Source organism: Melanotaenia boesemani, chromosome 15, assembly GCF_017639745.1.
Source record: "Melanotaenia boesemani isolate fMelBoe1 chromosome 15, fMelBoe1.pri, whole genome shotgun sequence".
In the NCBI taxonomy this organism is placed as follows: domain Eukaryota; kingdom Metazoa; phylum Chordata; class Actinopteri; order Atheriniformes; family Melanotaeniidae; genus Melanotaenia; species Melanotaenia boesemani.
The window spans coordinates 1252322-1524619 of record NC_055696.1 but is presented as its reverse complement, the minus strand read 5'-3'; the positions used below and the strand labels follow the sequence as shown (position 1 = coordinate 1524619).

The 272298-nt window shown below is 39.6% G+C and overlaps 11 protein-coding genes across 15 annotated transcripts; 4 read left to right on the top strand and 7 right to left on the bottom strand.

Moving 5' to 3' along the window:
* Positions 1 to 85950: 85950 nt before the first annotated feature.
* On the bottom strand, positions 85951 to 95119 carry wnt11 (wingless-type MMTV integration site family, member 11). The gene is made up of 6 exons (XM_042007457.1): positions 94904 to 95119; positions 92872 to 93051; positions 90997 to 91241; positions 89564 to 89841; positions 89172 to 89464; positions 85951 to 86929 (listed from the first exon to the last, which is right to left on the bottom strand). The coding sequence occupies exons 2-6, from the start codon at positions 92952 to 92954 to the stop codon at positions 86755 to 86757; spliced, it is 1074 nt and encodes a 357-aa protein (XP_041863391.1). The 5' UTR covers positions 92955 to 93051; positions 94904 to 95119; the 3' UTR covers positions 85951 to 86754.
* Positions 95120 to 101151: 6032 nt separating this feature from the next.
* On the bottom strand, positions 101152 to 115192 carry si:dkey-250d21.1. 2 transcript variants are annotated; one of them, XM_042007952.1, is made up of 11 exons: positions 114844 to 115192; positions 111676 to 111796; positions 109856 to 109963; positions 109726 to 109762; positions 107826 to 109624; positions 107701 to 107731; positions 105722 to 107490; positions 105577 to 105625; positions 103679 to 105474; positions 103388 to 103424; positions 101152 to 103256 (listed from the first exon to the last, which is right to left on the bottom strand). In XM_042007952.1, the coding sequence occupies exons 1-11, from the start codon at positions 114936 to 114938 to the stop codon at positions 101749 to 101751; spliced, it is 7350 nt and encodes a 2449-aa protein (XP_041863886.1). In that variant the 5' UTR covers positions 114939 to 115192; the 3' UTR covers positions 101152 to 101748. The 2 variants fall into 2 exon arrangements, with proteins under 2 accessions (XP_041863886.1, XP_041863887.1); XM_042007953.1 differs by lacking the exon at positions 114844 to 115192 and adding an exon at positions 113016 to 113067.
* Positions 115193 to 116063: 871 nt separating this feature from the next.
* On the bottom strand, positions 116064 to 120452 carry thap12a (THAP domain containing 12a). The gene is made up of 5 exons (XM_042009304.1): positions 120280 to 120452; positions 119452 to 119569; positions 119117 to 119215; positions 118307 to 118343; positions 116064 to 118194 (listed from the first exon to the last, which is right to left on the bottom strand). Exons 1-5 carry the CDS (start codon positions 120363 to 120365, stop codon positions 116363 to 116365), a joined length of 2172 nt encoding a protein of 723 aa, XP_041865238.1. The 5' UTR covers positions 120366 to 120452; the 3' UTR covers positions 116064 to 116362.
* A 2019-nt stretch (positions 120453 to 122471) lies between these two features.
* Positions 122472 to 125549, top strand: si:ch211-266i6.3 (cytoskeleton-associated protein 2). The gene is made up of 7 exons (XM_042008242.1): positions 122472 to 122717; positions 123078 to 123155; positions 123279 to 124087; positions 124163 to 124502; positions 124580 to 124640; positions 124723 to 124957; positions 125045 to 125549. The coding sequence occupies exons 1-7, from the start codon at positions 122649 to 122651 to the stop codon at positions 125304 to 125306; spliced, it is 1854 nt and encodes a 617-aa protein (XP_041864176.1). The 5' UTR covers positions 122472 to 122648; the 3' UTR covers positions 125307 to 125549.
* A 145-nt stretch (positions 125550 to 125694) lies between these two features.
* On the bottom strand, positions 125695 to 132185 carry stt3a (STT3 oligosaccharyltransferase complex catalytic subunit A). Of its 2 annotated transcripts, none has more exons than XM_042008240.1 (18): positions 132085 to 132185; positions 131242 to 131362; positions 131087 to 131147; positions 130881 to 131002; positions 130657 to 130802; positions 130061 to 130151; positions 129699 to 129805; positions 129456 to 129620; positions 129173 to 129353; positions 128850 to 129005; positions 128675 to 128766; positions 127880 to 128035; positions 127341 to 127529; positions 127134 to 127250; positions 126960 to 127062; positions 126623 to 126811; positions 126296 to 126411; positions 125695 to 126034 (listed from the first exon to the last, which is right to left on the bottom strand). In XM_042008240.1, the coding sequence occupies exons 2-18, from the start codon at positions 131327 to 131329 to the stop codon at positions 125996 to 125998; spliced, it is 2118 nt and encodes a 705-aa protein (XP_041864174.1). In that variant the 5' UTR covers positions 131330 to 131362; positions 132085 to 132185; the 3' UTR covers positions 125695 to 125995. The 2 variants fall into 2 exon arrangements, with proteins under 2 accessions (XP_041864174.1, XP_041864175.1); XM_042008241.1 differs by lacking the exon at positions 132085 to 132185 and adding an exon at positions 131934 to 132011.
* Positions 132186 to 133619: 1434 nt separating this feature from the next.
* On the bottom strand, positions 133620 to 141429 carry ei24 (EI24 autophagy associated transmembrane protein). The gene is made up of 11 exons (XM_042008652.1): positions 141303 to 141429; positions 139785 to 139921; positions 139013 to 139158; positions 137573 to 137633; positions 137254 to 137320; positions 137042 to 137166; positions 136738 to 136857; positions 136434 to 136545; positions 136224 to 136335; positions 135016 to 135090; positions 133620 to 134926 (listed from the first exon to the last, which is right to left on the bottom strand). The coding sequence occupies exons 2-11, from the start codon at positions 139824 to 139826 to the stop codon at positions 134764 to 134766; spliced, it is 1023 nt and encodes a 340-aa protein (XP_041864586.1). The 5' UTR covers positions 139827 to 139921; positions 141303 to 141429; the 3' UTR covers positions 133620 to 134763.
* A 554-nt stretch (positions 141430 to 141983) lies between these two features.
* Positions 141984 to 154262, top strand: LOC121654384 (beta-galactosidase-1-like protein 2). The gene is made up of 19 exons (XM_042008503.1): positions 141984 to 142075; positions 142539 to 142724; positions 142803 to 142871; positions 143236 to 143331; positions 143612 to 143720; positions 143847 to 143939; positions 144058 to 144139; positions 144277 to 144341; positions 144429 to 144513; positions 147830 to 147967; positions 148176 to 148256; positions 148335 to 148447; positions 148544 to 148690; positions 149530 to 149601; positions 149709 to 149787; positions 149872 to 149959; positions 150043 to 150154; positions 151304 to 151420; positions 153372 to 154262. The coding sequence occupies exons 1-19, from the start codon at positions 141984 to 141986 to the stop codon at positions 153456 to 153458; spliced, it is 1911 nt and encodes a 636-aa protein (XP_041864437.1). The 3' UTR covers positions 153459 to 154262.
* Positions 154263 to 154782: 520 nt separating this feature from the next.
* LOC121654386 (galactosylgalactosylxylosylprotein 3-beta-glucuronosyltransferase 1) lies at positions 154783 to 210023 on the bottom strand. Its single transcript, XM_042008504.1, has 7 exons — positions 209805 to 210023; positions 170278 to 170499; positions 159864 to 160006; positions 157300 to 157811; positions 156890 to 157186; positions 156489 to 156594; positions 154783 to 155006 (listed from the first exon to the last, which is right to left on the bottom strand). Exons 3-6 carry the CDS (start codon positions 159973 to 159975, stop codon positions 156508 to 156510), a joined length of 1008 nt encoding a protein of 335 aa, XP_041864438.1. The 5' UTR covers positions 159976 to 160006; positions 170278 to 170499; positions 209805 to 210023; the 3' UTR covers positions 154783 to 155006; positions 156489 to 156507.
* Positions 210024 to 233561: 23538 nt separating this feature from the next.
* On the top strand, positions 233562 to 243560 carry slc37a4b (solute carrier family 37 member 4b). 2 transcript variants are annotated; one of them, XM_042009046.1, is made up of 10 exons: positions 233562 to 233624; positions 234381 to 234768; positions 235619 to 235851; positions 240664 to 240910; positions 241000 to 241152; positions 241229 to 241314; positions 241392 to 241505; positions 241580 to 241645; positions 242464 to 242602; positions 242685 to 243560. In XM_042009046.1, exons 2-10 carry the CDS (start codon positions 234621 to 234623, stop codon positions 242849 to 242851), a joined length of 1353 nt encoding a protein of 450 aa, XP_041864980.1. In that variant the 5' UTR covers positions 233562 to 233624; positions 234381 to 234620; the 3' UTR covers positions 242852 to 243560. The 2 variants fall into 2 exon arrangements, with proteins under 2 accessions (XP_041864980.1, XP_041864979.1); XM_042009045.1 differs by lacking the exon at positions 233562 to 233624 and adding an exon at positions 233716 to 234143.
* Positions 243561 to 248289: 4729 nt separating this feature from the next.
* Positions 248290 to 251527, bottom strand: si:ch73-1a9.3 (non-histone chromosomal protein HMG-like). Of its 2 annotated transcripts, none has more exons than XM_042009053.1 (6): positions 251320 to 251527; positions 249900 to 249923; positions 249702 to 249731; positions 249567 to 249608; positions 249380 to 249490; positions 248290 to 249296 (listed from the first exon to the last, which is right to left on the bottom strand). In XM_042009053.1, exons 1-6 carry the CDS (start codon positions 251335 to 251337, stop codon positions 249249 to 249251), a joined length of 273 nt encoding a protein of 90 aa, XP_041864987.1. In that variant the 5' UTR covers positions 251338 to 251527; the 3' UTR covers positions 248290 to 249248. The 2 variants fall into 2 exon arrangements, with proteins under 2 accessions (XP_041864987.1, XP_041864988.1); XM_042009054.1 differs by having other exon boundaries at positions 249380 to 249487; positions 251320 to 251524.
* Positions 251528 to 262626: 11099 nt separating this feature from the next.
* Positions 262627 to 270592, top strand: igsf5a (immunoglobulin superfamily, member 5a). The gene is made up of 7 exons (XM_042008774.1): positions 262627 to 262957; positions 264398 to 264688; positions 268089 to 268208; positions 268370 to 268394; positions 268474 to 268562; positions 268921 to 268973; positions 270344 to 270592. The coding sequence occupies exons 1-7, from the start codon at positions 262627 to 262629 to the stop codon at positions 270425 to 270427; spliced, it is 993 nt and encodes a 330-aa protein (XP_041864708.1). The 3' UTR covers positions 270428 to 270592.
* Positions 270593 to 272298: the final 1706 nt, after the last annotated feature.

The following is a 272298-nucleotide window of genomic DNA, read 5'->3' as shown; positions in this document are numbered from 1 at the left end:
TTCCAACGTCCCACGGCTCATCAAAACAAACTTTCTTTTTAACCATCTGCTGCAGGACTTTTGATAATTGTTCCCACTAGGAATTTTAGATTCCAGATACACATAAAGCTGCTCCCTGATCCCATAAGCTGCTTGTGTCACTCTGCCAACTGTCTTCTCTCCCAAGCTCAGCCTCTGCAGGTGCCTGAAGGCCTCAACTATCTGTCCTCGGGGAATTCATCCGGCCAGAGATGGGACATCTGTGCCATCGCTGAAGGCAAATCTGCTGTAGCATGTGCCCCTACGTGAGTTTTCCATCTTTGAGGGTTGAAAGTTTATAATGAGAACAAGAGCGGAGGCACGAAGAGTGGGAGTAAGCAGGTCTCATTTCCATTTCTCTCACAACTATCTTCTGATTTTGGAGCTGAGGGCTTAATTCAAAGAGTTCAGATGTGCTGCACTGTAACGTCAGCTGTGCTGTTTATCATCACAGACACCTTGCAAAACATACACAAGCCAAACCAGCGCTGCAGGCAGTGCAAACCCCCTCCTCTGGGTTTAAAACTGCAATGTGTGTGTGTTGCAAGACTGTAATAAATAAATCCTTTCTCTGTGTTCCTATTCCTCATTAACTCAGATTATTTATATAAACATCAAACACTAAAATTATCCAATCCATCAGCTCCTGATGACTGTTCAGTAACATAGAAAAATCCATCTCAGCAGCCATCATAAGGCAGACAAACAGCTCACAGAGCGGAGAATAGCTGCAGTCTATCAACACGTCATTTATACAGCTGCCATATTGTCTGTCACACAGTCAGTCCCAGGTCAAATTCACCGTGCATGTGTCATTCTCAGGGCTTAGTGACACCCTATAGCCTTGTCATTACCTGGTTTCCGTCATACAGTAGATCACCTGGCTCTCACTCATGCTCTGTAATCCTATCACAGCTACATGTCCGCCACAAAGACTGGCTCTTCATTTATCTTGATGTTCGTAGAACAAAGAGTTAAAAAAAACATGTTAAAAATACTCCTTACTAAACAATTTTATGCAGAATTGTATGAATCTGAAGGACAATGCGCTCTATCCCAAATAAATGCCTTTCTTGATACACTAGTTTTTCCCACTGTCCCATTGGAAAGTCAACCTGCACTCGATGCTGGTATATCTTTATTTGAAATTAAAGAAGCCATTAAGTCACTGAGAACAAATAAAACACCTGGTCCTGACGGGTTTTGCGCTGAATTTTATAAAAAGTTTGAAGATAAACTCTCTCCCGTTTTACAAATGCTTTTTAACGAATCTCTGTCCTTAGGCAATCTCCCTTCAACACTACGTCAAGCTGCAATTATTGTTTTGCTGAAAAAAGACAAAGACCCACTCCAGTGCAGTTCATATCGTCTGATTTCATTACTCAATGTGGACTATAAAATTTTAGCGAAAATTTTGGCATCTAGACTGGAGAAAATTTTGCCGCAAATAATTTCTTTGGACCAGACGGGCTTCATTAAAGGGAGGAACTCCAGTTCAAATGTAAGACGGTTGCTTAACATAGTACATACTCCTCAAAGTGACAGCACTGAAGTTGTCTCTGGACGCAGAGAAAGCTTTCGACCGGGTGGAGTGGGGATTTCTGTTTGCTACACTTAAGAAATTTGGCTTTGGAGATGGTTTCATCTCGTGGATAGGACTACTCTACTCTAGCCCGGTCGCATCAGTCATAACTAATGGACAGCAATCTCAATTTTTTTCTCTGGGCAGAGGGACCTGACAGGGTTGTCCCCTATCTCCACTGCTTTTTGCTGTAGCTATAGGGCCTCTAGCTATTGCCTTGAGGCAGTCCAAAAGTTTTCATGGTATAGAAAGAGGAGGTTCGTATCATAAATTATCACTGTATGCTGACGACCTGCTACTTTACGTGTTTGATCCACAATCCTCCATTCCTCATATCATTGACCGCTTGGACCAGTTTGGGAGGCTCTCGGGATATAAAGTTAACATTAATAAAAGTTTGTTGTTCTCTCTAAGACAAGAAAACATTACACCCTCTCTTTATTCGTTTCCATTTAAAATGGCCAAAACCACCTTTAAGTACCTCGGAGTGGAGGTTACACATACTCTATCATCACTGTTTACTAAAAACGTTACTGTTTTACTGGAAAAATGCAAACAAGATTTGGACAGATGGAAAGATCTCCCTCTATCAGGTCCCGGCAGGGTCAATATAATTAAAATGGTTGTGCTGCCAAAATTTACATATCTTTTTCAAAACATACCAATTTTTATAAGAAATTCTTTCTTTAAATCACTTGACATACTTCTAGCCACATTTATCTGAAAGGGGGGTTCACACAAGATCAAGAGAGCTGCTCTTCAGAGATGCAAAAAGAGAGCCGGGCTGGCACTTCCGAATTTCCTTTATTACTACTGGGCCTGCAATATACAAAAAATCCTTCAGTGGGTTTATTCTGACACCACAAACCATCCGGAAGTGTGGGTGTCAGTTGAATACGCTACAAGCCATTTACACCTTGGCTCATTGGTAAGTGCGGGCCCAGCTCTATCGACCACGCAGTCGTTAAACCCAATTGTCTGTCAGACAATTAAAGTCTGGGCACAATTCAGGTCACACTTTAATTTGAGGACACCCTCTGTCTATGCCCCTATCTGGAGAAATCATAACTTTCCTCCAGCCTCCCTGGATGCCACTTTTTCAACGTGGCACATGAAAGGTATTAAACTCATATATAATCTGTTTGCTGAAAGCCAGTTTGTCTCATTTTCCAAATTGAGGGAAACATTTGAATTACCAAAGTCTGACTTTTTCAGATATCTACAAATCAAGAACTTTGTTCAGAAAAGCTTCCCCTCCTTTCCAAATTTGCCCAATGATAATATACTGGACAACATTCTGTCATTGTCACCTTCGAGCAAGAGATTAATCTCCACTCTGTACAACTTAATTAGTGACATCAGCCCCTCCTCACTTGCGGAAATTAAGATCCGATGGGAAACTGACTTAGGTCAGGCAATAACTGAGGAAAACTGGAAGGCTTCTCTTAGACGTATACATTCTTCCTCGATCTGTGCACGTCATGGTCTGATACACCTGAAAGTAGTTTTAAGATCTCACCTTACCAATACAAGACTAGCAGACATGTATCCTAACGTTGACCCCTCTTGCCCCCGCTGTACAGGCCAACCGGCAGATCATATGCACATGTTTTGGTCCTGTCCTGCGCTCTCCACTTTCTGGTCAGAAATCTTTAATGCATACACCAAGATATTTGGGAAAACAATTCGCCCCGATCCTTTGAGTGCTATATTTGGTATTACTCCATCCACCTGTCCTGTGTCGAGCAAAGCTCGAGATGTTATTGCTTTTACGTCTCTTATTGCGAGGAGTTATCTTACTCAAATGGAAGCAACAATCTTCACCCAGCTTCACCAGATGGATAAGAGACATTATGTATTTCTTGAAATTGGAAAAAATAAGGTATTCTCTAAAAGGAACCACTCAACAGTTCTCAGAAACCTGGGGTCCCTTCTTGAACTATTTTGGGGGATTACAAACACCTCTTGATGAGAGGAACATTGAGGAGGATTAATTTTTTTATTTTTTTTTTATTTACTTATTTATTTATTTATTTATTATTATTATTATTATTTCTCTTCTTTAAGTTTTACCTTGTCTGTTTCCTGTTTTCCTTTGTTATTATTGTTGATTTTATTTCATACTGTAAAGTATACCGACGTTATAAATGCATATACTTGGAAATGATGTGAGGGTGGGTGGGTCGGGTGGGGCTACATGTGACCTGCTTATATGTGGTTATGTTTGCTTTGCTGGTCAAATGTGCATGTACATCTACATTGCTGTCATTTATAAAAGCAAACAAATAAATAAAAAAAAAAAAAAAAAAATACTCCTTACAACAGAAAGAAGGTCGCTGGTTCGAGCCTCGGCTGGGGGGTGGGACAGTGGCCTTTCTGTGTGGAGTTTGCATGTTCTCCCTGTGTATGTGTGGGTTCTCTCCAGGTTCTCTGGCTTCCTCCCACCACCCAAAGAAATGCATGTTAGATTAACTGGTCACTCTAAAGTGTAAGTGGTTAGGGTCTGTGTGGCCCTGTGATGGACTGGAGACCTGTCCAGGTGTACCTGCCTCTCACCTGCTGAATGCTGGGTTAGGCTCCAGCTCCCCTGGTTGGATGGATGTTTTTCTGTAAGGACAGGAAGACTGAAAAGATGGTTGAAATTAAAGCATAGTTAAAAAACATGTTTGTTTTCTTCTTCAGGTGATGCTTAGCTGAATGAATGACAGTATTGTGTCTGTAGGACTCTTCTGCACCGCTTCTCTCAAACCTGCATCTTACTGTTAGTGTAGCAATAGCAACATGTAGCTTGGTAACCTTACAAAGTTCAGCTAATTTCAGTCATTTTACACAACTTTGTGGATTCCCTCTTCTCTCCACAGGACAACTGAGCGCAGCATGAATCTAAATCTTCTTCTCACCGACAGTACTGACCTCACCACAAGCATTTTTTTCTTTTTTTCCTTTGCATGGATCATACAGACTGCAATAAATTGCACATGTTGGAAGCTTTCTGACTGCCAATGACAAAAGTTTTAAAAACTCCTACAACTGCTCTGCACTCTGCTGCTGGCTGTGAGAGAAGGCTCTGCTCAAATGTTAAAATATTAAAGGAGGAAGAAACAGCTTCAGCATCACTGCTGCTGCAGAGACTTTCAAATGTCTGCGTTTGTTTTTCTGTGCTTCTTCTTTACTCTTGTCTTTGCTGAACCATGTTTTAGTAATTATTTATCACAGGCTCAAAGCAAGACTGTGAAGATCTCAACACAAACACTGGAAGCAAGTTGTCTGAAAAAAGAAGCTACACAACTCACTTAAATGCATTAAACTGCTTTCACCTGATCTACACACACCCGAAGTAAAAGGTGGCTCTTGAGTCTTGGTCACTGCATCCTTTGCCAAAGTCAAAACAAATTCAAGAGGAACTGAGGAAGAGAGTGACTGACAAGCATCTGTCTGGAAAAGTTGCTAAGCTATTTTTTTTTTTTCAGATTCCACAGATTTGCATAATCTACAGAAAAGATAAGATTTTGGAACAACACTGAACTTTTCCAGAGGTTGGCGACCTTGTAAAATTCCTCCTTTAGCACAGCAATGACTCATACAGGAAGATCCAAAGAAAATATCAAAGGAAGCTCAGGCCTCTTTCACCTCACAGGTCAGCGTTCACAAGTCATCGATCTGAAATACCGTGGGCAAAATGGCTCCAGTTTTTCGGTGAAAAGCCCCTACTCACCAAGAGGAACATGAAGGATTGTCTTACTTAACCTCCTGAGTCCTAACACCACACATTTGGTTGTCTGCACCATAACACTAAATTCTGTGGACCTGGAACCTGTTGAACACTTACGCTGCTATTTGATGGTATCAGAAGAATTTAAATTTATATCTACGTTATATATAATAACATATGTATAATCACAAAACAAGTCATATATTATGTGGGAATGCTTAGCCATCAATGTGCCTTTCTATAATTGAGGTAAACATGAATTCTTCTTGCTAAAAAGAGCAAAAAGGAGAACGTCTGCTCATTAAACCAGTGAGTTGAATCCTAAAGGAAACTTGCTTTTGCAGCAAAACAAAGGTCCCAAACATCTACATCTACCTCCAAATGGCTGAAAAGGATTTTAAAAGATGTTTAGTTTTGATGGAGTCTGTCCTGAATTTGAAAAGAGCAGCTCTCACTCTGATTAGTTTGAATATCTAACACAGTTTAGGAGGAATGGCAGAGACGAGGGGATTGAAAATTCATGAAAACAAATGTGACTGAATTGGATGAACAGTGGTGTGAAAAGTGTTTGCAACCAAAAGGCTGTTTTTAAATGATGAAGGTTTGAAAGGTGATTTGAAAAAGCTTCATAACGCTGGAGGTCAGCTATGAGTCTTGGCCGTTCTTCAAGTCTTCACAAAGTCACAAACCTTGTCTTTCAACGGTGAGGTGAGACCCTAAACTCCGACTTCAGCCGTTTATAGCCGTATTACAGGACTGCATCACAGGCATGGAGGGACACTCACAGCAGCTCCGGTGTCCTCTCAGAGCTTCGACCAGTCCCTGGCGGATCTGCAGGCCTCAGCCCGTCCACTGACCTGGCTCAGCTGTTTTTATCATCTCAGAAACAAGGCTATCTGTCTGGATGAAGTCCCACCAACCTCTCCTGTTTTTATGGCAGTAAAACCTCGCTACCACTCCCCTTGTTTTCCTTTTTTAAAACGCAAGCCTCAATCTTTCCCAGGCATTTAGAAACTCAGGTTTTATAGAGCTGACTTATTCTCTCCACATGCTCCAATTGCAGAACTTAATGAAACACAGAGGTGTCTCGTTGATTTCACTGCAGCGTGTCAGTAACGGATTCTGGAGTGTTACGAAGGCAAAACTCAAAGTTAAAATAATACACAATGACTATCAACGTTTTTATTACTGACTTAGTGAAATTAAAGCCGATTGCTCAAGACTGATGTCATCATGCTTTCTTGTAATTACCTTCAGTATATTTTAATGACGTAATTGACACCTGACATACAAACATAGAGGAGAATACTCCCCAAACACACAATGGTCTTTACAACAGTCTCCCCTAGGGCTAACAATGGGGAATAATAACAGAAGGCATATCACAGCACAGAGGGTAGGATTAGATTTTTGTTGGTGATCTTTTGCCTTTGTATAGTGGCCATTGTGCTGTATGTGATGTAAACATTTGAAGAAGATGTACTTTCATGGTTAACATCATGTTTTCCTCTCTTATTTCTGGAAATGATCCCGTTCTGAGGGTGCCTTTGAGGTACAGTCAGGCCTGGATTCATGGTCCTGATCTTGTGATTGAAACACAGACCTAGGATCGCACCTCTGCCTGAGGTGCAATGACTGATGAGCAGAAAGGGATGATTCAAGAGTACAACAAATACCTCTAGTTTAATCAACTTTAATCAAGAGTACATTTGGGACGTCTCCCAATCCACACACATTTACACTGTTCTAGATCTAAATATTTGTCCCAGGGTGTCCAGATGTTCTCTGAATGGAAATACTCTTCCACCCTATGATCAGTGATGGTCCATTTAAAGTCAAGCTGTTTAGTTTATGTATTAAAGTGAAACTGAAATCCACACCATGTGAATGAGAGAGGTCAGAATGGAAGAACATAAAAATCATGGCAGATGGACAGAGTAGAGGAAATTCACACAGCTATTCTGAAGAATAAAAAGACTCGCATCAAACCCTGAGAGCAAGTTGTCCTACAATTAGAGTCATTTTGGACCATGAATACACTCCAGATTACCCCCTTACGGGAAATACACACAGGAGCAAGAGTGTTGAGATAGTGCAGAGCATGTTTAATGGACACCATCCAAGGTAAATATGTAGAGTTTTGGAAGTGAAAATAGTCTGGAGCATAATAAAGCACTTCTTTAGCTCATTTTGTGGAGTGGCCGTCCTGGAGGTGAAGGGTCGTTGGTTTGAGCCACAACTTTCCACGTTCACATGTCTTTGGGTAAAATACTGAACACTACATTGCTCGCTGGTTAGACCGCTAAAGTTTCCTCTTCTGCGTGAAAGCAGCATGTTAAAACTCAGTGGAATAAAATACATGACAGATCAGAGCTGTGTTTCTTCCTATGGACCGAGATTCTCCCATCCGTCTCGCTCCATCTTGAATGAGCTCAGGCCAGCTCTTACAAAAATGTCCGTAAAAAAACGCCAAATGTCCCGGCAGAAAAATACCAGGGCATTTCATCGTTAACTGATCGAACACTTCTGATTGAATTAACTTTATCCAACATCAGTTATTAACCCTTTAAGCCGAGGGTTTTTGGAGGTGTGGTTTGCCTGAACAGACCTACCCAAATTAAATCAACAATAACTCTGTAATTTTTAGGTCAATAGACATAAGCGTGGTCTCAATGGATAGGTAAGACCCTATGGAATATAAAGTGTCAGAAACATTGTGAATGTTAATATGCCTGTGCAAATTGTCATAAACCATAGGTAAACAGATGTACACAGATGAAAACATCATGACAGAAATCACTCTGTGCATAAAGATACCACTGCATGCATTCAGCAACTCCTTGACTACAACTGTACAAAGTTTCATGAGAATAGAACAAAGTTCATAGCTTTTATGCAGGTTTTAGTGTGGCTAGGACCAGACGGACTTTCTATTTGGCCACTTTGATACCCAAACTGTGCCAAATTATGCTGTGTCTGTATTTCCTCCAGAACTTCCAACACGGTGTATTTGGTTCTTTGTAATTTCTTGGACATGTTAATGGCTTTTATCCTTCGTTCTAAATGGATAAAAAGTTATAATGAAGCAAAGAAATGAACGCTGTTCGATAGTCGCTCTTTCCGGTGCGCCCACGTGCATAACTGCAGCAAAATGGCAACGATGCTCCTTTGTTTACACGCAAGTATTTATACCTGACAGATAAAGTGTCGTTCATGTGTAAGATATCGTTGGAAAGCTCGTAAGATGTAGAATTCGACCAAACTTTATTTACACTGCCAAGACCCACAACAAGACAACAAAATGGCTGTGAATGGGAGCACATGACATGTTAGCGCATGGTGCAGTTTCACCATTATGGATTACTACGCTGTGAGTTTTGGTGGAAGAACAGTGTGGACAGACTGAAAATGACCACAAAAAGGTAAGGAAATAAAACACGTGGCTGTTTGTGAGAAAATCTTTGGGATTTGGTGTATTTGGTGATAAACATGCTGTCTGATAAGGCTGCTGTGATATGCGAAGGTTAGCTTTGTGTTTGTTTTGAGACTGACGTGAGGTGCTTGGTGAATATCTTTTTATGCTTGGTATCATATGAAAGTGCAGCTTTTCTAGTTTCATTTGACACCCAACATATTTTGGTGGAGTGAACGGATCACGCGTTGTGTTGCATTTTGTTTCGGGTGTTACTGGTTACGGTGGTGCTGTTCTTTGTAGCATACGTGTTTTAAAGTTGTTATTAAACAAATTCTTTGTTAACCAAATGCAGTTGAAGAGTTGATTTAGTGGCATTAGGTTTTCTTCTTTAAGACACATTATAAATAAAATATCCTAACATCACTAAAGTAACTTTTTTACACACATGAACTTGTGTTTACACCTGTTGGACCCACCGGTGGGTCCGTCGGGCTTAACAGGTTAAGTTCTTATCCATCATTATTTTTACTCCCAGTGAAACGCATAGACTAGAGATGGTGGTGGGTGTCTGTTCCCTTACTGACACTCACGCTGCCACTTAAACATTTCAACAGAGCTAAACATCCCAACAACATGGTCTAAACATAAACATAACACTAGCAGTAAAGCACAAAACTCAAATTTAGAGGGTTACAAACACAGAAGTTCTATTCCTGCTGAATGTGGATTTCCCATGAGCCTTTGAGGTCTTTGGACATTTGCTACTATGGAACTGCGAATCTGGCGCTAAGTGTCATAAACAAACTAAGTTAATTTTTATTGTTGAACTTTGAGAGTAGAAGACTAGTCTCACATGACTCCAGAACACAGGACTCTGGATTTAAGGTTGGCGAGAAGTTTTTGTTTCCACGATGCAGTGCTAAATTAAAAGAATACAGGTAAAACTGTGAACAGTTAAAATGGTATTCCCTCACATTTTTACTGTATAACTGGCCTTATTTTATGGACTTTTCATAGAGTACAGAGAAAGAAGCATTTCTGTATATTCTCAGAAGTTTTTTTCAGTTACTTGTGGAGTTTTAATTAGCAGCTGTTGTAAGATCAGAGCTCTTTTATTTATTTGAATTAAAGTAAACTTTTATTCTTAAAGTTAAAAACTGTTCCAGATAGCAGACACGTTTGAAGCTAATCTAGGCCACTTTTGGTACATGTGGGCCAAAGGTTAGCTACCTGGGGTACCTTTTCCCAACTTACTTCCTACACCTATGAGAAGGTAAAAACAAGGTTACACCTGCAACCTGCCAAGAAAACCATGAGAACCCTCCATCACTTCTCTTTCCTCGTTTGCACCAACAACATTTCCATTAACCATAAAGTGTCTGGTAGGTCTACGCAGACCAGCCAATCAGAATAATCTCTGCAACTAACAGAATTTACCTGAAGAAAATACTGACAGGTTCTGACAAGATTCTGAAAGCGATAAGGGTTCAATGACATTCCCAGCATTCCCAACAGTAAACCATTAGCTTGGTATATCACCGCCTCAAGGAGTAAAAATGTGCACAAGGTTTTCTCTGATCTTCAGGACCATAGAGCTTCTCGGCCTGCAGGCACGAACAGAGCAGCTAAAATAACAAGACGAGGACCCTGACGAACACAACTGAGCATAGCATAACAAAAGCTAAGAGCTAACTGCAGCTGTTAGCAGCTAGCTGTTGTTCGTGGGACTCACATGGTCAGAATTCTGCATGATGACTACATGCTCTTTTTCTAACGTGGCTCCAGTTTACACAGATCTGTACACATGCATTTGTATTGGTCTTAAACAGGAGGCAGACCTGGACATGGAAAACTCCTGCTCCTCACATGTTCTCTAGTTCTGGTCCACAAACACACATCCTATTGGCTCATACCCCCACATCCTCTTCTACACACACTTCAGCTTTACTTCACAGTCAGTTTCTGCTGTTCAAAGCTGCAATTCAGTTAGGTAATTAATTTGATTATTAACCAAACTTATCATATTTCATAAGATAATTAAAGGCAATCTACACATTCAAATTTCCTATAGGTGTTCAATCATTCGTTCATTTTCTATAGGGCATATTCCAGTTGCAGTGAAGCTGGAGCTAATCCTAGGAATTAGTAGACAGGCAGGATGCACTCTGGACAGGTCGCCTGTCTATTGCAGGTCCAACACAGAGGAACCACTCCCCATCACTCAGGGAAAATTTAGAGAGGCCATCTAAATCCCACATGCATGTCTCTGGACTGTGGGGGATGCCGAAGTACCCAGAGAGAACCCATCATTTAAATTTCTCATTACATTTTCAGAATTATAGTGAACCAAAGTAAACATATCTATATTATTAATTCTCAGTACAGTGATTTTTACTGACAACATGTGTCCCACCTGCAATACAAGTAATCAGCTGTTAACTGAAACAAACACATAAATCTTCATTTGTGAAGGTTTTTAATGTGTTTTATAATTAGCAGCATTTCTTTTTTTAATGGATGAGCTGCTCCTGCTGTGACATGAGATCCTGCTGTTGTGAATCAGAAAACAGGGATTAGAGTTTTGCGTATTCAAACTCACTGTGACAAAAAGGTCAAGGCCAAACTTTGACTGAACATCACAATGACTTTTTTTTCTTCTTCTTTTGGCTTTTTGCCTTTTTTTAATGTTTGAGTTTGACTCTTAATGTTCTGCATAAGGACTTTTCTGGTCTTTATTTAGTGTCACAACTCAGATACAGTAAGAAAGAGGTCTGAGACTGATCTGGTGATATTTGGAAGCCAATTAGTTCAATTGAGTTTTACAAAAGATCAAATACATATTATAGTGTTTTATAGTCTGAAGACGAGGATTGAAATGAAGCTGTTTGTGGAGAAATGCAGCTCTTTACTGGTCAGTAGAGTTGAGTAGCATTCCTAGTGGGACTCAGTCTAGATGGCTCCTACAACACAACACAAGCTGCTTTAAAACATCTCTTTTTATTGCAATACAAACTATTCTAAAAAAAAAAAAACAGAAAGCAAGGATGGGCTGAAAAGAAAAGGCATCGGGGGGGAACAAAGCCTGATGAGCAAAGCTAAATAATAATAATTATTATTCAAGACAATAAACGGGCCCAGAGATGAAGCCTGTTACCATTTAGTATCTGGGATCATTTAAAATATAAAAATAACTTAAACAAGATTACAATAAATTCTTTTGGAAACCTTCAGTAGCAAATCTGTAATCCCTAAATAATTTATAAAAAGTTATGACTGGGAAAATAGCAGGTGAGATGCAATGCATTCATTAACAAATAAATGAATAATTAAAAAACAAACTTAAAGCTGCTTATAACTTCTGAAAACATAAACTTTAGTTTATCTTTATGATGCTGAAATTTACATTCACAGGACACCAGATGGTTTGTAAGTTTAACCTGAAAAAGATGATCTGGTGGATCTCCACTGCTTGTCAAGTTCTGCACAAGCCTTTTAACGACCCGTTCATTTGACTCACGTGGAGCAGAGAAACAGCTAAAAGCTGCAGGTGGGATGTACCATTCCGGTCCCCAAAGGCGGAGATAATGCCATTAAAAGGACTTACGCTCAGTCAGTCAGCTCTGTCTAATGGTTGCAAAACCTTTTATCATTTCATGCCAAAATTAGCATCTTTAAATGGGTTTTTTATACACTGGTACACCTGCTAAAAAATGTTGTAGTGAGTTTATCATCAGTGGCCTGTGGGCTCAAACTTCCTGGTCCAGTACACCTCTACTTCCCACTGGGACGGTGTGAGGGAAGGCATTGAACCGTTTCCTTTAGGCTGTGTTGGACCATAGTTTCTGCATCAGCCACACAGAAGAGCAGAAATTAGAGTTATCTTGAAATGGGTTTTCAAAAGAAAAATATAGATAAATCTTGACATTTTTGTCTACTGGTTGTTGCTGGTAATTGTTATGGTTGGCAGACAGGATCCTTGTTGAAAATGAGCTTACAGGTGTTCCCATTAAAGCTGACGTGGAGCTGATTCTGTTGCAAAGCCATTTAATTTTATTAGTCATTTAAAGTCATTTAATTGCAGGTATGAATGGTGATTTAGAGTAAGGTATTTTTATTAAAATGACTGTTTAAGCAACAGCTAATACCTCACCAAAGTAGCTTGTATAGAACAACATCCATGTCCTGACATCTCTCCTTCACCTTCCCTACAGTACATACCAAAGTTCTGCTGCTGGTCTAGAAAGCTCTAAATGGTTTAGGACCAACATACATCAGAGACCTCTTGACCCAGTATGAACCTACCAGAACCCTCAGGTCATCTGGATCCAGTTTCTTGTCAGTTCCCGAGTCAGAACCAGACATGGAGAAGCTGCATTCAGCTTCTATGCTCCACATGTCTGGAACAAACTCCCAGAAAGCCTCAGATCAGCTGAAACACTCAGTTTATTTAGATCCAGGTTAAAGACCCACCTGTTCTCTGTTTTCTCTTTGTTTTTAATTTAATTTTAAATTATGCTTCTTTTTTCCTGATGCTTAAATATTTCTGTAAAACACTTTGAATCACCCTGTCCTTGAATTATGTTACAAATAAACTTGTGTTTCCTAAAGTTAATATATCAACACCTCGACTATCTTTGGCTGCAAATCCTGAAATAATTTACAAAATACCCTCAAACTCACAACATTAACGTGTCTTCACGTTCAAACTGCAGCAGACTGTTGCTGATCGTTGCTCTTATTAATCATCCCTGATCACACTGTTAAACATACATACACACATTTCTCTTTTTAAATACAATCATACATGCATGCACACACACACACAGCACACATATATACACACATTTCTCTTTTTAAATACAATCATACATGCATGCACACACACACACAGCACACATATATACACACATTTCTCTTTTTAAATACAATCATACATGCATGCACACACACACACAGCACACATATATACACACATTTCTCTTTTTAAATACAATCATACATGCATGCACACACACACACAGCACACATATATACACACATTTCTCTTTTTAAATACAATCATACATGCATGCACACACACACACAGCACACATATATACACACATTTCTCTTTTTAAATACAATCATACATGCATGCACACACACACACAGCACACATATATACACACATTTCTCTTTTTAAATACAATCATACATGCATGCACACACACACACAGCACACAAACATACACACATTTCTCTTTTTAAATACAATCATACATGCATGCACACACACACACAGCACACATATATACACACATTTCTCTTTTTAAATACAATCATACATGCATGCACACACACACACAGCACACATATATACACACATTTCTCTTTTTAAATACAATCATACATGCATGCACACACACACACAGCACACAAACATACACACATTTCTCTTTTTAAATACAATCATACATGCATGCACACACACACACAGCACACAAACATACACACATTTCTCTTTTTAAATACAATCATACATGCATGCACACACACAGCACACAAACATACACACATTTCTTCTCATTTTTTTTCCTGTTAATACCACGGTTAATACCACCTTAATGCAGTTTCTTCTTACTCTTGCCATTTTCATTGATTTTACTTGCTTTGCAGGCTGCAGAGGAAGCAGACATGTAAAGACTTTTCTCTCATGTGTTCGATTGTGTGGATGATCTTCGTCTTTGATTCTCTGTCATTGTTGTTGTACACTGCTTCTACATTTTCTTGATCTGCCAGGGACTACAGATGGAAAGTAGCCACTGGCATATTTACATTTGTGCGTTTATTAATATGCATTGTCCCTTTTAAATGATTAATTCTTTATTTAATAAAATGCTTATTTTTACAAGGACCTGTGTTTTTACTGTGTTTGGTATATTTTTGTGTTCACATGTACGTTTTCTGCATTCAGTTTTTATCTCTGCTCAAGCCTCTTGGTCAGGTCATGTTTGTAAATGAGAATTAGTTCTGATCTGACTAGATGTAATCTATTGCCCTTTCTAGGAACAGCATAAAGCATATATCACCAACACTACAACACAGCTGACCTCTCAAATGAAAAATTCCAAGAGTTACGTAAAATGATCTTTAAATTTATTTAGTAGGGAAAGAGGTTCAGGATCGGGTATAAGGCTTTTAAATTTCTCACAGACAGAGGAGCTTACTCCCCTCTTAACAGGAAAAAATAGGGCTGTCACATGATTAAATTTTTTATCTGATTTATCTCAGGATGGGTGTGGATTAATCACAATTAATCACATTCCAAAATATAAACACCTAGCTAGCTGGCTGCCCACAGTTAAGTGTTACACTTGAAATTGCAGCCTGAGCAAATGCGTGCTTGGCATTGAGTTGGTACTTCAAATTAGAGGACAGTGTTTTTAATTGATAGTTCCATCTATTTATTTATTTACTTTATTTATTTATTTTTTTTGTCAAACTTCCTGTCCAAAGGTCTAAAAGCAACAGGATTTTTGGATTCTTCCATCCCACAAATAAATATGTTTACATTAATAAGTTAATTTTGACATCCCTGGCAAAATATACTCAGGCAGCTCACATAGAAGTCAAAGTCAACATATCACACGTAACTAGTTTTAAGGAACTAGCAGCCCAACCCAGCAACTTGGATGAAAAAATATCCTTGTAGATATCTAGACATGGAGACTGTGAAATGCATTTTTGTCCTTTAAAAGAGACCCAGTGAAATATTTGGAAATTCCCAAATATTGTTTCTCACTTCTGAAAGACATTCATGTTCCCAGAACATTAATTTGACTCTCTTTGTTCTTCACTGATGTTTCTGCTGCAGTTATAATTTTATTCTAAATTGAATTAATCAACCACAGCTCAAAGATACCATCGACATTAAATCTGGCTCAGACATTCATGTCCCCCTCAGGATTAATTGTAAAAGGTTTTTAACCAAATAAAGCTTAAATTTAGTGCTTGTTAACAAATAAAGACTTACTGACAATTTAAACATATTAGGTTCATATATGGTATACACAGTACTTAGTATGAACATACAAGCATTGACACTTTGAGTATGCTAGCTTGACAGTAAAAACTAAAATAGAAACTTCCTTCAAGAGGCTGGGTGTTAATCAGTCCTGTGTGAATCTTTCTTATCTGTCACATTCCTATCACATGTCCATTTGTGGAAGAAAACAATTATTAGTCTTCACTACCAAAAGTAAAGTCAAGCTAAATGCTATCTATGCTAGCAGCTGTTGTGCTACCACTCAGCATATTAAATACATATTTAGGGAGGCTAGTTTCCCTAAAAGTTTGTGCAACATGTCCACTGTAGTGATTCTCATTAACAAAAGCTGTTTCTAAAATTATAACTACTGGTTTATTTTTCAAATGTAAACATATTAGCAGTGATGTAGCCTAATTACAGCCTCATAGAGCAGCAGGAGTGGCTGTAAACCGTAACATCTGAAGCACTCGACTCTTCAGGCCTTTAAGAACTATTCAGATGAAAGCTAACATAAGTCCAATCTGTGACCTCTGACATGGCTTTATGAGTTGTGTTTAAAAGCCAAAGGGGAACAGAGCCACTGCTCCACAGAGCGAAACAGTTAAACTTGCTAATGGGCAACAGCAGTTTGGGTTTTGTAGATCTTTGTTTTGAAGGAGAAGTCTAACTGGTTTACAGTCAAACCCAAAAAAGTGAGGGTCAGTGCCTTCAGGTCAGCCAGTTAGTCCCCTTTAAAGACTTTATCCCCACAGCAACTGTTACACAAGCCAGTGCCCTTCCTTTAGTGTGCAGACGTATTGGTCTACATGGCAGTATAAAATCAAGAGGGGGGGGGGGGGGGGGGGGGTTGTTTAACATAATACAGTTTTTTGGTCTATAACTATCTTTAAATTACACAAATAATACCTGCTGAGCTAAGTAACATAGCTAACATGCTAGCTAGAGCTGAGTGCTGATAAAATGAAATGTCCGGGACAAGAAGAGCAGTCAGTTTGGACTCACGCCAAAACCAAAGCTTCTTAGTTGTGCGAGCTCATCTGAAAATGGGACACACATGGCCACTGTCACTGATAATCGCCAAAGTACCAGCATTTTATAAGGAAATCTTCAAGGTTGTTAAATTGACTCAATGATCTCCTTGCTAATTACCTTGTCATGTGTGTAATTGTCTAATCTTATACATCACAGGTCTTTAGATCCCAGCAGCCATTACACACATCTGATGTTCATTGTCTCCCAGTGAGACCAGTTACACAAAGGAGAAGGAGGAAGTGAACTAGGGGAGGGGGAGAGGAATGAAAAGTGCATGTGTGAAAGACAGCCACTTCAAGCAGAGGTGAGATTTCCAGTGAAGGGCTTGGGGCCAGGCACAAAAAAAAAAATCCACCCTGCAGGTTGGACAACGCTGCCTATGGATTTACTAAAGCTACCTGGCTGCATCACAGGCTAAAAGCTGCTGTCTTTGAAAAAGGAAGAATTTCCTGTTGGCTTCACCACCAGCATGGACTTGCCTGGAAACAGTCTCTGAACAAAGCCTAATAAATCCTTCCACTACTCCTGTACTAAACGTACTCGCAGAGCGTCTCACATCCAAACCTCAACATTAAACCCATGTTCACTAACGGCGTTATCTGACCACCATCACCACCCAAAACCCAGCGCTGGTTTAGAATATGTACATGGTGGTCACATTTTCAGCAAAACCATTCATCAACATGTCAAGTTAAATTTTGAAAAATCGTCTCTGGTGTTCCTCTTGAATGTGCCAAAGTTGAGGAAGTTCAGTATTTGAAGTCATTCTGGGAGAGCTCGCAGTGTTTCGCTCATGTAAGAGTTCAGGGTGCCAGAAGGGAATATTAAAACGTAGCAGTGGTTTAGGGGAAAGGGCTGCACATTTAACACCTTTATCAACACTTGCATGCTTAGCGAGCAAACAGGTTAAAAATGTGTATTATTAGAACAATATGAGCATCAATGAGTGCATAAGAACTAAAATCTGCTTCTCTGTGCAACCAAAGCAGATACTGGAGGAACAAGTTAGAGAAAAATTAAAACAGATAATAAAAAGCTTAAAAGCTAAGCACAAAGTAAGAGAAGTTACTAGAAAAAAAAAACAATTTAAAACAAAAAAAAATAAAATTTAAAACAAAAATATTGGACTTGTCAAATGCAACAGTAAAAAGTTAAGCTTTAGGAAAGAATCAAAAGTTTCAGCTGACCTGCAGTTTGTTCCAAATGGGGGTGAATAATAACAACAAGCAGCTTCTCCGTGTTTAGTCCTGATTCTGGGAACAAAAAGCAATGTTAGGCCTGATGATCTAAGCTGCCTGGAGGGTTCGTAGTGCACCAGAAGGTCTGAGATGTACTTTTTCCCTAATAATTCAGACCAGCAGCAGTAATTTAAAATAAACTCTTTGTTGGACAGGGATTCGGTGTAAAGGCCTCAGAACAGGAGCGATACCAAATTACTACAAATCTACCAGTACCAGGAGCAACTAGGCTAAAATCTACTTATTTTCATTCCAAAATCTGTATTTCTTTATTTCAGGATGTGCATTGATGCATCCAGAGGAATTTTATCTGTTCTCCATGAAAATGAGCAGAATCTGAAGTGCAGTAGAAACCACCAGCTCCATTGTGGCAACGTAAAACAACATGCAGCTCAGCCTCCCTTTGGCCCATTTCCAGACTGGCTTTTCTCTCCCTTCCCATTAGTCTGAGAGATGGATACAAGCTGCTTACTTTCATTCTTTAAAAAATTAGCTTAACTTATAATGAATACATAAAAAATCTTGGAACCAAGTGGAATTCCATAAAAATGTCATTTAACTTGCCAGGACTATTCATTGTTCATGTATAGAGGAGGAAACACATTACACACAGCATTCCAGATCAATTACTTGGGTTTAAGGGGAATTTTTAATATTAAATCACAAGATAGATTTGCAGACAATAAAAGTCAATGTTGTGTTTCATGGCTGCACAACTGACTTGATTTGGGTGTATTATAAAGAAATACATATAACTTTCACCGTCAAGGAGCATCAATTTTTCCAACACTAAAATCTGTCGGCGTAATCTCAGTCTCACAGTTTTATGACTCCATCAGTTCCACTTGATTAAAAGCATCCAGCTGTTCACTCAGGACAAAACAGACGAGATTTCCGTGATTTTCATGAATCTGTTGACAGCACATGTCAAAAACTATTAATGGTCACAGGGCTACGATCCAGAGTCTGCATCTTTCATTTGTTATTTTCTAGATTTTATAGTTTCCTTTTTTCTAAAACACAACCATTCGAAATGAGTCAGATATTTTCTGCTTCCTGTCCAGTCCTGTAGGTACGGACGGTGTTACACACCACTCTAGATGTTAAATTAAATTCAGCTCTTTTCCTTATAAAACATGGGAAGCTGCAGTTTATTGGTTCAGTCATCAAAACAATTTTATTTCATTGTTGGGAAAAACATTGTTGAGATTTTAAGAAATCAGCACAGTTGCGAGACCCTTTTAAAAAAGACCACTTTGTTGTCATTTTAGAAGAAACGCATTTTTATTTTTCTATTTTTAGGTTTAAAAAAAAAAAAAAAAAAAACTTTTGTAAAAAGAGGACAGAGAGACTTTCTTCTATGGCATGTAGGTATGTGCAAAAAATGGGGGGGGAGGGGGAAAGAACAATAGATTTAAAAAATATTACTGGTGCTTTGAGTGTTTATTGCGATGTGGAAATTCAATGCAATTGCATGAAAAAAACCCTGAAAAACCTGTATTTGTTTTTATAGCTATATTTAAAAACAGTAGTTTTTAGTTGGTTATTTAGCATTTTTAGTCATGTCTTAAGAACCACTGTTGAAGGTTCAGAGAGCCAAATGTGGCTCCGGAGCCGCAGGTTGCAGACCCCTGCCCTAGATCAATGGCTTCTATCTTAAGAAGATGTTTAGAAAATAAATAATGTTGTCACAATCACACAACCTGCATCCTGCTGTGGGAACCAGTTTCATTCATATGACAGAGGAACGACCTTTGTTAAATTAACTGTTCATTTATCATTGAGACAATAAAATGGGATAACAAAACACACGTCTTCTTCGTCATAACGCTTGGTGAAACCTGGTGAAGATGCTTCAGAGGAATGTGTCCCAGTTAGGTCAGAGGAGGTCGTGGAAAATTCCTCTTCATTCTCACGTCAGAGCAGCAGAAAACATGATGGCCTCAAATCATTGTCTCCTTACTTTTCTGTGCATAAGCTATCAAGCAAGCCTCGTTTCTTTATATACGAGCAGGAAGACAGAAAAAGGTGCACTGATTGAAACGTGCAGATAGAAATGAAAATACAATTTATTAGGCAAAAACAATCTGTACAATAATCCACACTTTCTGGATGTTTTATCACCCGACAAAAATATAAATATAAATAAATTATTATTTTTTTATTATTATTATTTAATATTTTTCATTCACACTCACACACACACACACACACACATACACACACACACACACACACACACACATACATACATATAAATAGTGTGTTTATGTTTGGGGAAAAATGAATAAAACAAACATAAATTCAATCTTTTTACTGCAAAAGAAAGTCATTAGAATTGTTATTAGAATAAACCCATCCTTCATTTTATTGTGTGTACTCAAGTATAGTGAATTAGTAGATTATATATTAATACATGTTATGTACAAACAACAATCTCCTAACATCCAGAAGCTGCTCAGAATGAGAGAAAACAAAATGAGATCAGTTCAAAACGCAAACAAATAAAGAAGTAAGAACAACATTTCTGTTACAGCTGGAAAACTAATTTTCTGAAAACATAAAATGTGTGATTCTTTGAACGTGTTTAAAAAGACGGATGGTATTTATAAGATTCTTTTTTACAGTGGTCCATGAGAGACCTCGAGATGTCGGTTTCAATACTTTATTCATTTTCCTTGTAAAATATTTAATGTGTTTATTTTCTCCCGTTTGTAAAAATATTTCATTTAACTTTTTATCTTGTTTAGTATTTTGTCTGTTATGTTTTACACCAGCCACAAATGGAGGAAGCATTCATTCAGTCATTCATATTATCATTATTATTATTATTTTTTATTTTTTATTATTTTTATTATTATTAATCTCTTTTTGTCATTCCCATTTCACTGTATTTTTTTCACATTCTTTAATCCTTTCACATAATTAGCATACCAACTCTTGGTTTTAACTTTTTGTTTTTATTATTTTGCGTATTAGTGGAACTTCTCACCTCTTGTTTTGTGTTAAGTGTAGATTTTTATCTTATAAATGTAATTGTGATGTATTAAATTATACACATAACAGACTAATTTAAGCAGTCCAATGCAGGCTTGGAAAATTATGTTTTAATAAAGAAATAAAAAAGGCAGAAAGGATAGTTGAGATATTCTTAGACATTATCAAGGCTGCAGTAATGCAGGTGATTTGTCTTTACCATTTGGCTCTGTGCTTGTTTCTGTTGTCTCACCTCAACGATAAAACAACCCTCAATGCAACTTACAAATCTCTTAGATTTACAAGCATTTTACAGAAAGTAACACGTTCAAGCTTTTCCAACAGCCAAGAGGAGATGATGTCATTATGGTAAATATATTTATGAAGTCAGCAGCCAGTAGCTTAGTCTGGCACATGAATCCATGTAAAACCACAACGTGTGGTAATAAACAAACGAACGAACGAACGAACGAACGAACGAACGGAGAAAGAAAGAAAGAAAGAAAGAATCTGACAAGAGCAAACTGAAAACCAAAGGCATATATACACGGAGGGAGTAACAAGGAACAGGTGAAGTGAATGAATAATTAGACCAGGTGAACTAATGAGTCAGGAACAGAAAACACAGAGCACATGAGGGAAAACTACAAGCTGAACTAAACATGACAAAACCAAAAATCCAAACATGATCTAAACAGAAACTAAACACGACAGACACCAGAATTTAAACCAAGATCATGAAACATGACATCATCATCTGTTCTAAGCTGACAAACAGGAAATGAGGTCATATGGCTGAACTTCTTTGATCGTTAAAACCAAACTTTCTACATGGTCTGTAGATTAAATTTAGAAAAGGATAAAATTTTTTCCCCAGTTACTTTTTATGGTTTTGCCTAAAATAAAGGTAATACTGTAGATGGATTTAAAAAAATATATTTTTTATGTTTTACCTTGTCCTGTCCAACATGGTGGCGGCAGAATGATGGTCTGGCTGCTGTGGTGTGCCAAAAAATTAGCTTTGCCAAGATGAGCTTTCTGGGTATAAGGCTCCTCTTGATAATCAATTTTTTAAATTTCTTTATTTATATTAATATATTGTTTTATCTTATTTATTTAGTATTGTGTAATTTATGTAATCGTGCTGGACCTGATCGGAGGGAACAGAAAAAAAAGGAGAGTAATGAAGAGAAGTAAAAAGGGAAGTAGAAAAAAGGAGGAGGAGACAAAGATCCAGCAGATAGAAGCAACGAGCTTCAATCCAACCTAACACCAGACAAGCAGCTGCTACACCTGCACAGAAACACAGCAGAGAATTTCCCACAGCTTTTACAGGTAAACTAAGCAGACAATCATCAGGAGTTCCTAAAAAATAACCAAGACAACAACAACATGTATCACACCAACAACCAAAGAACCAGAAACACACACATAATAAAAAGAGAAACCTAAACAAAAGTAGCCTGTGTATAAAAAAAATAAAAAGAAAAGAAAATCTTGAAAAAAAAGAGAGAAAAAAAATGAAGTTTAGGTTTATATTTCACAGGGATGGAGGTAATGCATCATCTATTGTTTTATATACTGCCATCAAAGATGGTAAAAGATAATCTTCTCCAGGAAAAAATAGTTAAAAATGAATAATAAATATTATCCTAACTGGGCATATTCTGCAATAAGCAAACTGTTCCTATCAAGCTTTTAACATGATCAGGTCACGTTGCCATGGTGATTGTACCATGCTGAACCGCTTCCTCAGAGCTGTTTTCATTAACATCATTGACCCTAAACGATCTAAAGTAACAACATAATCAGGCTAAATGTTTGTTATCTGAGCCGTGGGCAGAGATAAGTACATGAAGATGTTGGGTCACAGCAGGAACAACATAATTCAACTGAACAGCAACTAATAAAACAACATGAATAAGAATTGGAATGAACTGGATTTTATTGGATTATAATTGGATTGAATTAACTGGACCATATCTGATGGTACTTGAATGAAACTCATTTAATTCCACTTCAGTGCCCTGAGATGACTTATGTTTTAATTTGGCATTACTTAAATAAACTAAATTTAATTTAAAAAGACAGGAAGCACTAAACACTATAAATAAATTAGGGTATGAACATTTGATAGAGCTTAAATTTTGCTTTCATGTTTATCTGTCAGATAGAGGTTGGCTGTCCTCGTGAGGAATGGGGATGGGTTGTCTATGAAGAGCAGCAGCTTGTTGACCTTCGCTCCTCACTGATGAAACGTCTCCAGCTTCTTGCTGGTGCTGATTGCGGCCTTCTGAACGGGTTTATTAATCCTGGCATCCCTGGCGCTGCTGAAGCTCTCCCAGCAGACCACAGCACGGTAGATGGCACTCGCCACCACAAACTGGTGTGAGACTTCCAGCATTTGCTGCGCACATGTGAGCTTCCTCAGCGAGCCGTGTGCTTAGCAACACACCCGAGTACTAAACACTTTCCACAACTCTGGCCTTCTCACCCATTTTCCCATCATCTCTATCTGATGATTTTACATGATTAAAAGAATAGAAAACCTATTTTAAAAATGTTCTTATATAAAATTAAGATGGATTCTCCCAAAGCACCGAGCATGGCTTAAGTCATTCCAGCTTGTGATGAATACAGCGAAGGGCCTGAGCACTGGGAGCCAAATGGAAACGTCTGCTCCGTAAAACCTGTATTTTTTTATTACAAATGGGTCAGTTTTCTTATTGATCTGAACATTTTTCAGACTTGTGCAGGAGTCAGAATCCACACTCTCCTCTACAGTGTGATATCTAGAGGATTTTTTTCCTCCCTCTAGGGATTTCATGTCGTTCTACAAGGCCTCACCGTCTAGTTTTTCAAGAGCAGAAAGCAACTGAACTGGTCTCTGTTTCGAAGAGTCTTCCAGGACTTCGGCTCTGCAGCCTCACTGACAAACAGCAGAAACCACTGAGCCCTTCACCGACCAACTTCCCCTGGAGGGGAACCTAAACAAATGTTGTTATTTGGGGCCGATTAATTTTATGATATAAATACAGGAAAAAAAGACAGATTTGCGTCAGGGGGCAGGACTGGACTTCATCATCTTTTTTATGAGCAGTAGATTATGTAAAAGCATCTTTTTAAAAGTTTTTTCTCAACTTTTGGAAGGAACAATAAGTTGGAATTCTAGAAATACCGAGGTCAAGCAACAACCAAAAACTCAGTGTGCTGAGTTTTATTCAAATGAAGCTCTACTTTTAAGGAAATTCCTTGGTGTAGGGCTTGTGAATTTATGTGAACATGGAATAATCAGGAAATGATCAGGAAATTCCAGACTTAGTTTTCTATTATTTCCCAACACTCAGAGCTAAATTCTGCATCAATAATGTAAAAAAGAAACAAAACTTCACTCATAAGAAGAGTTAAAAAAAAAAGGCTGCTGCATTTTAAACAGACTTGATTCATCCAAACAGAGAATGCAAATATTCCCCAAATTTCTGTTGCCAGGAGTTTCTCATGAGTTACTAATGCTGAATGAATGTTATTCAATACAAACACGACAACAGGGGCCACTTCATGGTTCAGGCCCCTCTTACTTAGCAGATCTTTTGTGCCATTACACTCCACATAGATCCTTGAGGTCCAAAGACTCTTGGTGGTCTCCAGGTAAATTGAGCCAACCTTTGCATTTGCTGCCCCCAAATTCTGGAACGACCTCCGCCCCTCGTATCAGGGCTGCTCCTGACCTTCACATTTTTAAGTTTGCTAAAGACACACTCTTCATACTTTGTGTTTTATGTTTGTGTTTCTATGTCTTATCATGTGTTGTGTGTGCCTTTGTGTGTTTTTTGTGTGCAGCTTGCTGACCAGCAGTTTCTGTTTTTAAATGTGCTTTATAAATAAAGTCGCCCTGCCTGTAGGAACACCGAGGCTGCAGTGACGTTTAGTCCAGAGGGAACTTCTGTCAGACTTTCCTCACATGAACCCACAGACAGTCAAATGCTAAAAAACCCCAAGTGCCTCCAAGTTATTATCAAACCAAACCAGGATCATCTGTTTTTCTCTCTATATTGTGCAACAGATTGTTTTTTATTTTTTTATTAACCCTGAAAACCGCAGCTGTCAGTACATCTATTGTTCGGTTGCACATATCTGTGTTGTGTTTGTAAAATCGGACCTGGAACATTCCACAGCTTCCTTTGACACATCAGTGATCCATTATAATAATATGACCCTTGAAATGGATACCAAGCCTCCTGTTTCGTAAAATGTTGGCATTACATTATTAACATTAATCTCATTACCGGTAACACTGGAATCAGAAACCGAATCAAAGTCTTAGTCCCCATGACTAAGCTTGAAAAAGCAGACTGAAGAGTTCTTTCAAGGTGTTATTATGTCATTTTAGTTTTGTGATAGATGTCTGATTTTAATCTGTGTTTTCAGGGATAAAATACAGCAGAAAAGTCATTTTCCGGTTCCACATTTTTCCTTCAGAGTTTATTGTTACTGACTGAGCTGTGAAGGACTGGCAGCATAAATAAATGAGATTATTTAATCTGGCTAAGATTACATTAGTAGGAATATCAGCACGGCCCATAGATGTTTTGAGAAAAATGGATTTGGGATTTTTAGAAGAAATTCCCTCACATGACACATGATTTAAAAGCTTCATGTTAAAATCTGTGTCCTGCTGCACCTGTGCAGGAGTTTTGTTTGTGGATTCTTGCTTGGCCCTTTTTAGCTGTGGTGACCTCACATAAGTCACTTTTTTTACTTGTGCACACACCTGCCTTCTGATCATGGGAGCTCACATCAGCTCGAACAGAACTGACCTAAACAAACATGATACAAGTCAACATGCTTTTTAACCTCAAACTCAACAATTCGCCCACTTGTGAATGAAGCTTGTTACCAATGGATTCCTCTAGGCGGACCTTACACAACGCATTTACATGTGTGAGGCTTTTAAATTTTATATAATTTCTGTCCTAAATAAATAAAAGGTCAATATTGTTGATACTTTTTTAAAAAAGTACTTTATTTTCAAATTTCTTTCTTTTTTTTTTTTATTTAACTTGTCCTGTCCAGCATCATAGCAGCTAAATGATAATCTGTTTGCTGTATTGTGCTGAACAAATGTGCTCTGCCAAGGGGAGGCCTATGGGTAAGGCTCCTCTTGATAATCTGATTCATTTATTAATTTATTTACTTTGAATCACCGAATCTATGTAATCTTGCTGGACCTGACCGGAGGGGACAGAAAAAGATGGAAAATAGCAAAAAGAGCAAAAGGGAAAGAAGAAAGGACCGGCCACCCAGGGCAGCCCAAGCGAAGGGCCCAGGGCCCCAGGTGCCCAGAGGCGGCCACCCCACCCCCCAAAGGCAGAGGGCCCGCAACATGCCTAGGAGGACCAGGCCCCCCCCAGACAGCCACCCGGCGTAGGCCAGCACACACCCCGATGTTCCAGCCGCACACCCCGGGAACCAGGGTGCTATCGGCCCCCTCCCCCCACTCCTTATTTTCAAATTTTTAATAAATAACAAAACACGCATACAAAGAAGAAGAAGAAAAAAAAAGCAACAAAACATTTGAGTCTCTTTCCCTTAACCAGAGGCTGAATAAAAAAAACAACAAAAAAATCATTACTGATGACAAAGGCTAATTCAAGCTTTCCTTTCATACGTCACCGCGGCGATAAGGTGAGTCAAACAGGGCTGACAAACCTCTACAAAAATTATAGTCATTTCTAAGTGTATTTGTAATCTTTCCAAGAGGAATACAGAGGAATTTAACTTCTGGGAGTCAGACTTGCATGTGATGGCTGTACTTCCTGGCAGCACACAAAGCTAATGCTAGTCATTTCTTCTGAGCTTTAGCGAGTTGTGCATTGATTGTTGACTTGAGGATCTAATGGAAGATAAAGTCCTAGCTGGACCATAATGTCAGATAACTCCTGCCAGGTACAGAGTTTTAAACATAACCAGTATTTCTGATCTTTTTTTTCTCTTTTTTTATTAAAAGCTGCTTTTGAGTTTTGTGATTTCATCTGCTAATTAGTTAGCATGTCCATGTTTAACCAAAGCTTTGAGGAAAATAAAAAAAATGGTTTAATACAAATGCAAGAAAAATGTGAAAGAATGACATGTTAAGAAATGTTAAGACTGTCCAGCTTTTGTTTTTTGCCTGTTTCCAGGTTTTCAGTTTGGATTTTTGGATTTTAATAGTGGAATTTAGTATTTCTTTATCTTGTAAATAAATTCTTCTTTGTCACCTAGTCTTGTCTCTATTTTTGTATTCTACCTTCAGTACCACACCATAAATATAATTTCATATTGCATTTTCCACACATGTAGACATTCATTTAAGGATATGCACAACCATCTCTCCACATGCCAGATACAGAGGAAGTCATCATAATCACGCTAATGTGTAATTAAAAACATGTAGCCCATAATTTTGCTCTTTCTGAAGTTAAATCAGAAATGCACATTATTTTAACGACTTCCAGCTTAGTTTACATAGATAATTTAATCACACAAAACTTCTTCTACTCATAATTCCCCATAAATTTAAATTAGAAGCCTGAGCTGCTCTGCAGATTTCAGGATCAGGGAAGATTTCCTTAGAGGGCGTAGCATGGCTAGATGTGTAGCTGCTAATGTGTAAAAGTGTCATTTTAAGAATGAGGCCGCTTTTCTAACTCAGCCAAACAATTAATGGAATATTTTCTTCCTTAATTTGTAAAAGAAATCTTCATCCACGCAGGCTGAGTTTTCCAAAATCTACATCCAGAAGAGAATCCAGAAAATTTAACAAATGGCGGAGTAATCATGCCAAGCCCATACATGAAGAACACATCAAGAATACATACAAATACACACATTTAGCTCAATGCTAGCAAGATGAAGAGGAACCAGAATGTGGGCAACGTGGCTGATGTGGTTTTCAACTCGTGTGTAGATTTTAACACCTTCAGCATTATTATTGTTTTCACTTTATCCCTTTTTAAAAACAGTTTTAGTTCATCATAATAATTTTATATAGATGGATATTTGTTTTTCACACAATTTGTTATTTGTTTAATTATGTTTCTAATTGTCTTTATTCCAGGGGAGTCTCAGGTCAGGAAGAAGAGATGAAAACTAGCTCTTAGGCTAAATCTAGCACATTAACAGACGTGTTTTTTTTTTTTTTTTTTTTTTAGATGTGCTTTCCCTTAAAAATAATCAAGTAAATAGAATAAATACAGACACACAGCTTTTAAAATCGGCTGAAAAGCATTTGCAAAAAAAAAAAAAAAAAAAAGAAAAGAACAAAAGAAAAAACCTGCACGTGGAAGAAAGCTGCAAACAGAATTTTTTTTCTGCAAACTGGTCTCAAGATCTTTAAGAAAAAGTAAGGATGATGAAACTATATTCAGAGATGCTTTACACAATAAAACACAACCTACACAGTAAAACATCTTCTGACTGATACTGCAAAAATTACAGGGGAATTATCAGGCTGCACCCAAGGTCGACCTATCAGTGGCCTGTCAGAAGCAGCAGAGATACGCTTTGCGGGGCACATATCTTTTATATGTAAAAACAATTGTGATGCATTCTATCTGGAATTTCCTTGGCAATATTAGGCTTTGCCAAAGAAAGCAGCCTGCATGAAGCTGTGCACGGAACAGCAGACTGAGGACAAAAAGCACACAGAGAGACCAGTATGTTAGCGACTGGTACCAGACGGCATGCAACGTCAAACAGAAAGCAGAGAAAACACGCATCCCGTGGCTAACCCAAAGTATACTTTTCAGTTAAAAATGTCAGATTCAGAAATAGTGCACAGCATGCCTTACAGCTGTTACAAAGCTCTTATTGAGCTGTGATAAACCAGAGCTCATATTACAGTTATGGAACTTTGTGGCAAAGAAACAACATTTTTCAAAGCTCAAAATTCCCTCAATTCCTTCACATACCTCATAAATACTGTGAGCATTTCATGTCAGTGACAAAACGGTCTGCACCAGTGATAAGTTGGATAAATGTCACTTTAATTTAGATCAGCAGTGCACCAGGTTTCAGCTGCATGAACTAAGCACAGACACAGTGTATGACCTCTTGATAGAGATTGATGCATTTAATCAAACGTTCCCCCGGCCTTTGCCATTCCAAAGATTTTGTCCTGGTTATCATAACAATAATGTCTAATGACGGTGAAATGGCAAGCAGCAAAGCAAGGGGTGAAATCATTTCAATCTATCAAGAGTACATTAAAGTAAGTGTACACTGATTAACTGACTAGTCACACATAAGTCACACATGCTCTGTAAAATAACACTGAGCCATATTAAAGTATGATTGCAGTCTAATGAGGAGAGCAATTCAAGTGGTTGGAGTACAGATTGCTTGTCCATTAGTCTCCATGCAGCATGGAGCATGCATCATGGCTGTATGACAAATGTACTGTAGGCGCTGGCTGCAGAAACATCAGCAAATGGGCTTTTTTTATCCTACATATAAGATTAAAGTAACACTTTGCTCATTTCCAGCTTTATTTATACATGTCAGAGTTGGTGTTCAGATGTATCAGGTTTTGATGGAATTCCCAGTATTGCTGTTGCCAGGTATCGGTTGTTCACTTCCACGTCCACTGACAGCTTCTGATGGCAGAGTCGTTAAAGCAAATGTGGTTAACCTTAATGCACTTACATGAGCCACGAGGAAATTGAAAAGAGAAGCTCAGATTGCAGCCGTGACACTGCAAGAGTCAACTGCAAGGAGACTGAAGGTCAGGCAACCTGGAGAGAGTTGTTAGGAATTCATTGATTGTGTTCATTTTTCTGATAATGCCATGAAGGAAACAAATGAAGGTGCTGGTGGGATTATTTAGTGGAAACAACATGGCCTCAAATGATGAGTGAGCTGCCACTATAACAGGAATTGTTTCTGTCAAACCTGTACATATCATCCAGCATTCATCAGTGCTTCACAAATGTGACTGCAGCAGTTCACAGCGGCTTTATCTCCGTTTCATGGTCACAGTGATGCTCTGTGTTCACTGACTGAAGTTTTTACAAGTGTTCATGAGCTCATTTAATAATTTCCACTACAGTCTCATGTCCCTTTTTACTGTAGTTCTGTCTGAGGGTCCAGGGTTCATATTCACTCATTATTGGTTTTAAGCTTTGTCCCATGTGTACAGAGATTTTTTGGGGGGTCCTGTGAACTCTTAATAATATTATGTCCCATGAAATCCCCAAATTCTTTGCAAATTTATTTGAAGAGTTAGAACATCTTAACCATGACACTGTACCCATTTTATATTTTTCAGTGTCTAGAAAATCACAGTTTTCTACACTGTGGACCAAAGTATTTTTCAAGTAGGTTTTCCGTTAAACATTTGGGTTTGGGTTTGACTGGAGGATTTAGCTTGTTTCTCACTGACAACAGGTTTGATGATAAGTTTCCCAGGTCAGTTAAAGGGAAACTACTGAAGGAGGTTGTTGGACATTATTAAGCATGTCATGGTTTCCATGCAGTATGAAGAAAAAAGAAGAATCTTTCTGCAGATGAAAAATGTGAAATATTGCAATTCTTTGCAAAAGGAGTGAAAATATTGGATTGTATCGACATTATACTGTTAAAATAATTTCTGTGAGCCAGAGAGGGAACAGGTTAGTTCAGATAAAGACATATCAAAGGAAGTCTCCATCGGGCAGAGAGCAGCTGTTTAAAATGTCCTCTGAAAATACATGCAGTTTCTAACTGACCATTTCCTGCCACAGTATAAAAGGAAGAACTGCCTTCTGCAGCAAAGACAACACTCCATCCATATGCTTCAAAAATACCGTAATCTTTGTCTGCTATGGGAATCAAGCAGGAACCCTCAATCCTGGTCCTTGAGGGCTCATGTCCTGCAGGTTTTAGACGTTTTCCTGCTCCTGAAGATGATTTATGAAGGTGTGGGTCAGCAACTTTGAGAGACAATTCTGGTCTCCTTAATGAGAACCAGGCAGAAACCATCGAAGGATTTGGAAGTTCAGTAGATGAGAAACATTGAGATGATATCAAAGAAGGGCTCCCATGCTGATTTGGTACAGGATCTGTAAAAATGTTGTTAATTAGTTTTTAGAAAAGCGATGTGACAGCTGTACACTTTCTAATGCTGTTTTTATCATTGGAAGTTTAGTTTAAATAAAATCCAGATTATTATACGACCTGAAATTACTTTTGACAAACAAAAAAACGTGTCCTCTGTCTGCTGCATTGAGTATCTTGGGGAAATGAAGAAAACCAGCACATGCATGATCATTTTCAACACAGTTTATGTCCATGCCAAATGTGAAGTATATTTTGATTGCATCACATTACATTACAGGCATTTAGCAGACGTGTTTATACAAAGCGACTTACAGTGGTGAGGCAGTAACGCTAAGGGCCCGACAGGAAGGTGTTAGTATTCGTCCCCTGGGGGAATCGAATTTTGGTCTTTCGCATGGGAGACGGATTCTCTGCCAACCGAACTATCCAACCACACAGGTTGATGTATCTGCATCTACTGTAGCATCACCAAGCACAAAATAAATGCTGTTTACCATTTAGTATTTTCCTTCCTCAATCACATCTGCTGCTGTTTGTCATCATTATCAGGACTTTGTCAGGACGTCATGTCAAAAGCAGACAAGATGAAAACTACCACCTCTGGTTTTACAGTGAGTCATTCATCAGCTGAGGTAAGTTATTTGTTTTTCATGGACTGATTGGTGAATTGACAGGGGTGGGGAACTGCAGAGAAGAGGCAGTAGGAGGTAATCGAGGGAGATCAAGCGTCCTCGCAGCACTGGTGCAGATTAAATGGATGAGATAGAGGCTGGGGAGCAGGCGCACTATAAAAGAGGAGGGACAGAGGTGGGGCCCACATTAAAAGCCCCGAGGTTGGGGCATTGATCTAGAGATGTCTCCTTCAAACTCCTCATATTCCCCATCTAACTAACGTTGACTGTGCCAGATTTATATCTCTGTCTTCTTATGTTATGCTGGCCTTACTGATGTCAACTTTGACCCTTATTTCCCACCACTTTTATTAAAAGCATATGTGGATACACGATCAGAAATGTTAGTTATTCCTCACAGGAAACAATGCATCTGTTTCATGTACATTCTTTACTGGTTTAAGGTTAACTGGATTAACTTGAAGAAATGACTTTGTTCAAAATGATCTTCAAATGGGCTGAGCTTGACTGGGAATGTGGTAAAGGCTCAAATTACACCAGATGTTTCCTGATGGAGAAGATGGATAAAACATTAGATGTAGTGAAAGTTGTCAGTGTTCAGTAATAGTACGCAATTTAAAAAGTATTTTTAGCAAAAGATGTCTTGGATTATAAACTGTCTGCAATCGACTTACTGTACACACAAAAATGTAAAACTAAAACAAAGAGGAGTGCCTCATGCTTTTGTTGCAGGTAAGTATTACATTACAGGTGAACAAATACACAGTCAGCCTGGGTGCTCTGCAGAAGGGGACAAAGAGGAAAACCTTGGTGAGAATCACTGTAGTCAAGCTAGATTAATTTACTCATGAACGGACCTGAGTAAAGGCTGTTTTATACCTTTGTGCTGAGTTGCTCTTGCCCCCCACAGACAGGCATTTTTTCCAACGTTTAACAGAAGCAGTTCTCTAAGAAGCTTCGAATGCATAACTGTCTGAGATGAGGCTACATGTTTGTTGAAAACTGACTGGCTGAAAGTTGGTTTGAGCCCAGGGGGGCCGGCAACAGCCAAATTCATGAGCACCAAAAATGATTAACTGCACGGGTGAAAAGCACAAACCGCAGCTGTGCTGAACAATCTGAGTTATTTATTTAACACTTAGCTTCACTCCACCATGAAGCAAATCTTCATCTGCTTAGACGTTTGCAAAAATACAACACAGAGGTTCTTTATGAAAAGTCATCTTCAGTACTAAGTATGAACAAATTTTATTCTGCTGCATGGGAATACTGCAATATTTGGACTGGATTTAGCCATTTCTCCATTTTCACCCAATGTGGCATAAGCATCATCTCATCAGTCCCTGACGACAAACACGTCCCTTCAGACCCTGTACTTCAGACTTTAGCACTCCAACATGTAACTTTGTGCAGGTGTAAAGTGCGTGTAAAGACACCTGGACCCTACACTGACTCACCTGTTGTTGTCCGGAGGCAACGGATGCTTACTTGCAATGAGAGCCACAATAGGCGACATGTCACCATAATCCCAGTTACAAGAGAGCTAAGAATAGATGCCAAGTGGATACTGGAGATGGGGGATGAACAATGTCAAAGAAGGGTGGAAATGCATCTACTGATGTATTTTAGGCCTTGACATGGCTTTGATATCCTGATTGCTAACCTTTACATCTGATCTTAATAGCTCTTACACAATTGAAGCCTCCAAATGCTCTTGTGATTTAATACCAGGGACCTGTGGCTGCATAATGTCTGATTCTTAGGCTTAAAGTAACAATTTTTCAGTTGTTGGCTCTCATATGTTGCCTGTCTATGTGTGAGGATGGATGTTTGCGAGACTGCTCGCCAGCTGTTGGTACATGAAGTAAAGGCTCCAGTTTGTTAAGCAACACAAAGTATATGTACAACAACTGATAGTGTATGCCACAGCCAGCAGGCTTGGCTGATTATAGGGTCAAAATTTTTCTCTGACCCCTTTGGACCCTTAACAAATGAGTCCCTAGGTATTGGGGGCAGCAGTCATATCCGATGTGCTGCTCTGTCCATGTGAGACACATGTGCTACAACTTAAGTCTGAGGAATAAATCATCTTGTATGAGGGGAATAAGGAGGATTTCACGTTAACCCCTGAATGCCTTGTACTCACATGGGATCTCCCCCCTGGCTACAGGGATAAATAACATCCAGGGAGACTCTTACACAGCTGAGGATTTACTCTTCTTGAATTCCGCTCTCTGAATGGTAACGAGATCAGCCGTTCTGCAGGGTATGAGTCAGGTATGAATGTCGACTGACATCAGTGCAGTGGGGTGGCAATGCTATCTGCAAGGGCCAGTGTTGTAACACCATGCTACCTGCCACACCCACAGTACCAAAAATCCCTCAAGGTGGGACTCCCTTTTGCACCTAATGGAAATAAATCAAGTCTCAGGATGGCAGCTAAGAGGCGTGTAATACTGGCCCAACAAAGAAAAAAGCTAAAGCAAAAGACAAATGAAGAAGGAAAGGGGGCAAGCATGTGTGGACGGGTCAAAATTCAACCAGGTGTACTGTGGGAAAACTATAAAGCTCCCTTTCCTGGTTGCCCAGGACATATTTAAGCATAAGACGTATGTGACCCTACACCTTCAATACTTTTCCATGCATAAGCTGCTGCACAAAGGCAAGCAGCATGTGAAGTAGCTCTGAATGCCTCTCTGTGGTGCTTTTCCATCTGCTGCTGTAACTGTAACTGTGCCCCATCAACCACAGTGCTCAGCAGTCTGTCACCGCTGGGGCAGCTAGTGTTTAAGAGCTGTCAAAATGTACACATGGAGCTCAGAGTGTAACTGTAACTCCATCCTCTCAGTGAGTGCCATCACTTTGTCAGACAGGTACAAAGACACTTAGATTCAACTGTCTGATGTGCGAAGGAACTGAGGTTAAGAGGAAGGAAAAAGATTGAGGAAATGAGAAAAAGAGACAGGAGGAAGAATGGAAGAGAAGGTGGGGGGAAGACAAAGAGAACAAACACAGAATGGAAGAGGTAGATGAAGGGCAGAGATGAAAGAAGGGAAAAAACTCAAGTTAGCATGGCAGAAAGAATGCATGAGAGGGCAGAAAATGGGCAAGAGAAACAAACTGATCCCCTCATGCTCAATTAAAAACCTGCACACTCTCCCCACACTTTGTTAGTTTGGCTTAGGCTACTCCTCGCTGCAGAGTATCCCTCGTCTTCCCTCCCTCTTGTCTGAATGCAACAATTTGAACTCTGCTGCTCAGACTAACAGCTTCTGGCATCTCCAGACAGGAATTCATTCTTGCCTCTGTGAGCACAGCAGGCTGGGATTTTGACACAGAGAGTGCAACAGAGAAGCATGTTATTATTATTTTTGTAGACGCAGTGTTCTGGGCCTCCACCTTCCACGTCCCTCTGTGCTGCCGGTTGGAGTTCTACACACACTATCTTTTTAATGCTTTGGCCTCATGCACCGCAGTGTCAAATCACTTCGACATTAGAAAACACACATTATCAGATCAGGCATTAATATTAGCATGAAGAGGATGGGCTATCTGAGCTCTTTAGCTCGTCCAGGTGGCTACAATGCTGCAAGGTCCAGAAATCTTTGAACATTCTTACAGTTTTAGTTTTACAATAAGCTCTTTGATAGTAAGTTGAGAACTAAGCCTTCAGGTGAGAGCTAATCCTTAATATTTTACTATTAGTAAAGCAGGTTAAAGATGTGGAGTACATTCCAAGTTTTACATTTGTATTTTGAATCAGTTGCTGTGAACCTCCAGCATGTGGTCAAAGGAGCTGAAAGCAAGTAAAACAATATGTCTTTAGAGTGCAAAAACAAAAGAAATCAAGTGGTCAAATTAGGAGTTTTAGACACTTTGAGAGAAAAAGAGAGAGCCTAAGTGAGACCAGTAACATGAAAAGGCCTGGACATCCACAGGAAACAACGCTGATGGATGAGTGGAAGATAATTTCCACAGCAAAGAACAAGTCCTTCACAAGATCTAAGCGACGAACTCTCTGCAGGAGGTAGGCATATCATAAGTCTGAGTTAAGAGAAAATGCAGAGGGTTCACCAAAAGGTGCAAAACATTTATAAGCCTCTGGAGAAAGGCCAGATTAGATTTAGCTGAAAAATATCTATAAAGTCTTTGAAATAGCATTTTTCTGATGGCAGGTAAATGGAAGAGCAACCTGTGTCAGAATGAAATGGAAGAAAAGGGTACGGCGAAGATCTTTCATCTTCGCTGTACGACATTAGCAATTTCGGTATGAGCAAGGCTTGAAACGACTCATGATCTGAAGCATAATACAGAATCTATGAAGCAAGTAGAGGCTGTTTGATGCTGTGAGAGCTCATTACTTCAGATGGCACTGGGCAACTTTTGCTTATGCGACAGAAAAGAATATAGAATAGTAGCCTCGAGGACCACTTCCCACAGATTTTAGATGTTTCCCTACTGCAACGCACATGACTCAGATGAACGGGCCATTGGACAGAAGTTGACAACAATGCATTAAATCCATTTAATTTGAATCAAGTGTGTTGAAGCAGATTTTAGGTTCAAGCATCTAAAATCTGTAGGATAGTGACCACCAAAGTTGAGTGGATCAGAGTTGGCCAAAGTGTGTCTAACATGTTCTTGATGGCTGGAAAATGCCTTACGTTTGTGTTGTTTTTTAAATTGTGAAACTAATCAACCTTACTGTGGAGTTCCTTATGAAGACATAAAAAGGGATCCTACAAGAAGATGTTGAGGAAAGTGGCTTGTGAACCTCTCATAGGGATTAAAAAGAACTGAGTCAAAGTTTGTAAATCCCTTTTCTTCAGTTGGTTAGAGTCCTTCTCTGTTAGATAGCCATGGAGGAGCTCAAGATGCCAGGTAACTGAACTGATGGGCATTTTTCCAAATCTTTGTTGGGTAATGTGTGAAGATATACGCCATAGCTCCACTTTTTAAGGTATCCGGTGGGTGAACTTGCATTAAAACTGTAAAAATACTTTAACATCTTTCATCTTTGTTGTGCAATATCAGCAATTTTGGTTTGTTTGCCAGAAGCACATGGGCTTGCGAAGGTCACAAGAGTCATATGGATGCATATTCATGATATAAATATGACTTGATTAAATGTTTAACTCCTACAATAAGACAAAATGAGTCAGTTTACAAATATTTCTGGATATCCAGTATATCTCAACCAGTCTGTTTCAGCACCATCTGACTTTGACCCATACGACCTGCACACACACTGCAGACATGCATGAGGTGTGTGTGGCTTGGCTTGCTTTCACACCCCACCCAGCCGTCACTCGTTGCTAAGCCAGGAAAGTGGCCATGAACTAATTCACCCTCATGTACACACACACACACACACACACACACACACACACACACACACACACACACACACACACACACACACACACACACACACACACACACACACACACTCATCCCAGGTGGGTGACAGCTGCTGAATGAACCGCTCCACATTTGCTCTAAAAATACAGGCCTTGACAAGGAGAGAAAAACATCCAAAAAAAAAAGCTAATTAATGAACCCTCTTGGTCTTGATTTCGCTCTGCCAGCCTCAGCTGGAGCTCTCACATCCTGTGAGATTTCACTCAGAGCATATCTGAGCATTTTTTTACCCCTTTTTGAAAACTAGTTTTCAACATTATGAGCTGAGCTGCTCCTGCTGTGAACAATGAGATGCAGACTTCGAGGCCTGTGGTACTCCCTCCTTCAAGGCCTTGCAACTCCATCCATGTGGCTGGTATCTGAAGGCTGGGAGAGCACTGATGTTATGAGGAATGGGAGACTGTATGAGCAAAAGATGGGGAAGGCTGAATTAATGGTTTTTCAGCTATACGTTGAGAGCAGCAGGGTTTTCCAGCCTGGGAACACATGTTGGTCTTAGCTGTAATACAGTGTCAGGAGACTTGAGAAGGACCCTTGAGTGTGAAGGGGCTAGAAAGACGAGAACAGGCCAGCACCGCAGGTCAGCCAGTGAAAAGCATGTGTGGCCGTGTGTGTGTGGCAGAGAGAAACTTCTCATATTTTGATTAGCACAGCATCGACCACCGTAACAGTTACAGGTGGGAAAATGTTGCACCTTTTTTTACTTTCCATGCTGTTGTAAACACCAATAAAGCTGGCTTGAGTTTTTATGTGCCACATACACACAAGCAGGCAGAAAGGCATGTGAATGTATACACATATACTCACACACACAAAGGCAATAGAAAAACTCCTTAATCAGAATCGCAGCTTCATGCCAGAGGGTATTTACTCAGTTATGGAGAGAGCTGGAACACACACATAAACACACACCCACACAGACTGACATTAAAGCCTGTAGCTCAGAGATAATAAGAGGTCATTCCAGTGACAGCTGACACAGGGCACAGCATGGGGCTGCAACATCTTCCTCTCAAAGAAGTCTGGGAAAAGGCTGGAAAATAAGTAACCACCTCACGCCATAACTAATGGTTTTCTAAACAGGATCCTCAGTGTAACAAGTGTGGTATGCTGTAAAACCTCCTGTCAATACGCAACTTCATTTGCTCTCTGGCATGAAAGAGAATGACAGGGTGTGATGAAACTGCCTCGATGGCTATCAGCTTGTTTGTTATAGCATCCTGTCTGAGTGTATTTGAAAAGCACCAAGACTTTGGTCTGTGGGACGTTCCAAGTTCAAACGTCTGGTTACAATCCTCAAAGTGTAAAAACTTTAAACACATCTGGTGCGACCCAACTTCTGAAAGTTCTGCTTGTAACTTAGAAAACGTGGTAAATCACAAATATGTAAAAACCAGTAAGATGTAGACACAAGACTATGTAAACAAAAAATATAATGTAATGAAAGAGAAAAACATTCAAAGAAGCAAATACAAAAACAGAAAGTTTTACATTACACTGATGAATGCAAATGCAAAAGTTCTGCACAATCTGAGTTGTATTTCAATACACGTTCATAATGCACTAAAAACAAGATATATATTCATCTAAACTCAACCCAACTTAAAGATATTCAGCACCACTATGCAGCTCAGAAAACCACATTAATAAACGCTCATATTTCCTAAAAATGGAAATTATGTGATGTAATTAGAAGCAAGATTTCCTAGCAACCCATTTTAGGAAGTGTTGCTTTGCTTCACTGACAAAACTTTCCTTCCAAGTGTCAAAACCTATAAAGCATGAATTCCTTTTCGACATTGTCATCCGCTGGCAATTCATTTTATAGTTTTCTTCCTGTTTCAGACTTAAACAGCCAACTCTCGTCCACTTCTTTACACTTCAGTGTGCATGCTTGTATTTAGCTCTTTAGGCTTGTTCAGTCTGCTTTACGCAACAATGGGTTCAAATACTTTAAAGTCTGTGTAAGAAAACGGCACATTCATGTGCCAAAGAGCACAGCAAGTCTGGAAAATGACTGATCGTAGGTTGCAAAGAAGCTATAAAAATATGCGACACACAGTTGCTGTAAGTCTCTTGGGGCAGCGTGCACTGACACAAAACTGGCTTCTAAAGCTAATATGACAAATTTTGTTTGCAAATATATTAAACCTGACATTGCCCCTCATTTCTGCCAAAAATCAAAACCAATTCAAATTTTCTATCTTTGGTTCTGTGTTAGCCTCTGTTGGTCCAATGGGAGACATTTAGCTGTCCTGCAGTTAAATGCTCCTTTTTGCTCATAGGCTGATATTTAACCATCTACTGTTACATTGTTAGGAAATATCTGATGCTAACTCTTGTTTTATGTCTTGCTCTACCACTTTCTCTCTTTCTTTTCCTTGCTTCCTCTTATCCTGTATCTAGAATTTCTGTGTGTTGCTATCCAGTTGCTGGCGGTGCCGTAAAGCTAAACGCGGCTGTCATAGGATGCTCCAGGGTGTGAGGTGTAATTTCTCAGCCTCAGCATGCTGCAGGGCCACCACAAATGTGCATAATGAATGTCAATGGGCCATCAAAACAAGCCAGAAGGACAAAGGTACGAGGAGAGAAAGTTATGTAGACAATCTTTCCAGAACAATGTCATAAAAGGTTGATTTTAAGATTGTACGTCAATTTAATTTAATTTAATTTAATTTAATTTAATCATTTTCTATACCGCTTAGTCCAATTCAGGGTCATGGGGAAGCTGGAGCCTATTCCAGCGATTAGCAGGCAAGACCCCTGGAGAGGTCGCCAGTCCACCACAGGGTTATTTCAATTCAATTCAATTCAATTCAATTCAATTCAATTCAATTCAATTCAATTCAATTCAATTCAATTCAGTTCAATTCAATTCAATGGATTGCATTAAATTTTCTCTTTGATTTAATCTCTTGAGCATGCACCGGGCGGCGGGCAAAAGTGGGAAGGAAAACTTCATAACAGGAGGGTAAAACCTCTGAGGCTGCCCAGAGAGTTGGAAGGGTTTGCAAGGAAACCCTTCCTGGCAGCACTGCTTAGGTTTGCAAAGTCTGAACAAATAAAAATACATTATACGAGTAACAACTGCTTTTCTGTTAAAATGAGTGATGTGGAATGATGTTGTTACTGGTTGTTTGTATCTTTTTTACATTTTAACTTGTCTCAGAAGGATAAAACACAGGTGAATCACGGTGCATTCTTTGCTGTCATTGCATACTGGAACACTTACTGGAGAGGAGCCATTTATTCCACCTGCTTTCCCTGCTGTGACAAGTCAAACATTTTCTGCTGTGAAGCAGTCTGTTTCACCAGACCGAATCACATAATATGGTCCTGGGAGTGTTTTAATGCAATCAAGCTTCTTCCATGCATTGACTGCATCCAATTCAAAGTCCTGGCTGCCTCATGTCATTTCAGCATTTTCCACAAAGAAAAATAAAATGTGTTTCTGGTCAACGTTTGCCTGGTTCCAGACCTCTGAGTCAACACCCCCGAACTCAAATTTAGTCAAACAATTCAAGAAATAGCAGCTGAGCCTGAATATTAAGCAGGGTTAGTGTCAGATTCACACCTTAATTTAAAAGGGCTAGGAGCACTGAATGCTTTGGAAACCTTTTAAATGTTTCAGGAGCATATGTGGCTCTTTCCATTTAGAAACACAGCCAACTCAGACTGTAGGTGGAAAAATGATATCTAGTAGTTCCATATATGCTTTTTGAGCTCAAGTTAGTTTAAGGGTTTTAGGATATTAATATCAAAATAGGAGATTTGAAAAATATGTGGTTATTAAAAACTCATGTTAAAGTTGACCAGCAAGCTCTCGGTTATCCTTGGATCTGTGACCGGGTCGGCATGATTGGATCATGTGACGTCTCCACAGCGCCCTAACAACAAAACGAGGTCACCTGGAGCTGCTGTTATTTCACGCGAAAGTTCGGATCTGAAATTCTCTCTGTGTGAGCAGCAGGGGCGTGTAATGCTGCAAGATTTGGGATCGATCCAATACCAAGTGAATAAAAGGCTTTTATTGTTTATACCATTACAGATATGTTTTAAAAGGGTCAAAATGAACACGTTAACAAAAGAGATTAATCTGTGGAACAGACATAAACAACATAGTTATTGTTCACTCCATGACAATCCAAATTGTTCCATTGTCACAGCAGTGAACCAAACCACTAAAATACACTTTATCCTCCTTATTTATGAAGATTCTGATTCTTTAAAACATTTAGAGGATGACCCATATGTCAAACAATTAACCACTCAGTCGTCGCATCTGACATTCTGGTCCACACTCCTTACCAGTTTGTGGTGTGTGTTTGGCCGGTGCTTGGTGGCCTGCTCTTTTACCTGCATAGCTGAGTCACGTGTTGGTACGTCACAACATTAAAACACAAGAGGGAGAAGGAGGAGCAATGTGGTACTGCTCCATGGTGCGACTTCATGGATGAAATGCAGCAGCACATGCTGCATAGAGAAGAAAACTGACTCTAAAGTATCAATGTTATTACACTAGTATCGGCTGATATCGATACTAAAGTTGGTATCGATATTGTCAATATTAGGATCGATCTGCGCAGCACTAATAAGTGGAACATGTTTTCGATGTGAGGCCAGAGGTGTTGATCCTCCTGCCGCTGCTGTTTGTCATGTGCTCATTCATTTCCTGTCCGCTAGGTGTTTGAGCTGCTCTGCCACCATTGTTTGTGTGTGTGGTCATGTGACTGCGTGGCTATGTTTGATTGGTTAAACAGAGTCATGTAATGATTAATATGTCAGATTGGTGCAACTGGTGTCACAACTCTGACAAAAATAAAACAAATCTAATTGAATAAATGAAAGAAAAAGTAATGAGTCGAGTGTTGCCTAATGTAGAGGAGCAAGAGTGGCTTTCTATCTGTAGAACTTTACTCAAGTAAAGGTAGCAGTGATGTACAGTGCTACTCTTAGAAGTACTCATTTTCAAAAGGTACTCGAGTAAATGTAACCTTTGTTTAAAATCCTGAACATGAGTGTCAATTTGGCCGACGATCCCAACAATCTTTTAAAAAAAAGGCGTGAGACTTGGGTCCATTTAAGCCTGGGATTGGCAAAATTTATTGGTATCTAAACCACAACCATCAACAACCTTCTAAAGAGCAACTAAGGGCTTTTATACCCTCCTGCTGCAGGTAATTAGCCGGAACCACCTGTTGACGTGGGACTAGACTATACAAGTTAACATATCCACAAAATATCTTACTTAAAATAACACCTGTAAAGCAAACATCATAAATCAATATTTACATATATACAAACTTAAACATAATCCACTTAATAATTTTACAGCATGCTTCAAATACACATTTAATTTATATAAACTACTTCCCACCCCTCTTTGTTAACATGGTTTGTTCCGAAACCTCTTAAACAGGAAATTAGGCCTACTTCCCCCTTTTACCTCTCCTGCCCTGCAATGAAGACAAGAGGTGAGTATTGCCATTTCCTTCTTGAGCTTATAGCTTTACACAATTAGACACAGATCAAAGTAAAAATGAGTATCAAAATGTTGTTAAATGTTAAAATACTAATTTAAGTTCTCTTTTCCCTGGGCAGGATGGCCAGTCCCCCTCTGCAAACAAATAAACACTTTTCTCTGTTTTAACATTCAATAAAACAATTAATTAATCTGTGTGGTCCTATCTGCCAAACATTCCAATAATATGTGCCAGACTTGTGGTGGTGATGGAACCACCGGTCTCCGTCACAATGAGGTCCTGGTTCACCTGCATCACAAACCCAGTTGCTAGAGATAAAAGCTGTGGGAAAGGATCATAGTTTGGCATCAAATGCAGCCTTTCAAAACCCTGCACATTCCTCGCAAAGTGTTACTGGGGGAGAAGAAGAAAAACTGGACTCTTCTGAGATCATATGTATCCCTGGCTTCATCTGTAGCACAGTAACATAGCAGTCTAATGACACCAGGCATCAGACAGAGCTTTGCAAGCAGCAGATGTACTCTGGATTCTTGAACGGCATTCAGGCTAAAATCGTGGGTCCCATTAATGAGCAACTGCCAGAATCAAATCTTCATGACACCACAGATATGACTGGCCATGAAATCAAAAACAACCTATCCATTTTCAGCAGCTTATGCTAGGGTAGAAGCCTACAGAAAAATCCACTCCTCGTGATTTATGACTTTTTTAAGAAAACTGTAAATGTTTTCTCTTCCCAAGTTTTCTTTTATTCTTTCTGGAAACTCCAACAAATTCATTATTTGTCCATTTTAAATTACTACTTTTAACTTTGGGGGGCTTTTTAAAAGTGCTCTTTCAAATGTTTTGAAGAATTGTGTTGAAACTCCAAAATCATTAGTACTAAGATACATGAGCCCTTAAAAGAAAAGAAAAGAAAAGAAGAAGAAGAAGAAAAAGAAAAAGAAAAAGAAAAAAAACTGTTATGAGGTGTAATGGTTCTATAGTTTGTAAAAATGGCTCTCTAACCAACCTCAAAGCCAGACATTTTTTGCTCTCTGGCATAGGTGCTTTTTAAAATGGTCCCTCTGAAGCTGATTTCCACCCATTTTTTCTTGAATTTGTTCTTTCCTCTTCAGCAGAAAAGAGGTATCACCTAATGCCTGACATGCCATTTGGTGGGCCGGGAACAGCAAAGAGGAAAGGTCCCATCTGGATGTGACCTGCAGCAGCGGCTGAAATATACCAGACATGCCTTTGTTTGGGTAAAGAGGGACTTCTGAAGAGAGAATTATGGTTATGGTCTTTTTCAGCAGGGTGATGAAATCTGTTCTAATGCTCCTGCAGTTATTAAAGTTCCTCTTCAAATATTTAAGAGTGACGTCAGAGTCCTTGATCACCTTATCAAAGAAGTAAAATATAGATAAATTGATCTCAGAAGTTAAAAAACCACACTGGAGAGCAGAAACAGAGCAAGGTGTGTCTCTCAGAGGTCCAATGTTAACGCGCATACAGTACATTGAAAAAACAGTGACTGTATGTCTTTAAGATTAATATTCTTGTTGAGGAAAATGTTTCCTGGTGAGTGTTGAAAGAACATGAAGATACAGATCAGTTTCTGTGCAACAGCATCTCAGAGGTGTATGCATAACACGGGAGTAGAAAGCACTGCTGATTGTGGTTTATTTGGCAGACCCAAGCACATAAACAGAGAGGAACAGGCAGTAAACTTAATCAACAGCCAAAAAAAGATGGCTGGAAATTGTTCAATATTCCAAGGGGATCCCATCTTTTTGCCAAGAGAAGCAGATTGTGATTCAGGCAAGTAGCAGAGCCAACCTCCTGCAAATCCCAAAAGCAATTAAGTCTTTGCAGTGTTCACTTCATGTCTTAAAATGCAAGAGATTAGTTATTACTCCAGAAGTTTGTAAATACAAACTTTTTATGTTTTTCTGCTTCATAAAACATGCAATTTAGTAGCTGCCCACACAGTAAATTTCCACTTAAATAAGAATACATGTCAACAGTCATTACAACAATGGATATTTACTCCACTCTTTTGACACTCTTTTTTTGCTCCAGCTATATTTCTAGTAATCTCTTTTATTCTCTCTCATTCAACTTTTTAGTAAATATTATTATCTGCAACAAATAAAAATTGATTTAGTTAGAAAAACCATACAAAAATGACCACATGTCATATGATTTTATTTCTTGCAACAATAAAAAAAAACATAATTACATAGAACTAAGAATTAGTGTGTTTACAGATTTTCTTCTGTAAACACTATTGTATGTATTTCAGGCCATGCTACGTGGTAGTTTTTCATAATCAGAAATAGGACTGGGATGTGGTCATTTTTCAGGATATTTGGAAAAAAATTCATTGAAATCATCTGCAGTTTCTAAGCTAAAGATGCTATTAGTGCCAAACTTTCAGACTGAGCTCGTTTGGTTATTATCCGCTATTATTGTGTTTTGTAGAGTTTGTTTTCAAGTTGTAATATATCTCTTAAATGCAGCAGGTTGTAAAGTGAAACATGTCAGAAAAAAACTCACTGAGGCCAGTGATACTTATAAAAGCACCAAGCAGATATTGTGAAAGAAGAGCAGAAGCACACAATCATGTTAGCTTGTGTTTATAGTTTAGTTATTATTAAGTTAATATTAAAACTCTGAACTGTTTTAGGGTTGGTGTGTACATTACTGAGTCAGCATGATTTCACAGTTGATGATAATGTACATTTATTTATAAAAGTTAATCATAATCTTACGACTGCTGAGTGTGTTTTTTTTTCTCTTGGATGCTTGCTGTTTGTAAGCTAAACACACTTTAGCTTAACAGTTAAATTTTTTTTTACAGTTTGAGTTTGGTAAGAATGAATCGAATGAGATAAAGTGTGATAATTTGTCATCCTCAGATTTAAATGAAGCTAAAGTGTTATCTAGCATACAGTATTCCAGTCTGTATACTAGGCCAACGTACAGACTTAGCTAGCATAAGACATCTATTTTGTATGCTAGGCTAACAGACATTTTTAACTGTGTATTTTGGATCTCAAATGTAATTATACCTTTACATAACTGACAGGGCTGCCAATTGTCACACATTGACTGTGAGACTCACGCATTTGAGTGGCTTCACATGCTCTCACGCTACACCTCCGATTTCTCACGCTGAAATACACATCAAGAGCAATGCCGGAGGGGCTAATCAGAAGGTTCGGGAGGATTCCCGGTGAGCTGCATTACTCTCGGGCCAGTGTCTCGGTGAAACAAATGGGTAAGCAAGAACAGGCCGACAATTTGATTTAAGTATCTGAGAAGAATAAATAGTAGTGATGTGCGGCTCATTAGTGAAATATTAATTCCTCCTATACCAACATTTATGTAACTAAACTTTCAGGACCGGTAGGAACTACTTCTTCTGCCTGCCATAAGCATTTGAGAAACACGACGCAGTGTCGGATCCAAGCGGCAACCTTGGCCAGTAAAATGTGAAGTCTATGTGGAAGTGGAAAAATCTGCAGTTCACCCCTCATCCACTAGGGGCTGGCTCCAAAACAATCAAATCCCATAGACCCCCATGTTAAAAAGACCAACTTCACAGCAGAAATAAACATCCATCCATCCATCCATACATCCATCCATCCACCCATCCATCCATCCATCCATCCACCCATTCATCCATCCATCCATCCACCCATCCATCCATCCATCCACCCACTCATCCATCCATCCATCCATCCACCCATCCATCCATCCACCCATTTATCCATCCATCCATCCATCCATCCATCCATCCATCCACCAACCCACCCACCCACCCACCCACCCATCCATCCATCCACCCATTCATCCATCCATCCATCCATCTCTCCACCAACCCACCCACCCACCCACCCACTCATCCATTCATCCATCCATCCACCCACCCACTCATCCATCCACCCACCCACTCATCCATCCATCCATCCATCCACCCACCCACTCATCCATCCATCCACCCATTCATCCATCTATCCATCCACCCATCCATCCATCCACCCACCCACTCATCCATCCATCCATCCATCCATCCACCCATCCATCCATTCATCCATCCATCCATCCATCCATCCATCCATCCATCCATCCATCCATTCATCCATCCATCCATCCATCCATCCATCCATCCATCCACCCACCCACTCATCCATCCATCCATCCATCCATTCATCCATCCATCCATCCATCTAGATTACAGACCTATATTTTAAGGGAGTGCTATCTGAGATACGTAATAGGAAATAAAACACTGTTACAAAATTAAAACACAAAGGAACGCTGAGGAAAAAAACTAAAATTTACAAGCAGATATATAAATGCAAGTGCTTGCAGTAAAATCAACCTCAAGAACTCAGCATGATTTAAATGCACTCAATGAAATTAGCTCAGCTACTTTTAAATCTTTTATCTTTTACACAATTCTGTACAGGCATATGGAAAAGAGCAGGGGTGTGTCGGCATTGCATAATTTGTAGTAAACCTCTGGCGAGCATGTCACATTCACCCCATCACAAGCACAGTTATGCAGTACCCTACTTCTTACTATGTATAAGTAAGTCTATAACATTTATACCCTGATGAGCATATAACTGGGAAGCAATGTGGCGTTTAGTGTCTCGCCCAGGGACACTCCAGCTTATTGCCTGAGGATGCTATTTATCCACTGATGTTCCAGTTGGTAGACGAATGCTCTTCCTCCAGAGCCACAACCAGGGGGAAATAATGTTGTAGTAGGTTTTTGTTGTTTTTTTTTAATTAAAATCCAATAACTTTCTGTTGTCAGTGATTATTGCAGTTGGGAGGAATGGCTTCCTGTACCTTTGTTTGTTGCAGCAGAGCTATAAAAACAAAAAGATCAAAACCAAAACTCTAAAAGAAACAAATAAAAAACTAAAACTCCATGAATAATGATCACTGACTGATTTTAAATTGGTTACAAATTAATTTTATTCATTTTCCTTTGGCATGAGAAGCACGAGTTTGCAAAATAATAAGCTTTTGTTATTGTATAGATAATAATTACACGTTACACAAATATCATGATTAGTCCAGAATAAGTAACGAGACCCGACTCCATTTCAGGCCCTTGAAATAAATTCTTACACAGTTCTTCTCTGAATTCCAGGCTTCTCACTTTTGACAAATATCCCTGTTTCTGAACATCAAGAAAATCAAGGTTCTTTGAAAGTCCATCATGATTGTTAATCTTTTTAAAGACGTCATCTTTCAGTCACAGAGTTCTCGTGACAAACTGTCACAGGTGGAGCTGACATCTGCTAACAGAAAACAGAAATCCTGTTCAAGTCCCTCCATGTCCCACCTACGGTGATGAGGAGCAGAGCTTCTCTACTGATTAATGTGACATGATGACAACATGTCCAAAAGCAAGTCCAAGTTAAACATATAGGAAAGTGAAAAACTTTGGGTAAAAAAAAGAAAAATCTAGTTACTTTGCATAATCCTGGACTTTCTGGATGAGTTCAGTCCCAATCGTTACATGAGAGCAGCTGGAGGACTACCAGTTCATCTTAAAAGTCAAATTTTATCTCCTCATTTCTTCATTTGTGCCTCAGCCTTCATCAACACTGTGTTGTTTCAGCATGCTAACCTTCTCTCTGCTTTCCTCCTCATCACCAACACAATCATCATCATCCTCTTTCATCTTCTGAGCCGTGCTGATAGACAGGAGCAGCAAATGTGACTTCCAGGTGCAGATTATTCAGACAGGTTCAGAATAACAAGAAGTTTTATCAGAAATGAGTATATGACCGTGGTGTCAGCTTTCTGTTTCACCAGAAAAGCCAAACAGAATTAGCCAGTGATTTAGTGAATATTATGTTGTACTAAATCCTTTACAAATAGGTTCAAGGTTCAAGGAATCTTTATTATCCCGTGAGGGCAATTTGTTGTACAGCCAGCAGTAAAAACAATCAGTCACAAGCACACAAATAACACAACATATTTAAAAGAACTATAATAAAAATAATAAATTAAATAAATAAATAAATAAATAAAATAAAACTCCTTGTTTAACAGGGTAATAGCTGCAGGGACAAAAGAGTACTTGTGTCTGTTAGTCCTACATCTTGGTAGGATGTACCTGCGCCCTGATGGAAGCAGCAAAAATTCATGAGCCAACGGGCTGCTTTGGTCTGTAAGGATTAAACGAGCCTTGTTTAACACTTTGGCTTGATGCAGGGCCGAAAGGTCATTCAGGGAGATCCCTGCAATTTTCCCACATAGTCTAACAATCCCCTGCAATCTGTTCTTGTTCTTGAGAGAAAAGGAGTCATACCAACAGATAAAAGAGAAGGTTAAAGGTGATTCAGTAAAACAAGAATAAAACATTTGCATAAAAGTCCTGTCAACATTAAAACTACGACGCTTCCGATAAAAATACATCCAGGTGGGTGTCCAGGTATTTATAAGTGTTCACCAGCTCTACTGCCTGGTTCTCAGTCCTGACAGGAGAGATGTTCGGAGGATTCGTCAGAAAGTCGGTGCACATTTCTTTTGTTTTGCTGATATTGATATTTACTGCACCAGTCGGTGAATTCTTCCACTACGGGTCCGTGATCAGGGTCATCACTGCTCAGCAAGGACACCATAACCGAGTCATCCACAAATTTAATAACGTTACGACCTACGTGTTGGCTGCGACACTCATTTGTATATAAAACAAATAATAAAGGTGAGAGGACGCAGCCCTGTGGGGATCCAGAGGAAGAGGTGAGAAAACATCATCAACTCTCATCCGTTGTGGTTGCTCTGGTAAAACGTCGACCAGCCAGGCTACAAGACCAGAGTCAATTTTGTGGGAGTTTCTTAATCTTTCTGCCAAAACGTGCAGCTTAAAACAGTTAAAAGCAGATGAAAAGTCAACAAATAAAAGATGAGCGAAAGACCTGCTCCCTCAAGATGGGTTAAAACTAAATTCAGCAGGGTGCCTGCAGCATCTTCAACACCTCTGCCTGACCTGTAAGCGAACTGCAGCGGGTCCATGATCCTGGACCCGGGTCTGGAGTGATCCTTAACAATTTTTTCAAAAGACTTCATGGCCAGGAAATTTAGATTTAGTGCAACAGGTCTGAAGTCGTTAGGAGTTTTGGGAGATGCAGATTTAGGTACTGGAACAATGATGGAATATTTCCAGAGTGAAGGGACTTTATGAAGCTGGAGGGATGTTGAAAAAATAAAACTAAATATATCTGCCAGCTGGACAGCACAGTTTTTGAGGACCCAATCTCCAACACCATCAGGACCAGGACTTTTCCTCTCCTTAACTCCACGGAAAGTCTAACAATGTTGCTCCTTTCAACAACAACACTGCTCTGAGAAGAGGCAATATTTCTAAAGACAGACAATTCTTCACTAAGAACATTGACATTAAAATGGTTAAAAAAAACTATTCAGTTCATTGGAAAGCACCAGGTCAGACCTTCCATTTAGGGAGACGTGACATTTCCTTGGTGGCATCCCCATCATGGATTTCACCCCCTCCCATGCAGAGTGAGAGCTGCCTGCACTTAGCACACTCTCCACCTTGTCCTTGTACCTGTACTTTGCCAGTTTGAGCTCCTTATAGCACACAGATCATACTTAAAGCTGATTTCTTTTAGACTCAGAAAGAGAATATTTGCATAAGGTGCATTACATAAAAAAGAATAATCATTCCACCCATATTTGGTATACCATTTGTATGAAGAGAATAAATCAGATCCACAGTTAACTCACTGCTGTGAGTCATGGATCGTCCAAACGAAGACAGGATCCTAGCATACGGTGGATCAGTTAAAGGTTAAATAATTAGCATATTTTCTGTAAAAATAATTTAAAATGTTCTCATTTACTGCGAGAGATAAAAAGAAGCTTCCCTATAAACAATCTGTCTCTCTACATCAACAATGTCTGTCAAGCTTTTCTCCTTTCAAAATAAGAGTTACATGCACTGTGCAGCTCTTTCCTACTTCCTGGTTCCTTAACCAGTCATATACAACTCCCCAAGGTTGCCAAACAACGGACAGCATTTGGTATTTTATGTCGGCAAAAGAGCAGCAGGTATGGAAGGTAGTAAAAGAAGTGGACCAGAAATAGTTTCAGAAAAACCTAAAAAGTCTCGGCATCCTGCAAAGCATGATGTTGGCTGGCGCTATGTTCTACGTCCTCCATAGACTGTAAATAAAAGAGCCATCCTCTCACAAACTGGCAACCTACGGAAACTCTCCGAGGGGGAAGGGAGGACGAACGCTCTCCATTTTTTTCTCTTTTGACTGCGGTTCTGATTTGAAACACTAGGTGTCAATGTTACTTATTTCACCTTTAACAAATCTGAATAAATATTTTAATTGAACTTAATCAAAAGAGGGCTGCTTGGTGATGTGGTGGTTAGCAGTAAACAGTTGCCTCACAGCAAAAAGCTTCTTCATTTGAACCCCAGCTGGTCCAAAATAGAGTTAATGTGATCTTATGTTAATTGGAGTGAATGTAAGTGTAAGTAGTTATTTGTGTCTCTCTTTTGCTTTTTGCTGGACTGGCTGCTTGTCCAGTGTATGCCCTGCCCCTCTCCTCGTAGCCCCTGGGAAAGGCTCCAGTCCCCCATGAACTGGCAAAGCAACAAGCAGGTATGGACAATGACTGGCTGGTTGGACAATGGATGAATCACTCAGAAAATGTGTCCAACAGAGGACATTTTTTTGTAATGTACAAATTAAGTTTGTAAAGTGTCCCATATCTTTTAAAAGAAGAAAAAAAAAATAATTACAGAGATTTTGTCCAAAATACAGTATATGTTTCCTCATGCTGTCTGGACTCAGAACCATAAGTGTCATCAGCAGTGACAACAGCACCAAACTGTGTAATTTATATATACTTACAAACTACGTAGTTTCCACTAACTGCTGCAGCAGCAATACTGTACACGTTGGTCCAATATAGAACAACTCAATAATATGAAGAAACACTACTAAACTTTGACAGATTTTCTTAATGAACCCCCTCATGGCTAATTCAGCATCCATCTTACATCCTGTCTCATTTCTGAGCTCTATCCATCAAGTAAAAGTCAGTCTGATGTTGTCTTATCTCTTGCTCTGTCCCTGCCTCTCACAAAATGATGATAATGTCTTCTTGTGTTTCTTGGTGAAGCCGCCATGATGTGCGTTGGTCAGTGTGTTGATGTCTAGTTGCTGACATGGGATAAGGTGCATTAAGCTAAACACAGCTGCAAAGTGACGCAGCATCCTGGGAGAAGAAGTGGGGTTTGATGGCCTCAGGGCACTGCTGGCAAGCAGTGGCTCCAGGAATGTACATTATAAATGTCACTGTGCCATTAAAACAAGCCAGAAACACGTATTTCTAAGGTCAGACAGTTGTATATTTCTACCTTAATTCTACCTTGTGTTAATGGGGGAACTCATTAGGAACTCTGGGTAACTGAAAGTGTGCGTCTGTGTTCATGTGCCCTACATGTAATATAACAATGTGAGAAGTCACTCTGCAGATATGTTGCTTGTTTTCATTATATATTCATTTTTGGGCTTGGGTCAGCAATCATTAACCCCCTTCATTATAGGCCACTATAGCAACAAGCTGTTTTTCCACAAATAATACAGTAAGAATTCTTTTTATTACAGATAAAATGCACACATGTCAGTGGTTGAGCTGTACGTTAACCTTTCTGTTATCACATATCACATTTGTCTCCTAACCACTCCGTCTACCTCCGACAGAAGTAATTATTCCAGTGGGGACTCTGCAGAACAGTTTGCTTCTGCTACCTCCATCCACACAGAGCTGCAGGCTGCACTGAATCAGAGAGCTTTAAATCACACAGGACTTTTCTAGGCGTACTCCATCAGAGCAGACCCTGTTCATTTGGACAAGCATGAATCAGATTATTATTAATTAGGCTACATGATGGTCAGCTTAGACATAAATAACTGTGAACTGACAGATTTTAACCAGAAAAACAGGCTGGATTCTGTAGGTACATGGGAGATTTTTAGATATTTGGGTTATAAGGATATCCCTTCAAAAGAGAGCTCCATGTTTCACACACTCTTGCTTAGCTCTGAATTTCTAGAAGGAGGCCACACCAGAGAATGGGGAAATATTACTATTTTCTCCCAGCAGTGTAAAAATATTTTTTTACTGACACCTTTAACTGAATTCATAACTTATGTTTCAAATTAAATATTTAAGCTACTGACCTTTAAAGGTCAGCAGTGTGCAGAGGAATACACTTTCTTAGTTAAACATATCAAGCTACATGATTCAAAGGTGTCTATGCTGTACACTGATTAAAGAGTTGCCTGTTTTGAATTTTTAGCAGAAATTTGTGGTATGCCATATGATTAAACAAAATCCTGTAATTTTAAAGGTATGCCTCAAAAAATATCTGCTACAAAGCGCCCATGAAATTTAAAGACCAACAGTGTCTTAGTGTTGCTCTAAAACCACTCCGGGGTCTGCTCTGGTTTTGTTTTTCCCACCCACCAAGGCAAATAAGAGGCGTGTGGGACATCAAAGAGCCACAATGACCTCGGGGCCTCCAGGGGCCAAACCATATCTGAACTCAGGCAACATTTCACCTGAACAAATCGCCACCTGATTGTGTCCATCTTATCATTATCTATCCTGTCAATCACTTCTTTAAAAAAAAGGTAGTGATGATTGTGAGGTCAGTGTAGCTCTAAAGAGGTGAAGTTATCAGCACTGAATGCGCTGCACAGTGAGGCATAAATAAACACACATATGTGTTTGTTGACTTAGTTCAGGCTATGGTTTGTGCGCCTGCTCTTGGTCAGCACAAGTCAAATACATGGTTGGTATATTTTGACTCTCCAACCTCCATTTAAATCACCGCTGAGGAGTGACAGAGTTTTTTGCTGCACGTCCAGCATCGTGACTTAAATAAACAAATATTTCCATCCTTTTTGCCTCAAGGTGTTCGTCGTTACACACATTTAGTGATGGAAGTTATGATTTTAATAAGCATGACAGGAGAACGGCTGTTGGCATTCCTGTGTCAAAACATTTATGCAGCATGTGAAAAGGCATGTGGTTTTACCTGTGGTCCAGGGAGAAAACGTTGATTTTTATTTTAGTCTTCAGCCACACTGCCTGGGCTCCTATAGAGCCGGACAGTGGGAGCATTTAGCGGAAGAGCTGGACGGCTCAGCCAATTGGTCTGGTCATTCAGACGTCTCACTGGGTGGGTTGATTTACACTGCGGAGCAGAGAAAATGAAACACCTGCACAATGTAATCCTTGTGCCTTTTTCATGATAGTTTGATTCACTGCGAGAGAAAAGCAATGAAACCGCATTTGGTCTGTATTTGCTCAGATTGTATTCACTGTCCTCTTTTATACTTCCTACATCTTCTTATACCTTTTGAGCTGATTTAGTTATAACCTATTTTTTTTATTGGATTCATTTGCATATGCTGATACATACATTTGAATTCACTTACACTGTAGAAACCAAAAGTACAAATTTGTCTTTTTAACATTTCTTTCTAAGTTAAATGAGCAAACAGTTTTGAAAAAAGAAAATTGTTTGAGCCATGCACCCATGCACAGTAAAATGGTTGTTCAAGTCTTGGAAATAGTGTCATTTCACCATGTCAATATTATGAATACATGTTAGTAGCTAGTTCCGATAAAAGTTCAGACACACTTGGTACAAACAATACATACTGTACATAGTGCAGTATGTATTGTTTGTATAAATATGTATATTCTCTTTACTGGATATGAATATATTGACATTCGGGTTATGGACATATGTTGGACATTCTTCTTACTTTACTATATTTCATTGTTCTTGATAAATAAAATGATTTTTAAGGGGTATTTGAAGTCTTAAATACAGACTTCTTGGGCTGCACAGTGGTGTGGTGGTTAGCACTGTCGCCTCACAGCAAGAAGTCTTGGCTTTCTTGCTTGATTATTTTACCAGGAAGTTTGATCAAATATCGTGTTTTGCAGTAAAACCCATGAGACTACAGTAGGTGGTGTACTGCACAATCTACCACTACAAGCAAAAAAGACAAGCTAATTCAACAGCTAATCCAGCTAGCTTCAATATATCAGTAAATTATTCACTGCATCGCCAGCTTCAGCAAGCTGGTTGCCAGTCTGGAGATAATAATGTCCACCCTCTGTGTTACTAGGAAACACAAAGCAGTGTTAATCCTAGTTTGTTTAGCAGGAAGAGACAAACTCCTAAACAGAGATTACGAAGCTGAACCATGCACCAAAAATGTGTAAAACAATGGTGCAATATTCACAAAAGATACAGCCCTTTGCCAAGAGCAGAAGCTTATGGACAGTAGTAAGGCAAACTGTCCCAGAGGCAGGTAAGTATCTACTGAGTCACAAAATATAAAACTCTGATCCTGTGTGTATAGCTCTTGTATCTATACAAAAAGCTTAGTTAATTACATCTAAAGGTATTAATATGTACACTGGTCCTCTTAAGAATGCATGTATATTCAGCCATGCATTTTACTCACTGGAAACTGTGTAACCATACCTTGTTCAGAACAGGGCTGGGATCAGGTCGTTTCTCAGCAGATTTAAAACAAATTACTGGTTTAATTGCCACAGTATCTGCAAACAAGGTCATCAGTTCCAACAAAAATAGCATGTTTACAGCAACTAAAACTTCTATTAAAAGGGGTCAGGTTGTAAGTCTTGTCATCAAGAATTGCATTTATAAAGCCTGGCGAAACCAACATTAGCACCAAAATGCTCGTGCTCATTCTGTGTTGGACTGGCAACCCATCAACCTTGCCTCCTGTCAAATAGCAGCTGTGACAGCAGTGGCCATAAAAAATGGATTGGATTGATTGTCAGTTTGGATTTTATACAATTCAATATTAAAATTCTAAAAATGACATTTTATGATTGAATCATTTCATTACTGGGTCAACATGAATTTACAAACAATGAAAATTTACTTTTTATTGAAGATGTTCATAAAATCTTGTGACTTCTGGTTTAGTCCGTGGATCCAGTAATGTTTGTTAGCATATCTGTATTATGATATCTGGCAGTTTCTCTCCAGGATCTGCTGATTTTTAGATTTATTCCTAGAACTGGAGCATGAAAATAATTACCCTGTGATCAGAAAAGATAGACTGTTTGAAGAAAGCTCAGCCCCAAATTACTTAAAATGATGTCCACATTGCTGTAAAGTCAAACAGTCAACGGCTGTTTTTCTGTTTATTTTTGCTACTAGATGAGCTCAAACTGTTTACTAAAGACTACTTCAAATTCCTTTTGTTCTGCAACTGATTGACAACTGTTTATAGCATGCAAAATGCAATCAAATGAGACTATTGGGTTTCAGCTGAGTGTGAAGTGTGTTTCATAGCAATACTTTTGTGGCTTGAATTGCACTAATTATGGAAGATCTCGTTTAAACAGCTATCCATCAGCACATGAATTTGGGGCTGTTGCAAGTAGAGCTGGCAGCTTGATGGCTTGTAAATGGGCACAGGATCTGGGAATGGCACAGAATCTTTCAGTTTGGTTGAGCTATAAATTTTTCTGTCATGTCTCATCATTCCATGAGATCTAAATCCCTTTTTAAATTGCGGTAACATGCTGGACTGAGGCAACTCTGAAACTTTAAAGACTTCCTAATCAGAAATATAGCAAGAACTATTTGTCTTTTAATGAAATAATTATGTCTTATTTTCATTTATTAGCAAGCCTATTTAATTTTTTTCTGTTTTCTTTCTAATTCAATCCCCCTTTTTGCACAGTCTGGTTCTTTGTGATCTGGATGATGTTTTCAGCAGCTCTGCTCGCTGGATCTATAGCCGTGAGGAAAGGATGATGAACGGGCAAGAAACAGTAGCTCTCAGCTCTGGCGGCCATTAGCTAACAGCCCAAGACCAATCACTCTGACGGCTGTGTTTAATCAGTTACTGGCTTTGTCAAAAAAATGCATCTCTGCATTATCTGCAAGTTAAACCTTTGACAGTGGAGCGTGGAAAAAGAGAGGATGGAAATAAAGAACAGACAAAGCCTCTTCCAATAAACAGGAACAAATGTTGAGAAAAATTTCTCCCTTCTTTTTCTTCAAGCTGTAAGTTGCTTGCCCAGAAGACTTTTACATCAGAGCAGGCTGGCACGTTGTTGTTATGAATATGCTTAACCAGAGAAAATGAAGCAAAATGGATAAAGCCTGAGATGTTTACTGAACTGTGTGTTCAATTTGCATTTGTTCCATGACAATTAGTTGAACATTAACACCAAATGTGAATTTAAAGCTGTTAAATGTCTGCAGAAAGAACAAAATGCTTACAAAATATTTAGATTTTTGATGTGTACTTCCTCAAAGAGTAGGCACTGCACTTTCATGCATCGCTAATTTTGAGTTTGTAGGATACTAGTTTATTGTAATTAGTAGTGTCTTTTCATCCAAGCTGGAGATCATTAGCAAATTCACTTTTTGATCTGTAAATGCCCAAAATAAACCTTCAGAGAAAAAGCTTTTGTGTGAGAAGAGAAGAAATGTCAGAATCGGGGCCACAGAAAAGCTTCATGCTCACCATATGCTGAGGGCACATTTGGGTGAAACTTTAAAGCTTTAAATCAACTGTGCACTTTGTTCTAGTGCTATAAAATGTCATCAGATCATTATAAATGCCTATAATATCTTTTGGAAGTAAGTTAATAAAAATGTATTGTAATCGCAAGACAAGTTCTAACCTTAAAGTCTTTTCAGGTTTGTAAAAAAAGGCCAAAAAAAATGGCTGGAAAATCAGTCTTGTCACAAACAGATCTTAGGTTCATCTAAATAAATAATAAAACTGTTAGGCTGCAAATAAACAATAATTAGATGATGTGGTGACATATTTATGATGTCATATGATACAATACGATACGATACGATGTGATAAGATTCAATACAATGTGTATGATGCGATGCATTGCGGCACGATACACACAATACAATAGACAAAATAAAGAAGTCAAGTTGGAGAATTTTGTGAGTACAAATTGGAAAATTTAATAAGGTCACCAGTGCTTTTTTTTTTAAAGCTAGACAGAAAATTAAGTGTTTAATTTGTGAATCCTGGAATCTAGAGACAGCTCTATTTTGAAGTGGGTGTCATTAGCTCGAGCTTGGATTTTCATTTATTCTGTTTCTCTTCTCCTCTGTTATTTTCTTTATCACCTTTTTTTTTTTTTTTTTTTTTTTGGTTTGTTTAGAGGCACCAAAATGTGCAAGCTTATACCGTAAAATGTCAACGGCAATACAAATATTAATTTGGAAAGTAACTTGGAATAAATTACTTGCAGAACTAATACACAACATTACAACTTACTACAATAAGTAATCAAGGTATGCACTCTTAGGGTTACACCCAAAACTGGTCATTGGTATACTGAAGTTCAAGGTGTAGATTAGATTAGATTAGATTAGATTAGATTAGATTAGATTAGATTAGATTAGATTAGATTAGATTAGATTAGATTTGCTTTCTTAGCACACACTTTAAATCTGGTATTGACTGATTGTTTCATCCAAGAAGTCTTATAGCATTAAAAATAACTACAAAATAACAACTACATGGACATATGAGGTATAAATATACAATATCATTCATTATGCATATTCCAGGATGCACAACATGGCTGAATTAGCAAAGAAACCCAAGATGACATTATTGGAGGATAAAAAAACAAAAAAAGTTGGACAGTGATGAAAGATTAAACAAGAGTCAATAATCATACTTTCACTGGCTAAAGCTCAGCAAGGAGTCGGGATGCAAGACGGATTTTGACTTAAGTAGTTTCACTTTAACTTGATTTACCCTGCAGAAACCTTGTTTGAAACTTTGCCAAAGAAATAGCACAATGTAAAGACTTTTGATCCCTGGATGCCTCAGGAGCTGCTTCTGACTTGTCTACATTTGTTTAAACGTTGGAACACAACATGTAGTAACGCTGCTTAAACAATCCAAGTATTTCTCTGTGGGCATTGACACCCATTGTTTGTTGTCGCTACTGACGTGTCTTTTTTTATTGGTTTGCTCTGCTTTCTTTCTTTTCGACATTACAATAAGAAATGGGTAAATACCTCTTTAAAAAAAAGCTTTGCAAGCGACTAAACACTCCAAGTCAGATGGGATGGAACATACTTATTTGCAGATTTGTATGCCTGTGCCCAATCTAAAAGTGTATCAGTTCAACATGTGTTACATACTTCAATCTGTCTCCATATAAGTCATCCCCAGGTCAGACAGTGAAAAGCCGTTGGAGAGCTTTTCGTTGCCCACTTTCACAGAACATCAAATCAAAGCCTCAATTACTAAGGTTAATCTATTTCCGGTAAAGTCCTGATAAAAAGCAGAGGTGAATAGCACTTACGGGAGGCATGTATTGTTGAGAGCTTACAAACAACTCCTGAATGGGACTTGATAATCCCATGCAGCTCTCCCACTTTGCTCCACTGGGATCTATTGTGAAAATGCTTCTGTGGACTTCTGTGGCCTACCAACAGCAGGGGACATTTTGTTGCAGTATGGGGCACAAAGTTAGACTGGAGTGGCTGCAAATGTAATCCACAGTAGCTCACAGCCCCGACTGAGTCTAAGAAGATAAGACTGTCTTCGGGCTAATGACAGGTCACAGCAGGTACCTGACCCATCCATTTCCCTGCAATAAAGCCTAACTTATAGCTCAGTCCCCTGAGGCTTCAAAGAAAGAATCAGGCTAAGCCAGGCCAACCCTGCTAAGGGTCACAGGCACTGAGAAGAAAAAAAGTTGCAAACCACAGAAGATGGCTGACTGCTTGTCAGACTGCTCATCTATCTCTCTGTAAATGTTACCTCTGACATTTGCAGCTCTGCCCAGTCACGTGGGCCTGACGGCCAAGGTACAAAGAAGACATGAGGTGCTCCAGAGGTCAAGGAGGAATGTCAGAAGACCCATTGCCCCCTGACCTCTGGTCTCCAGAGGAGGGTGGGGTGCCATTCAGCTCTTGGCAGCGTGTGTCCAAAGTCTGACCTGAAACCAAAGTCCTGCGACAACCAAAGGTCTTCAGCAGGCACCTTCTCACAGTATGTCAGGCACAGGGAGTCTCCTATTCATTCACATGTGATGGGTGCATAGAAATGAGAGGGCAGCTGAAAGAAAACAAAAGAGGCAGGTTTTTTGCTCTGACAAGAAGAAGAGGAGGTTTAATCAAGAAAAAAAAACTTTACCCCATTTTGACCATCTCTTATCACTTAATAAATTTGACAAAAGGAATAATTTTGGTAGTAATAATTAATTATGTCTATAGTTATAATGAACATGCTCCATGTCAGTCTGCTAAACCAAAATAGTGAACATGGTACGATTACCAACAACTGTAGTATCTATCCATTTTCTATGCTTAGTCAAATTCAGGGTTGCAGGGGAGCTGGAGCCTATCCCAGCATTTTAGCAGGTGAGAGGTAGGTACACCCTGGACGGGTCACCAGTCCATCACAGGGCCATCTCAGAGAAACAAACAACCACTTGTGCTCACATTAATTTCTAGGGAGACATTAGAATAACCAATTAACCTAACATGCATGTCTTTGCATGTTCTTGTATGCGTGGGTTCTCTTCAGGTACTCCGACTTCCTTCCACCATTCAAACTCCACACAGACAGGCCACTGTACGGTACGGTACTCCAGCTGTAGCCAACTCAGCTGAGCATGTTACTGCATTGATTGATTAGTCATAAATACTTCACACAACCCCGCTTAAAAAAAAGAAACGGGGAATAAAATATATATCTGTTTACGACCTCACAATGCTATAAGTCTCATGAATATCTAGCAAATGCATCCCACTGTTTGCTCATATGATGTTGATCCATAAAACAAAAAATATCATCAAACATCTTCTTATTTAGGTTCATTACAGCTATAAATCCTGGCTGAAGTTTGCTGTTTGATTTCCATTTGGTATCAAGCCTATTTTTTAGTTCACAGAAAAGAAAATTTTCCATCAACAGTGTTTCAAAATGACAATATGAAATTATAATCCAGCATCGCTCTGAAAAATAAACAAAGAGGGGGAGAGAGAGAAACTCATTTATAATGTTAACCAGCAAATGATGCCAGCCAGACTGGGGTCCCTTCAAAGCCTTATTTGCTCAGACAAACTCCAGTACCATTCAGGGACTAACTTTCCTCCTGTGATGTGATTTATGGCACCTCATTTGGAGTACACAATTAGGACCTGTAAAGTTGCTTCCAAACACTGAGAGCTTGTATTTGTGCATGGTTTCACCCCAGAGTCAGCCTCAGGCAGCTGAACTGAACATTAACAGCATCAGCTCCCCCAAAGGGACGCTGGATGGCACGCAACACAACCGGCACACAAACTAACACAACGCAACGACCTCCTGCCTTGCCTATGATAAAGGATCAGGTCACTACAGCTCCAGAAGAGAGTCACACAGAGGGAATAAGGTGGAGAGTGCAAGCCAAGCAAGCAAGCAGAACTTACACTGATGGGAAAAAAAGGTCTCATACTCACTTTCATAACCGTCTTGGATTTTATGGTTTTAGTTTATACTGATTTGCTAGTGATATTCCTTCACAAGGGACCAGTGAAGCACCCTGTAAAAATCCCCAGTTTATGCAAGCTAAAGTCTAAGTAGTCTCAGTTGGCCAGCAACTCGACCTTCTCTGTTTTCCCAGCCTCTCACGTCACCTTTTAGCACATTAGAGGTGGAGACGTAGAAATAAAAGGAGAGGAAGAGGAGGATAAAAATAAGGGTATGGATTTAATCTGCTACAGATAGTCGAGCTGAGCTGTAGCTTAGAAACACCCACACAGGCTGGGTCCAAGTTGGACCCGATGGATTTTGACACTGCCAGCTTGGCAAGCTCGCGTCTTTTTCTATGGTCACAAGGAAAAGTAAAAAAAATTGAAAATAAATTTAAAAGTTAGGGAGAGAGGCTGCTGAATATTTAAGTTTGATGTTGCTGAACACCTGCTGGATTCAGTCCTGTGGCAGATGCTCACAGTTCCAGCATATCTCTGTCAGCGAGTGCAAGGCATGTGACCCTATTCTCTGATCACAGCAAGCTAAACAAATCATCCTTAAATGTCAGCTGTGGGTGTTCTGGCTCACAAGCCCAAAGGCGCTCTGCTAATAAGTGATAGAACAGATGGAAAGTCACAAAGGGATTGAGAGCAAATTGGCCAGTTTTTAAAGACGCACAAAAAAAGGACCAACACACCTCATGTGATGAAATAGTAAATTATTAGCTGGAGCCAAAACCACAGGTGAGATGTTGAAAGCATTTTAATGAAGGTGTCAATAAGAGAAATATTTCTCTGCAGGTAGTGCTCTTTTGTTTGTCCTTTCAGCTGTGGTTTATGCTGCTCTGATAGCTTGTCATTTCCTTCAAAGTAACCACAGAGGTTAAAAAAAACACTATAAAAAGTAAAGCTGTTCCGGCATGTTTGACATATTAAATGTAAAAAAATCTCACACACAAGACATATGCTTGAGTTGCTATTTGGCTTGGAAATCATGTCCAAGATGTCAGGTATGCCGGTGTGATGCCTGGGACTAACACCCAACCATCAGAGCACAGCATAAACAAGGCCAGCAACCACTGCGCTGCAGAGGAATGCTGTAGGGGGCAGGGGGCCATCATCATGGACCTACCTGACCTCCACAGCTCACTGCAGTGGAGCAGATGGACCTTCACCTGGTAATCCCACCACAACAGCGAGCAGCAGGGACAGCTCTGGCAGCTCAGCCTCTTTAAAGAGCAGAAACTCCCTGCAGGGACGGACTCCAATAAAATCTCTTTGTTCTTCAGCGAGTGCTACATCTCAGGTCCTCATCAGTGCTCCGGTTTGGGGTTTCAGCAGAAACTAAATACCCCGAGGCTGCTTTCTCCTTATGCTCTTTGTTGGTGGAGTGAAAGGAAAATTGAAGTGAGCGCATGCTGATTTATTAGGCTGACACTTCTAATTGCCTTATCTTTGCTTTAGTTCATTATTACTGTCATTTTGGAGTTCTTTTAAATGTTCGTGCTTGTGTTTGACTTTACATTTCATCTGTTTAACACTAACTCACTGCAAAAACGGGATCATTTCCATCATCAATAAATCTGTGAATTATTTTGTTCTGTGCAAACAGCTTTTTAGAGGTTCACAAGGCCCAAAAGACCAAATCTATAATCTTATTTATAATCTTTAAAATGGTTCAGCCGAATCACACATTATTATTATTATTATTATTATTATTATTATTATTATTATTATTATTATTATTATTATACCACTACATGTGGTTGGCTTAGTAACTTTTTCTCAGCTACATTACAAGTTTAAAAGAAAGATTCCCAGGATTTATTTATTTATTTATCCCATTTATTTTCTGTCCTAAGGGTGCAAACTAAGATGGGAAAAATTGTCATCATGCTGCTTCTTTTAGCTGGAATGAGCTGCAAAAACACTTGAAATTTAATAAAATTTAATATTCTCTTTGGATGCTTTCAAGAAAATGCTGGGTGGTTTAGATGCAGGTACAATCGTCTGTAGATGTCGTGCTTGATTTGGGAATTTTAATTTAAAGTTTTATTTATTTATAAATTGTTTTTATTTAGTTTAACCCTTATTCAGTTTGAATGTGTGTTGTTGGTGTGTTTGTATTATTTTAACAGAGCTGCTGATGTTCTGGCCAGGACAAACAAATATGCACAGTAATTAATACTATTATTACTATTTACATTTAATTTGTAAAAGCTCACTGTTTGGGACATTTTTAAATGACACTTCATATTGATTGTGTGTTAATTTAACAATAGATTTTAAATACTAATAATCCAAAAAGTATCTGAACAGATCAGCCACAACGGTGTCTAAAAAGAACAAAAAGCATCAATTTATTTACTGTTTACTTGCTTGTTAAGTCACTATGTTAAACACATTTTATTATTTTTTGTTTTAATTTATTTTATTTTCAGGTTTTGTGATGCTTTTTTTTTTTTTTTTTTTTTATCAAAATCTTCCCTGAAGATAAAAAAAAGTGAATAAGCACAAGGTCTGTGAAAGTGTATGATTACAGAAAAATGAGACATCTGTCTGAGATGTAATTTTAAGATCTTGGTCTGTTTGTTTATCGTTGCCATGGAGATAAAGGATGAGTGTGTGCCGCTGAATACCTACGGTCTGGTTTTATTAGCTTCCGTGTATAGGAGACATCAAGCCACAACCTTCTAATTATCACTTCCGCCTTTTGGAAACACTTAGAAAACCTCAGAGGGGTTTGATTTACACCCATAAATTGTAATAACATTTTTTTCTTGTGCTGAGCGCTTCATGTTACCCTGTGGTCATTCTCTGCATGCCTAAATCTGCTTTGAATGTCCTCATTTATTTTCAAATCATAAAAACTTTTCTCTTGACTGACAGTATTCTTTGCCTTGTTAAACCAAAAAGGACTAAATGTAGAAAGTAGTCATAAAACCTTCCAAATTCTATTTGTTAATGATTCGTCAGATAAATCTGTTTATGACAGTTGGATACCTCAGCATGTGAAAGAGGACACGCCACCAAGAGAACAATAGAGAGAGTAAATATTTGATCCATCTTTCTTCTCTGCTGTGTCTAGCTGTCATTACAAATAGAGGGTGAGATTCGGAAGATTGCATGCCTGGCGTGTATAATGACCCATAAACAGCTTGTGTGAGTAATGAAATATGGTTTTAATTGAAGTATAAATGTTTATGGCTATATGTAGGAGACATCAAAGCCACGGCTGAAACTCTGTGTACAGCTGTGGCTGCTATCAGGGACGGCTAATAGTGTTTATCCGAGTTGATGAGCAAATTTTCATGGTTGCCTTTTTCAAGCAAACAAACACATCTTCTTGAATGGCTGTCTGTCAATAAATGGTGTCTCAACATCCACTTCTCATTAGGCTGATCATTTTCCATTGTAAAGGGGGAACAATTACAGAATCTAACCCACGAGCACAGAGAAACACATTTACTGAAAGCAGCGATCATCAGCGGCAGTTGCAGCTTTTCACTGAAGGTCAGAGGTCAGAAACAAAGTGGATCTTTGTTCCAGACATGTTAGTTCATACGCTTAACTCTAAATCTGATAATCTTATGATTTTCATGCTCGATAATCACTTCAAATTAAGCTCATTGCACATGTGCCTTTGAGTTCGACTTAGTTTCTGGATCTGCTTGAAAAAATCTTTTCAGAATCATTAAAAATCCTCCACGTGGTCCGCTTATCAGTACTTAGATGTTGAAGCAGAGCAGACTAATCTTTGTGCAGAGTTTTTCTTTCTTGTTATTTATAACCCAATTCCAAAAGAAACGATGCTGTGGAAAATCTAAAGGAAAAACAGAATGCAATGCAACGTTTTACTCACACAACACAACATAAACCAGAACATTTAATTTAGTTATTTTCTTTTAATTTCGTCTTATTGTAATTTTTGTCATTATATTTTTTATTTACTTTTTAATGCGTCTCCTGCACCCCACGGTAATGCTTTTAATTTTTTATGTAATTCTTGCACATAAAATGTGCTTTACAAATAAACTTGCCTTGCCTAGACAACATATCAAATGTTTAAAATGAGTTTCCAGGGAGTAAAAATGGGCAGAGTTGCTGTAATTTTCATACTTACAATGCACAAAAGAAGTGCCTGTCATAAGTGTACTGTGTAATGGTTTTAAAATTACTCATCTAGTAACTTCATTGTAAGTTTTGCCCTGATATAATTCAGCTCAGATAACAACCAGTTGGTACTTTGCTTACAGGGTAGTTCCACAAACCAACCCGGGATAGTAACTGTAGCAAGGTTTCATGGCTACAGGAACAGTAAAGTTAAATGAGCAAAGATAAAGTCAGGGTTAATTTAATCTCACCTACGTTGTCACAAAACTGTCTGTACTAAAATGTCTAAGAGTTGGCCTTTGCAGAGATGACATTCACATATGTCACTATGATTTAATAGATTTAAAGCTGTGGTTGCATCATTCCAAAGGGATATTCATATTTATACTTAAAGCATTTGTTTCTGTTTTTGGTTTTTTTAGCCTTTTCATTTTTGCAATGTGCCATCTTCATTCATTATAGATGCACAATTTTCAAGCAGAGGCCTAAAAAACAGGCACAGGGCTCAAAAGGGTTAAAGAAGAACAAGTATGTCTGGTTTTATGAAATGAAAATGAATCCATTTTTCTGTGTCGACGTGGTCTCAGTTGGATCTCTGAGCTCTGCTACGTCTGTACGACACATTAAAAAACGGCTGTAAGCCATCACAGTGTCAGCATACAGTTACGGATGTAAGAACAAGTAGTAGATGTATTCATAATACATATTTCAACAAAGTAATTTCACTTGGACAAACAACAGGCCAAAAAAAATATTATGCAATGCAGAGCAGTTATAAAACAGCCGAGTAAAGGAGACTCATTCCAGTTAATATTTTGTACCCCGAAACACATTTTAGTTGTTATAAAAACATATTAAATGATTTTGTTGGATCTACTGGCCAGACAAATAAAGCTCTGTGAACTGTGTAACACTTAAACACTGTGTGGCAGTAAAAAATTTAAAGTGCAATTTTATCTAATCCAACTTGTTAATATGCAAACAATAAATTTAAATAAAAAAATGAAAAAGAAGTGTTCAATAGAGTATACAATACAGCACCTTTTCCAAACGATAAAAAACATGCCACATGCCCAAAAGACAGACAGAGCTTTCTGTTTATGGAAACTTTTTAAGTGCTGTATCTGCACAAATAAAGACAAAACGGTGAAGGGCCAGATTAGAGAATACCATCATTAATCAGCATCTCTGGAGCTGAATGGCGTAGTGGAAGGACAGGCTTGCAGTTTATGTAAGGGATGTTTTTCTTTGGTGTTGTGCTCCAAAAAAGCTTTTTTACAGCAAGGCAAAAACACTGAATCCTGCAGGAAAGAGAACTTCAGCACCTGCACTTAATCCAAAAAGTCAGCTTGATCATTAGGAACCCACACATCGTCACAAACACCCATTGACAGAACAACTATGCACTCAAGCACCCTCTCTGCATGAATGCATTTGTTTAGCATCCAGTATCTGACAAAGTCTTGTGTTTCCAGAAGTAGAGTGCCATTTCCAGGAGCATGCAGGGACGTGACCACGTCGGAGCTCTGGTTCCTGTTAGTAAGAACTATTATAGGGTAAAAAACAGCATGAAGCCGAACTTTTAATTATAAATTATCACGGTTGTGTATCCAAAAGCACGAACTGACTGCAGTATTATTATTTCTACCATGTGTTGATCATATTTTGATTATTGTCTGAATATATTAATGTGGAGTTATGCTGCACAGATCATTTCTAAACTCAAAAGTATATTATGTTCTTTTATTTCTAATACATTTTTAGTCACTATCTTAATCAGCCATTTGGTGCACCTTAATCCAGTGTTTCTCAAGCTGGGGGTCATGATCCTCATGGGGGTCTGGAGATAATTTCAGGGGGTCACCAGATCGTTGTAATATCAGGGCTGCCAGCTCTCCCACGTTGTGCCATGAGACTCACACAGAGTGGCTTCACACGCTCTCTCACGCCACACCTCTGACTTCTCACGCTTAAATGCACATCAAGAAAAATGCTGGAATGCTGGAAAAGGACATTGTGTAACATTTTCTGTTGTTTACTGGCCAAAGTCGATGTCTGCATTTATGTGTTATCACTGGTGTATTATGACCTCCACCAATGATGTGCCACAGTCTCGTAAGCAAAGAATTTTAGATTTGTTAATACATGTGACGGGTAAGTCGGTAGGGTAGCGCCATGACGGTCTTCCATCTTGAAACTACAGCAAGGGACAAATAGCACCAACTACGAGTTTTCCCTGCAAATAAGCGCACAGTGATTGAGACTCAGGAGGAGAAGATAAACGAGAGCAGCTAACTACTCTGACTAGTTGGAGAATCTGTTAAACTGTTATTCACAACAATGCAGGACCAAGCATGTGCAGCAGCATCATGGGAGCTGTTTCCGCCATTGCCAAAAAAGCAAAAAAGGGGACTTAAAAGGCAACGTAACCAGACAAATACAAGACGAACATCAGGCTAGCCTTCCGCAGGTAGAAGGAGCACAAGAAGGAGAAAGATTTTAAAGGGGATGCTGAAGTTTCTTCAGTCAACGGTACTGCCTAAATGAGCCTGAAGCTTAAAACTCATTTTTTAAATTCATTTTGTCACAGTGTTCATTACCATAAGCAGCATAACAGTAGTTTCTGTTAAAACAGTGGTTCCAAACCTGGGGTCTGGGACCACCCAAGAGGGGCTCCCAAAGAGCACAGGGGGTCCCTGAGGCTTTGAACATAAGAGCCTTTGTGATTAATGTTCACAATTTGTCCATATTTTAAGGAAAAAAAATAAGGCTGTATGTTGTTCATTTAACTTTGGCAGGACTCAACCAGAAAACATTATTTATGGTGAGAATCTCACTTTTGAAAGCCTAAAACCAGCATGATTTCAGCACAGGGTGGAGCAGGGGGTCCACGGCATTTAAGTATATGCATGGAGGGGGTTCCCGAGGAAAAAAGGTTGTGAACTACTAAGCTAAAATACACCAGCCTCGTTGGTACAGAAGTGTATGTTTACATGGTTTCAGTCGCTTTCATAGTCACAGTAAACAGCAGCTTTCAGTTGCGGTAAAGTCGAGCTAAAAGCCGGTGGGAAGGCTTCATAAGCAGGTTTTTACTGTGACAAGAAGCCGGTGCTGTGTCTAGGCCATCCATCGAGACCCATTCGCCCAATGAGAACCATTCTTCCTGCTAAACACAGAGGAACAAAATCTGACTGTGAATTTCTGTCCACCAGATGTGGACCAATTATGATCCAGAGGGAACTTCTTCACCTGAGGGAAAGCTCTATGAATTATGGGATGACATGCTTTCATCTGTGTTGTTCAGGCTTTTTGAGATACGACAGCTACCGTTGAGAAAGTGAGACACTAGAATGCACTAAATGTAAGATACGATGCATGATTCTAACGTTAGATGGCATTAGTTCTTACACAATGTCCCTTTCAGAAAAAGACACCGTTATGATGCAGCACTGCTCTACTTGTGCAGTGTTTAGATTTCCAGACGGCTGCAGTGTCTCATTGTACTGCATTTTACTGCTTTGCTATTGAAAAGAGGTGTGCAACAGTCATCCCTCATTCCTTTATATAATGCCAAGACAACAGAAAACAAGTGTTTTTATTTTGTTAGAATCTGAGTTCATATAAATGAGCCGCATATTAGACAGAAAGAGTTTTTCAGAAATATACCAAGTGTATGGCTGATAATTCTTTGGGAATTACCTTGTTGATGCAAAAATATTGTTTATGTTTGTCGTCTTTGTTTCTTGATTTTTTTCATTATTTTATTTTATTGTATTTAAAAAATTATAAACAGATTATATCTTTGTGGCAGGTTGATAAAAGCTTAAAAATACTTGAGAAGTAATTTTCTACAATTAATGAAGAGAAAACTAAGATGATTCTGTTTGGTAGCAAAGAGAAGAGGGTCACACATGTAAACGCCTGGAGACTCTGGCTCTGTGAATCACAGAGCGAGTTCGTAAACCTGGAGTGTTGATCCGACTTTCAACATTAAATCTGTCACCAAGACAGCTGTTCATCAACACATAAACATTAACAGAATTAAGTTTCTTCTCCCAAAAAGAGCAGTAGAAACTCATCCATGCATTCATCTCCAGTAGGCTGGATTACTGTAATGGTCTTTTAACAGGATTTTCCAAAGAGAGCATTAAACATCTGCAGCTCATCCAGATGCTGCTGCTAAAGTTTTAACCAGGACGAAGAGATCTGCACACATCACACCAGATTACAAATCCTTACCCCGGTTTACTGATCGTCTACAAATCCCAGAACGGTTCAGGCCCAGAATACATCTGGGATGTTTAAATGGTATAAACCGAGGGACCAGGGTCCAGACCAGAGTCCAGACCAGAGTCCAGACCAGAGTCCAGACTAAACATGGAGAAGCAGCAATTAGCTGTTATGCTACAAACAAGTGGAAGAAACTGCCAGTGGAAATTAAACTTTCACCAAATGTAGACAAATGCAGGTTAAAAACATTTCTTTTCTCATGTGTCTAAGTATAAAATCTGCACAATAACTTTTAACTAATTTAGACTGTTTCTTGCTTTTTAATCATTTTGATTTTGATTCTCTTGTTTGATTTTTTTATGTACCTTTTATGCTTCTTCTCCACTCTGCTATAATACTTTTTATGTTTTATGTAAAGCACTTTTGAATTATTTTGTACATAAAAAGTACACAAATAAAATTGCCTTCCCTATAAAACAGGTTAAAATTAAAATTAAAAAGTTTTTTTTTTGTTTGTTTGTTTGTTTTTTTTTCTGTTGAGTCAGCACAGATATATTATTTAACTCAGGAGTTTTTAAGTCATTTTTTATGCCCAATTTATAGGTTAGTGTTAGGTGAATTAACTTTTCTCCAAAAAGGGTCTGATCCATTATGTGTGGTGGGGAAGCAAAAGTCCAAACAAACAAACAAACAAACAAACAAACAAACAAATAAATGAACTTTTAAATTCCATTAGAAAGACCATTTTAAGAGTGCTAATAAATCTGATTCACTGGAAGCAAAACACTAACAAAAATACTGTTCATCCAAGCCAACATCTACGTAAGTTATTTGTGTCAATTACTGCTTGTTGTGCATTAAAGAAATTGACAGTGACCACAATTTTATTAAGATAGATGGTGCTGACAATTAAACTTATTGGACCGCATTATACTTAAATATCTAAGCCAAAGCATCTGGTCTTATGCACATTTTTTTTAAAAGTTCTTAATTGAAATGCAGACAAATAAAAACATATTAATAATTTTCATTTTAACAGTATTGTCCTACTATTTCAGGTAGACCAGCTAGAGGGATTTGAGCCAGTGTCAGCAACAGAAAAGGCAGGAGGGCACACAGGAGAGGGTCATGGCCCCATGAAGGGAGACCAGCTGCTGCAGCCCAGTGCTGAGAAGTGTGAGGTCGGTGGAGCATTCAGAGAAAGGAAAAAGGTGCAGTTCAAGAGCCACAAATAAAACACTCAGAGAGACACAGTAAGAGTGGGAAGATTAAAAAAAAAGCGCAACACTACAATAAAAACAGAAATTCTCCAAAAACACATGATGGTCTCCTCATGGACTAAAAACTAATGTTAAGTTTTTATTATTTGATTTGTTAAGTTACCTTGTCCTGCAGGTTGCAGAGGGTCAGGCCGGGGATCCTGGTGTGTAGATGCTCATAAATCACATGTGCTGGTGATGGCTATTCCAACACATTGCTCAGGCATGTGGAGAAGAAGGAAGTACGCTAGTTTGATTCCTCTGCACACCATTCCATGTGTATCCAAGGCGTTTTTCAGACTCATTGAGTTTTCATTAGCAGCAGCTACTGCTCTGATGATGGTAATGACTTCTGGCAGAAGGACTGTGGCTCACAGTTAGACCAACATCTAAATGTAAACATATGCTGTCAAAACCATCTTTATCAGCTGATACAGCTATTTAAAAGATCAGGGCTTTTGCAAAAACAGAAACTCAAGAGATGGTCTCCAGGGCTGCGTTTGGCCAGTTCAAACAAATCTCTGGGATAAAGTATTTTGCATTGCATTTAATTTCATTCAATTTCTGTTCTTTTATATGCTAAGAATAGCAGACGGGACTCAAAGCAGCTTATACCAAACTGATTATTGTCTATCAAAACACAAGAAGAAAATAACAAACAAATTCAAAGTTTGAGATTTCCGACATGCAGACATAATCCTGAAAGCCAGGGTCAGCAGTGACTGAAGTGAAGATCCACACGGGGTCTTTCATGTGGGGATCTCATGTGCCTCTCTCAGCTTCAAGGCCAAAACATTGTTGTGTTTACTGGACTCCGTGCAGACAGATAATTTCTTCCACAACACCCTCCGGTCAACAGTTAAGCTCACAACTAAGAGTGTCATTGCCAGTAATTATTGTCTCTTGTCTCAGCACATCTACGTCCGTAATCCAGGTCTTGCTTGGCAAAGAGAAGGACAAATCTGAGAGCAATTGAGGTCTTAGCATTTGTTAGAATTACAGCCCAAAAAAAGGGTTTCCGACCTTCTTCTGGGAATCTCTTTACCTTCAGCAAAAAACACTGAGTTGTAGCTGTGGAAGAATGATTTCCTTTGCCAAGGTTTCGGACACAGATGTTTGAATCTAATTTTACAAACTTAAATTAATGCAAACTGACGCAGCAGCAGTGAACTAGAAGAGGAGCATTCACAATAAGTCAAAACTTTACTGACTCTATGCCTGGTGTGAGAAGGATGATATAACAGAGAGCAGTGACTATGTATTCATTAAAACAAGCATTTCAAGCCTTTCTCAGGAATTCAAAATGAGCTTCAGACTTCCATCCATCCTCTATTAATCAGCTTCTATTAAAGTCCTGTAAATGGCAGCTGTGCTCTGACCTTCACCTCAACAGAAACCAGCTGATTAAAAATGTGTGCATGTGTGAGTATGTGTGTGTGTGTGTGTGTGTTTGTGTGTGTGTGTGGGTGCGTGTGTGTGTGTGTGTGTGTGTGTGTGTGTGTGTGTGTGTGTGGCAGAACTCAGAAGAACACACGCAAAACCCAAACTTTTAAACATGTTCATTCCTTGAAACACAGTAAACACTACCAGGTTTAAGAACATAAATACACAGATTAAACGTGTGGCTAAGTCAATCTGATAAACCACAGGCTTGTCTGTGAAATATTACAATTATTACAAATATTGCATTCATTCCACAGTCCTCATCAAAGCCTCCAAGTGCTGCCCAGCCAAAACAGAGCCGGACACACAGCTGCACCTCGTTGAGGAGCTGGGTTGATTTAATCTGCGCTAAACATGATCTGATTTAGAGTTAACATGGCACTTGTGTGGTCGAGGTGAGGTACAGCATCAGACAAAATGAAATGAAGAACTGACCACTGTTGAAGTACACAGCGTTCTGGTGGTCATTGACCCCTAAAAGATCACTGTCAGAAATAAGCAAAAAATGCCTTTTTTCTCTTTTCTTTTTCTTTGGACAGTGACAAAGAAGAATCAATGACTTCTTAACAAACAGTTCAAATAACAGTTTATAGTATTGAAATGGTAAAAAAAAAAAAAAAGAACCAGTAATGAGATAACAAACACTTACATTTGGCATTATATACCCCAACCAAGTGGCAGAAATGGTTCTGGCAGGTTTATTTCCACAAATTTTTATTAAAATTCATTGTAGTGACAGAAAGACTTGCTGTTTCTAATGGTAGAGCAGGCTGTTTAAGTAGCACTATGCATCTTTCTAACCTTTTAAAATGTGTTTCTGACTCTTTTTGATGGTACAGTGACATTTTTTTATGTACATTCCTGGACCCGTTGTTGTCCTGCAGCATCTCGAAGCTGAGAAACGTTCACAATTTTACCTTCAGGCCACTGCGTCAGTTACAGTTGTGGTTCAATTTACACACCATGTCAAACGCTAGCAACTGGATATCAACAGACTGGTCGTTTTGAACACACAATGCCGCTGATTCATCAAAGAAACAAAAGATAACATTATCAGTCAAATAAGACAAAAGTCAACATCAAAGTGACTTTTACTGAGCTCAGTGGTTCACTCGTCACCCGTTTTTTTTTTTTTTTTTTTTTTTTATTTAATGGGGTTGGGGTCTGTTTGGTGAAAGTTAGTAAAAGTATATAGGCCACTATAGAGGGCCTTTCGGTGAGCATGCAGCTCTGAGTGCTACCTCCAAGCTTGAGCCAGATTGGTAGATCAACCCTGTGTCCACCTGTCACAGCCAGTGATTGCTGAGCAGCAGTAATTGTACCATGCTGGCATGAAAGCCCACAGGAAATCCCTCCAACAAAACGCCCGCCACGCTGGAATGTTGGCATCATGTTGGTACTTGAATCTCTTGGCTAGGGTTAAACTGACTGAGCTCCAGGACCATGTGATGCAAAGAGGAATGCTAGAAGCCGATGTCGGGTCGGAGGGGGCAGATGGAGGGGTGGTGTTTGAAGGACAGTGGTGGGGAACCGCCAAGGTTAGCAGAGGATTTTGAAAGAGGATTTGGGGCCAGGAGCCGAGGCTGTAGTGCTAATCCCCCGTTGGTAGGCTGGCGAGAAGTGTGAGGATCTCTGTGCTGAAGAATCCAGCCATCACTGTGAAGTGTTCTTCCTGTCCAACATGTTCAGGAGTTGAGTGCTTCTCGGCCTTTATACTTGTTGAAGGTAGATTAAGTCTAATTTCCTTGGCACTGGTTGACATTCCCACAGCAATGATGTTACCTTCACGCTCCAGTGATGTTTTAAAGTAAATGTTTTAATTAAGTGATCACAGATCATTTTATAGGGATGTATATCATTTCAAATAATGCTAACAATGATATTAAAATAGGTTAGATATTAATTACATCATAAATTTTAGACATGCAATGTTCAGAGATGCTACCAGAACCACTGATGATATATCATTAGCCTCATTGCCTCATTGCCTAAATCACATTTTAGCAAACTTGTGATTAGGACTGGGCATCACTAATTTCCTAAATCAATTCAATTCACAACAGCCTGATTCAATTTTGATTAAATCCAATTTGATATCTATTCATTTACAGATGTTAATATAACACCAAATCTTCTTGGATATTAAAACAATTCATCAGATATCTATTGTAATAAAACACTGAGCCTGTTTACATGACCATCAAATCAAATATCTGAGAATAATCAGGTAATTATAATAATCTGATACTTCTGAATTACGAAATTCGAAAAATCATTTTCTAGATTTACTGGTCAGTGTTTCCTTCAGGTTCACAGCCAAAAATGTGGTGATAAAAAAAAAGAAAAACAACATTTAGGACAATAAAAAAAAGTTAAACGTTTTAAATGTCCTGATGAAACCATTTCATTTAGCAGAGTCTAGTTCAGATCTCAGGTAATGTGTTGAAGTTATTAAAACATAAAAAGAATATTAGATCCATTTTAAGCCATGTTCAAATGAAAATTTACAACGATAGATTTAGCTTGTTCAGATGAGCGCGTTCCTGTGATGGACATGGCAGTTTCGACGTAACACTGGAGCAAGAGTGGAAGAGTGTTTTCATCTTCACCTCCCAGGGAGAATTTTCATTTTTGTCCAAATTTCAGCTGGTTGATATGTTATTTGACATGAGCTTTCTGTCCACATCACCTGCGTATACCTGTATACATCTGAGTGTATCTCTCTCTCTCTCTCTCTCTCTCTCGCTATATATATATATATATATATATATATATATATTTCCCTGAGGACGCTCCAAAGGGATTAATAAAGTATTTCTATTCTATTCTATTCTATTTTATTCTATTCTATATATATCTATATATCTATAGATATATATATTTCCCTGATGACGCTCCAAAGGGATTAATAAAGTATTTCTATTCTATTCTATTCTATTCTCTCTCTCTCTCTATATATATATATATATATACAAATTAATCACAATTGAATACTATTGGCAAGTTTTTATATTTCTGAAATCTGCTCATTTTTACTGTATTGTATTAACAAAATGAGCCGATGCTACAAATATTTACTGTTAACTGACCTTCCCTTGGGTAAACGTCAGATGTCCAATGGTCAGTAAATGCAGCATGTAATGTACTTTTATATGTTGTTCTAAATCATCTCTAACATGTTCTAGATCATGATGCAGAATTCATACATCATCATGACCAACCGTCTCCATGGTGATAATTTCTGTCCTAAAAGCAGCAGATGTGACGACTGAAGTTAAACAGCTGACATTGATGAAGAAACTCTGATAAAACTGATGATCTGGATAAAAACAGCTTTTTCATTGAATTGTGGGAGTTTGTGCCGCCGTGATAAAAGTCCTACAGCAGCTTCACCCACAGTAAACACCTGCTGGTAAAATACATCATCGGCTGCTTGTTTTATTAGTTTTTCTTCACTTTTTTTTACATCAAATGATCACTTTAGTTGTATTAATCTGTTCAATATTTCATTAAATCTGGACATTAAAAAGGTCTCATCTGTGCCCCCTTTTCTTGGTCAGGGCTCCTGGCCCCCCATCAGAACTTTTCTAGATCCGCCCTTGCATAGCTGAAGTATAAACCCTGTCTACCACCAGCCAGCTACCGTGTTAGGGAAGGTCCTGCCAACGACAAGACTTTGGGGTAAATATGTGACGGTGTGAACCCTGAACTGCTAGTTTCCTCCTTCTCAGCTGATCCATAAACACTCGCAGCAAGAGAGAAAAGCCGATCAGCTGATCACCGACAGCCGTCGTGATTCATAGAGCAACATGAGAGGAGAGGGAGGAAGCAGCTGCTGCACAACCAAAGAGACCAGAGATCCTCTAGAGCAGCCATATTGGTGAAAACGCAGCTGGTTTATGTTTAAATAAGAATGCGGGAAGTGCGGGTGTGGAACCCTCTCACCGGGAAACTGAGCCACCCGGCTCATCTTTTCCATCGTGCTTCTCCACGTCCCGTCATCATAAAAGACAAACAATAGAAGCATGGGGCTCGTCATGCTGCGCATGCGTTAATTGCGTTAAAAATTTTAACGCAATTAATTACATAAATTAGTTAATGCATTATTTTTGATAGCTCTAATATATATATATATATATATATATATATATATATATATATATATATATATATATATATATACATATAAATTTTATCCAACTGAACTGATTTATGAATACAGTAAAAGTTGTCACACATAATATGTATTCAAATTTAATGATAATTACAAAACATTTCATTCAAAACTCTCAAGAATACTGTACAATAAAAACCTAAAGCATTAGGCATTAAATTTAAGTGCAAAAAACACAAGATAAAAAAAAGCAGTAAAACCAAAGATAAACAAATAACGTGCCAGTGAGTGAATGAAGTTATATGGAGCAGGCAATTTTAAACAGGTAAGTTTTATTCTGGATTTGAAAGGTGGAAGAGGGGCGATATTTCTGATATTTGACCTTAAACATAAGGCCAATAAAGACTTACATCTGTAGCTGCCATTTAATCTATTTATGATTAATTTCTAACAAACAGTATGAAAAGCATAAAATTGCATAAAAAGAACATTACTAGTCAGTTGCACAGTGAGGTTCTAGCTGTTCACAACAAAATTCAGTGTAGGTGGTTTTTCAAGCTTATTTAAATATGTGAAACTTTAAAAAATGATTCTTTGTCAAATTTAAGTAAATATTGCTGCTTTTCTCCAGTTTGAAATTTTATTTTTTGTTGATAGTTGTCCTGGAACAAGTCGTTTAGTTCATATTTATAGTCATGTGCATAAAGAAGTTTTCTAAGGATATTTAGCTGAACGTATTCTTCTATTGGCTCTTGGAAAGTAGGGCTGCTGATTCCGGTGTTCGTCCTGACATAGAGCTGTCATCAAAAATGTTCTGTGAGAAGCAAAGTCACTGCGTTCGGAATCTCTGATCGGAGCTGCTGAACCAGCACAGCTGTGAATTGTGGTGCACTGTGGAGGGAAGACTACGATGCAAATGCTTCAGGGAACAGATCCGTGTAGGAATGCACTGTTATCCAACCTCCCAGGCAATAACATAGTTAAACTACAGAGGAAAAAAAAGACAGAAGTCAATCGAATGTCTTCGTCCCACTTTAATAAGGTGAAAGTGGATGGAGGGTGGGGACTTTGTTGTATTAGACACAGCATTTGACAACACTGAACCCTATTTATGACAAGTGAGACAATCATATGGTCAATCCTTTACTGAGAGACAGTAGACGAACAGTTGACAAATGCTTCCTTACATTTTCCTAATGAAGGAAAATCATTCAGAATTTTTTTTTTTTTTTTGCATTGCTGGTTGTGGAAAGTCATTTTTCTCAGTATAATGTGAAAAAATCTGGTCAAAACCCTTTTAACAGCAGCTTTAAACATAAAGAGAAGGCAGGTAAGGACAATCTAAAACTGATCCAAACTGATTAGAAAATAAATCTAATGCAGCTGCACATCTAAGTGATATTTCCATCTACATCTGCACAGTGCAGCATATTTACCAATGAAACAAGAGTCTGCTGCTGGTTCCAAAATGGAAATTGAGCTTCTTTTGTTGTTTAACTGACAAGGTCATCCACACACACTCATGGAAACACACACACACACTCAGAATACAAGCATGTGTGTCACACAGGGCTCTGAAAGGACAAATGTTTGTTTCCCTCTTTAGAATTAATGAGGGCATTATTTCCTGCCACCTCCACTCTCCTGCAGACTGGACCGAGCTCCTGCTCCGCCCCCACTTGGAAGCGAGAAGTAAATATTAGGATTTGACTATTTAGAATGAGCTGGAAATGCTGCCTGCTCAGCAGGGCCATGAGAGGGGCAGGGGGGGAAATGAGGAGGGATTGGTTCCCCTGGCAGAAGATCTGAAATGTGCTCCTCAGCAGGTTGTGATGGAGATGTGTGCTGACTACTTTAACCCTTCCCAGCTACGTGCTCCTTGTTTTACGGTTATTGCTCTGAGAAAAATGCTTCTTTAAAAAACCACTGACATACACATATATTTACTCTCTTTCAGGATTCTCATTCACTGGTGTGCATAAGATAGATGGCATGTATACATACTGTTAGTATATTTATTTATCTTTTATATATTTAAAAAAAAAACAGAACAATGTGATGTCTGTGTCCCAGCACACGAAGGTGGAATAGGAAGTATTAACAATAAAATCCGTCTTCATGCAAGTCTAAATGCAGTCACCTCATATCGCTCACCATTATTCTGGTTTTAATAAGGGACGTGTTAACTGGGTAATTCTGGTCCAATACCAATATGAAAGATTTTTACTTGGCTGATAGCTGATACTGATCATGTATTTTGTTTTCTTTTAAATGTCAGGAAAACAGTTAAATGTGTACTTTCAAAAATAACAGAAAAATGATAAAGTATTTCAGACTTGTCTTAATATCTGAGTACAAATGAATTTATTTAACTAATTCAAAAAACCTGCCACACCGAGCATTTGTTTAAATCCTTTTTATCTACAAACATTAAAAACTCAATGACCTCTTTGTATTTATACTTATATAAGCTTTTAAACCAACTCTTCAGTGCACAACCTGCCGTGTGAGCTGTCTCCCTCGTTGAGACAGAACATTCAGTTCTTCTCCGTTAATTAGTTTGCTGTCATCTTGGCCTCAACATTTCTACATGGGAAGATTTACAACTGACATAATAGTTAGTCCATAAATTTCAAAGCTGTTTGGAAATTTTTGTGGCATTTTTAGGATGTGGATCTGGATCTGTGCATTTTAGATATTTATCAAAATTATGTTTACTGTTAAATTTAAAATGCCAAACTTATGTTTTTAAGATGTTTTATGGAATGTATATGGAAAGCCACTGCTTTGCATCAAGGAACTGAGCTATAATAAGCCTATTTGTACGTAGCGTGACAGGTTATATATTTGGTCCATATTAGTTCAAACCTCCTTTAAATGACTGACTCAGTCTCTCCTTTGGATAAAATGTCTAGCACGGCTTTATCTCAGTGTCTCTCTAACCCACTTTGCTTGCACTCTCCGGTCTCAGTACAACAACAAAAAGTGTTGAAAACGAGGGTTTCTTGTTTTACCCTGAAAGCAAAGTGTAACCATGAAAGGTTTCTACGTTGTTGTCATTTTTTAACATTTATTTTTTTACATTTTGTATTTTTTTCACACATAACGTTGCATCTTTGTCTCATCGATTGAAGTGTGTGATTTAATTATGATTATGAAGGAACACAAACAATGCTGTTTTATGTGTTTGTGGCCACCTCCAATTTTGGTTTGCGTGATCTAATTCTCAGTGCATCTTGAATATATTTATACCTTCCAGCTGTCTGGTTGTCAGTTCATCAAGAGGCCTAAACAGGACCACACAGACTCTTGCAAAGATTTTTAGTGCAGGCTTAATGAGAGCTCTTCCAGGAGTATTTATCGATACAAGATTCTCCGACCACACGCAATCAGTGTTAATTGGTGGATAAAACGTGTTCCTAGCCCAGATGAATCAGAGGAGGTAACTGAGTGTTGGCCGAGTGTCTGCTCTCTAAAGTGTTTTTGTTGATTATTTACCAATTATTTGAATAAAACAAATGTAATTTAGCGTCACAGAAACTTTCCCAGGCTGAATCTCTGTGGTCCTGGTTAATACTAAAGGCAGGTTTTTGTAATAACACAGATATAAACCTGAACCTTGTGTTATAAAACATTACATTTTACTAAAGGTCCAGTGCAAGTCGCTTTCCATCGATCAAAACCTGGTACTGCTAATTACAATATAATAACTCAAGTTTTAAGAATTTACTACTTAGTTTACACTCATTTCAAGCTTTTCAAGCTTCACATTATTAAACTAATTCAACTTTCGTTCCACTGAGGGAATTTAATTATTGGTTAGGAAGTATATGAAACAAAATAAAAGCTTCTGAGTTGGGTATTGGGCCAAAATATGATTGTGCTGTAAAATGAGTCAATCTTTTCACATTTCAGCACTTTCTTCACTTCCAGTAGCAGGTTATTGATGACTGATGGAAGCACATACTTTTCAATTTGATATTCTTAAGCTGAAAAAGACTCTCTTTTTCCCACAACGCATGTCACCAATCAGACATTTTACAAATCAAGTCAGTGCTGCAAACAAGGCTAATCACATATAATGGCGTTGCTGGCTGCCTATCCCACTCAGTCCTTTGCCAAATAAATGTTATTACCTCATACAGACGGAGAAATATGGAAGCAATTAAATCGAGGGGGTAATCTGGCTACCACTCAAATTTAGCCCAAAGCTGAAAAAGGAAGAAAGACTGAAATAAATATTCGTGTGTATAAGGTCGATTTCCCTCACTACATGGATTGCTTTTTCCTCCTATAAAATATGGTTCTTGTAAATGAGAGCGCAAGCTGAAAGATTTGCAAGGGTGAAAGATCGATTTACTGTGATGCATTTAGGTTGCAGAAAGAGAAAAAAACTCATTCATTTGGACGATTTAACCTGGTCGTGGGGGGATTTGAGCCATGCTCTGAGCTCATATGATGTATATGCTCAGCCAGGATTCTGTGTATACTTCAGCCACTCAGCAGCTGTAACTGTTTTAGGAAGTAAAGGTGCAATTTTTGTCCTTAACTTGTCCTCATCTTTCAGTGTTCTGTTTGAGTAGTCTGGATTAACACGAGGTGAGCGGCAGCCAGATGCAAGATAAAAGATATTCTCCCATGTAACCTTTGGGCCACAGTCACGATGAGAATGGAATATTTTAAAGAAATAAACAAGACCCACATCTGTTTTTAATGCATCAACATATATATTACAAACAAAGTTCCTTCCAACACTCGTTCATTTGTTTCATAAAATTGGACATAGAAACAAAAGAACACACAAACTTCTCCAAATGAAGATCCAGAAATCAGGACACTTAGTTTATTCCAAATGTTTGCTTTTTTCCTGTGTGAGATATTAAACAATGCTCTCATAAAATCTGTGCCTCACTTGACACAAAGATTTAAACACAAATAAATTAACCAATAATGAACATCAGTGACTAAAAAATTCTGTAAATCTGGCAGAAGCATCAAAAACTGAAAACTGTCCTCATGCTTTGTGCTGCGTCTCCTGGCAAATGGAAAAGTAAAAATTCAGATACTAATGAAAGTAATTCTTGCATTGCCTCTTTGTTCTCGTGTTTCCTTTAAAAGACCACCATTACTCATATCCGTCATTTCAAAAGAGTCCTTTGATGTTTTTACATGACATTAATCAACTCTGCGTGACAGCTGCCCTTTAGATTTAGACGTTACTGGAAAAAATACTTTATGCAGGGTGATAATATGTCTTGGAACGGAAATCGGCCAGATGCATTAACTGATCTGTGGTTGGGGCAGGGGGTCTTTTATCAGATCATCATGGCTGATTCAAGCATTTGCTTGTGAGGTGAATATTTCTCACTGGCCTAAAACATTTGAACTTATAAAATCAGTGGCTCTAAAATCACTTCAGCCACACTCTGAAATGCAGTGACTTCACAGGACACACACACCAGACTAAAACCCTCCAACACCGTGGCCAAAGTCATCTTCACGTTTGTGATCCAGAATTCTCTCCTTGAATTATGCTCAAGTTTACATAGTTTAACTCAGCCAGACGCCGAGTAAACATGGCGCCGCTTCACTGATCTTCATATGAATACAACCATGCAAGTCTTTAACCCCCCTCAGTAATGTTAGTTAGTTAGCTCCTTTTCGCCCTCTGGGTTTGTTGACTCCTCGACTGAGGGCAAGCCTGCTTTGCTGGTCCCCTGGCCAGATTTGCTGCGGTTACATGGACCAGTGTTTACTTTTCCCAGCATACTTAGCTTGCTGTTTCTTTTATTCTTATTAATTCAGTCTCGCTCTCTCCCTCTTGGCTCGTTTTTATTCAGGCTTTCTTCGGGTGCTGATACTGAAGCACTGCCACACAAATAAACGCTGATTTAAAATTTCTGTGTTGAGTTTCAAAGGTAAAACATTTCAGAATTACAGCAGACCTGCATAGATTTTGCATTTAGTTTAATTTCCATGAACTAATGTTCATGTATTTTTATGAAGTGTGAGCATATTAAAATCATGACTTTTTCATTTTGAGGCAGGTTTAATTAGGAATTTGATGTTTTAATCTACAAGAAGGAACTGATGCAGTGGTTTCAGTTATTAGAGTTCGAATCTGCTAAAGTTTTTCACTGTGTTGCATTTAATCATATGTTAATTATTACCTCAACTCACTGTAACTTCAGGCAAAAGATAACCAGCTCCCATTTGCAAAGTACAAACAAAGTGGTGTTTGTAAAAATAAAGAAGTCTCGTTTTAGGAAAATGAAGGCTTGAATCCCAAATCCCAATAAACTGTACTATTGTGTGCTAACACACATTCTGTGTTTATGATAGTTTCATGCCTGCATTGAAAGGGTGTGGCTTACTCATATTAATTAAAAACAATATTTACAGACTCTTTTTGTTATTAATCATGCATCTGTTCCAGGATTTGTTTTCTGTAGGATGTAAGTGAAAGAATAGATGAGTTATTTAAAATGAAGGGGAAGTTTTGATTGGTTTGGCTTCCTCTGTTAATAATAATAAGCTATACGTTCACAGGTGTCAAATATTTATAATGTAAAAAGGATTAAAAAAAATGTAAAAGAAATTTTTAAATGGAATAAATCACGATGTTAAAACAAGATGTTATGTCAGAAAAAAATAGATTTGACAGTGTTGCCACTGTGAAGTCTTAACTTTTCATTTATATTCACTGAAGTTGAACTTAATTTATATTAGACTTTGAAAGAAAAAACAGTCTGAAATGTTTTACAGAAAAGCCCAAAAAGCTCACGTGTGCAAATAAAAAATAATCCCAAACATTAAAAACATCATTTTTAAATAACTAAACAATTAAATAAAATCAGTTAAAAGAAAAACAATAAAAGTAATATTAAAGAAAATATTATTATTCTTTACAGGGAGCTGGTTCTGTGTGAGAGGAGGCTGAAAACTAAAGGCTCTGCATCTCATTCTAGTCATAAAAATTCTGGGAAACACAAATAGTTGTGCGCTCTGAGGGGGAAGAGCTTGTGTGGGCTTATAGGGAACAACAGGATCTTTAAAGTATGAGGGAGCTGTGCCACAAAGGTTTTATACAAGCTAAGAAGGATTTCAAATTCTAGTCTAAATTTTACTGGGAGCCAGTGTAGAAAGGCTAATACAGAAATGTGATCTCTCTTGGCAGTACCAGTCAGCTCTCCGCCTGCAGCGTTTTGGATCAGCTGAAATATTTTGGGGATTTATTTGGACACCTATAAGTTAAAGATCTTAACCAAATTATTTCCCGGGGAAGCCCCACCAACTGATGATGCTGTCCATCTCTGTTTCTCAGCCATCTGCCGGTTTGGCCTTATCTAGAAAGGTGCATGCTTTGCATGATCTGTTATCTCCCAGCAACATGCCCGAGGATGTGCGTGCAAACACACACACACACACACACAAACAAAAATGGCCTTTTAACAGCACACACTGCTGAGCTCCTATTTAAAGGCCAGAGAGTGAGGGTGGGGGTGGGGTTCACAAAAGTCCATTTACAGTACGGGTCAGTACATCTGAAAGCCTTTACCACTCCAGCCAAATTCTTTGTCTCCCTCATTCACAGCTGGTTATCTAGACTGCAGGCGGCACAAAGGCAATTGGCAATATATTGTCCGACCTGACATTAACCCCTGATATTTTCACTGCTTTGCATAAAAATCCTCTTTTCCTCCTCTATTACTGGGCAATTCCCACAGAGCACGGGGTCAAGCCAGCCATGGAGAGACACTTGGACACTCGGACAAAGAGCGACAGAAACAAGTAAAGAAAGTAAACATAATGGCAGCATCTTATTGTTTAGCTTTCGTTCTAATTTTTAGTTTTGGAATGGCTTTACCTCAAACAAAAGTCTTAAAGATGCCAGACGAAGGCTGATCTAAAGCTGTTTCTTTACATCATCGCAACCAAAAAGGCAGCCCATACAAGTCCAGCTCATACACACTATCAGTCTTCACTCCATCACAACTGTGTGTTGACAGGCATGAAAATGGAATAATGTGGAGGGTATTGATAACAACAGGTTCACGTTGTGGCAGCACATTCAGGTCCTACATGAAAAGTGTTATTATGTGAACTATCTCCAAGTGTGATAATTTAGGAAGGGTTAGTCTGAGGTCAGCTGAATAGTTTCACAGCATAATGATAACAGTGGTTGCTCAGAGGGTCACTCGGCTAGGTCCCGTATTTCCACACTGAAGCAGCTCAGACTTGAAGACTATCTAATCTGTAGAGGTGTGATGAAATGACTCAAACCCCATACTAAGGTTTTACATTTGATAATTTTGAATATTTGTGAAATGCTACAAATTCCTGGATAATTTCTTAACTTTAAACATTGACACAAGCACAACTGCATATTTTTACTTTTGTTGGGGTGAGATTTTATCCGCTGCCGTCAATGTCAGCGCTTTATAAAATTAAATAATCTTTGTTCAGAGATGTGTTTTCATTTGCTGAGTTGTGTCTGCTGTAGCTGCTGGTTGTGCTGCATGTTCTCAATCAGCAGGTGAGGCTTCATGTTTCTGTAGTGGTGAAAATTGTGACAGACAGCAGTGGGTGGACTCAACCTATTTTCTCCAAATGCCAGGCTTAGGAATGCCAGTGACTAAAGAGTCCTTGGGGCTGTCGACGGACAGGCCTGTGTGCAGACAGAGCCGCCTCCCCCTCACCTGCACACTGCCGATCCTCCCTGCCCCCAAACCAAAGCCCACTGTGAGCTGGCTGTGTCTGCTTGCTGCTGTACAACAGCATGCACTACTGAAAACTTTATCATTATAAAACATCCCAGAAGTTGTTGCTCAGATACAACGCTCTGTCATATTGTCATCATGCATTCTCTCTGGTTCCAAGTTTGAAGATCAGATAAGTTTGTGTATGCTGGGTCTTGGCTTTGGATCTGGAGTCACATTTCTCCTCATTACCTGAAATAGATCTGACTTATCAGCTCTGCTTAACCCACATCTGTAGCTAAAAATGAAATTAAAGGAAAGGGACAGCTAGGAAGCAAGTCTAGGATCATAGAAACAGCTAAATTCAGATTTACATTTGCTTGGTTTTTATCAGGATATGCAGGGTAGTTTTGACCATTTTTGGTGTGACAGCTCCAGCAGCATGTGCTAGTTGTTCTGGGTTCTATCATATGAGTTCAACGTCTGCAAAGCTGTTTGCCAGTGTAAAATCATGAAAACTTTAGCTGATGAGGATGTAAAATCTGCATCCCCTAAATGAATTTTATGTGTCTTATTTTGCTTGTAATGTTTGTCAGTTTGAGGTCTGGCTGTCAGACATGGGTGTTCGAGGGTCAAAGCTGTGGTAGGAGTGTCACAATTTCTTTTACAATGGCCTTTGTGAGGAGATGGACTGTCCAAACAAACACTTTCCACGGTTTGGGTATTCAAAGTACAATTCCAGTAGATTGGCAGGTTGAACCCTGCAACCTATTACATGCTGTGCTGAACTGGTTTGCTCCCAATGTGCACTATAAGTTGTGGTTTTTTAGGGTTTTATGAAACTGAATGAAGTTCAATTTAAAAATAATAAGTCTTAGAGGTTATGGAATATTTTATAAATACTTCTTTCTTTATTTCAGTATACAAAATAACAGTATATACATCCACACAAAAGTGGTTTACAAAATCCATGAGTTCAGCTCATATGCTCTGAAAAATATAATATATTTTGAACTGCTGCATGTCAGACAAAAAAGAGATAATGCAGCATTTCACAAAGTTCTTAAATTTCTTCTCTCTTTCCACAGGGAGGCAGGCACGTCATGATCCACACAGGGCACATTTTCAGAGTCCAAAACATCAACCACAAAAATGTTCCATGATTGAAAAGTACTTGAGATTCCCTTTGTCTTCCTTTTTCCTCAGTTGTCCATTTCTGAAGAGGAAAAATGTTTTAATAGTACCTAAAAAATAAAAAAGTGGATCCATGAGAACTCTCTCCGTGGAATGGAGCCAAACATAAGTCTGAAGAATCCTCCAGCATAAAACCCAATATTATTTCTTTTTATTAGAGATATGATAAAACAGGCTTTCAGTTTCCCTCTCAGGGGAGCAAAGTGGAGGTTATAATTATTAACATGAAAAAGAAAGTACTCAGGAGGATGGTGGTCTTCACATGAACCAACTTGCACTGTCGTCACGCTTTTCCATGTCCAGGTTTGTGCAGGAAAAAACACCTCGAAGCCCGATTGGAAAGTTGGAGATTTGATACAAAAATGATAATGGAAAAGATCACTTCTTGCCGAGATGCGCATGCTAAAGCTTAAGACGAAAGTAAGCCGTCTTTGTACTGCTGTGCTTGGGTTAATCTGTAGCCATGGGTGGCTGGCTGGAAAGTAGAGGGCTGCTGGTGGGGCCTGCAAAGCACAGACTCATTTGCAGACGTATCTCTCCACGATCCTCTCGCACTTCTTGCAGGTTACGTAGCAGCACCAGTGATACTTGCAGTGGCAGCGCTCCATCAGCTTCTCCGTGTAGGGGTTGTAGCCACGGCCGCAGCACATCAGGTCACAGCTGTCACTGCCGACGGACGTTTTGTTGCACTGCCTGAAAAAAAGCAGAAGATGTTTTAACATTTATTTTGATTTGCATCGCAGTTTTAGACTGATATGAAACCAAAAACATTTCTATGTTGCCTTCCTGTCTAACAGAGTTTAGTTTAAAGCTTCATTCTAAAAGCTTTTGCCCAGTCTTGCCGTCTGTCTACAATAGTCTTTTCCAAAAGTGCTTGACCGACTATTGGGCTTTAACCTTTTGTGCACTCTTTCTCCCAAACATTTTTTTCTTTTTGTTTTGTTGTCTTTGAGCAATGGGTGCTTTGGAGCCTCTCATTCCAGAGGCCCGGGGCATCCTGAATGAGCAAAGAATAGTTCTGTCATAAATCACACTGAATACACAGGGTGACCCTCCCTCACTTTAACTTGCCCTCTGCACATAATTGCTTTATTTTATGATGGCGGAGTGTTAATGACCAGCGAGGTGAAACAGCCGCTGAACGAACTGCTGCTGGAGGAGCGAAGGAGAACGAAGAGGAGGGACAGGAGTCACAGAGAGTGTCAGACTGCTTTATTACATTGGTGGGAGCTGGCAAACCCCCACACAGTTCTGTTTTGTCAGGAGTGAGAAGACAGCAGTGCAAATTTGATGGTTCACATAAGAAGGTTCAAGGAGAGACATTGTAATGTAATTTATGATTAAAGTACAGACTCTTACCAGAGACAAGACACACTTCTCCATCAGTGATCACACCTTATCTATTAGGGACTGCAGCTAAAATTCACTTTCCTTATCCCTAACAAGAAAAACTACTACTGCTCTCAGACGTGGCTCAGGAATCATGTCAACGTGTAAAAATGAAAATAAAAAAAGTCCACTAGCAAACAAGAAATCAGCAGTGGGCTATGTAATAATAGAAATAAAGCTGTAGCGTTGCAGACTGCGAGGCTGTCGCCTTATCAGACTGCAGTGGATGTGATTGTCCTTGGCATGAAGCCTGTCCTGCTTATCTGTGGTAAGTGGTGTAAAGCTTAGGGACACATGATTTAGCAGTCATGAGACGTATGACATTTCTAGCAACCTACAAAATTCTATGCTCCTCAGAAACTTAGCATGACCCTGATGGTATTCTGGAGCCATCAAAGCGGGCTGTGATAGATGTGGATGGAAATGCGTGTAATATAAAGTGAAGGGTTTCTAGTAAAACAAGTGGTGTAATACAGGCAAAAAAATGGAGTTCAGGTTTGGACAAAGAAAGTTAACAGTTACAGAGTTGACTGAGAAAGTACAAGAAGCCATCCTGCCTTCTAACTTTGAAAATGGAACAATAAAAACAGTAAGCTTCTAAGATAACGCTGCATATTTTTGCCGCATTTCTAAGAATTAATCAACCAAGTCTGATTCTTTGACTTACAGGCTCCTCGCTACACGGTAACTTTACACAAAACGTCAACGTCTCAAAAAGAGTACTGAAGTGAAAGATGTAGGTAAACCTTTATCTTTCTGCAGCCATTAACTATATCCCTGTTTCTGTAGCCATCTCAAATCAATATCAGCTTGAGTACCCTTAGTCCTAAGAATAACCGCATTAGTAATTGTGTCAGATAGCAGCACAAGGACTCCATTCACTGTGGCCTTTTCCGTGGCACATGCTCAGACAAGCCGTAGACGACGCACTCTCAGGGGACACTGGTTGTTATCAGCCAGCCAGTAAAGTAAATGGTGCCACCAGGCATGGCAGCACTTCACTTAAGTCAACATCCTGGATGAGCAGACATTCAGGATGGGTCATTTCCTCTTTGTCTGCTGCAGGAGTCTGGCGCTGATGTGACTCATGCTCGCAAATCTAACTGCAAACAACTGCGGTATCATTACTATCCAATATCCACCTCTTTGTCACACAAACACTAAAAGACAGCTTATTCTTGAACATCGAATCAATGTAGAGCCATGTTTGCTATGTCATAGCTTACGCAATAGCTTCTTGTAGCGTGCACTTCCCCACAGACTGAACTACATGTGGTGGTGTCCATACACACACCATCACAACTGCGATCGGTCTTCTATGAATGGCACATATTTGTTGAACAAAAATCGGCTCTTCATGCTACTATAATAACTAGCATTGTTCTTGCAGCTACATGCTGTTTCCTCTCTTCCAGAGAATAGATTCAGTCTGTTTAATACGAACCATCTCCTCTGAGTCGAAATGCAGACAGATGAAGACGTACCCTCACACACACACATAAATCAAGCTCAACTGTCAAATAGTGCAGTGACCTGGTGGTCTCACCTGTCCTGTGTGCCAACAGAGCCCTGTTTTTCATTCTTGATGCAGAAGTCCGGGGAGCTCTGTAGGTAGACCAGTTCATTCTCCCTCACTGGCCTGATGTCAATGTCCTTAGGCACCAGCTGCTTGCGTGTCCCCATGGGCCGATGAACCACCTTAGTGGCAGACAGGTACTTGGTCTTAAGGTCCATGGCAATCTCCCTGAGGTCTTGGAGTCCTCTCCAGCAGGTCCTTATGGAGCAGGATCCAGAGACACCATGGCATTTACACTTCATCACCAGTGCCTCTCTCAGTACCTAAACATGATCACATAGAGACAAACTTATGATGTATGGACAGATTATTTATATGTTAACTCTTGTTTTAGGATAGAAAGATCTGTTCAGACTGCATACCTGTCTCCCGACTTCACTGTTGTGTAGATGCATCAGCTTGTTGGCATGCGATCCTGAGCGCTTCATCTTCATGGGAGCATCAGAGAACTTGGAGCCCATCATCAAGCCATAATGCAGGTTGTCAGCACAGCCCCCCCAACGATAGCCGGGCTCTGGGATTTGAGCAGGAATCGGACCGCATGAGCACAGCCGCAAATCCCCAGAAGTGCACGCTCGTGCTATGGTGTGACTGATGGTTGCTGCAGACAGGGCATACACAAACGCAGCCTCCCGTGTTCCTGAAGAAATCAGACAACAAAAACCAAATTATAAAAGATAAAAAAATATTGTTTCAGTTACAGAATCTGCTATTACCATTTAACTTGATTACCCCACCCCTTAAAAAACAGTCATCTATTGATCAAAATTAAAATTACAAGATAATTAAATGAGTTTTTTCAGCTAACACTTGTTGAAGAATTACAGCTACAGAATCTGTCATTTAATATGTAATATTTTACAACATAATACCACCAGTTATCTTTGCTTTGAGAAACTTTTCTCTTTACTCGCTTCTTTTTTTTTTTTTATTTATTTTGCCCAGTTCGTTGTTTCTCATCATTTTATGTAACAAGTAATAAACTGATGCATTAGCTTTGCGTGTATAGTGTTTAACTTTTAAACAACCATATAACCATTATTACATAAAAATCCTCAAAAACAACCACCAACATAATCCAAAGCATACACAGAATTTTTTCAAAGCACTCCCCCTCATTTTGCACCTCTCCGCCTGCCGGCCTCGTTTCTTTTCAAGTCTCTGCTTTTTTTGGGCCACAGTGAAAAAAGAAACCGAATATATAAAATATATCTTTCAAACATCAGCACTCACACTGTAATGGAGAGTGAGCGCTGATGTAATTGGTGGTGATGTGCATACACGGAGAGCACATATGTTAAAGCATGGGAGCAATTGGAAGTAAGGGAAGAAATCATGTATGACCGTGGGCTGGTTAGATCAAAGCGGGCCTGGACAGAGATGAGCCATTTCCTGTCCAATGCAGACTTCATTTAGCCAAAGGCAGCCGTGCCCATTTTAGGGAGCGCTGTACCTAAGCCCACCCCACCCCCTCTTTCTCTTCCTGACCAGCAACCGTCTCTGGCTGATTCAAGGTCTTATTGGAGATAGAAACTTTTAGGTCAAGCTGCAGTGCAAACAGACACGCAGTCTGAGAACAATGAGGATTTCAGAACTAACAAACCCATTACTATCCCAAATCACAGCTTCAAATCCCTGGAGCAAACTGCTCTTAAATACATGACGGAATAATTTTGCTAGCAGCAAAATAGTGGAAAGGTCTTTTAAACAGAATCGTGTGGATTAAAAAAACTGTTGGTTTTTTTACTTAATTGTTCCCCCAACATCCACCATTCTACACTATTAATGATCCTACCTCTGTCCAGGTCTGGCCGATACTTCTGGCCATCAGAAGGGATCTCGATGGAGGAGCAGTTCCAGCGCATATCGGCGAAGGTCTTCTGGCATGTTTTCTTGACTTCGCGGGCAGCTTGGATAATGGTTTGCATGAGCTCCAGGTTACTGCGGCACAGCTGAGCTTGGGAGGACACCATGCCAGGAAGCAGCTTACAGTGCTGGGTCTGGTTGATGTGTAAGGAGGCAGGAGTGTGTGAAAGTGCTCTGCAAGAGGGCCAAACAAACAAAGTTTTGGTCAGTATACACTATTATACACACATCCTTTTAATTATTGTGATTATGGAAACAAAATTCTTGCTAAATCAAGTTGTGTGAAATTATGACTTTTTACAGGAACAACAAAGATGTGAGTTTTATTTGCTGTGTTGTGTCAGCAATTTGACTTTCTTGTGTACACATTTCAAGCTTGCGAGGCACATCAGCTTTTAACACACAGAAAATGCCTTAAACAGGGACATGTTTTGGGATTTGACACAGCAAACAGCCGTCTTATCACAGTGAAAAGCTCAGAGAAAAGTCAGCTGCAGATTCACAAAATACAAGTGACACCTTTTTGGCGTAGGGCTTCGCTTTTGTTAAAGCACTGAAGAGGCCTCAAGATGTGCCAAAAATATAAAAGCCTTGCTAAATTCAGAACCTTATACAGTCGAGAAACTGCATAGAAATCCCTCATTTGAATTTTCCACCGCAGGAAGCATCGTCCTCTGTGGCCTCGGTTTGATGTGAATCATCTGTTTACACACTACTAAACGGTTCACATATTTGATTTAAATTATTCTAAATTATTGGGGATTTACTTAATAGAGAAAACACGAGAGGGCAGGTTAGCTCTGATCTCTGCTCTTTGAGTCTTGCAGTCTGCTAAGAGTTCGTGAGAACCAGGCAACACTGCCTGCACCTTGGCCTGTTTTGCATTAGAGGCCGTGGGGCCGCCACTATGTGCCCAACGATAAGCTATGACTCCGCTGGGCTTGTAGTAACCCAGCACTCACAGGTGTTTACAGCTGCATCTGTTTTGCATTGTACCGCTGTGCATTATCAAGACTGTAAGACTTCTCAGATTTAGTATGCCATCCTAGTCCTCGAGGGCACATCTGCTGAAGTGTATCACAGCTTCTCGTTCAGATAGAGCCCATGCCAAACGGTAAGCTTGCACAACAATCTGACACAAAACACAGAGATAAAAAGTCTGATAAAAAATATGCAATACACGAATATCAACATAAGAATACCAAACATTCAACGGAAACGAACATATTAAAAAAAACAGCAACCTGGGAATTTTCTGGGCTTTCCAAAACGATGGCGAAAATGATTGTTTGCCTTTACTCAACAATGAAAACAGTGTGGTGCACAGTAAAAGCAATCCGCATTTACAGCATCACAGCTTCCCTCTACAGTCAACTATTTTTATGATTTGAGGCCTAACTAGACTACACACAGAAAGAAGTGACAACACTGGCGCTGTCTATGTCACCACGGCGCCAACTGGCTTTCGGCCGCTTTTTATGTCAGTCTGCAACTTAGACATGAAACACGTTTCTAGTTTCACTCAGCCTGTATTAACATGAAATAAAACAAAGAGGTTTCCATTCATATGCTGAATTTACTGTTGATCGCATAAACATTCCCAATATACACACAGCAGAAACTTAAAGAATAGTGGGACCATTTCCAAGCAGCCACCCCCCCACACACACTCCATAAAACATGAAGTAAACAATACCAGGTATCCTCATTACATCATCTGCTTTAACAGTGTTCACATGCAAAGTGGGGTAAAGATGGTGATGGGCTTACAGAATGAGATGGCGGCCCTCCAGAGAATACTTACAGCCATTTGATGCCGGAGCAGACCTGAGACAGCAGCAGAGCCGTGAGCACTCCAAGAGGCAGGATGTGAGAGTTTCTCCTCATGATGAACAGTGGCTCCAGCTCACAGGACAGAAATACAAAAGGTTGCTGGGCTCAAGCTCAGAAGTCACCTCTCATGGCACAGCCGCTCCTCAGAATCCTGGAATAAATCGAGGAAAAGAAATGAGTGACTGCACAGCGAGCCGGTGGGAATGTTTCACAAAGCTTGATGAACACTGTGTAGAACCAATTATACAAACTTGCAATTCATCACTTTCCTAAAATAATGGCCTAAATCCTTTTTTTACAAAAAATAATTTCTTTGCCTTAATGATCTTTTTGTGGTGCTGGCCACCTCTGATAATGTCACCAATATCCTCAGATAAACACTTCATAATCTGATCTATTCATCTGAGAATGTTGGTGACATCATCAGAGGTGGCCAGCACCACAAAAAGATCATTTAGGCAAAAAAATATTTTTTGTAAAAAAAATGACTTAGGTCATTATTTTAGGAAGGTGACGAATTGTTAGATCAATCGTTTTAAAATATATCCAACATTACAAGCCACACACTGACGTATGTGATGCAAAAGATTCTGAACATTACCTGTGAACAATCTCACATGTTACATGAAAGTTGAAAATTTGGACACGAGCAGGACTGTGCTTCTCATGAAAGAGTCTCCAGGCAGTTCACTAATATAGTTCTAAGGTTAGCATTCAACACGCTGTAAAGAAAATCCTCAGTAATGGCTCCTACAAGCTCTTTTTACAAGTCAGTAAACATCCCAGAAACAAAAGCAGCTGCAGCAAAACATAAAAAGTTTGCATGTTCATAAAAGGACTAATTCTGTATATCTTTAATTATGATAAGTTTTAGTAAAGTGTAGTTATTCTACTACTTTACTAGTTATTATTTTATCAGTTATAAGAGAAAACAAATCACACACTCATAAATATCAAAGATCACAGTCTCTGGTAGATTTTGTTCCTCACGTTGCATTAGAGAGCTGAATTATTTCAATTTCAGGATTTACAACTCCATGAACTCCTGCTCATCTCCGTCAGACGCATTCAGACGAACAGGGCCTGTTTTCTATTTCTGTGTCCTATAAGAAGCGTATTTTAGTCTCAATTTGGTGCCATCCGTCCTTCACGCGGAAAATGTTAAGAATTCAGATTGGCCCACATTAGCGGGACACCAGCACAGATCAGGGCAGTAATGAGGGGCAGGCATCGGGGGCTTTATCTGATAAACCTCGGAGCAGCTGATAAGAAGCCCCCTTTGAAGGGGCGACAGGTAGCTGATAATGGGCTTGTTTGAAGCGACAGTTCTGGTCCTTGTCCCTGATTGGCCGAGACGTCTTAGAAACTGTGAAAATCGCTCAAATTGATTATTTAAATAAACCGAGTGAAACTCACCGAGCGACCTGCGGCTTTTCAAGCTTCACAGAGTAAATTAATGACTTTAGCACTAATTATCGAAGTAAAAACTAAGAATTAAGACTTTTTTATTGCTTTATGTTAGATTTGTACCATTTGGATGTGGTTAGTGGCCAAAACAGCTCTTGCTTAAGATAAAAACTACAGATAGGCGTTTTACACTCACTATCCAATGTTTGTCCTCTTTCTTTGCAATCTATAGTCTCATCAAGCTGAGACAAGCAACACAATAAACCACTAAGTTTTAGTTTTATTAGTTTACTAATTTATTTACCAATAAAGACAAAAGTCTTCATAAAAAAGACTCGAGCAAAAGGTTTCCAAAATGATCTTGTAACCTGCTTACATTTAATAGTTTATTATTATTAATAATAATAATAATAATAATAATAATAATAATAATAATAATAATAATGCCTAAATCTGCCTATAATCGTGAAGTACTTTATCCATTCTTACAGTTCAAGTTAAACTCTACGAACACACTTCACTCCTTGAAAGTTTGTGAAAACTTTGGTCTCAAACAGCAGCCCGACTTTTTTCCTCCAGTCGGAGCTCCAGCTCACCTCAGACGCTCAGCTTTCTTCGCTCAGCACAAGAGAAAAAGTCCAGTCTCAGTAGGTGGAAATATCCTTTCAGCCAGCAGTGTGTGTCCTTATCAGCCAGATGCATGAGTAAAATCCAGCACGCGGTGGTAAAATGGTTCCGGACAGGTAGTACGCATGGTATCAGAGCAGTCTGTCAGCGCGCGCTTGTGTGCGTCTCAGAGAGGTTGGAGTGGAGGAGAGTGAGTGAGCTGAGTGGGGGCAGACTGAGCTCTAAAGTACCCCTGCCCCGCTTTGATCTCACTGCTGATGTCAGACCAGCATTAGCATAAGAGAGCTGGCTGCACCGGGACCTGGAGCACGCGGCTGCTCCGGGATTCTGTTATCCTGCTGCGGGCCGGAATAGCTCCTTAATATTTCCACAGAGAGCTGGAGTGACTTACAGTAAGCCTGAGATGATGAATAGTCCATACTCTGACCTTCTTTAAATGACGTTTTTATGGTTTCTACGTCAATATTAGCTTATCAAACTCTAATAAAACTCCTGAAAGTAGGACTTTGTGGTGCCTTATAAAGTTTCACATTAACCATCATGTCACCAGTCATTTTAAAAAGATAGTGTTTGGCATAAAAATATTAAATATGTCTGCATAATTTATGTTTTAGATCAAATTAAAAAAGTATTTCTTGCTCCAAAAACAAAATCCAACAAGTTTCTGCATAAATCCAGCCGTAAGTATAGAAATAATACTTATTGCTGGAAATAAGTAAACATCAAATTTAACCATTAGTAAAGAAATTCTATTAAATAATAATTTCATGCTAATTACTGAAACCCTTCAGTGTCAATAGAATTAAAAATGCCACTGTGAGGCATTTATGTGATATTTGTTTAATGTTGTATTCTGAATATAAGGGGATAGTTTCTGAAATAAGTCAGGGAAATTAATCATTTTTCTACAGCTTACTAAGAATGCTCTTTGCTTTTCAGGTTTTTCTCTCTCTTTCTCTCTCTCTCTGTGTGTGTGTGTGTGTGTGTGTGTGTGTGTGTGTGTGTGTGTGTGTGTGTGTGTGTGTGTGTGTGTGTGTGTGTGTGTGTGTGCATTCACTGCAAACGGAGGATTAAATCTCTGCTTGCTCAGTCTTTCTGCAGTCTGTAAACTGCAGTCCTAAAAACTGTTCCAGAAGCGATGTTTTAAGGAAATATTATCTCACAGCGAGAAATAAAAGATCATTTTAGCCAAATTTTGACATTGTTGCAATTTAGAAACAAAGACGATTCTCTGACTTCACTACAACACTAAACACATATTTTATTTATTAATACGGCCTCTGTGCTAATAAATGATAAATGTGCTATAAGGAAGCGGGACAGGATATTGGGGTTTTCCAGATACAGACACAAAGTGTTTTTTGTTTAAAAATCATTTTTTAAAAGGAAGGAAAAGCTGCCTAATGTTACATAGTTTTCCTGCACTGTCTGATTTCCTGGAATATTAACCACGCTGTAAGTGATATACTGCCGAGCCAGCTGTGGGAAAGTAATGTATAGTTTCCCTCAGATTCCGACTAAAGGTAACGCTGATCTGTTGTCCAGACATGGCTAATACAGCCGGCCTCAGCACTGTTGTCTGCTCCACTGGGAACTGCAGACCAGGTGCTGTCATGCCGTCTGAGGCAGACATAGACCACAGCAAGCCCTCTTTCGTTGGGAACCTGCTTCCATATGTTTTCCAAACAGGACCTGCTGTATAAATCCCTCTGTGTGCATGTACATTATTTACAATACGCAGGACTAAGATCCTGCTTCCAGAGGCTCAGCGGGTTGTACATGGCAGTCAGTTGTGAATGGGCACAAGGTCAGTGTGTGTAGGAGGTGAAGCTTCCAGCAGGACCGGGCCTGTCTACAGACAAACTTTTTTACACACAGGCCCTCCATTCCTGAGCTAGGATCAACACGCAGCCCCTTGATGTGTGTGTGTGTGTGTGTGTGTTTGTGTGTGTGTGTGTGTGTGTGTGGTGGGGGGGGGGCTCTGTGGTTCATTATAACCAAATAACTCATGTAGTGTAGCAGCAGACTCAGAGCTGAGTTCTGATAGATAATCCACATCTCGGATGAAAACCAGCTTTACGGAGATAATGTTACATAATAGTTTTTAACTGTCACTGTAGTCAGCTTTAGCCGTGAGGATTCCTACTTCACTTACAGCTCCAGGTTTCCAAAATGCACTCTGCAGTCTAACATATATGAGGTTTGAGCCTGAGCTGGAAGTTGGGATGTCATGAAAACCCAAAGACATTTTTTAAACCCCCAAACTTTTAATGCAAACTGTATAATGCTTATGTAGTAAACCTGTTGCCTCTGAAAAACAAAAAAAAGAAAATCTGAGCGCAGTGAATGGAGGATGGTGTTGAGAAAAGAATCTTTTCTCGCTGGGCCATTGTCCCTCCAATCTCAAGAGGTTTAAGCCAGCATCATGAATCAGGACACTCAGTGGGGAAAGAGGGAATAATGCTCCACTTTCACCCAGAAGCCTGAATGGGTGCAGAGTTACTATTATGTCTTGGAAAGTCCTCCCATGCTCCTGCTGGAACGCAAAACTAGGTTAGGACAATCCTGTGCAATTACAAATATTCCAAAAGATAAAGTAGTACATTTTAGTGCAGTTTTTATGTTGAGATCTCATTAAATAATTGGGAGAAAAATAATCAACTCACTGCCAAGCTAAAAAAAATATAATTTAATCTCTTCCATTTAGTATTTTAAGTGTTGGGTAAAAAAATACAGAAACACAAAAACCACAAAGATAAACTAATAGAGGTTTAATTCTCTGTTCAGGTGGCTTCATCACTGCCTGGTCTTTATTATCCAATAAACCCAATTAACCATGAATAATTTTCCAATTAAATTAGGAGCAGGAGTTTGATTAACAGCCATCTTTTACTGAATAAAGCAAGAACTTCAAGGAGATTTTTCAAATGGAAACAATCAGTGAAGTAAACCCGTAGCGGCTGGTTTTTATTTCTACCTCTTATCTACAATGAACAGCAAAGGGTTGTGCATGCCAGCTGATTATTGACAAATAACATGAACATAATGTATCTTCTGCAGCCTCCTCTAAGAAGTGAAAGGGTTCAGCTCAGCCTCACATCAGCCAGGTGAAAATCCCATCACCCCCAGGTGTCCGGCTCACGGTGGGGGATCACAACAGAAACAACAAGCTACAGGACAAGACTGGACCCACACATCTTCTGTACATTTGTTTACAGCCTCGGCCTCTATTGTGCTTTGAGAACGGGGCCCTTTCAAGTGACAGATGGGTGGCACTTTTGAACTCGTCATGTGGTCCTTCAGGAGGACTTTAGGCTGCGCTCCGCCACCAAAACCTGGTTCACAGAGCCTGTAGCAAATGCTCCAGTCAGGAGAATACCAGCCCTGGACGCTCTGGTTTCACCTGAGGGCATGAAAGTTGGCAGCGTTAAAGGAATAGGTTGAAATTAAATAACCAACTGAGCACATTTTTGTCATTTTATATCATACATCTGAGAGCCTGACAAAGACACCACCTCAAAGGAAAAAGTCATCCTGCTTATATTTACCAGTTAATGGAGCCTTTTTAACCCGAACCACATTTACCTAAGATGGAAATCAGAGGGTTGAAATATCTACTGATACAATTAATGATAGAAAAAATGAACTTTTTGACCCTGTCTCGTCATCTAGCTGATGAAGGACAGAATCATATTCATGGCCATGAATTAAAATATGTGTTTATATGTAAATGTCTTGGCATTTGTTGAGCTGTTTACTGTTTACAGAGCAGCTTTAGAATTTTTCGCCCGCGGACATCAACACTACAGTCCAAGTCATGGTTTGAAACCAAGCCATCCTTCACTTAAAAATGAACATATGTGGATTCCTCTGTTTTTGGTTTGATTTCTCAAAGCATCAAGGGAAGCAGAGCGGTCACGCAAGGCCATTATCACCGTTTTTGACAAACACACCAGTACGTCTCAGGAGGTGTTGCTGACGAGGAGCAAAAGGTATTGAGGGTAAAGGGGGTTAAGGTGAACCGTGTGGGTGGGGTGATGACTTCAGCAGTCTGGGACACTCCATTTATTTACAGGCAACTCTCCGCCCACACCTCCTGGTAAACATAAAGCTGAGAGCGATAGAAGAATCACAAGAACTGGCACCAGCCTGGCTGCAGGCCTCTAAACAGTACAATAGATAAATTGTGTAGATACATCTGGTTCTTATGAATATACCCCGTTAGATTGTGGTTAGAGGAGGCGTGAGAGCACCAGAACATCCTTATAAATGATTAAAGCTTACTTCTTTAGGCTCACAGAAGCTTTTTGGAATTCCTAGCTGCATGCTTGTTGCTCTGTGAAGGCTTTCCAACACCAAATAAACACCAAAGGATGCTATTCCGTAAGTCCAGGAGGGGAGCGCAGCCCTGCTTTGACAGATCGGTTCAGTCAGATAAAGCTTGTGAGCATTAAAAACTTTGATAAATCGCCTTTTGATTGGGTAATCTCTTATACACCTCAGCAAACGGTACTCAATCTTTTACGTATTACTGATCCAAATCATAGTTTTAAAACTGCTGAGTAAAAATGAAGTGTTCTTTAAGAGAACAATCAGCAAGCTGACATTCGAATAATTCAAACCAAAGGTTTTGCTGGTAGTACAAGAAGAGTCTGCATTGTGGCCTGTGCTGCCAATTTTCCCTGAAAGGGAACCTTGAAATAAAATCCACTTAAGCCCTATGTCTTCCCCTCAAGAGTGTAGTCAAATCCTGGCTGTGTATGGACGTGATTACAGACTGCCATGGGTCTTATATCAGGGCAGAACTCTGACATTCAGCAGGAAACCTGGTGCATGGGTCAATTATGGCAAAACCTTGTTTTGCTTAGAGATGGAGGATGTGTACTTCACGCTCAAACACACAGGCCGCACCTGAGACTTTCACTCTAACAATATCCACTTGTACACCCAAAGTATAAACAAATAAAACAGCTCGCTGGAGATGCAGCTCCTGGCAGAAAGTGCAGAGAAGATGCCGCGGTGATAGGACTGCAGCTTGGCTGGTGGCGCACGGCAGAGGCCGATCCGTTTGCTCAGCGGAAACACAGAGCTGGGCACCGACAATCCAGGCTTTGTCAGGGAGGCATCCACTGTCACAGCTCACCGGGACAATATGGTAGCAACTTTATATTATCTGGAACATTTGTGATGCATTATTGCCATTGTCCAACAGTCACATAAAAAAAGTTACCCGAGAGCTTAAAGGAAGCCAGAAATGATAACTTCTTTAGGTTTTAGTACAGTAGCTGAATTAATGATGCTCCTACTGTGAAGACTCCAGGAATTATCTGGCATTCATAGCAAATAATTAACAGGAGACCCAAAGTATACACTTATCAGAATTACACATTAACTAAACAACAGGGGCAACAATGGAGTCCAAGAAGTGATGATTTGCATCACTGGTCACATACCGAGCACTGGCCTTACACTTTACCAGAAGACAGCAGCTACTGGGAATATTTACAGGCTATCCGGAGTTAACCTCTGAAGCAGGAATTATTAAAAAACAGCACATCTTTTTCCCCACATACTTCAACAGATATGTACAGTAATAATTTTCTTTACATTTTAAATTACATTTCATAAAAATATATGTTGTCACACTTATATTTTAAATAGGTATAGCTTCATTTTCTTGTCCTATCGCTGAGGCAAATTTGGTAATTATAATTTATGCATATACATTAAATTTAAATTCTACAATAAGTGAATTGGGTGACTCACTTATGTCCACTTAAGTAGCTAATTTACAAACATATGCTAGAAAAGCACCTTTAAATGTGTCCACAGTAGTGGACATTTAAACCTTTGACGCCTGCATCAGGCAGCAGTAGGAGCATCCTCTTCCACCTCTTTGTTGATCAATGAGTGAATTAAAAGTTGATGAACTGCATTGACAGCTTCTATAGTGAGTTTGCACACTTGGAACACAATTTCAGTCAAACGTTAACATGGAACAAAAATATCTGGATCTAGTTGTGGTGAAGGGACTCACAGGTGCTCAAAAGCTACTCAGCTAATCCCGTTTTAACTTTTAATTCAGCACCGAGACGTTTCTTCCCAGACGGATGTCCTCTCAGGACAAACTACAGCTCCACGGCGCCATCTTGTGTTCAGCTACAAGCTTCACAGCTGACTCCTAAGACAAACTTGAAAACCCACAAGCCATCACATCTTTTTGGATCATTTTATTACTTTTTTGACAAATATATATGATGGTTCTCCTATTAAGGAAACATTCTTCTCAAAGATACGTTTACAGCAAATTCATTCCTGCGAGAGGACAGGAAACATGAGAAATCATCAGAAGATAGAACTAACCATTTCTATATTTGTGCCCAGGAAAGATAAGGGTGCAATTACATAATTAGAAGTAACTAATGACAGCGATAGATAAATCAGTCTGGTGGTTTCTCATAATGGAAGAAAAATAGAGTTCTTTCAAAAAGCCAATGGGACATTTTTAAACAACCATATTATGATAAAACATGGGAGGAATTATTAGTTTCTCAAGGCACACAAGCATTGATAACCATATGTAGGGCTTTTTTTACGATATTGGTCCCATTGGGCAGTACAACTGTACAAACTACAAAATTTAAAAAAAACAAACAAAAACATAAGAGCACAGGGCAGGGTTTTGCAGGATGACAACCAAAAGAAACTCAATGTACACGGGAACTGTGTTCAGAAATGCTCAATAAGAGCTGAACGCATTAGTCTTTTAGTATGGTGGCGCTGCATCTGACACAAATCTAAAGACCTGCAACTCTTACAGAGGATGCAACTCAGCTTGGGATCTCCTCTCCTGTTGAATGAACTCCTGCAAGCTTCTTTTTCCCTGCCTGAAGTTGCTCTCCCTTCTTGAAAATGGCAAGATGACCTGAAGTCTGAGCAGAGTTTCAATGTTGCTGAAACTTCTGATCTGCGATGTCTTGAGAGTATCAAGCACAGTCGTTGGAAGATAGCCTGCCAGAGGATCCAACCATTTCTCCTTCCATGCCTTCATCTCGGAGTGAAGCGAGGCTTGATCTGGCAAGTCATCCTTGTACAGGCGGAACATGAGACCACTAAGAATGCTGGTTTCTACTTTGGACATTGCGTAAGGCACAATCTCCAGACATCTCAAGGTATCCATTACCTTTTCTGTGAAGAGGTCGTTGATTTCTGCTATGGAGTGCTCCACAACCTTCATGCTGACAGACTCTTTGTAAAACTCACTCAACGGCTCTAGAAGCACTGAATGCAACATGGTGATGTGGAGTTTGGAAGCCAGGGCCACTGCTTCTTCAAACCAGGCCTTGTGATGGATGTCAATGTCACTGTGGAGTTTGCTGAGGGAGGCTTTGACATCGGGTAAGCTATTCACAGCAAGCAACATATCTAAGGGTTTGCCTTGAAGAGACTGACTCAACCTTTTAGTTACACTCAAAACATTTTTCTGCACCACAGTAGAAAGGATGAACTCAAAGTTTCTGATTGAATCAAAGAAGTGTGATGCTTGCTGTTGGTCTGAAGTACTTCCCTCCCCTTTCAGCTCATTCAAACAGAGCATGATTGCTTCTAAAATCTCTACAATTACCTCAAACATATCGTGACTCTTCTCCCAATTCTTGGTGAGCTTGTCACTCAGCTCACAACTCTTTCCTTCATCATGCTGGAACACACAAATGATCATGTCTTCCAGTTTGTTCTGGCGTTCTGGATCCTCCATGAGCCAGTGTAATAGTTTACTTATGAGGATTGCCCCGTCGGCTGCTTCTTCAGCAGATGATGATCTTGCCAGCCACACATTGAGGGACAAAGCAGAGCTGGCAGTTCTAACAGCCTGTGGGTATTTGTTAGCTATAGCTAGACATACAGCCCTCATCTGAGCACCTACACCACCAACACTCAGCATGGCCTGTCCTCTGCAATACGCCATGTTGAGCCCCCACTTCTCAGACAGGGCTGTTTCAATAGCGTCTGCAAGGACAACAGAGTCTTCAGTGAAAGGGATGAAAGCCAGCGTTTCCTCACACTGGATGTCCTCCTTGTTTAAGTACCTGATGCACAATGGCACATAGATCTCACCATCAATTTCAACCGTTTGCTCAGTTATAATAGTGAAGAACTGAGAGTCCCAAAGTTCCTTGATGATTTGTTCACGTAGCTGCGGCTCATAGAAAGACGCTGCCATTCCTGGTCCTTGAACAGCCGCTAGTTTTCCTTCCTGACCAGCCAGTTTTGTCTCTCCATCAGCAGGTTTCGCTGCATCACTGGAGTTGTGTGCAAGGCTTCCTGATTTCCAAAACAAGAATAAATGTTAAACTTCTCCTGAGGGTTTATACAGAAAAATCTCTACTCTAACAAGCCTGTCTTTTGAGTTCAGAACAGAATACGTTACTGAAAGTTGTCATGAATGTACTTACCTCTGTCCAACTTGAGTCTTTGCAGAGTTCCCATCACCTAAAATACATCCACAACAACTTCAGTCATTAAGCACAGATTTAAAATATGATCTAGCAAAATGATGAAAGGATACAGGATTTCATGCTGCAACTATCATTCTGCTACCAGTTCATTTGTTAATTGGGCTGTCATACTGTGAAAAAGCTTAGTAAACAGTGATCGAAACCCAAAGAATCCTCCGGTCATAAATATCAAGAAAATATAGAACGAGTGGCTGCTGCTCCTATAGATCCAAAGAGAGATGCATTTACCTGGGACAGACATGGACTACTCTCTGGGTCAACCTCGATGCACTTCTCAATGACTTCTGGAAGCCTCTGGAGTGTTGTCCAGTGAGAGATGAGCATCACCTGAATGGTTCTGCTGCCTCTGCATACAGTGTTTTTAAACAGATCCCTCATTGAATTCAGAGTGGTCTTCATCAGGTCACACTCCATACTGACACTAGGCAGGACAGCTACTAGCCTGAGCAGTAAGGAAACGGCTGGATGACTCTTGGACTCAGGATGGACAAGTGCTTCAGCGATGGATGCTGGAGGAGCAACATCCTGGTATTTCTCTCTCCAGACGGCTGCCCAGGTGTTCATTTCCTGCTCAGCCGATTCAGGGTCAGGAATATCTGTAAGGAAGATGCTGAAAGGCTTGTCTATGGACTCTGAAAGTATGGGCTGTGGATTGCAGGAGGGCAGCAATGACAGGACTGATAGGGCTTTTAAGTGGCTGTCAGAGAAGCAGTATTTCATTTCATCAACAAGGCTTTGAAGGAGTGGTACGCTCAGATTTTCTCTGTAATAAATCTCTGGAGAGTCATAGCTGTTGGCTTCCTCTGAGAAGCACACTTGCTCAGGAGCGACCTTGGTTGCTAGCTGGAAGGCTTGTTCAAACCACGTGGAGTGCAGAGCACTCACATTTTGTAACATTTTCTCCAGATTCTCTATGATTGAAGGGATTTTTTCCACTTCACAGAGGATGTCAGCCGGGTTTCCACAGCGGAAGACGGTGCTGCAGTTACGAAGTGGAGCACAAGCATTCTTCAGAATCACAAGGGTGACGATGAAATCCATGTTCCTCAGGGCAGTGGACAGAACTTGGGCATGCATTGACTTGGCACCTGTGGCACTGGAGCTAACGGTATCTAGGCACCTAAGAATGCCCTCAAGTGTGTCAGCAAGGATGTCAAAGAAGTCCTCTCTCTTCTTCCATCTGGAGCAGCACGTTTCTGGAAATTCCTCTAAAGCCTCTCTTGGCATATTTAAAAGCTCATCAACAGCTTGTGCTAACTCCCCTTCCAGGCAAGGAGATTCATCAAAGAACTGCAGCAGATCTTCTGTGATGTCCAGCATTTTTGCCACTGAAGGGCAAGGCACACTACCAGCCAGCCAGTGGGCAAGGCCACAAGACTCGCTGGGTGTTACGACACAAAGCGGGTAGCTCTTGAGGAAATCCAAAGACATTTTCTTCAGGCTTTGATAACTGGAGCCCAGATGCATGAACGCTTGCCCTCGACACTGAGACATTGGTAGGCCCCAGTCTTCAGTGAGAATCTTTGCAAGATTACTTGCTTGCCTGTCAACATTACAGTTTTCATCAAATGGTAAGAAACCCATGAGCTCTACTTTTGGAGCAGATTCTCCGACATACCTGACAAACACAGGTAAGTGGGTCTTATCAGCAATTCTAACAGGTTTGTCTGTTATAAGAGAGAAGAAGGGGGATTCCTGTATTTCTTTAAGTATGACATCTCTGATTCCATTTATGAGGAGGTTCACCATTTCAGTCTCACTAATAGAAGTGTTTTTGCTCTCACTTCCAAACCAGTGGCACATCTTGAGCTCCTGAACAAGCGGCTCTCGGTCTTCTTCCAAGAGGTCACAGAGACCGCTGTTCTTTTTTCCCAGCAGTGCAGCCATCTTAAAAACTGTAGCCAGACTTTGGCGGTTATCTCCTGCGTGCCCATTCTCATCTGCTGGTTTCATGTCTTGATCCTGCATCTGCTCAGGGGACTGCTGAACTTTGGGCTCCTCCTCTTCCTCTTTGACAAAATCAACTAAATGTATCAGGGTGAAACAGAGACAAGACAACACAACAGTGGTTATAAAAATGTTCCCATCATGGCAGAAAAGAGGATGGTAAGCAACCTTGTTCTTACCTTCCATATTAATTTCAGAGTTCTTGATGAGGCTCTTGGATTCTTTGTCCTGCAACAGTAGTTGGATGCGCAAATATTATTCTGAAGTTCATGCAAGTGATAAAAGACTAAATGTGAAATAATAATAATAATGAACTGTACATACCAGACAGATACCCTCCAAAGCCTGTGGAGTAACTTTCAAACACTGGGTCACCATGCGGTCCAGGTCTCTGTTGAAGTCTGTGCCCACCTGCAGCATCGCCAAACATGGGGACCTGTCTTTGGGACTAGTATTTCTCAGGTAGTTGAGGAACTTCTTGTGGCGCATTACAACACCACAGTCCTCCAGAGCCGTGCTGGGGAGCACAGACATAATCCTCAGCAGGGTATTGATGTTCCCGAAGTACTGCATGAGTGGTAGACGTAATGTGTGAAATATGGAACTTGGGATAGACACAGATGCCACTTTGGTCTTCCATGTTACTCTCCAACAACACAGCTCTGTGAAGAAGTTGTCTGCATCAGGGAGATCACTACTGTAGAGAGGAGGCTTTGACTTCAAGCTCTCAAACACGTAACTCACGGTGACTGAGCATGGCACCAGAGAGAGGAAGTTGAGAGCTTCTTTGTGGTCCTCTGAAAAATGGTCCTTCACAGCATTGATGAGGTTGTCTACAAGGGGCACACTCAAGCAATCTTTGTAAAATCCCACTGGCTTTATCATGCCGTCTCTTGGCATGGAGTTTTCAGGCACTTCAATCTGTACTCTAAGACTCTGTGCCATTGCACAAGCCTCATCAAACCAGTTCTGGTGAAATACCTTCATATTTGTTTTCACTCTGTTCAGAGTAGCCACAATACCACTGATTTGGCAAAGCTGGGATGCAGCACTGAATTGGTCCTTCTGGATACCTGCACTAAGCTCTCTGGTAAAAGATGATGCATTCTTCAAGACCACCATGGCAATGATAAAATCAAACTCCATAACCTTGCGGAGAAGAGCGCCTGCTTGTTCGGAAACGGATGTTTTCCACCTCTGTGGATTGCTTTTTACTTTCTCCAGACATTCAACAAGAGGCTCCAGCATCTGTACAAACACCTCATAAGAGTCATGCTTCTCTTGCCAAACAGAGCAGAACTTTCCTTGTAACTCCTGGATCTTTTCATAGCTCTCTCTGAGTCCATACTCTATCACATGGCCAAGTTGTTTTTCTAGAGCAGAACTGCTGCCGAAAAACATCAAAACCTCTTCAAATGTATCCAGGGCTCTTTTAACCGCAGGCACTGGGATGGATTTTGACCACCATGTGTTGAAGGAGTAGGAAGAACTGTGTGTGCTTATAGCAAGAGGATATTTCTCCTGAACTTTGCAGGCAAATGCTTTCAGCTTGTAGGAAACATCACCAGAGCCAAGGTAAGCTTGGCCTCTGCAGTTATTCAAATCAAGACGCCACTCGACAGTTACTATTTCCAGGAGACGCTGGACCATGATGTCACAATCAAGATCGGTCTCAAGGAATCCCATAAGCTCCAATCGCATGACATCAAAACTGTCCACAAACCTTAGGAAGAGTGGAAGATAGTCCTTCTCCCCCAGCTTCACGACTCGGTCAATGATCAGAGAGAAAAATGAACTCCCCACTTCCATGAGAATTCCCTCCCTGACAGCGTTCTCGCACACAGTGAGAACTTCATTCATTTCAGACTTGGTCACATACTCAACCTCTCCATCCTGAGCAGGACCAGCGTCGCTATTTAACCGGCTGTGACTGCTGTAAGCAGCCACCACCGCAGCCTGCAAGGCAGATTTAAGAGCTTCTCTGTCAGTTTCTGCACATTTCATCTCCACAAGCCTCTCAGCATCCATCTCTAGATTTATGAGTTGTAATTCCTCTTCTGTATCCTTTTCAGCATGGTTTCCGTGGACTGCCACTGAAATGAGAGGTGAGAACGGCCTTTGTGAGCTCATTAGCAGTGTACATAAAATATTCACACTGACAACTGGAACTGAAAATAGCATTCAATTAGTTTGACTTATTTCATTGTTAAATCAATTTGAATGATTTTTTTAACATGGTGGGACATTTTATCACATGCGTAACATGTTAAATGAGGACATAAATTACTTTGACGTTATCTCACCTTGTGGAGGCTTCTCTGTTGTGTCATCATCCTGTAACACAAAAAACCCACAAAGGTATGTTACTTTAGGTAGAACAGTAATCCGGTAAAAGTTCAGTAGTCTTCAGCTTATAAATCCTACTCACCCTCTGAAGCAGCTGCAGGATGTCTGGGTGCTTCTGGACATATGACTCTACCGTTTGTTCAACACTGAAGTGCACATCCTGGTTTACATACACAAATGCCATGCTGCACTGTCTTTGGTCCTCTGGGTTGGCATTCAGATAGGACTGGCACCGATCCAGTACCATATGGTACTGTCCGTACACGTCAGCCTCTGCATTTACACATGGAACAGTGCCCAACACCTTCAGCAAGCTCTGCACATTTGGGTAAAATCCAATATCTGGAATCTTGAGTGTTGCAAAAACAGTGGTCGGGAGGATTCTGCGCTTGCTCGCGTGCCTCCACTTCACCTCCCAGCAACCGAGCTCTTCGTAGAACGTGTCAGGCCGTGCAAGGTTGTTTAAGTTGGCATCTGCAACTTTATCCCTGCGAATGCTGAAATTGTGGTCAGCCATGTAAGATGGGACTAACGAGAGCCATCGGAGAATCCTAACCATCTCGGTGCTGAACACCCTCTTCACCTCTGCAACAAGATACTGCAAGATGGGCCGACTCAGAGACTCTCTGTAAAAGTCCTCCAGTGGTGTCTCGGTTGTGTCGGCTTGATCCATCTCTGGTTTAATGACCTCTACTCCCAGTTTCTTTGCACGACCGACTGCATCGGAAAACCATTTCCTGTGAAATATTGCGAGCTCCTGTTGGTATTTGCTTACCAGCTTTAAGGCATTGGAAATTGTGTACTGCAAAGTACTGCTGATGCTTATTATTCCCCTGAGACTTGAGTTAAGTATGCTGACACAACAGAGGGTGTTCTTCAGAACGACGAGTGTGATGATGAAATTGAAATTCTTTAAAACTGGTTTGAGCTTGGCCATCTGTTCAGCAGTATCTTCATCTACCTTTGAAATGATCTCATTGATACAGTTCAAGAATGGCTCCAGAATTTCTAACAAGGTCTGGAAGGCATCAGTGCCATATTCCCAATTCCCACTGATGGCCGCTTTGATCCTTTCAACTTCCCCTTTTACATGCCCGTACGTCATCTGGATCTTTCCTTCCAATCTCTTGCTCAGCTCTGGTGTTCTCCTGAGTAATGAGGCCACCTCCTCTACAGTGTCTGCAACCTTCTGGATTGATGGTACAGGCATGCAGCGAATGATCCATATATTGAAAGCATATGGGTCACTTGGTGACAGAACTACTTGTGGAAACTCCTGCAGGATTCTACAGGTCAGGTCTCGCATTTTCTGACACAAGCTCCCTGTAATAAGATAAGTGAGTCCTCTGCAGTGCTCCATCCTCAGCCCCCATTTGTTTCGCAGCTCAGAGAGGAGCATGTAAAACATATTCTCTGCATCCAGGTCACACGGTAAGAACCCGACGAGGTGCTTTTGTGGGAAACCAGCAACTGTGACAGATCGGATGAAAACTGGAATCTGCTCCTTTCCCTCTATGTTAGTCACATCCTGCAGCAGAACGGAGAAGAATCGTGCCAGTCTGAGGCTGTTCTGGATCTCCTCCCGCATGAGGTCTTCACTGAACTGTAAAATTTCTTTCTTGTCAATTTTCTCCACACAGACACGATTAAGAGCCTGCTGGCCTCTCGCACCTCCAATTGGCTCATCAGAGCTGATGTTTGCGCCATTGATGCTGAATCCCGTCAGTGCCAGGATTTCCTTGAAATAAACTTTCAGAGTCTCTTTTGCTTTTGAGGTGGATGCATCCTCTTGGGGTTGGTTGTCTTTTTGGAGTTCAGATGCTGCACTGTTCTCTCCAGACTCTTCTTTTGTCTCCTCTTTCAATTCTGATACTGTGTTTTCTGATGATGAAATTGGGATTGAAAGGTTGAATTAATTTAAAAAGACCAGACCAGAACATCCAAGGGATTTTTTTTAAAGTGAGTCCAACTACTTACTGTACCTTTTGTTTTCTTTACAACAGCGTCTTCCTCTTCTGACTGAACAGAAAAAGACGGAGGTTTGTTTATCTTTAATAGTTTTATGAAAAATAACAGTAAGACCAGTTTCGATGACGTGAATTAAACACTCACAGGGTCTCTAGCGCGTTTCCTGTTACACGCTGACGGTTTATTCCCAGGCGTTGCAAAGTCAAATATTGTTGGAACAGCATCTTCTTTTAAGATAAAACTGGAAGCACTCTGAAAAACAAACAACAGATCAGTGAAAAGCTGTTTTATGTTAGGGACATTACATTAATAACTTTATTAAACTGTTAACATGATGGCATTCAGTCAGTAGTCACATTTCACATAATGTTCCTCACAGGTTCATTTGGACTGAATGAATGTGGGAAAAAGCCACAGTGTGCAATGTTTTCTAACTGTGTGTGATTAACCAGTACACACAGTGAGAGATGAAGTTTCACTTTTCACTAACATCATAGGGTAAAACATTACATGAGAATACAGGATGTATAAATGCAGGAGTGGTTGGATTGAAGCAGCTGGTAATGTCACTCTTCTACATCTTTATACTAAACTGCTTCTTTTACTTGTGAGGATTTAAATGAACTTTACTACATGCTGTTTTTATTTCTTTTATTTCTTTTAAACTTTGTTTTTTTTATGCACTTGTATTGTTTTCTGCACCCTGCTGGAAGGTTTTATGTAAAGCACTTTGCCTTAGCAACAGATTAGATTGTTATCAAAACATGAATCTTCTACAAACTAAAAACCGAAGATGCACCACCACAAAAAAAAAACAAAACAAAACCTCTGCAAGTCCAGCAAAAGTTGCAGTTTCTTTTTTCCATAAAAAAATCGAGCTATGAAACATGCAGTGGACGAGAACAGACAGAAATATTTAAACATGGTCAGAAACTTCAGCTCTGAGTAACTCTTCTGGCCCCGGCTGTGGAGAATAAGACCACTCTGCACTGCAGCGTCTTACTTTAAATGAAACAAGGACTAAAGTAGAACTGGTGCTATTCTAATATTCAGTAAGTGAAACAATGAATTCTGTGTGTTAATGAATTCAATTCAATGTCTTTTCCATTTTGTGCTGATAAGATGTGATTACATCGTATTATAGTTTAGCTTAAAAAGATAAAGAAAAAACCCTCCCAGCTTCCAGTGAAATGGCTTTAAAGCTGCTGAAAATGAATTACAAGCCTTATATTCTTAATATAATTATAATGCTTTTCATTTTGTTTGGATTCTGTAACTGTGGAGTGCTATAAAAGATGCTTTTTATAAGCAGAATCTGTGTTTCCAAGTAAAAAGTATTAAGCTTTCAGTATAAAGGAATTACCTGCTGGTTGATCATAAAACAACCAATAACATAACTTCAGCAGTAACTTCGAGCTGTGTACGCTGTGCACTTTAACTGAGTGGTTCACACACAGAATGGAAGGTTCTCTATGTAAAACACTTCAATAATCACATTAACATCACTTAATTCTATGAATAAATATTGTTTTTAAGGTGTTAAACAACCCAAAGAAACATTAACAGATAAAGACCATTATCATTGTTACAATATGATTTGTTAAATTATTCTGTTGGTAACAACATCAACATACTCTGACCACAACTTGTGTTTCTAAATAAATTACTGGATAATTTATGGTTCTGATTAAAAATTAAATGATCTGGACTGCAGTAAAGTGTTGCATTAGAGCTTAGTTAAAAGAAAAAAAAACTAATTGTTGACTGAAAACTATGGTCATGCAAAAAGTTCCCGCCTAAAGACTGTACACACCTACTGAATCAAACTACTGAGTAGGTGTCCAAACTTTTGCTGGTTCTGTCTAAACTGGCTTCACTTGCATGTTTTACTGCTGGTATGTGAGCCAGCCTTTACAGATGATTTTTACTGTTCTATTTTTGCTACAAAGGACCTTTCCTCTTACCTGATGGGAGATCATAGAGGGCTCGAAATGCTTTGCACAAAGTCTATACAGCTTATGCAACTGCTCCGGAGGTTCAGATGCCAAATCTTGGCGACGACAGTTGTTCAACCATTGGTTGCAACTAAAAAAAACACGAGAAGAAAGCAGGATTAAATGACAGCCTAAAGATTTCTGACTAAATGATTAAAGGTATACTAGCCAAAATATTGTACATTGATTTAAACATTCATTCAAGTGTAAAACGTTGCCCATTACGATGTATTTGCTTCATATACGTCGGTGTCATCCATAGACAAAAGATATGGACAAGATGGCGGCTTCCAAAACAAATCTCTGGAGATGAAGTCGGTGTGTTGATGCTCAACAGCAAGTTAAGCTACAGGACAATTCAGACTAAATAATTCTATGGGCTCTCTGAGGGTTATGAGGGCTACAAAATTTTCAAGGACCAGACCTGCATGGGGTTTTTTCTGGTTTCATTTACACTAAAGTCGCGTAAAAATGAGTGAAAATCATAATGTAATTGCTCTGTTGTAACTCAGCTTGAACCCTGGTATTCACAGTCGCTCTGATTCTGTGTTTTGGTAGGTTAAAAGATAATATTAGAACTACTGCTTATACTATTGACTTTCTTTGGTGTGTGTGTTGGCTGTAATCCCTATGAGGGAAAAAGAAATACAAATACTCTCGGAGCTACAATCAGTTTCAGGTCCTGCAGTGGTGAAAACTAAAAGGACGAACTTTTGCCAAGATTAATAAGAACTATGAAAAGGTTCCTGTGATTTAAAAGCAACTCATGGGGATCGAACTTTCTGAAAGGCAAGCAGATTTTCATTGATTTAGAATTTGCATGGCCTCTAAAAATCACATTTTAGTCTAGGGAATGTTTTCATTTAACTCAACCTAAATTACCCCAAAAACACAATGGTTTTTATCCAGTATTGGTTTTCACCTCATAGCTAACTTGGTAGGTATTCATATCCATGTAAATACCATTTTAAATGTTACATTTTGACCACATAGACCTTTCATCTCACATTATACCACTCGTTTTTAACCTTAAAAACAGTTTAAATGCACTCAGTTTATCTCTTATGGTGGATAAAATAACAGATTATTATCACAGCGCAACAGACTAAAATTACAGTGCAGTAACAAAGAAATTTCCTTTTTTTTTTTTTTTTTTACTGTAACACGACACACGTCACTATTAGTGACCTTTGGAATTTACCAAAATTTAGATTTTTTTTCTTGTGTTAAAATAGCTGTTTGAGTAAATCATGAGATCTTGTTCCAATAAAAAAAATTAATAATTAAGCAAAGCAAATGGTACTTTTTACCTCAGTTTGAAGGTGCCAAATTCAACCCAAACATGATATTGTCAATGATGCAACCGAGTGTATGAGGCGAGCAAAAACTGCCCCTACCCCAAGTTATGCATGGCAACGCATTAGCCTTAGACTAGCAACTAGCTAACTGTTATCCCCTCATCACAGAAATGCACATTTCCTTGATAGCAGAATGTGCAGAGGTTGGGCTGCAAACTTAAACTTAAGTAGAAGAAAGAGAACAAGGTTTAAGAGAAGTTTTTAGACTGAAGCTGAAATGTGGCTAACTGCAGACCTGGCAACACACCAGCTCAGGTCATCAGTTTTATGCTGGGTGGAACTGAGAAGCCAAGATAACAGTTTGATGTTCACATACTGGAGTTGCACACTGTGGATTTTGTGATGCTAGCGGCTAACGCAGCACAAGCTGAAGTTTGAGGGTGAACGATTACTGAAGTCTCAGGGGTAACTTGTCAACAGATGAGTGATACCAGAGTGAAAGCTCAGGATTACGACAAAACACTCTTCTTTTTCCTCCCCCCCCCCCCCCCCTCTCTAATTAAAACAGCTAATATCTACAGCATTTGACAGCCCAAAGTGAGTCGTTTCATTCATTCTTGTGGCTCACTTGAGCTGATCTGAGACCTGATAATCAGTCTTCAGTAGACTGGTCATCCTGGTGTCTGTGAGAAGAGAGCATCGCTCATTTTCTTATAAATCTGAGCCATAAGTTCATTTGTTTGGTGATTATTTTAATTATTCATGCCTTGCTAAGTGCTTACTGAGATTTTTTCCCTGTGACGTGAGGAATTCAGGTTTCTTTCTGCGTTGCTATGACTGTATGTGTCAGTGATGACATTAAATGGATGGATGGACTAATTAAAAATAAATTTTTGTTGGCAGTCCAGGTATTACTGTAACATTTTATAAGAGATTATTCCAACTAGTTTTTCCTACAGCAGATAACTAGTTAGTAATTACCTACCTACGGCTAATGTTTTATTTTTATTAAGTTGCCAATTATTAATGTGTGAGACAACATGTACAATGCTATTAAATGAGCCATTTGTTGTTGTTTTATTTTAATATCATCCTTCCTTATACTATATATTTTCTCGGTGCACTTTTTGACCACATGGACACATGACTGACGTGTCCAAGTTAAACACAATTTTAGATGGATTACAGTTTACCCTAAATTTAAACCATTTTAAATATGATGCTCAGTACTGTTCCATGTGTTCGCGTGGAGAGAAAAAAAAGCTGAATTTGACTGGAAAATTTTACAATTAAGGGAGCTACTACAGCGCCAGGTGCTCGAGGGGTTTAACGAGTAAAAAGCCAATTACCTAGTGCACAATTAATTTAGCTTGCAAATAACTTTGCAATCCATTAAGTTACAGCAGCAGTAAACATAAGAACGTTAACCATTTCTTAGAATAAGAGGTTATTTTCATCGCGCTGACCTCACGTCATTCCCGCTGTTATACCTCTTCCATTGCTTGCGCCCTGTACGATTTAAATAATACAAAAAAGTTTTTTCATGGCGGTTTCTCTCCGTGTGCTAAACGGTGTAGCACAAAGCTAACCCCACAGAGCCCACATCACAAGATTGTATGGGGTTCCTGGGGTGAATTGGTGAAGGCAATGTATTTCACATGGACTTTTCTTTCAATAGTAGCGTGAGTCTGCGCCATTTTCCAGAGTTGTGTCACTATTAGCCAACATGATGTTAGGCTAACGCCAATGCTAACGATGCATAGCTAACACATTCATTTTGCATGTTCAAAAGCCTTTTTCTAACCTACCTACATCAAAATTAAATAAGCCCAGCTCTTACCGCTCCGGATCCAAAGGGAAGCTGAAAAGTGAGGTGGTATTTTCGGATTCCCGTTCTTGGTAATCACAATCCGCTGCGGCGCAGCAGTCAGTCATTTTGGACTGTAGTATAGCTAGCAAGCAAGTTAGCTAGCTTAGCTGGCGGTTGCAAGCTGGCAAGCCTACTGTAAGTAAACTCTGTCTACAGAGCCATACCCTGGGCAAACTGCACGCGACACAGTTGAATTTAATGTGATTTTCGTTTAATGTCTCTTTGACAAACTAAGAACTGACTAATTCCATGCTTTCAAAAGTTGAAGTTGCGAGCTGAGCTAACAGTCGCCGACAGCGTGTTATACCATCAACCAGGAACTAGGACATGTTGTACAAGATGTTCACCAGCAGAGGGCAGAACGACGCCATCGTGCTGGACCGAAGAGTTTTGTTATCAAGATGAATCCCCATTCTAGTGGAACCAGGAAACAGAGCAAATTAAACTAACGCTTTCCTTTTATAAAATTTTGTCGCGTTGGTTCCCAAGTTGCTTTGTGGCTAAGTACACAGCAACGGAACGTCTTTCAATTAACCTTTAAAATAACTTGTTTTTCCAGTATCGTTTTAACTATATTTAACTACAACTACACTACCACTGTTATGTTGTTCCTAGCTGCTGAAAAAGCCCAGTAACTTTACATACAACATACAGCTCTTAAATATTACTATAGTCTGAAATCCTATTTTCAAATTTGGATGCGTTTGTGTCACATCTGATATTACACAAGCATTAAGCATACGTGCAGTACTTCTCTTGACTTAATACTCTTTGATTGGATTTGCAGCTTCCTTTTTTCCCCACTTTATTTAATCAAATTGTAAGATATAGGTTACTATTTTATTATCTCACACCCTGGATACACACTATGACATCTGTTGGCTAATAAGTTATTAAAGCAAATGACTAAATTGGTCTGCACCAAGTTTAGCCTGGTAGACAGGATGGTGAGTAGAAGCAATGCTGTGATGCTTTGTTTAGCTGTATTTATTTGAAATAGAACCTTTACGTTTTAATAAAAGCTTTGAGGCTGCTGTAACTGACAAAAATCTGTTTGGTCATCAACTTTCTAAGGGAAGGGGGTTGTGTATGTTGTACTGTTTATGATGGCAAACTTTGTTATGACTGAGCTTTTAGGTTCAGTCGTATTAAACTTAACACAAAACACTGGAATGGAAACTCAATTCTCAGGGGTTTAGCTCTTTATTCACAAGCATACACTCTTTTACCAAAAGTAAATGAAATAAAATTGTGCACACCCCCAAACTACCTTGTCCTTTTCTCCACCTCACCATGTGGACACATATTTACTTTATATAGACGTGTTCTGTGTTTCAAAAGCACTATCACACTGAGGACAATTCATGAGTGGACACAGAAACATTTCAACAAATCTCACAATAGAAAAAATCATTCTACTAGAATAACAATTTGATACAGAAAAAATAAACAAATCAGCTTACAAAGCACACAACTTCCGCTTGAGGGCTTAAACGTCAGATAGCAATGGCACCTCCTGCCTGTCTGGGTATGTCTTCATGTAGATGTCAACTACTGCATCCAGATCAGACTCCACATCATAGTTTATGTTCAACACAGCAAGGCTTTTTGATTTGAATTTGTCAGGTGTGTTCTCCATGTACATCTTGAAGCGTCTGTGCGTCACATCACAGCTGTTCTTCGAAGCCAAGGATGGCATGACGCTGAGAAGTCTCAAGATCGCCAACATGTTTGGGAAGAACTTCACATCGGCCAGCTGCAGAGTTTCATGGAGGCTGGAGGGAAAAGTCTCTCCTTTGCCTTTTTTGCTCCATTTTACCCACCAACAGTGCAGCTCAGCAGAGAGGGTTCCTGCATTAGGGATGTCATTATTAAACAACTGTATGTTCCCCTCGTCAGGTTGTGTGGACTTGTAAAGCTCTATGACCGCAGGGACAAGGGACAGACATCTCAGAGTCTTCAGGTGGTCCTCGTAGAAGAGCTCTTTCATTTCACTGACGATATACTTCACCACAGGAACAGACAGGTGCTCCTTATAGTAATTCTCCGGCTGAATGGCTCCTGATTCTGCCTGATGCTTCCTCAAGAACGACCGAGGAACCTTGACGGGGACCTCCATGGCTGCAGCTAAGTTAACGGCCTCGTCGTACCAGAACTCGTGATATACATCAATGTTGTCATCCACTTCCATAAGGGAGTGCAACACTGCTTTTAGACTAGATGCAGCTAAATAGGCATCTGCTGCATTTCCTTGGAGGTTTTTCCCAAAAGCCTGTGTAAGCGTCGTAACATTTTTCAGCACAACTAACGTCATGATTAACTCAAAGTCAGCTAAGGCTTTTGAGATCTCTAAGGCGTTGTGTATGATTTGGTCATTCCACCTCATGTCTTCGTTGTCATGCACACTGTCCACACAGAGGAGGAGAGCCTCTATGATGTCCAGCGCCACCTCAAATGCCTCATGTCCTGCGGTCCAGCTGGTTCTACAGATCTCTTTCAGTTCGTTAGCTTTGTCTTCTTTGTCTGGGTAGAACATGGAAATGGCGTGCTCAAGCTCTAACTGAAGCAAAGGCGACTGAAAAAAGAATGACTCTATCTTTTTAAAGGTAGACATGACGAGCTGAACACCTGACAGAGCGATACCACTGGCCAGGGACACGTTCAAAGCATGAGTAGACCTAAGTGTAAGTACTGCTCTTGGATACTTCTCCACCAGCTTGGCAGCAAATGCTTTAATTTGACTGAAATGTGTCCCAGAGCAGGAGTGGGCCTGGCCTCTACACCGTTCCATATCTAGTCCCCATTTGTCCGTCATTTCAGAAAGCATTTTCTCCGTCAGGGTGTCTCTATCACCTTCTAAGCTCAAGAACCCCACAAACCTCTCCTGCTGGCATTTAGACTGGTCTACATAAAAAAGAAAGACCGGGAGGCACCATTCTCCTGAGATCTTTACCAGATGATCTGTAACCAGTGAGAAGAAGCCATTTTGTTTGACCTCCTCTACCACCTTGCAGCGCACATGTTTCTCACACACCTCAATCAACTGAGTCAGCTCTTGTGAGGAGCAGCACTGCTTCGACTCAGCATACCTCTTCTTTAGAACCTGATCTCCACATTGCATGCGGTAATCTAGCAGCGCCTGGAAGGTGCTTGACATAAGCTGTTCCTCCTCATTATCAGCAGGCCAAGTCGGAGGGATGCTTTGCTCTCCCAAGAATAGAACAACCTCAAATAAAGCCTTTACATATTTCTTCTGCTCATCTTCCTCTGGTTCCATCTGGATGTCTTCAGTAACTCCTTCTGGTTGTGACTTTTTAGTTTCTAAAAACAAACAACAACAAAAAAATTAAACCATTAATCTTGTTAGAGTCGTGGCTGTGACAGTCCTTTGTGTCAGCGTCAAGTGATGAAAGGTATTGACATTCCTACTTACTCTTCCTCCCCTTGCTCTGTGATTCATCATCTTTGGTCTATAAAATTAAAGATAAATACAAATTACAATTTAAAGAAAGTATGCAATTGAAATATAATGAAATATAATGCTGTAATTATAAGTTATTACCTCATAATTAGGGTTAAAAATCCAATAATTGACAGTTTCTGTCAGCCACCAGTCAATCACTCAATTTAAAAGCTTTACATTTGTTGCTAGTCAATATTTCAGATAAAAAAAGACTAATAATAATCCTTAGTTTAAAATATACTACACCTACTTATTCAGTCAGGTTGATTATTATTATTACAATGATTACGTTTTTAATAATTTTATTAACTGTAATTTTACAGGTTTCTGTTTATTCTTTTTCTTTTTTTATGTTTATTAACTTTATCATCAGTTCTAACATACAATTAATTATGATGTGTTAAATACAAAGAAGACATGTGCAAACTACGATTAATTAAGTATGATTTAAAAAATCATTGGGGTTTTATCTTGATGTTATTTAATTTAGGTAACAAGCATTAGTCTCATAAATCCATTTGTTTCTCGTCTATGCATCACATTTAATGTGTCTGAAAAGCACAAAAAGAAGTCAGTTGAATTTATAAAAGCAAACTGTCTTCAGAATAAGTTTAGATGCTGTAATTTCATTTTTTACAATGCTGCCTTGATTTTTTTAAGTCTTGTCCCCTGTAATCAGGTGTCATTGCAACAAGCTGTTTTTGTTTCCATGGAGACAGGGCAATACATATTCGACTGTTTTTCACCCGACTGAGAACAAAGCAGGATTCATGTACCTACCGTGTCTTTACTGCGCTTCACCAGTCCACTCTGAGGCTGGGTTGTCACATCAAAAACAGTTGGTTCAGCGTCATCCTTTAACACTTTACCCTGAGTATCCTGTCACCCCAAAACACAAACATTACTATCAAAGTACTATGAAAAACCCATGTTTTAAAAAATACACATTATCTGTGCTGTCAAAAGATAATATGCAACATGAGTAACGGTGAAATATCCTGCAGGACTGGATCAAACACCTTTCAAATCTAATGTGAGATTCAAATGAAAACGGGGGATGCAACCAAACCGCTGCGGGGTCACACTGCATTGTGAGCCAACTGCACAAAACTTACATTATCAAATGCATTTGTTTCAAAATGTTTTCCACACAGCCTGTAGTATTTGTACAGTTGCTCAGATGATTTGTCCATGAGGTCCTTCCTCTGGCATTTTTCAAGCCACTTCTTGGACCTAAAAAAAGAAAAATTTTAAACGAGTTTAGAGATCTAATTAACTCTCGGCTCTGATGCTGAACTATGGTTCAGTGTAAAAGAGTAGCAAATTATAGCACACTGAAATCTGGGAAATGCTTCTAAATCTGACAGAAAAAGCAAAAATCCTTTATGTTTAAGATTTTTTCAATCTAATTATTGAATGACTGATACGTTTTGAAATCTTTATAAAAACGTGGTTAGATATAAATCAGAATATCTGACGAGATGAGATGAGTCAGGATTTAGGGATTGTAACTCACAAGTGGGTTTTTTTCTTCTTCTTTGTTAAAGATAAATAAGAGTGTTTAGCACACAAGTCATTTAGTAGACGAGTACTTGAAGACAGTGTTGCAGGTGCGACAACTTAATAGTCATGAATGGATCTTAGGGTGTCAGTGAAAAAGTTCAGAATCCACTTGAGATGATAAATAGTGAAATGATGTATACTGTTACTGAAATTATGTATAAAAGCACCAGTTTTGCCCGAGTATTTGAACAAATATGGGTCAGAAAAACAAAGAAATTAAATGATTAAAGCATAATTTTAGAAAATAATATACATAAATATATGTTTGTGAAAGATAAACTGTAAAACAAATTGTTGTATTGCCAGTTGCAGACTGGAGGCGTTTTCTTGCAGGAGTTTCCTGCTGGGAGTAGCATTTATGCTAGCTTCTTTTATTTTACCTTTCTGGATCATGCGGAAACCGGAAGAGAGGCTGGGAGTCAGATTTCCCGCTGTGGCAATTCGGTACAGCGCAATAGTTTTGCATTCTGCAAGTCTTTAATCATAAACTTTTTTCCGTGATTTGTTAGAGGATACGAGCAGCCGATGTTAGTGTTAGCTGACAAGCTAGTTCGCTTCACCAGACAAGACGACTTCCGGGTTTTGTTTTCAAAATAAATTGCATTAAATGCTTTGCGTAATGGCATTCTTTTAGCAATCACAATGAGATCGATTACCTATTTACACCTAGCCTCAAGTGAAACTATGGACAATGGTCACTCTAACGAGACCTCAGGAGAGTCTCAACTCTTAACAATGGTTGTAGACTCTAAAATATTGGTGGTTTCACTAAATACAATATCCCAATATTTCCATCACTACTGAAAAATCTCTAACATATGTAGAACAAAACATCCTCAAGAAAGTGAGCTCAGTACACTTGACTTCAGGCGGTGTTGGATAGTCCACTGCACCCAATTCTTACATTGAAGCGCCACATTTATCTATTACTGGTTTAGTTATTAGTCCATTTTCATGTTATTTTCATTGTTTAAAAAAACTAACTAAAATGCATATATGAACTTGGCACAAAAAGTAAGGAATTTTGTTGTTTGGTGGATTATTTCTTTGTTGTAAAAATGCTTCTGGAAAATACACCTTATACTATTGTTTATTACTCTTTTAGATAGTGCCGCATTTGTAAGACAAATTCATCTGTGGGATGTGTAGCAGAGTTGAGTATGTCGGTTTCCCCAAATAAAACCTGCAAAATGTTCTGTGCCAGTGCCAAACGTCTTATTCTGTTACTGACTCTTGTTTGATGTTGTTTAATGGATTGAATGATTTAAGTCTGAAATAACAAGATACATTTGGCAATTTAGCTATTTATTTATTTAAGAAACGGGGGCTTCAGTAGCATTTTGAAGAACCATGCACAGCCACAACCTATCGCCTCCTCTTCATGCTGGTCACCAGTGAGGTCTTGCACTGCTGTGGGATGGCTTCCCATTCTTCAACCAGCATTTGTCACAAGTCAATCAATATTGTTAATGGTTATTCTGGTATGAACAGCAAATCCAAACCAAATTCCACCAGAGTTCAGTAGTAGAGTGTTGAGGGCAGGACTTCAGGCAAACCATTCCATCCTTGTCATCTTGGAGGGTAGCAGTTGTTTGCACATTGTGGAGATAAAGGTCTGTTACTGGTTGCAGAATCTAATCTCAACATCTCTCTGCACTGACAATGTATCCAGTAATGACAAGCCTTTTTTCCAGAGAGGGATATGCTGCTCCACACCCTCATATCCACCAAAAGCAGTTTACCCCATCAGCTGACATAGTGCTGGCTGTCTTTTCCAAACTTTAACCCTATAATCCCAACTGACTGCCACATCAGAGAGCATGCAGGTGCTAATGAAATGCCAGTCACCTAAGGAAACCACATGTTCATCCCACCAACACATTTTTTCTACAAATGTGGCACCATCATAAAGCAAAATAAGCGGAATTTTCAAAAGTTTAACAGTTTTGTCAAGAAGCATTGTTACAACAAAGAAATAATCCAAACACAAATTTCTTTTTTGTGCTAGATTTTGTGACGTTTGAAGGAATTTAGTTAAAATAATGACTCTTAAAACACTTGCTCCTCAGAGCCACATAAAATTTAATAAATTCGTATTGTTTATGATACATGGTTTATTTTGAAGGGAAATTCGTACACAGGAAATTCGTTTATTAACGTACCAAAGCGCGCGAGTTCCACATCTATCCCATAATCCTCTGCGAAATTTTGAAAGGTTGATAAACATGTTACGGCATGTTCTATACAATAAATGTGTTGCAGCGTGGAACTTACATTTTAATGTAAACACACACACATACACGGTTTTTAATATATATTTATATTCCCCATTAATTTAACAAAAGCATTTTATTTTAATTAAGAATACAGAATGTAATGATATCCTATTTACTTTTTACTGAGCTGATCTACCTTCTTTTCTTTCAATGACTGAAGACAGCGTACAGCTCATTTATGCTTTTTAAATTCCACGTATCCTAAAAACAGCTGGAGGTGACACACCTAACTGACTGTATAACTGGGTGTGTTCGGACCGCTAGATGAGGAATTCTATTTAGGTTCAAACATTCAAACAGAAGGGACGAAAGTGTATGGGACTGATTAAAGAAGGCAGTCACTCTCAATTCTCGTTTTTCAGTCGGTGAAATTTGATTGGTTAGCTTCAGTGTCTCGCGATGATACCACGACCAATCACAGCGCAGAGGCGCCAAGTCAAACGGAATCGGTTTTCCTCAGAAAGGATAGTCGCATGTTTTTCCAGGGTGCCAGTTTTGAACAAACTAGTTTGTCTTCTGCTACCACGAGCAAACACAACAGGGTGAGTTTACATTTATTCTCCTCTCAATTGTACTGAAATACACCCAGTTCAAATGCAGTTTAACTGTACATTTAACTGCCCGCTAATCTTTACCGTTAAGCCATCAACGTTTTAGCACTGCTAGTAACGCGCCAGTTTAATCTATATCTTTAGTTCACACACTAAACATAATGAAGGCACAAATAGATTACAACATGCTGGTTTCTCAATAATGAATGCAAACAGACGAAAACCTTAGTTGAATTGAGCTCCGTGGTGTGAACCTTTACCAAGATTTTCCTTGAAAATATTTACCAAATATCTGTTATATGAATATGTTTCAACCCTGCTTAAGAATGAATGTCCTTACTCAAATTACAGCCGTCTGAAGTGCATTTTTTGGGGAGCTACGCTATGGACAGCGCTGCAGTTTCAAGACGAAACTACACTAATATGAAAGTAAGTGGATTTTTTGCTTTTTATTCAATGCTTTTTTTTGTGCAGAATTCTAATTTACATTGTTTTTCTAGTCATTTCAGCTCACAATATATAAAAATATATTCTTTGTTTTAACTTTGTTAGGGAAACAAGGAAAATGCCCAGCCAGCCCGTGGAAGTAAGCCCTTGGTCAAAACCGACAAAATGTCTGCTGTTCCATTCCAGCTCAAAGGCAACAAAAAGGAGGAATCTGTAGCAAAAATTGAGCCTATGAAGACAAAGGCTAAACCAGTAGACCCGAAGAAGACTGTCAGGGAGCTCCTCTCCCAGAGATCTGTGAGAGGAGCTGCTGCTGCTGATGTGAAACGACAGACACACAGCCAAAGCTTCCTAACTGAACAGGCTGTGAAACATAAAAAATTGGTTGCTGAAGCACTAAAGCCACCAGCTTCTGTAGTGCCGTCAAAATCTGCTCCAGGGATGTACAAAGGCAAGATTGTTCAGTCAAAGATCGGGTCTATTTGGAAGTCAACTGATAGTGTGGCTACAGCAGATCCTAAACCATCAGTCCGCAAACTGGAGAGCCAACGGGTTGGAAACGTTGCCAGAAGAAACATATCCAAATCGGTTGTTGAGGTGCCCAAAAGCAATATGCAAAAAACTGTGTTAGCAAGATCCAGGTCGGTTACAGATAGACTGCCACAGGTGCCCAAGCCCACCGCTAGCAGCCATCGCCCTCCTGTATTCTGCTCCGCTCGTCCTCCTGCCAGAACTGTTCCAGCAACTTCAACAAATGCCACCTCCAGAAGCGCTACTGTTGCTCCCATCAAGGCAAGCGGGAACCTAAATGCAAAGCCAAAGGTTGCAGTGGCTGGAAACAAGATTAAGAAGCCTCCGGCCTCAAGCACCCTCAGCCAATACAGATTTAACACAGAGACTGCAGAGGAGAGAAGGTGAGGCTGTTCTTTCAAACATGGCGACGCTGGTGTCTACTTTAAGATTGCTTTAATATTTTGTCTCTTCTGCAGAGAAAAACTGGCTGAATGGTTGGCCTCCAAGGGAAAGTCTCTCAAAAGACCTGCCATGACAGCTGCGGTGCCCTCAAAAAACAAAGTTTCTGCAAAACCAGATGTTGATGTCAAACCCCAGTCTGATCCTGAGCCTCAGCCAGCAGCACAGTGCAAGCTTGAATGGGACCCCAGCCCAGAAATACAAAAACTGGATTCCCCAGTCCCTGCTCACGACGAAGAAAACAAGGGTGCAGAGTTAAAAACACACAGCCAGACTCCAAGGATCATGAACACCACGCTGGACCTGCTTGAGAGCTCAGGTTCAGATCTGCTTGACCCACAGGACAGAGTAGATGATGTAAGGAGCCAGGCAGTTTTTTTCTGAATTACTTTTATGTTTAAGAATGAGTAATTATTCTGTTTTTATGCTGACAGATTGTTGTAAACCTGTGTGATGCCTTGGAGGCCATGGAGCCACCATCCCGATGCAGTGATGGTAAGTTATACCCATCTGCCAAGATCAGTGATTGTTCTCAATATTTTCATAAAAAAACAAACGTGTCGTTTTTTTTCTCCAGAGGAACTGTTACAAGTGACAGATGAGTGTGATGTTGAGACAGACAGCAGCAAGTCAGATGAATGTAAAGAGCTGAAGCACGAGGAGCTGCAGGATATTTGTCAGCAGCCAAAATCCGAGCAAGTGGAGGACGAGGAGTCTGTGGAAAGTGATGATGATGTGATGGAGACGACACCACAGATTAGTGATGCTTCAGTAATAAAATACAGCGTGAAGACCACCCCATACTTACAAAGGTGGGTCAGTCAATCCTAATCTGCAACACTGTGTAGTTTAGTTGTTTGCTTGGCTAATTCAGAGTTGTCCTTCTCAATCTTGTGCAGTGTAAAGAAAACAATTGAAGATGAAGTCAGCGCAAGTGCGACCAGAAGGAAAAACAACATCAAAGATCTGAAGTTTCTGACACCAGTACGCCGTTCTTGCCGCATCCAGCGCAAATCCTCCTGCCTGCCAACGATGCTCGTCGATCACGACCCGTGTGTGTCGTCACTGGCTGAGCTGGTGATGCTGGATGACGATCCCAATGCCTACATTTACAGAAAAAACCCAGCGCTTCTGGAAGACCTGCCTGACCAGAACCTGTGAGATGCACTGTATGGTTCTCTATGTATGAGATGAAGGCTAATGGACACTTTATATTAATACTTAAATAACCTAAATCTGCACAAAACTTCATTCAATTATCTTCTCATGAATGTGTTGCATTTTCCTTTAACTTTTAATCTAAAGTTGACAAGTAATGCCTCTTACACTACTGTAAATGTTTACCATTGTACTTTAACAGTAAAACTGGTGGAAGGAAAAATAAATGCATTGGGTCTTTATTGCACAATGTCAGCAAGAATGCCAAATATTAAGTAGTAACTCAGTTTAATGTGGAAGTCCATCACAGCTGTTGGTTTCTACAAATGGAAAAACTGCACCAACATCAGCTTCTTGTGAGCAGTTTGAGGGAAAAAAAAAGACACTCAAGTCACATTTAATCCCACTTTAATTGACCACATTGTAAAAATCCAAAGCACTCTTAACTGAACACTGCTTTCCTTTATACACTTCTTGGCAAATTATGCTTCCTGACACCAGACTGGATGCTTCGACACCAACTCCCCCAGGTCCCGGAAGAGACATTTCATATAAAAAAAAAAAAAAACTAAGCAGTTTTCTTCCCCAAAATACATAAAAAAAAAAAAAAGTACTCCCACTCATCTGCAGACCTCAGGGGAAGGCGATCAGTGCTCTTAGCTGAAAGGCTGTTTTCTCTGCTGTCTCAGATTTTATGTCCTTGAAAGACCTCGGTTGTCAAGATCTTTCACCTAAAAAGACAAAGCCATTTTTAGGATGTTCTGACAATGTAATATAAAAGCTTAACTTTAGTAAAAAGGCTTGACAAAGATGCAGCTCAAAAATAAACATTTGTTTAGACTTATAGGTAGTTAACACAAGGTGCACATTCATTATCTGTTAATTTCCTTTAATTACTAAATTAATTTCAAGTTGTAAAAATGTTGATGAAACCAGTTAGTCTGTAATGAATGTTAAACCCTATGTTCAAGAAAGTAAATAATCTAGTTTACCTTGTATATCCTGACCAGCCAGTGCTCTGTGGTGTAGGCCTCTTCCAACACATCCAGTTCAAAATCTTTGTTCCCAATTTCAGCATTCCTTACTCTGTCATAACCAGGTGGCCTCTCTGCAGATAATCAGACTTAGTTTTAAACTTTCAGGTTCATCTCAAAGTTTAGTAGCAACAGTGTCATGTTCACTTTAGGTTCAATGCAACTGTGGTGTAAAATGTGCAGCAACTGGTCATTATAAACCACATTTCACCTTCTGCCACAGTTTGCATGGAAGACACAGCTCATCCTATAAAAATCCCCTTAAAACAGGCTGCAGTTACTTACTTCCCTCTGTGTAGACCTGTCCGAAGCGGTAGTAGCACATCTTGTACATAAGGCAGTTTAGCAGAACTGGGGAGCCCTCACGGTCCACTCTGAACTCTCCTGTGGGAGTATAGTAGTCGTGCTCCTTGATGTGTTTGCCCGTCTCCGTGCTTCCCCCGATACGGACCATCCACAGAAACTTGTTGATATCTGTCAAACAGAGGTGGACAGTTATACAAATATCTTGTCATGTTTGAACCAGCAGTGTCATTATTACTCAGAAATCAAATATTCTCAAGCAAATTCACTGAAATCCAACTCTGAAAATCCCATCTGGTGGTGATAAATGGTGACTTGCCATCTGAGGAGTAGCCCGTTAGTCCTCCAAAGATCACCAAGACGTAACTGACATCCAGCTCTCTCATGATCTCATAGGCTCTCTCCTCTGTGGAAGCCATGGCCTGCAGAGCAACGGACAGCTCATCCAACACTGCATCCTTTCATTAACATTATTAAATGTTACCTAACTCACCTGCCCAACTCTAGAAATATGCGTGTTGTTCCACGTATTGTTGTCCACTAGAATGGTTCGATTAGCCATAGCAGTTATCTGGTAACCATAATCCCACCACGACATGACTTTGGCATCCTGTGAGACCGGGCAGAATATAACCAATCAAAACAATCTCAGGATCCTTTCCAGTTCACCTTTTTAAAAGATTTTAGTGGGGTGACCTACCTCAGGAGTGTTGTGGCGGAGCCAGTAGTAGGCCTCTCTGAAATCATCAAAAATGATGCGGCTGCCATCGCCTCCACGGGCCGAGAGGACGATCGAGGGAGAGGAGTAAGCTTCGCTGGTCACCCAAGTAGAGTGGAAGGTGTATGTGATGAGGAAGAAAGCCATGACAAGAATCATCCCACTGGCAACCTGATGGGCCCGTGTGACAAAAAGATCAACCCAGTTAAAAATCACTGACACCAAAGAGGCTCAAACACCCAACCAAAGAATTCATTTTATTTTTTTCATTTATAATCTTACCTGAAGAGTGGCCAGCAAAGTCAGAATCTCTTTATTGTCATTGCAACAAGTACAACAAAATTAGGTACCTCCAGTGAAGTCAAGTAAATCCAAATAATGTCAATTTAACACCTACTGAGCCTGCGACTTAAACGGATATAAAATACTGTAGTGGACATGATTGTTGCTGAATCCCAGTGTTAAACAAATTCAAATGAATTCACAGTATACTGAAAGAGACCCTCAGTCCTCGTTCCTACCTCATTTTTGATGGGGTAGGTGGAGTCTTGCTGTTTCTTGCTCTTCTTGTCCGGCCGGCTGACGTCTAGATTCTTCATGTAAGTTGTTAACACCTGGGACACGCCGATGCCTGACAGGATGCACATTACTGGAGCCAACACCAACATCAGACGTACCTGCGAAGGTAACAAACAACCCACATATTAACCAGCGTGATGCTTTTTGTCATAGTAATCGGTGCTTCATTAAGTATTCCCCCCCTCTGAGGACATGAATTATTTCCGCTCTGCTATCATAAAGGCTCTCTGAATCTCTTAAATACACCCTTTCAGAGTACAGGATGGGATTTTGGAGGGTATTAGCTTACATGTAGACTTCAGATTGGTCTCAGATCTGATCTAACCAATGTCCACATCAGCATTAGCAAATTATAAGATTTGTCCGTCACCATGGGTGTGTGGGTTGCTATGGTAATGGTGGCGCTGCTCTACAGCAGATTCCCCACAAAGCGGCAGCAGAACAAGGACAATTTTTCACCAAGGTGTCTGGTCCGGCTTAGTTAGCAAGATTCTGCTTAGCAGGACACTTTTCAGTGGATTAATCATGTCTTCAAACTCAACGAGCCACTCTTAAGCTCACACATTCATGCAGTGCTTTATTAGATAAGCTGAGTGCATATTTCTGATCTACACACACATGCTAGCACTAATCAATGCATGTAGACTGGAAAAGCTGTGGAATAAGCAACCGACCATCTCCTGAACCACATCATTAATCATATCCATGTTGAAAATAGGAATTTAGCACAATCATACCATGACAGCTGAGAAGTACATGCTGGTAACTCCATACATGATGATGAAGATCCTGGCATCAGACAGGTTGTTAAAGCAGTAGTAAAGGCCAACTGGAAGGAAGGAAGGAAAGGTTAACTGGAGACGAAACATGGAGCGGTCATACTGTAATAACTCCAGTGTTTTTCTGACTTACCTGGAAACATAAAGACGAGCAGCTGAAGGTCAAAATAGTACGAAGACCAGGTTGTGGGCTGGTGCTCTGAGACGGAGGCGATGATGGGGATGTTGTTTTTAGCGTAGGAAGGGTCCAGCAGGGAGTAGAAACGACCAGTCCATGGAGAGATTTTACCTGAGAAGAAATACACACGTTAGATCAATATAAGAACTGGATCAGTTTCTCACAAAGGTTAAGAAAAGGTAGTAAAGATATGAAGCCAACGTTCAAAATCAATGCTCTATCGGTGAAGTTGCGCTTTGCTGATGCTGCTTTTTGGAGCACGTCATCAGTTCTCTCACCTGTCAGCATGAGAACAGCACCCACAGACAGCAGGATGAAGCCCACCAGGGAGATGACACTCTTAAACAGCACCTCAAACTGCTGTGCGTTAAGTTTGCTGCGCAGATAGTCCACAAAGGCATGGATCTGGCACAAGCCAAACACGCCGAAGGCTGCCATGTGCTCCGACGACTGCACCGGCTGGGGGAAGAAAGATGAAGAGACAGGGAGGTGAACAATGTCACACAACAGCCATTTTTCAAATCAATACTCCTGGTGATGTGACAAGGAAATCCTTTTTACCTGAAAACCAACAAAAGAGATCTGCATGGAGAGGATGGTGCCCAGGCAGTAGACCGTGCAGTAAGCCACATATATACGATGAGAGAATCTGCCTGTGAGCATCAGCACCAGGACATGGAGGGGGATGAGGTTGATCAGGAACACATAGCCACCCCAGGAGGAAACCTGAACACACAAAGACCTCATGATGACCTCTGAACTCCTGAATTCATTCAAAACATGTCAATTTCTTAATCTCCTCACCATGTAGAAGTAAGCCAGGGCACACATGGATGACCAGTACACCGACCCCGTCTTGACGGCTTTGATCCACATGTAATAAGTCAACAGCATGCAGAAGATGGCAATACCTGGGAGAGAGGGCAAAAAGATTTCATTTTGTTCTCGTTTTCTGTAAATAGCATCAGGGACATGTGCATGTTTTACACCATAAAGGCAAAAATTAATGATGCTTTTTAAATTTAAAAATCACAAAAATGCACAACACCTAGCACAATGTGCTATAACCGGGGATTCATTGAATGTCTTTATTTTAAATCTGGCAATCACTCATCTATGAAAACACTCAAAGATGTGACTTTGGCAGTAACTGGTAAGTCTGGTACCTTCATTATCGTAGGAGCCGGCGACAGAACGAGAGATATAACCGGGCACCACTGCAATCATGGCAGCTGCCAGGAGTCCAGCACCTGCATCCTAAAGAGACAAACAGTCCAAGACGTCATTTAGTTTTAGTTGATTAAAGTTTTCCTTATGCGCTGACTTTTTTTCTGTATGTAAAAGCGGTAGGTGTTATTTAAACATTTCCTTCTACGTTCTTTTGATTTAAATGGTTTGTTTTGCACAGACTAGCCTCCATATTAAGAAGAACCAACAAACCCGTCTGTGGTGCATCAAAATACTTTTCAGCTGCAGTGATGTGGTGAAATCCTACTGGTGAAAGGATTTTCACTTAGTCGGTAATTATTTTCATCTTTTATGAACTGTGTGATCACTTTTTGGTGCTTTTGAACTGTAAAGCATTACACCAAATGATGCTTCTATCATATCGTCCAGTGAAGGTTGCATTCCTCTTCAACAGTAACACACAGTAACTGATAAACTGCAGACAATCACGTATGTCTGGCACGACTTTTCACAAAACTGTATTCAGATAGGAAAACCATCTGCTTAATCCAGACTTGTGCATGTAGTGTTTTACCTTCAGCTCCTTGGTCAAGTGGTAGGTGACAATGGCGGTAAAGGAGGAGAACAAGGGAGCCAGGAAGACGCAGACATTACGGATGTCAATGGTGATGTGGAAAAAATGTAGGACGTGATACAGGACGGCAGAGGTGACCATCAGTCCTGTTAGAGGAGAGGGACACAGTCATTCACCAGTTCTTTTGTAATCAAGATAAATGAAAGAATTATAAGACACTCTACCTGGATAAATGGTGCCACCAATGATCCTCCCCAGAGGATACCATGCCCTGTCATCAAACCAGTTGTGAAACTTATAAAATCCTTCCTCGGCAAGGAAGCGTGTGGTACGGTAGTTGAAGTACCTGAAAGAAAAATGGAGATTAAGGTAAGACAAGAAGCGGAGGCTGAACTTCTACCGAATTAATCGCAGCACAAGTAGGACTTACGGATCAAACTCATGGATGACACTTTCAAACCTCAACACGGAAAAAAGCCGAGTGGAGAATGCTGAGGACAAGTACAAACACGCATTAATCGATTTCTATTTTCATTCATCAAGGAGGCAATGTTATATGGTAAGTAAGAGATCCAGAGGACTTACAGAGGACAGCGGCCATAGACAGGATGAGCAGCTTCAGCAACGTGTCTTGTTTCTCATAAGACAAACGCAAGAAGCCCAGCTTGGTCATTTTGGCGAGGTTAGAAATAGCTCACCTTTCTACCTAATAAAAAAACAAAGCACAGTTAAAACAAGGTTAATATAACATCTTTACCTTGATAGTGTCTAATATAAGACAAAAAATGAGTCATATTAATTCAAGTCAGCTTTTAAATAAGCCAGATACACACACACACAAAAAAAATCTGTGTTTAAGCTGTAAAGTTCCACGTTTAGGCCAACGAGATAAGGCCACGCAGTAGACATGGCCTCAGAAACCAGGAAGAAGAGACTTTGGAAACCCGGTGCAGGAATTGGTGTCCATCTTTCTTAGGTTTGCATTAAATATATTGTTCAAAAGGCAAAGTTACATCACTAAGCCCAACGAGGTTCTACTTTATGCTAACTTTCTAGATAGCACAACCATCATAATGTGCCTGAGAATAGCAGATGATAACCAACCTTCCCAAAAGCTAGTCGCTATCGAATGGCTATCAAAGTACATGCTGCAGTGCTATAACCTGCAAATAAACAAAGGCACATATATTGCATCTGTTAGCTAGTCAGGATCAGGCCGGCTAATTTTGATGCAGATTTCATCCATTTGAAGTATGAAAGAAGCTAGAGAAGCTAACTTGCTAGCTGCTGTTTCGTGAAAATAGTTGTCTAGCACCTCTTTTTTAAATTATTTGCAAAGTACCGCGAAACCCAGGGCAACAGCGTCGCATTAAAAGCGATGAAAGAATTCAGTAACATTTATAACGTTCATTATTTAGTGACACTCACCCGCTCCGCTCCTGCTTCTCATACACTTTTCACACACAACCTTCAACGTAAGGTAGTCCCGCCTCTACTAAGCCGTGCGTGAACGCTCATTGGCTTAACATCAGTCACAGTAAACTCAAAGACATTTTATTGGCTATATTATTGCCACTCAAATTTAGATGCCTACCTTGCCGCTGTGGTGTAGTGACGTGTCCTTAGTAAGGGGGAAAAAAGAAACGTATCGCCCCCTGCTGGTTGAAAATAACAGCATTTAAAAAATCAGTCATGGTTCCACAGCAGAAGTTACCAAATGTTAACAGCATTAAATCAATTATATTAAATTATACATAGTAAGATATAATGTTATGACCTAGTTTGTTAATCAGTTAGAGAGAACGTACAATGAAACATATAATATTAAAAGTGTACACAAAGTTTTTTCCTTTGTTCTTACAGGTCAGTGAGTTCAGGTCACAGTCCATTTTTTTCAAACAAAATCCAAACAAAAACATATTAATTTCTCTCTTATGCAGATTTTCTGCTATTCGATGCGTCTTATTGTAGCCTTGCTGTTATTAAACTGAATGACAGACTCTTAGCTGGAATCATAGAAAAAGCATTCTACCTCTTGAACTTTCCCACATTTTTTCACACTACAATCACACACTCTGGATGAGCTGCAGAGATCCACAGCTGAGAATCTGTCCACAAAACAACAATTAGTTATGTACTTTGCAAATCTGACCTTTGTGGAACAGTGACAAGAAGAAAGTAATTGTTGAAAAAAAGTCATATAAAAAGTCGTGCAGCAAACACAGCAACCCTGGAAAATGTGTTCTGGCCAGATGAGACCAAAGCTGATCTTTTTAGCTTAAATGCAAAACGCTGTGTGTGGCTGAAAATCAACACTGCACATCACCTGGTCTAGAAACCACCACCATGACACATGATGATAGGAACATAATGTGGTAGGGATACTTTATTCAACAGAGACAGGGAGTCTGCTCAGAAATGATGGGAGGACTTGAGACTGGGGCAGAGATCAGCCTTCCAGCAAAACAACGCCCCTAAACATACAGCCAGAGCCACAATGGAATGGTTTGGATCAAAATGTGTTCATGTGTTAGAATGAGTCAAAGTGCAGATATAAATGCAAATGAAAATTTGTGGAAAGACTTATTGTTGTCCATAGACACTCACCCAATCTCAAAGAGTCTCAGCCACGTCATACCTGCAAGTAACATATTTTTGGCCATTTTAAATGTAATAAAGCCAAAAATGTAATAATATTTTGTCTACAAGTTATTATACTATTTGTTGGTTAGTAGCATAGCATGAAGAAAAAAAACTTTTGGAAGGGTAACAGCAGCAGCTGATCACGTATTACGGTAATGCATAAATACGACTGCAGTTTTCAGAAATACAAGTTGTTTTTTTAGCAGTTTTTTTGTGCAGTTTGCTTATAAAAAGATATTGGTTGCTACATGTTATTATGTGGAGAAAGAGAATGAAGGAAATAGAAAACTGATATAAACCAGAACGCAGTTCACAAATACTGAATACTGACCAATTTTATTGAAATTAGACGTATTACTTTTACAAAACCTCACTCACAAATGTCAGTCTGCACAAACACCATCCTCCTCTTACAATAATTGCACAACTTTTCAAACTCACTGCTCTCTCAACAGCAAGTAGCTCTGATGGGTGAGAAAAAGGTTGGGGGGGATCACCAGGTGCTGGAGAGCTTGATGAACATTTAAGAGGTATTGACATTATGTACAGCACAAAAACCAACCATCAAATGATCTTTGGGGATCAATTAAATTTGAATAAGTTCTCTGGGAAAGAGGAGTTTTAATAAACTGAGGCTGATCACCCGTTCGTAAAGGCGTTACTTATATGACTTCTCGCTTTGTTGCAGGGCTTTGCGTTGTAGTGATTTAAAGTGAAATAAAATGTAGATGGAGCAGTTTGGCAGTGTCATCTCACCATCATCGACTCGGGCAGCTTTTCTTTTGCTGGTGTCACCATGTGAACTACAACATCCGACATGGAGGGCCATTTTAATTTGGGACGAGACACCAAGCAAGTGATTGTTATTTGGTTTTAGTTACAGAATGAAACCAATCCTTTGTGTACCAGCTTCTGAAATGTTGATAAATAAACTACCTAAAACAGCGTGAGCTGCATCTGAATGAAATAAAAGGAGAAATAAAAAGAAAGAATAAAACTCCCTTTAAAGCTGTACAAGTCGGTTCCTGGAACTGCTCGAACACGCTGCAGGTAAACTGTGCTTTGCTACCGGATGCAATCCTTCTTTAACTAACTTTGCTTTATCGTTAAAATCTACAATGTCTTGTGCTGTAATGTATTAAAAGGAGAGTCACTCAAATGGCACATTATACAAAAAACTTATACTGAAATTAAATCCCAGAGGAAAAAAAAGAAAAAAACTCTTTGTTATTTGTGTTCATAGTGTGAGGCACAGGTCACTCAATTTTAGTGTCACACTGAAAATGCGTCAGGTGGGTGCTCCAAACAAATAACAATAAAGACCAGAGATCAGACGAAAACATGTAAACCCTTCATCCTACAACGTATAACTTCATTAAGGGAAATCCTTCTGGAAGAGTCACTTTATCACACGTAACAAAGACACTTGTTGGTGGCCATCTTTTAATCCGTCATGTGGATCCATCACTGGGCGGGCAGCAGTCTCTGGCGGTTCGGGGAGGTGTGGGGCGAGGACAGCTTCTCTGATGAGGCAGACGACGTCAATGAGGACTGCAGGTGGACGGTCTTGTGGAAAAGCTTGTTGCTGATCAGCACAACCAGAGAGAAGAGACGTAACTGGAAGTGGCTGCAAAGCAGAAATGTCTTGGGTGAATGGTTAAGTTACACGCATACATAATGCTTCTATTTTGACTTTTTGTAGTTATTGACACTTACTACAGCTTTGTTGGTGTCTTTGCCTCATTAGCGCTGATGATGAACAGAGGGAAGAGGATGGAGAACAAGCAGCCGCTACAAAACACAAAAACAAAACCAGATATACAGTTTAACCAAAAAGAGGACGCTTATTCATTTAACAAGCAAACATCTCTGCCAGCTTCATGGTCAGCTTCATTTTAGCTGTTCTTTTCATGCAATAGAGCACATTTTAAGGTCCACGGTCCTAATGAGATTTCCAGACAAGCCAACCTACAATTTCTACAATTTCATGATATTTGAACCTGGCTGTCCCCAAGAAGGAGCCGGAGGGTGTGACTGTGGAGAGAGCTTTCTAGTTTTTTGCCTCCACAACCGAACCTTGGATAAGCGGAAGAAAATGGACAGGTGGATGATTCTGTGTGATTTGGTGTAAAGCTGCTGTAGGCAGCTGGTCTTTTTCTCAGAATGTTTATAACGAACAGCAAGTGGTTCGGTTTTTGTGCGTAAGGTAACAGGTGTGAAAATGTTCTAGGCGTTATGCCCGGGTTTTATGCAGAGAAACAGGACTTTCTTGACAGATGCAGGTCAGCGTCGCTGTAAATAAGTCAACGTATAAATGTATATTTAGGTACTTGATAGCTGTCTCTTCAATAACTGCATTTCCATTACAGTTTTTCTCAAAATAAAAGCGATATTTCAAAAATAGTTCGGTTGTGATTTGCAGGTGTTTGCATTGAATGGTTTTCAGCACATATCTCGTTATTCTCGTAAAGTCTCATCCCGCGAGGAAGATGATGTCTAATTCTGTGTAAAACTCTGCATTTCACTGTTCTCTGCTATGGCAGTTACATTTTTTCTTTAATTATTAGTTAAAACAGTTCCCTGCGTCCACTCATATCACGCCATCTTTACCTGAACGGAACTAGTTACATGACCTCCTACGTTGTGTCGTGTCCTACCGGGGACGGTAGGACTGGTCACGTCTGAAAAACCTCATGAGAGCGTAAAAACGTTTTTGAGATATTTGAGAGATTTTTCGAAATGTCGGTGTTTCGATTACCGTCTTTTTTATTGCAATATTTAGGTTTTCTGTAATTCTACGGGTGATGGAAACACACCGAATCATGCTGATAAATCATCTGTGTAGCACTGTAAAAATCAGAGACTTTGCAACTAATCACATTTGTCTTGTTTTTATCGCTTTGAAAAGCAGCACTGCAACCAACCTGATGATGTACGACGATGGCATGGCGGTCAGCAGCGCCATGGGCAAACCGAAGCCGAAGTAATATGGCCAATTCCTCTCAATATTAGACAGCCGTTGATGCATCTCAATGCCTTTAACAAACAAAAAAACACATTGTTTTATTGACTTTGCTGTTCAAACAACTTAATAAACAAATTGTGTTAAAGAAAAGAGACAAAGATCATCTGACCATGGTTGAACCAGCGATACTCAAAGCAGTACAGGGAGTAGAGCAGGGACATGTGGAGGAGGCTGACCATCTGTCCAATTGCATCGATGGGAAAAAGGCTAACAATCATACCCTAACGGACCACAAAGATAAACACAAATAATTAAATTCACCAGGAATGCAGAGAGAAAATGTTTTATTTTTTGTGTAGAAATGAATTCAGACTAGTGTCCAGAGTGGCATCGGTACGAAGAATCGAACACAAGAGTCTGGATGTTTGAACTGCAGGACTGAAAAACAAGAATCCATGAATGAACCCGTGTACCTGAATGAGGAAGAGCGCCTGGAGGAGGAGGTTAAAAAGCATGTCTGCGATGATCTTACTGACGCTGGGGAACGGCTGGGCTTTGCAGCCAGACACTTCAAAAGCTAGGTCCGCTATATCCTGCAAACAAAAACACACCTGACACTTTAATCCGCGTTCCTGCACCCCAGCTGCAACAAAGAAAGATTATACAATCTATACAATCCTCTTGCCCTAGATCTGGTCATTGTGTCATTTAATACAGTGCTGTGTTTAAGGCACGCTGGGCCGTGCAGTGATATCTAACACGGAAGCAGGACCTAACCTGGAACCAGATGGCGTTGACAATTTTGCTGAGGACGAACAGAGGGAGAACCCAGAGAGCGCTGAAGACGGAGGTTAGAATGAACTCTAACCAGGACCACACACTGCCATGGAGAGAGGGGTCACCTGGAGAAGAAAAACAACTCTGTTTACTGACTGGTTGTTAGCACATGCCAGACGGTCTGCCCCAAATTCAACAGCAACTATACATACCAATGATTTTTGCTGTGAGAGTCTGCAGCAGTGGGATAAACACCCGGTAGAAGAGAAACAGACTGAGCTGGAGGGACAAAATCAAGTGTGTTAGGTCATTATTAACACACACACACCCCAGCACAAAGACGCTGAATACAATCCAGTATTTGGCTGTGAACATTTAAAAGTCAGCTAAGTTTAATGCTCAAGAAAAATAATAAAATCCATACAACATGCATGAAACAGGGTTATTCTCAACATTTTAGAAAAGCTGTAAAATAAACGAGGGTCAAAATTAAGCAGTACTAGACTGAAAGAGAAAAATGAAAGTGCTTACCCAGAACACTCCCCCATTCCAGGCACAGCACTGAAAAATCCTGCTCGCTACTTTTGGCTCACTGAAAGAGAGTAAGCACAGAAACTATTACTGTTCAATGCTAAATGAACACGTTGCTTTCTATTTCAATCCTACATCATCAGAGTTTGGCAAAGGCACAAATCCTGTTCATGGGTCTCTGGAGGTATAACACAACAGCTTTCATGGTGACACCTGGCAGGTAACAGAGCTAATTTCCTGACAAACGGATATATGTAGTCATCTACTGTCGAAAGGTAAACTATTACAGAAAGGCCTTCAAGTGCCTCTGCTAACAGTTCCAGTGCACACCCACTCAGAAAATGCCAACGTTTCTCAGTTTTTTCTAACAAGTCATTAACAAGCCAACAGTCAACCGACTCCTGCTAATCCGGATGCTGCTGACTGTCACAGTGGCTTCAAAAACGGCTGTTCATCAACAGATGGCCGATGTCACAGAGCTTCGATCGAATTCTCATTTCCAGAGTGCATTTTTGTAGCTATCAAACATATAAAATATATTCCTAATGCTTGATGTTTCAAAAACTAATACAAAATGTATTAAATAAAAAAGCAGTTAATGTTAATAATTGAAAAATCTTTAGTAGCATCATAATAAAAAACAATAATAACAATAATACAGTAATAAAAAGAGATGGTTGTATGATCTGTACATGCATGTTTTAACCTTGCTGATGCACTGTTACGCTTTCACAGTATTCCTACCGCCGACTTCGCTCATGTCCCTCCCAGAAATATGCAAATGTTTTCAGCTGTGTGCATTTCTGAGACGTGATGTCTTAAAAACACAGAGCATTTATTTGTTTGACAGATTTAGATGGTATTTGCAAAACTAAATACACTAATTTGCTAATAGTTTTTGCATTTGTAAGCCATACTGTGCTTATGTGCGAGCGGTAGAGAAAATTCAAATCATGTTTCATTTGGAAATTTACTCCGTTCATGGCTGCTGAAATGAAATAATCTGATAAAATTTACAATCTTCTATTTCTATTTTCATAATTATCCATAATACTAAAACAGAAAAATAGAAGATAGTCTAACCAGGTCTCATCTACACGCTGCAACACACGTTCAGTGGAAGGATTTGAGTCAGTTAAGCAGCTACGTTCAAGCTTCCCTTCTGACTGACTTGCAGAAAAATGGACTTATCTGGTGGAGCTTGAGGGACCTGTTGCACAGGCAGTTTTAAAAGGATCATGTGAAATGAAACCATGTAAAAACTCCAACAGAAACAGCTAATAAATAAACATTAAAGTTGGTTGTGTCTAACTTTTTTGTTCACTTTACCATTTGATTGTAAAAAATAAAGTTAGCTGCAAGTGACCGGGAGTATGCAGGATTTTTATTTCAGGTATACTCATGCACACATTTGCAGAAGTGAAACCATCTCCAACCTACTTGTCTGGTTTGCGTTCCTCACTCTGTGCCCGCCTCTGTGCAAGGGCTCCGCTGGCCCTTCTCCTCCGTTGCTCCTCCCTTTTCTGCTGGATGCGGGCATCCAACTTGGAGATTGTTCCAATCCCCAATATGGAGTCCTTGATCCCCTAATAAGACCAGGTCAATAGGGAGCGCAGGTAAAATGTTTGTTCAGTAAGGATTGCATCTATACTGGACAGCCAAAATATCTTTGTGTTTAATAAACAATAACCTAATTTATTTTACTGGATGGGTCGGTTAGTCAGAAAACGAGACTAACTGACAGAGAAACAGAGAAATCTGATGGTGGTTAAATTATGCACACTGTAAAACATTCAGCAGCAAACACAGTGTTCCAAAAGATTTCTATAGCTTGGTAGATTTCAGCAATGCAACTGGAGAGGCTTGGAAAGACAAACAGATAACTTCACTTATCTCAGAATCACATTTTAAAACTAATAAAAGAATCAAAATGATTTTGAGGGGAGTTTTTTCATTTCTATTATATGATCTGAGCAGATTATTCTATTCTATTCTATTAGGAGAGATTAGGTGAATGGTACAAAATAGTGTGAACATTTCTTTGACCTACTCAGCTGAAAAACATGCAAATTTGTATATGCTACTTCAAACTAGTGCTGAAAGAGTGTACTGTGATGAATGAGTTTTTGTCTCGCTGTTCAAACAAAACGTAGATGTGGGTCATGTCACAGCTCATGAGTAAGAGCAGCATAGCATGTCTGTGTCTGCTGACCGTCGCAACATTGTGGAGGAAGGCCCTGACGCTGTCTGTCATCTCTGGACCAGCTGCAGATCCATCAACTGCAGAAGGAGGGGGGGCTGGTGACCTGGCGGTCTGCTCTCATGGCAGGGAGGGGCTCACAGAGTAACCTGACACAAAGCAGACCCAAGAATATGACATGAACTAGTGGACTTCACAATTTTTAGCAACAAATAATAATTTTTACTTTATTAATCCCAAATGGGAAATTCAGCTCTGCATTTAACCCATCTCTAGATGTACTGTAGAGCACTCAGGGAGCAGCTGGGGGGGTAACGGCCTTGCTCCAATTGCTGCCATAACTGCTCCAAAAGACAATATCAGTGTCTGATAATAACCCAGCTACAAATGCAAGAAGCAAGGGTTCACTGAGGTATGCTGGGACTGATAGCTGTTTAAAGACACATTCTGTACTGGGCTTAGTTTAATCAATTTTCATGCCAAGTTTTGTCATGCTAAGTGCAGCCACAACTAGTCCTCACTCTTTACACAATCAGCCTTTTATGCAGTGGCCTTAGTCTGACTTTAAAACACTGATCTTGATGTATCAACTGTTGGTAGTTAGTCCAAGCACAAATGAACGGGAATAAAATGCTCCAGTATCAAATTTGAACAGCTTACTTTTCCTTAAAGAACAGTATTACATCTTCGTTAGTATTTCAGAAATATTGTTTACGCTAAAAAAAAAAAAAAAACGTCTTACTGCTGAGACGCTATTCCCATTCTTGGCATGTTGGCAACCATTTTATGTGGTATAACTTTTTTTTTCTAATAACGTGATATGGTCGAAATAATATTACAAAATGCCCAAAATGATTCGATATGGTGAGAGTTTTCTTTTTTCCAGATAATGTCTGTGAACGCTGAGAAGGAGGAAAGAATAGAGTAAACTCCAGGGCAAAAACATGTCTCATAAATATGACTGAGCAGTCTGACAGGACGTTTCGTCCCCAGCTAGCAAACTGAGCTTCAGAGAGAGCAAAGCTTTGTTTGTTTAAATTACGTTGCTTTGGTTCTGAATACTTGTACCCGACCCACTAATTTGTCGCACTGTGAATTTGTGCAACAATGACCCATCTTTCATTCTCAAACAAGCTTTAAGACAAAATGAAAACTAAATGTTTATGTCTGAACAGCTACAGTTTCTGTGATACTGTTAAGTCAACGTTAGCAAGCTGGCTTGTTAGCTCAAACTGCTGACAACGCTCGCTCAGTGTTAACTGACTCTCGCAGATCTCTTCAAGAAGTCTTGAAAATCTAATAAATAAGGTGCATTCTTGTATAAACTTGTCATCGGGATGCATTTGGTGACATAATCTGACTTTCGGTTGTTTGTTATAGTGCACTGCTAGCTTGTCTCTATGTTGCTAGCTATGTGTTCATGCTCAACAACTAATTTAACTGTTGTTTTTTGTTTTCGTCAAGACAACGCCTCAACAAGCCGGCAAAGTCAAAAACAGAGCCCACAATGAGCCACGGAATCTTCCTTACCTCATGCGACAGGCTCGGGGTTATAACCTCGTTAATTTTATCTTTCGCCCCCTTAATGTGACACAACAAACACCTAACAGACACTGCCAGTAGCTAGGGCCGTGGAAAACAATATTGCGCAAGCTCCGACCTCTAAGCTTTATGGGAAGTGTAGTACTTACTGCTCAACTTGGAGGCGTCAAAGGAAACGTCAAAAACGTCTACTGAAAACGAAGTATTACATTTAGACGCAAATAGGCGCCTATAGAGACATTCAGTGGGTTCAAATACAGCATTCATCTTATTTAATTATACAAATGAGTCCGAACAGCATTTTTAGAGAATTTGATATAGTGTTATTATAATAATGAAGGGCTACTTGTTTACTCCAAATGAGAAGTAACAGACACTATTTTGAAAATGTAATCTTGCTGAGTTGTAATTGTTTTGTTTTCATAAAGGAAATAGTTAATTATTATTATTTTTTTTCGTGTGTGGTTTAACCGAAATAACCAAATAGGTAGGCATTTGTTATACAAAAATCAATCAGTATTAGTTACACACAGGGAAATCCTGTTACTGAGGTGAACTTGGCAGTATGGGCACTCCCTCGAGGCAGTGAGCTTTTCAGGCGAGCATCTGCGCTCAGATGTTGCTGTGAACTCACTGGTTCCTGTGTTACTGAGATCTGTCACACCACCGATGGTTGTTCTAAGGATAAGAAATGTCCACAAAAGGAAGTATATACTTATTTGCCTGTGCATAGTTGGCTTCATCATGTATAAAAATCTCAGGTAAGTCTTGCTAATTTAATATGTTTGTTTGAACTGTTTTTAAAGCTATTTGCCTTTCCATACTACAGGTTTGATTACTGATAGCCTAAAAATTTACAGTCTTAAAATATCAGTCTTAAAATATCATATTTGTCTCAATAAATATAATCAAAAATAAGATTTCTTCTGTATTCCTTTTCACTTAAACTTTAGTTCATAAGCTTTCTCCTCTTTGGAAACGATTTAAGATGGATTTAAATATGACATTACAGATGATAGATAAAAATACAAAATGTATAAAAAGCAGTTCAGATATACTGAAGTCTGCTTTGCCTTTACATACTGTTGTACTCCTGCTCCTTCGTAAAAGGTTTTAGCAATTTGAAGCATCTGCAAATTCATGTCATGTGTTCAGTTCAAGCACAATAACCCTTGTGTCACATAATGTGATTGTGACATGAAAAATCCACAACTTCTCTTCCAGCAAGCCAGCAGGCGGGTGGAGGATGAGCAGAAAAGTGGGCCTGAGCGTCAACATGTCCCAGTTTACCCTGGGAGGCGAGTCATTTTGTATCCTCGGGGGGTCCATTCACTATTTCCGTGTGCCAAGGGCGTACTGGAGAGACCGCCTGATGAAGATGAAGGCCTGTGGCATCAACACCCTCACTACGTAGGAATACTGCTACTACATGTGTGTTTTATTTCACCAGCCTTGTCACCAGTTTGTTAACTAAAAGCATCTTTGCAGATACGTGCCATGGAGCCTGCACCAGCCAGAGAAGGGGGTTTTTAACTTCCACACACAGCTGGATTTAGAGTAAGAAGAGTGTTTGTCTATTTGTCCTGAATACAGAACATTCATGATCAAATGCCATACAGCATGTTACTTGTTTCCTGCCTGCTTTGAGGCATTTTGGGAATACTCTTATCATCTAAGCCCTGGTGCTCAAGGGAGATACAAGAGTCCCTCCTGACAACAGCAGCATCTCCACAACAACAGCAAGTCGTCGAACAATTAACAGCACGATGGTGATGAGTGGAGAGGGGTGTGATCCTCGGCTTGTCACTGTTGCTACCAGGCACTTTTCACGCTCCTCAGAAAACAAGATTCAAGGTTTTGTCATGAGTCTAAATCTTTGTGTTTTTGCAGAAATAAGCAGTATTCTTAATGTGAATTTCAGAGCCTACATCAGTCTTGCTGCTGAACTTGGACTGTGGGTGATTTTACGTCCAGGGCCATACATTTCTGCTGAGCTGGACTTGGGAGGACTACCAAGGTAGCGCTGGGTTTCTGGGCGCTGGGTTTAGATCCAAAGTATGAATGAATAAAATTTAGAATTTAAGTGAATATAACACAGCAACACAGAAACATTTTATCTGAAGCAGAAAATGTTGTTTCTTTATTATTTGAATGAAGTCAGGGTGAAAAAGTTTGAGCTTACTCGGAGGGAAGAGTTGCCCAGTGTTTGAAGATTCGTTCCGTATGTTAGATTCACTGTGGGCCTTTTGTTCTTGCAGTATCAGTCAAAACTAAGCTGCATGTTGTCTTCCTTGCAGCTGGCTTCTCAGGGATGGCAGCATGAGACTGAGAACAACTCACCCAGGCTTCACTCAGGCTGTCAACACTTACTTTGACAAACTTATACCAAAGGTGGTTCCGCTGCAGGTAACTTTCTAAATCAATACGTAGGAAAACAAGTCTGTCATAACTACAGTTTCTTGTTATATATATATATATATATATATATATATATATATTTATATATATGTGTGTGTGTGTTGTGTGTTTCAGTTTAAGAAAGGAGGTCCCATCATTGCAGTCCAGGTTGAAAATGAGTATGGATCCTTTGCAAAGGACCAAAGTTACATGATTTTTATCAAAGAGGTAAAATGCTTTAATTAAAATCCCTCTTATGTCTTAAATGTAGTGTGATGTGTGGCCTACTCCTGAAGATTATGATCATTTTAACTTAATCGCTGTTGTGTATTTGATTTTTTAAAAGGCTTTACAGTCCAGAGGGATCAGTGAGCTCTTGGTCACATCAGATAACCCCAATACGCTGAAGTCAGGAGGCGTTGATGGAGGTACTGTATTTTAGCACACACACACACACACACACACACACACACACACACACACACACACACACACACACACACACACACACACACACACACACACACACACGCGCACACATAAATCTGTTATCTTTGTGTTGCAGCTATCAGGTCGGTGAAGCTGCAGAAGCTGAATCAGAGAAACATCCAGGATCTAAACGCTATCCAGGTGTGTATTATGTTTTTGCATGAGTTGACTCTCAGGGCTTGGGCAGTGTAAGCTGACCTTGTGGGTCTACTTTGCTCTGGTTTTCAGCCCAACGGCCCCTCCATGGTGATGGACTACTGGACTGGCGGGTATGATGTGTGGGGGGACCTCCACCATGTGCTTCCCCCAGAGGGTAAGGAGGCTCCACCTTGTTATCCATGGTTTTTATAGATAAATGGAGAAATGGACATGTCTGTACTGGTGTTAACCATGTACTGCAAGAGGGAGAGTAGATGGCTTTGTTTTGCAAGTTTGCTTCATTTTAATGGATTCACTCTTCGGTAGGCCATTGAAACTGCTCCCCAAGGGCTCTACCATGGAAACCCACTTTTCTTATTTATTTATTTTAATGTGTGTATGTATGTGTGTGAGATTGGTATGTATAGGTGCTTTTGCTACTAAGATGCATTAAAATAACCATGACATTGAGTGGATGGGATGTATTGAAGGGTGGAAGGGATCCCTGGACCACCACGGCCTCCCACCTCCTGCAGTCCATCCTGAGGCTGTGTCTGGCTGCCACTGGTCATTTATAACAGCATTTTTGGCAATAATAACAACAACAACAACAACAATAATAATATTAATAATAACAATAATAATAATAATAATAATAATAATAATAATAATAACACAGAAGTTGTTAATGTGTCACCTAATAAACAGAGTGAGGGGGATGAAGGAAGGTGCAATTCTCCTGTTTCACCACATTTCAAAGCTGCTCCATTTAATTATGAGTTGTTGACGCTGAACTCATTGTAGAAGAAACCAGGTTCATGGTTTCATGGTGCATTATCCTGCTGGAAGTAACCATCAGAAGATGGTACACCGTGGTCATAAAGGGATGGACATGGTCAATAACAATATCAGGCAGGATGTGGCGTTTAAACAAGGTTAAACTGGTACTAATGAGCCCAAAGAGTGTCGAGAACACACCATAACACAACGACCAACCACCTAAATTCAAGTTTCCAGCAGATTCTGAGCCGAGCATCTGAATGTGGAGCTGAAATGGAGACTCATCAGACCAGCAATGTTTCTCCATCTTCTATTGTCCAGTGTTGGTGAGTCTGTGTGAATTGTAGCCTCAGTTTCCTGTGTTTTTTTAGCTGGCAGGAGGCACCCGGTGTGTCTTCTGCTGCTGCAGCCCATCTGCAGTCTGGACGTGTTCAGAGAGGCTATTTTACATCCCTTGGGTGTAATCTGTTTTCTCTCTGTCATCTTGAACCAGTCTTCCCATTCTCCTCTGACATCAACAAGATACTTTCCTTAGTTTCTGAACACCATGCCACGTTCAAAGTCCCTTTAATCGCCTCTCGTCCTCATTCTGATTCTCCGTTTCAGCAAGTCATCTTGACCATGTCTACATGACTAAATGCATTGAGATGCTCCCATGCATTGAGTTGTTTATGTGATCAAGCAAATGAACAAGTGTACCCAATAAATTGGCAGTTAAATGTATATTTATTAAACATTTTTAAGTAAACATCTAAAACCTATCTTACCTTAACTTTGTAAGATTATCTGTGCAGTGACAATTATGAAATTAGTCACAATCAAACATGCATCTGTATGCCATGGTGGATGTCAGCATCTACTGTATGATAATATCCTGTTATATCAGTTTTATATTCACATTGTGTGATAATACATTTATCCTCAGCTGACAAAGTCAACATTACTGACTGCAAATTGAACCTAAAGTTTTAAAATTCCCTAAGTACTTAAAAAAATTGCCCAAAAAGAAAAAAATGTAATTAGTCTGAAAGAAATATAATGTTTAAAGTTTTCCATTGATATTGCATTAATCTCATCATTGAGAATATTGTGGATACTTTTGCCACCACGATCGTGAATGAAAATCTGATATAATGGCAGACCTACTCCGTGGACGGGTACAGCAGTGGTCTGGTTGTCTGAATCTGGTACCAACAGATGAACCTCCTGCACGATGTGTAGCCAAGCTGGAGAAGTGATATTTCATCCAGTATGAGTGGCTCTAAGTTAAGGTGCAGGTGTAACAGCAGCAGCGCCACCTGCTTGTTATTCTCAATCATTATACACTCCCCCTGAAGAGCAGGATATCAAAAGTATGAATTACAAAGTAAGCTGCTTTACTGCTTCCCTGAGTAGAAAGACGCAGAATGCAACATTAGAGTTTGCACCTCATTTAATGCTTGCATGGTGTGTAACACACGTACCATGTTGATTGTATCGTCTTATTCGTGTGTTTGGGTCCAGCTGGGAGAACAGCACCAGGCCAAAAATTTGGACCTAATGTAAAATCCATAAATACCCAACTGGCTTTGCCTCTGACGGGAACCAAGCTGCTGGGGATGAAAATGAATGAATGTATGGTTACTGATAGTAAAGTCTGTTTGATTTAATAAATATAAATACATGTGGTATTTACTAATTGTAACTCCAGTATACCCCTTTAAAAGCCCTTTAACTCCCTCTACATGGCAAATGTTGCTGAGTTTATAGGGAGACAGTTAGTCATTTAGCTGCAGTTTTATGAAACGTTGTAATGGGCAGGTGTGTAGAAGAATCTGTTTTAGGATGCTGAAACAAGGCTTTAAAAGGCTAAATAATACTGAAGTAAGTTTGAGAACTACACACACTAAAACTAAAGTTATGTCCAGTTAAGATGATTTACAATTTGGAAATGTAGCAAGTGTTCAAAGGGAGATGCAGTTTGAACCGATGACTATCTTTTTATATTTCACCTAAATGTGAGCAAAGCACAAACCACCCAAAGGCTACAGCACCAACGCTTAATGAACACAGCAAAATAAGGAAGAACTAAGTATAACTTTAATTACCCAGCTTGCACAAAATACGTTGCAAACTTAACCATAGCTTTGATGGCTTAACTCTGCATAAAGACAGTGGAAGAATATTAAAAACATGTTAATTGCAAAAATGATTCAATTAATAAACTTAAGTTCCCCAATTTCTTAAAAAATAAATGTGAATTAACTTAAGAAATATTGTTACCATCTTCAAAAACATGCCATTAAAACCATTTTGTGTACCAAGAAACAAACGTAAATACAGATGTTATCTGCAGTTTCCTTCAACTTTTTGACTTATTAAACAGGAGAGATTCTTTTTGATCTTTGTCACGCTGACATTATGCCACAGCTTATATCTGTTACCATTTTAACTAGTATTTCTTAACCTCAAACTGCTCTGATATGCAGTAAAGACATGTTTTTTCTGACTCCACACCATGCTTTTTGCATGGGTAATGCCAGCTCCATGCCAACGATGGAAATGCAAATGTGAATATCAGGGTTATACCACCTTTGCATGATTCACTTTTGCACCTGGCAACATCTGACTTAACAACACTGAGATGCCTTTTATTTACACGTTGCACAGGTGTTCTGACTCTATGATCTTTATAAGGAGAAGTAATGTGATTATGCTGAACTTCTTCCCAGATATGGTGTCCGCTGTGAGAGAAATCCTGAGGCGAGGAATGTCTGTCAACCTGTACATGTTCCACGGAGGATCCAGTTTTGGCTTCATGAGCGGCGCGCTCGCTGAACCTTCCTACAGAGCTTTAGTCTCCAGCTATGGTTTGTTCTGCACTGTTTGCTCCACTGGAAACAAAGTAGCTGCGACTTCAATGCAAATTCACAGAATTCAAAGATTTGGTTAGAATAAAGAGCTCCTCTGTCTCAAACCTGGAAGATATTGTATGTTCTTGAAGTTTACTGAGCGACATTGACCATGACACCCAGCAGGTGGCAGTACACGGTAGTTCACGTCTACTGTACCTTCCAGATTATGATGCGCCTCTATCTGAAGCTGGGGAATATACTCCAAAGTACCATCTCCTAAGAGATCTATTTTCTCGATACAACAGTAAGTTAAATATAAGACTAGAATATATAAATTAATTCATTACCCCCTTTTCTGAATAGTTTTAACTTCTCTGTACAGAAAAAGGGGGCAGTTTACCAGACATGCCAGCCCTGGGTTACAGGGAAACTTATGAACCAGCCATCATGTACCAGCATCTGTCTTTATGGGACGCTTTGAGCTTCACTGAGGAAGTATGTTATATATAAGATAATCTCTAAGACACAACATTCAATATTGAAAAGGATTTTGCTTTCCAGTCTGATTAATAATTTATATTTTCTCTGCAGCCTTTTAAGTCATCCAGGCCAGTAAACATGGAGAATCTACCTGCAAATAACAGGAACGGCCAGTCCTACGGCTACACTCTGTATGAAACTACAATCACTAGTGGAGGATTATTAAAGTCAGGTGACAATGTCCGAGACCGTGCCCTGGTAAGTCATTGTTACTGCAACCTTTTATACTCCAAAGGGGCTGCCTTACGATCCCAAATGCATTTGTAGTTGCTGAAATCAAATTTGAAGGAAGGCAGATGAGAAGCTTGAAACTGCTCTTATCCATCTGTTACAGAAAAATAAGCAGCCAGTAGAAAAACTAGCTGTGGGAAACTACCTTTTAGTGGTGAATGCTCCATTTTTGCTGCAGGATTCAGCAATAAATGCATCGGCTCTTCTAGATGCAAACAGACTTAAAAGTCCAAAAGTTACTTAATATGCCCAAGTTGAAACGACTTGAGACGTAGTGAGGAGTTATATAGGGCCTCTGCTGTTTTAGAATTAACCCTTTAATGCCAGAGTGCATTTACAATTATATAAAAACAAAATAGAGGAAAAAAATTGATCAAAAGAGAAAAGGATGGGAATGAAAAAAAATACTGTTAATATAAATAACAACTGATAAATAAAGATAAATTATAAATAATTAATATAAAAATTAATGCATAAAAAAGCAAATAAATAGATAAAATAAATCAGTTTGATTATTAGAAATAAAACAAACGAAGGCCAGAAACAGGCATTAAGGGGTCAAGTTTCTCACAGTTTTTTAACTGACAGACACAAAAAATGTGATTTTAATTTGCTCATCTACTATAACTATTTCCAAAACACCCTCTAAGCGTATTTTCTAAAAAATTGTATTAAAATATTGTAATGTTTGAGGACACACAGTGCACGGATAGGATGAAAAAACACGGAGCTGTAATAATTGGGAAACTCAATTATTTAAATCTTTCATATAAGCACTTATTTGACAAAGATCTTTGTTGCCTCAGGTGTTTGTAGACAGAAATTATATCGGACTTTTCAAGCGCAAGACCCTGGAGCTGGCTGTTCCTGATGGTAAGGTATGAAAAACGAAGGCGCTGGTTTTACTGACTGTGATGGAAGCTGAAGTGGTGCCTCAGTAGGTGTCAGATCTAATTAAAAATATGAATACAACGGATCTCTGCAGGGACAACGCACCTTAAGTTTATTGGTGGAAAACTGTGGACGAGCTCACCGTGGAAGGGACCTTGACAAACAACATAAAGGTGACTGACAGAAAATCCTGCAGTTCATTGCTGTGTCTGCTCACTGGGTAATGCACAAGTCAATTTTGATTTGTGCTCTTGCAGGACTAGTGGGAGACATTTTATTAAACAATACTCCCTTGCGGGATTTTACAATATACAGCCTGGATATGAAACCCAGCTTTATTGACAGGTTTGTACACTTCGTTGCACATCACAAGCTGCATATCACTTTAATTTGTCTTTAGTAATATGTTTGAAGAAGTCTTATTTCAGTCTTTACCAGGCACCTTGGAAAAGTCTCCCTGAAAATCCCAGTTTTCCTGGATTTTTTATGGGGAGGCTGTTTGCATTTGGGTATCCAAGTGACACGTTTGTGAAGCTGCCCGTAAGTGAAATTAATTATGTGTAACAGTATGTGAATCAGGTGCAGAAATGGTTGAAATTCTTGTGAAAAGAAACACCTGATCCTCCTCAATACTGCACTCACAAAGATAATAAACTCCAACAAACCAGTTGTATTATGGTATGGTATGCATGGTAATTTTCATAGTTGAAATACATTTAAAGCAAAAATACCAGTTAATAGAAACATTTCACATCATTGCAAAAATCGACTGTCTAAACAAGTCTTACAATTTTATATCCAGCAAAAAGTCTTTTTGGCTGGATATGGCTTGTTTTGAGAATTAAATACTGTGCAAGAATATTAATCATGTTTCGATAGAGCATGTCTTTAATTTGTTTCTTAGTTGCTAAATACTAAAATTGGTTAGTTTGCACCCTGATAAAGTCACATTGTATCTTTCATACTCAGTTTTAGCTATAAAAAATGAGCTACTTTAATACAAAAACATTCAGATTAATTAAAGTGAAATAATCTGCCAAGGCAGTAGTAATTACACTTGCTAAGATTTCCTAAAATAAAACATTTTGAAGCTTTAGACATGTGAGAGAGCTCTTAAAACAAGCAGTGAAACATTTGATCCAGGTGGTATTGCAGGTTGTCCAGGACCTGGAAGGTTGGTGGTTTGACTCCCTCTGCTGCTTAATCTGTCCTTCAGCAAGACACTTAACCATCTTTTACCCAGATGTATGAATGTTTGGTGGTGGCAAGAAGCCATGGAAACTGTGAGTGAGGGACAGACTGAACGGGATGTGCCTTTTTGTGCTATAAATCTAAAATAATATTTAAGGGTTCTAGAAACAAGGTTACAGATGTATATAAAGTTGACGTTTCATAATCAATAAAACCAACAATTTCTCAACTCCTGACATAGTGTCAGGAGTGTGGTTCAATAAGTTTTATTTCTGCCCACTCCTTTTAAAGCATCACCATATAATTCTTATTTTGTAGCCTGATTTAAGTCAATTTTGGACTCAACTGTAGAGCTACGGCATCGTCTTCTGTTTGTTGTGCTCTTGGAGCACTATCTGCTCAAAATAAAAATGAAACAAAATGTACTATTTTATTATAATATTAGATTTGTCAGAGTGTATTTATTTACTTAGACTGTGCATCTTTTCGGGTCCACAGGGCTGGGAGAAAGGTGTTGTGTTCATAAATGGGCTGAATCTGGGGCGCTACTGGTCTATAGGCCCACAGCAGACTCTCTACCTCCCGGGACCTTTTCTCAACAGCGGAATCAACCAGGTAAAGATGCAAAAAGACAAAGTATTGTTTCATATTTGGGCACAATTAATTGATATCATCATACATTCATCATTAATAGGAATAAAATAAATAAATTAATAAATAAAAACTGTTCCACAATATTACAGTTTTTTCACACTTTGTTTTTGGGCTTTACCTTCTGCTGCTTCGACACTCCTAATAACCACTGTAGGCGCCACAACTGCACAGTGTGGAAGCCGAGCAGCAGTTATGTGTTTTTTTTTAATGTCGTCATCTCGAGATCACAAGTTTGTTATTCCAGTATCTCAAGATCACAAAGCTTGTTTTCATGATAAGTTAAGTTTTCTCATTATCTCGGCCTTTTCTCCAATAAGCTAACCTAACAAACTTTATGCAAGACCACAAGATGATCAAGGTGAGCTCTATGAGTAGCTGTCACCTACGTTAGCTGGTAATTACTGCAGTTTTTTTAAATCAATAACAGTAAGTTAAGGCATGTTATTCAGTTTGCTTTCTGGTGATGGCTCAACTAAGATCCTACAAAGAATAAATAAACTAGACAAACTATTAGAAAACTCTTCGTATTATCATTGTTTTAAACATAATTAAACCATTATCTCAATAAAATAGATAGATAACATAATAGTTAACTCATTATCTAGACATAATGATGTTAGAAACATTTTTAAGCAAGGCAGCTCTTAGCTTTTGTAGAGCAGGGATGATTGGAAAGAACTATAATTTCTTTAATGGTAACAGGATTTCTCTGAAAACAGATCATTTGCCACTTTAGGACCCACTGCTACTATGCATGTCAGTATGTAAATGTGACTTAATGGACTTGGCTGTGCTGCAAATGCTGCCAGTAAATAACCAGGATGCTCATTTACACATGAAACTGACACATTAGGTTAACATCAGAAAACAAGAATAAGTCTAAATGGTGCTTTAATTTTATGAATGTTCAAGATTAACTTTATTGTCCTGCTAGGGACACTTTTTCTTGGAATTTCATTCCTGTTGCAGCCACTAGCTAAGCTTGCCTGGCATCATTACAGTTAGCTTAGCTAAGCTTAGCCTAGCACCCCTGACGCTAGCATAGCTAAGCTTTGCCTGGCATCATTACAGTTAGCTTAGCTAAGCTTAGCCTAGCACCCCTGACGCTGGCATAGCTAAGCTTTGCCTGGCATCATTACAGTTAGCTTAGCTAAGCTTAGTCTAGCACCCCTGACGCTAGCATAGCTAAGCTTTGCCTGGCATCATTACAGTTAGCTTAGCTAAGCTTAGTCTAGCACCCCTGACGCTAGCATAGCTAAGCTTTGCCTGGCATCATTACAGTTAGCTTAGCTAAGCTTAGCCTAGCACCCCTGACGCTAGCATAGCTAAGCTTTGCCTGGCATCATTACAGTTAGCTTAGCTAAGCTTAGCCTAGCACCCCTGACGCTGGCATAGCTAAGCTTTGCCTGGCATCATTACAGTTAGCTTAGCTAAGCTTAGCCTAGCACCCCTGACGCTAGCATAGCTAAGCTTTGCCTGGCATCATTACAGTTAGCTTAGCTAAGCTTAGCCTAGCACCCCTGACGCTAGCATAGCTAAGCTTTGCCTGGCATCATTACAGTTAGCTTAGCTAAGCTTAGCCTAGCACCCCTGACACTAGCATAGCTAAGCTTTGCCTGGCATCAGTAAAGCTGAAGGTGGTTGTTGACAATTGTTTTCATTATTAAAGTCACTGTGTCTTGATGATAAATGAGGTGTAGAATGTGAAATGGTGATCTTTATAAATGATACTAGGATAATTGTGGTTTTCTTTGGATGAATCATAGTTGCTTCATCTTCGCATTAATTTGTTTTACTTTGAATTACATTTACTTATTGGATTAATTGTACATAGCTTGTGAAATTACAATAAAAATCAGAGTTAAAGTGTTTACCATCTCTCTGTTTCACCGTTTGTGTTTAATTTATTAAGGTAATTGTTTTTGAAGAGAAAGAGGGAGACTACAAGGTCAACTTTGAGGATGCACCTGATCTGGGCATGGCAGCAGAAATCCAGTGACCATCGTCAGATCCTGTATGAGAAGTTTGTTTGACAATAATTTCTTGCTCATCATTTAAGGTAGTCAAATGCAAAGACATCAATGTGGTCAATGTCTAATAAATTTTATAAACACGGTCCAACCTTTAACCACAATGATGCTCAATGACACAGTCATGATTTTTTACAGCATTATTTTTAATCTATATAGGTACAGTACCTTTGGTTACAATAAATCTTAACACACAAAATAGTTCTTACCCGTGAATTTCCACAAGAGTCATGATTTATGTCTTGGAATGACAGTTAAATATTATATTGTTAGGTCTGTATTGCCTGTGTGAATATTTTGAGGAGCATATTACTGACAGATTAATTTTAAGCCTGCAAAAAAAAAAAAAAAAAGAAAAGAAATAAAAAAGAAAAAAAGAAAAGAAAAAAGAAAGTTGGTCTGTAGACAATATGAACTGAAGAAGCAGAAGCAAACAGCTTTTAAATGAAACCAAGCAGCATTGTAGCATCCTCACACCCTCATATCAAAGAAAAAGTTAAAGGTTTAAAACGTCTGTCACACTGATAACTGCCCTAACTTTTCAATGTCAGTCTCAGAAAACATCTACATTTAAAAGGGGTGCTATTGCAAGTCAGTAGTGTATGAAATCATCACCTGCAAGCCATCCGTCCACCCATGCTGGGAATAATTATAATGAGTATGCATTTCCAGTTTTTAGAGAAATGGCTCCATGTTCCAAGCAAAGTTCACAGATAAACAACAACCGACAACAATTAAGAAAGCTTCAGTTCAACCATTTCAAACCTTAATTGGGTTTTGAGGAAACCTGCAATCTGTACAGCCCACTAACAAATCTTCATCTTCCCTTAAATATAACTACAGTTCAGCAGTGCTGCAGCATTTCAGGAATAAACAAGTGCTTGTACTACATGAGTCTGATGAAAATGTTGCTGTTTCACTATAATAAAACACTGTGCAATGCGTCTGCTGATTAAGTGCGTATGTGTGTTGAGCAGAAACAGGACTCCTAATTAGTGCTGTGTTCAGGGTCCTATCTAAATAGCTTAGTGTTGTACAGTACAAGTAGAAGGGTTCAGGTCTCATCAGTGCTGATTCACCTCAAACAAGGACTTCTTTCATTCCTCTGTGCAGCCCTGTGCCCAACAGCCGGCTCGGCTCAAAACAAAAGAGCCCTATTAAGAGCTGAGGGAGTACTTGGTTGGTGTCGTCTTTGCTAAGAGCGTGCTTTATTGTGCACTGTTCCAGCTCCTTCTGCAGTTTAAGATGGGTAACATCCTTTTTCTCAACCTCCAGAAGTTGACCTTAGTGGGCAAGCTCCTCTTGGCAACTCCTGCCATTGGTGACCAATGCTCTGTACAGTCCAGACTGCCTTGTTTCCGTGTAGTTGTGCTTTAATGCTACATGTTTGGTACATGTACATGGCCTTGTGCCTCCATTTAAAAGCTCCAGTGAACTGCAGCTGTTGTGCAGTAGCAATTGTTGACCCTTGGAGCTCTGAGGTTGGTTTGAGTCCAGAAAGAATCCAGTGGAGATTCCTAAAAAAAACAAGTTTACAATTAATAAGGTTTTTCTGTTAACAAGACTTAACACTATAGCAGAGGATTTGGGAGTGTATAGTTAACAAAGCAAAGCCAGAGTCAACAAGAACAAAACAAAAAGTGTTCCAAGACAGACAAAACGAAAGAGATCTGAAGATCTGAAGAGCTTTGCACAAAGATGAAGAGTCACAGACAAAAAGGTGCGACAACTTGACATAACTCGTCCTTGATAAGGACAGACAATCTTACAAAAGAATAATTTCCCTCAGGGGATTAAAAATGTACTATTCATTCGTTTGTTCGCTCGTTCGTTCGTTCGTTCGCTTGCTCGCTCACTCATTCATTCATTCATTCATTCGTTTCTTTGTTCGTTCTTCATTTAACTGTAATAAACTGAAGAAACTGGTGTGGAAGAATCAACTAATGGGACATAGAAGGCAAAATGTTAGGGAGGGAACTAAACTATGATGTGAAAGTAAAACAAAAAATAAAACAACAACAACAACAACAAAAAAACACATTTAAAGTGAAAACTGGAAAAACAAAAACCACGACATAATTAGTCCCTGTTTCATTACACATCAGCTGTATCTAAATGATCATGCTAGCATGCTAGTTACATACAAAATGTTTGTTCTGTAGTACAGCCAACCCCACCCATCTGGAAGAAAACTTATCACCTTTGAGATGAAATCATTAAAAAATTGCCAGTCAAGTCACTTTTCTGCTAGTTGGTTGTGTGAACAAGTGTGCACGGCCAGGCTGGGTCCTGCACACCCTTCAATATATAACACACTTTGATGGTTATTGTGTATAATTTCTGTCCAAACTCATGTTTGTGTTGTAGTGCAAAGCTGTACCACTGATATCAGAAGAGGTTCACTTCACAAAAATATGGCCCATGATCACATGAAAATTGACAGAGAGAACCGCAGTAACACAAATACGCAAAAAAACAATTTAATATATTAACTTATATTTAATTTATTGGCAGTTCATTTGAGTCTTAAATCAATGTGATAAATTCCACAACATGATTTCTATCGATGGCGTTCATTGATGGATTGCAAGGAGAAAACCTGTTGGCAGTTTGCTAACGACTGCACAAACAAACCATGTAGCCACTGGAAAGATGCACAGTTGAGTCTGAATTGCAAGCTAGTGGTTTAAAGAAGAGGCTTTAGAGCTTTTTCTTTGTCTTTGGAGAAAGAAAAACTGCATTTCATCAGAACATGGTGGTGGGGGTAGCATGATTTGGATCAGAATTGCTTGCCATCACAAAAAATTCTTGAGAAAGCAAAATAAATAAATAAATAAAAGAAAAGAAAAGAAAAGGATAAAATTAGAATTGAACCTCAATGAAGTGTCATTGAATATGATGTTTTCTGCACAAGCTATATTCTTCCCCTTTGGTCCATCCCTAAAAATAATCACAGTATGGAAATGAAGTAATTTACATTTCCAAATCTCTGCTATTACCTGTGTCAGATGAAGTATGTCATATCTCCACGTTAGAGTCTGTAAATCCTTTCTTGCCCTCATTTACCAGCACAGGCTTCTCTGTCCGTGTGTGCCATACTAATACCTGCAGGTCGGAGGGAAGGCACGGATGAGAAGAAATACAGTCAAAGATGACGTAGTAATGCAGAAGATTGGGCTAGGAATGTCAGTGTACCTGCATCACATGTGCTACCGAGGAAGTACATAGAATATTCAAATTAGATGTGAGCCTAAAGGATCATTTATGAGCTGACAGCTTTTGGCTTGGAGAGAAAATTGTTATGACAAAGATTAATCTCTAGAATTATGCAGCTTGTTTACTACCAATTTGATGTTGTTTCACAACATTTTAACACAAGCACAGAGCATACTCTCCTTACCTTAGTGCAGTTAGAGGCTTTAGGCTCCAAGTCACTCAGGGTGACCAGTTCCTTTAATAAGCTGCTCTCTTGATATCCTCCTTTCACCCCTCGTAACTTGAAATAAGCCTGAGGTTTGGACAGAATGAGGCTCAGGTTCACAGCAAACCCAGCCATGTCAATGGCAAAGGGCCGGTGTGGGTCGAAAACAGTTTTCCAGCCGTACACCTTACCTAAGGTGTTTACTTTGGGAGACTCGTATCGTAAGCCACCTACAAATGCCACGGGCCACACTGACACCTTTTCAGTGAAGCGCATCTGTAAGATGAAAACAGAGATACAAATAACCCATGTTAGTCTATTTAAATTCCATAAATCTACACATCTAGATTCATGTAACTGCACACAGGTAACACATATATAAAGATCACCTCTTCAAACAGCTCCAGACTGTATGTGTTGTCATCATCTGCAAAATAAACAACCCCAGGCTGGCTGTTATTGACGCTAAAGGTCTCCCGTAGCCACCGCAGAGCCAAGTTCCTCTGTAAGGTGCCCCGTGGTACTCTAGGGTTCCTAGCATCCCCACGTACTTTATAGTTCATAGGAGTCTCCACATTGAGGTGGGTGTAGTTGATCCTCGTGTCCTGGAGGAGATGGCTAACCAGAGTGGTCCTCCTGTAGGAGTCCTCCACCACGATCCAGTGCAGGTTGGATACGTGGAGCAAAGTGTTGGCCAGGCGTGTCAGCTCTGCCTTCTGCACTGGACGGCTGTAAGTAGGTGTGATGACGTAGATAGTGGGGAGGATGTCTGACCAGGGCGGAGGCCTGCTGTAAACATACTCGGTGCGTACCACCTCCACAATCTCCCGGTTCTGAGGTGCGTAGGGTTCCTTGAAAGCATGGGTGTTTCTGGAGTTGGAGCGACCATCATGTGTGTCATCTAGCCAAGAGGGAAAATGGTCACAATGAGCTTCTGTGTGTATGGACGGGACCTTGTGCCACATTTAGCTTCCATGCATTCAATTTTGTCTCCTCTTGAGAACGTAGAGGATAATGTCGACTGTTTTTGATTTGATGCTAACCTATAATCATGCAAAAAACAGACCTAATGTTTTGCACAGCACTCAACATTTGCTGGTATATACTCACTGATACAGAGGCGCACATGTCGGTGACACAAAACAGAAAAACATTTACCTCACAAAACCCACTGGCAAATTTGTAATTTAATTAGTTTCAAACAGCATAAAGTTTCTTTACTTCTTTACTGAAAAACTTTTATAATATTTAGAAAATATAAACAAAGTTAGAATTTGATGCCAGAAGCACAGTTAAAATATTTTTTGAGTGAAGCATATGTACTGTTGTGCCACATCTGCATACATTTTTAATTGCACTTTAAAATGATTTGGGAGCTTAGGTTGCTAATTGTGGCAGTTTTTCAGAGGAATCTGACAATTCTTGCTTAATGCATGATTTTAGCTGTTCAATAGGCGAATCTTTTGTGACGTCAGTGTTTACCTTTTGCCGCATTGCATCACGGTATTGGGTGGCAAGAAGCTGCATCTGTTAGCTGGATTTCTTTGCGTTTGGAGTTTGAGGGCGATCTACTACATGGTTCACTCGTGTTGTGTGATTGGCTGTACGGCTCGTTGGGGGCCCAACAAAAAGTTTTTTCCGCATTCCCACCGAAAAAGACCCCGAAAAAAGAAGGAAATGGTTACGTGCTATGATACGTGCTTTGATACCTGCAAGCCTCACTGGTACACGCAGCTGTTGTGAGTGCTATCCTGACCGCTGTTTCTATTTTAAACATTAAAGCTGCTACATGACTGCATGTTTCTCCTAGACTGGATTTGAAAGAAAAATTTTGTAAGATGTTATTATCGTTTTTCACGATAGACCAAACGCCATTTAAATTATAGTTAACAGGACCAATAAAATTGAAAAACAGTCATTAGATTTAAAATGAAAAATTCAAAGGCACTGATAAATAAAGCCTTACCCGGCTTTGCAGTCGCAGTGACATGTGATTATTTCACCGTTTTCTTGGGCGATCACCCACGGAAGATGCGAATCACGCTGTGACTCTGCTTGGCCGGGTCTGACCTCCGCTTTGAGCACGACCACTGATTTTTGTTTCACCGAAAAGATTGGCCCAACCTTTCTTGAAACAAAATAGTTATAAGCTTCGAGGCTTTTAAAAGCTTTTAACCTCTCGTGGGTGAAGGGTCCAGGGCTTTCAACTAAATAAGAATAAATATCTCCCTAGCACATCTGTGGCCAAGATGCAGGTGAGTCAGACCAGTATTTTTCGTCATCCCAGACTTCATATGGGCTTTGTATTTGTTCGATTTTGTCTGCAACACAAATTTTTAGTTTCTCTCTAAACCTCCTCTGGTCTTCGGAGCTTAGCGTACTTATATAATTTGGATTTCGCCCGCTTACTTTCTTGTTTATGCTAGCAGGTTCCGCCATCTCAACAGGTCTTCTTGCCACCCAACCACACGCGCATGCGCAAAAAGATGTAAACAAAGATTCGCCTATAGTCCAGGCTTGTTGTTGTCTGAGTCTTCTCTTCATGTTGTGCTATACATTTTTAATAGAAGACAGATCTGGACTGCTGTCAGGCCTGTCAAGCTCTCACACTCTGCGTCTTTAAGAAAAATTGGAATTGAGTTTAAAAGTTCTTCAAAAGAAGCAGAATATCACAAAAATGATCCTTTATGGGGTAACAACCAAAATAGTGGCCAAAAGTTGAGGGGAAAATGATCTGAAAGGATAACAAAGCCCCTAATTACCTACAATGATTAAATACAAGTTGGTAATCTTAGAAACAGAAGTTTATTATCTTTTTTACTTATCCTTGTTAAATAAGGGTTTGAACAAATCGCAGAATTAATTTTTTTTTGCATTTTAGAAAATGTCCTCTTTTCTAAAAACGTATAAGAATTTAAATCTCAACGCACCAACACACATTCTTATTTTTTACCCTTTTGAGCAGCAAGCAGAGAAGTAATGTTGTTCTGGTGCCAAACAGTGATGAGCAGCGTCCAAGGCAACACAATCAATACAATGGCAATGATGTCTCGTCTCTTCGGCATCTCCAGAGTCGGTCCTGAGTCATGTCAGTACCTGCAAGGCATATAACACATGATGTGATGCACAATCATAACAACCAGAGAACTGTGAAAAAAGAAGGCTGAGCTTTCAGAGCTCACTGAGGAAAAAAGTGCCTTTGGAAATCTTTGGAACGTTGCTGTACTTTCGCTTTAGCGTGTCATATACACAAGCTTTTAGTGCATTTAATGTCTGTATGTGACAAGGCTTTAAGTCAACACCAAAGGGACTTTTTCTCTCATGCAAAAGAGAAACTTCTTCAACTGTAGGAAATGGTTCAGTAATAGTCCAGATTTTGTTTCTTTGTTGTTAAGCTTGGTACATAATTACAAATCCATTTCCACAATGCTTGCCTGTTGGTAGTTTGGCAATCTGCAAGGAACAACAAGAAGAATTGACATCAAAAGGTTGCCTTGTAGGCTGAACGGTATTAACCGCTGGTGACTGGATTAGTGATGGAGTTAGTCTGACATTGTTTGTTCAGCTCAGACAGATGTACAGTCTCCCACAGGATACATTTTAATAAGTACATTACTATGAAGGAGCACTACAAGGGGGCATCTGCTTCAGGAGTGGAAAAGCTCGTGTATATTTGACACTTGCAGGCACGGTTTGATCTTGAGCAATGAAGGTGCAGGTTGTATGAAATCCAGTCAGGAAAACTGATTTTGGAGAAAGTTGTGAGGATGGTGAGTGGTCCAGGGTGTGTTCTTCAGGTTTGTTCACAAACAAGACAGGCGAGCTGCAGTTTAAGGCTTCATTCTTTCCTCCCAGTGAATCATAACAAGTCTGAGACTTTGCATTCACAATACTTAAAAATAAGTGTAAATATGCTGACATTTTATTTCTATTATATATTTGAGTGTATTTTTACTGATGACCTCTGGATCAAAGAAATGTTTAGAAATGAACATCATATGCAAGAAAGAATCAGCCCTCTGAAATACAACCATCAACGTGATGGAAAAACAATTTATCACAGGCTGTTTGGACACAAAAATCTAATTACTGATTCTAAATTTCTGCCACTTCAGTTTATGGTCCTAGATCTGATATCCCGTACATGGCTATGGAACATGGGTGCTTTTTGCCTGTACAGAGTCTTGCTGTCTGCAGCACTACGACGCCACTGCTAGCAATCGTTGCTAAAACAGCAAAAGATAATCTGTTTAGAATTTCTTGTCCCTCCTAATCTTTTACATACTAGGAGAAATCCTTGATAGTAGACACGTTTGGGCCTAAATCAAGCTACTTTTGGCACTTATGTTAATTGTTGTGTGGACCACAAATGGTCCAGGTGTTGCCAGCCTGGACATGGGTTACAGACGGTGTCTTGTGGGCCAAACGGAGGTCCAGATGTCAGCTGTTGGCTTGGACGTGAATTACAGTAAGTGTGGTGTCGGACAGAAGTGGTCCAAAGATAACAGAAAATGTGGAGGTCATGTGGCTGAGTTTTGGCAGCCATGGAATCAACACTGTAAATCCAAATACGGCCAAATACAACTGCAGATGTGGGCCATATTTGGGCCAACCTTTTTTTTGCTACCCGGGATGTTTGGTATCTGGTAGAGCTAAATGCCATCCACATTTTTACTGCACTAGCTTACATTTTTACCATCATGTCTCAGTGTAATCTCCCAAATACTCTCACAAATACATTTTCTGTTGTTATTGATTGACTTCACCCAAATTGGTGTCATTTCAATGAGCATTTATGTTAATTTGAAATGTCCAATCTGATCCATGCTGGATTGGAATTGATGAATGTGTCAGGTAATGTCAGTGTAGACGGAGCCTCTCAATATTATGCCTGCTTAAGATGTGTCTTTTAGTGTGTAGGGATATTAATCTTTACTGTACTTCAGGTGCTGTACACTGGATACAGAGCTTTTCAAAACTTAACCATTAGGAGGCTTTAAGCTTCTAGCTCATGGATACACTACCAAGTATCATATTATGATGAAGAGCATGTCCCCACGCTCTCTTTGAAATCAATAGAAATAAAATAGGGAAAAAAGGAAAAATCCATTACTTTTCAAGTCATCTTCAGCATTCCCATTTTAGTCTGAGAGTGAGTGAATAAAGCCGCTACATCTAATGACCCATCACCCATCACTACGGTCAGACACTGCTCCAAGCTTTCTGTTTTATGTCAGCTGAAGCATGCTGGTGTAAAACAGAACAAGTGTGCCAATGATTTAAAGAGGGGTACAGTTTAGCTGAAAGAATCTTATACTGTGTGGTCAAAGATGTGATTCAAGGGAGTATGAAAACAGTATTTCTTTATGAAATTACTCTTAAAAAATCCTGATCCAATACAAAGCATGGGATATTAATCCTATAGGTTTATGTTAAAGTAAGTAGTGATAATCATAACTGGATGTTACAGTCCATGAGTTCTTCTCCAAGGTGATGAATTCAGATGTTTTTTCTAATTCTCTTACCAGCATCATTTTAGGTTTGACCCACAAGAAAATGTGGAGCTCAGCGCAGGCCCCTGAATTACTGAAGTTGCAGGAAACTTCTCTATAAGATTTTGTGTACACAGTCACACACCCTTAAGGCTTAAGTCGCCATCAGTGTTTTGTAATGCAGTTTTTAATTAGAGTGATGTTTAGACTGAGAAAGTTCCCTCTTTAAACCTGAAAAATAACTGTCATCTTTTTTTTTTTTTTTATTAATCTTACCTTCAGTTTGTGTGCTGACCTCTTAGTTGGATATTATTTAAGCCTTTGGCACAGATTAACTATCCCAGGTACATTTGTGTGGGTTACAAATCATAAAAGGCCCCTCTGGGAATGTGTACTCTGGGTTACCTAAACTAATTTACAAACACAACTGGAACCAGATCATTTTCATATTAACCAAAGCAGGACCAGGAGCAGCACCAATCCATGTAAAAAGATAAATTTGTTGTCTAACTGACGCGTGTGTGCTTTGCTTTTCTTTAAAACAGGCCATATAAACATGAACCCAACTATATGTTCAGTTAAAGTATTTATGATGTGCCTTTTGACTTGGATTAAAGAAGACTGTCTACCAGGTCAGCTTCCATAAATAAACTAACTGCATTCTGTTACTGTTTACTGCAACTGCAACTTTATTTATAACACACTTTCAAAACAACAAAGCTACATGCTACAATGCTATAAATGCTACAACGTGCAACATAACATTAAATAAATAGCATGTGAAGTACCTTAAAATTTAAAATACATTTAAATAAAATACAATAAAATAATCAGAATCAGATCAATTTACTTTTTACTGTAATGCACATAATAGATGTCAGTGTGTCGTCTAACGAGTCCAGAACGTAGACTTTTAAGGTTGTAAAGATACGTCATGCGTCTTTGAAATCATTCTGTGAGATGAATTTAATACTATCTTTACTGCATTTCGCCCAGGTATTTAAGGGAAATATGAAAAACACATAAACAACAGGGTTAAGCCCAGGGCTGCAATTACACCAGGACTTTCGGGGGAGCCTTATTTTTTGGCATGCACATCGACTTCACTGCCCCTTGTTTAATCATAAACAGGGACAGAAAGTTCTTTTAACAACCACAAAAGGAAGTGTACGAAGTGGCGGTTGCATGCTGTCGTCCATGCTGACCGAAGCAGAAAGGAGCTCCCCTCGGCATTTGGAAGTTTTAATTAACGAAATAAATTAATAAACAAACGCTGACAAATTACTGCTACTCTTTTCAAACTCTTTTCAAGAAACATCAGGAACCTTATTAGAAAATGAAATGTTACCTGAAAATGGACTAATTTTAGGGCTCCCAATTAAAGTATCATCTGAATGTCTTTAGGGGAGCTCCTCTGCCTTTCAGTGGAGCTGAGCTCCCCTTAGCTCCACCGTAATTTGACCCCTGGTTAAGCCTCATATAGTCTATCTATACATACCTAAATTAGTACATAAGTGAGGGTCTTGTTTCTGTACAGTGCCAAGTCCCAGCAGAAGCAGGTTAAAGTCACATTTCCTCCATAACAGGTGTACACTGTTCTTTTATTAAAAGCTAAACAGTATCCTGTTATTTATCTGATTTACATGACAACATGTCATAGCTGCTGCCTGCGTCGCACTCTCTGGGTTCTGTCCTGATACACACACGCGCGTGCGCACACACACACGCCTGATACACACACGCGCGTGCGCACACACACGTGCATGTGACCACAGGTGAGCACACTTCCACTGTCAGAAAACACGTCAACCACCTGATAATCAGACAAAATATCCCGTTTTTTAAATTGTATAAATGATGGCACAAACATGGCATCTGCCGCGCCGAGTAGAGATGAATGTCTTATTCTTAGAGAATAAAAGTATAATCAGTAAAGTGATTAGATACCAACAGAAACACAGTTTTAAATGATTAAAGAAAAATTTCTGTCCGTGACCTATGATGTTTTTACTGACGGTCCCCCATTAATTAGACATGACACTTCATTTTTCAATTTCTTTTGCCAAAAGACGTCAAACAAGATGAATTTCGATCCTGATATTTTGCATTGTTATAGTGTGTGTTTGAAGATTCATGGCTAAAAAAATAGCATCTCAGTATCTGATGCTTCTTTATATTTACTAATGCAGTCATTTACCTCAATAGTAAAAATAAAAAAAACATTCTCTCTTTCAGATTACTTGATTCAAGAAAAACTATGATTAGAGTGACAGTACAAATGCAGAGAAAGTGTTTAACATTTGATATGAAAGCACTAAAAACACTTCATTAACATTTCCAGTGTGGTTTTAGTGTGAATCATAACAGGAGTAACAGTGATAATGCTTGTCAGATAATTAGCAACCTGTTTCCATTTATACTTGAGCTGAAAATGCTGGTGTGAATGAAGAAAATAGCTTTCAATCTCCTGCAGCCTTCTACACCTCACACTGCAGTGATCCTGACAATCAGCCAACTTCTCTGCGTTGTTTCTTTTCTCTTCAGGCCTCACTTCATAAAATGGAGCCTCTGCTGGTTAATCAAAACTCTTTAGACATAATTAATCCTTGATTACAAAGGATATCCCCCATCTTGGATCAAAGGCTCTGCTGGCTAATTAACGCATCAGGATAAGTTTAATAGGGCCATATTTGAACAGCACGTCATTGATACCAGTGAACGAACTACCTCTGGATAGCAGACATAGTGAGTTCAAAAATCCCTGTTTGATGCTGAATTTGTGTCCTGGTGAAAAACATTTGCATGCGTGATGATGTTTTAACATGTGGCAGGAAAAAGGAGAAAATAAGACTGACGTGAACACGCCTGTTTCATGTTTGAATTACAGTAAGAAATTCATTAGACTAGACAGGTAAACACGGGTTACCAGTAAAAGGTTGAATTTGGATCTCCTTGCACAAATAAATGATGTCTAGGAAATTAATGCAATAGATCTTTAGTAATTTAATGCAACAAATCAGCAAACACTGAAATTAAGAAGGTTGAAAGAGTGTTCGAGAATTATATTTTAAGATGTGCATGGCTTGCTGTTTGTGTTGTTTGTTGTTGTTTGTTGTGTTGTTGTTTGTTGTGTGTTTGTTGCTTGCTGAGCTTTCCCTGCTCAGCAACCAATCCATTTCCTTTATTATTCTTTATTTGCTAAAATAAATGTGAATAAAAAATATAGGAAAAAAGAAAAGTGGAAAACTGAAAGGGCAGAAGCTGGTGCTTATACAGCGCCTATACAAAAGTCAAAACAGGAGTAAATTTAAATAAAGAAACACCACCACCACTCGTAATACACACAATTCAACATGAGAGCAACTTATAAATCAACTACTGATATCCACAACAATGTCTTAAGAATTCATTTGTCATAATACATCATTATTTTGTCATTTGAATGCATTATTTTAAATGATTTCAAAGTAGAGCTTGTTTTCTGTGGTCAGAGCAGCGGCAGCGTGATACCAGTGACAAATAATAAATAAATTTGTCCGGACCTTTGGTTTGCCAAACGTAATTTACTCTGAGTTCATAACTCTTTAAGCAGTTTTTAAATACAGAGTGACAAATGGTTATTATTTATTTTGTACATAATTTGAATTTAGCTGTAATCTACTAGATCTCAGTGAAATTTCAGTGCGTGTAATTAGATTAATGATAGATTTGTGGTTTCACAGTACATTTTTAAAGAAACTAATACAGCCTTCTTGTGCAATAAAAGGACTGAATTTGTGTTCCATCCTTTTTTTACAACAGCTTATTCCAATTTAAGGCTTGGAGAGGGTTGGAGTCCCCTTAACCAGGCTATTATTTTTCACTACTTGGCTCGCATGGATACTGATTGGATTAAAATAAACTGGCTTGAATTGATTTATCTGTGAAGTGCCCTGAGACGACGTTGTGAAGTGGTGCTTTACAAATAAGGCAGAATTTAATTGAACTGAGTCTCTTGCAGCTACAATCAGGAAAGAGACAGTGGACAGGTGACCATACTGAGACAAACACACACTCAAACTCACTCCCAGGGAGAGCTTTAGAAACACTGATTACCCTAACGAAATGATATCACATGCTAATTTAACACAATCACTTCAGCGTATCAAAGCACAAAAAGCCTCTAAAATATCACAATATCATTTTATTGGCAGCAGTGGCTCAGGCGGTAGAGCAGGTCGTCCAATGATCGGAAGGTTGGCGGTTCGATTCCCACAGTCATCTGTCGTTGTGTCCTTGGGCAAGACACTTAACCCTCCTTGCCCTTGCTCCTTGCCTCCAGTGTTGGCATCGCTGGTGTATGAATGTGTGGATGAATGTTCGGTGATGGTCGGAGAGGCCGTAGGCGCAGACTAGCAGCCATGTTTCCGTCAGCTTGCCCCAGGGCAGCTGTGGCTACGCTTAGCATCACCAGGTATGAGTGAGGAGTGGATGAATAATGGATTCACAATGTAAAGCGCTTTGGGTGCTTTGAAAAGCGCTAAATAAATCTAATCCATTATTATTATTCTTGAGATGCAAATGAAAAAGATTCAAATGAGAAGTAAAGATAAACAATAAGGCTCCTGTCCTGCAAGTGAATGTCCACTGTTTAGACCAGGGACGGGTAAAGTTGGTCCTCAAGGGTCCTGCAGGTTTTGAATGTTTCCTGCTGCAGCATATCAAATCAATAGGTCAACATGCTAAACAACAGAACTTAACAACAAATTGATGAGGAAAGACTTAATTTAAATCAGGTGTGTAGGAGCAGGGGAACATGGGACACACCTGCAGGACTGTGGCCCTCGAAGACCAGAGTTGCTCACCGATGCTTAGACTAACTGTAGGCCACATCCTGCTCTGCAACCAGCAGAAGCTGTCTCCACATCTGGGTAGCAACAACTTTCCTGTCAAAGTAACACCCAGTTGTTTGGATTTAGAAAATTGTATGTTGCAATTTAATGGAGATTATTTCTGTTATCTATAAATTATTTTATAAGCTAATGATTCACTTCTGATCAGACTAAATATTACAACATTAATATAATCAGCTCAGACGTAAACATGGAAACGTGATACGCATGCAGTTAGCACGTATCTAAGCTCCTGTTGAAACATCTTTCACCAACAAAGCAATGAATAATTTGCTCAAATAAACTGACTTTCAGAACTGACTTTTCAGCTTTTCAGAATCAGTTTTTCATTGTGAATAATTATCATTTTTATCTGCTTGTATATGCATGTGGTTTCTGTGTCTCCAAGCCTTAAAACTGGATTACCTGACATAAAGAAAATATAAGATAGCCATAAGCCAAAATAGTCTAAAATGGAGACCTGAAAACTAAAGCCTCCATACCAGAAACAGCCTCAGTTCTACATCACAAACATAGACCTCAACTGGATCAAAGAGCCAAGAAAGAAAGGAGGAGAGTGGAAGATGAGGCCAGCTTCAGTCAGCACTTAAAGAGATTGAAAGCTTCTTACTTCTCTGTGTTTAAAATGTATGGCACAGCTTGGGAAAACTATAAATAGGTTCTCTCTTCGTATCACACCTCTGAGTGACAAATCCCGCCTCAGTTGAGAAATCCTTTCTAATGTTATTTGCACTAATGACAGTCAAATGTAGGAACTGCTGGAGACTTTGAAGCAGACAGAGACAGAAGACAGGCCGATGAAAGATCCTTCAGAGATCCAGATAAAAGGTGTCAGACACCACACCTTTGGATTACATTGTGTTTTCAACCTCCAACCCAATTAGCACTCTGAGAAAACTGCAAACTGCATGAAGGGCGGCTCAGATCTGTGGACACTCTCTGGTCTTCTGAGAAGCATGCAAGTCACAGATAATAAAGTCACATTAAGCCACCTGTGCAGTGCATGTAGTACTTTTTGGTTTAAGGTAAAGTTTTGCATTTTTCTTGTAGTTATTTCTTCAATAGATGAAAATGTTTCCAAAATTGTTTGTCTGCATCAGGGGCAGTGCTGCAGTCTGGCAGGATGCAGCAGCGCTGTTGGCTCTCTGGACTCATTTACCTGCTCTTTTATTAAAAATCTTGGGGTTGTTTTTCAGTGCAGCAGTCTAATGTAGTTTTTATCATCCGAGGCTTATTATTAAAGTTAAGTCTTATCGCCCACGTGATGCCCTAGAAAGGGTCAATCACACTTTTATCTTTTCTAGACTGGACTAAAGCAACTCCCTTCTCCTCCATCGAGGACAAGGCAGTGGAAACAGTTTCCTCCAGTACTGCACTCCCTTCCTTGGCTGTCTCTCTTTTAGAATTTCTTTTAAAATTTACTTTTGACTTTTAAATGTTTAAATGGTTTGGCTCCTTCTTATCTGTCTGAGCTCCTGCACCATCATTGTCCTTGTAGAGCTCTGAGATCTGCTCTGGAACGGTCTCCCTCTTTCTGTCAGGTCTGCAAGAGCCCCAAATGAATTTAAATCTCTTTTAAAAACTCATCTTTTTACATAGGCTTTTAACTCCACAGAGCACAATAATTTGGCCAGGCTTTGCACCATCTTTTTTCTTTTGTCTTTTATAGTTTATTTCATTGCTGTTTTATGTTTTATGTATCGTTATTTTTCCTGCACAGCACTCTGAATGCCTCCTGGTATGTGAAAGCGCTATATAAATAATGTTTGATTTGATTTGGCCACCTCTGAAATCTGAATGAACACCCCAGGTGTACTCTCAGGTGACTGACAGGTAAGGAGGACAGAAACATCTTTCCAGAAACACATGCCTCACCAGTGTCATTACACCAGTTTAAAGCAGATTTAAAGTAGTTTCACCAATTAGTCATCCTTTAAGAATAATTAGGAAATATTTATATTTGACTGCACATTTCTACAAGAGGTTTACTAACTAATCAAGTACAACTACAAATGTTATGAAAGGTTTTTAACCTAATGTTAGCATGAAGCTACGTAGCAGTGCTAATCTTGTTATATGGTAGTGCACTAGATTAGTTTTAGGATAACGTGGGGAAACCATGTCATAGTTAGCTATCAGTGTATTTAGGGACTACATATCATGTCCACAAATTAAGTTTTTTCCATTGAAGCTGAAAATAAACTATAAAGATTCTTAAAGAGTACCTGATATCCAAGTTACCTAGCGTTGACGAAGCTAAAGCTACATGATCCAGATTAATAAACAGGAGATTAGCAAAGCTGACTGACTTTAAAGTAAGTTCTGGCATGAAAATGTGGAGAAATATAGCCTGTAATCATTCTTATTTTGCATAGGAATATATATAAATATGAAGAGAAAGGGGGGTATTTCTGACTTTTTATATAAGGAGGAGGAGCACAGATCAGCCCAAGACAGACCCCAGCCCAAGAGTCAGCAACCCAACAGCTTCTAATGTGGAACTAGCCATGCAAGTCATTGTGGTCAGACACAAGGATCCAGTCCACCACCACCAGACAGTAAACCAGAACTACTAGGGGGAGAAGCCACTGATTGAGAGGAATACAGCAATTTCTTTTCTTAGTATATGACCCCTTGATAAAATCTTGCCCACCCTGCGGCCCCTTCATGTATAAAAGTCTAGCTCCGCCACTGATCTGCATCACCATGTCATATATTTGTGCAACGCCCACCTGGGGCTATTTTTAAATACCTCAAACATCTAATGAGCAGCTGCCTCACACTCTGCCCTTTCTGCCCAATCAGAACAGACCTGGGAGCTAAAACAGGCATTATGGAAACTTTAAAGATGAGTATATGACATTTTTTCTAGTCTCAATCAGTTTTCTTTGTTGGATGATTATCCAATAAATAATAGTTACATCAGTTAACACGACATCCGTAATGCAAAATAAGGTAAAAATACAGCAGCATGGATACTTACAGACATGAATGATGATCCACCAAGTCGAATCCTGTTGTGCTAATAATGATGTTCGAAGTAGCTGATGAACACGGAGACCCCAAGTTCTCCTTCCGTTTAGGGAAAGTTGTTTTGACACACATGTGAGTTGCAGAGTTGGAGTGACAACTAGCTGATTTTGGTCACAGCATCCGGTGGGTGCTACCCAATCCTCGGGTCGGGTCGCGTCCTCTGTGCCAGCCCCTGTAGAGACAGAGGAGGTCATCCCTCTGGAAGAATGCTGCTTCTCATTGCTAAAACAAAGACTGGGATTGTCACTGCTGGCAAGGGTACGGGGCGGAGGGGCAGTCATGGCCAGAGGCCTCAGGACAATAGAATAAATCACATAAAAATGTCAAAGCCCCACAAATGGAATTCCTGTTAGAGATAAAGATGGATTTAGAAAAAAAGGAGTGAACACTGTATGATGATGGGGGTTGTTTATTGACAGTATAGACAGCTTGTCACATGGCCTGCTACTCAGACAGTAGAGACATTTCTATTAATTATACTTGAATGTGATCATTTAAAATTAGTTAAAAGCATGTCTCTAATGTGAAGAAATCCCAGGCAGCAGGTTGGAAAGAGGCACGGCTAACAGGGATGACTATGAGGAAGAGGAGGCATGTGGCTGTAAATGATACAAGCAGCAGGCGATTCAAAGTGACTATAAAATGAATGAAAAATGGAGCTAGTCTAAATCAAACCTGCTATATCACTGCCAGAGAAGTGTTTTATTGGTCAAGGAGCAAGAAATGATTGTAACGGTCCAGAAAGATGACTAGCAAGGTGGCCATGATTTATCACAACGGAAGAATTACAGATATTAAGCTGTATTTAAATGGTATCAGTCATTACACGAGGGAGGAACGGTGTGCATGTCCAGTCAAGGTAACAGGCTGAGCTCGCTTACTATGTCAATAAAGAGCTGAAAAACTGGGATTATTAACAGTTGCATTTACATGAAATCTGGCGCCAGCAGAGTCAAAATTACTTCAGTTCATTTCTGTTTTGACTTGCTAGTTGACCAACAGAGAAAATACAACTAAAAACACGATTTGAATTATAAATGATGTAATTTAGTTAATAATAGAAATAACCAACTCATATGTTTGTGTAAACACTTTCTTCCTTTTCTTTTAAGTTGATTAGCAGTAGGATTAATGATGTTCAGCTACATTTGTCACACAAGCCTTGTTGGTCAAAAACAACCTCACAAACCTGGAAATTGTAGATCTGAAGATAATTTAAGCATCAATAATGTTATAAATGACAGATCTGACAATCAAATGAAAATCAATTAAAAAAAAGAAATAAATTCCTGTTCATTTTTAGTTACACATCCTTAAAAAACTAATTGTTAATACGTCACTGTAACAATGAGAGACTTTGATTGGTTAACAAACAAGAAGTAAGTGGCCTAGAAGCTAATAATTAGTAAAAATAGAAACAAGAATGAACCACATAGTAATCATCATTAAATAATGTCGCTAATAATTCATATAACTTAGCAACACTATGCATCGCTGTTTCTCAAATGGTGGTACATGTACCCTTTGGGGCACTTGGGGATAATCTAGGGGGTACTTAAGAAAAGTAGAATTAACAAAAATAAAGTGCATGTCAGTTAATAATTACCTCGTAATATCATTAAAACGTTTAAGTAGATTTATAAACTAAAGTATTCAGTTTAATTTAACATTTACATGCAACACTTTTGTTCTGATCAGACTTTTAATCCGAATGCTGGTGTCCAGGGAAACATAAAAATCCACAACATGTTGATTTGTTTATTATGTTCATGGTAAAAAAAATGCACAAAAACATCACTTTCCTAAAATGTTTGAAAAACAACTATTTTAATGTGGCTGACATATCTTTTCATTAAAATGGTCTGAGTTTGTAGTAAGAAAAGGTTTTCTATGAATTTATTTGTGGATTATTAACACTGAGCATGTTTAAAACTTTGTCTTTTCAAATATTTGAAATGTGCAAGTCTTTCTTTAGTTATAAATTTTAATAAATCAGGCACTGATGGCACATTGTTGTTTCCAACCAAAAAGCTTTTGTTTTTTAGGGGCCACTTAGCTGAAACATTATTCTACAGGGGTACAATGCAGAAAAAAGCTTAAGATGCACTGGTATTGATAAACACACTGAGACATAATCTATAAATCACACATTGAAAATAGTCAGTTAATGAATATTTTAGAATCAAACGTCATTGAATATTTCTACAGGAACTGTTCCTGAATAAACATAGATCGCTTATGCTGCTATTAGACTGCTGGGAGACGTCCCCCGATGCACCAAGCACCACTTTTCTCTCTTTGCTCTTTATCCTACATGTAAAATATGACATTATTCTTGTCATTAACTTGTGTTTGTCTTTTTATCTTTCAGCAGGCATCCTTGGTTTGTAGGTATGGTCCATGTTGACCCCTCTTTCTTGGCTGCCCTTCCTGAATCTTCTGCTGGAGATTTTTCCTTCTCGTTAAAAGTTTTTTTTCTCTCCACTGTTGCCTGCTCATGATGGAGGACTGAATCTAAGAGAATATTCAAAGCAACCTGTTGGTTTCCATAGGCATTTTTTCTATAGATTGGTTTATTTGAAAGCAGTCATTAGAAATTGGGCTACAGTGGATCATGTAATAGATGTGTTTGGATAAATTGGGCTGTGTCTGTAAAAATGCGTAAATAAGAACTATACAAATAAAGCTGAACTGAATTTAAATAAATTATGTTAAATACAAAACTAATACCAGCTCATTTCTTAATTACTTGATTAAGGATATATAAGTATGTTTGTGTAATTTTCTTCTATTTATTTATTAGAGTGTAATTATTTCTACAAACAAAGAGCCACTATTGAGGCAGTGCAAAGCAAGAATAATAAGTATTTATAGTAAATATTTAGCAGTAACCTCTGGTGCTGATATCTGCCCCAGTGCGGATGATGAACCACATATGGTCACATTTGCACAATCCCACTCATCACTAATCACAATTTATTCCCTATATTTTGCATTCATTCACTAACGTGCTGTTACAGTCACGGTGTTGTCCTGTGGGATTAATCACCAATAACTACAGTTATGTTTTTGGTTCATTTCTTTGTGTTGCTGATCTTTTTGTTGTTGTGATTTGTGTGTGTTTTTTTCCCAGCTTGTCTGGTTTTTGTAGGTGCTCCTGATGATTGTCAGCTTTGTTTTCTTGCAGAGACTTCAGGTTACTTTGTCTTTCTTTACAGGTGCAACAGACGGTTGTCTGGTGTCTCTGCTTTGATTGAACAGCTGATGTTCTTGCCTCTTGTCTGGTGTATCTTTATCCCCTTTTGGGGTTGATGTAACCCAAGAGGAAGAGCAGTCATCTACCAACCACATAGTCTGGAGTTGGATTGCAGGCTTCCCCTGACAACATGCCAAAGTGTCCTTGGGCAAGGCTCTGAACCCCACATTATCTCCAGATGTGTCTATCGGGGTATAAATGTGTGTAACAGGAGAAAGCACAAGGTATGAAACAATAGAAGTGCTGTGATGGTGTGATTGGGTGAATGTGACAGGAGGTGTAAACATGCTTTGAGTGGTCAACATGTCAGAATCCTTATATCCACAAAGCCCCTCTTGGCAAAGTAAATGTGATTGGCACAACACAGCAGCCGGACCGTTCTGCTTTCATGACGCTGACCAGGACAAGTTAAAAAAAAAACAAAAAAAAAAAACAAACACACACACACACACACACACACACACACACACACACACACACACACACACACACACACACACACACACAAAAACACATATGGTGAGAAAAAACAACTCTAAAGCAGTGAAAGTCATAACTCAGTACTCAGTCATCCCCTCAGTAAAATGCACAGCTTTACTTGAAAAGACATAATGGGGCTAAGTAATGATAAAATAACCATGAAGTATTGAAGGAGCACTCAGCACCATGTGATGTAATTCTACTTGGGGCGCACAAAAACAGTGCCCAATCAATAATGAATGAGTCATCACTGGTTCTATGTTAATAAAAAGTTGAATGAGTTTATTAGCATAAAATTGGTATCATTGATTCGCAGATATTCATGAACTCGTGACTTAATAATTCAGTAAAGTGATTTCCTAATTTTTTTTTGTACCCTGCCAAGTTCACACTCATGAAGTAATACATAATTTGCTCATTTGTTTCTAAATAAGCTGATCATTATCCATTTATTTAAATCTAGTTGTGTGTTCTTCATGAGCTGGTAAGTTAGTTACCTAGTTAGTTAATGGCAGTATGATCCAGATGAGTAACACCACACATGACTCCATTTTCACCCCAATCTACCACATCTGAGTTTCAGTCAGAGGTGAAATTAGATTCATCTCCTCTTGTGGTGTATTTTATCCAAATATATTAATCCGTTATTAAAGTCAAAACAGCTGTTTGGGATAGAAAAGACACCTTTGCTTAATCCTGCAGACTGCTTCAAGGGAATCAGGTTGAATATCGTCTTTAATATCCATGTGGAAAAATTAAAACTATGTTTGAAAAGCAAAAATGTTGTTGATGTTAAAAAGTCACCACACTCTGATTTGGGACTCATCATACCAATGTTTGAAAGCTTTTCTCTCCAAACTGCAAGAAACACAATTTCATATTCTCGTTTAAATGTGACTTTTTCAAACCAGAAACAGCCTGGAAAAGCTAATTAGGCTACTGTTGCTGAACCAAACCAGGGCGGAGCTAAGGGACGACGACTGCCCCACACTGAAGTCTGATCACCCCTCTGGTCACCCACAACGCTATTAATGACGGCCTGCAGCACGAGTACAACCCCACTTGCTGTTCCTGCAACGACACTCGCAGTGTATTGAGATGCTCGTTGTTATTGTTTACAAGGGCCACGATCCAGCAGGTTTTTGATGTGTCACCGCTCCAAAACCAGCTGACTCAAATTAATGAGTCATTGTGCCAAACTTAATAGGCTGTTGGACCGGTTTCATTTGAGTCAGGTGTGTTGAAGCAAGAAACACTGGAAAATCTGCAGGAGCCCTTGAGGACCAACTTGGGGGAACCCCTGGTTTACAGGGTTCCCCAAGTTGAAACTAATTTCCTGCATTGTTAAAAGTCTGTGGACTAACAGGGACTACGTTACCCAGAATTCCCCTGTCCCATTGTAGTTCAGCTCAATAATAACATGCATATTTTAGCTGGTTTATCTTGCTCCACATTCTTAGTTAGCTGCCTGTCACCTCTTCTTTGCTTGTACTTGTTAATTCAGCATACATTCTACCCACTTTTCATAATTCTTTGCCAAATACTCATCACTGCTCTTTTATTTCAGTTCATTACCCCAAATTTGTAACCAGCTGGTTTTCTATTGTGTTCTTTGTATATCCCACCGTTGCTGTGCTTTGTGTCCCTTTTCCAGTAAGTTGTAATCAAAGCAAATGTGTGTGTGTGTGTGTGTGCATTTTAGGACCAGTTTGAAAACCCAACTGGTCATAAAATGCAAACCGCCATCAGTGTGTGAATGTGTGTGTGAATGGGTGAATGTACATGTAAAGCGTACATAAGGACAGACCATTTACCATTTCTTTACTTGCCAACAGCGTTATATTGTCTGTCCTTATTTAAACATTATTATTTCTAATCACTTCCTATAGGACAAAATAATTCTTTAAAATGAGAAGTGGAAGGTAACTCAGTGAAAGAGGAAAAACACAGAACATAAAACCATATCAGCAACATACTGATGTGGTGACCTTAAAAGTGTGAAAGCACCAGTTTTTGAAGTGGTTTTAGAAGTAGTGGTCCCTCGTTTATTGCGGAGTTACGTTCTGAATGAAGTAACGATCTTATTCATTTTTATCAATTCAAATGCATGTTAGGCCTAATTGTCCCTCCTTGGAGTGTTTATAGACCTTTCTCAAACTATAATGAACATTTTCAACATTCTCACACACTTTAAACACTCTCAAAAACCTACATATATTTAACAACATGAATTTCTTAATAATTACTCTCCCCGTAAAATATATTACAGCTCCTCTGCTGGCGCTGCGTCCCACCCTCGTCTTTTTCACAGAAGGCCCGGGTGTTGCTGTGTTTTTCAGAGTGAAAAAAATAATAATCTGCGAAACAGCCAGACCACTGAAGATGAACCGCGATTTGGCGAGGAACCACTGTATAACCTGAAGTCTGAAATAAAAAAAATCTCTTAAAGTTAGAAATAGCAAAAAGATCCATTTTGTTCCCACTGAGATGCACCTCATTGAGATTATCATGCTGGAGCACAATGTCTGACTTCATAAGGCGCCTGGGAACATACAGCACCTTAAGGTCCAGCTCTTTTGTGCATGTTCACACTAATTAAACGTAGATCTGAGGAAGAAGACTCATACCTAAATACTGCAGGTCAAGTTAAACCCAAAGTTCCAGGTCAGTCTGCTTGGTGAGCTGAACGCTCCTTCAGTCTGCAAACTGCCAACATGTGACCTCTAACAGTCACAGTGCACAAAACCTAACCCACTTCACACCCGACTGGAGTAATGAAACCTAACATGTTCTACAGTGGTGGCATGTGAGAATCAGAAAATATTCTGGAGCATTTGGTGCCTCTGTGTGCACTGGTGATCTTATCCTTTTATCTGTTCAACCCATTGGTATATGATGTCCCGTGGGCAGGACATGTCAAATAAATATGTATTTTACCCAGTTGCCCTTACAACCTACACATGTTTTACACAATATGGGAAAGCTAAGATTCTTGAGATGTGCATGATGTCTACCATTCCAGGCTACAATCATAACAGTGGAACCAGTAAACACTTATTTCTGACTAGTTGTAAATGGAATTTATCTTATTGCCATATTGTACTCCAGAAGCAGATGATACTGCAATAAGAGACGGTCCTTTTACATCAGCAATGGTCCAGTATGAGTAGTCCAGTAAAAGACTTGGCCCACATCAAGTCTTTCATCCATAGAAACATGTTTTAGGCAAAAACTGCAGGATTTTAAGGGGTTAACTTTATGCTGCTGTCTGCTTGCACCTCCTTTTCTGGATGATTACAGATACACAAAGTATTCATATCAACATAATAAGGAGCCTCATCTGTTTTTCTAAATACTTTATAAATGAAACAGTGTTTCCACTAATTTCTGCATCACACACGACCTCCTCCCTCACATTTCCAGCAGAAAACGCTTGGCTGTGAACAGCAATGTAGAAAAACATCTGATCAAATTGTTCGGACTGTTCCCTGAAATTCTCTGGTGTTCATGTGTGAATGAAGCTTCAGAGTAAATTTAAGTCAATACAGATTACAGCTACAGTGAGCACAACAAGGAAAATCTGTTCATTGTATTGGCAAGTGGCAAGTTATTGATAAACCATATCAATACTTCAATACTTCAGTTCATTATGTCCTTTTGGAAAACTACGGTCTCTGTTTTAGCTCCCTCAGAGATGTGTGCAGTTGGGAAAATTAAAAATAAATGTGTTCAACAAATAAGGTTGGTTCAATGAAGTAAAATAATGAAAACCAGCTCAAACATGGAGAAATTATTTATTTATCATTTATAATTCTGAAAAGACGTGTGTGACTGAAACAGACCTCGCTGAGTTTAAAGTTTCTAGTTTTCTTGACAGTAACACATTCTTCTTATTGTTTTTACTTTTTCTATTTACGTTAGAGCAGGCCCCACTTGCTTATTAAAAAAGGGATTAAAAAATCCCTTTTAAAGAGACATTTATTTTTCTTCTTGGCCTACATTTGTTCTGAAAATGTCACCACCCCTGCAGCAATAAAAAATAAATAATAATAATAATAAAAATAAATAATGCATTTTACTTATAAAGCACATTACATTTATAAAATAAACCTCAAATTACTACACAGTAAAAATAATAAAAGGATAAATATTATTAAAAATCAGATATTTAGCTATTTGTAGTCAGTTATAACATCCTTTACAATACTCAGCATCGTATTTGTTGTTTTAAATATTTCATTTCATTGCAGTCATTATATATTACTGTAACGGCTTCTCGACCGTAAGGATGACTCGATCAGTTGCTTTTATAACTGCTCTTTTAATCAGCTCAACATAGGTCGCTGTTGGCCGCGACCACGCCGTACAACTTCGCCCGGAACTCTCTCTCTTCTTCTACCCTCTTTCCTCTTCTTCTACGCTCTCTCATCATTAACACTGCAGCATAACAGATGAACATGCAACTTAAGTAACACAGAATCAATGCTAACCACAACACATTACACTACCCCCCCTTCACTAAGCCACTCGCCCCGAGGGGTCAAAGACAAAGTCTCTCAGGTGGGCAGGAGGTCTTCTCCGACGTCGGGGCCGCCCCGGGGAGGGTCCATTGGGCTGTGGGGGTGAGCCAGGTGGTCGCACAGCAGTTGGCGTAACTGGAGATGGTTGCGTCGGAAGGGCTGGAGTGGAGGACGGAACAGGGCAGGGGCGGGCAGCCGAGTAAAGAGGATTTGTGAGGTCAGCCCTCCCCTGGTTCTGAGGTGTGGACGGCCCAGGGCGCTGGTATGGACGTGTGTAGCACTTGTCTCCTGATATAATAATAATTTACTGTTAATAATGTGAATGATGTATACTGGGAGACTGACTTAACTTTGGGCCCTGTTTGGAAGGTTCTCGACTCAACTGAGAGGTAGAGGTCTTTTGCAATAATTAAGAAACACACCTGAAGCACAAAATGGTTAACAGGTACCTTGTATTACCATGTACAACATAAACATGACAGAAATGAAATGAAAAGTCACTTGTTTACAAGTGTTGAGGTTCACATAAAGGAGATATAGTTAGAAAAAAACTACTTTCCTCATAAGAAATGAGCGATGAGTAATTTTCCCAACCCGAGTGCACTCGTGTTTAAGTTCCTTATCCAAATTCTGTAAATACTGGATCCAGATTAGGGCTAATATGATAACAAATCAAACAAACCAGTTCAATAGTTAGAGCCCTATATTCACACAATCAATTAATCACATTCATCACTAGCAGAACAACCAGATAACATTACACTCACATCTGGACAGTTTGAGTCCTTCCACAGCACAGGCAGTGTGGATATCAACTTTGGAAAGACAAAAGGGGGTCTTTTGGGGTCAATAGTCAAGTCAAATAAAATAACAACAAGTCAGTCTTAAGGTGAACGCTGTGCACGTGTTGTGAGTTCACGTTATGGTGGGTTCTGGCTGATAGTTTGTGGTGTTCTTATCCTACCCCCATAACCTTGAGGAAAGTGAGGATATCCTTGTATGGTGGAGGATGCAAGCAGCTTCTCAAGACCAATCCTTCAACAGGTGCGAGGATCAGGCAGTCTCATCTGGGTTGGCTCGCCATCGATGCTTCAACTCAAACCCAAAAACCTGGCCTGCATGAATTAACATGGCCAGAGATAAACAGTTATTAACTGTACAGACTAATCAAGTCCATTCTCAACCATTGGAAAATGAAATGCCTTTTTCCCTTTTTTTTTTTTTAGGTGCATTCACTTATTTTTAGAATGAGCAAATTACATGAATTAAACACATTTTTTTAACAATACAGGATGAACTTTACAATTTAGCTTGTTTTATAGAGATTACTCTCTTTGGTATTCACATTAACACAAAGAACACATGTCTTAAACAATTTAAACAAATCAGAGCATTATCACCCACAATATAGAAAATATACTTCAACAGGTATTTGTTTACACAGAAAGAATACTCTGCTTTAACATATAGAAGGCACTTTGCCCTGCTTTAACATTTAAGGCAGTTTCTTTTCCCACGTGTAGCTTCACAGACGAGATGGAAGGCAAGCTAGCCGCTGCTTGGCTCACAGATGCTAGTGTAGTTAGCGTTGAACTAAAAACTTGAGTTTTTAATATTTTAGTCGAACATTAACTCAGCATTAATCACTTTTTTTTCCAAAACTCACCAATTCGGGAGTTTAACTCTCATGAACGCCGTTCAGAAAGCAGGAACGTTAACAGCTCGATCAGCTCAGCATACCAGCTCACACAAGCAGCGTGTCACCATCGTCTGTCCGTTGTTTCTCAGCAGAGGCTGCTCACAGTCCTACAAGTGCTCTGATTGGGTAAAGCACGGCTGAGCAAGCAGCAAGCTCTGCTCTGATTGGCTGAGGCACATTTTCACTTCAACCCTTTATCACCTGGGTTACACCCTCCCCTCCTGAATCCATGCACGTCCCGTTGCATGTACTACCAGGCTGTGTAGTCACAACAGGGAATGTTTGGTTGGGAAGTAAGTCTGGGTCATACCCATTTAAAGCATCCGTATAAGCCACTGATAACCCTTGGAAAAGAGCTTGTACAATGGAAATTAAAGGGTTGCCTATTTGAGGATAATGAAACCTTTTTGGTTTCTCTCTGTGCCTCTGTGATCGTCTGAGCACAGTTTCAGGTTCCTGGTTTCTGACAAAATCAGGCTGACTGTCTGGTAGCACATCTGCTGTGTTTACATCAGTACTTTCATCACTGTGACATTTAAGGTTTTCTGACTCTTCACTTGGGGCTGAATCGCTCTCTTGTTCCTGAATTATGTCCAGGGAGGGACACGGTTCATCAAGAAAAGCTTTAGAGGGGGTTTCTGATATGTCTGGTGCACTGTCTCTATCAGGAAACATCTCTGGGGAAAACTGACTGTCAAGAACCTCATTCTCTGCAGTGGTTATTTCAGTCGATTCCCCTGCAGGATCAGGAGTAACCACATCCACCCTTTCAGTGTCTGAGACTTCAGGTGAATAAGGTTCCTCAATCAGCGGATAGTCAGCAGTGGGTCCAAGTAAAGGATCTGAACTCTGAGGACAAGCCTCATCGGTCTCAATTTCCCCTTCTCTGGTGTTTGGGAGGTCATATACAACAGAGAACCTGGTGGTGGTATGACACAAAGGCTCCGGGTGGTAGATGGGAAGTTCATCCTCCCAATCACTGGAACAGACAGCTTCATTCTCAGTATCACCCAGTGTTTGCCGCGTCCGCGGCCGTTGTACAGATTTGGGCTGAGGAGGCTCTCCTGCTGCTGTAACAGGGAGAAAACTGCAAGGTAACAAGAGATCGCGATGTAAAGTCCGCACGGGACCTTGCTTGGTCTCAGGTCGCACAGTATAAACTGGGAGCGTTCCAAAGCACTTTACCACAATGTGGATATCTGCTTCCCACTTATCTGCAAGTTTATGCTTACCCCGTAGTCGCACACTTCTCACTAAAACTCTATCCCCTACTTCAAGAGTAGAATTGGTCACTTTTTTGTCAAATCTGGTCTTATTTCTTTCAGCCACCTTCTGGGCATTCCGAGAGGCTAATTCATAGCTCTCTGCAAGCCGGGCCCTGAGGTTTTGCACATACTGGGAATGTGTCTTTTGCTGATTTTCCCGGAGAGGCAATCCATAAGCAAGGTCAACTGGTAGTCTGGGTTTACGCCCAAACATCAACTCATAAGGAGTGAACCCCGTGACTTCACTTCGAGTACAGTTATACGCATGTACTAAGGGTCTTACAAACTCTTTCCAATTTGATTTCTGTTTGTTTTCCAAAGTTCCCAACATGCTTAACAGTGTTCGGTTAAATCTCTCCACAGGGTTACCCCGAGGGTGATACGGGGTGGTCCTGATTTTCTGGATACCTGAAACCTCACAGAGCTCCTTGATGAGTCTGGACTCAAAATCAGGACCTTGGTCACTGTGTAACTTTTCAGGTATACCAAAGTTCACAATAAAGTTATCCCACAGACATCTGGCAACAGTTTTTGCCTTCTGGTTGCTTGTGGGAACGGCAATGGCAAACTTAGTAAAATGATCAGTTAACACAAGGATGTCTTTTGTGTTACTGCTGTCAGGTTCAATAGTAAGAAAATCCATACATACTAACTCTAGTGGTCGTGTAGATTTTATATTCACCAGGGGGGCTGCTTTTTCAGGGAGACTTTTTCTGCGCACACAGCGGTCGCAAGTCTTCACCTTGCGCTCAATGTCGACGGACATTCGAGGCCAATAGAACCTTGTTCTGACCAGATCTAAAGTCCTATCGATCCCCATATGTCCCATGTCATCGTGCAAACTCTGCAAAACTGATGCTCGAAGCTCTTCAGGTAGGACTAACTGGTAAGTGACAAGGTTGGTATCATGAATCCTCCTGTACAATACCTCATCACGTAGCTCCAATCTGTTCCACTCCCTTAAGAGCAGAGGGAGCTCTGGCAGTTCTTTTCGCACAGTGGGTGGTGGTTTTTCTCCAAGTTCCATCTGTGCAATCACTTCTCTAATAGAAGGATCAGCTCTCTGCTTCTCTTTCAGTTCAGAGTGAGAAAGGATAGGGATGACTGGCAAACCCTGCTGATCCTCTTCAGCATAACCATCTGGAATGACACTGGAAGAGACTGTAAGCGACTCAACTAGAGCAATACTACAGTCACTGGAACAAGCGTCATCCTGGACCTTAATAAGGTGGTTCTGACAAATTGCATAGACAGCATCTTGGTCAACCACTTCTGCAGTTTCATCATCAGTCAGGTGTCGTCTCACAAACAGATTTATGCGCTCTTGCTCTTTCTCTGCCAGAATATCGTCAGTGAGTTCTGCATGGGGTCGTCTAGAGAGGCCATCGGCATCCAGATTTTGTTTGCCTGCACGAAACTGGAGTTTGAATGAGAAGTTAGATAAAGCCGCCAGCCATCTATACCCAGTTGCATCTAACTTTGCAGTGGTAAGTATATAGGTCAGAGGGTTACTGTCGGTGACAACAGTAAACTGACTACCATAAAGGTAATCATGAAATTTCTCCGTTACTGACCACTTGAGCGCAAGAAACTCCAGTTTGTGGGCTGGATACCGTGATTCGCTTCTTGACAGACCTCGACTGGCAAAAGCAATGGCTCTGAGTTTGCCTTCTTGTTCCTGGTATAATGCTGCTCCCAAGCCAGTTGTACTGGCATCTGTGTGCAGGATGTAAGGCTGCTGTGGGTCTGCAAAACCAAGAACAGGTGCAGTGGTAAGTTTCTCAATAACCATCTCAAAGGCATTTTGGCACTCAGGTGTCCAGCGGCTCTCAAAAGGTTGCTTAGGATCATGGTACTGTTCTTGTTTCCCTGAAACCTTTGAACCTTTGCGATATGGAGGATATCCCCGAGTCAGGTTATTTAGCGGCCTAACAATGGCTGCATAATCCTTAATGAAGCGGCGATAGTAGCCTGAGAAGCCTAGAAATGCTCGCAGTTCTTTTAAAGTTTTGGGAATTGGCCAGGTCTTTAAAGCCTCCGTCTTTTCTGGGTCTGTTTTAACACCATGTTCAGAAACTATGTGCCCAAGATAGCGGACATTTGTCTGAAAAAACCTGCACTTCTCAGGAGATAACTTCAAGCCATACTCCTTAAGGCGGTTGAGCACACGCATAAGCCTACTCTCATGCTCTTCCAGAGACTTGGAGAAAATGATCAAGTCATCCAAAAAGACGAGAACCTCCTTCAAGTTCATATCACCTAAACATTTCTCCATTAGTCTCTGGAAGGTACTGGGTGCGTTCGTTATGCCCTGCGGCATGCGATTGAACTCCCAGAAACCTAATGGGGTGACAAAGGCCGTCTTTGGTTTGTCAGCCTCTTCAACCTCAATCTGGTAATAGCCTGACTTAAGGTCGAGAACTGAGAACCACTTAGATCCTGTCAGTGCTGAAAAGGTGTCTTCGAGTTTTGGAAGAGCATACGCATCCTTTACCGTTTGCAAATTAAGCTTGCGATAGTCGATACACAAGCGAACATCATTGTTGCGCTTTCTCACAACAACAATGGGAGAGGAAAAGGGAGATTCTGATTCCCTTATAACACCAGTGTCAAGCAACTCTTGCAGGTGTCTCCTCACAGCCTCAATGTCCTGAGGATGTATGGGTCTTGCACGATGTTTGAAGGGAGCTTCATCATTGAGTTTAATGTGATGCTTCACCTTGTCAGTGCACCCAAAATCCAAATCATGGTGAGCAAAAACCTCAGGTATCTCATTTAGTTTTTTAGAGATGCGCTCTTTCCACTCTGTAGCAATAGGAGAGTCTCCAAAGTTAAACCTCAAGCCTGATGTTGCATGGCTTTCAGCATTGACCGTGGCAGTCACATTGTGTTGTTGCAAGATGCTATTGAGCGCCTCAAGCTCAGCAACAACACAATTGGGTGAGATTGTGATGTCTTGATCAGATTCATTTCTTATCACGACAGGTATCTTTTGGTGCGTGCTTGCTGGAAGAGTAATGAGGCAACTTGTTACACAAAGGCCACCAGGCAATGATGACTGGGAAGGATGCCCCACAATAGCCCATTTATCTGTGCATGGGCTAATTAGGTTAGCCGAACCCTCCAGAACAACAGTCTGTCCTGCGGGAACCACAGCAGGAGTGCTTCCAAGCATTCTGACTAAGCCAATGTTGCCATCCTTGCTCTGCTTGTGTCTCAGTTCAAGTGTGTTGAGCACTGCCCTATAGCCATAGGGGAAAGGTAAGTGATTTGGAGTCTTAATTTCCAAATACTTTTCATACAAAGTGTCAAGTGTATTTGTTCCTATTAACACAGGTGACTGGACACCTGGGTGTACATCAGGAACGATAAGTGCAAGGGTAAGTATGTCAATGTCAGTTCCAAGGAAATCCTTGGGAAAGGTGATCAACACCTCTAGATAACCTAGATAAGGAACAGGCTGACCTGCCGCACCTTCAACCTCCAACAGGTCATGAAGGGGTTTTATATCTTGTCCAGAGAGGTTTTGTCTGTAAAATGACTCTGGAATTGTGGTTACTTGTGAACCTGTATCCAGTAAACAGTTACATTCCATACCGGCTACTTTGGCCGTGGCTGTACATTTAGATCCTACTAAACCTTTCGGAAGTTTGCATGCAGATTTATTTAACTGTGACCGTCCAAGGTTAGCATGCTGGTCATGTTTTTTCTTCCTGGGACATTCTTGTTCAGCTGTAGTCTCCATTTGCCCCTCAATAGAGACCATTTCTAGTTTAACTGGGTGGCAGCAGCTGTGGGATTTTCAATGTCCCATTTCTGCTGTCTTTCTTTTAACAGCTTACGTTTCTCTGCAACTAAAATGGGATCTGGGTCTTGATCGCAGTTAGGTTTGATGTGCCCATCCTCACCACATCGGAAGCAGTACCAAGGTTTTGGTCTAGAAGTTTGACTTTTTTGTGTCTGCTGCCCAAGGTCTTTGGTCAGTTTGGGGCGACTCTGGTTGGTAAAGGGTTTGCTACTGGGAGCTTTCTTTGAGTTGGGTGTCTCTCTTTTCTGTTGTTTCACGGTTAGCACAGCCAACTGGCTCTGAAGCTCTGCAACTTGCTTACTCAGTTGCTGTGTAAGTGCATTGAGTGAGGCACATGCACCTTTTTCCTCATCACAGCTGTTTACAGTCTGTGCATTAACGGTGGCTTTCTGCTTGGAGTTGCCCAAATACTGTTTCATGCGCAAAGCTTTGGCTGTATGCCGATCTTCCTCAGTGCGCAGCAGTAAAAGCAGTTCAGCAAATGATGGTGGGTTTGCTTTTTTCTGTTTTAACTGGAGTTCAGCAAGGAGGGAATTATCCCAGCATCCTCTGCAAAACTGAGTGAGAAGATGTTTGTCAACATCATTACTTGAAACTCCACCTCTTTTAAGAGCTAGGTTTAAACCTACCTGCAAACGCTGCAGGTATGCAGATGGCTTCTCACCAGCATCTTGAAAGGTACCCAAGAATTTGGCATAGAGCTCATCACCATCTTGAACAGTTCCAAAAGCAGAGTCTAACAACTCCAAATATGCAACTGGCAAGCTGGTGGGGCTCAAGTGTTTCACGATATCAGCCGCAGGAGGCAAAAGGCTCTCAAGAATCCTCCTGGAGCGCTGCACATCTGATACAGTGGGATCAGTCAGAATCAGCTCAACATTAGAGCGCCAAGTGTCAAAGTCTGTTTCTTGTGGGGGTCTGGGAATTTTCCCCGAGAATGCACGAAGTCTTAGTGGTGTCTGTGTCTGCAATGCACTTTCATCCCTTTTCACTATATGTTCAACGACAACTCGTTGCACTTCGGGAGGTGTAAAGTCAAGCACGGTCCTTGAAGGAATGTCAGGTAGTTGCAACCTCTGAGCTGAGGGCACTGATCTGTCTGCCCCTGATTCCACCAATTTCACTTGAGGCTGGTCTGTATTAAACTGGGCTAAGGCGTCCCCAACAACTACCTCAGGAGTTAGGGGGACTGGATCATCCACCTTATGTCCAGAAGGAGTCATGTCAGAGATAGAATCACTGATGTGGGTCATCATGTCTCTAAGGACCTCAGCATAATCCCTCCCAGTAAGTTTAGCAAGCTCTTTCAACTCATTAAGGTATGTCTTGGTGGTAGTGTTCCCTTTGGTCTGTGTATAAACACTGGCTAATGATTGTACATGGTAGGTAGCCTCACCACTCTTAGCCACGTGGCTGTAAGGCAAGTGTGATGCTAGAGCCTCAACAGAAATCCCTGTGTTATACTCTATGATGGAATCATGAAAAAACTCTGAAGTATCATCATCTACTGATAGGATTCTATTAATAGATCCATACTGCTTCAGGAAATCTACAACTTCCTCATCCTGGTCTTCCCCAGTTAACCCACTAACTAATACAGCATTTGGGATTTTGATGCTGTGCTTCTGGATTATGTCCATTTTTCTCTTATTCCTGATGTCCTTAAATATTGCAAACAAATCCTCCACCTCCTGGCTGGCTCGCCAAAAATTTTATGTAGCACTTGTCTCCTGATATAATAATAATTTACTGTTAATAATGTGAATGATGTATACTGGGAGACTGACTTAACTTTGGGCCCTGTTTGGAAGGTTCTCGACTCAACTGAGAGGTAGAGGTCTTTTGCAATAATTAAGAAACACACCTGAAGCACAAAATGGTTAACAGGTACCTTGTATTACCATGTACAACATAAACATGACAGAAATGAAATGAAAAGTCACTTGTTTACAAGTGTTGAGGTTCACATAAAGGAGATATAGTTAGAAAAAAACTACTTTCCTCATAAGAAATGAGCGATGAGTAATTTTCCCAACCCGAGTGCACTCGTGTTTAAGTTCCTTATCCAAATTCTGTAAATACTGGATCCAGATTAGGGCTAATATGATAACAAATCAAACAAACCAGTTCAATAGTTAGAGCCCTATATTCACACAATCAATTAATCACATTCATCACTAGCAGAACAACCAGATAACATTACACTCACATCTGGACAGTTTGAGTCCTTCCACAGCACAGGCAGTGTGGATATCAACTTTGGAAAGACAAAAGGGGGTCTTTTGGGGTCAATAGTCAAGTCAAATAAAATAACAACAAGTCAGTCTTAAGGTGAACGCTGTGCACGTGTTGTGAGTTCACGTTATGGTGGGTTCTGGCTGATAGTTTGTGGTGTTCTTATCCTACCCCCATAACCTTGAGGAAAGTGAGGATATCCTTGTATGGTGGAGGATGCAAGCAGCTTCTCAAGACCAATCCTTCAACAGGTGCGAGGATCAGGCAGTCTCATCTGGGTTGGCTCGCCATCGATGCTTCAACTCAAACCCAAAAACCTGGCCTGCATGAATTAACATGGCCAGAGATAAACAGTTATTAACTGTACAGACTAATCAAGTCCATTCTCAACCATTGGAAAATGAAATGCCTTTTTCCCTTTTTTTTTTTTAGGTGCATTCACTTATTTTTAGAATGAGCAAATTACATGAATTAAACACATTTTTTTAACAATACAGGATGAACTTTACAATTTAGCTTGTTTTATAGAGATTACTCTCTTTGGTATTCACATTAACACAAAGAACACATGTCTTAAACAATTTAAACAAATCAGAGCATTATCACCCACAATATAGAAAATATACTTCAACAGGTATTTGTTTACACAGAAAGAATACTCTGCTTTAACATATAGAAGGCACTTTGCCCTGCTTTAACATTTAAGGCAGTTTCTTTTCCCACGTGTAGCTTCACAGACGGGATGGAAGGCAAGCTAGCTGCTGCTTGGCTCACAGATGCTAGTGTAGTTAGCGTTGAACTAAAAACTTGAGTTTTTAATATTTTAGTCGAACATTAACTCAGCATTAATCACTTTTTTTTCCAAAACTCACCAATTCGGGAGTTTAACTCTCATGAACGCCGTTCAGAAAGCAGGAACGTTAACAGCTCGATCAGCTCAGCATACCAGCTCACACAAGCAGCGTGTCACCATCGTCTGTCCGTTGTTTCTCAGCAGAGGCTGCTCACAGTCCTACAAGTGCTCTGATTGGGTAAAGCACGGCTGAGCAAGCAGCAAGCTCTGCTCTGATTGGCTGAGGCACATTTTCACTTCAACCCTTTATCACCTGGGTTACACGTGCATCACCCCTGTAGGGGGCCAATCTGTCCCGGTGCAGGACCACCCTCCGCCCCCTTGGTGGTAGTTTAACCCTGTATACTACCTCACCTAATCGTGCCAGCACTTCGCACGGCCCCACCCAGTGGCAGTCCAACTTGGGGCACCGGCCCTTTTTCCTCTTCGGGCTATACACCCACACCAGGTCTCCATCCACAAAACTCCTCCCCTTTGCTCTCACGTCGTAGTTCCGCTTCTGGCGCATACCTGCCTTCTGCAGCTGGTGTCTAGCAAAAGCGTGCGCAGACTCCATGCGGTCTTGGAGCTTCCTTGCATACTCCGGGCCTGGTGGAACTGCTGGCGAGTCGGGAGGTCTGCCCAACGCCATTTCCGCTGGCACCCGCAGCTCCCGCCCCAGCATAAGCAGAGCTGGCGTGCAGGAGGTGGAATCCTGCACTGCTGACCTGTACGCCATTAGGATGAGGGGAAGGTGCAAGTCCCAGTCGCGTTGGTGCTCAGCGGTCAATATGGCTAGCTGCTTTGCCAGGGTTCTGTTGAACCGTTCTACAAGCCCGTCGCTCTGAGGGTGCAAAGGTGTCGTACGGGTCTTGTGTATGCCCATCCGCTCACACAGAGCTGCAAACACACTGGACTCGAAGTTCCTTCCCTGGTCACTATGAAGGACTTCTGCCGCCCCGAACCTCGTGAACATGCCCTCCACCAGCACGTCCGCCACAGTCTCTGCCTCCTGATTTGGAATGGCGTAGGCCTCTGGCCACTTCGTGAAATAGTCCATGGCGACCAGCACATAGCGGTTGCCCTGGTCTGTGCGGGGGAACGGACCCATCACATCAACCGCCACCCTTTCCATTAGGGCTCCTACCTGTAATTGTTGGAGTTGAGCCCGCGACTGGTCTGAAGGCCCCTTATATGCTGTGCACAAGTCGCAGCGGCGACAGAAGTCCTGCACATCTCTTCGCTGCTGCCCCCAGTAGAAACTTTGCTGCAGCCGACGGAGTGTTTTTGTGACCCCAAAGTGCCCTGCTCCTGTTGTCCCATGTGAAGCCTGTAGCACTGTCTCTCTAAGCCCCTTCGGGACCACTACCTGCCATCTCAGTTCCCCAGTGGCCGGGTCAGTCCATGCCCTCTGGAGCACCCCACTGTCCAGACAGAGAGTCTCAAACTTTGCCACAAGCCCTTTTGTGGCTGGAGAGTGCCCTGCAACATCCTCCCACCGGGGTTTTTGTCCAAGCTCCACCCACTGTAACACCGGCTGCAGGTCTGCATCCTGTTCCTGCTGTGCCCTCCAGCTGGCCGCGTCCACTATTCGCGTCTCCCTGCAGACTGGATGTTCTTCTGAGTGCACAGCCTCAGCACGAAGCGCACTCTCACGAGCATCCCTCTTTTCACAGTAGCGACAACCATCTAGAGCACAGGGTCGCCGGGACATGGCATCTGCATTTGTGTGGCGTGCCCCCACTCTGTACTCCACGCTGAAATCATAAGGGGCCAGTTCCTCCAACCAGCGTGCAACCTGTCCTTCCGGCTCTTTAAACGACATCAACCACTGAAGAGCTGCATGGTCGGTCCGAACCGTGAAAGGCAGGCCACACAGATGGTACCGGAAATGGCGTATTGCCCTCACAATAGCCAGGAGCTCTCTACGGGTTACACAGTAGCGGCGTTCAGCCTTGTTGAAGGTCTTGCTGAAATATGCCACTACTTTCTCCCCCTCTGGACTATTCTGACTGAGTACAGCTCCCATCCCCACATCGCTGGCATCCGTGTCGAGAATGAACCGTAGGTTAGGGTCTGGGGGGGCGAGGATGGGGGCTTCAGTTAAAGCCTTCTTCAATGCAGTGAAAGCCTGCTCACACTCTGGCGTCCAAATGAAGTCACTGTCTCTCTGCTGCAACCGAAACAGGGGTGCCGCTATACAGGAGAACCCCCTAACAAACCGCCTGTAGTAGGATGCCAGTCCAATGAAACTTTTCAGCTCACGCAGGTTAGCAGGGATGGGCCACTCCTTCACCACCTGCACTTTCTCCTCCAGCGTGCTGATTCCTTCTCCACCTACTCTGTGCCCCAGGAACTCCAGCTCTCTCCTCATGAACCGGCACTTATCTGGGTGGAGCTTGAGCCCAGCAGCCGCTATCCTCTGTAGGACCCGCCGCAGGGCACCCAAAGCCACCTCGAAAGAACTCCCATGGACTAAGATGTCGTCCAGGTACACCAGGCATTCCTGCCTGGGGACATCAGCCAAAACCTTCTCCATCAACCGTTCGAAAGTGGCCGGGGCATTACACAGACCGAAACAGAGGACCCGAAATTGCCACAGACCCTTACCAGTACAGAAAGCGGTCTTTGGTCTGGCATCAGTAGCTTTGGTCTAGCTACTGAAATCAGTAGCTAGACTCTTCTCCTCTGTTGTTCCCCGGTGGTGGAACAATCTACCAAACTCCGTCCGATCCGCAGAGTCCGTATCCACTTTTAAGACCAAGCTAAAGACTCAGTTGTTTAAGGAGCATTTCCACATTTAGCTTAACTAAATGAGTCAGAAAGATTTGTCCAGCTTTTTGGCTCAACCAAGTCCTGAAGAAGCTGTGTGCACTTATGCCCAAGATGATATTGTGTGATGAAATCATGCACTTATGCCCAAGTTGATATTATGTGATGAAATCATGCACTTATGACCTAGTTGATATTGTGTGATGAAATCGTGATCCTGTATTTAAATAAAATGACAAAAAAAAAAAAAAAAAAAAAAAAAAAAAAAAAAAAAAAACAATTATATGCACTGCACTAGCACTACATGACAGCACCTGGGTCCAACTGGACTCAAAAGCGGTCTGACTATCACTTAATTATGACGTCCCATCTTGTTTGAATTCATGCTTGTGTTGTTCTTACTCTCAAATGTAAGTCGCTTTGGATAAAAGCGTCTGCTAAATGACTGTAGAATAGAATAGAATAGAATCTGGGCTAAGAGGCACCTGCCAATACCCGCTGCGCATGTCCAAGGAGGAAAACCAGGATGAACCGGACACCAGGTCCAGGGACTCATCGATCCTAGGGAGAGGGTAAGAGTCCTTTTTGGTGACACTATTTAGTGGCCTGTAGTCCACACAGAATCTCATTTTCTGGCTGTTCTTTTTATTGACCATGACCACTCCGGAGGCCCAGGGGCTGTCTGAGGGCTCAATGATGCCACCCTTCTGCATCTCCTCAATTGCGCTGTCAGCTGCAGTCTGGCGTGCTAGAGGCAGGCGCCGGGGGCGTGATCTGATGGGCCGGGCCTCTCCGGTGTCAATCTCATGTTGTATGAGATGGGTCAGACCCACTTCCTCGTCTGTGAAGGCAAAAATGTCTCTAAATTCTAGCAGTAGCTGCCACAGCCCCTCCCGCTGCTCAGCCTCCAGACCTTCACAGTTGCGTCTCCATAGCTCCTGCACCGCCGCCAATCTGACAGTTTCTGCGTCTGGGGGCTGCAGGACCATAGTGGGGGTTTGGACCGTGACTGTAGCACTGGAAGGGAGGGGTGCCAGTAAAACAGCAGGCGCCTGAAGCGGATGGTTGGTCTCCTGCTCCGTCTCTGCTGCTCTCAAGACTGGTTGCTGGGGACCTGGGGTCTGAGCGGGGTGTATCATTTTGACTGCATGACCTCCATCTACAGTCAGCGTGTTACTTCCCAGGTCTAGGACACAGTGGATGGTCCTTAAAAAGTCCAGCCCCAATATGCAAGGGTCCTTTACATCCGCAACCCACACCTTAAAGTCCACAGTTAATCCCCCCACTGATATAGTCACCACTCCTCGTCCCAGCATCGGGGCCAGCTCACCGGTCACCGTCCGAAGCTTCACAGCTGTCGAGTCCAACTGTGTGCCTGCTGGGACTACATCCGGCCTCATCAGAGTAGCAGTTGACCCCGTGTCCACCAGTGCAACACATGGAGTCCCAGCCAGAATGATTGGCACATGACAGACGTTCTCAGTGTGAGTCCAACCCACCACGCTGGCGGATTCAGCCCTATCGCCTGCTTCTGGGGGAAGTAGATCCCCACTTCCCCGGCTGTGGGGCTGGGCCGTACCTGATGACAAGGCTACAGTATGGGACGCTGCAGCAGGGATCTGCGTGGTCCCATCTACGCAGACCCCGGGCCGTTTCCCTGTACCCCAGCGCGCTTCGGGCACCGCACGCTGATGTGGCCAGTCTGTCCGCACACCCAGCACACAGGGGGATCCCGGGCCCGGCCAGGCCGAGAGCTGCTGCGTGGTGGTTGCAGTGTGACCGCTCGGATGAGTTCGGTTAACTCGGTCGCCCAGGCTGGTCTCTACTGGTCGGGGCTTTCTCCGGTCGCCGTTCTCACATCAAGGCTAGTTTCACTTGAGGTGACCTGTCCTGCTCCAGCTCCAACCACCTCACGTTCCACAGCCAGTTCTAACGCCTCCTGCAGGGTACCGGGGTGAGCTAGTTGTGTCTGCACGCGCAGCTCTCTGGGGTTTATGGCTCGTATGAACTGGTCTCTTGCTAACTCACTCTGCACATCGGCAGGCATGTGGCTGTATGCCCGTCTTGCTAGGGTCTCAATGTCATTAGCCAGCGTCCTGAGTGGTTCTCCAGCCCGCCTCATCCTACTTGCCAGCTCTGAACGTAGCACACCCGGTTGGTTATACTGTCCAAACCACCGCTTAAGAGCCCCAACTAATGCCTTATAGTCATTCCGTTCGGCCGGGCTGAGCAACAACAAACATGTCAGAGCCTCGTCTGTGAGGCACAGAGCCAGCTGAAGTGCCATGCCCTCTTCAGACCATCCGGCTGCCTGTGCTAACAGCTCGAATTGGGCATGGAACGCTTCCCAGTCCGCCTTCCCATTATACTTGGGCGTTTTCATTTGAAGCTGGCTACCATGGGCGCCGCCATCTTTGTTTACATGCGGTCTGGCGGGATGCTCGGCGACTCTCGCGGGGTTTCCAGCCCTCCCGGCGCGCTCTGCAGCGCCCACTGAGCCAGTCCCAGCCACACTAGTTAGCTTCATAGCCATATCCTTCACATGAGCCTTGCGGTCCGCCGGCCGGTCGAGCTCCTCGTCCCAGTCCGAACCCTCGTCCGGGTCGCTCATCAGCTCCTCCTTCACCCCAGGACAGATGTAAGGCACGTTGCGTCGAGCAGCCATCTTCCTCGTAAGACGACAGGGGTAGCCACGGAAAACGACAGTGCGGAGCAATTGGCTGTTCACTTCTGACACCAATGTAACGGCTTCTCGACCGTAAGGATGACTCGATCAGTTGCTTTTATAACTGCTCTTTTAATCAGCTCAACATAGGTCGCTGTTGGCCGCGACCACGCCGTACAACTTCGCCTGGAACTCTCTCTCTTCTTCTACCCTCTTTCCTCTTCTTCTACGCTCTCTCATCATTAACACTGCAGCATAACAGATGAACATGCAACTTAAGTAACACAGAATCAATGCTAACCACAACACATTACATTACTTTGTACAGCACTTTTGTCAGCACTGGTGTTTTAAAACGTCTTATATAAATGAAACTGCAGGGGAAAAAAGAAAAATGCTAAACAAAACCAAAAGTAAAAAGGAAATAAACTAGAACAGTCAAACTGTGACTATGTGTGTGTGTGTGTGAAACATGCTAATGGCTGTATAATGAAATAACTGGGGTCACCTAATGTGCATCCTGTTACATACGCTATATGTTTATTATTTGCAAACAAAAGATTAAACTAAGACTTGACCACAAGTAGAACTGAGAAGCAAACGGTAACAGCAGGTGTAAACACACATTTCTAGAGCTGTCCACTTTTGATCGAATCATCCAGGATGGATGTTTATGCTAACATCAGAAATGCTAACACAGTGACAATGCTAGCATGCTAATATAGAGCAAATTTGTAGTTATTTTTTTATTTTCTTGGTTATGGCATACTAACAACAGATTTTTGAGGTTTATGAAGATGTAATTAGTTTTGCATGCATTAGTCATAAACAAAAGCATTGATTAAATTAATTCACTGTAAGAAGATTACAAGTGATTACCACTGATCCTGAGAGAAAATGTCTGCACAAAATCTAATCCATATACATAGATAGTCACATGACCAGCATAGCTTAAAAAGATTTAGTGAAAAAATAAATGAGAGTCCTGTAAATAAACTGATTGTCAGCCATTAGGCTTAAACAGATCGACCTATCTACCAGTCAGGAATGCACATTTTGTCATTCTGAAATTATATTTAAATTCACTTGCCATTGTGTCAGCCCACGTCGGGTTAAGACCTGCGAGTCTACCTGCGCGAGTCCACCCAGCAAAGGCACGAGCTTAAACCTCCTCACAACTATATCAACACACAATGTGTTTCAAACCATCCCTGTCAGACATGGTACAGATCAAGACGTGTCACCCATAGACACCACAATCCACAAAACCTGTTCTTTCCAATGGCGTGCACGTCTGCCACACCCTCTGTTACCTTTGGTCTCTGGAACTGTCAGTCTGCAGTGAACAAAACAGAATTTATTAATTCATTGGTAAATCTCTCAGACACTGAGGTCCTAGCCCTGACTGAAACTTGGATCTGTCCAGAAAACACAGCTACACCAGCTGCCCTTTCTGTCAATTTACCCAAACACCTCGCTCAGCTGGACGAGGAGGTGGAACAGGCTTTCTTATTTCTAAAAAGTGGAACTTTACCTCTCCGTCCTATGGCTACTTGCTCATCACTTGAGTATCACGCAGTAAAGGTCTCTACACCCATCACTGCATACATTCTGGTCATTTACCGCCCTCCGGGTGGCAGTATAGATGAGTTTGTCTCTGAAATGGACACGATTCTCTCTGACATTCCTGATGATGACACACCACTAACTGTCATGGGAGACATGAACATTCACATTGGCAAACCACAGCGACTGACTTTCTGGCTCTCATCTACTCTTTCAATCTCAAACTGGTTCAGACTCCTCCAACACACAAAGCTGGTAATACTCTTGACTTGGTGCTGACCAGAAACTGCTCCACAGTCGACCTGTCCGTCACCCCGCTGCACCTCTCAGACCACTTCCTGGTTAAATTCTCTGTCTTCCTTCCTCATGTCACTCAAGCAGCTCCAAAAATGGTGTCCTACCGCAGAAACCTGAGATCCCTCAGACCTACACAGCTGTCTGATGAGGTTTACTCTACCCTCCCTTCCCACTCAGACTTCTCCTTACTGTCTGTTAATGAGGCTACAGAAACACTCTGCTCCTCTCTCGCCTCCTCTCTGGACAAACTCTGTCCTCTGGTGTCAAAACCAGCCAGACAAAATCCTCCCAGTCCATGGCTCACAGAGGTTCTAAGGGATCACAGAGCTGGACTCAGGGCAGCAGAAAGAAAGTGGCGCAAATCAAAAGAACACACTGACTTGTCTGAGTAGCAGCAAAAACTTGAAACGTTCACATCCAGCCTAAAGGCGGCCAAGATAGCCTTTTATCAGAACAAGATCCGCAATGGACCCAACACACGACATGTTCATGGTGTTTAACTCTCTTCTATCTCCACCACCTGCTCAGCCTCCCACTGTGCTGACTGCAGAAATGTTTGCTTCCTACTTCACTGAAAAGGTTGCTACCATCAGTAACCAATTCACTGAGCCGGACCAACTCAGCCTTACCAAACCAGCTACTGGTGCTTGATGAAATTGTGATGTTTGTATTTAAACAAAATGACTTACAAAAAAAATTATATGCACTGCCTCTAGCACTACATGACAGCACCTGGTCCAACTGGATTCAAAGCAGTCTGACTATCACTTAATTATGACGTCCCATCTTGTTTGATTTCATGCTTGTGTTGTTCTTACTCTCAAATGTAAATCGCTATGGATAAAAGCGTCTGCTAAATGACTGTAGAATAGAATAGAACAGAATAGAATAGATTCAGGAGGTGGATCTGGGAGTTGCAGGTGATGGGAGTGATGGGAACAAATGTGGCACATGTATGTGGTCTGTTGCAGGAGGGCTAGTTAAATCCCATCTTCCCTCTTGCTTGCTCTTGAATAAATGAAATTAATGAAAAATAGCTTAATTTATGTTACAAAATTATATTAGGATACTATCTACAATATCTTGCTATGTATTTGAAAATAACAAAATGCTTTGTAAATTATAAAAATTTAAAAATGGGAAAAAAAACACATTACTGAAAGTTTATAATTGGATTTAATGAACTGAAAAACATAAAAACAACACAAGCAGAGTTAGTTAAAATGGGTTTACAGTCAAATGTAGTAAGACTTCGCCTGAGTGATTGTAGAAACTGTTCTTACCAAAGAACAAATCCAAGATCTAAAAATTTTCATTTGTTGCCAAAATCTTCATAAAAAAGTTTTATGTAAAAAACTGATTTGCTGGTAACGGCTGGTGAACAAAGCCCATTGTTCTTTTCAGGCAACAAAACACACGGTCAATGAAACCAGATTTCTTAATTGATCCTTTAACTGTTTTTATTCTCAAACATGTAAACTGTTCTCTGTTTGCTGATGGTTTATGCTCAGTGGTGTTTTTTTCTTTTTTTAAAATCAATGAAAAGGGGTTGGAGTATAGAGCAAATGGGGTGGATGGTTAAGGCACAATCGGCATGCAGTCCTGCATCAAAAGGCTCTGCAGTGGGGTTCTTATATTTATCATGAGGTAAACATAATACCTGGGTGGACTGGACACACTCATGGAATACAGCGATCACATGCCATCCCTTCTTACTGTAGTAGCCTACAGGATGGTCCAATGGGAAGAATAATAGTTACTACATATAACTCCAGTTCTTAAAGTATGTGTAAAATCCCTCAGGATTAAGAAAAGGTGTTACTCTCTTTGTATCAGAAGGAATCCCAAGATTTAAAAACCTGCATATGTGGATTAATTTGGGTATAATCGTATTTGTTTTTTAATCTCTCCACAATGTGCAGATAAACATCTCAGGCCGTTTGTTCACGTTGCATCTCTCACAGATAGAAATTCATATTGTGTCATCATTTTCGCCTCTTCTGAAACATTTGAGGGGCACTTGTACTAAAATACAGCTTTCCACAGGTTAACACAGTAATTTGAACTAAGTATGCTATAAGATGGTTCTGTGTTTTGATTTCTTCTGCACAGCTAACAGTAAGAAGCTGAACAGCCTCGTCGTCCTGGCCAGGAATTTAGTGGAGCAAAGTCAAATCCAGTTCACTGACATTCATAAGGAGGTAAAATCACGTCACCATGAATTGGCCTGATTCTTCTGCAAGAATAATCCCAAAGTCAAATCATAAAAAAACAAATTTATTGACAATTTGGAATAATTAGACTTAGCAATAATTAAAACGCATGAACTTCACATTAAACTTGCACCAACTATTATATTTGAAACAGATACAGAAAAAAAAATCCCCCCCAAAATGACCACAGACACATTCCCATTCACTGGTCTGATCACAGGCCCAGCACATATAAACTAATTATGGCATGTACTCCAAAAGTAATTAGATCAAGCTTCACTTCATATTCAAATTTTCTGTTTTTGCATGTGGAATTTGTTGATAGCTACGTGCTTGTTTCCCTTGAGGCAATCAATATTCACCAAAGTTTGCATCTTATCACCGCATCAATTCAAGCACGACAATAATCAAGCTTTATATTAAAATGTTTCTATGACCACATGCAACATTTTAATGATGGAATTTAAATCAGGAGCCAGAAGCAGGCGACTATCAGTTCCATCATAAAAATCACAGTAATACTCAGCTGGCCTTGTAATTACCTTAATCCAATTATTTTCACGATCAAAGTGAGAAACAAGTCGGTATAAGTAGTCACGGCAAATCAAAAAGCATCTAACTTTGCCTTCAAGTGATGTTAGAATGTGGGATAATATTCAGAATCACAGGATCAGTGAAACTGGTTTCAATATGCATTACATATGTTAAATAAAAACAAAAGATTTATATCTATATTTAAATTTAGATCTATAAGAGAGGGAAAATAACATACATTTCTGCTTCCCCCCAGTCAAGTATGAATAATGTGGGACTCATATTAGGCATTTCAATCTTTTAATCTCTTTGTATGCATGACATCGACTACATTATACACACAGCCACAGCAAAGTCCCCACTTTACAACATCAATTTAGACTCCACACCAGCAATCCTAATTACAAAAACACACACAACATGCATATATTTACTTGTTTACTAGCTTCTCAGTTGTTGAGATTGTTTGTCCCCACAGGGGAGTGATAAACTTTAAAAAGTAGTGCAGGAAGTTTTAAGTAGTCCATGCTAAATCAGGTTTATTTAGGTGAAGAAACTGAAACTACTGCCTTACATTTTCTGTCAGACCTCCTGCTTCACTGTCTGGCAGTTTATAAAACTCTAAAGCAGGGATGCTAAATTTGGTACTACGAGGGTCTCAATCCAGCATGTTTTCCATGTATCCCTGCTCCAACACACTTGGCTCAAATTGATGTTATTGTGCAAAACTTGATAGACTGTTAGATCCATTTAATTTGATTCAGATGTGTTGAAGCAGCAATACAATGAAAACCTGCAGAACTGCAGTCGGCTCTAAAGGTTCATTGATGTACAGGCTGGGTTCTCGTGTTTTTTTTTAAACACTTTTTTTCGTGATAAAGGGATAATTTATCTCGTTATCTTGAGAAAATAAAACTTTGTTTTGTTCAAATGCAGAGTTGCGAGGAGGCTGGAGCTGCTCCTGGTCCATCACAGAACCAACACAGAAACACAAGCATTCAATCAAACTCGCAGTCATTCCAAGCGAGAATTTAGAGACTCATGCATGTGGGAGGAAGCCGGGAGAGAATGCATGCATACATGGGGAGAACATACGACTCAACACAGGTTTCCCCCTGGTTGTTGTTAATATATAAGAATTATAAAAATAAAATGCATTAAGTATGCACATTACTAAATGATACTGGATTTAATTGAGTGTGTTTGTGTTGTACTGGACGAATCCCAGACCTTCTCCAGGAGTTCCTTCATGCGTTGGATGCAGCAGTCTGTCTCTGAAGGAGCTAGAGGTGAGGGGAAGGGGGATGGGAGCTTAGCCATTATCTTCTTCTCTCCCAACACTTCAGCTGGTTGATCCAAGGGGCATACCAGTACAGAGTTGTTGTGTACTGGGATGCCCCAGTACAGCAACAGACACACGCTAACGTCAGATCAAGCTAAATCCATCACGATCAATACGTCAGATTTTACTTCTATCAAGTCTGACAAAAGCTGATATGTGACGTGTCTGTCTATTAATTTTAGCAATCACTCATTCAAATAATTACACGTATACAGCATGACTGTAGCCCCCCCCCCCCCCCCCCCCCCCCATCAGCTGTCTTGGGGTCTGTTTGATCATGAAAACAAAACTTTGTTTTATTTCATTATCATGAGAGAATGGTCCTTGTTATCTCAAGATAATGATAAAATTAACTTGTTATCTCTAGAAAATGATTTTAAAAACAATAATAGGTGAAAACGACTGCTCTTGGCTTTTGCATTTATGCTCCCTTCACGTTTATTTTTTTTTTTGCAGTTTATTTGTATAGCACATTTCATGTACAGGACAATTCAAAGTGCTTTACATAAAACAAAGATATTACAGATATTTAGAAATAGTAAAAGGCATCAACACATAATCAACACATAATCACAATAAAATAATAAATTACATTAAAATGATTAAAAGCAAGATAAGTTAAAAAAAAAAGTTACCGTGCAGATTTCATGCATAGGCACATGAGAAAAGAAATGTTTTTAACCTGGATTTAAAAATGTCTACATTTGGGGAAAGTTTAATCTCCACTGGCAGTTTGTTCCATTTGTTTGCAGCATAACAGCTAAATGCTGCTTCTCCATGTTTAGTCTGGACTCTGGTCTGGACTAGTTGACCAGAGTCTTTGGATCTAAGAGTTCTGCTAGGTTTATATTCTCTGAACATATCACAGATGTATTCTGGGCCTAAACCATTCTGGGATTTGTAAACAAGCAGAAGGGTTTTAAAATCTATTCTGTGACTGACTGGAAGCCAGTGTAAAGATTTCAAAACTGGTGTGATGTGTTCAGATCTCTTAGTCCTGGTTAAAACTCTAGCAGCAGCGTTCTGGATGAGCTGCAGATGTTTAATGCTCTTTTTAGGAAGTCCTGTTAAAAGACCATTACAGTAATCCAGTCTACTGGAGATGAATGCATGGATGAGTTTCTCTTGGTCTTTCTGGGAGACTAAACTTTTAATTCTGTTGATGTTTCTGAGCTGGTAAAAAGCTTCTTAGTGAAGCTTTGATGTGGCTGCTGAAAGTCAGGTCTGAGTCTATCAACACTCCCAGGTTACGAACTTGGTTGGTGATTTTAAAAGCCCGAGTCTCCAGGTGTTTGCCAATGCTGACCCTCTTGTCTTTGCTACCAAACAGAATAATCTCAGTTTTGTCTTCATTTAATTGTAGAAAATTCTCCCTCATCCAGGTGTTTATTTGCTCCAGACACTGACACATTAAGTCTATTGGACTGCAGTCATCTGGTGACAGAGACACATAAAGTTGTGTATCATCTGCATAACTTTGATAACTAATGCTATAGTTCTGTAATATTTGACCCAAAGGGAGCATATACAAGTTGAACAGAAGAGGTCCAAGGACTGACCCCTGGGGGACTCCACAAGTCATGGCCACTCGCTCGGATTCATAGCTGCTGATCGTAACAAAATAACTCCGGCCTTCTAAATAGGACCTGAACCAGTTAAGGACCGCTCCAGAAAGTCCAACCCAGTTTTCCAGCCTATGCAACAGGATTCTGTGATCTACAGTATCAAACGCAGCACTGAGATCCAACAGAACCAGGACTGATACTTGACCAGAATCGGTATTCAACCTAATGTCATTTAACACTTTGACCAGAGCTGTTTCAGGGCTGTGATGAGGTCGGAAGCCGGACTGAAATTTATCAAGATTTCCACTTTCATTTAAAAAGTCATGAAGCTGGTGAAATACAACTTTTTCAATAATCTTGGAAATAAAAGAGAGGTTAGAGACAGGTCTATAGTTGTTCATTATAGAGGCGTCTAGAGTCCTTTTCTTTAGGAGGCTTAATAGCAGCTATCTTTAGTGACTTGGGAAAAATGCCTGATGCCAGTGAGCTGTTAACTATCAGTAGGAGATCACTTTCTACTGAGGTAAAAACTGTTTTTAAAAAGTCGGATGGTATCATCATATAAATAAGCATGTCTGTTTTAAATGTAGAAAAACGTTACTGCCCACATACTCCCATGTGTCCTTGCATGGTTGTCAGTACATTAAGTAGAAGGCTGCCTAGATTTAGGGTTCACTTCCAACATCAGTTTCAGACAATGGCAAACATAGAGACGGTGAAGGAGATCATGATAATGCTCTAGTTAAATACCTTGCATCTTCTTATTCTTTGTTCAGCTGGTTACATACAAGCTAACGCTACTGCGCAACACTGCCCCTGTGGTTTCCAGTGGTACTACTCTGTTTGTTATGTCAGGGTACGCATCTGTAAGCTCTCTAAAAACAGACTGAAATATGTATTAAATTAATGCAAAAAACAGAGAAGGGTCTGTCTGCATGTGTATTTATTCAATTCAGTTCAATTCAATTCAGTTCAATTCAACTGAATTTAATTCAATTCAGTTCAATTCAATTCAATTCAATTCAGTTCAATTCAATTCAATTCAATTCAATTCAATTCAATTCAATTCAGTTCAATTCAATTCAATTCAATTCAGTTCAATTCAATTCAATTCAATTCAATTCAATTCAGTTCAATTCAATTCAATTTAAATTTATTTATATAGCACAATACAAACAGCACCTGCTGACCAAAATGATTCACAGATAAAAACAGATAAAATAACAATAAGACAACAAAAAATAATACAATAAAATGATAATAAAATAACAGTGAAAGTACCAAGTAACAAGCCAAGGTATAATTTCAGCTCGTGTTGAAGGCCAGGGATAAGGGATGTCATTGTTCCATCAGCTAGGTGCTGCCACAGAAAAGGCGTCTTTAGCCTGGCCTTAGGAACAACCAATAGGAGCTGATCAGCTGACCTCAAGGCTCTGGGTGGAGTACAGGGCTGCAATAGGCTACTTAGATAAGGTGGGCCCAAGGAGTTTAAAGACTTAAAAACAATCAATAAAACCTTCACTTTTACCCGAAAGGCAGCGGGAAGCCAATGGAGGATGTGTAACACAGGGGTGATAGATTCACATCTTTTTGTTTTTGTCAGCAGCTGCAGCGTTTTGAACGCTCAGTAAGCGTTGCAGGGAGCTCTGCTCCAAACAGACATACAGAGAATTACAGTAGTCCTGACGAGATCTTATGAACGCTTGGATTGCTCTTTCAAAGTCATTCTGAGTAAGATAGGATTTAATCTTTGCAAGGGTCCTAAGCTGGAAGAAACTGGCCTTGATGACAGCACTAATGTGTTTGTCAAATTTAAACAGAGGATCAACAATCACACCCAGATTTTTAACAAGAGGACAGCAGTAAGAGAATAGAGGACCAATCACACTGTGAAGTCCATACTGTGTCCGAACACCAGAATCTCCATTTTGTTTTTATTTAGGTACAAGAAGTTAGATCTCAACCATGTCTGAACCTCGCTAAGACAATCCTGGAGAGTATTTACTGTGGATTGGCTATCACTAGTGGTTACAGGCAGATAAATCTGTATGTCATCAGCAAAGCGGTGGAAGAGGACATTGTGCTTTTTAAAAATAGAAGCCAGGGGAAGCATTTACAGGGTAAAGAGAACAGGTGCTAATATAGAATCCTGGGGTACACCATAATTCAGAGGAGACACAGAGGAGGAGTATTGTCCTAAAACTACAGAAAACCTCCTATTAGTGAGATATTAGTGAGATAAGACCGAAACCAGCTAAGTGCTGAACCCTTTATGCCTACAAGAGTCTCCAGGCGGGTCAGAGCGATGCTGTGATCCACAGTGTTGAAAGCTGCAGATAAATGGTAAATGGTCTGTATTTATATAGTGCGTTACTGTACCTGGAACGACCCCCAAATCCCTTTACATATACATCCATTCACCCATTCACACACATATTCACGCACTGATGGCGGAAGCTGCCGTGCAAGGTGCTCAACCACGACCCATCAGGAGCAATTAGTGGATAAGTCTAAAAGCAGAAGAACTGCCGAGTTCCCCGCTTCAACTGTTAAAAGACGTTCATTAAAAAGTTTTGAAAGAGCCATTTCAGTACTGTGGTGCAATTAGAAACCATACTGAAACTTTTCACCAGTGTCATTAAGATCAAGGTAAGCCTGGTAATTTTCTCTAAGACTTTAGATACAAATGCCAGGTTAGAGATGGGTCTGAAGTTAGACAGCACATTTGGATCAAGCATACTCTTACTCTTACTATTTCTGATGAGCGGCTGGACCACAGCATGTTTGAGAGCAGTAGCAAAACAGTCAGACATCAAAGAAGCATTTAGCCCTTGCAGAATATATGGACCAATACAATCAAAAGCATCTAGAAACAAGCGACTTGGAACAATGTCCAATAAACAGGAAGACGGCTTTACCTGTTTAACAATTTTAGCCAGTTCATTTAAAGACACAGGCTTAAAACACCTGCCATTAAAACATTTAACGTTGACCAAACATAAGTCCTAAGACTAAATTTGAAAACTGAACTCCATTGAGTTTAAACTTAGTTGTGAAGATCTTGAATATAACTACATAACTGAATAACTGGTTCTTTTTTTATTAGGTAAATCAATTAATGTGTCTTTACTGGACAGTTGTTGCTGAGGACTGTGTCCATCTAATAAAGAAAGTTTCACATTGCTGTACTTAAAGTGGTGTTAAACTTGACAGGTTTTCACATTTTGGCACCTGTTTACAAAGACTAATTTGGCATCTGTTTTGCTTTCTTTTTTTCTTTTTTTTTGTAGCTCTTTCCAGCCAGTAGATATCAGTCACTTTCTCTCTTTCTTTTCCTTTCTTCCTCTGATAATGTTCTCTTGGGTTTCTTTATTAAATCAACCATAGAGTGCATCCAAAATGGCCAATATATCGATATCTGGCTGCTGAGGTGTCATATGTGGTAAAGTAAAATGCAGTTGCCATGTGATGCTCAGGGCTGGAAAAAAAGTTGTGAAGTGTAGTTCTTCAGTTAAAAAAAGAGCTGCAGGGAAACAACAGATCCAGAAATGTACATCAAGAATTTCAGGTTGCCATAAAAATGTGTGATTCTGGGGCCTTCTAAATGGGCTCCCAGTTAACCTATTGTGCCCTTGGCAAAACAATTCATCCTCTTTTCCTCCAGTGTGTCCATCGCTGGTGTAAAAATGTTCGGTGGTGGTTGGAGAGGCCGTTGGCTTGGATTGGATTGGTTGTCAGTTTGCCCCAGAGCAGCTGTGGCTACACGTGTAAGTTACCACCACCAGGTATGAATGAGGAGTGAATGAATAATGGATTCACTGTAGAGTGCTTTGAGTGCCTTAAAAAGCACTATATACACTTAATCCATCATTTTTATTAAAAGCATTGAATTTTAAGGTGGGAAACTTATGTAGTGTCGCTTTAAGAAAATAGTCACAAGGGCCATTTTTTAAACTTAGATATTTAAAGTAGCTTTTAAATATTTAGCTCATGAAATAAATGTACTTTTATTTCAAGATCTTATAAAAGATGTAGGATCTTGAAATAAAAATCTTAAAACTAGTTACTGCTTCTTTTTTTTTGTTGTTTTTTTATAAGCAGCATCGTGCTCCCAGTTTATTTCATTGTTATTGATAACTTTTCCCTTACAATTTGTAATTGTTCAAACATAATTGAATGTCTAACAAGAAACTGTTGTTTTTTGTACTGTTTCTGTTTCAAATAAGCTTTTTCATGGTGCAGAGGATTAGATGAGGTGGACACAATTGTTTTCCTGCAGGTAGATGGTGCAGCACAGTATCTGGTGTAATATCAGAGCAATTAAAAAATGGATGAAAGTCACGTTGATCAGCCAGCTGTGACTGATGTCTGCAGAGTCAGCCATGTATCTGACATCAGGAGAAAAAGTTGACATTAACCTCAAGGGAGATATTTACAACCCTGTTCAAATTAGTGCCTGGCTGCAAATCAGAAAAATAGTTTCTTTGGGAGCGTCCAGTTCTGCAGCTGGGCTCCTAAAACTGTTTTGAACTACAAACAATGATGCAACCAACTTATTTTAATAAAGACCAAGCAGTCATTAGTAGGATGGGCACAAAGTCACAGACCAGCTGATATGTTGGTAATCAGGAGCTTGATTCTTGCTTCAAGAGGACATGAGCCTGATTATTTGTTCAGGTAAAATATTTAAGCTGTGCTGTTTGACTCAGATCAAAACGACTTTATTTAATCTGCCTTTATACATCAACTCTTCAACGAGTGTCTCAGACTTCACTCTTCAGTTTAACTACTTTACGATGTGTTATTGTCTCCATGGTCCAGTTCAGGATCAAACTAGTGTAGAAGAGCTCTTCAAATGTCCTGCCTGGGGTTTTCTCCACATTCAAATCCCCTCATTTCTTCTTTTTGTTTGGACTGTGCTTGTGTAAAGGTTTTAGAGAACCTTTCTTTCATGGTGCCATCATCTTCTTTTATGCAGAATGACCATTTTCTGATTAATTCAGGTTATGTGAATCCATCAAATAAATTACAGCTCATTCTTGTATGTTATATTAATTTAAATTAAATAAAAGAACTGCATCCAGTGAACATATTATGTCTTTATTTTCTGTTTTACTTCATGAAGGCTATTTGTTTGTTGTTGCTGTTCAGTTGCTTAATATTTTATCATTTATTTATACTTATGTTTACTTCTGAAGTTTATGAGGTGGAGCTGCACGTTCCCTTTTGGCAGATATATGTTGTGAGGATGTTGTTATATTTCATCTGCTGCCCCTGCATAGCAACATTCTTGCTACTCCATGCACTGAGTAAGAAATTTCTAATTCATACACAGATTTCCCCCACGCTAGACATTAATGATAATATTCCTGTCAGCGCCTCTAACAGCTGATCTGCTGTGACAGTGTTCAAACTCCAGCCAAAGAAATTCGGTTCGACTGGGCGCTGAATTCTGAAAAATTTTGCACCCTCCTTTGATTTGGTTTTCTTTCACACTTCCCTTTATTAAAGCAGACCGATCTGCCTGAACAACATCATGCAGTTAAAACAACTGCTCACTAGCAGCAATAAACCCTAAAACGACATCTGACCAAGAAGAAAAAAGGAAAAATTCGGCTCATTAAACGGCTGCAAATCTACTGCATACCCATTGAAAATGGCTCATTCGTTGCAAGTAAACAGTAGATAAATGATGCAGTCTTGGGGTTTCTGTATTTGTTTAAATATAATACATACTCCCAACAAACTGGTTTATTAGATGGCCCATTTGCTTTCACACTGTAACCGAACAGCACCAGGGTTCATTTGCAAGTGAACTGAGTTTCCGACAAAAAACGCAGATGGAAGTTTGTGGTTTTGGTCGGAACCAAAGTGCAGACCAAAAAAAGTCTCCAAATGAACCGTATCTGTGGAGGTGGACTAGGGTTTGTTTAAAGTGGACCAAACAACTCATTTATACACCAGGTTTATACTGGGACTGGAAAATACTGGTTTGTGTTATCACTAATAAAAACCATATGTTTAGAATCGATCATGAATATTCTTAAAACATTATATAACCCATATTTATGCCTCTACTACACATGTTGCATCACAATAACACCCTTTTTATCAATAACATTCATAACATTGATGGTTTTGTTCAAAGATAAGGCATTAGTCATTCAGACTGTGGTCACGTTTATATTGTTGTTTTTCACGACTTCATTCACTGACAGAAAAATCTATTATTTTATTACCAATTTACGCAAGTTTAGAGTAGATCTGTTTAATCATAAAAACTCCGCTGCTGTAAAGTCAGGGTTCATGCTGTAGCCTGTCACAGTGCCTTAACATTTCATATCAACATATCAAACATGCTGTGGTTGTGTAAAACATCTAGCAGAGACTGGACCCCCTGACAGTTTCTCTTTTTTCATGTTTCTGTGATTGGCTTCTTGCTTGCAAAGATTTTATTGCCTGCAGGGAAAAAGGAAGTCTGTCACCCCACTCGAGTTAACTGCTTTCACCTTGGTTTGTGCGCTGCCTGCTGTGTGCGTGAGAATGAAGGACTGCAGCTTGATCAACGCGCTGTTATGAACTTTCAGCTGAATTTGTTGATGTTCATTTGGCTTCAGCTGTAGACAGCACTGTTATTTAATGATGTAACTGTAAAATCTGGTTGTTTCCTCATGTTTAATTAAGACTCATTGCTATCTGATTGCCTCTGTTTTTATGACTTCAGGCTGTTCAAACTGTTAGAAATAATCTACAAATGTCCAAGCAAGTAGGACTGTTCCAGCAAACGGAGAATCATGTTTGGTTTCTGTGAGATTGAAGGGGCTAAACTGTCCTGAACCTCAACTCTGTGCTTATATTAAGGCAACAACACGGCGGACTTGATGTGTTTCTGTTACAAAGCCGACAGATTTTCATACACCTGCCATCATTGGTGACATATTTGGCCAAGATTTTTCATTTAGTGTTTTGTTCTCCCTTATCAAATCTCTGACGGAGTTCAGTGGGAACTTCAGAGGAGTCAGCATGCTGCCTCATATTGGACAATAGTGCTGGTTTGGCAGGGACCCACTCTGTGTATTGATCTGCTCATGAAGCATTCCCTCTGCTTCCAGTGAGAATTTGCCTCTGATCTGAACCAGCTTTCAAGTGGGCTAAAACACCCACGAACAATTTGACTTGAAGGCACTTTTTTTAAAATCATGTACATCAAGAGTACAGTAGAATATGCAAAAAAAAAAAAAACCCACAATCCTGCATTAGTGGTTCAAAGGCTGATCATTTTCCCTCGAATATCCATCTGAGCTACTGTTAATTCTGCTGAGAGGCATTTTATTTAGATTACACACAAAATGATATGGGGATAGAAAAAGGTATGGGGGGGATTTCAGATGCTTCAATGAAATCAGCCTCTGATGGAAGCAGATCTTAATTTGAGATCAAAATATTTCAACAGGGACTATTTGTGAGCAATTTGTTAATGAATAGGTTAGTAAATGAAGTGCAAATCTGACAGTTGAGTCTTCAGTGAATAAATTAATGTGTTTTCTTGTTCATTTTTTTCAGGCTCCAAAACAGAGATCAATGCATTTTATAATTTGCATGCAATGTTTAAAAAAGCAGCATGATAATCCAGTACCAAGTAACTAACTTTAAGCATCAGAAAATGTAGAGACACAAGTGAAACCACTGCACAGTCTCTGTGCTGGAACTTTAAATTTTATTGTTGCAAATAAAGACGACAGTAATTGACAGTTTGTGTCTGGTTAAAGCAGCACCACTGGAATATTACACATTTCAAAATCTTGAATTAATCAGTTATTCTCACTAATTGCTGCACTGCTGTGCTGCCACAAGTATTTCTCTTTTTTTCTTTATGTTTTTTGCATTAATGATAAAAACACATTTAAAGCTAATGAGATACATACGTTTTGTTGAATTAGAAGTTTTTGTTGAAAACTATTTAAGTCTTTTGGTCTAAAATTATACAAATGTTAAGCTGCATCTTCATTAGTGGCAGTTTTTCTGTTTGCTCCTGACAGGTTGGCAGCAAGATCATCCAAAGTCTAATTAAAAAGATTCTCCAGAGCTGAGCAAAGTCAAGATGAAAGGTGTATCCTGACTGTGTGAAATATAAATCACAGTAAAGAAAATCTAATCACCCACTTTATCATAAGAAAGACAGATTTCTCCATCTGAAAAGTACCACAAACAAACAATAACATCCACTGAAATGCCTGAAAGTTCTGTGTAGTTGAACTAGAGGTTTTGGGTGAGCCATGCTTACTGTAGGTTTTGTCTGTGGCTGGATGTGCACTATATTAGACCGAACTCATAAAACCCTCCTGCAAACAGAAATCATGTCTGATCTGGTAACCCTGCACATTTAAAAATGAAGCGTAAAGGAGGAAAACAAAAAAGTAGCTCCAACCTTAATTGCAGACTGGAGCCGCCGAGCATCCACATCTCCATCTCTGCGTGCTGCCCTCTCCTCCTCTGTCTCTGCCTCCGAGCTCGAATGATCTTGTTAAGACAGATTTCAAACACTCTTTGCTGCAGACGCTGTCGTTCCCATACGAATGCTTCATCCCTGGATGAATGAATCGGATTTCTAGGTGCACATGCTGGGAATGCGCTAGCAGAGCTCACGTCGTGCTCCAGCACTCACAGACTGAGATGTGGGAGAGGGCAGTTTGTTTGGCATCACAATCCCACCTCCTTCCCTCCCTCCCTCTGTTCTTCCCTCCTCTTGTAGCTCCTCTTCTCTGTCACTCTTTCTTCCCTTTAATTCGTTGTCACCAGCTCTTGTTAGTTTCTCCGCACTGCAAATTTTCCACTTATCTTGCTGTTATTATGAATGTGAGGTTGTTTGATTCCAGGATGGAGGGACAGACGTTTTCTTTCCTTTTTTTTATTAATACTAGACTAAGGCTGCTTCTGCTTTGAGAAAAACTCTGAGCCCAGTCTTCTCAGAAACAAGCTGCTACTGGAGAAGAAAAAGAGGAAAAAGTTCTTTGCACAATGAGGGGGCACTAACAGCCACAAAATCGGCTTTTAAACATGAGACGCAATTAAATTTTTTGACAGTGAATGAGCACCTCTTTGTAACCATTAAGTGCTGCTTTTCCCGTTTTGAGAGGGGTGACATTTAGAAGAAATGCTCAGATACTGAAGATAATCCACCAACTTGACTTAACCTTTACCAAGTAATAGATGGTGGCTGTGCATCATGTGACATCTAAGTAATTGGAAAACAATATGAACATTTTATTTCCTCGCTGTACAGGTGATGAAGTAATCCCACAGAAAGTCAAACTTCAAAGGTTTTCTGTGTAACTATGATGCTGTTTGTGTTGTACTCCAAGAATAATGTGTGAACAAATGTTTCCACAATCAACACAATAATGAACTAAATGTCTTTATGACAGCGTTTTCTTGTAACCCTGTCAACCCTGAAATATGAAATAAAAAAATTATATATATTTACTTTGTTATTCAAACTTTTATTGAATCTTTAAACAAATCTACAAAACTTTATTATTTTCTCTTGTCTTTACTCGTCCCCCTTTTTGTGTACACCCTGTCAGGTCCAGCATTAATATGTCATTCAGCAAAAACCACTTTACAAAATAAAGAGCAATACTCAGTTGTCAAGGGGAGTCTCGTATCCACAAATCTCCATACCTTTATATAAATCAAGATCCCCTTTGATAAAGCAAATTTGTTCAGCTCATCATGTCAGCCGAGCCGTCATTCTGCTTGCTATGATGCAGGACATGACAAAGTTAAAACAAAACAAACAGAAACATCAATGAATCCAGCGGGGGAAGAAGACACATCAAGTTAGTACCAAAGGGATTGCAAGAAATGTTTTCATCATGTGGAAACATTTGCTGTTATTGAGACCTAATCTGGGGGGTTGTCCATGAAAGCCATTCAACTTCATGTCATCTAAAAAAGTCCAACTTAAACAAGATAATGAGCTACAGTGTGCTGTGCATGTTTAATGTTACTTTACATTCATTTAGCTGACACTTTTGTCCAAAGCAGCTTGCAGTGGTTAAGCAGTAGAGTTAGGGTCTTGCCTAAGGACCCAAATGGAAGGTGTTAATGTTCCTGCTCTCCCACATGGAAGACTGCTGCTCTGCCAGCTGAGCTAACCAGCCACCGTATGTCATATGTCAGCCAGTAATGACATATTGCTGACATATGATTGGGAGCTTTACAGTTGTAAGATATTTTCTGCTTCTGTGTGTCTCTACGGTTTGCATTGCAAGGGGATAAGTAGGTCAAAGTGCCTGGGGACCCTTTGACAGACTTCCAGATCCCCTGGATGGCAGTCTCCAGAGGGGTGAAGGAGATATTTAGGGCAAAGCCCTGCACACTAATCTCTTTGCTGCAGCTGTACATGAAAAATGTTTTAAAAAAAAGATAGATAAACACAGAGTATGATAAAGCTGGGGGGATTTGATGGAGGTGAGACATGTACAGATTGGCTTGTGATTAAGGCAGTCAGCTAGAGTATTGTTTCCCACAGATGACTGAGTATTCAGTATGCATCCATTTGGCTTCTTGGTTATTTTATGTAAAGTTGTTGCAATGACAAAGCTGGTGTCCTGTCATCTGCCTTGTCTGTGCCACAGTTACCAGACAACAGCTTGCACAATCTGTAGCCATGGTGGTGAAAAGCGGAAGAGAGGCAAGGCAACACGGGCAAAGGAAGTTGCAAGGAGAAAAATAAACGGCTCAGCCAAGCTGAATGGCTGGGTATTTTGGCTCTGAGTGTCTCAATAGGCAGCCCACAATGTGTGTTAATTCAGCCTTCACAAAGAGGCTTGAAGCGAGGCTTTCCCAAACCAGCAAACAAATCACTTCCCAAGCTCCATTGGTATTCTGCAGACCGTCCTCCACTCTTTGTGTTGTGCAATGAACAGTAGAAAGAGAGAGAGAGAGAAAGATTTAAGTTACAGGTACAAATTTCACTTTGACTGGTATACTGTTTACAAATACACAGAATGACTCGTCCCTCTTTGTTTGGTCTCCATCATTTTTACCTACATACATTATGAGACGTAATAGCTGAGCAACAATGTTTTCATGTGAAGTATTCCTTGTAAAGGCCTATTTATGCTCCCTTTACACATCTAATTACATTAGTTTCAAATCTCACTGCCCTCATACGCTCATGCATCTCTTACGTTGGCATGCTTGTTAGCCAATACATCCACCAGATGGCAGTTCAGAATTCACCTCCGGGTTCAGAGGTCAGTTTCAGACAACAGCAAACATGGTGATGGTGGAGGAGATCATGATAATGCACATTCTCAGAAAGAGACATGAAAGGAGGCACCTGACTCAGATTAAAAGGATCCAACAGCCTATGAAGGTCTGAACAATTGAGTCAGAATTCGTGGGACAGGTCCTACTCTAATGTGTCTACGCTGCTTTAAGACTGTGTGAGCAGATCGAGACAACAAAGTTAGTGTAAAACTAAAATGAGGAGTGCTTTTCAGATTGAAGGTGTCTTGGCAAAGGAAAAGCCCTGAAAACAGATGTTGAACTGTTAGTCGTTCATTGCTGAGGGCTGATCTAGAGCCGCTGGAGCTGATTGTCCTGAGAAGAATGCTGCAAAAGCTGCTGCACATAATGGACATCCCTTCACTCCCTCTACACAACACACTGAGGAAGCAACAGAGTGTGTTCAGCCAGAGGCTTCTTCAAGTAGCTGCAAGAAAGAAAGATACTGAAAGTCATTCCTGCCAACAGCTATCGGAACAACATGACTGACAATTATTATTCCTGAAAACAAACAAACAGAAAACCCATTACAACATTATAATTTCCCATCAGGGGATTAACAAAGTATTTTTCATTTCATTTAATTTCTTTTCATATTTTACCAGTTCCACACCTGTTTCTGTCCTCACCCACACATCTGTTTGCTATTCTTCTTCTTATCACGCAGCATACTGTCTGGTTTCCTGTTCCCATGCAGCCATGCCAGGAGCGCATCATTGCTTTCCTATTTTTGCTTTTGTTTCGCTTTGTTGTTTTTGGCCTTCCTGCCTGTTTTGTCTGCGTACTGGGCCCTCATGTAACTCTTGACGCCAATACACTGGGAGTTCTTTGCTCTGATTTAAGTAAGTTGAGAGTTTTAGCAGACCTCTGGTAATCGGGAAGCGTGGTCTCCATGGGTGGGGGAAACAAAAGCTGCTTTGTGTGTTACATTATTTAAGCCAAGAAACACTGAGTAAAACTATTCTACACAGGGCTCTAAATGCTTCATAACATAGATGTCAGTTGACCATTTAGTGGTATGATGTGCTGAATAGCGTTTGCTGTCTGGATGCTGAGGCTTTTATCAGTGGTCCGTAACTGCCTGTCCGGAGAGGAGCTGAGACGTTTAGCAGATTCTTGGCACTGAACACACGATTTTCCTCTGACTGTGATGCCCAATAAATGCTAATCATTGACAAGCTTAATTTTTTCAGGGACTGGAGACATCTTTTTAAGAGGGACATAATTTTCCCTGAATATTTCCTCACTTTCAACTTATCAGCAAACTGTTCCCTCTATCAAGGACAAAAGACAAGCAAAGCCACAACAGACGGGAGAAAAAGCAATACATGACGGAGCGTCAACTCAGCAACCTGCTGAAGCAAACTTACATCAGGAGAAACAGTAGTGCAAACATGAGGATGACATGAAGCTTCTTTCATGACTTTCTCCTCCTCAACCCTCATAGAAGCCACCATCCACCTGTTTCTGTCGCTTACTGATGTGCTCAGTGGCCACGCTCCAAAGATTTCACTCCTAACTGTTCCCAGGAAAACTTTGGGCCCAGTGTACTGGAAGTTTGCTCAGTTCATGTCATGATGGGTAAATAGGGCAAGAGCAAAAGATTTAAAAAGTTTAATTAATCAAGGATGAGAGTAAAGTCAAACTTTTTCCATGCCAGCCACAGTCAGTCCACAGTTAAAACAAAAATGGGTTTAGGTTCATCTTATAGACTCAATGTCTTATAATTTAAAGCTAGAATGAACGAGAAAGGCGGTGGAGTTGCCGTTAAACCTTTTAGTGTAAGAAAATGCCATATTAGACTTGAAGCATTCGTCATTCGTTGTTTCCATTTCCGCCTGGTTGCTCTTGTAAAAGTCTTGTTATTACAACAGCTTGATAAAGTTAGGTTTCTTTGTATGCTCCATTTAGCATTTTGCTTTTTACCACAGTAGGTTCATATGTAAGCCATTTATATAAATTCAAATATGTTGATGCCAAAGTAGCCATTTTAACAGAAAGCATATTGTTTATCTTAAATTATTATTATTTTTTTGCCGTCGTTTTGTGCAGAGGCTGAAGTATTTAGGTACAGCACATTAATACTTCATGTGCCGAACCTTCTTCACTGTCGTTTTACTGGCTTGCCCTCCCATCCTCGCTGGTGGTAACAACTTTTTAAATGTTTTCACAAGGCTTTGATATCAATCTTGGTGTGCTTGTTGGCTGTTTCAGCAAAATGTGGAGCTGTTGTAAAATTAATAAACCTGCAGTTCTGTGCTGTTGCCATCCTGGAAAATGATGATAGATGACAGGTTTTTGGTTAATAAAGCTCCTGCTGTTTTTGAAGCATAAGTTTAAATTGAATTTTACTGTGTGAAAAGACAAGTGATGCAGCAAACTGCTTCCAACACATTTGCTTTTTAGTAATGAATTTGAATATAGTGTAACACTGCAGCACTTGTTTGTTTGTTTGTTTGTTTAAGTACATTTTTTCTTCACAGAGATGGAAAACTGTTGCAAAGTCTAATTTCCTTTATTACATGTAGACAGAAAAACACAACACTGATTTATTATTGAATAAATTGTGATGCCTTTTGTTCTTTGGGTGCAGTGGAGATGCTTTACATGTTTATTAGTCATTGACAGTATTTCTGCACTTTGTATACTTACCGTCAACATCTGTTGTTATAGAAATGATGATAAATTCACTTGACTTTCCCTGACTCAACAAATATCTAATCAGCCAATCAGATGGCAGCAACTTAATGCATGTAGTCAAGTAGACAAGGTCAAGACGACTTGCTGAAGTTCAAACTGAGCATCAGACAGAGGAAGAAAGGGGATTTAAGTGACTTTGAACGTAGCATGTTTGTTGGTCTGAGTATGTCAGAAACTGCTGATCTATTGGGATTTTCACACACAAGCGTCTCTGGGTTTGTAGAGAACGGTCTGAAGAAGAGAGAAAAAGAGAAAATATCTTATAAACAAAAATGCCTTGTTAATGTCAGAGGAGAATGGGCAGACTGGTTGGAGATGATAGAAAGGCAACAGTAACTCCAACAAGCACCCCGGGTATGCAGAGTAGCATCTCTGAACACACGACATGCTGAACCTTGTTGTAGATGGGCTTCACCTGCAGAAGACCACAGTCCTGTCAGCTAAGAAAACTGAGGCTACAATTCACACAGACCCACAAAGTTGGACAACAAAAGTTAGTCTGATGAGTCTCATTTCAGCTGCAACATTCAGATGCTCGGCTCAGAATCTGCTGGAAACATCATGAAAACATGGATCCATCCTGCCTTGGATCAACGCTTCAGGCTGCTGCTGGTGTAATGGTGGGGGGAGATTTTCTTGGTCCACTTTGGGCCCCTTAGTACCAACGTGGCCTGGTTTAACCAGCACAGCCTACCTGAGTATTGTTGCTGACCATGTCCATCCCTTTATGACCACAGTGGAGCATCTTCTGATGCTACTTCCAGCAGGATAATGCACCATGTCACAAAGCTCAGATCATCTCCACCTGCTTTCTAGAACATGACGATGAGTTAACTGGACTCCAACGGCCTCCACAGCCACCAGATCTCAGTCCAGTAGAGCAGCTTTGGGATGTGGTGGAACGGGAGATTCTCATCATGGATGCAGCTGACAAACCTGCAGCAACTGTGTGATGCTGTCATGTTAATATGGAGAAAACCTCTGAGGAAGGTTTCCACCACATGGTTGAATCTATGACACCTTGATATTGATGATGAGGAAGGAGTAGGAGACAAGTAAGCAGCGTTCATTAAAGTCTTGTTTATTTGGTATAGAGAAACTTGCTGAATTTGATACTAGTCATCCTTAAAGTACTCAATGCAGTAACACAGCTTCACCAGCTCCTTAATTTTGAGAAACCAAAACACATCTCTCTGATTTTGTATCTTATTTGTTCATTGTCCCACAAAGCTTAGAGCTAAAAAACAAAAAAAAGAACCTGGCGTTTAATAATGAGAGATGGAGCAGGAACCCTTCCGTCTCAGGAGAAGATTGGAGGTTTAATAGAAGTAATTAACTGAGCGTTACTTAATAACAAAACCTCTAGAGAACTCCTACAATCGTTCCAGCCCTCTTCCTCTGCTTAAACTGGCACCGCTGTCAAGTTTGACGTACTTTCTCACAAAAGTGGCTGTTTTCAAAGACGTAAACCGGAAACCGTTTGATCAGTAAAGCAGGGGCTGCGGGGCTCTCAGCGCATTCATCAAAGATTGCAGTAAATGTCAATATTTTCTGGCCCTGAGAATTTGCCTGCAGTGAAAGAGAGAACTCGTACCCTAACTGCTGTTGTCACTTTCCATGTTTGTGTAGACACAAAAGGAAAGTAATCAGTCGTCTCTGCAGCATCATCACATCACACACACCGTAATTGTTGGTTTCAATCTGTAACTTTGGGTGATTTAATAGAAGCATTTACTCCAGAAGGTGTTGCAGAACACAGTAGCAGCCTGCAATAAATCACAGAGCCCGGGTAATATATGAATACGAACAAAAAGGGAGGTGTAATTATAATGCTTTGACAGCTCACACAGCTATAATCCACAGCACACATATTAGATGAGCTGGGTTAACAACTTCAACTCGGCACAAATTGCAGGTCACAGCTCCAGGTTTTTGAATGAGGAAAATGGAATTACAGATGGCTTTCCAGACATTGTGGCATTGAGTTTCATTTTTACTTTCTTCTCAGATTTTCTATTAAAAAACAGCTTTAAAGGAGTGTTACGACGGTCACTTATGGATGACACCTGAGGCCTATTCCATATGCAAACGTCAGCTGGCAGCGGCCTGTTCGGAGTGGCTAACCTGGACACACCTCCGACTCCTTCCCTTGGATTGGTTACCACCCAGCTAATCCCTGCATCGATCGCCAGCACCACGGAAATAAAGCCGGCTGTGTGCGCTCAGTCGGGGGGGAACTGTGGATGTTCTATCAGTCTGTGGTAGCTAGTACGCTTTTTTATGCTGTTGTCTGCTGGAGGGGTAACATGACAAAAAGGTGTGCTGACAGGCTGGAAAAACTCATCAGGCGGGCGGGCTCTGTGGTTGGCATGAAGCTGGACTCCCTGGTGACAGTGGCAGAGGGGAGAACACTAAAAAAACTACTGGCTATTGTGAATGATGCCAGTCACCCTCTGCACACTGTCATCAGTGCACAGAGAAGCCTGACCAGTAACAGGCTGCTCCTCCCCAAGAGTAGGACCAACCGGCTCAGAGACTCCTTTGTCCCCCGAGCCATCAAACTGTACAACTCTGCATTAGGCAGGAGGGGGAGAAGGAGGGGGGAGAGGGAGGTGTGCAGTCCGCCTGATACAACACATGCACAATAACCCATACAAACAGTTGCAATAACTTATACGTGCAATAGTGAACTGGGAATCTGTACCACCTCTACTGTGTGCAATGCTTGTTTATATTGTTTTATTTTACTTATCTTATTGTTATTTATTGTATTCTATTTGTGCTTTTCTTGCACCTTGTTGCCTCTATTTTGCTTCGTACCTGTATATATTGTGTCTTGTGCTTGTCCTGCTTTACTGTTGGTGTTGTATTGCTGCTGGTACCCAAATTTCCCTGAGGGCTCTCCAAAGGGATTAATAAAGTATTTCTATTCTATTCTATTCTATTCTATTCTATTCTATTCTAACTGTGAGACACAGACGGTTTCACCCTCGGCTTGTTGGACTTTGTGGTGGCTTTGTTACTTAGTGGATGTGTGTTCTGTGCCTTGGTGGTGGCATCTTCACCCTTGATAGTGCCTAGAATATTGGATTTATTTTACTTTGGTTTTGGGACAATAGTTGTGTTGTGTTGTTGTATTTTGGTTTAGCAAACTATTGGAACCCCTTTTTTTTGGAGATACATCGGTCCTTTTGGCTGTTCTTGGTTTCTTTGTTTTGGATAACCTTTTAGTTCCTTTTTCACTAAGTACCGCTAGGATGTGTTGGGCTAGTTCAGTTTGAACACCTTTTTTTTTGTTTTGCATTGTTCATAGATTATTGGGACTGCTTTTTAGTTAGTTCGTTGTTTAATGCGCCGGTCCTTTTGGTTTTTCCCTTCTAAATATTCTGAGTTTTGGTTCACTGGCTGAGTTCTAAGTTAGCTGGATTATCTCCACTTGTTCTTTTGTTTGAGCAGTTCCTCTAACCCCAACATGAGCTGGTTACCTCCTTTGCAGGTTGTGTATGTTTCTGGGTTTTCCAATAAAACCGATTGCTTATCCACATCCACCTGCATCCCTCTTACACTTCTTTTGTTACACTCATCATACCCCTGTGCCGGGTTGTAACAAGGAGATACAGCTATGTAAATAAGAAAAGTGCACCCTACTTTAATTCTAAGCCTATATGTGCCAGGACTTAGCAGAAAATGATCTGGGCTGTATTCCTAAAGATTTTGAGAATCCTCTCAGAGAGCTCCTAACATAACCTAAAAATTCCTAGCAAGGAGTCTTAGCTTAGGAGGGATTCCAGAACATTCTCAGATACTCTGATCAAGGAATGGACAGAAACTCCTGTCTTAATGAGGAGGTGGGGTCGACCCCGTTGCTAGGTATGAGCTATCATTTCAAAAGCTGTGATTGGTTGATCCTAAAAGCAAGACACACCTTTGGTGAAAATGGGCATAGAGTGGACGTCAAATCAATAATTTAATCATAGAATCTAATCTATATGAAAACTGTGTAATTATAAAATTTTACATAAAAGAAAATCTGTTATATAAATGTAAGCTATACTTTAAAATGGTCCTACAGGAAATGTAGAAACTCAGACCCTCTTGTTCAGTATCCACCTGCTGCTAGTTCTATTTATTAGCTTACATTTATTTACCATGCTACTAGTTTTATTTATTAGCTTACATTTATTTACCATGCTGCTAGTTTAATTTATTAGCTTACATTTATTTACCATGCTGCTAGTTTAATTTATTAGCTTACATTTATTTACCATGCTGCTAGTTCTATTTATTAGCTTACATTTATTTACCATGCTACTAGTTTTATTTATTAGCTTACATTTATTTACCATGCTGCTAGTTTAATTTATTAGCTTACATTTATTTACCATGCTGCTAGTTTAATTTATTAGCTTACATTTATTTACCATGCTGCTAGTTCTATTTATTAGCTTACATTTATTTACCATGCTACTAGTTCTATTTATTAGCTTACATTTATTTACCATGCTGCTAGTTCTATTTATTAGCTTACATTTATTTACCATGCTGCTAGTTCTATTTATTAGCTTACATTTATTTACCATGCTACTAGTTTTATTTATTAGCTTACATTTATTTACCATGCTGCTAGTTTAATTTATTAGCTTACATTTATTTACCATGCTGCTAGTTTAATTTATTAGCTTACATTTATTTACCATGCTGCTAGTTTAATTTATTAGCTTACATTTATTTACCATGCTGCTAGTTTTATTTATTAGCTTACATTTATTTACCATGCTGCTAGTTTTATTTATTAGCTTACATTTATTTACCATGCTGCTAGTTCTATTTATTAGCTTACATTTATTTACCATGCTGCTAGTTTTATCTATTAGCTTAAATTTATTTACCATGCTGCTAGTTTTATTTATTAGCTTACATTTATTTACCATGCTGCTAGTTCTATTTATTAGCTTACATTTATTTACCATGCTGCTAGTTCTATTTATTAGCTTACATTTATTTACCATGCTGCTAGTTTTATCTATTAGCTTAAATTTATTTACCATGCTGCTAGTTCTATTTATTAGCTTACATTTATTTACCATGCTACTAGTTTTATTTATTAGCTTAAATTTATTTACCATGCTGCTAGTTCTATTTATTAGCTTACATTTATTTACCATGCTACTAGTTTTATTTATTAGCTTAAATTTATTTACCATGCTACTAGTTTTATTTATTAGCTTACATTTATTTACCATGCTGCTAGTTTAATTTATTAGCTTACATTTATTTACCATGCTGCTAGTTCTATTTATTAGCTTACATTTATTTACCATGCTGCTAGTTTTATCTATTAGCTTAAATTTATTTACCATGCTGCTAGTTTTATTTATTAGCTTACATTTATTTACCATGCTGCTAGTTTTATTTATTAGCTTACATTTATTTACCATGCTGCTAGTTTTATTTATTAGCTTACATTTATTTACCATGCTGCTAGTTTTATTTATTAGCTTACATTTATTTACCATGCTGCTAGTTTTATTTATTAGCTTACATTTATTTACCATGCTGCTAGTTTTATTTATTAGCTTACATTTATTTACCATGCTGCTAGTTCTATTTATTAGCTTACATTTAATTACCATGCTGCTAGTTTAATTTATTAGCTTACATTTATTTACCATGCTGCTAGTTTTATTTATTAGCTTACATTTAATTACCATGCTGCTAGTTTATATTATTAGCTTACATTTATTTACCATGCTGCTAGTTTTATTTATTAGCTTACATTTATTTACCATGCTGCTAGTTTAATTTATTAGCTTACATTTATTTACCATGCTGCTAGTTTTATCTATTAGCTTACATTTATTTACCATGCTGCTAGTTTTATTTATTAGCTTACATTTATTTACCATGCTGCTAGTTTTATTTATTAGCTTACATTTTTTTACCATGCTGCTAGTTTAATTTATTAGCTTACATTTATTTACCATGCTGCTAGTTTTATTTATTAGCTTAAATTTATTTACCATGTTGCTAGTTTAATTTATTAGCTTACATTTATTTACCATGCTGGTAGTTTTATTTATTAGCTTACATTTATTTACCATGCTGCTAGTTCTATTTATTAGCTTACATTTATTTACCATGCTGCTAGTTCTATTTATTAGCTTACATTTAATTACCATGCTGCTAGTTTTATTTATTAGCTTACATTTAATTACCATGCTGCTAGTTTTATTTATTAGCTTAAATTTATTTACCATGCTGGTAGTTTTATTTATTAGCTTACATTTATTTACCATGCTGCTAGTTCTATTTATTAGCTTACATTTAATTACCATGCTGCTAGTTTTATCTATTAGCTTAAATTTATTTACCATGCTGCTAGTTTTATCTATTAGCTTACATTTATTTACCATGCTGGTAGTTGTTGTACTTTCAACTTTGAACATTTCATCTCATTTTGTATTAACCATGGTAAAATGGCTCAGCTTCCATCAATGTCTGTGACTGGTGACCGGCCTGTAAGAAGCAGTGTTGGTTGGCTTTCAGATCCACCACAAACCTGAGAACAGCGATGGAGGAGAAAAGAAGAAGGAAACCAGCTGGACAGAGGAACACTGTTTGTGAGGTTTATTTAATGAAAAACCACAAATATGATTCGTGCACAAACCAGTCTGTAACGTTTAATTAATTCACTGTCATCCAGTGTTTGGAGAACGTCTCTCCTGCCTCTTCTGTCCGCCATTTTGTCCTCTGCTTGGGGAACTCGTAGGCCGCTTAAAAGTCCTCTTCCCTGCTCTTAACAGATCTCACCTTACGAGCTCTTTTAAGAGCTAAGATTGTTTAGGAATAGCTTTTATCTTTACTAGGATTACTAGGACCCCTTTTAGGGGAAATTCTAAGAAAACATGATTCTCAGAATTTTCTTAGAATTTGGCCACTAGGAGCAGCTCTTTGCACTAAGAATCTTTAGGAATACAAGCCCTGATCTTTATCCGGTCTTAAACCTGTTTGGGACCAGATATGTCCACTAAGGATGAAATAAAACAAAAACAAAACATGTCATTGTGTATTAACCAAAAAGCAGAAACAGAGAGTGAAAAAACAAAGTGCTCCATCGCCACCTCTGTGAAATTTAAAAGGTAAGCAGCAGCCAGGTGCTGCAAATCAAACTTCTATAACTGATCACCAAAAAGTTTCAGCACCTCCATAAAAGCAGAAGATTTGTTTGCAGGTGTGGAGCACTGAGGTGTTTGTTAACCCAATGCCAAGGATGAAAAACATCAGAAATGATCTTCCAGAAGCAATTACTGCCCATCAACCTGGGATGGGTTATAAGGTCATTTTAAAACAATTTTGAGCCCATAATTCTACAAAGAGAGATATTGATCACAAGGAGGAAGCTGCCAATCTTTCCAGAAGGTTCACCCCGATGTCAGTGTCATAGTTAGAGAAACTGTAAAAGTCCAAGAGCTTCGTCTCCGGTTCTACAGCTGGAATGTTGGAAGGATTACAGAAGTAAAACTCTTCTATCTAAAAAGAACCTGACAGTACAGCTTAGGTTTGCAAAGCTACGTCACAACAAACCACAAGACTGGAGCAATTTCTTTTAGACAGGTGAGGCATGTTTAGTAAATGTACATCAGGGTGTTTGGTGAAAACCCAACAAGGCACATGAGCAGAAACACCTCATACCAACTGTCAAGCACGGTGGTGGAGCGCTGACAATTTAAATAGATTATTAAGCCCACCCTGAGTCAAATTTGAGGCCATCTGTCTGACAGCTGAAGCTTTTCTGAAATCGGGTCCTGCAACAGGACAAAGATCCAAAGAACAGCACTAAATGTTCAACAGAAAGGCTGAAAAAGAACAAATAAAAAAGTTGTTGCAATGATCCCTTCAAAATCCAGACTGCAACGAGCTGATGTAAATGTTGTGGTGGGACATTAAGAGAGCAGTACATGAGCAAATGCTGCAAACCTCATTAAACTAAAGCTACACTGGAAAGAAAAAAAGGACAAAAATCCTGCACTAAAACGAAAGTGACTGGAGTCATCACACAGAAAATGATTAGTTTTATTGGTAAAGGTAGGTCTACAAACTTTTAAATCATGGGGTGCACTTTGTTTATTAGACAGAAAAACAACGTATTATGTTGCATGTCAATGTTCATCTGAGATTGTGTTTACCTAATCTTAAAAGTGGACCAGGGGGGTATTCAAAAAGCAGGTTTACTGGTTTAGTTGGCTATGTTAACCTAGACTAAACCACAATTTGGGGTTTTCTGTTCCAAAATGGCTGATCTAGGTAAGTTAACATGGGAACATGCTGTGGACATAGCCTAGTAGGGAGTAGGTTTTGTTCAGGCTATACCCAACATATACCCAACCCTCTATAATGATTCGAGGGAAGGTCACCATATGTGTGATCAAATCTGTCAAAACCACTTTGATTATAGAAATGAACAGACACCTCCATTTTCCATATTTTTTATTTAAATTTTTATCTGGCAACTTCCCCATTTCATGCTTCATTGCCTGGAAAGAGAAACACTTTGTTATGCAAAGGCATCATTCACTGTCATTTCGGCCTATGTCTCCATTTTTCCCTTTGCTTTAGTGTTTGGTATTCCATTTCTAGGTCCACCTTTGCAATCTGGTGCTGTCAGTAGTTTTTACAGAGTTACTTTGCAGTCATCTGGGCCCGGTTCTGATGGAGTAACCCCCCCGGGATGCCCCTCATCATCAAGCAGTTCATGCTCACCGCAAGCTCCTCTACAGGGATGAGGGGTTGTTGCAGTTGTCCCAAACCTGTCTTCCATCCCTCTGATGTCTTCTTATTAGCTGTGAATTAGGTACACACTTTTGCAGACGAGCCTGCAGCAATATTTATGGAAATTATTGGCTACCAGAGGAATTTTAATAAGATGCAGATGAGAAATTCTTACCAGTCTGATAAATGTTAATGTAAATATAATATATAACATGATTTTCATGATTTTTTAAAATAAATCATTATTATGACCTGATATTTAAAACCTGTAGACCAAAATATGCTTTCTGCACATGCTTTTTTACATGACTGTACACGTTCCATTAAGTGGTTGTAATTCACAAAAAAAAAAAACATAAAAATCCTCAGAAGCTACTTGGAAATTTGCTTCTAGGTCTGATTTGAAATATGCCATTGAGAAAGAGGTTATTTTTCTCAGGGCAAGAAATCCCTGCTGTTTTACAAATGGCTCCTCTATCGATGATGAATAGACGTCCAGAAATCAACATGACATTTTCCTCCTACTGTATGTTGCTTTCTGCTGGAACGCATGTTCATCATCTAGTGTTTTACATTATCAAACCCCTGGCAATCTATTATTAGGCTTCCTAGAAGCTGCTGATGGTATTGAGCCTCACAGCTTGTACTGTAATGTTAATTTCAAAAGCATCCTTTGACTCAGTAATTTTCATGATTCAACCTACAGTATTTTTGCTATGATCTCTTGTGGCACAACAATCAGCTTTCTCTAATGCAGCCCTCATACTGTCAGCATGTGCATTAAGCCTCTCTTAATATGAGATAAACATTTCCCTGAAACAAACAAGCCCAAATGTCTCTATCTCACCAGCTCTGTTTCATTTAGACAGCAATAGTCCTAATGGCATGGACCATAAACAGAGGGTTTTGATGGCTGTCAGGTATTGACAGTGTTGTGTGATAGAAACCTTGAACAATGAATACTTATTAAAGTTTGTAGTCTGTGACCATGTATATTTTTTGCCATCCTAACTGTGCATTTTTATCTCCTAACTGTAGCCATTAGTAGGTGGTAGGAAAGAAGAAAAGTAAGTAATGCTGGAGGTAGAAAAGTGAAGAAAAGCTTGTGGGGGGTGAGACTTAACAAGTCAACCTCTTTTTTAAAGTTTGGGGGTTATCCCCATCTATTTTTTTTTTATTTATTTATTTTTTCCTACTGAAGAGTGGCATTTGTTGACCTCATTACATCACAAACGTGATGGTGTGGAAATGTCATCGGTAGCATGATGGTAACAGGGCAGAGCCTAGAGTGGTAGTTAGGGTGACACTAGCCACTGCTGGAAAAGGATAGAAATGTATTTCCAGACACACATTGATCACCAGTGTTACTACAGTCCATTTTAATTTTAAACTAATCATCTTTCAAAACTTATTGACATTTGCCTGCAAATTTCTAGAGGAGATTTTGTCCCTGTGCAAGTCCAACCACTAATGTTATGAAAGGCTATTAACCTAATGTTAGCATGAAGCTACATAGCAGTGCTAATCTAGTTATATGGCAGCTCTAGATTAGATTTAAAATAATTTGGGGAAACCATGTCATATTTTGTTTTCTGTGAGTGTATGAAAAAACCACAAATCAACTCAGTTAATCAGTATTTTCACAATGGAGCTGAAAATAAACCATAAAGAATAATCAAAGAGTAGCCCTGTATCCAAGTTACTGAGTGCTGACTAAGCTAGAGCTACGTGATCCAGTAAATATTTAAAGGAGGCTAGCAAGGCTGATTGATTTTAAGGTAAGTTATGGTATGAAAATGAGGAGAAATATAGCCTGTAACCAGTCATATTTTGTATGAATATAAGAATGAAATGAAAGGGAGATTTTCTGACTTTTTCATAAAAAAATAAGAGGAAGGACTCAGATCAGGCCCAGACAGACCGGTGCCTCAATGTCAACAGCACCAACAGCTCCCAACATGGAGCTAGCTACGTTCAAGTCTTACTGGAGTCACAGCGCGCTCCCGTCATCTCGATTGTTAGGTTCATTTATTTATTGGTGCATTCAGACTGCCTTTAACTCTGTTTGGAAACTTCAAAAAGCAGCAAATTACAGATGTTTAAGAAGGTAGAAAGGCGGCTGAACATGACATTATGCTAGCATTAGCTAGTGTTAGCAGCATTACTTGCATGTAGACCTTGTAAAAACAAACAACAGCTTCTAGCAACACAACTTGCTGCTGCTGGAAACTGACAGGTTGAATATGTTAAGTTTAGCAAGCATGGTAAGTTCACATGACATCCAGCCTTGCGTACTGGTCTTAAAACAGTTAACATGTTGTATTTGCGCAGCACTACACTGCATGTCAGGTCAGCCTGTGTCTGCACTGCCATTTTAACTAACCTCCTTGTTTGATCTGTTGTGGGGATTCACTCTGACAACATAGTAATTATACAACATTATAATTCCTCTGCACTCTGTGATTTGCTTCTTTATTTGCATTAAAATGGGGAATAAGCTCCTCTCCTGATCATTTCACTGAGATTGATGGCTTCATAGTGGCGAACTACAAAGTACATTCTGGCTGTCTTAACTTTTTATGAGATATGATTATGAATTATGCATTGAAGGCATTACAAAACAGTGAGCCTGTGCTTTTCTTTATGGCTTTTTATGACTTATTTTTGACGATACATTAACCTGACTGCAGGCTGATCATAACTCTCTTGTTTAATCAAACGAGGCTTTCATCAAGACTAACATCTTTAACACTTTTTAAATGGTGACCTATCCATGGTGTACCCTACCTCTTGCCTGACCTAGCATTGGAATGAGCAGGATGGATGGATGGATGGATGGATGGATGGCTAGCTGGACGGACAGACGGACAGACGGACGGACGGACGGACAGACAGATGGATGGAGGGACAGACAGACAGATGGATAGATAGATGGACACTTTTTCCCTTTTTGTTCATCCTCTCTATCTTACAGTAATGTAAGACAGTCGGAGCTGAACCAGTGAGACTGCTCTTATCCTCATTGTCTCAAAGCTCCAGGTCATCTCTGCTCAGTAAACAATCACCATGAGCACTGGGCATGATCTGCAGATCCACAAACTTTTCAGGAACATTTATAGATTTAAAAAAAAAACTAAATTTATCTGGATTTGTCTCTTTTTTGCATATGTAATCTACCTTCTCATCACTTAATATCTGCTTTGTAGCTTTAGTTTATTAAGTGGAGGAAATTCCTTTGTGGGCTAAACATAACACTGAGTATCAAGCAGGACTGTGATGCAGAACAAAGTTTTGATTTTTAAATATTACATAGATGCAGAGACCCATTTATCTATTTAATGAACTCTCAGAAAATATGTGTGCATCTTCAGGTATTATATTACCACATATTACTTTGAGGGACAGTGCAATACCCAAAACACAGAGATAGGAAACTGATGAATAGTGGGGTGGGGTGGAGGGTGTGGTGTAATGGCCTTGGCCAGCTTTAAACAGCAGGCGCTGAGTTTGATGCATTAATTGAGATGTGAAGCTAATCCCTGCTCTGTGGTCTAGCCCCCTGCTGTGAAACTGTGATTGCTGTTGGAAAGAGTCGAGAGAAATAAAACGAGGCTGTGCTGTTCCCCTCTGTGGCTCATCTAGTTGCTGAGTGATTATTTTGCTCTTCTTGCTAATGTATGGCTCTGCTGTTTGAAAGATAGAGAGCAGACAGGCAGATATTAGTTAGTTAAAATGACTTTAATCACAAAGCCAATCAATTTATTTTATAATTAACATCCATCATTAAAAATAACAGAAATCAAACTATCATTTAATCGTTGCAGTTATTAGAGACCGTGGCAGGATTTGAGGACAGTGATGTAACTAGTGGTGTGTAACTTTGCTTTATTAGGTGCATGATGGGGCTCGGCTTCTTATCTGCTTCTCTTTGTTCATGATTCCTTAAGATATAATAAGTCCTGTATATGCAGGGTTTGATATTGAGTTTGATTTTGATATTATGATCTCAGACATTACCTAAAAACAGCCAAGAATTATTAAGTATGTTGCACGTCCAAGCACATTTAGATAAATCAACGTTTATCTTAAGATTTGATTATATATGTATAATTTAATTTCTCTTTGTGTTCAGTGTATTGGTGACCAGGCAGGTTTATTCACTCAGCACATTTCATACATAAGGCAACCCAATGTGCTGTATACAAACAAAAGAAACAGAAATACATACACATACATACATATATACATACATACATACATACATACACATACATACATACATACATACACATACATACATACATACATACATACATACATACATACATACATACATACATACATACATACACATACATACATACATACATACATACATACATACATATACACATACACATACATACACACATACATACATACGTACATACATACATACATACATACATACATACATACACACATACACACATACACACATACACATACACATACATACATACATACATACATACATATGACATACATACATACATACATACATTAAAGACCTTGTTTTAAAAGTGAAACGTACTATCTACAATCAAATTATTTAACATTCTTTAAGTACGAGCTGTATACCATGAAAACTACTAAAAAAATAAACGTGGTGTGCTGTGTTTTGCCACAGCACATCAACATCTCTGTACCCAAGTCCAGGAAGTGTGTCTTTTTTAAACATTTACTTTCAAGTTTTTGTAAGAAGTCTTAGAAGTTGTTTTGGTGTCATGCACTGCATGCTTCTGTGTACCACTTTCACTCACTGTTGGGGCAAAATGTGACACACAGCATGTACACCCAAGAAAAAGACAATATTTGTAAAAGATTATACAACAAAAATAATAAAAAAAAATGTTTCATGTATGAATGCATCCATTTGCATTTTCTCCATCGGTTTGACACTACATTGTGATGACTTCCACAATGAGTTAGGAAGTCTTGTGTTGGAATTACTGGCCTTGGAAAGTCTACTAGCTAATGCTGCATAAGTTCCGGGTCACTGAACTGTCAATTAAAAAAAATTATTGTCCAGTGGGAAATGACTGCTCAGAAGACTTGAGCCAGAAGTGCAAAAAGTCAGTGAGCGCAAAGGAGAGGGCCAGGAAGCGTAGCTGCAAAGATGGCAGCGAAAGCAAAGCTGGAAACAGAATGAAACAAAATGAATGAATGAATGAATGAAATGAATGAATGAATGAAATGAATGAATGAAAAATACTTTATTAATCCCAAAGGGAAATTCAATATTGTAGTAGTAGTAATTTTTTTTTTTTTTTTTTTTTTTTTTTTTTTAGTAAAGTAAAACAATCACATTAATTAATTAAGGGCTTTGTTCTTCAGCCTGATAGCTGCTGGAAGGAAGGATCTTCTGTATCTCTCTGTCTTGCATCGGACTTGAACAAGCCTCCCACTGAACACACTCTGTTGTTTCGTCACGGCGTTGTGTAGAGGGTGTGAAGGATCTTCCATTATCTTCGTCAGCTTGTACAGAATTCTTTTTTTGATGATCAACTCCAGCGGCTCCAGAGTTACTCCAAGCACAGAACCGGCTTTCTTGATCAGTTTGTTAATTCTTTTCAAGTCTCTGGTTCTGATGCCGCTGCCCCAGCAGATTGCTGCAAAGCTGATTGCACTTTCAACAACAGACCTGTAGAACATTTGCAACATTTTGGTGCAGACGTTAAAAGATCTCAGCTTCCTTAAGAAGTAGAGTCTGCTCTGACCTTTCTTGTAAATGTACTCAGTGTTGCTTTTCCACTCAAGTCTGTTGTCCAGCTGAACTCCAAGGTACTTGTATTCCTCCACCACCAAAATGTTTAATGTATGTCTAACAACGACAACAACTTCACACAAGTGCTCTAAGAATCGGACTGCAAATAGTAAATGACTTTAATCTGTTTTCACCAATGTTTTTAACTTTCAAATTCTTAATTTTGTTAGACATTCTATGTGTCTTTCTACATGGTGATGTTTGATCAAGTATGTATATATATATATACATATATATGTATATATATATATATATATATATATATATATATATATTGCTGAACACAAAGTAATAAATACATGTAAAAGGAGCAAAATAATAATAATAATAATAAAGTTCATACTTTTAAAACTAAAACTATGTTACTGTCACCGTCTTCACAGGCCAAGTAGGGACAGACTGGTCAATCAACAAAACATATTTGCTTTAAATTAGTAAAAAGCTTAAATTTGTTTAATGAATCCAGCACTTTAATGTCCTGATGATTTTGCTGTTTGCAACATTTGTATTTTTGTTCTTTTAGCTTATTGATAATGATTTTACTTTGCTGTGATTGGGGTTCTTAAACTGACTTTCATCATATTCAACGATGACAATACTAAGTGGAAATTGTGATGCATATTGTAGTATTTCTATGAGTGCCTCAAACATCAGCTTCAGTGACCGCTCAACTTCAGCTCCATCTGTTGGCAGGAAGAGGTGACACACAAAGAGCTAGCGAAGCCTTTTCCAGCTGGAGTTGATCCAACAAACAGATCACAACCCTGCTGTTAGGTACACAACCTCAGCAAACACACCTACTCATGCTACTCAACCAGCCTCTGCGTAAAGGTAAGTGGACTTTCACTGAATCAGCTAAAACTCTCAGAAGTTTCATTTCCTCCACTTCCACCCACTGTGTTTTCTTTCCTCTTTTATCCCTGTGCAAGAGAGACCAGATATGATAGGCCTCAATAAAAAGTATAAAATGGTTATATCATTTGGATTGATGGAAGTATAATATAAAATGGTATAATATAAAATATTTCATTATCAAGGCTGATCAGTTTAATGTAAAAATAAAGCATTGCCATTACAGGCTGCTCATGCTTATCCTCCTGACCTTATATTTATTTGCATGAGGAGAATTTCACCAGCTCTTATTATAAGGTGCCACTTAAACGCTTTATAGTCATTTCAGTCAGTTGGTAAACTTCCTGACCGAAAATCAGGATTTGACTCCACTTTGGGATTTATCGCTCTGTTACCATCTGTTCACACCGTCTGAAGAGCTGGACGGAGCTCTGATCATCCTCAGTAATTGGAGACACCTAACTGAAAGGAAAACGTGTCTGTGGTGTCGTCAAACTGTCATTAATTAATAGCCTGTTATGTTTATGTTTGATTCAGTTATGAAAAATGTGGTTTGATGTATAATAGGTGGAAATGTTTGCCAACACAACTACATTTTTATAACAGTTTTAATGAGTGCAGTGATGAGAGCAAATGTGTTTCTACCCTGTGCTTTCAACACCAGGTCTCATCCACTTGTGGGTGTGAGCCTTTTAAACTTAAATCTAGATGATTAATTAGCAGATAGCTGCTATAGACAGCTGATATAAAATAAGTACACATCACATGTATGTGTGTGTTTAGTCATACTTACAATATATACATATAAATCTTATCTCAACAGGTCTATCTATCAATTAGGTGTCAGTCAGATGCCAGTCATACATCTGTGATTGACACATTATGCAGCACTTGAATCTCAGAACAATACCAAGAGCAGAATGTTGCAGGGGATTTTTGGTACAATTTTCTTGGGCTACTACCTGAACATTTAGCTGTGTTGCTCGTGTCACATTGCAAGTTATACTCTGTTGTTAAGGTAACAAATCAGGCTGTCCAACGATGTATAATACAAAACCATTAAGTGTTATTTAAGTGGAGAAATGATCGACCAAACATAAATTTCCTTACTTTTTGTGCTAAGTTTACATACACAGATCAACACAAAAAAGCAGCATGACAATAGCTCTTCATTTAGTATTCAGTTCGCAAATTATAAATCCAATAAGCCTGTTTTTCCTTTTCTATGTCCTCCCTGAGCCGCCACCTTACCGTGGAGGAGTTTGCACCTCCTGATGATCCTACTGGCTATGTTGTTGGGGGCTTTATGCCTTTGGTAGGGTCACCCATGGCAAACAGGCGTCTAGGGCAGGGACCAGACGAAGCGTGGCTCAAAACACCTAGGACCTAGGTTTCCCTTGCCCTGATGTGGGTCACCGGGACCCCCTCTGTAAACAGGCCTGGAGGTGGGGCACGGAGGCGAGCGCTTGGTGGCCAGGCCTTTGCCCATGGGGCTTGGTCGGGTTCTAGAGATGGGATTTATGGCTCTTTGAAGGCAGCCGGATCTTGAGGAGCCGTTCCTTTTAAAGAGCCATTCAAAAGACTGGCTCGTTCTCACAATATCTTACAAAATTTCACAAATTTTCACAATACATAAGAATGACAAACAATCAGTACCTATATACAATCCACTATACAAGATTAAAAAATTGGCGTGTGTGTGCATACATGTGTGTGTGTGTGTGACTGTGTGAAAGATTTCATTGAGTGTTTTTATTCTTATTCTTATTCTACTTTGATGTATGTATGTAAAGGCTTGTTTTATTGAACAATGAGATATGAACTGAGATATGCATAAATGTTTTTATTCATGTAAAGAACTTTGTGTTGCCTATGGCATGAAAAGCACTTTATAAATAAAGTTTGATTTGATTTGATTTGATTTGATGAAGGCAGTGTCAAAAATTTCTATATGAAAAGAATGGCTCACAAATGAACAGCTCACAGCTGTGAATCGGTTCCCATCGTTTATTTAAAAGAGTCGTTCATAAGAATCGATTCATTCATGAACGTCACATCTGTATCGGGTTCAGCATGGTATATATATATATATATATATATATATATTGTAAAGAATAAGAGCAGACCCTCCAGTTCATCGCTGATCTCTGCTGAAGGATTGTCTGCATTGTTCCAGTAACCATGTGGTCTGCTGGTGTGCTCACATCTCCAACCATATTCAAATGCACTGCCAGGATATAGATTCAGAAATTGATCAAATTTGTTTTATCTTTTCTAAAGAAAAAGAAAGAAAGGAAGGAAGAAAGAAAGAGAATTCTTTCTTCGCAGATGTCGACATAAATACATTATTGTCTGAAACCACACTGAGCACCAACCTATTGATTGCAACGAGACAGACTAAATTATTAGCGGCTATATTTAATATTATAGATAATAAAGTGTATTTACTACTATATTTACTACAGTATATTGTACTTAAAGAATAACAGCATAAAATATAAGATAAAACCTTATTAATCCCACAACTGGTAAATTTGTGTGTTACTATAACTCAACTACAGAAAAAAAGAGGGAGAAAAGCAGATTTAAAAAAATAAAAAATACAAATATTAAATACAAATACAATAGAATGAAAACTACATACCACAGTATTTTACGCCGTTTTTGCCACATAAAACGACGCTTTTAACGCCTTTTTTTTTTTTTTTTTTACCACAAACGCGCCAATATTGTGGCGAATTATGGCCCTTTTTACTTGCCATACTGCAGCTTCGTGCCCGTGCGTCGAAGGGTGGATGGGGTGAACAAAACGGTCGCGAATGAAAGGTAAGTAGTTGTATCGGCATTTCACCAGGGCAGCTGACAGATAGTAAACTGCGGCATGTCGGGATTAGTTAAAACTCTGGCGGAGGGAGGGGGTCACTCTTCCACACGGACCTTCATATCAGTCCGCCACCAGCTCGCGAGGCTGAACAACGTTAGCAAAGCTGCTACTCCTGAATTTAATGAGTAATGGTGTAGTTTAGTAGTTGTTTTCTCTCTAAAGGTTTGAGTTGAAATGTTTTAACGGAACATACAGTCTATCATTACGAGTGAAAACTGCCTCGTCTGTAGCGAAATGTGTCTAAAAAATAAATAAATACAAATCGGCCATTTAAATCTCAGTCTGTATATTTCTGAAACTAAATAGGCTCCAATCAAGTCATTCATTGTAGTTGAAGTTCCCTGGCATGCCAAGGGTCGCAGACTGGACCTTCAAGCCAGACAAAGGGGACAACTGTGATATTTTACACGAAAGCTTTTCTAAATGAACAAAAATTAGAAGCCGAGCTGCAGCCACAGCAGGTCGACTTATCCTGACATTATCCTGCACAACAAACAGGCATTACAACACGAGAAAACGCTATGAACAAAGGCATCTTTTAGCTTCTGTATCAGCATAAATAAATTGAATTGTTATGTTTGTAATCTTTCAGAAGGGAAGTTTCCAGCTCTAGGAGTATAAATATCTGCTGCCCTATAATGGGCCGGTGGAGTTGCCTCTGTGGGAAGTAATGTGTGATATGTTGTTTTCATTTTCAGGCCGGTGTGAGGTTTCCCTGCTCGGTCTGCACAGGACCTTTAAGACAGACTGACCACCAGCTCACAAGACGGTTGCTGCAAAGAGTGTTTCTCCTCCATCTTTACTGCTTTGTCCATGCTACAACTTGTTCCGTATTTTATTTTGCCTCTTGGTAGTTTTGATCTAGAGGCAAAAATACTCAAATACAGGGCTACACTGAAGACTGAATAGATTTGTTTCTGCTTGGGGCGACTGCAGTCATGGGGGCCACAGGCTACGGCTACTATCGAGTAGTCATCTTCTTGTGCATGTTCACTGGCTACTCCTTGTATTTCTTTAACAGAAAGACATTCTCCTTTGTCATGCCCTCTGTGATGGAGGAGATCAAACTGGACAAAGATGACTTGGGTAAGACAGATTTTTATTTTATTTTATTTAATTTATAGAAGCAGCTGTGTTTTCAGACAAGCTTTTTCAAGCCTCAAATATGTATCAGGAGGCCACTGTTAGAAAAATGGATGCTTGCTGCACAAAATAGTTCCCGTCCTCCTTTCCAGTAGTTTAAAATAAAATAGTAACTAATAGTAATTAGACTGGCTTCTGTGTTTAATGAATAAATCATTTGAGCCCTAAAACTTTGCTTGCAAACATACTAAAATTTATGTTTTACCTTCTTGTCTTATTATTTTACTTTATAATGCTCATAGGCACTGAACATGTGAAATAAAGTATTTGGTTAAAATCTAGAGTGTTTAAAAATGCCAGTTTTAACAGTAAACAAACTGGCCACCAACATGAATGTCAAAAAATTCAGTTAAATTGTCAAAACATTTCACAAAATTCAGGGAATCTCAACTGATTGAACGGTGCACCATTTACACGGTGTCTCAGTAGAATCCGATTCCTGGGCCGTCACCTTTTCCATACGTCAGCTCCCTTTTTCTAGCTGCTTTTTTTGTTTGTTTTTTACTCCAGTGTAAATAAAAGCCATTAGAGGCCAAAACAAAACCTTAAACTAAAAAGGACTAAAGCACATCAGATGATGGATAAGTCAGAAATGAGTCAGGATTTTATTACTGGAGACCTCGGTTGTCAGGCTGATTGCAGTCTAACAGCTAGAGATTTTATGGTTTTTAGGTGTTACTGATGAAAGGTTGAGCCACATATTGTTAGCAGTAACATTAGCATCCATTTTTTTGTTTTTGACGTGTAAAACTTTTGTCTGCTGCTGTAACAACAGTTCATATTGCGTCTGCAGGTATGATCACCAGCAGTCAGACCATGGCCTACGCCATCAGTAAGTTCATCAGTGGCGTGCTGTCGGATCAGATCAGCGCCCGTTGGCTTTTCTCCATCGGCCTCTTTGTGGTAGGGGGGATCAATGTGGTCTTCTCCTGGTCCTCAACTGTATCCCTTTTCTCACTGCTGTGGTTTATCAATGGCTTGGGACAAGGCTGTGGCTGGCCTCCGTGTGGAAAGGTGCTACGCAAGGTAATGCCACCCTTTGTGTGACTTCATGGAGCTCAGATCCATGACTTATTGTAATGTTCCTCACATGCAGGCTGCTTGTAATTATTCTGAGAAGCAAATGAAAGATACTATAAGTTCTTGGAGTCTTTATTGAAAAGAAAAGTACACTTGTCTTTAAGTTGTAAGTATATTTCAAGAAATCAGTTTCCTCGTTCTCTGCTGACCTTTGGGTGGCTACACAGTCTGGTTTGAGGAGATCTCAGCCAGCTGGACAAGCTGCTGACCGTCTGAGGCAAGAGTAGTGACGCCAGCAGTGGTAGTAGTTTGAGAAATTTAAAGGATTACTTAATAATCTTTTCAAGTCTCACCTATAAATAGCTTTGGGATTTGCTTCAAGTATATTTGGAGATCAGTGAGATTTCAGCGCAGTGAATGTCCTGCAGAATAATCAGAACTTCCAAAGTCTAAATCTTTCTGCAAACTAATATGTTCTGCCGTTGGAAACAACATGAGGCTTGAGAGAAGCTGCCTTAAAAGAAGCAGTGTTCAAAAGCTGGGACGTAAATAGGCACTGACATGTGCTCAGTGTGGTAAGGGTCAGATTATAGTTCAGTGTATTTATAGAAAAGTCTTAAATCATCTTCACAAAAAGAAAAAGACCATTTTAAAAAGCAGCGTTTTGTTTCCATTGATAACAACCACCTGGAACAGCTCTGAATTTTACCCTCAGCTGTGTTGACGTCCACAACCTTTTTATCAAGGCAGGGTTAAATAAGCCTTACATGTTTGCCAAGTGGATTCTCGGGTTACTGGTGGCTCTGTTGGGTATGCAGTGTGAGCCGCTTTTATAGCTGCCTTTAACTGTATTAACTCCGGGTAATTGGCTCTTATGCTGTTTCCCTAAAACCATTAACATTAAATATAAAAGTTACAGTTATTTTATACTTGTAAAGATAAAATGCTGCAAACGCAAAAATCTGTAGATTATCAGATTTTCAGAGATGAGCAGATATCTGTGTATACAAGGGATAAGAGAGAAAACCAGGCTGCATCATTTTGTTTATTTGTGCAAGAAAACAAAATTCAGCATAACTATGTAGATCAGGAGCTGAACTGGCCTGCATGCATCCAGGGTCCTGTTCTATGAGGCTGGATTAGTGGCTTAGTGAGGTAATTTCAGGTTCAATCCTGGGTTTTTTCCCGTTCGCAAAGTAGGTTCAGTTTATTTTCAAGATGGTATCGCCATGGCAACCTTGGCTAAAAAACCTGATCTACCTGTTATATTTGAGATTAAGAACACACACATTAAAAGAAAGAAAACAGACATTGGCACAAGGATAAGTGGAGCAACATCTCACCGTTTAATCCTTTGGCTTTTACTGATGAGCATCTTTGACAAGCATCTCAGTGGGAAATGCTAAAACAGAAACTTATTACTCTCATTAAACTTGTTTTTCTATCCTTATTAAATTGGGAAGTATAAAGCACTTTAAAACAGTAAATACTGACCAAAGTGATGAACAGGAAGAATAGTAACAATACATAAAATATTTAACAAGATATACATTAAATTTAAATATAATAATGGTGCATTATGAAAAGCAACCTGTGGTGCAGCTGAACTGAACTTCATGAAGCAGAAAAACGTTTCTTTTCTAAATGCTGCAGTTTCTTATAAACACATTCTGTTGTTAAAACGCTCAAAAGTAACTTTGTTTTTTTAAACCCCTTTTTTGTCATCAAATTAAAAAAGATGTTGTTCAACAGAAATGTTATTTCTTTATTGATGTGATTGGGATGGGCTGTTAGTAGTTCTTTTTTCCTTTCAAAGGTTTTTTATTAGATGTGAAAAGACAATTAATTTCAATATTAGGACCCAACTAGTAACACTTAATTCCAAATCTTTGAAATTCAACACGCCTTGCATGGCAGCTTCCACCATCAGTGTGTGAACGTGTGTGTGAACGTGTGTGTGAACGGGTGAATGTGATTTGTATTGTATTGCTCTCACTTTCTCTCGCCTCTTCCAGTAGTGTCCTCTTGCGTTACTTTGCTGAAGCAGCCATGGTGTGCTTTCGAAACAGCCAGTGTGTTGATATCCAGTTGTTGGTGTGTGATGCAGTCAAGCAAACCCCGGCTGTCGCATGATGCCGCAAGTTGGAATGAAAGGGTCGAGGTTTCTCAGCCTCGGGACGTTGCAGTGCAATTATAGTTCAAGGAATGTGCATAATAAATTTCACTGTGCCACCAAAACAAGTCCGAAGCACAGAGTTTTAAGGTTGGAAATCATGTAGTGTTTCTTAAATGGGGATACGTGTACACCCTTGGGGTACTTGCAGACACGCCATAGAGGGGGGAAAAAAGATAACATATCTTTCTACGTAATAGATCTGACTGCAGTTTCCACTGTGAGGTGAGTGGGGTCAGGATTACTACACAGATGTGAAAATGTACACGTATGTACATTTAATGACTTCTAGATCTTTAAAAGTTCCTCTAATGATGTGAAATCCAGTCAAAGAAAAACAGAACTCAGGACGATGTTTAATAGTGAAAGTTAGAACATTTTCACACAAACAAGGTGAAGGAACTCAAGGGACTGAACAGCTGTGGAGCCAGAAGAAAACCACTAACCAGTGAGGCTAACTGGAGAAAAAGGCTTCAGGTTGGTAGGGAGCATAAAGACTGGACTCTGGAGCCATGGAAGAAGGTCATGTGGTCTGATGAGTCCAGGTCTACCCTGGTCCAGAGTGATGGAGCATCAGGATAAGAAGAAAGGAGGATGAAGGGATGCAGCATCAGGCCTGGTGCTACTGTACAAGTGTGTGTGGGCAGTGCTGTTGTCACGGAGCAGCGCCACTACTCTGTGATGGTGCATGCACACATGAGAACCCGCAAACACACACACACACACACAAGCTAGTGCCGGCACACGTGTCATGTAATTCTTTCTCTCTCCCCCGTTATCGCTAGTTATTGTCGCTGTTTGTCACAGTCCTTCCTTTTTATTTCTTCCCCACCCCCTCTGTATGAGCAGCACAGCCAAGGGTGCACACTTGGTAGCTCTCACCTAGTTTTGGCATACATTTCACTCACACACTCACCAGTTGTCGCAGTGTGTGGTAGGCTGGCTGCATCCCCCACTGTTTGGTAAGGCGGGTGGAGTGGTATGGCTCTCTTTAAACAAAGTTCTTGCTCGTTTTTCTGGATCGTGTGACTTGGGGTTTATAAAATGGGTAATAAAGTGACGGATAATGTTGAATCATATGAAAGTTATATTTAGGATCAGAGCTGCTGCAAACAGATGTGGTCTTTGTTGTTTTTTTTTTTCGTTCTTTTTTTCCTCTCTATGGACACTGACCCTAGTGGGAGGAAAGAAAAGAGCAATAATCCTCACCATGATGGAGTTAGTTCTGGGGATGACACAGAGGAGGCAGCATCCAGTTCATGCCTGTTTAAAATGGAATATGACTGACTGAACTGTTGAACATGGTTGTTTTGCACAGAACATAAGAAAAAAAGGCACAAGCAGTTTACTTGTTGGCTTGCCGGAGGATTTATTTATTTTTTTTTAACTCTGAGGAGGTCTGGGAAGGAAAAGCTGTGAAAGCTGTGATCTGGGGTTGCTGCAGTTGGTCAGGCCTTAGTTCAGCAACATGTGCACAAAGAATAAGGTCAGAATGATTTACTGAACGAGCAGGTTACTCCATCATATTCCAAGATGACTGCTATCAGGCTCAGATGGGGAAAGAGTGGTTCAGGGAGCATGAGACATGGATTGGTAATCACAGAGTCCAGACCTGAACCCCACGAGAAACTTTGGGATGTGCTGGAGAAGTCGGACTCTCCATCATCAGTACAAGATCTTGGTGGAAAATTAAAGCATCTCTGACGGAACAAAATCTGGACGTTGAAGCTTGTCAACACAATGCCTCAGCGAACGCTGGAATCAAGGCTAAAGGCGGCCCAACGAAATGTAGTGTGACATTTTTCTTTTATAAATGTATATGTATATATTGTAATAATAATGTTTTTATGTTTTTTCTCGCATGTCTTTTTATTTGAAATCTTAGTTTTGGCTGTTGTAATTTAGTTATTTTTATTTTCATATTGTATACTTATAATTTTACACTTCTCAGTTCTTGTGTTATTCAGTGTGGATGGGAGAGTAAGATTTTCATTGTTCAGCGAAACCTGTTTCCTTATTGTTCACATGACATAAAAGCTTTGAACTTGAACTTGACCTCATAAAATATAAATATATAATAGTCTTAGATTTGAGATGTATATATAAAATAAAATAAATTAAAAAAGGTAAATACATAAAATAACATGTAAATATGTAAGAGACAAAAGTTTTAAACTGCTGATTTTTTTCAAGAAATTTCAGGTTATTCATAAAGTTTTTAAAAGGATAGTTAATGTACGTGCAGGGATAAATGTTGAGTCTTCATTATTTAGGGGTTATTATGCTCGTAATTTGCTGGTCAGGCCCGCTGGAGAAACGGACCCTGAACTAAAAACACTGTAAATCAGTCTCTACTTCAGGTTGTATAATGTGTGAATGACACAACATGAGAGATCCTCAGTTTTCATACGCAGATGCTTTGCTTGGTTTGAGGTGGTTTTTACAGATGTTTTTATTTCTTTGGGGTTCCAGGATTTGTTTCCATGGTGACGCACCCCAGTGAGCCCTGAACTTGTGTTGAATCTGAAATGACCTCACTAAGCGACTAATCCTGCTAACAGCCACTAATAGTTGGAGCCATTGCATTGCATGGTTCTGATGTGTATGATTTTGGAAATGTTTTTCTCCTGTGTGTCCATCATCAGTGGTATGAGCCCTCCCAGTTTGGAACCTGGTGGTCGGTGCTGTCTTGCAGCATGAACCTGGCAGGGAGTCTGGGTCCAATCCTGGTCACGGTGCTGCTGCAGTACTACGACTGGAGGACTATCCTGACCATGTCTGGCATCTTCTGCGCTGCCTTCTCGCTGGTTTGCTTGGTGTTTGTTAAGAATGAGCCGAAGGATGTGGGTCTCCCCAGCATCGAGGCGGGAGCCATGAAAGGGTCAAAGGGAGGTGAGCAAAACGAGGCGTAGACTTGAACAGATGTAAGTTTGCAGATTTAAGATGGAAATGTGCTGATTTTGTGTTGTCTGTGTCACCAGCCAACAGTGAGAGCACCTTGAGTGAATTCCTCCTCTCTCCTTTCCTGTGGGTGCTGTCTTTGGGTTACTTGGTGGTGTTTGGAGTGAAGACCGCTGCTACTGATTGGGGACAGTTGTTCCTCATGCAGGAGAAAGGCCAGACTGCCCTGATGGGTGTGACTTTAATTTATTTCCTACCACTTGATTTTGGTGTAAACTGACTGGTACTCATCAGTTGTGTTGCTAACAGGCAGTACCTACATGAGTGCCTTGGAGGTGGGAGGTTTTATAGGAAGCCTGGCAGCAGGCTTCATCTCAGACAGAGCTGTAGCCCGGGTAAGTAACAGAAATTATGTGGGTTATTCTTTAAGTGTCAGCGTTTTAAAAGACTTTATCTTTCTATCTTTCTTCAGCAAGGCTTAAGCACCCACGGCAACCCTCGCCATGCCTTGCTCATTCTCATGATGGCTGGCATGTACGTGTCCATGTACCTTTTCAGAGTGACCATCACACCTGAAATCCCAAAGGTAATCCAATTACCAGTCATCACTGTATGAAATCCACATGTAACTAATATCAGAAATATTCTTTCTCTCCTTAGGAGGCTCCTCTGTGGGTTGAAGCCCTTCATCCTGTGTCTGTCCTTATTGGTGTGTCAGAGAAAGAGGTACAATAAAAATCCTAAGTCTTGTGGGTAAACGCTTGTAAAGTATTTAAATAAAATAACTGAAAACACATGAAAGAACTACACATGCATACATTACAAACTGTACAGATTTTTACCCTCAGCGTCACAGATATGATCATTTTTTAGTTTAAAAAGCTTCCTGTGCATTCAAATGATTACATGCACGATCTGATGTGTACAGATCAGCCTGCATGTGCAGTTTTGAGACTTTTTTTTCTTGTTCTCATAACTCGGACGAGAAGAGAATCGAATGACGCCGTTAGATCGGTGACGTGTTTACACTAGTTAATGTTAATGGGCTAAGAGACAAAGGTCTGCAGTGTTACGGAGTGTAAATAACTGGAGATTGTCTAATGTTATTTGCTCTTATCAGGGCAAAGTTTTGAGCAGAAAACAATAATCATTTAGTCTGTAACACGAACAAATCACGTACACAGTGTGCTGCAGCCTTTAGACTAGAGAGAACATACTCTATCAAATATATGACAAAGTTTACATTAATGAACTGAAGCCTAACTTTGAGATTGCCAGATGACATACCTTGATCGGTAACTGTGGACCAGTGTCTAGCGTCATCAGTCCAGTTATCCATGCTGCTGTCCATGTCGGCTGGCGGAAGCAGGTACAAGGCGCTGCAAGATGGCGCAATGCATAAAACAGCTGCCAGATTCCTTTTTAGATTCAAACATTTGCAAATTATTTCACATGTTTGTAAATTATGTGATGCACATTTCTGTTATGAGACTTAACTTCATTCCATAAAAACTCTTGCTTTCCTGTTTTCTTGTTGTCGACAGATTTGGATCCTCTTCCTTGGTGCCGTGTTTGGATTTTCTTCATATGGACCAATTGCCTTGTTTGGGGTGATAGCAAGTGAAAGTGCTCCTTCAAACTTCTGTGGAACGTCTCACGCTGTCGTAGCTCTTATGGCTAACGGTAAGCTGCAGGCTCGGTGATCAGAGCAAAGGCGTCACTGCTGTGTTTGCATTTAGCTGATGAAGCTTTCCGTTTGTCCCAGTGGGAGCTTTTATGGCGGGGCTTCCCTTCAGCACCATTGCCAAGCAGCACAGCTGGGACATGGCCTTCTGGGTGGCTGAGGTGACAATGGGCATCGCCACCATTGGGTTCTTCCTCATGCGTAACATGCGCACCAAAATGGGACGGATCGCTGAGAAACTGGACTAATGATGGCCTTGTAAACAGGATCCTGCACATTGGACAAACTGGAGCTTCATTAATAAACAAAATGACCCTTAAACACACACAAACTTTGTCATTTTCTCCTGTTAACTAGTCAGTAGATACTCAGGGTGGCTGTAATTAGATCGCTGTATATTCCCAGTGAGGTACTCACAAAGATGCACCAGATCATGATGGATAATCACAAGATTGTATTTTAATTCTTCCAGTTATTTTAAGACACTTCTAATCTAGAGACTTTTTATAAAGAAGAGAAACTCAAACATTTAAGTCTTTAAAGGACTTATTTTTCTTAAATTGTAAATTGTGCTGCTGATTCTGTCTTCAGTGGAGGTGAGTTATGGATCCTTTCATCTACGAATGTTGCTGGATGGTCTGTGTATATATTACATGATGCACACTACATGCATTTTGCTTATCCTGTAAGTATTTGTATAAACTTACATGGTTAATTATGTCACTAACATGTAATACTTGAAGATTTTATTTTTGTACACAACTGTGAAACGGTAAACTTGTCTGAATCTACACATTTTTAACAAACATTTGCAGCATGACGGCCGATAATTTCTCCTTCATCAAAGTTGTGTACAACGGTGCTGAATTATTAATTTCTCATCTCAAGCTGTTTTTGTCAACTGTGAATGTCCAATACTTACTGGAAAAGGATCTAATAAATGTTAAGTTCTCTTGGTTTTATTTATGTTTGTTTTTGGCTAGCAACATCAGCACAATGTATTAGTGTCTCAAAAAAGGCCCAGAAATAGTGAGGTAGTGACAATCACTAGAATTTAGAAGAGTTTAGACCACATGATGCAAACCTGTACGCATACTGAAAAAATATCTATGGTTATACTTTTATTATTTAAAGTTAATGATTTTATTTTCCAAACCTTAATCAACTAGATTTGATAGCAAAGTAGAAAAATGGAAATTTGTTGGAAGTTATTGAAGTGTATGCTAGTGTTCTTGCTTTTAACTGTAATGTGGAACATTCGTCCAGCCTCTCTTTACACCTGACAAGCAATTACGAACATCTAGTATTTAACAATTTCACGTCATGAAAAATCTAAGCATCTTACTATTTAGAAAGGGCAACATAAGAATGATATTTTTTAAGTCTGGAAAATACACATACTCCCAAACACTGGCACAACTTCAACAGCAAGACCTGAGAATATGATTTAAACCCTGAAAAGAGTCATTTTAACGTTTGTGAGCCATTTATTTTACAAATTCAAATGACCTTTATGAAACTAGGAAGGTCCCATTGAGTTATAGGATTTGTTCTTCCATGGAGTCCTGGCCAAGATGGCAGCACAATCACAAATTTAAACTATTAAAAACTACTTTGTGCTGTAGACCAACCTACTTTTTCCACATTCTGTATGGCCGTCGAATGACCAGTCTGTACTTGTAGCTTTTAGATTTTGCTTCACCAGCTAAACACCAGTACCAAGATCCATCTTAGCAGTCTCCAAGCTGTCAGACCAGTCAGTCCCACGCAGGATTTAGTTTAGGCAGCTCCTTTTCATTGACTAGTTATGTGTATTGGTTCATCTTACTGGTGGAAGTTCACTCATGACTGTGGCTCTGCTTCATCCACTCACCGGCCAAGCATCTCTGAAAGTGGCTGCTCTTCTTCACACAGATGGTTTTGTGTAACAAACCATTCAAGCATCAGATTATTATCAGGTTATTTTCTTAAGTTTACCCATTACTCTCACTGCATCTGTAGGCAGAGTAGGAGCATTTTACAGCCCAGCCCTCTATGCACTCGCCAGAGGTAGCCTGACTGCCATTAGGTACCGAGATGAGATCCTCAGACCCCTTGTGAGACCACATGCTGGTGCGGTTGGTCCTGGGTTCCTCCTAATGCAAGACAATGCTAGACCTCATGTAGCTGGAGTGTGTCAGCAGTTCCTGCCAGACGAAGCATTGATGCTATGGACTGGCCGCCCGTTCCCCAGACCTGAATCCAGCTGAGCACATCTGGGACATCATGTCTCCATCCACCAACACCACGTTGACCACAGACTGTCCAGGAGCTGGTGGATGCTTTAGTCCAGGTCTGGGAGGAGATCCCTCAGGAGACCATCTGCCACCTCATCAGGAGCATGCCCAGGTGTTGTAGGGAGGTCCTACAGGCACGTGGAGGCAACACACACTACTGAGCCTCATTTTGACTTGTTTTAAGGACATTACATCAAAGCTGGATCAGCCTGTAGTTGTTTTTCCACTTTAATTTGGAGTGACTCCAAATCCAGACCTCCGTGGGTTAATACATTTGATTTCTTTTGATCATTTTTGTGTGTTTTGTTGTCAGCACATTCAGCTATGTAAAGAACAAAGTGTTTAATAAGAATATTTCATTCATTCAGATCTAGGATGTGTTATTTAATGTTCCCTTTATTTTTTCACCAGTGTATGTTTTGAGCAGATAAGGAATCACAGCGGTTAAAACACACATTACATGCTTGTAACTGGAAAGCAGACTTCCACGTGAAAAGGGCATGGTGTAAGGGATGGATTAATGGAAAAATAAAATCTGTCATGGCCGATGAATATTTGGAGTCCCCATTTTATGTCCCACAGAAGTGGACAGCTGGAGGTAAGTTTCAATCTTTGCATGTTCAACTTACAAACTTTTTGCTTTGCCTTTAACAGGAAGGACCTGTGAGCAGTTGTACAGCCCCTCCACTAAAACAATGTCCTGAAAGTCCTTTCTCTAATGTTTTGTGAGATCAAGAATAACAAAGACTTTCAGTTTACTTCATGAGCAGCGTTTGGGAAAAATGTATTATTATTATTATTATGGATTGAGAAACCTTTCCCAAATTAACTACAAAGTAATTTAACCTTTTATAGTGTTTTATTCAGCCTGTAAAGTTCAAGTTATTGTTGATCATAAGTCTAAAGGACAGATGGAAGCTGTCTTTATGGCTATTTGGACAAGAAAAACACGAATAAAAACCAAACGCTGCAGATGTGATGTTTGTTATAAATATTTGTGGGTTTCTGTCTTATTGGATGATTCGTCATGTGACCCATGCCCTCAAAACATATAATTAAAGTATGATTCTACTTTGGTGTCGTTGCCATTTATGTTTCTCTCAGTTTGTTTTCTTATAGGTGCTCCTGATGATGATTCTCTTTGTTTCTTACAGGTTCCTGTTACATTGCTTTACAGGTGTAGCAGCTGATTGTCTTTTGTTTTTTAGTTATACAGTGGTTGCTTTCAATACGTTTCAGCATCTTTGTCTCCTTTCCCTTCTCCTTCTTCCTTTGTTCACCATGCCAGGTTTAGCATTCACATGTAACACAGCAATAATCAAAATAAAGGACAAGACTCAAGTATCAAAGGGGGATTTACACAAAGCTTAATTTCCTTTATATTTAAGTTCCTGTTGGCAAAGCATATTTTGCCTTCTTCTTCCTAACATGGCAAGTAGATTTTATACCAGAAAGTTCTATTTTGGTCTCATCTGATCACATGACCTTCTCCCATGCCTCCTCTGAATCATCCAGATGATCACAGGCTTGAAATGGGCCTGGACATGTGCTGGCTTGAGCAACGGTAACCTTGAAACTCTCTTCAGGTCATTGAGGTCCTCCGGTGTAGTTCTGGGCCGATCCCTCTCCTTTCTCATGATCATCGATACTCCACAGGTGAGATCTGGTATGGAGCCGCAGTCCAAAGGAGCCTGACAGTCCTCTTCAGTTTCTTCCATTTTCTAATAATTTAACCAACGGTTGCTGCATTCTCACCAAGTTGCTCACCTGTTATCCTGTAGCTCATCCCAGCCGTGTGCAGGTCTGCAGAGAGGCTGGAGTGTGTTGAGTGTGTGAGTTCAAACAGGTGCAGTTAATACAGGAACTGAGTGGAGGACAGGAGAGCTAGTGATAACAGGTATGTAAGAGCCTTGATTCTTGCTGCTTGGTAGGTGATCAAATACTTATTTCATGCAATAAAATGTAAATTAATTATTTAAAAGTTAGACATTGTGATGTTTTTTTATTTAGAAAATTACAGACCCCTCAAACTTGCAAAATTATCTCAAATCAGCCTCTCTAAGTCTCTTACGTTAAATTAGGTTTTATTATTTTTTGTGATTGTGTTTAACCAATTTATTTAGTAGTTACTTTTTAACATTCATTATTTTTGCAGTAATAACTTGTTTTAATATATAATTATGTACTTTATACCATTTTTTTTCGTTGATCCTGTTTCCTATTTGATCTTATTTTATTTTACTTATTTATCTATTTTATTAGATGTTTTCAGATTTTTTTTTCACCTTTTATTTAAATTGCCAGTGTTTTAGTTTCCCAATGCGGTTGTTGACGGTTCGGACAGCTGCTAACATCATTTCATGTATATGTATGTGTGGGTACATGTCATAGGTGTGTATGCGTGACTTGCTGGGGGGGACAGCACTTTGAGTTTTGTTTAAAAAATGCTTTAAAATTCCTGGTTAAACCAGGAGTGTCAAACTCTGGTCCCTAAGAGCCACAGTCCTGCAGGTTTTAGACATTTTGCTGCTTCAACACACCTGATTCAAATTAAACGGCACTTCTCAACAGCTTGTTGTCAAGTGCTGTCCAAGCATGTTGACCCATTAATTTGTTTCAGGTGCAGCGGAAACATCAACAACCTGCAGGACAGCCGCTCTCGAGGACCGACTTTGGACACTCCTTGGTGAAACAGTAGAATATGAATGAAACTGAGATGTGTCGAGTTGCGATATGCTGCCTCAAAACCATGTAGCAGGTCTTTGAGAGGAACAAAAAAAATGTCATATTCATTTAACCTTTACTTTTTACATGCAGACGAGTCACAGGCGAGCTGATGGAAAATGTGCTGCTGCATCAGTCACTCGTGGGCCTGTGTTACTATAGATGAACTTGTGAACTCCGCGGTAACACCATGGTTTCAGTGAGAAAATGGTGGCCATTCATTGCCCTGCGGTAGAAACAGAAAAGCAGGAAAAGAGCAAAGATTCAAGCTGCGGTGACGCTGTCCATGGTGCTGAAACATACACCGGAACCGAACTTTAAAATCTTTGCTGGACAACATTTTTAAGAATTTGCCAGTTAGGTCAGCTTTATGGAAATGCTCTTTATGAAGTAACTGCTAGAGGAAGCTTTTCTTAGAAAGTGTAATACTTGACAGTCTTATTGAGACTTGAGTCCATTAATGTCCATAATGCTAAACAAAGGTTTTAAGATTCCATCCCTGGGTTAATTCTACACACCATAACTATAACTTGTAAATAACATTTGATGCGATTTAATATTTATCCAGCTTTAAAATGCCTCTGTAGATGTTTTTTTCTAGAATGAGCAGAGCCCACTTTCTATTTAACCATCTCTAGTCTCGTGTCTGCAACGTTAACCAATTGTGTAGAATAATACACAATAACAACTACCAACTGAATTTTATTGGTTTAACAATCATTACACATACATCTATTAACAAATGAAAAGAAACGGTACAATTGCAGCTGATGTGGATACTAGGACCCACATGAAAGTTGCTACTGCTGGTTTGTGACTGACAATTCAGCTAAATTTAGTTTGCTTGCCGATCTTTACGCAAGCAGTCTCTGCAGATTGCCTTTTAATGTTTAATTACCTCTTTAGCTTGGCTAAGATAACAAATTTGATTTTCTTAAAAAGTACCATTACACACAACAAATGGAAAGACTGAAAACTCTTCCCAGCAGCTATACAAATTTATTGCGATGCTATCACACAACAGACACAACCAAGACATGCAATGCACAATTCTGAATTGGTGAGCTCCAGTACTAGGGATTTTAGATTTATTGTTCTGATTTGTTAAGAAAACTGCATGAGTAAAAGAGTTAACAAATAGGAAAAAAGCTTACAAACATTCTAAAACACTGTTCAATATAAACAAGAAAATAATGAGTTGCAACGTGATGTTGTTCACCCCCATCCCTGAACAGACTACACACACACAGACACGCACACACACACACACACACACAGTCCCTTATAAAAGCATATGGAATGTATTCCACACAGGTAAGCTCTTCCGGTTGTTGCCCCGCTCCCGTGTTTAACGCCGCTAACCCCTCCCGCCCCACCCCCCTTCCTTCACATTTAAAACTTAATGAAATCCACCGACAGTGACGACAATGATCGCAAATCTTATGGTGATGCAAAATTGTTCTGATGAATTTTTCCCATGTCCAAATCGACTTTTTTTTTTTCTTTCATTAAAAAAAAAAAAAGTGTTCTCTACAATCAAACTACTAAAAAACCTGTATTTAGAAAATAGTTGATAAAAATATTCCCCTGAATTGTACAAGAAAAGAGGTACAGGGAGCACTGGTAAAGACAGGCTGGAGTGATGTTATTCTGCCGCCTCGTCTTTTTCATCAGCTCCGTCTGTAGCGGGTGCCTGTAACACAAAATGCAAGGATTAGTAGGTCCACTCAGTAAATATTTCATTTGAAAGTTTATATATGACGTCAAAACTCTTACCTCTTCCTCAGCTTTGGCTTCGCCGTTCTCAGCAGGGGCCTCTGGTGCTTTCTCCTCAGGCTTGGCCTTCTCCACCTCCTTAGCTTTCTTAGGCTTAGCAGGTGCCTTCTGTCAAACAGAAACAAGTCACATTAGCAACAGTTCAGACAACTGAAGCTAATCATATGCAACTGTAAGAAGTTCCTACCTTTGGCTTGGGTTTAGGCTCTGCCTTTGCAGGTGCAGGTCTCTGTGAGGAAGAACAATGATTAGTATCAGCTCTAAAACGGTTTTAAAAGTCTTATCTGTTCATTTCTGACAAGTTTGGCTTTTCTCTACTTACATCTTTCAACCTGAGAGATCTCCTCTTGGGCTGCAGAGTAAACAGACAGAGTGAATACTAGTATCACTTAATTTAAGCTAATGGGAGGACAAAGAGTTGCTACTGACCCCTGGTGGGTAAGCAGCCTAACTGTTTTAGTATTTTTAAACACAAATACTGAAAATATAAGTAGGTAGTTATAAGTAGGCTGATCCTTACCGCTGAGTCACCTCCAGCAGCTGCCTGTGAGACAGGAAGAAACGGTGGAAGAAGAATGTTAATATTAATGAAACTGCTGTGGTTGAGTTCAGGGTGGAAGTGGGTCTGGAGTAACTCAGAGTGGGCGTTACAGACAGCATCTTGGTCTGTGGCTTCACATCTGGCTTAAACTGTGATTTCACTAAGAAACCCAATTATGAATCAGAAATCTTAAACTATTGCCAAGAGGCAGGAAATAAAATCTCAGTAGTGTTAAACATTACATGCTTGAACCTTTCAACAAGTTTGCTCTGCAGCACGTTAGAATCGCTTCTGGAGGACCTACATTTTCTGGCGCATTAATAAATAAAAAAGTACATTTAACAAGGTTTAATGCTAAATTAAGGCGATGGGGTGATGACAATAAAGAAAGCACAACGTATTTCTAAAGGCGTCGCATGGTGGTGCTCTACCGGCTCCTGCCTACAGGAGACCTCCGGTGGGGGGGGCGCCGGCTCCGCCTCCTCTCACATCCATTCATTGGTAATAAATGGGACTGCCAATGTCCAGAAAAAAAGGAAAAACTGAACTACAGAAACGCTGTTCCCGCCATGAATTTGAAAAACAGCCACTCCGAGATGCTCTCTGTCGGTGTGGTAGCAGAAAATGCCAGAACCAGCAACAGGAGGCCGCTGACGGAGGCTCGCGGTTGCATAACCCAGACCCGGCCTGAGCCGAACGCCCGGCCCGCCGAGACAGGCCACGAAAACCTCCCAAGAAACGCGTTTAACCTTTGAAACGCGGGCAGACAAACACCAACAGATTCACCAACCGGAAGCTACATTTATTAATCACATTTTTCCTTTTTAACAGTTAATTAAATCAGTTTCTGCTAAACAAATTAAACTTATATAAACTAGATTTTGGTTGATAGAAAAACACAACCCCAATAATCAATACAACCCTCTTCGATAGAGACCATTTAAAATTGTGATTTTAGGAGACGTTTTTGCTGAGAGAAACTTCGGTGTCCAGCGTGACGACCCCCACAGAAACAATCGATATGCCGCCAACTTTCTGAGCAAAACATCCAGCAGCTCCGACCCGAGCGCTTTGTCCGAAAGCTGCCTGCACACCGCGGCACAACTGCTCATGCATATCACTTCTGTGGTGATTAAAAAGCGAAATCTCGTGGCACCGTGAAAAACCACTTCGCACAAAGATAATCACTGCACGGAGGAGGACCGCCAATAATCTGCCGAACAAACGCACCTCCAGGCTTCGAGGAGCAGCTTTGTTGACATTCACTTCGTGCACAAATCGGACATTTGTATAAATATTTCAACAGCACTGTACACAAGCTGTAACGAGCTCAATTTACGATTGCAGCTGTGTGTTATAAAACCGTATTACTTAATGCAGGAAAGACATGTCTACTCACTTTGCTCCTTTTAGGCATGGTTGGTTTGTGAGGGGTATTTTGTCAAATAAAAAAAAGAAAAACAGCCGAATGATACTAAACACAGGAAGAAATAAAGTGGTATATTCTAGATAAAGCTGTGCGAGTACAGTCTAATACAGCGCAGCGAGACGTTAATGTTCCATTGGAAGAAAAACTAGCTCAAACCGGATTGGATTCTCCCCCTCCCTCCCTAGACAAACGCTTATACTTCCTGCGTGATTGACGGCGCTACGCCCCGCCTCTTCTGCCTTTTGATTGGATAATTCGCTGAGCAACAACACAGTTTCAAATCTGTGCTTTTACCTGTGTGGATACGTCACATGCCAGTCAACAAACGTCGCGAGCTGTTTGTCTCCGCGTGCAGCCATCTGCTGGAACAAGGCAACATTATTAAAGCTTCACTTCGTAGAGAAATGTTTTTTTCTCCTTTTGTCTCAGACGGTTTTTCTTGGTTTTTATTAAACGTGCTTATACATATTTATTAAAAGAATGTAAATAAACATGTTGCATTAATGTCTGTTTTTAAGACCAGTTTTTTAGAAAGATATGTGTCGTGTGCGAGTAGAAAAGTAAGGCAGGGGTGTGTGCTCCAAAGCTTGGACAAGTCATTCAGTTGGGAAAATGGCGACAGGATACGTGTTGGTACAGTTCCTTGAGCGCGCGCGCGTGTGTGTGCTCTTGTGCAACCTCTTCACCAACCACTCCGCTGTGTGAACGCGGTCCAAACATGACTTCAGTGGAAACAAGAGTGTTGGCTTTATGCTGAAATCATTTCTCACATTTCAGCGGAGTGAAATGAATTTTCTTGTCCTGCTTAAGCAGCACAACCTTCATGGGTTTTATGTCTCCACAGCCCAGAAGCAGCTACAAGAGTAGCTCACATGAACTTCTAGCTTTTTCTCTCTTGACTCTTATCCAACATTCATGTGCTTTAGTTAATACTGGAAATATAACTTTATTCTTTTTTGGTGTTATTAATTTCTTCAATACTTTTCCAGTCATTTAGGCTACATGTCCACTTCAAAAGTGAGAAAAATCCTAAATAATTATTAAAATTTCAACATTACCTGCTGTCATAGTTTTTATTTAGACCATCTGATTTTCAGTTAGATAAGTTAGTAAAACTGATCTCTGAAAGCTTAAGTTTAAGAAGGAAAACTGCTGCCATATATATATATATATATATATATATATATATATATATATATATATATATATATATATATATTATATTTTTATATTTATATTATATTTTATTTTTTACTGCCCATGCTCCACTGCTTGGTGTAAAACTGTAAAAGAAACAGGCATGACATATTTTGTAATGTAAGTGTAATTTCCTGCAAGGTTGCAATCATCAACAGTTTGAAGACTCACCAGAATTTTATTTAATTTGTGTTATCCTTTGAGCCCACATCATTATCCAAATAAGCAAGACTTGGCCAGAATTCAGTTTCCAATACATCCCACTTATTGAGTTATCAATAAACAGGGCAATTGATTTTAATATTACATGGAAACATACAGTACTGGTGGGTGATAGAGCTGTATGATTAGGCAAGGCAGTTTATTTGTTCAGCACATTTCATGTACAGGACAATTCTAAGTGCTTTACATAAACAAAGGCATCACAACACTTTCCCTCAAAATATATCTGCAAAACCTCACGAGCTTTATATTAATATAAATAAGTGTTCACTTAATAATCTTTCCCTTTCGTTGGCAGCATTATTAAGATAAAGACATCAGTAGTTGTCCTGCTCAAAGATTCGGTTAATTTTAAATGTGTTGTCACTCAAAGCATCTACCTTTTAAATGATGTAAACTGTTCCTTCTTTACACCAACATATGTCATTTTAATTCAATATTGTACTGACATTATGCAAGTTATAGCATTGAAAATGCAGCACACACATGAATGCATCACCAGGCACCGATTTGTATCTGTAGACTAACAAGCTGGATGGTCCAGTTTCACTTCAGGCTGGAAGAAATTGCCATGATTGGCAAAATGAATAGAAAAGTCTGATTCATCAGACCTCAGGATGGTTTTATGTTCCACCTCCTACGAACTTTAAAGAGTTTAGATGAGCTGGCAGTGTCTGAATCTTGTTTATATATAATTTTCTCCGTGGAGTAAGTAAGGTTGTGACGTGAATTTGTGGATATAGGAACAAATTGTGTGTTTACTGATTAAGGTTTTCAGAGGTGCTGCTGAGCCCAAGCAGTGATTTCCATGATAGAATCTAGTCTGCTTGTAATGCAGCGTGGCATTTGGAGCCCTGTGGATCACAACCATTCAGTACAGGTTTTCAGCCCTCTCATCACCCTGCAAGTATTTTGATTGGGTTTTGATCTGAAGGTGATGAAAACCACAAATAATCTGCAAATACAAGCTGCGAAACTTCTACCTGGACAGCAGCATGGTGCTGTGGCCATCACTGTCACCTCACAGGAAGAAGATTCACCACCTGGATCTCGGCTAGAGATTTTCTGTGTGGAGTTTGCATGTTTTCCTCGTGTCTGTGTGGGTTTTCTCTGAATACTCTAGCCTCATAGATCAGTCTAAACACATCCATGCTGGACTGTAGTGTTAGTTTCTCTTGTTAAACTCTGTGATGGTGGTTTGTCTAGCGTGTACCCTGCTTCTTGCCATGTAACAGCTGAGATTGCTCTGGTCCCCTAATGAACAGAATGATGCAGTTGTAGAAAATAGACGATTGAATTTACTTTATTTCTAAATGAGCATACATTTTCCCAATGAATGAAAATTTCTATGTTTTAATATTTGACTTGTTTTCTTTGTAGCTTTGTAAACCTACAATAAATCCATTCAGTACTTAGAAACAGGAAACATCTGAGAGACTGGAAATGATGCCTTCATGTCTAACAATATTTGCCTTTTTAAATAATGACTGTGTGTCTTGTTGATGCGACATGTGCATCATTCCTGGTTTGAAAGGAAAAATAACTCATAGGTTCTTCAGGTCATAATGGGCTGAATAGTTTTAATCATTCTCAAGTTAATGCATTCTTTTCTGCTGACATTTTACATGAACTTTTTCCTATTTTTGTATCAAGACTTATTTGCTCTTCAGTTACTAGATTATAAACTAAGCTAAAAGCTCATTAATAGTGATGTACTCTTACTGTGAAGAGGCTAACTCTGTGATGTAGTTTAGTTATTATACTTCAAACATGTTTACTTTACATGTAATAAAGTTTTTCACTAAAATATTTCCACTTTTTCCAAAGAAAGAAAACTTAGTTCTTCTAATATGAATTATATACCCAGAATAAAGAATATGAAAGTCGGAGTTTGTCTTTTGTTCGCACATGCATGCAACACGGCAAGATGTATCTTCAGGTAGGGAAGGTGAAGGTACGTCACACCATGCTGCATAATGTCTTGTTTATGAATCGCCGTATTGATAATAAACGTGTTTTGATATTGAAAGCCATGTTTTTTTTTCCTTTGGAAAGACATGGGCCCTGTGATGGACTGGTGACCTGTCCAGGGTGAAACCCTACCTCTCCCCTGACTGTAGCCCTGCCCCATGCCACCCTGCACAGGAATAAGTGGGTTTAACCAGTGGATGGAAAGATACGTTTAACATTTGGTTATGAGTATTACTGTGTAACACTGAAGATGAAATATGATTTTAAACAGTGCTCTTACCATTTAAGTGTCAATATACTGTCCTAAAGTTAGATTTAGGGTCTGCTTGTAGAAAAAAACACCTTCCACCCCAAGAATACAAAATGAACTTGTGACTTGAGCTTTCACATGTTGATATATTTATTTTTGGCTTTAAATATCCCCAGAATCAAAACAGTCTTTTGATCACCGTTGAATTCAAAGCAACATGCTCACATCATAGTTTACCTTCCAAAGAGACACACACAGCTGTTTAAGTATCGCTTCTAAAAACCTAAAATCAGAAGCTTTCAAGGTCTACAACTAATGAATTTAGAATCAATTTGCAAAGTTGCTATAGCTTGTAGAACTGGCTTAAATGATAATTAGCATGTTTTTAAGAAATGTCCTGCAGGTCTCTGTGGCCTCTCTGTAAAGACTATATATACATGACAGAAGGAAGGGCAAAGGCATTAGGTAGATCATAGATAACAATGCTATTGAGAATGGAGGAGCCCTTCCATCACAGCTGCTGCCTTCCTTTCCCTCCTTCTTGCTCCCTCTTGTTTCCCTCTTGTGTCTACAGAAACCTGCAGGGAACCAGACCACAGGCCGTCACAGAGGAGATTGTTAATGCACAACGACTTTCAAGAAGACGTAGTAATGCTGTAAAATAGTATTAGTAATGAGCGTGTTTTTTAGGTTCACATCGCAAATCGATTTAAAGAAAGAATAACATAGGTCTGAGTTCTCTTCTAGGAGTACAACCTTGCATGGCATAATCCTCAGGGGAGGGTGACAGGATGAAGGTAAAGGTGACCTCATCCAAAGCCTCTTTGACCGGGAGCAACTTCTTCGTTTATCTTCCTCACTGGCTTTGAGAATGTGGTTTCTGGCTAAATCCTGCAGACGAGGAACCGGTGAGACCAGGCAGCATGTTGTGCACAAACACACTTTAGTTTCTTTTCTTCTGCCGCCCAGTAGAGCAGTTGTTTGAGCATTACGGGTGTGATGAAGAAGAGTGTCAGTGGGTCAGCTGGATATAAGGAAAAGCTTAGTCTCTCCCTCTCCCTGTTACTAAGTGGATTTCTCCCATGCAGCGACTGGCCGCCTCCTCATATGGAGCAGCGGGTAAATACACACAATATCAGTGTAAGTAAGAGGAGCTCCAGCACCACCAGGGTCGGCATGAAACCACATGGAAATAAAGGAAAGGCACTATAATCCACACTGAAGAGCATCTGCACAGGCCTTTTGTGCTACCCCAGTATACTCCATGTTGTTACTGTTTATTAGTTTACTGTCTAAATGTTTGTAAGAAAACAAGACATTAACTTAGGGGAAAAAGAATGCATTAATCCTATTAAAGCAGCACACACACACACACACACACACACACACACACACACACACACACACACACACACACACACACACACACAGTATATACATACATACATATATATTTATATATATACAAGTATCCTGTATTTGTCCATCAGTGAACTGAGCTGCAACAAGCAGTGAGCTTGTGACCTGCCTTTAACACAATAATTTACATGTGAGAGAGGGTGGAGGCTTGCTCCGGTGGCAACGTAGTCTAATAAGCTCAGTAACAATAAACCCTAGTCGGCTTGAACCATTGATTAGCCAACAGCTGACACAACAAAACCAATTTCAACAATAGTGATTAGTGCATGCTCTGAAGACATGCTGGTTTTTTGTCAGGAAAGTTTATCTTGTGGAGTCATATATTGTCTTTTCTGAGATAAGGGAGCAATTGAATGAAACTAATGTGAGATTGCACACAGTACAGTGGAAACAAAAGGATGGTTAAGTCAAGCAGCCGGTGAGCGTGTGTGATACGTTATGACTGATGATCCCTGACAGAGAGGCTCTGGTGGCAGAGGGGGCCTCCAAATTACTTCCATTGCTGGCCTAGTGCAGTGGGATCAGAGCACTGACCCTCCCCCACTATCTTCTTCCTGTTTTTCATGGTTGTCTGCCTGCTTCTGCCTATACAATACTAGCTGTGTCTGGAGACATTCCAGTTTGTACTATACTGCTACCCTCATAAAATGGCGACTGTGGACCAGAGGAGCCTTTAACCAGAACAGTGGAGAGGCCGACTGCATTGTTAGCTTCCCAGCTGCACTGTCTGAGACGTGCTAATCAGGAGGATGGGGCTAGGGCATCCCTTAACTGGAAATTAGATCTCCATTTCCAGATTATTATTTTTAAAAATATTTTTAAAACCAAATTTCCTTAAAACAAAACAAGTGGTTTTCTTTGTATTGCTATTTTAGGATTTTGTTACTACATTTCCGAAGAGACTATTTGAAAATGAACTCCATTGGTTTTATAGAAACCAGTTAGGTGCATTTTAAGATTTTCTTACCAAACAGTGTTGCACAAAACACAAGTCTATAAATGTATTTTAACACCAACTAACAAATGCAAAAAATACTACTTCCATTTAAAAATATATGAATAATTTTAACATTGATCCTTTGAGTGTATTTTGTTGCTTGTGTATCTCTAATTAGCTTTAAAAATATGCTTGCAGGTGTTTTACTTGTATCGTTATACTAAAATATCACTTGCCAGTGTTGAATGGTCAGCATGAGCCTATATGTGTATTTTTATTTTTATTTTTTTACACCAAGTACACAAATGAGGCTTAAACTGAGTTATGGAACCAGAAATTTGTGATTATTATTGTAGATCATAATATGTAAGACTGAATAAATAAAATCTGATGTATGTATTTTTAATTATGCCCTTAAATACCTGCTAAAAACATCCAAACTGACAGTTAAAAGATAACAAGTAAGTAAGTAGTTAAACGTAAGCGCCTTCAAAATGATGGTATGTGTTCATTTCTACATCTGGTTCTATAGAAGAGAAACATGATCATACAGGGACCTCTAGTGGTCGACATGGAAAATAATCAATGGCTTGAGAATCTACACCCATGTCCTCCAGTTAACTTTCAGCATGATCATGATAATAATTTCATTAACAGTAAACATTTCCACGAACCCAGACCACCCTGCAATCAGAGTGTTGACTCTTGACTACACTAAAACTTATCACCTTTATACATCAGCCAGCTATACTCAAACACTATCGCCCCTTGTGGTCACAGATTCTGATGGATCACAGATTTTGGTGTAACACCTATCTTTGTATTTGTGTTTCAGTAAACTTGTAAAAGTGTTTCACTCGATGTGATATTGTTTTGCACTTCCTGGCCACCGTAGTTGTGGCCATAATCAGAAGTGAAAAGAACACAATTTCACCATAAACCGGCCATGACCAGGTGCTCCTCGCAAGATTTTTGGCAGAGAGGTTAAAAGAAAACAATAAGAAACACACCTGGCCCCCATGGCCTGCAGGCTCGGTCACCAGACAAAACTCTATTGCTGCAGAAAGACATGTTAAAGTTAATTTAAGTTCATTTTTGCTGCACAACATCTAGACAAGCCTGTGAAATACTGGGAAATTACAGCCTGGTGATGAGACCAAAACTGAACTCTTTGAATGCCATACACACCATGTCTGGAGGTGAAGGGGCACCTATCTATCTATCTATCTATCTATCTATCTATCTATCTATCTATCTATCTATCTATCTATCTATCTATCTATCTATCTATCTATCTATCTATCTATCTATCTATCTATCTATCTATCTATCTATCTATCTATCTATCTATCTATCTATCTATCTATCTATCTGTATGTCTGTCCATCCTTCCATCCTTCTTCTTTACTTGCAGAAAGACACCACAGTGGACATTGGTGGACAGGCTGGACCAATTATCTGCTACTGGTCATCCTACTGAAACAGAGACCGAGAGGTCAAAGAAAAATCAGAAGTACTCAATTACATTTCATAAAACTGTGAAAATCCTCTATTCCATATCAGCATTAATGCCTGTGTATGTCTGTAATAACAACAATAAACTCATGTTCAGATCAACACAGATACATACAGGATGTACTATAAAAAACAAGCCCTAAAAAGAACAAGCATGCCTGTACATGCATATACAATATTACATATGCAGGACACTGGCCAGGATTGAGGATCTCTGCTCTATTTTCTCTAGAAGGTAACAGGTAAATAATCCAAAAACATGACAAAATTTTCAACTTTTACGAGTGCACAGAGCTGCCCACTTTAAAACAGAGAAGCAAATCAAAAGAAATAATACAGAAATCTTTTTAACCCAGAAATGTAGCAGAAAATAATACTTGAACTGTGAGGCAATGAACATTTTTCAGGGTCTTTAATTTGTTCTTTTTTGAGATTTTCTTCCTTTTTTATTTTTATTGTTTGTTGAACATGAACATTTCCTGAAATGAACAGTTTTTGGATAAAATCAAAGGACATACGGAGATAAAAAGCCTGAATCGGCCCAGCTTATCCAAAACGTACCACGTTTTTCCTCTGACCACAAACCACAGCCTCACCTGTCTGCTCTGCCATCAGGTGAAAACGTTCTGGTTTTATTAACCAGCGACAAGCATGCAGAGCAGAAAGGGCTGGCTGGCAGAGACTCTGTGAACTTTGCCCTCTGAGGCAGTTTCACAGGTGGAGCCCAACGCTCACCTGCAGCTTTCAGGAAATGAAGGTTTGATCCGGTCCCCACACCACAAAACAAGCTGCCACACAGTAAGTTTATTTAATGAGAGCTGATGATCACTGAGATGATTGATATAATTATAATTTAATAATAAATTGTATGTGAAACCCCTGAAAAAAACCACTTTGCTCGTTTCAAATTTAAACGCATTGATTTCCGCGGAGGGAAGCGTGTAAGCAGAGGGGAGTAAACTGGACATTACAGCCTTCCCTGACTTGTGTGTTGAAATAATTATGATGAAAAAGTTTCTTTCACAAACCTTAATAATTGTCTTTTCAGCCAATATGACAAATTTATTTACCATTGTTTTTCCACTGGAGCCATTTAAAATGTGGATTAACATATAAACATTACGGTTTTGAATCCCCTTAAATAAGACCAATTTCATGAAGAATGTATACAAATTTTCTCTTTTTTGTCTTTTTCTGCCTTAATTCAGCTATTTGTTTTAACATTTGATCTGTTGTTTAAACTATTTTTCAGATTCTCAAACATACAGATGTTCTTAATGTTTAGAGACGTCATCCCAGATATTTATTAGATATGTTTCTGAACATTTTTATGGTTAAGTGTTTTTTTTTTTGACTGTCACTGTTTCTCTTTTATTTTCAGATAAAACTGCAGTAGCATGACTGTTTCCTGGAAATCATGGTTTATTCTTTCCTACATCTGTCCTCTGCTGTGTGGTGGTCAGTATTTGTTTACTTAATCTGGGGGTTGGATTCCTTATTTAGAAATTATGTTTTCAGACTTTGCAACGAGAAGATTAAAAAACAAGAAGTGATAATAAATAAATGAATAAATAAATTTGTAATCAGAAAAAATACAGTAAAAACCAGTATGCATGTTCACCTGACTTACGTCTCCCACCTTCAGGCATGTCTGCTGTGCATACGTACTGTCCGAGTGTACCTGCATCCCACCACGTTTCCAGTTTCCATAAACTGAAGCCGATTAGAAACTATAAACTAGACAGAGATTAAAAAAAAAATTTGATTAGTTAATCTGTACAGAAGAAGTGAAATTCATTTGAGTTCTTGAAAGTTTTACTATTTATTCTCAAAAAGCTTTATTATTGTGCATATCTTCTAGCATAATTCCTTAATTCATATTTTGGCAAAAGCAGCTGATTCACGGCATCATTATTTCCTCAAATATGTGTTAATCAGTTATGCTGTGAGCCTAACGATCTTTATGTGCAGAAAGGCATTAAATGTATGGATTGATGCACTTGCAGATACGTGATAAATTACGTTTTAAAAGTGCTGGGAAGTGGATGAAGGGATTTCTGCAGGGAAATTAATTAGCTCTAACCTTTGGAAGTGCTTGTGGCCAAGGAGGTAGCGCAGTCGTGCACTAACCCAAGGATGCAGTCATCAGACTACCTGGAACAGAGGATTAGTTTTCATTTACAGATCCGTGAACGAAAGACTTCAACAACTTGGCTTTAATGTCGGCTTTATGTTACGTTTATGTTTATGCGTTTATGTTTATACATTTACGTTTATGTTTACATTTATGTTTATGTTTATGTTTCTGCGCTTATGTTTATGTTTACGTTTATGTTTATGTTTACGTTTATGTTTATTGAGATCCCCATCAGTGTCAGCATTATGATGCATCAGCTTTTTTTCCTGGGGTCAGTTTACAGTAGAAAAAGTATACAATTTACATTTTTAACAGATTACAAATGAAATATTAAAATAACATTTTGATCATTTTACATTTTTGACTAATACAATATTAATTCCCATAAATTGTCGACAATCAGCTGAGATTTTGTTTTGTTTGAGTTTCAGTCTTGTAAGCCAACAAAGCCAAGCAAATGTCCTTCATAATATTTATGCACCTTGAGCAAACTCAAGCATTCCAAGAAATCCTTCCCATTCTGCAGCCCAAGTTTCCTGACGGTGTCCCCATGTTTGTGCACTTGCTACCCATGGTTATGCTCTCTAACTACATTTTTTTAAGGCATTTTCTCATGTTGTACTGGATGATTGATTAGTCATGATATTACTAAATCATGTTGGAATCTACAGCATTCCTCGACCTGCAGATCCATTTTGGGGGAGATCCTGGAGCTGAATCCAATACCTTTGGATTGTGGTAGAAAAGGAGATGCAATGTGTGAACTGGCAAATCTACACTGAAGGAGTCTAAGACCACAAGTCAGGGTTGTTTTTAGAGCGAAGCAGAACAATATGGGGGTCCTAATAGGGTTGTCACAATACTAAAATTTCAAACTCAATAACGTTACTAAGGATGTTTCTAGGTACTGTTTTCTAGGTACTATAGAGGGGAAAATGTATTTTTAAATTCAAAGTCAGAACACCACCGAAATAACAACACAATATAAATAATTAAACAAAAATGTTTTAATAAATTTAAGAGAAGGCATTAACAACATAAAATAAATGTATTATTTTAAAGCTCTATTAGTTTGTGCAGAGATAGTCTTCATCCAGTCTTGAACTGTGTTCTCAGACTGTTTGCTTAGTGTGGTGCAAAAAATAAAAAATACAATAAAAGAAATCAGTGGGTCCTCCAGGGAGTTGCTGTAGGGGCGGGGCTGCCCGCTGCAGTGCCTGTTTAAAATTGGCTGTTTGTGAACCAGCAGACGCCAACGTGGCATTTAAGTATCGACACGCGCTCTGATTATATCTAACCAGATACTGAATGTTAGAACTGATTAGTATCTGAGAATCATTTTTTTTTGTACAACCCTAGTTCCTTATAAAGTAAATGATAAGCGAACAGTAAGCTTGTTTATTTAATGTACAAAATGTCAGAAACGTCCTTACAAAGGGCCAAAGTAGGCCACAGATTCATCATGACATTGCTTACTGAAATAAAAGAGCACTTGTTTGAATGTTTTTTTACAGCAAGACACAAAAGTTACATCCACTGTAAAAATAGAGCTGAATCCCATGATCAAAATAAATTGTATTTCAAGCCAAATATGTCTTTACGCTCCACTGTGCATGCATATGTTGACATATGATTTCCTGTCCAGTGGTGACACAGGAGGTCCAGTTGGAACCAATGAGTGCAACAGTGCTGCAAGGTTCTGATGTACGATTCAATGCCAACGTGCAGGGAGTGTGGCAGGTCATGACCTGGCAGGTCCGAGGGTTGCTCGTCCTTACCGTCCGTGCATCTGGGGAAATAATCCCATCGTCGGAGCAGTTCGCTGCCAGATTCTGCTCCAGTGGTGTCACGAGTTGTGTGGAGTTCTCTATACATAATGTCACCCGCAGAGACACTGGGCCAGTTATCTGCACCGTGCAAGGAGACTACACACCTAAGACGGCGCAGCTGAACGTTCAAGGTGGGGTCATTCACAGCTATCAGGCTCAGTTCTTCATGTTTACCTGATGACTGAGGAGTCTTGTGTAGTTTTTTTTTTACAGATAGAGGGAGTCAATGTGAACAAAACAAACTCAGATTAGAAAATTTCCTAACATTCAGGGTCGTAGTGATATTTTCTCCACATGCAAACAAAGAAGGCTGAATTTAAATGCAAGAGTGATGTGGTCACAGAGTTTACTCTAGAGGGCAGCAGTGAGGCGTTTCTCTGGCCTTTAGGCAAATTCTGACGTCAACTTCACTTCAACAGACAAACAATAGCAGATGCAAAGAAGGATAAAAAAAGCTCAGAGCACATTTTTTACTTTTAGAAAATCTATGATTAGAAGTGATTAGAGAGCATCTGCACATGATGGCGACTACAGGCTTATTTCTTCCTGTGAGGGAATCGAGAACTTAAGTTCATTTCAGGTGGATGATAATAATTCATATTAACTTTCAAATAAAACAAGGCAATATAATAGAATCACTTTATGGAGACTAATGCTGCATGTGGTTGTGGGAACAGTGCTCTTAGACTAATGCAAATGATTAAAAATGTAGTAAAAGCTGTCAAAAGGATTTCATTTTATTAAAGTAATGTTTCTTTTATAAACCAAGCAGTGAACTTGGAACAGTTAACTTTACTTCTTAAGACACCTAGTGCTATCAAGCAATACACAATTAGATCTTCTGAAAGTTGTGAGTTGGAGTCATTGTACACATGTACCATATGTGTCCACATTGACTCTTAAGGTCTATCTGAGAGAGCAGGAGTGGTTTCGCCTAAACTTAGTTATAAGTTTCTCCATTCATGGCTGATCTGCCTGCTAACCAATCCCATGAAGTCTGTTACCCTCTCACATGGACTCCATGGTTTTATTTATGACATAAGTTAACAAAGAACATAAATAAACCAGCAGACAATCAAAACTCTGGTCAAACACAAGGTGGTTCCACAAGACAGGAAGTCTCTACAGTACCAGGATGGCGAAGGTCTTATACAACAGAGAGAGGCTAAGAAGCTTCAGCCAGTCAGGAACAACACACACATCATTCAAATAGGGGTCAGACATGTCGTTTTTTCCCCCTTTATTTAAAATATAACAAAACGAAATAAAGTTTAAAGTTAACTTTATTTGTCAGTACATATCTTGTGAAACACACTGAAATTCGTACTGTTCTTGTAACCCATCACTAGTTACACTAGGAGCAGTGGGCAGATTCAGCGCCCGGGGAGCAGTCAGGGCTAGGGAAGCAGATTAGTCCATTTGCCTGCATGGCGACTTAGGAAAGACAATCTCATATCATATCAAAGTCCTAGGACCCTGAAGCCAAGAATTTAAGAGTGACTTTTATTCTCAGCATGACTTAATAACTTTCCACTGAGTGTCGCTTCCCTCTGTCTCTTCTGTCTTGCCAGAGAGTGGGACAGTCAGCATCATGGGAAGTAACGTTACTGTGAAGCAGGATCAGCAGGTTGAGTTTCAGTGTGTCACAGCAGCTTGGTTCCCCACACCGACTGTCACCTGGAGCCAAAATGGCCAAGCTGTGGACAGTAGCCTGTACAACACCTCCAGCGTGGCCGATGAGAATTACTTCAACTCCAGCAGTGTCCTGAAGTTCCAGGCAGTCAGCAGCGCGACAGTGGAATGCTTAGCCTCTGTGGCAGCACTAAAAGCCCCACAGTCCAGCTCTGTCTTCATGGTGGTTGGTAAGAAAGTCCGGCTTTCAGTATTTGCACAAAAGCCACATCTCAGTTTTTCTTTATTTATTTGTTTCTACCAAAAAGGTTTAGAAACAATTTAAAAAAGCAAGATTCCTGAAAACTGAACACAGCTATGAAAAAGGATGAAAAAAATTCAGACATTTATGAATAAATTCACAAATTATAATATATAAATAATATGTAAATACATTTAAAACTATTTTATAGATTTTTCTACAAAAATGAATTCATTTACACAACTTCTTTCATCATCCTTTTTCACATTAATTTAACTTTTTTTTTACTTTCACTTTTATTATTTTTCCATAGTGTTTGCTTTTACATTTTCTATTAGCCATTCTATATGTTTTGCTTTTGCTATCTCTTTATTAATTCAGCTTTTCCATCCTTGAATTGCTTTAGCTACTTGCCTACTGCATGTGATATTCCTAAAAATCCAGGAGCTGTTTATGAACCTGCAACCTTTAGGGCAAGGAACAGCTATTTCAAAAAGTTAATCAAGTTAATAAAATTTGCTGTTTAATATTGCCAGTGACCGAAACAGTAGGATTAAAATGTAAAGGCATATTACAGATCATGTTTTTTTCTCTTTTCACCAGATCCACATTAGAAATGTGAAAAGAGAAAAAATAAAATTGAATACTGTTATCAAATGATTTGTCTCCTGACAATACATATCGGTGGTGAAACAGTTCCTCTTAAAAAAAAAGAAAATAAAAAAAGAAATAAAATAAAGATGAAAGAAAAGGGAAAAATGAATAAACAAGTTTAAAAAGGAAGAGAAAAAAAAGGGAAGAAAAGGAAGGGAAGAAAAAACCCTGAATGCACAATAAATATGAAACATTAACTGAATTAGAAGAAAACATGTTGGAAAATGAGAATTTATTGTGGTTTTGATGAAGAAGAAGAAAAATTTAAAAAAATGTCTGAACTTTCTTTTAAACTGTCCATTATCGTAACCACAGTGTTTAGGAGTTCAGTGCTAAGTATGTAGGTAAGCTTTAAAGTCAAGGGCTAAATGTAAACATTTGACACGTTACTGCTCAATGATAATCGATTTCTCTAATACCTCAGTAATGCATTCATTTGTGTTCATTAGTGGATGCCTTCAGAAAAACCTGCAAAGCCACAAATAGAGCTTTACACCAGACATATACACTATAACCTGAGTAAATGAACAGTAATCTAATAGAATCAGGTTTAACTCAATAAAAAACACATTCCACATATGGTGCATGCCAGAGTGCAGGGTTACAGCTGAGGTGTGCAGAGATAGCGTGGATCACACGCTTATAACACAGACATGGAAAAAATGCATTTCCCAGAGGAAGTGAAGAATCCTGATTCAATCCACAGCCTGCGAGGGAAAGAGGGATGTATTGAGTTTTAACGGGAACAGGCTGGGTGCAGAGCTCACACACTGTATGTAAAAAGAGAAAGAATATAAAATTTAAAAACCATTCAAATCTGCTTGAAATGAATCCTTAAAGGTCTCATATTATGTAAAACTCACTTTCTAAAGGTTTTCTAACATTCATGTGTCCTCAGCCTGTGTATGAGGCCCAAAAATGAGGAAATTCTGTCTCCTCTCTCACCTGCTTGCTCCACTTTTTAGCGAATGTGTGCTCAAACAGGTGAGTCTGAGATCTTTCCCTTCGTGACCTCATGAAGGGAAACAACCTCTCCCCCTGGTAGTGGACACTGTCATTGACCCGCCCCCCGGCTAGCTGAGCCTGCCCTCTAAAATCACCGAGCCAGTGAAAGTCGGATCCTCTCCCAGAGAGGGGCGTGGCCAGGCTAACTCATGACGGACATTTAAAGGTTCAGACACAGAAACAGCCCGTTCTCCGGAGAGCCACTAGAGCTGCATCTGGAACGGCTGAGATGAAGGACCAAGGCTGAATTTGGGGTGAAAACAGTGTTGCTGGACCTCTGACTCCTGTATGAAGTTGTTGAAAAAATATATAATATGGGACCTTTAAAGTAAAATTCTTACCAAGACCTGACTTCATACTTTAGTGAGAAGAGAGCTGGATACTGTGACTAAAGAAACTTGAGAAAAGTTAAGATAATCTAAGATTATTTTCAGAACCTGGGTATGATCCCAAATGATCATAATAATAATTATATCTGTGTTAGAGATATGAGCCGATTTCAACAAGACTTTACGTAACAAAGCAGATTCAGCAGAAATTCGGAGTTAAAGCTGTGAAGGCTGATGCCGAAGGTGAGGAACTAAATGAATGAGACTGACGCCCCAGATTTGAAGGACTGGGGTAAATTCTAAGGCTGACTATAGATGAGTGTAGGGGACTGATGGAAACTGAAATTTCTCCTCAAACAGATGTAGCTTGTTATGTTTTCTGGTGTTTTTAACTTTTTATCTTTTTTTCCCATTTCAAAAAGACAACAGGAAACCCTGATTCATTCATTCATTTAAACATATTCATTACGACAGACATGATTGGGATCCTAAAATAAGAAAGAAAGAAAGCTATTCCATGGTAATTGACAGAATACTAGTCAATTTTTATAAAAGGAGCAAATACAGCAATGAAAAAATGAATCATATTGACCCTGTACAGAAAACAAAATCATCTCAAAACATTTACTTTACAGCAATAAGATATAATAATGGGGATGACTGTGTAAATACGTCTAGCTGGCCTACCGTGTACCTGCACTGTGCCACTTGGCTCATGGACAATCTTCACAGTACGAAGTAAAATTAGATTAACTGGAAAAGAAAAACAAACATAAAAAATCCCAGTGATTGTAATGATGTCCTCTGTGCCTGTGTTAACCCAGCCTTTGACGTCAAAATGGCTTTTATGTTATCTTCTAACTTTAAACTCAATATAATTCTCATGTATGTTTAAACACACAACCATCTAAAATTTAGAAATGAAAAGGGAAAACTGAATTCTGACGTTTTTTTCTGTTTACTACAAAGGGATTATTATTAAAGGGATTATTTAACAGGTGTTTTCTTTCTGGTTTCTGGTCAAGTCACTGTTTTATGTGACTAAACAAATTTATACTGTTTATAAAACACAGAACACGTCTCTTTTTCTTTAGTATATCTTTTCCTATTCCAGGCTGTAATAATGGTATAATAATCACTACAAAGTTCACACATAAACAAAATACATGAATAACTGAAACAATAAAAAGGTTAATGATAATCTTGCATGCCTCTCTTGTTTCTTTTTTTACTGTAAATATTACTGCCTGAAATAAGAAATAAATAAATAAAAAAAAACTAATGTCATTTTTTAGTGCTTTCTGTATCTTTAATAAACCTCAATTTGCTGAGTGCATTTCATGACATATTGGTTGGTTGTATTAATGATCGTTTACTAATGAAATCTTTTTCCTTGAACAGTTCCCAAACCGACTGACTGGACCGTGCTTATAGCGGTGGTTTCATCCTTTGGAGGACTTGCACTGCTGGTTTTGCTGATCCTTGGCATCCTATTCTGCTGGAAACGCAGGAAAGAAAAACGTAAGCTTCCAGCAAGCAAAACTTAATTTACACAAGCCTGTGTGAAATATAAATAAACTGACATCAGGCTCTCTTATATATGAAAAAAAGGCATATATACTGGATTCTGTCATTTCTTAACTTAAACTAATAACTAATATGTGATTATCTGTCCTCTTTAGAACCAAACTACCAAGATGAAATGAGGTCAGAAACCGCCCGTGCTTTTCCCATTTTCATAGCTAAATGTTTGTGTGCAGTGAAATGATTGTGGATGCTTTTTTAGCAGGAGAGTGAGGACACAGAGACAGTCAAGAGCAGGTGGACAAAAACAAGGACAAGTCAACCCATCATATGTGCCGGAAGGTCAAACAAGTAAGACTAAGCATTAAAACAGACATGTTACAACATTTTCTTTGCTGCATTTATGATATATTGTACACAGCTATAATCTGCTTGTGACAATGCCCCAAATCCTAAAAGTTCAGGTCAAACAGGGAAAAAAAATAGAAAAATACTTTGATTTAGAAAAATGGATTGGATATGCAACGTGAAATCACGTGTTGCACCTGTACGCGATTGTAGACGGCGTCCCAGTGATTAGTGATAGTGCAGGATCAAGCAGTATTTTAAAAGTCAGAACCAACTAACTCACATGAAAACTAGAGATTTGGAACGTGTATGTATGTACCCATACCACAGTACAGCCTTGCTCTTGTCTTTGTTCCCACAGGTGTAACTCCCAGTGAACTCACTGACAGCGGCTTTGTTTCCAGCACCCTGGAGGTAGGTTTGGGATGGTAGTCACCCACACTCAACAACCATATTTCCTCATGATCATGCAAATTTGATGCAAGATTTGGAGATATCGAAGCAAAACACAAATTAGCCACATTTCCATATGTCCAATATGTTTGTAGTGACGTGCAGCCATAGCAAAGCATATTAGCATAAACTCTGTTAGACTGCAGGAGACTGCAGCGCTGCAGTCGTGTCGGTCCACATCTGTACCTCACAACTCTCTAGTGCCATTGGAAGAAAATATATTAATCTGTACAATGCATAATACAAGAGATTTAACTAATTTAACCTGTTACTAATTAATAAGTTAATGGAGCAAAATGGTTATGTTGTGCCCACATGTCAGTTATATATAGGAGGTTATAAAACCGTGGTCACAAGATAATGGGCCAACTCCTTCATGGCAAATGTATCACAGATCATTTTTATTTCATTTAATTTTAATATTGTCATAATCAGTAAGAGACACTTAATTCAGGTGCTTAAGATCACGGTTTAAACAAAAACAATGTGCAGACAATGAACATGATAAAAACATGACCATGACTTAACTATGTCGTTACCACACGCTAGTAGTCATGGTAACGCACGGCTAGATAACATCTTGTTTCTACATATTGGTGGCAAACACACCATAAAATATACTTTCTTTTGACGTCACCACATGGCTTCATATGTGACACCCATACAGTTCAGTCACATTTGGTCTGAACTCATCTTGACCTTTTTTTTTTAGCATAGCTAGCTTTCCTAAGCTAGCATAGCATTGTAGCTTTCTGTAGTAGTACAAAAATAGTACACATACAAAAATAGTATTTATATATATATATATATATATATATATATATATATATATATATATATATATATATATATAGTACTTTTTTTTCTGAAAATCTTGTGTTAGTTGTAAAAATTGCCCAAGAATATAATTATTCAGTATATCACAGGTTCCATTACAAAATTTAACCAAAGTATTAAATACACTAATGGATACTTCACTGCAAGCATTGTTACTACTTCATGCTGCTTATAATGGTGAAATAACACTATAATCAAACATACCTTTAATGTTACTTCTTTTCATTTAATTTTTTTTCTTTCTTTTCTTTTCTTTTCTTTTCTTTCTTTTCTTCTTTTTTCTTTCTTTTCTTTTCTTTTCTTTCTTTTCTTCTTTTTTCTTTCTTTTCTTTTCTTTTCTTCTTTTTTCTTTCTTTTCTTTTCTTTTCTTTTCTTCTTTTTTCTTTCTTTTCTTTCTTTTCTTTTCTTTTCTTTCTTTTCTTTTCTTTTCTTTTCTTTTCTTTTCTTTTCTTTTCTTTTCTTTTCTTTTCTTTTCTTTTCTTTTCTTTGTTCAGATGCCTGATATTGTGAACAGTAACCGGGCAGGAGATGTGGATGAATCGGGCTTCAGGAGACACAGACACGTCACCATTGTATAACCACCGGCAGAGGACCGAGCAGTCTGCACATGTCTGGAGGCCTGTGGGCATGAATTCACACAGCACCTTAAAGCTTGTCTGCTCTAGTGTCTCAAGTCTGCCCAGATCAAAAACTGACCTGCTGTTGGCTAAAGGGATGATGGGAAATATCATGAAAATAATTTTAGCTCTCAGAACAATTGTGTGGTATTCCTGAATGTATATTATTTTCATGTACAGTAAAATATTTTTATTGGGTTAATTTAATTTATGTGAAATATTCAAATGATTGAATATAATGTCCTTTGTTTGTTTCTATGTGTAAATAATAAAAATGGGATCCATAAAAACATTTTATCTGTCATTTGTGTCATTATTGTCAAAGAAAAAGTCTACTTGAACTTTCATGAAAATAATCTATTAGTAGTTTAAATGGAAATATGTTTCTGATGCTAAATGGAGGATGAGCTGAGAGGCTCCTCATCATGACAGAACGTCTCACTGTGGATCAGTGAGGTGCAAACAAGGTGCCCATAGACTTCAGTGTCATTTTCAGTAGCTAATCGATTAGAATTAAGAGCACAGAATACTTGTGACCACTTTCCAATAACCAGTGAGTGTAATTTGAATTGTCTGCTTTGTGGTTATAAATTTGGAAGTGAAGCTTCAGCCTCCACGTTCTAGTTCAGGTTTATGTTTGACCAACCAGCAGATTCATGGCGTTCCTGCTGTGGAGCAGACACACAAATCTGACTGTCCGGCTACCCAAGGTTCAGTTGAGAGATAAATCAACACCACTGCTCACTGACAACAAACCTAAACCTGCATTAATCCATTTTAGGGCGTCTTGGGAACGAGAGGGTCTGGAAACAATGCTGACAGAGTAGCGTTTCCACTTCAAGGTGTAAAATGCCGTCTTTTATAAGGATAGTTTTTTCTTAACACTGCTCAACATTTTTCTTTTCTTTTCATTGCTTTTGTTATTATTTGTTATTTGCAGTATAATCTGTTTAGAGTCAAATCTATCCAATGTTTAGAAATTGTTTTGGTGCTGAAGGTGATCAGTGGCACCTGTGTGCATAATTAATGTTAGTATGGCATCAGATAAGCAAAAATAGGCAAGGATAGAAATTTTACTTTTCACCTTTGTTTTATCTTAATTGACATTTTTACTGTACTTAATTCTATGCAGAGTAACTCTTTACTCTGAGAACACATCGTCTAAAGTCCATAGATGCCTTTCACACCAGGAACACATGCACAAACCTCATTCTGTCTTTTTAGGAATGTTTTCTGAAAAAATGACCAGGACTTAAGTAATGAGTGGATCTTACGTTCAGTGGTGCTATTTAAGCCATTCTTCTTCCTCTTTACTTTAAAGTCAAATAAACTTTTATTTATAAAGCAGTTTTCAAAGCAAAGGCACAAAGTGCTTTACATAATAAAAGCAGATGTTTTTATGATTTACAATCAAACAAAACAACAAACAACCCTTTTTAACTGGTTTGGTGGCTCCACTAACAAAGCGAAACAAACAAATAAGAAAAACTCCTTCCAGCCATCACGGTTGTAAACAGATGGGAGAGCCTTCCTTACGAGATGGTTCTCCAGTCCAAGCCTTTCACAACTCTGACATCTTTGCATCGTCTAAACCATTCAGGTTGTAAACAACTGACGCAGTTTTCAGGTATTAACTGATCAAAACACTTATCAGGACAACCTCATTAGCTTGTTTCCTCCATTTTGATAAAAATGTAGAAGACAAAATCAGATGTTTTTTCCTGAACAGTTAAGGTATTATGTTCATATTCATTCATTAGGGGATGGTAGGCTAAAGAAGTTTTATTTGTAATAACTGCTCCACGGCCGTCTCTGAATAGATTTTATATTCC

Bases quoted from the DNA above. Each gene is read 5' to 3' on its own strand.
- wnt11 (XM_042007457.1), bottom strand. From the start codon at position 92,954: ATGAGGAGAAACTCTCACATCCTGCCTCTTGGAGTGCTCACGGCTCTG. The intron at 89,842-90,996 runs GTAGGATCATTA...TGATTTCTTCAG, and splicing joins TCGGCCAGACCTGGACAGAG to GAACACGGGAGGCTGCGTTT. The intron at 86,930-89,171 runs GTGAGACCACCA...GCTTTTTTTCAG, and splicing joins TCTGTTGGCACACAGGACAG to GCAGTGCAACAAAACGTCCG.
- si:dkey-250d21.1 (XM_042007952.1), bottom strand. From the start codon at position 114,938: ATGACTGACTGCTGCGCCGCAGCGGATTGTGATTACCAAGAACGGGAA. The intron at 111,797-114,843 runs GTAAGAGCTGGG...TGTTTTTTTTAG, and splicing joins TTCCCTTTGGATCCGGAGCG to TTGCAACCAATGGTTGAACA. The intron at 103,257-103,387 runs GTAAGTACATTC...TTTGGAAATCAG, and splicing joins AAGACTCAAGTTGGACAGAG to GAAGCCTTGCACACAACTCC.
- thap12a (XM_042009304.1), bottom strand. From the start codon at position 120,365: ATGCAAAACTATTGCGCTGTACCGAATTGCCACAGCGGGAAATCTGAC. The intron at 119,216-119,451 runs GTAAGTTTTGTG...TTGGGGTGACAG, and splicing joins AAACAAATGCATTTGATAAT to GATACTCAGGGTAAAGTGTT. The intron at 118,195-118,306 runs GTAAGTAGGAAT...GTTTGTTTTTAG, and splicing joins ACAGAGCAAGGGGAGGAAGA to AAACTAAAAAGTCACAACCA.
- si:ch211-266i6.3 (XM_042008242.1), top strand. From the start codon at position 122,649: ATGTTTTTCCAGGGTGCCAGTTTTGAACAAACTAGTTTGTCTTCTGCT. The intron at 122,718-123,077 runs GTGAGTTTACAT...CTCAAATTACAG, and splicing joins CCACGAGCAAACACAACAGG to CCGTCTGAAGTGCATTTTTT. The intron at 123,156-123,278 runs GTAAGTGGATTT...TAACTTTGTTAG, and splicing joins GAAACTACACTAATATGAAA to GGAAACAAGGAAAATGCCCA.
- stt3a (XM_042008240.1), bottom strand. From the start codon at position 131,329: ATGACCAAGCTGGGCTTCTTGCGTTTGTCTTATGAGAAACAAGACACG. The intron at 130,152-130,656 runs GTAAAACACTAC...TTGTCTCTTTAG, and splicing joins ACTTGACCAAGGAGCTGAAG to GATGCAGGTGCTGGACTCCT. The intron at 129,621-129,698 runs GTGAGGAGATTA...TTGTGTGTTCAG, and splicing joins CCCTGGCTTACTTCTACATG to GTTTCCTCCTGGGGTGGCTA.
- ei24 (XM_042008652.1), bottom strand. From the start codon at position 139,826: ATGACAGACAGCGTCAGGGCCTTCCTCCACAATGTTGCGACG. The intron at 136,858-137,041 runs GTTAGGTCCTGC...TTTTGTTTGCAG, and splicing joins TCAACGCCATCTGGTTCCAG to GATATAGCGGACCTAGCTTT. The intron at 136,546-136,737 runs GTACACGGGTTC...GTGGTCCGTTAG, and splicing joins AGGCGCTCTTCCTCATTCAG to GGTATGATTGTTAGCCTTTT.
- LOC121654384 (XM_042008503.1), top strand. From the start codon at position 141,984: ATGGTTGTTCTAAGGATAAGAAATGTCCACAAAAGGAAGTATATACTT. The intron at 142,076-142,538 runs GTAAGTCTTGCT...CTTCTCTTCCAG, and splicing joins ATCATGTATAAAAATCTCAG to CAAGCCAGCAGGCGGGTGGA. The intron at 149,788-149,871 runs GTGACTGACAGA...GTGCTCTTGCAG, and splicing joins CCTTGACAAACAACATAAAG to GACTAGTGGGAGACATTTTA.
- LOC121654386 (XM_042008504.1), bottom strand. From the start codon at position 159,975: ATGCCGAAGAGACGAGACATCATTGCCATTGTATTGATTGTGTTGCCT. The intron at 157,187-157,299 runs GTGATCTTTATA...TTCATCTTACAG, and splicing joins GTCTGGAGCTGTTTGAAGAG to ATGCGCTTCACTGAAAAGGT. The intron at 156,595-156,889 runs GTAAGGAGAGTA...TCCGACCTGCAG, and splicing joins AAGCCTCTAACTGCACTAAG to GTATTAGTATGGCACACACG.
- slc37a4b (XM_042009046.1), top strand. From the start codon at position 234,621: ATGGGGGCCACAGGCTACGGCTACTATCGAGTAGTCATCTTCTTGTGC. The intron at 234,769-235,618 runs GTAAGACAGATT...TTGCGTCTGCAG, and splicing joins ACTGGACAAAGATGACTTGG to GTATGATCACCAGCAGTCAG. The intron at 240,911-240,999 runs GTGAGCAAAACG...CTGTGTCACCAG, and splicing joins CATGAAAGGGTCAAAGGGAG to CCAACAGTGAGAGCACCTTG.
- si:ch73-1a9.3 (XM_042009053.1), bottom strand. The intron at 249,609-249,701 runs GTAAGTAGAGAA...TCTTCCTCACAG, and splicing joins GATCTCTCAGGTTGAAAGAT to AGACCTGCACCTGCAAAGGC. The intron at 249,491-249,566 runs GTAGGAACTTCT...GTTTCTGTTTGA, and splicing joins AGCCTAAACCCAAGCCAAAG to CAGAAGGCACCTGCTAAGCC.
- igsf5a (XM_042008774.1), top strand. From the start codon at position 262,627: ATGATTTCCTGTCCAGTGGTGACACAGGAGGTCCAGTTGGAACCAATG. The intron at 262,958-264,397 runs GTGGGGTCATTC...CTGTCTTGCCAG, and splicing joins GGCGCAGCTGAACGTTCAAG to AGAGTGGGACAGTCAGCATC. The intron at 268,209-268,369 runs GTAAGCTTCCAG...TGTCCTCTTTAG, and splicing joins GAAACGCAGGAAAGAAAAAC to AACCAAACTACCAAGATGAA.